This window comes from Gobio gobio (genome assembly GCF_949357685.1).
Source record: "Gobio gobio genome assembly, chromosome: 17".
NCBI classification, from domain to species: domain Eukaryota; kingdom Metazoa; phylum Chordata; class Actinopteri; order Cypriniformes; family Gobionidae; genus Gobio; species Gobio gobio.
The window spans coordinates 13600539-13835441 of record NC_137110.1 but is presented as its reverse complement, the minus strand read 5'-3'; the positions used below and the strand labels follow the sequence as shown (position 1 = coordinate 13835441).

At 37.2% G+C, this 234903-nt stretch overlaps 10 protein-coding genes across 12 annotated transcripts; 8 read left to right on the top strand and 2 right to left on the bottom strand.

The window, feature by feature from the left end:
• Positions 1-371: 371 nt before the first annotated feature.
• slc6a22.2 (solute carrier family 6 member 22, tandem duplicate 2) lies at positions 372-7176 on the top strand. Its single transcript, XM_079840674.1, has 9 exons — positions 372-580; positions 708-811; positions 949-1073; positions 1246-1358; positions 2866-3003; positions 3086-3188; positions 3412-3512; positions 3801-3971; positions 5321-7176. The coding sequence occupies exons 1-9, from the start codon at positions 479-481 to the stop codon at positions 5474-5476; spliced, it is 1113 nt and encodes a 370-aa protein (XP_079696800.1). The 5' UTR covers positions 372-478; the 3' UTR covers positions 5477-7176.
• Positions 7177-35945: 28769 nt separating this feature from the next.
• LOC307140519 (green-sensitive opsin-3) lies at positions 35946-37610 on the top strand (the record flags this gene model as incomplete). Its single annotated transcript, XM_079840081.1, has 5 exons — positions 35946-36306; positions 36417-36585; positions 36886-37051; positions 37148-37387; positions 37497-37610. 5 exons carry the CDS (start codon positions 35946-35948, stop codon positions 37608-37610), a joined length of 1050 nt encoding a protein of 349 aa, XP_079696207.1.
• Positions 37611-41340: 3730 nt separating this feature from the next.
• On the top strand, positions 41341-43736 carry LOC307140518 (green-sensitive opsin-2). The gene is made up of 5 exons (XM_079840080.1): positions 41341-41949; positions 42066-42234; positions 42501-42666; positions 42765-43004; positions 43115-43736. The coding sequence occupies exons 1-5, from the start codon at positions 41589-41591 to the stop codon at positions 43226-43228; spliced, it is 1050 nt and encodes a 349-aa protein (XP_079696206.1). The 5' UTR covers positions 41341-41588; the 3' UTR covers positions 43229-43736.
• A 14830-nt stretch (positions 43737-58566) lies between these two features.
• synprb (synaptoporin b) lies at positions 58567-65029 on the bottom strand (the record flags this gene model as incomplete). The annotated part of the gene is made up of 5 exons (XM_079840088.1): positions 58567-58884; positions 61209-61400; positions 62317-62515; positions 62894-63012; positions 65006-65029. 5 exons carry the CDS (start codon positions 65027-65029, stop codon positions 58567-58569), a joined length of 852 nt encoding a protein of 283 aa, XP_079696214.1.
• Positions 65030-81264: 16235 nt separating this feature from the next.
• Positions 81265-180590, top strand: cadpsb (Ca2+-dependent activator protein for secretion b). The gene is made up of 30 exons (XM_079840185.1): positions 81265-81852; positions 108981-109094; positions 112313-112645; positions 127937-128017; positions 131270-131503; positions 132631-132752; positions 138918-139029; positions 141180-141319; positions 141928-141994; positions 142188-142296; positions 142658-142870; positions 151940-152076; positions 154434-154621; positions 155955-156056; positions 156666-156729; positions 156957-157080; positions 160342-160374; positions 162446-162552; positions 163057-163086; positions 166113-166269; positions 166402-166543; positions 167552-167713; positions 170231-170386; positions 170521-170668; positions 171134-171208; positions 171304-171387; positions 171539-171571; positions 171674-171781; positions 178111-178215; positions 179260-180590. The coding sequence occupies exons 1-30, from the start codon at positions 81511-81513 to the stop codon at positions 179434-179436; spliced, it is 3999 nt and encodes a 1332-aa protein (XP_079696311.1). The 5' UTR covers positions 81265-81510; the 3' UTR covers positions 179437-180590.
• A 2802-nt stretch (positions 180591-183392) lies between these two features.
• cplane2 (ciliogenesis and planar polarity effector 2) lies at positions 183393-187398 on the top strand. The gene is made up of 5 exons (XM_079841409.1): positions 183393-183588; positions 183741-183893; positions 185001-185125; positions 185219-185355; positions 186866-187398. The coding sequence occupies exons 1-5, from the start codon at positions 183483-183485 to the stop codon at positions 187101-187103; spliced, it is 759 nt and encodes a 252-aa protein (XP_079697535.1). The 5' UTR covers positions 183393-183482; the 3' UTR covers positions 187104-187398.
• A 1341-nt stretch (positions 187399-188739) lies between these two features.
• wdr82 (WD repeat domain 82) lies at positions 188740-194508 on the top strand. Its single transcript, XM_079841408.1, has 9 exons — positions 188740-189151; positions 189909-190006; positions 190555-190621; positions 190707-190806; positions 190886-191002; positions 191096-191251; positions 191336-191405; positions 191501-191643; positions 193349-194508. The coding sequence occupies exons 1-9, from the start codon at positions 188991-188993 to the stop codon at positions 193376-193378; spliced, it is 942 nt and encodes a 313-aa protein (XP_079697534.1). The 5' UTR covers positions 188740-188990; the 3' UTR covers positions 193379-194508.
• A 1457-nt stretch (positions 194509-195965) lies between these two features.
• On the top strand, positions 195966-215495 carry twf2 (twinfilin actin binding protein 2). 3 transcript variants are annotated; one of them, XM_079840728.1, is made up of 9 exons: positions 196070-196453; positions 203357-203535; positions 205203-205298; positions 205924-206028; positions 206143-206157; positions 207848-207973; positions 208058-208208; positions 208307-208428; positions 213667-215493. In XM_079840728.1, the coding sequence occupies exons 1-9, from the start codon at positions 196357-196359 to the stop codon at positions 213832-213834; spliced, it is 1059 nt and encodes a 352-aa protein (XP_079696854.1). In that variant the 5' UTR covers positions 196070-196356; the 3' UTR covers positions 213835-215493. The 3 variants fall into 3 exon arrangements, with proteins under 3 accessions (XP_079696853.1, XP_079696855.1, XP_079696854.1); XM_079840727.1 differs by lacking the exon at positions 206143-206157 and having other exon boundaries at positions 195966-196453; positions 205924-206043; positions 213667-215495; XM_079840729.1 differs by lacking the exon at positions 206143-206157 and having other exon boundaries at positions 196024-196453.
• Positions 215496-215649: 154 nt separating this feature from the next.
• On the top strand, positions 215650-219145 carry cisha (cytokine inducible SH2-containing protein a). Its single transcript, XM_079840731.1, has 3 exons — positions 215650-216275; positions 216823-216980; positions 217994-219145. The coding sequence occupies exons 1-3, from the start codon at positions 216256-216258 to the stop codon at positions 218482-218484; spliced, it is 669 nt and encodes a 222-aa protein (XP_079696857.1). The 5' UTR covers positions 215650-216255; the 3' UTR covers positions 218485-219145.
• A 1102-nt stretch (positions 219146-220247) lies between these two features.
• Positions 220248-230184, bottom strand: hemk1 (HemK methyltransferase family member 1). The gene is made up of 11 exons (XM_079840730.1): positions 229953-230184; positions 229668-229844; positions 229367-229458; positions 228644-228737; positions 228360-228491; positions 228201-228265; positions 228021-228070; positions 224273-224378; positions 224073-224168; positions 223212-223322; positions 220248-221023 (listed from the first exon to the last, which is right to left on the bottom strand). Exons 1-11 carry the CDS (start codon positions 230013-230015, stop codon positions 220981-220983), a joined length of 1029 nt encoding a protein of 342 aa, XP_079696856.1. The 5' UTR covers positions 230016-230184; the 3' UTR covers positions 220248-220980.
• Positions 230185-234903: the final 4719 nt, after the last annotated feature.

The window sequence follows — 234903 nt, the reverse complement described above, 5'->3', positions numbered from 1 at the left end:
TTTTAAAATAAAAAACATTTAAGTTATATGAAACTTTGAATAGATTTATTGTTACATGAATATTATAAATTAATACTTTTAAAAAGTTTTGTTTTAAATGTTTTTTTAAATATATTTTTATTTTAAAGGTAAACTTTATAATAAATAATTAATAAATTAATAAATACATGTAATGAATTATAAAAACAATAAATGTTTTTAATGTTATTTTATATTTTAAAGTTAAAAAGTTAGAAATTAATAAATAGTACATTTATGGATTTTTTTTTTTAGTTTTGATGTGATTAAACCTGCATCTTCTTATGTAATTCTACAGCTAATCTAATATATATATAATTTAATTTGATGTTTACAGTTATCAGTATGTGTGCACTATGGGAATCAAACTCATGATCATGGTGTTGCAAGCACCACGCTGAAACTCTCTCCCTCTTCCTGTTTTCAGGTGGTCTACTTCACTGCTACTTTTCCCTATTTAATGTTGATAGTGCTGCTGGTCCGTGGACTTACTCTTCCTGGAGCGAAGAATGGCATCATATACTACCTCTACCCTGATCCAACACGTCTCACGGACCCGCAGGCACTGAGCTGCTTTCTTTCCCTCTTTTTTCGCTGAAAATATAGGAAATTTGTAAGGTTGAAACCCAAAGTTGATGTGTTGTTGAATTTTTAATTATTGGATTTTAAAATAACAATTGATGTTTTAGGTGTGGATGGATGCAGGTAGTCAGATTTTTTACTCCTATGGAGTTTGTACAGGGGTACTGACTGCTTTGGGAAGCTACAACAAATATGACAACAACTGCTACAGGTACGCTACTTCAGATGATCTAATGCAACGCTCTCCACATCATAGCACATCTATATTGTGACATGAGTCCGTTTTCTTTGCCTTTCATTCCAAATTTCACTAGCGACGCATGTTGTCTTTTGCTGTTTGTCTTTCAGAGACTGTGTATACTTGTGTCTGCTCAACAGCTTAACTAGCTTTGTGGCTGGTTTTGCTATATTTTCAGTCCTGGGCTTCATGGCAGATGAACAGGGAATGGATATTTCAATGGTGGCAGAGTCAGGTAAAAGTCATATTTAAGGCTTGAGGTCTCATAAACCAGGTGAAGATTATTATAGCATACTGATACTCATTATTAAACACTGCCACTCACATTATGTGGTGCAATGATTGGGTTGTGTCAACAGTTTTCAAAGAGGGAAAAGGATTTGTTTGATAACTTTTGTTTGTGGCAGGTCCTGGATTGGCGTTCATTGCTTATCCCCGTGCTGTGGCTTTGATGCCCCTGCCTCAGCTATGGGCAATCTTCTTCTTTATCATGATCATATTCTTGGGACTGGATAGTGAGGTAAATACAGGCAGCTATACAGACTAATCTTTGTCTATTTAACCCTTAATCGCCCCTCAAGTAGGGTTTACGTTTGAGTCCCTTGGGGTCAGATAGACCCCAAACTTTTACAGAGCGATTGCATAAGGAAATATAATTTTTTTACATGGAAAACTATATATCATTTTTTTTATTTACTTCTCAACTATACATTTATGCTGTGTTTTTGTGGGTATTTGGTAGTTTTTTACCTATTTACTGCACAAATACTTAACTATGTCATAAATTGGCTCATTAAAAATCATTTTTTAATGAAAAAATCACTTGAATGATGATCTTAAATAAATATAAATAGTTTTTGGACATTGCTCTATGTGTTAGGGATAGAATACCGCCATCTGTAGGTTTGTGGAAAAACTTTAGGAATTATAGTTAAAGAGAAAGAGAGTGCAATGACCACATTATCCTATAGAGGTCCATAGGGAAGTTATGCAAAAGTTAAGCTGCCTTTCATCTTTCTTTTATTTGCCCTTTTTCCTCTCTTTCTCATGATTGTTCCATGTTGCATTTGTGCTCTAGTACTTGTCCTTCATTTATGTATGTAATTTTTTCAGATTTATGCCAGTTTTGTTGATTTTATTTGCCAGTTTCTATAAAAATGCAAAAGTGTGTTTGTGTGTGTGTGTGTGTGTGCGTGTGTGTATGAGACAGAAAGTTCGTTCCACTTTGTGTTTATGCTCTAGGACCAGATCTTGATATAAATGTAGACATTTTCAGATTTATACTGGATTTAGTTGATTTTTTTTTACAAACAAAGTGAAAAAAAAAGCATTTTTTACATTTTCCCATTCATTGCCAAAATCCAAAAAAATGCTCCAGACACCTGTGTTTGTGTTTGTGTGTGTGTGCGTGTGAGTGAACATGCTTGTTCCATATTGCATTTGTGCTCTAGTATTAGTACTTCATTTATGTATGAAAATCTTTCAGATTTATGCCAGTTTTGTTGATTTTATTTGCCAGTTTCTATAAAAATGCTCTCTGTTGCAGTCACACACATGTGTGTGTTTGTGTGTGTGTGTGTGTGTGTGTGTGTGTGTGTGTATGAGACAGAAAGTTCGTTCTACTTTGTGTTTATGCTCTAGGACCAGACCTTGATATAAATGTGGAAATTTTCAGATTTATACTGGATTTAGTAAAAAAAATTTGACAAAAAAAGTGAAAAAAAATGTATTTTTTACACTTTCCCATTCATTTTCAATGTGGGGTCAATCTGACCCCGAGGGACTTAAACGGTAAATTTTTTTTTACACACCTTTAGAACAACCAAATCAAGCCCAGATTTTTTGTGCATGTTTAGATAGATTATTTAGGAAAAGTCACAGAGTCTCATGGCCCTGAGATGAAGGGAACACTTTTAAAAAATGTAGGAAAAGTCCAGTGGGGTCAGCTGGACCCCAAGGGACGATTAAGGGTTAATCCATTACATCATAGAATGCATACCCTAAAGCCTTTTCTATTAATGCATCAGTTTGTGTATCATGAAGCCCTGGTAACGGCCATCACGGATATGTATCCCTCCTTCTTCCAAATTGGACATCGGCGTAAATTTCTTCTCCTCTTCATATGTGCTGCCAGCTTCCTTTTTGGTCTGCTAATGGTAACAGAGGTGAGAGAGGTAACACAAAGATGATTGGTTTAAAGCAACCACAAAACAAAACCCACACCTGTCATTTTTGTTTCCCTCTTAGGGTGGCCTGTATGTCTTCCAGCTTTTTGACTATTACGCATGTAGTGGAATGACTCTTCTTACTTTTGCCATCCTTCAGTCCATCTGTGTTGGATGGGTATATGGTAATTCATTTATTTGACTTTGTAAAGTTTACAGTTTAAAGGCAGGAACCATGGTGCATGTTTGCATTTGCAACTCTGGCGACCTCTGTTGAAATATTTAGAGAACAACTTCTTAGACTTGGAATTAATCCAACAGTGCACATTAGTCAAAAAACATATGCAATTCTTAGCCAATAAAAAGCAGGTTGAACATAAAGTAAAGTGTTTTTGAATTTCATTTTAGGGGCAGACCGTCTCTATGATAGCATTGAGGATATGATTGGATATCGGCCTTGGCCCTTCATGAAGTGCTGCTGGAAATATCTAACACCAGCTGTATGCACAGTGAGTATCATTTAAATTCCTTGAAAACATTTTCTAAGGCTTTTTAAAAAACAGAATATGTGTTTCATACATTGTATCCACAAGCTGTGGGGGTTTGTCTGCCACCTGTGTGTGTGTGTCTGTGTCTGACACCTGTCATCTGTGTCTGTCTTTAAACTGATAGCACTTCAAAACACAAGAAAGACCTTCTCTTATTCTGAGTCTTTGTGCATTGACTCAATGTGACAAAGCATAACAGACTGACTAACGGGTCCCCATTGCTCATCATTCACTTTCTTTTCTATTTAGGGAACGTTTATCTTCTCGTTGGTTAAATACACCCCTCTGAAGTTCAACAATGTGTATGAATACCCCTGGTGGGGTTATGCGATTGGTGGCTTCTTTACCCTTTCCTCCACCCTACTAGTTCCACTGTGGATGATTTATTTGGTTGCCACCACTCCAGGGTCTATGCGACAGGTAAAGATTTTTTAAAACGTCCATAAAAAAAACTCACTGATTATTTCACTGAGGATGTCATTCAATAGATTATTTTAATTATATACACTATATTGCCAAAATTATTGGGACACCCATCCAAATAATTGAATTCAGGTGTTCCAATAACTTCCCTGGCCACAGGTGTATAAAATCAAGCACCTATACATGCAGACGCTACTAAAAAAATTTGTGAAAGAATGGAGCTCAGTGAATTCAAGCTGATAGGTTGCCACCTGTGCAATAAGTCCGTTTGTAAAATTTCCTCACTACTAAATATTCCACAGTCAACTGTTAGTGGTATTATAACAAAGTGGAAGCAATTTGGGAACAGCAGCAAATCAGCCACGAAGTGGTAGGCCACGTAAAATCACAGAGCGGGGTCAGCACATGCTGAGGTGCACAGTGCGCAGAAGTCGCCAACTTTCTGCAGAGTAAATAGCTACAGACCTCCAAACTTCGTGTGGCAGATTAGCTCAAGAACAGTGTGTAGAGAGCTTCATGGAATGGGTTTCCATAGCCGAGCAGCTGCATCCAAGCCTTACATCACCAAGTGCAATGCAAAGCGTCGGATGCAGTGGTGTAAAGCACGCCGCCACTGGACACTAGAGCAGTGGAGAAATGTTCTCTGGAGTGACGAATCACACGTCTCTGTCTGACAATCTGATGGACGAGTCTGGGTTTGGCGGTTGCCAGGAGAACGGTACTAGCCTGATTATGGTGTAGGGTTGTTTTTTAGGGGTTGAGCTTGGCCCCTTAGTTCCAGTGAAAGGAACTCTTAATGCTCCAGCACACCAAGACATTTTGGACAATTTCATGCTCCCAACTTTGTGGGAACAGTTTGGGGATGGCCCCTTCCTATTCCAACATGACTGTGCACCAGTGCACAAAGCAAGGTCCATAAAGACTTGGATGAGCGAGTTTGGTGTGGAGGAACTTGACTGGCCTGTACAGAGTCCTGACCTTAATCTGATAGAACACCTTTGGGATGAATTAGAGCGGATACTGCGAGCCAGGCCTTCTCGTCCAATATCAGTGCCTGACCTCACAAATGCGCTTCTAGAAGGATCGTCAAAAATTCCCATAAACACACTCCTAAACCTTGTGGAAAGCCTTCCCAGAAGAATTGAAGCTGTTATAGCTGCAAAGGGTGGGCCAAATCCATATTAAACCCTACAGATTAAGAATGGGATGTCATTAAAGTTCATGTGCATGTAAAGGCAGGCGTCCCAAAACTTTTGGCAGTATAGTGTGTATGTTTATATAATTATATTTATAAAAGTAAAATGATTTATTGATATTTAAAAATGAACTTTTTTTTTTCATATCAGAGAGTAAGAGTCTTGTGTACTGCTGCTGAAGACCTGCCAGATCCTAAACGTCCAAAACAGGAGCTAAACACAGCTACTTTTGAGACCTTCACAGACCTATTGACTTTACGAACAGTTCACACACCCAACTCATTACCTCTCAGAGACATTGTCTGATTGTTCTGCCTTGTTTTTGGTTTCTGAAAAACATTTTTGACCATTTTCATTTAATTGGCATCGTAATGAACATCATATGATGGTTAAGTATATTAGCCAAATGTTTATCAAAGCAACAGTTTTTTCAATTTACCATACAGTTAAATACAAGAGTTCATATGAAGGATAAATTATTATATATGTACATTTTCTGACTTGACAAAGACAAGGCTTGTTTGCTTTTTATAAATGTTTTTAATGCTACCTCAAAAAGGGTCTTGAAGGCCACCTGTTATAAGGGTTGCCAGATCTGCGTGACAAAACTAGCCCAATGGACAAACAAAAGTAGCCCAATGACCATATCTCAAATATCAAAACTCAAAATATACCTCTCCCACACCTAAACTGCATGTTTTACAGTCATTGTTATGCAAATTGAAAAACCACTACATCGTAGTGATCATAAACACACAACTCGAAAGCTCCCTACAGTGTCCCTCCTTCACAAAACTTAACGTCTAGTATGCCTACAGTATTATCATTGGTAGAATATAAAATATTTCAATACAAGCATTTCAGTCAAATATAACTTATGAAATATGTAGAACCTTTAACAGTTTTAAAGTAGGGACTTGGCAACCCTGCCTGTTACACTTTTCGGCTTCCCCTTTAAGAGTGAAGTGTGTTTGTCTGACATTTAAAACAAAATGTATAAAATGTGAAAATTATTAGTTATTAGTATACAATTGTACAATTTTTATTTCTGTGTGTTCACATTTTTTACGAGATTAAATTTGTAACAATTGTATCATTTTTTGTTTTATGTGATTATTTTCTTATGTTATTTAGACAAAAGATTCTGATAGCCTACACTTTCCAAGAAAAATATGCAAGAAAAATACGCCATCTGCTGGCTAAGTAATGACATTACAGTAAATACATCGACTGTTCAATAAACCTTTAATGGAAGTGGAGTTACACACACTATAAATGTAGGCTTAAACAGAAAAGGCTTATTAAAATCAGACTGCAAATGAACAGCCATGAACCTTCACATGCAGTGATTTTTTTCATTTATGGACAAAATCATTTTCCTGCTCCATAATAAGTACGCAGTTAACACAGAAATTTTGATCACTTAATGTTAAAACTAAGAAATATAAAGAATTAAGAAAGTGTGTCCATAGGTAAATGAATGCTCCATCATTAGAAGTGTATTTCTGTCTTCATGCAAGTGCATTATATCCTCTCGCTATGTTGGATAGCTCCATCTACTGGACAATATGTAGCTAGACCCAGGGCTGTAACCACCATAGACACAAATATATTCAGGTTAATGGTTGACCAGTTTGAGTTTTCAATGACTTTATAATTGTTACATTTGATTCCTAAAAATAAAAGGGACAAAAACACAGTTTATGTACATTTGTATATTTGCAATCAATGATAGACAAGGTGTGTCTGATAAAATGTGTTATGGCATAAACCAATTATTTGTCGCTAATTATCTTGCTAAGTCTAAGTTTTTTATTTTTTATTTTAAAGGAATTCAATGACGTTTGACGTTGGTAAGATTTTGTTTTTTTCTGTTTGTCTGTATGTTTTTTAATTTATTACTTTTATTCAGCAAGCATGCATTAAATTGATTAAATGTGACAGTAGAGACTTACATTGTTGTATATAAAACTCCCTTTTTCAAATAAATGCTGTTCTTTCTTATCAAAGAATCTTGGAAAAATGTATCATGGTTTTCACAAAAAATGCATTAGAGTTAGCATAACTTGGTTAGCACGAGTTCAAAATTAAAACCCCAAACTTTTGAACAGTAGTGTATATACAGAAATCAAAAACTTTACTGTACTGTTATGGGACCCAAGTGTAGGGCGATAGGAAGGCTATATTTCAAAGAGCAAGGAAACAATTCAATATATTACAATGGCAACAGGGGGCTTGAAATTCCTTTTGTTCTGATCTACGGGCTATAGTGGGTAATGTGACCACAGCCCCATAATGAGATCAGGGAAAGCTCGTCCAGCTTCTAAGTGAAGGTGACTAAACAGGGTGATTAGATGACCCCAAATCAATCTGAGATTAAAGGACTTTTCCTGAATCTACACACAAACTTCTTCCAGTTTCCCTCATCTGATAAAATACAGATGGACACACTGACTGACCCCAAAAAGATTTGGACATTTTCTGAAACATCAATCCAAGTGGCTTCTACCAATTTTTTTCTTTTGAACAGTATAATGTAACAAACTCTTGCTGTCTTTTAAATAAATGCCACCTACTTTGCTATTTTATCAAATGTAGTGACATTGATGCATGTGTGATTTAAATATCCAAGTACTTTTTTGATACCACTGTAAATGACATAGGAAGGTTGGTCCCACTTTATATGAAGTGTCTTTAACTCTATTAACATTTAAATTAATCATTTGATTCAATGCACTTATTGTGTACATGTATGTTTTTACATTGTACATATATTTTAAAAATACATGCATGTAATTACACTGTTGGGTCTTCCCTCACACTCTTAAACCTACCCATACCACCAAACCTGTCTCTAACCTTACCGGTATCCAATAGCAGCAAAAGTATTTTGCAATACAATATGAGCACAATAAGTAAAGTTTATGTAGGTATGTTTCTGTAAGTACATAGTAGTTAAGGACACCTAATATAAGGGTGACCGGATGGTTTGTACACAGATGTTTTCTCAGTGTATATAGCAGTATTTCAAATGACATTTTAACAAAGTTTCTTTAGTATACTGTTAAAGGGATAGTTCACCCAAAAATGAAAATTATGTCATCATTTACTCATGTCGTTCCAAACCTGTATGACTTTCTTTCTTCTGTGTAACAGGTTTGTAACACCACGAGAGTGAATAAATGATGAATGTTCATTTTTGGCTTTATATTATGTGTATGTGTGTCAGTTTACAGCTACGTCATCAAACAGGCACATGATGTACGGTCTGCACATTCAACTGGGCCATTAGGGCAATTGCATATAGACGGTTGCCATATAGACACTGACCTGGTTTGAGTCTAGTGACCAGCAAAGCTTCCTGTTCATGATGGTGGCTTCCTTCCACGGTCTCTTTTCAAGCCAGTGTCGGATCTGTGATAAGCCATTTGCGCTAAGATGCCAAACACACTCTTTAGAGGCTAATCCCTATTAAGTGACGTGTGACTTTTTACATTCTCTTCACGCCTCTAACCTCCCACTCCCTGCTTTTCTTCTCACCTTCCTAACTATCCTTTTCTTACAGTTCTGCTAAACTCATTCCCAATCTCATTTACAACAAAGTGAAAAAGCTTTCAAAGTGCCAGATGTCTCAAATACACTGTGAATCATACACACTAGCGTTCAATAGATTGGAGTGAGCTATTATTCAGCAAGTTCACATTAATCAAAAGTGACAGTAAAGACGTTTACATTGTTACAAAGAAACCAATTTAAAATAAATGTTGTTCTTTTGAAACTATTAAGCAGCATCACTGTTTTCAACATTGATAATGATAAGAAATCTTACTTGATTGTATTTAATCAGTATATTAGAATGATTTCTGAAGGATCATGTGACACTGAAGACTGGAGTAATGATGCTGAAAATATAGCTTCGCCATCACAGGAATAAGTTCATTTTAACATATATTGAAATAGAAAACAGTTATTTTTCAAATTGTAATAACTGTATTTGTGATCAAATAAATGCAGCCTTGGTGAACATCATACATTTCTTTCAAAAACAAAAAAAAATCTTTTGAAAGGTAGTGTTTTGAAAATGTGATATAATACAAAAATCTTTCTTTTCAGCCCAATATTTGCTGCTTTATTTGGTGTGGTATAAGGGGTATTTTTGGGGAAAGTGTGAATAAATTATGGAGCCCCTCCAGACTTCATCATTATCACGACTAAGTTTAGGCGGCTGCCCAGGTTTAAAAAAAAAAAAAAAAAACTGGCTTTGGATGCATCCAAACCTTAACTGAGAAATTTTATAACAATGACCTAAAATGTGTTTGCCTTTTTTTTATTTTGAATGTAGATCCCAATATTCAACTAAGCAATTCGGAAAAAAATATAGCTATCATTCAATTTGTATCTACTGTAAATGACATCTGAGACTGAGTTTTCACTCATAAATTGCCTGTAAGTTTCAAGTTACACATCAAATTAAACATGACGTTTTGAAGTAGGAAGACTAAATAATCTTTGTTTTATTTACAGCTTTATTTTTACAGTGGCTTTCAGATATTGGCAAGTTTGGAGCTTGTCCTCAAATCACCTTTAATTGTTCGATACAGCTCCCTACATTTAGTTACTAAGATAAGTTATATTAAATGAATACCGAATATAACATTATTTGGACATTTCAAAAGAAAAAGCTCTCAGTGTGCACTAAACTTGCTGGCAAAACCAGTGAAGAGGTACCATAAAATTAACAACATCTTAAGTCGACGTTCCTGGGTTAAAGGGGAGCCATTTTTATTTTAGAAACAGGCTTTTGGTTACATTAAGTAATTCATATTGTTTGTCATTTTATAATAATATATAAAAAAATATTCATTCTTCAAGTAAAGGATTGTGGATGGTGTGTGTGTGCGTTCTAGAGGACATTACTTCAGTCAAGGGGAACAGATGCCATGTGCATGCTTTGGTTTGGCTCTGCTCCTTCAACATGGCTTTGCTATTGCGTAGAAGGTGTGAATCCAATCAGGCAGGATTGAGGCATTAAGAGAGGATGCAAACAGCCATGGTGTTAACAGCTTGTCAGGGCCTTTTTGTGCCTGTAATGGGATAATCACAAGCTACTTGTGGCTGGAAATCCTCCTTGAAGGTGTTGACACACTTCAGAGATGATAATCTGACAGATGGGACAGGCTCCTTCCTGTTTGTTCACACTCGGTGTCCTGCTAAAGCTTAAAACTCATTTTCTTTAGCTGACCTTTAAAAAGTTTTTTATACGCTGTATGATTTTGATATGCAGTCAGGAAAGATTGTGGGATTCTCAATTTGTAGAAAAATGTGTACATTTCTTTAGGTTCTTACATTTTGTTATATTTGGCTTATGATGGCCCAAATACTGAGTAGCCTGTATATATGTATAGTATTATTTAAAAACACAATCAAGTTGAAATTTGTCATTTGTCATTTTGGTTTGCTCATTTACATGGGGAGATGTGAAAACTCACGTCTCATTTAAGAACATTCATTGAATATGTGAAATGTTAAAAATGTGTAATATTTCGATTATACAAGATTAAAAGTGTGTTTCGCTTTTCTTTTTTTGTTTCTGTTTCACAATATCAGTTAACCATGCATTTTTGAAGCTACAAGCACAGCTACAAGGGTGTGTTTATCTGATTTTAAAACTTGCAGGTACAAAACCTGATCATTTGCATGGGTCATCAAAACCAATCATACAAAAGCAAACGTTTTAGCTTTCAGTTTTAAATTATTTTCAAATTCTTGGGCCAACATTTCGGCACTTTGGAATTTTAAGGTTCTATCTGCATTCTGATTGGTTTTGCGATATTGAACGTTCAAGTTTTTGCATTCCATTCGACTAAGATAGAACCTTTATGTTTCCCAAAATGTACACAACTTCAAAACATCACATAATGTAAATAAGTTGTCACAGAATAAGAATATGCGAATAACTAAATTCTGACCAAAAATGGCAGATAGAACCTTATAATTCCAAGGTGACGATTAATCAGCATGACAGCCATCTTTACTAAGTGTTTAATTCAGTAATAGACTTTACTAATTAGGAGGTCAATTTTGCCAAGTAAAGTGATGGATGGTCTGGCACTTACAGAAGAGCCTCAGTAATTCCTCAATGACATCACTCCTCCATTTACTCGTTCTATTGTTTAAATTGTCCTGCTAACCTCACTGACTCGCTCACACAGTCAGTTTAACAGAGGCGCTCTTGTGGCTTTCATGTAAATTTAAGACACATTTTTTTTTTTTTTTACTATACAAGTTTGAAATAGTAGTTTTTTTTGTTGACGTCAGCCGGTAAACTGATGAAGAAGAGTATGATGCTTACGCTGTAAAAAAGTGTTGAGAGCATCAAGAGCATCGGAATCTCTATCTATCTATCTATCTATCTATCTATCTATCTATCTATCTATCTATCTATCTATCTATCTATCTATCTATCTATCTATCTATCTATCTATCTATCTATCTATCTATCTATCTATCTATCTATCTATCTATCTATCTATCTATCTATCTATCTATCTATCTATCTATCTATCAATCTATCATCTTCTGTCTGTCTGTCTTCTATCTGTCTGTCTGTTTTTATCTGTCTGTCTTCTAGCTGTCTGTCTGTCTTTTATCTGTCTGTCTTCTATCTGTCTGTCTGTCTTCTATTTGTGTTTGTCTTATCTTCTTTTATATCTGTCTGTCTATCTGTCTGTCTTCTATCTGTCTGTCTGTCTCTCATCTATCTGTGTGTGTCTGTCTTCTGTCTGTCTTCTATCTGTGTGTGTCTGTCTTCTGTCTGTCTGTCTGTCTGTCTCTCTTCTATCTGTGTGTCTGTCTGTCTTCTATCTGTCTGTCTGTCTCTCTTCTATCTGTGTGTGTATGTCTGCTATCTGTCTGTCTGTCTGTCTGTCTGTCTTCTATCTGTGTCTGTCTTCTGTCTGTCTGTCTTCTATCTGTGTCTGTCTGTCTCTCTGTCTGTCTGTCTGTCTTCTATCTGTGTCTGTCTTCTGTCTGTCTCTCTGTCTGTCTGTCTCTCTTCTATATGTGTGTCTGTCTGTCTTCTTTCTGTCTGTCTCTCTTCTATCTGTGTGTGTCTGTCTTCTATCTGTCTGTCTGTCTGTCTTCTATGGTTGTCTGTCTTCTATCTGTCTGTCTGTCTCTCTTCTATCTGTGTGTCTATCTGTCTTCTGTCTGTCTACTATCTGTGTGTGTCTGTCTGTCTTCTGTCTGTCTGTCTGTCTGTCTGACTGACTCTCTTCTATCTGTGTGTGTGTGTGTGTGTCTTCTGTCTGTCTGTCTTCTATCTGTCTTTCTGTCTCTCTTCTATCTGTGTGTGTCTGTCTACTGTCTGTCTTCTATCTGTCTTTCTGTCTGTCTGTCTGTCTGTCTGTCTGTCTGTCTTCTATCTGTCTGTCTATAATCTAATCAAAACATATGAGTGTTAATTTGAATAATTAATTGTTTCAAAATCAGAATGGATTTTCTATTTCTAACAACTACTATAACAAAATGCTAAAGATGTCGTTTTTACAGTGGCGTTTTCAACATGTTGACGCATACAATGTCACCTCTGGGTTAAGGTTAATTGATCCTTTTAGAGGCAAGCGTCATTTGATGTGACTCGAATGGTTCAACGAATAAGATAACAGAGTTAAAAGCCCCTTTGAGTGGTCAGCGCTTATTTAAAGGTGGAGTACTGCACATTTATTCGTTTTAGTTGTTTGAAACAGTGATCCAAACCAAAACAGATGGTACTTACAATTTAGTAAATTGTTGACGTCTTAATTGGCTAAAACAATTAACATTTGATCAATTAGCGTCAAATGTCTTAAGATGAACAATGCCATTCATTGTGTTTAATTTGCAATCATGTCATATTATAAGAAATTATATTGGAAAGACTTTCCAGGTTCCTGTAATGGACTGGCCATCTGACTAGGGTGTTTCCCCCTCCTTCGGCCCGAGATGCTGGGATAGGTTCCAGCATCCCCGTGATATAAGGACAAGGTTTGATAGATGGATGGATGGATGAACAGATAGATGAATGGATGGATGAACGGATGGGACTACAACTCAACAACATTCACACTACCAATTATCAAACATGTAGGATAAAAGAGTACATTTTTGACAAGGTATTGGGAATACAATAAAGCCACACAACATTTGAGTAGCAAATGTAATTTGTAATGACATTAGGCCTTTTAAAGGGCTGTAACAGGTTGAATTGGATTATAGTTAAAACACACATCCTAAGAGTTAGATCAGGGAAAGGGGCCAAAGGAATATGAAAGTGTTGCCAACATGGACTATAGGCTACAATTTGCAAATCAATGATCATAAATTACTAAACCTCCACACATCTGCATCAAATAAGACTTATTATCATATTTTTGGGTCAATATTAATATCTTCCTTTAGACATCGGAGACTGTATTATGACAAACAGACAATGTAATGTTCTTTTTTTTTTTTTTTTTTAACTGGCCACACAAAGTGAATTCATGGTTTAATAAACGAAAGTGTTTAGATATATCACAATAATTGGGAAACAATTGATTTCGATGACACCAGAAAATAAAAATTAAAAGGGAAAGAAATGGCAGAAATATGCATTAAAGAAGCATTGATTTGGATAAGGAGGCTTAGTAGGCTAAAACAATAACTCTTGATTTACATTGAGCACCAACTGGAGAATTGCATCAAACCCCTTGCTTTTTTACCCAGAAGACACTGCGTACCATGTAATTTCTCAAACAACAGGTGATTGGCTGAAAAGAGTCAGGAAAGGGATTGGGTGAGAAAGTTAACTGGAATTGGATAATTAGATCTATTAACTCTGCTTGGGAATTGTACTTCAGCCAGAAATCATCAATTAAGTATATTAGCTGCAGTCAACACAAAGTATAAAGAGCTCTCATATTTTAAAGCAAATCAGGAGTGGTCCATGCAGAATCACAAACCCTCAGCCGCACCTCAATACATCCTTTCTATTTATCTGTGAATGATTAAGGCATACCTTCAGGCTGATTTTTGGCAAAGATTTGAGAAAGGAAGGTTAGTGTGTTAAAACTCTTCACTCTCAATAAAGTTCACCTAAAGTAGATAATTAGATCTAAGCTATTATTCTTGCCACAGACTGTTCTTTGGCCAGAAGTCTCAAGGGAAGGGAATTAGCACCAGTACACTGCTATGCCCTTATGTTTTAAATCTGTTTTCATTCTTCTTGCCTTTTGATAGAAGATGGTTGGGGGCAAGCAAATCAAAAAGTACCAAGAAAAAAATGGATATTGTTAAAACAACATAAATTAACTTGAAAATAAGATATTTGATATTGTGTTACTGTAGCGGCAGACATAGAGCTTGGTGTTAGCAATGCCAATGTGGGTTTCATTCCCAGAGCATGAATAAACTCATAAAACTGATTGCATGATTAGTGAAATTTAAACTAATGGTTTGAGTCCCAGAGAACACAAATACAGATTGCACAGGTTGAATTGTAAGCATCTGCGAATCAATAAAGTGAATAAATGTAATAGTTAATTGGGCTTAAACTGGAAGTACAAACACATGGCATGCTTTTCGACAGGAATAACTTTGCTAAAACCTGTAGACACATACGTTTCACAATAAAATGATCTCAGTCAAAACTAAGTTTTTACATTTATGTATTTTGGGGAAGCTTTTATTCAAAACATTGCATTTCAAGGTACACATTTTATCCAATCACACATTCCCTGAATCAAACCTATGCCCTCGGGGTTGAATTGCTGTACTTTTGACCCACATTAAAACTATTTTCCCTCGCTAATTACAAGAATTGAGTACTTATTTGAAGAAAACTTAATCTATTAAGTACATTTTTAAAACGTTTTAAGCGTAAACCTCACTAAAACGTTTAATTTTAAGGGCCCTATTTTAACGATCTAAACGCATGGCGCAGGTGCACTTATGGTGTGTCCGAATCCACTGCTAGTTAAGCGACTGAAAAAAACGGTCGGCGCGCCAGGCGCATGGTCCAAAAGGGTTGTACCTAGTCTCTTAAAGGGTAACTTCAGTGATTTAACATTAAGCTTTGTATTTAAACTGGGTCATTTATGGAGTAGAAATATGAAATTATATTTGAATTTGGTGCCTTCTAGACTGAGAAAAATTTATTTTTGTCTCATGTGGATAGAGACAGAGCGACACGCGTCATAATCTGAAGACCACGCCCACCGGGGGGAAAACAATTGAACGCTCTCCATTGACTTTGCATTGCGTGAAGCGGCCTCCTTGTCATTTCGGACTTATAACAAAAAACAGAACAATGTCTAAAAGCAAACAAGCTAAACAAAGCCCACAACCAAAAACCCAGAAGTTTTTATAAGCTGTTGACCCAAAAAACGAGCGTTTAAGGATAAAAAAGTGGATAAAGGCGATTGAGACAGAGCGTGACACGTTATATTACACTGAGAACTACACCCACTGGAGGGGAACGTAATCAGAGACAGGAAATATAATATATAAAACTGACATTTGGATATTTGATTAACAGTGACAAAATGTTTACTGCACACATACGCATACTGAGTGTCAGGATCCCAAAATGTACCCATTCTTCCTGCTGAACAGGGCTCTACATAGCGACCATTTTGGGCGCATTTGCGCCTGAAAATTACTGCGTGCGACTGCGAAAAAATATTTAGGCGCACCGGTGCGAGTGACCCGATCGTTTCTCGTGAATAAATGTATAATACAATCGTAATAAAAACTAAAAACACTGACTGACTGAGCAACTGTTACGTTTCGTGTTTCAATCAACTGCTTTTCATGCCTTCTGTCAGCCGAGCATGTGCAAAAAACGTGTGCGACGGACTACACTTCACAGATTAAATGGTGAAACCACGGTCTATGGATAAAACAGGCGTGACGCGGCCATGCACTTACCAGTCGCCTTGCGGCTCGCGCTGATGTTTCTTTGCAGCCGAACTTAACTAGAAATACCACATTTGGATTATCATAAACAAGGTCGGAAATTAACAGGGGCTTGGGGCAAAAATGCCACCAAAAATGAATTAATATAAAATAATTGAAAAACGCTCCTGTATGAGTTCTTGATTTAATCTTTATCAGCTGCAGTCCATAACATTTATTGAGTTTAAAAATGACTAGATGCACATGAGTGAGTACATCATGAATCCATTTTCCAAACCGTGTTTTGATCTTACCCTGAATCACTACGGTACACATATAATAAGTGTTTCTATTCTGACTATTCCAGTTTGGTTCGGAGCGCTGTGGAGGAGCACAGTCCCTGTGTGACTCCGACTCGCCAATCGCCATAGACACACACAGAGAGAAGTAGATCCGGCTGCAGTGTTCTTCCGCAAGATGCACGCAGTTCTGTTTATTAGCGCCAGAGCGCCAAAAGTTACGGACTGCTATTGCTCCGACTCGAGTATTGGCATGATTGCAAATGTGATACTGATCTTGTACAAAAGTCCAATAGACAAGTTGATATTAAGTAACAACGTTTTAGCCACAATAATGTTTATTTTGTGAAAATCAAAACAACACCAGTTGTGCATCTCCAAGCGGTTTGATCGAATGAATCTGCGTTTGAACGACTGAATCAATGACTCCCACATAGACTTGACGCCACCTACTGGCTGTTTTATTTTCATATTTATACTTTGCATGGACTTTTTATTTAAAATATAAATATTTTAACTAAGTTTAAGTTTAACTTGTACATAGCCTATTTCTAAATTCAAAAACTTATATTTAAAACATTTATACAACATTATTTACCCATGAGCTGCATGTAAATGTATCTAAACACCATTTCAGATAGAGCTTCTGTGCCACTTCTACTTTTGATGCTGATTTAATTTGATTGGTAACAGTCTGGTTGTGTCTTATTGCTCTAACTGAATTTATTGTTTAAATTAACATTTAAAAAAAAACTTTTTAACGATGATTTAAAATAACCTTCTATTTTAAATGAAGAAATTGACAAAAGATGATGCATACATTTAATAAGATTAGAAAACATTGCTCTTATAATGGTAAAAATGCCCCTGGACATTAATTTAAAGGGACAAAGATCGTCCTGTAATGGGAAAGTTATAATTGGAATACGTGCTATTGATCAGAAAGTGCTCCTAAATTTTTGACTGTGCTCCTAATTTTTTTAAATTAGGAGCACAAGTGCTCCTCAAGAAAAATGTTAGCGTAGAGCCCTGCTGAAGCGTCACGTTTTACTGCCTTTATCTCAAACTCTCGTTTTTTTTGGGTCGACAGCTTATAAAAACTTATGTCTGTGTTTTTTAGCTTGTTTGCTGTACATTTTGTCACATATCAGCTTTTAGACATTGTTCTGTTTTTTGTTATAAGTCCGAAATTACAAGAATGCAGCCTCACGCAATGCAAAGTCAATGGAGAGCATGAGATAAGAGCTTTGAGCTTTGCTCAATAGTATTTATTTGTGCTGCTGCTTGTATTTAAATTATTTGTTCTTATTATTTTCTTTATTTTTATTTGACAGTAGTCTTTTTTTCCCTGAACATAGCAAATGCTGAACCGTGAACCTAAAACCGTGATACAAACCGAACCGTGAGCAATCTGTACCGGTACACCCCTAGCATAACGTATGGGAGGGGGTGCCACAAAATGGAGAACATTTTCAAAGGGTGCCCTGACTGAAAAAAGGTTGGGAAACACTGAGTTAGAGAATAAACACTACAATTAAAAATTGTGTCTTTTCAATAAGGTTTGAGTGAGCCGAACGAAAGTCACGGCACAGACACAGCAGTGTCAGATTTCATTCCTCACAAAGAGCTGAGCAGAGCTGAGGTAACATTAAGCGCCATTCTGGCACGTTTTCAGATCGCATACGGAAGCTAAACTATCACAGGAATTCATTGAAAAGTTGAAACACTCACTTTACTCTGCACTGCGCTCCGTTATTATGATTGTCCGTGCAGCGGTCTGTGGCTGCGTCCCAATTCGCCTACTTATACTATGTCCTAAAAGTATGTACTCTTTTTGTGAAGAAAAAGTACATACTTTTGAGTGTGTAGCAGAAGAGTATGCAAGCTTTGGGACGTAATACATCGTCATCTTTAACGGACTCTGTTACGTGCGTCCCGTCACCGTTTAAACTGCCCTGTCAATCATCGTCACAGTTAAAATCCTCCACTTTCAATTTAATTTCCTACCGTATCGGAGAAAAATGTAGTCGCTCGTTGATCTGCCTTTCGTGGGTCTTTAATGCAGAGACTCCTCTCATGTGTTTGCAAAGTTAATGGCCAAACATATCATTACAAAAGTTCTCAATGCTGCTGAAGGAGAAATATAATGTGGATAATATTGAATAAATATCTTTTTGTCAGGTTAAATACTGATAATTGCTCACTCAAACCACTTTATCTAATCCTCTCCACTTAACCGTCAGACTCGCGTAACCGTCATGTTTGTAGTTTTTTAACACTTTTTATCCGCGTTTGTAGTTCTAATCGAATCCTCGTCCATCTCGCAATGGGTTGTGGGTAATATCAGCCGTTAGAGTGCGCATCGATCTGCACTTCGGATTCTGACCGGAAATAGTAAACCATCCGGGAATCTTTGGAATACTTTTTTCAACATACTAAGATTTGGGACATACTAATTCTTTTTTCGAATTACTATTTAGTACGGATAGTATGCGAATTGGGACGCAGCCTGTGTCTTTCACTCTGTGCGTGAGATCTCTCTCCCCTGTGGGCGGGTTGATAACCTGATAACATTTGGAACAGCTCCATCTACTGGCTGTAGTCTGCCTCTGGCCAAAAAATCCTCAGATGACGCAAAATGACGATATTTGCGTCATCGGAGGATTTTTTCTAGAAATAAAATGCATAATTCTCTCGTCTCAAGGGGATATGAGGGGGGAAAGTACCATAATTTGAATATACTACCGATACAATTCTACTGTATTCTACTGATACAAAGCCTAATGCTAAATCACTGAAGTGACCCTTTAATGAGTCATGGGTGTGTTTTGGGCGTAACGTGCCATAAACCAATCAGAGCCTCATCTCCCATTCCCTTTAAAACAAGTTGCGCTTGCACCATGGTGGATTCACTATTTACTTGGCGGATTATAGACACCCTCAACCTGACGAGTCAGTTTAAATACATATGTGTATTGCCACGATTGATCTAGCTAATTTCATTTGACATTACTGCAAATAGGTAGCCTAATTATGAGACATGCAATGACTATCTATTATGACATGTAGGCATTTTTATCTTTATACAATAATAATCTTTTACATTCTAATCCTTTTATTTGTAATATTTGGCATGTTTGTGTGCTGCTGCGCATCCCTGTGTGTGTAATTGTCACGGATACTCAGAGACAGGATTCAAATGCAAGTAAACTCAGTCTTTATTGACTCAAATATCGCAGGTAAGACGGTCTCAGAACGGTGAGTAGCGGAATCAGACTGTGCCGTGTGAGATGTCCCTTGGCAGCACAGGCAGGCTGTGGGCAGCCGAGACTCGGGAGAACGGTGAGGAAGTCCGGAAAGGGATCCACGCACCACCAGGACACAGGAACAGCAACCGACGGGGAGACACACAAGGGAACATCCAACAACGCTCTGACAAAAGCTGTGTCTCATTTCATTTCATTTTGAAGGCTGCATCCTCTGGAGGACACATCCTGTGAAGGATGCAGTATACGGAGTGTCCTTAATCAGAATTAAACAAGACGTCCTCCGTAGGACACACAGGCAGGAAGTATCACGTTGCTATGCCAACACGTTCACAGTGGAGTTGCGCTCTCACACCAGTTATAAGAATGAAAATTATTTATAACTTGAAAATGACTATTAAATGTTTCTTGCCTTGACAGCAAAGTACTGTTCTAAACATTTAAAAATCACTAAACACTTGTAATCCTGTTTACAACACCTATCTATTTGAGGTAATACAACTTAAAAACAAAAACAAGCTTGAAACTACTTAAGTTTAAACACCACATCTTCGCTTGCATGTATATTTGCCGGCCGCGCAATTTTCTCAAATAATATTTAAAAAACATGACGGTTGTTAATGGCGACGCAAAGAATTGTGGGTTATCTGCAGCAGCGAAGGATACACCTCATGCACACTCCGAATTCCTGAAAAGAAGGGCGCATTTGAAGGTCGCATTCGGAGTGTCCTACTTACTTTTCTGAAATGAGACAGCCTTGATGACGCTGCAGCCTTCAAATGCGACCTCTGGAGGACGCAACCTTGCGAAATGAGACACAGCTAAAGACAATGGAGAAACAGAGAGACTAAGTAGGGTGAAGGTGATGAGTTGCAGCTGGCACTGATGACCAGCCACAGGTGCGTGATGAGCCAATCCCAGGCTCTGCCCCAAACCACATACAACACACACCCAAGAGTGAGACAGGGAATCCATGAACCGTGACAGTAATAAGCAGGGTGTACGCGCATTATGCACCTTATATAGGCGCATATTACTAATGTGCCCTTTAAATAACACAAAAAATACTGCGCCATTGACTTTCGACCAGGTTTTTGTTGGTCAATAGTGCAGTCATTTTCAGTTGCCTCAAAATAGCAACACGCCAACAATGCAACTGACACACCTCGTTTTCAGACCAGCACGCCCATGGGCGAACTGATGGGCGTGAGTGCATTTGCTGTTTAAACAACGTGGGTGCTGGACTTGAAAATGATAACTGCATTGGGCTGAAACTAACAAAAAACACTTGCGCCTGGCATTGTATTGCGCCGGGTGTATGATAGGGCACTAAACGTTTAAACTTATTTTCTAAGATCCTTTTTTGCACTCTGAGAAAGAAGTAAACAGAAGAACAGAGCATATAGGCTATTTGTCTTCTGCTTATAGTGTCTCAATGTCACTTTGCTGAGACTGTTAACCTGGCCTCATTGCTTTCAGCTTTGATATTGAAAATATAGTCTTGGCCAGTAATTGGAGATTTATAAATTAGATTGGATTAGATCATTAGGCAAACGTGAAATTGAAAAATCCTAGTCACACATATTTTAAGGGTTAATTTAAACAGGGGTTAGCAGAAACAAGGATGCATGTTACATGTGTAATACTTCAATGGCAATATGAATATTATGAAATATGAAAAGTCTCAATGTAGTCTCAACATTCATGGGAACCTATGTGATGCCAGCTACAAGAGGTCAACTAGAGTTCAAGTAGTAGATACATAGGATCTACTTCTTATCTACCTCTGCCAATGTTATAGCACCTGCCAGGTCATTTAAAGTCTGGAGTATCTCGATTAAGAGTTTACCACATGTTGCTGTATAGACAACAGATACCTGCAAATTTCAGTGAAGAGAAGATAAGTGTTGCTGCATGTGGGAGGGGAAGTTGTTTTGATTAAAGATGATGAATGCACAGGAATTTAAAAATAATGATGTGTCTGGATAAATCATTTACTCCAATGAAGAACTGTACACATTGGTGTACTTGGCTCAACTCTATCTTCTGCCAGCAAAGTCTTAACTAGCTTAAACTTATTACCACTTGGCTTGAAGCAGTGTTAGGGAACTACTAGGTGCAGCATGGCCAAGCTACTACAAGCAAATAGGCTACAAATAAAACTAAAATACAGTACAACTGAACCAAAAACATAGGCTAATGATGAAAAGCAGGTTTTTATTAAATATTTGATTATAAAAAGACAAAATGTAGAACAGGGCACGGCCAAAGACTTGAATCAACGAATTGTTTAATTTTTAACCGGTTCATTCTAAACAAAAGAGTTAATTCACTAAAATGAATCAGACTTTCCAACGTTTTAGGTGGTTTGTCGAGCGTTTTGACGTACTACGGCACTACTTGATGGAAAAAGTAGAACGTTACTGGAAAAGCTACAGTATTACAGTACTGTAGTACGGTAACTCTACTGAAAAATATAGGTAAGTAAGTAGCATCGCTACTTTTACTTTTTGCTGTCCATCCATGGAAAAAATACTTGTCTCGTCACTTGCCGTGATGCAATCACCTTCGGGAAAATGCTAAGTTTAAAATAATGTTATCCTTTAAATGCCATAGTTTTAGGTGACTGCATGGGCAGACCAGTCTTAATCACATGTTGGCATTTTTTTGGGGTGGGGGGTGGGGAGTTAATCTATGGCTTGCTTGTAGTTGACTGCACACATGAAACCGGGCTAGGTGAATAAATTTGAACATGATGTTGTGAAAAGTCAAGAAAATACAGTGGCAATTGTTTAGGCTACATCCACATTAATCCAGACACATTTGTAAAATGTTTTCAACACTATGAAATTGAATAGCTTGCACAACAATGAAGGTACAAAATGGGCTTACAGCTCACTGTTTTGGGTTGAATGGATAACATAACTGTGTCAGATGACTTTGGCTTTTAAAATTCTCCTATTTGTGTATAAATGTCTACATCATCTTGCTCCTAGTTATCTGTGTGATTCCATCCCTAAATCCCGTCCAGAGATTTAAAGGGACAGTTCACCCAAAAATGAAAATTAGCCCATGATTTACTCACCCTCAAGTCATCCTAGGTGTATATGCCATTCTTCTTTCAGACGGAGCTATATTACAGTTTTTCTCCATTGGTTTGGCTCATTTCTTGAAACAGAAATTACATTCTCAAAACAACATGGACAAATCTCCAAACCACTTGGCAATTGTTCACAACAGAATAGCATTTCTCATTCATTTCATCAAATTGCAAATGTCTAAGTACATGTCTCAATGTCTCAGTACATCTTTGCAAATGATTAAGTACAGGTAGCCTACATTTAGCACAATTTCCAAGTGAATAGATCTTGTTGATCTAAACTGATTGTTTGATTCTCAGTCTAATGGTCGTTCGCTCCAAAACGTGTCAGCGTCATTTCCTTGTATAAGTCATCACATGCACAATAGTCTGTTGAAATGTCAAAATTAGTCAATAACATAATACCATGAATACCATATATGAATCGCTTGGAACATTTGATAAATTTCTCACAGCAATTGACAGTCAGGTGAAACTAGAACTTGACTAATGAAGGAGGACTTTCACACATCTCAGATGACCAATCAAACAGTATGTTTACAGGTGCTGTCCATGACTGTGAATGCTGCCAAACATACATGTAAAGAGCTTGACCATGCAGAACCAGTTCAATTTCTGAACATGGAGGCACCTGGCCAAGTAAATGAACAAGGGCAACTGCCTGCTCGAGGAAGAGGAAGAGTGAGGATGAGAGGGGGAGCCCGTGGAGGAAGAGGGGTAGAGAGGGGAAGAGAGGGGAAGGGGAAGGGGAAGAGAGGGGTAGGAAGAGGTAGACCTGGAGTAGGATGTGGCCAAAGAAGACGGGGACCAAATTTATCAGATGCAATTCTACTGAGTACCCATGGGTTGACATTGAGAGAGGCTGGGCAGAGATTTCAGCCCAACCTCAGCAGATATATATAAAAAAAACACGTTGAAAATGCATGAATGAATCGAATGATTTTACAAATGTGGAGAGAAATAAATATTTTCATCAATATGCAGTACTGGTCTTGTGTGTACTGTTTGGTCAATAAATTCATATACTTTACTCTAACAATATCTCTGAAAAAAATCAAACCCATATTATATCATTAGAAAAGTAGAAATTTTACAATATTACAAGTGTTTACAGAAAGATTGAGAACAGCAGCGTGTGGATGGCCAGTAGGGTGAGGACGGTAATTTTCATTGTTTTTTTGTTTGAGTGTTAGATTACAGTATATTATGCTGTATACATTTTCTTTTTACTCTGATGTATGGAAGTTACTTTATGTGTGTGAATGATAATGGTTACAATTTCCTTGGCAGTATGAGTGCAATGTGTGATGTCAAACCTTGGAGGCTACTCTTACCCTAAAATCCTATTTCTTTTTTTTTTTCTTCAGTTTTATACACAATTGTATTCTGTTAGCTAGACAAAAATGAAGGACTGGGCTAAGACTGAAAGGTGGACATGAGGAATATTTCAATGGTCCTCTGCCATAGTGACAAAACATCTAAACATTTTGACTTGCAGTGCTTACACAATGCCAAAGGAACGAAGCATTTTGGGGGCACTGACTGTTTAAATGAGAAGGAAATTTAGTTTTGACACATGAGTGAACTGTTTTGGGAGAGGTATGAGCTTTTGCAGGTGAACCATGGTGTTGTGCCGAACCATCCACGTTATTTTGGCAAAAGCACCAAAAGTGTTGAGAACGTCCGGTCTGTTTCAAGAAATGAGCCAAAGCAATGAGAAGGATCTTTGCCATTTTCGTGGCACTGACTATTTATATGGGAAAGGAATTTAGTTCTGAAATATGAGTGAACAGTTTTGGGAGAGATATTAGCTTTTGCAAGTGAGCTATAGTGTTGTGCTGAACTGTAAGACTGTTTTGCCAAATGATCTTACAATTTTGAGAATGTAATTTCTGTTTCAAGAAATGAGCCAAACCAATGGAGAAAAACTGTAAAAAAGTCCTGGCTAATCCAAGCTTTATAATGGCAGTAATTGTTGCTCTGTTTTTGAAGTCTTCAATTTATGGAAAAAGTGTTGAAAGTGCCTCTGCAGTTCAAAATGCTTGCGCTACCAGTTACGCTCGTCAGACGTTGCGTAAGCATTTTGAATGGCGAGAGGCACTTTCAACACTTTTTCCACAGAAGGCGATCAGCCGGAACTTTACTTTATAAAGTTTTAAATATGGATATTTTTCTTACACAAACGCATTGATTCGCTGAACCCCCCAGAGCAGCGGGGAGCACATTATTTGACGGACAGATGCATTTTTATGGACTTAAAAACAGAGTAACAATTACTGCCATTATACAGCTTGGATTAGCCAGGACTTTTTTAATAATATAACTCCGATTTTATTCGTCTTAAAGAAGAATGTCATCATATACACCTAGGATGACTTGAGGGTGAGTAAATCATGGGCTAATTTTCATTTTTGGGTGAACTATCCCTTTAAGATCTGGTAACCTAAACCTACTTACAGGTCCTTGCACAAGGTTAAAACACATTATTAGAGTAGCTCCTTCTATATCAGTTTTTAAATCTCTTCTGGAAGCGTACACTCACCTAAAGGATTATTAGGAACACCTGTTCAATTTCTCATTAATGGAATTATCTAATCAACCAATCACATGGCAGTTGCTTCATTGCATTTAGGGGTGTGGTCCTGGTCAAGACAATCTCCTGAACTCCAAACTGAATGTCAGAATGGGAAAGAAAGGTGATTTAAGCAATTTTGAGCGTGGCATGGTTGTTGGTGCCAGACGGGCCGGTCTGAGTATTTCACAATCTGCTCAGTTACTGGGATTTTCACGCACAACCATTCCTAGGGTTTACAAAGAATGGTGTGAAAAGGGAAAAACATCCAGTATGCGGCAGTCCTGTGGGCGAAAATGCCTTGTTGATGCCAGAGGTCAGAGGAGAATGGGCCGACTGATTCAAGCTGATAGAAGAGCAACTTTGACTGAAATAACCACTAGTTACAACCGAGGTATGCAGCAAAGCATTTTTGAAGCCACAACACGCACAACCTTGAGGCGGATGGGCTACAACAGCAGAAGACCCCACCGGGTACCACTCATCTCCACTAAAAATAGGAAAAAGAGGCTACAATTTGCACAAGCTCACCAAAATTGGACAGTTGAAGACTGGAAAAATGTTGCCTGGTCTGATGAGTCTCGATTTCTGTTGAGACATTCAGATGGTAGAGTCAGAATTTGACGTAAACAGAATGAGAACATGGATCAGTCATGCCTTGTTACCACTGTGTAGGCTGGTGGTGGTGGTGTAATGGTGTGGGGGATGTTTTCTTGGCACACTTTAGGCCCTTAGTGCCAATTGGGCATCGTTTAAATGCCACGGCCTACCTGAGCATTGTTTCTGACCATGTCCATCCCTTTATGACCACCATGTACCCATCCTCTGATGGCTACTTCCAGCAGGATAATGCACCATGTCACAGAGCTCGAATCATTTCAAATTGGCTTCTTGAACATGACAATGAGTTCACTGTACTAAAATGGCCCCCACAGTCACCAGATCTCAACCCAATAGAGCAACTTTGGGATGTGGTGGAACGGAGCGTCGTGCCCTGGATGTGCATCCCTCAAATCTCCATCAACTGCAAGATGCTATCCTATCAATATGGGCCAACATTTCTAAAAAATGCTTTTAGCACCTTGTTGAATCAATGCCACGTAGAATTAAGGCAGTTCTGAAGGCGAAAGGGGGTCAAACACAGTATTAGTATGGTGTTCCTAATAATCCTTTAGGTGAGTGTATTTGTTTTCCTTAGCTTTTAAAACTTGTTAATGTCGCTTCTTGGTATGTTTTAATTTTTGCCTTTGTTATTATTTGAGCTTGTACAGCACTTTGGTCAGTCTTGTGGCTATTTCAAATGTGCTTTATAAATAAAAGAACTGATAATAATCATGTGTTGAATATCGAATAGACCACAGTCCACACAATGGCAAAACATTGTTTTTAAAATGTATTCACTTGGGAGATAGATTTCAAAAAGCTCAAAGTTTGCTGGACAAAAATGGCGTGTCAAGGTGCGTTTTCAAATTTAATGTGGACGTAGCCTTAGACACTACTAAATTTACGTATTCAGTATTTTGTTATCTAGCCAGTCTGTCTGCCAGCCTATCGGCCAGTACTACCATAGGCTATGGAGTTTGTAATCACACTGCATGGTTAGCCCAGTAGCGCAAGTTGACAAGGACTTGCTAATCTCTGTGTATCCTCAGCAGAATCCAAAACAAGACACTAAACCTATTACTTAATTTCCAGCATTTGTCAGCCTCTGCATAGAGCCTGCAGGCTAAACAAACACTCAAACATCCCCTGAACACATCAAACCTGCTATCATCCCTGTTCCAATGGGTGCCTGATTAGTAAACCAAACCCATTAACCAGCAGATGAAGTAAAGCAAAGCAGGCTGAAGAATAAAATAATAATGATGTGCATCAAGTATTTCTTTTTCTGGTGAATTTGAAATGGATATATACTTTGTTTTTGTTGTTGTTGTTTTTTACATAAAATGATCTAAACAAGCACATTGTACCAAGATGGAGAGATATATGGAGGGACAGCAGACTGAATTATGTACAGTCTTATGCATGCAAGAATATTGTGTGTAATAATGTATTCAGCACAATGTTTCTGTGCATCTACTGTGACTATTATTTTCTTCCTCACTGAAGAGGGGTTATGAGCAAGGTGAAAGAGAAAATAATATGTTCAGGCATAATTTAAGCAAGTCTTTCAGTATATTCTTCAAGTGTATATAGTGACTCTTTGCAAGAGAGTTTCCAGCCAGTACTAATATATGTGTTTTCTTTTCTAAATGCTCTCCGTTTTTAAATAGTTTTTCAAAAGTTGCTTGTTCACACTGAAATTAAAAAAACAAACAAAAAAACCCCGCTTAAATCACCTTACTTGGCATGCATAAAATGCAATAAAAGCTCTTCTGTCACAATAATTTTATTTCGCAAAATATCCCACCACTTACTGGTGCCTAAAGGTTGCACTCAAAATCACCATTCCATGTATGGTCTAATTACAGTTTTTCTCCATTGGTTTGGCTCATTTCTTGAAACAGAAATTACTTTCTCAAAACAACATGGACAAATCTCCAAACCACTTGGCAATTGTTCACAACAGAATAGCATTTCTCATTCATTTCATCAAATTGCAAATGTCTAAGTACACGTCTCAATGTCTCAGTACATCTTTGCAATTGATTAAGTACAGGTAGCCTACATTTAGCACAATTTCCAAGTGAATAGATCTTGTTGAACTAAACTGATTGTTAGATTCTCAGTCTAATGGTCGTTCGCTCCAAAACGTATCAGCATCATTTCATTGTATAAGTCATCACATGCACAACAGTCTGTTCAATTGTCAAAATTAGTCAAAAACATAATACCATGAATACCATATATGAATCCCTTGGAACATTTGATACATTTCTTACAGCAATTGACAGTCAGGTGAAACTAGAACTTGACTAATGAAGGAGGACTTTCACACATCTCAGATGACCAATCAAACAGTATGTTTACAGGTGCTGTCCATGACTGTGAAACTGCCAAACATATGTGTAAAGAGCTTGACCATGCAGGACCAGTACAATTTCTGAACATGGAGGCACCTGGCCAAGTAAATGAACAAGGGCAACTGCCTGCTCGAGGAAGAGGAAGAGTGATGATGAGAGGGGGATCCCGTGGAGGAAGAGGGGTAGAGAGGGGAAGAGAGGGGAAAAGAGGGGAAGAGAGGGGTGGGAAGGGGGTAGAGAGGGGTAGAAAGGGGAAGGGGGTAGAGAGGGGTAGAAAGGGGAAGGGGGTAGAGAGGGGAAGAGAGGGGAAGGGGAAGAGAGGGGAATGGGAAGAGAGGGGTAGGAAGAGGTAGACCGGGAGTAGGATGTGGCCAAAGAAGACGGGTACCAAATTTATCAGATGCGATTCTACTGAGGACCCATGGGTTGACATTGAGAGAGGCTGGACAGAGAATTCAGCCCAACCTCAGCAGATATAAAAAAAACAAACCTTTGAAAATGCATGAATGAATCGAATGATTTTACAAATGTGGAGAGAAATAAATATTTTCATCAATATGCAGTACTGGTCTTGTGTGTACTGTTTGGTCAATATATTCATATACTTTACTCTAACAATATCTCTGAAAAAAATCATTAGAAATCATTAGAAAAGTAGAAATTTTACAACATTACAATTGTTTACAGTAAGATTGAGAACAGCAGCGTGTGGATGGCCAGGAGGATGAGGACGGTAATTTTCATTGTTTTTTTGTACTCTGATTTGTTTTTTACATACTCTGATGTATGGAATATGGATACTCTTTATGTGTGTGAATGATAATGGTTACAATTTCCTTGGCAGTATGAGAGCAATGTGTGATGTCAAACCTTGGAGGCTACTCTTACCCTAAAATCCTATTTCTTTTTTTTTTTTTCAGTTTTATACACAATTGTATTCTGTTAGCTAGACAAAAATGAAGGACTGGGCTAAGACTGAAAGGTGGACATGAGGGATATTTCAATGGTCCTCTGCCATAGTGACAAAACATCTAAACATTTTGACTTGCAGTGCTTACACAATGCCAAAGGGACGAAGCATTTTGGGGGCACTGACTGTTTAAATGAGAAGGAAATTTAGTTTTGACACATGAGTGAACTGTTTTGGGAGAGGTATGAGCTTTTGCAGGTGAACCATGGTGTTGTGCCGAACCATCCACGTTATTTTGGCAAAAGCACCAAGAGTGTTGAGAACGTCCGGTCTGTTTCAAGAAATGAGCCAAAGCAATGAGAAGGATCTTTGCCATTTTGGGGGCACTGACTATTTATATGGGAAAGGAATTTAGTTCTGAAGCATGAGTGAACAGTTTTGGGAGATATATTAGCTTTTGCAAGTGAGCTATAGTGTTGTGCTGAACTGTAAGACAGTTTTGCCAAATGATCTTACAATTTTGAGAATGTAATTTCTGTTACAAGAAATGAGCCAAACCAATGGAGAAAAACTGTAATACACTGTAAAAAAAAAAATTTGTTTCAAAAAGTATATGCTCGTGCTGCCCTAAATTTTAAGTTCAGTCAACCTGAAATGTGAAATTGTACTAAGAGACAACTTGGATATTTGAGTTGACTAAACTTAAAATGTTAAGACAGCATGAACACTTACTTTTTTAAGTTACATTGTATGCACAACAGTGAATAGTAGGCACAACCATGCCGGTACAACCATTAATATATCGTGTTTAGTCTATAGGCAAGCACGTTTGAATACGTATGTGCGCATGCGCGTAGTTTTTCTTTACCAAGTGACCTCCAAATTACTTGTCTGGCATGCATAATACAGCGTTTTTAGTCGTTTCCGTGGATCCATGTGTACAGGAATTATTTAATAACGTTTTTATCTATACAGAGGGAAAGGGAATGGAAGGAGTCCAGTTAACACGGTCTCAGCTGACACTTCAGGGCTGCATTCCCACGTAGGAGGGGACATTTTATAGTCACATAGCAACATTACAAAGAGGACATTTGGGATGTTAACAGAACGTTCCCACATGGTCCTCTAGTCATATAATAATGAATGAATGAATGAATGAATGAGGCATTTATGTAGCGCTTTCATATGTACTAATGTACACCCAAAGTGCTTTACACTCAGGTCAGGGGTAACATTCCCGATATGACTTTATATTGGTTATTCTATGATCACATGGTGTTTTGGCAAAATTTCAACAATCACATTACCGAATAAGAGACAAAACCTTTTCCCAATTGTCTTTATAAAGATTTATTTTCTTGCAAGAAAGGAGTCACAGTCATACAGGATGCCAGCAGAGTGTGCGTATTGGCTAGTCTCTGCTCTCTTAATTAATATATAAAAAAAGGTTCTTCAGAGGTGCTATAGAACCATAGTCAAAGAACCGGTGAAGAACCGTTGAAGAACCACTGAAGCACCAAAATTGGTGCTATATAGGACTTAAAAAGGACTTTTTTTTAGAGTGTACAGTGGGGCAAAAAAGTATTTAGTCAGCCACCAATTGTGCAAGTTCTCCCACTTAAAAAGATGAGAGAGGCCTGTAATTTCCATCATGTGTACGCTTCAACTATGAGAGACAGAATGAGAAAAAAAAATCCAGAAAATCACATTGTCTGATTTTTAAAGAATTTATTAGCAAATTAGGGTGGAAAATAAGTATTTGGTCACCTACAAAAAAGCAAGATTTCTGGCTCTCACAGACCTGTAACAACTTCTTTAAGAGGCTCCTCTGTCCTCCACTCATTACCTGTATTAATGGCACCTGGTCTCCCACAGCTCCTCCACTGTAATTTTCCACACATGGTAAAAGAAGAATAGCAATCATCTATCTTTCAGTTTTGCACCTGGACCCTCAGAATTAGTTCTGCTCTGACCTCTCCAGGTCAAGAAGACCCTCAATTTAGGTGTCCAGCGAGCTCTAAGGTCACAAGCTGTGTCTGTTAGAGCTTGGAAAGTGTCTTGCGTGGCAGAATGTTAACTCATAAAGTGAACTGTAGATGAACTCAAACGTAGATACTGATTCTTTGTTGTATGGATATATGTAAATCAATAAACATCTCATGCATAATGATTAATCTTCTTCTATGATTACATTTTCCACCACACATATAAAGAGGACATTTGGAACGTCAACAGAACGTTCCCACATGGTCCTCTGTTGGTCATATAATAATGTTCCTGATATGACTTTAGGGGGACGTTCCATTTTGGTAATGACAATGTTACAATGAAGACATTTGGGATTTTCTTGGATATCAGATGTTCAATACCCAGAATCCGTCAGAATTGTAGAAACTTGGTGGTGTGTCTGATTAAAACACTGGAAAAAGTTATTTTCCTTGCAGTCTTTAATTTATTGAGTTCAGGATGCTTAAGTCTTGAATTTCTTGAACAACCCAAAGCACATGGAGATACCAGGAGGAAATTCACATGACAGATGTTATTAGAAGGACAGGATTATCAGGATGGGATGAACAGGATGGACAGGATGAACAAGATGTACAGGATGGTCTTTAGTCACTACAAACCATACAAAAAGATAAACAGACTCATACAAACAATTCATAAATAAACATTAACAATATATATTCAATCCAAATAATTATATAAATAAATTCAAACCATACAATTGTCAAAACCAACTTAACGCATCCTAAGGAAAGGACTCAAAGGACATGGTTGTCTGTCCATTCAAACACCCACACCTCACCAATGCAAAGAACAAAGGAAGGAAGTGAGGTCTATTTATAGACCTTGATCAGGGGATTATGGGTAATGTAGTACATCATATGGTAATGCAAATTGCCAGGATTTATGAGAAACGTAGACATTACAAGTTAGAGTGAGTGAAAGTTAGAGATTACAGTTTTTAACATTTTTCTTACACAAACGCATCGCTTCAGAAGTTCAGAGGTTCAGAAGGTCTTAATTAACCCCCGGAGCCGTGTGGAGCAGTTTAATGATGGATATGCACTTATATGGACTTCAAAACAGAAACAGACATTCACTGCCATTATAAAGCCTGGAAGAGCCAGGACATTTTTTAACATAACTCTGATTGTATTCATCTGAAAGAAGAATGTCATATACATCTTGGATGACTTAAGTAAATGAGTGAGTAAATCATGTGCTAATTTTCATTTTTTAGGTGAACCATCCCTTTAAGGCACACAAGGTGCCTATAACGGATTACCTTCATACTACAAATCGTAGTGTATGAAAACTTGAGGAGGTAGAAGTCGAATGCATAAGAGCATGATTGGACTTTCATCTTATCTCAGTGGATTAAGATGCTGCTTAATAGTTGTGCAAAGCTAAAAGCTAATCCTTGTAGCAAGAGATGGATATCATGCTTAAAGGGAGGGACAAGCTCCAAGGTCTAATCTTTGTTATGAACTTTGATCTGAGCCAAATTCAAGATTTGGTCTCCTTGGAAGAGTTTATAAGCATGCCAGTTACTGTCCACTTAGGGTTGACCATCTCTTGAATTAGCAGCTGTGGCCCAGGCAGGTTTTTACTTTACTGTAGATTTAATTTAAACAAGGGCAAAATTAATGGGACAAAAGGGAATAACTTCTACATCCCCATATCCAATAGGACTGGGCTTGTGAGAAGTCCTTGTGAGTAATAATTTGTAATAATTAATAATAATAATTTGTTAGATTTATATAGCACTTTTATGGGTCCTCAAAGCACTTTTACATGGAAGGGGGAGAATCTCCTCAACCATCACCAATGTGCAGTATCCACCTGGATGATTCGACGGCCATATTGCGCCAGAACGCCCACCACACACAGTACGCTTACCACACAGTACCCTTACTTGATAGGCGTAGTGTATGCTGGAAAGTAGCGACCAATGTCATTCTCATGCAAAGAAGAAAGTGACACAGTAAACAACAATGGAGGACATACAGCAGATCTTGTTCTTGCTTCTCGGTATGTGGCTGTTTGTCACAAGACAAAAAAACATTGTGTTGCAACGGTATTGTGTTTTAACTGTATATTAAAAAATGGCGCCTCTTGTGTTGTCATTCCTCTGTGGCGCAAGTGACAATTCTCTGTCAACCAATCGAAGTCCTGCAGTGAGTCTAGCTCAACCCTTTAGGTTCCAAAAAAGTGGTATGATACAGTTCAGTATTTTGGTACCATTCACAACTTCTGACAATTGAAACGGAAATAATTGCGTGCTGTACTGTATCGTGCCGTACTGCTCGATGGAAACGAGCCATAAAAGTCCATTTTTTTCAATGTCGATATTTGTTATTCCGGTTTACTCTTGACTGTGGTGTTTAAACACTTCCAGATTTCCAGTGTGCATACAGGGGAATGTGAAAATGTGAGGGCTGTATGCAGCCCATTCCACTGGATTATCTTTCAGCCTCCTACTTACGAAACAGATTACGGGTCAAAGATTTTAAACCTAATCCCCATGAGAGGGGATGGATATCATATCTAACCTGGTAAAGAGCCAGGTAGATGCGTTCCAGTTGGTTCCAGTCTGGTATCCGCCAAATGTTCTTAACGGTGACACCTATTTTAATTGGGAACTCTGCTAAAGATATAAGAACAGCAGTCTGGAAGTATTTTGGAGTTTTGCTGGTGTCCTCTTGGCAAACTTCTTACAACACCTCTGCTTTCTGCTCCTTCACAGCAGGATGAACGGCACTAAAGGAAACAACTTTTACATTCCTATGTCCAACCCCAGCAAGCAACATTGTGTTTAAAAGACGTCTAATAGCCATCCAAACACAGCCCTGAAGTCTAGGCTAAAACAAGGCAAAATTTAGGCTGCAAGTGAAGACTAGTCATCTAGAACATAAACATGTCAAAGAAATGAAACCAAATAGCTTGTAATCACTGTTGACTTTGCTTACATGATGGAATATCATACATCTCACAAGTTATTTTGGCAAAAATGACATGTAACCAAATTCAAGGTTATTTTGTCTAGAAGTGGGTTACTCATAGCCGGACTATATCGGGTCTATAGTTAACCAAGACGGTGAAATTGTGGCTATTGATTGTTGGGACAGGACATGGCTAGCGAGGAGTCCTTATGAATATACGCAGAATTACCTGGCAGATCCATGGCAATTTAAGACACTTGCTTTTTAGGGATGCTGCCTTCCCTGCCCAATCTAAGGCTATTCCTGCCTTTTTCTCCCGATCTCATGCGTAGAATTATTTGCCAACTATGTTTTCTCGATGATTCTTTTAATGTTTTTGAGTCTTCAACAAGCATAAGTCTCCATGGAAATCTGTGTAATTATCATCCAGTTGGGCCATGTACCTCTCCTCTCTCTTTTAAGACTTGACCTGGTATACATCACTTTTAGGTCGATTCTCTTCAATAAATAGAGCATGGGAAGATTAGTTTGCATAATGCTCAACACATGGTTTATGTGTCTCCAGTCTCCGCCAATGCTTCAAAACAAGGTATAGCTCACCACTAAATCTAAGCATAAGCCTCTTTTCTTGACATCCTCACATCAACAGGTCATGACCAGAACTGCTTAAAACCCAAGGCTTCAGTGAGAAACATAAGAATATACAAAACTGCCTTTTCAAGTCAATGAGACAATGCACTATTCTATTCATATTATTATTTTGGTTTTTAGCCAGCATTTCTGTATATATTTTCTAAATGTTATAAATACTGAAAAGTAGAATAATAAAACATGACATTTAATTACATGTTTGGATGAGGTGCAATTAATTTATTGATTGATATTCTGTTTTATATAAAGTGATTTAAATGAAATGCATATGATGACTGCAGTTATGAATAAATTATGAGAAGCTTGAATTTATGTGAATTCAGATTGGAAAGAAAAAAATGGAATTACAATAATAAAAATAATAATACAAATATTAAAGAAAATAAATGAATACAAAAACCTTTTCCATTGTTTGTAAAACCAAGCAATTACTTTTATAATAGTATTTAATCACCCTTAAACTTTTCCTTTAATTAAAATAACTATAACTATTCTCAGATAATCATATTCCAACATTTTGAGGAAGAAAAAAAAAGGCTACTGAAAAATTGTACCAGGCTATTTTTGCATACTGATGGAAATACATCTCATTGGAGTGACTTCTAATTATAATTATATAATTAATCAATTGTCCATCAACCTCATTGTTGTGAACTTGTGTTTAGAAAAGTGTTTAGCACAACTTTTAGAACTTCAGAATACTAACTTCCACGACAAACTTGCATAAAATTATGGGACAAGACTTAATCTGACAGGAAATCCCCTTTAAGTGTGTTCTTGTCTCTAATAAGGAAACACGTTTATTGTGTATGGAAAATAGCAGGCAATCATCACATTTTTAAAAATCAATTACAGTTGTGTATACTCAATCTGTACTGACAAACAATATCATTTCTTTAATATAAGAATCTCAAGAGTGTCAAAATTCAAAGCTTTACTGCATGGGTGATTATCCCAAAAGTGATTGTGTCTGCTCTTATCATTCAAATCCCACATTGTAACACCCTCCCCACCTTACGCTCCTGGATTTATCCCTTATAAGGAACCACAGAGGGATATATAACCACACCTGATGCATCTTTGCAAATAAAGAGCAGGTCCAACAGAGCAGATTGCATCCGCTCCCAGGTCTGGATCACTAGTGGGCAAAGATGAACGGCACTGAGGGACAAAACTTCTACATCCCCATGTCCAACAGGACAGGGCTAGTGAGGAGTCCTTTCGAGTATCCGCAGTATTATCTAGCTGAACCGTGGCAGTTTAAAATCCTTGCTGTGTACATGTTCTTCCTCATCTGCTTGGGTCTACCCATCAATGGCCTTACATTGATGGTTACAGCGCAACACAAAAAGCTCAGGCAACCTCTCAACTTCATCTTGGTCAACCTGGCTGTAGCTGGAACCATCATGGTTTGTTTTGGATTCACCTTCACTTTCTACACAGCAATTAATGGCTACTTTGTTCTGGGTCCAACTGCCTGCGCTATTGAGGGCTTCATGGCCACACTTGGAGGTGAGAGAAATTAATATAATGTATGTTTTTGGATTGGTTTGGTCACTAGGTATAGTTAGCTGTACTGTAATTTGGGTGCAACTGATTTTATTATTTTATTTGCTACACAGGACAAGTTGCCCTTTGGTCACTTGTGGTGCTGGCCATTGAAAGATACATTGTGGTTTGCAAGCCCATGGGTAGTTTTAAATTTTCAAACAGCCACGCTTTGACAGGAATCGCATTTACATGGATAATGGCCATGTCATGTGCAGCTCCCCCTCTGGTTGGCTGGTCCAGGTTGGTCTAATAAGACATTATGCAATTCATTTGTTCTTCATTGTAGTGAAGAAGTGAGTACAACAAACATTTCAGCTGAATATGAGGCTTTTTTATTTGGTCAATATACAAGAATTTTAGCTTACTTTTAAATTTAAGACTGTAAAATGTACTTTTCCCAACTGAACACACTGAACTTTTGGATGGCATGGATAACTTTCTCTCCGAGTCATTTTGTTAGATTTCAACTGAATAGTTTTCTGCACAGTTTTCTAAATGAGAAGAGGTCAATCTAAATTCCAGGTGTTTTTTTTTTGACAGATATATTCCTGAGGGAATGCAGTGTTCATGTGGACCAGACTACTACACCCTGAATCCTGAATACAACAATGAATCATATGTCATCTACATGTTCGTCTGCCATTTTATATTTCCGGTCACCGTAATCTTCTTCACCTATGGGAGTCTTGTTTGCACAGTCAAGGCGGTATGAAATGTCACTTTAAACATTCTGGAAAATTCCCAACTATTGGAATACTAAAATGACATCTGCCTTGTTTTTTGTTTTGTTTTGCTCTCTTAGGCTGCAGCTCAACAGCAGGACTCGGCATCCACCCAGAAGGCTGAGAGGGAAGTGACAAAAATGGTCATCCTGATGGTTTTGGGTTTCCTGGTGGCTTGGACCCCTTATGCCAGTGTTGCTGCTTGGATTTTCTTTAATAGGGGAGCTGCTTTCAGTGCCCAGTTCATGGCTGTTCCTGCCTTTTTCTCGAAGAGCTCATCCATATTTAACCCTATAATTTATGTGCTGCTAAACAAACAGGTAAATCATATCTCAAACTTGCTGGAATGGAGAGTCATATCCACATCCCATTCCCTCTCTACTCCCCCAGTTATTAAAGAGTGGCTAAATGAAACACTGTCTTTTACAGTTCAGGAGCTGCATGCTGACCACTCTTTTCTGTGGAAAGAATCCTCTTGGCGATGATGAGTCTTCAACTGTGTCCACCAGCAAGACGGAGGTGTCCTCTGTATCTCCAGCATAGACTTTTGGACCTCTCACAGATTATGTTCTTTTAGTCATTGACCAATTTTGGCCATCTGAAAAAAGAGGGGAATTAGTTGATGCATCTCATATGGTTTTGTTCACTATAAACATGGTGGACTCATACATCCGCTAAATAAGTAAAAGGCTTAATGGGGTTTAATGGCTTATCATTGGATATTTTTTATGATCTGGGAAGCTAACATTTATATCTTTGGCTTAAAATGTGTATATATTTTGTAAATAATAACAAAAAAAGGATAGAAATAAATACTTGCATTAAAAAGTGTCTTCGTTTCCCTTTATTTATGAATTGATTTAATTTGTTGTTTGTTTGCACATAGGTCAATGTATGATACTGAAACTGAAATTAGTTCACTGTAATTTAGCATTAGTACAGTTAGTGCACACTATTTCAAAACAAGACATAGACAATCAATGTAGTGCTAGAATACAATCAAATCCACCCTACATTTCGTTTGAAATAATCCTCTATGCTGTTTGCAATATATTGTGGAGACTTTTAAAGTCTCTAATGCCCCATCAACCATTTATTAGCTAATTGAGCATTGGTGGAAATAAAATATGAACTTCTTCATGATGTTTGTGATATAACTGACCAATATTAGATAAATTTTAGATCACAGATAACTCACACTAAACTAACAGAACGAGAGTATCACTGTGGTCTCACATGGTGAGCTCACAGTATGAGCAAACAGCGAGTGCACTGTGAGGTTACACTTTTAGCTGGCTGTGACCACATCATGAGTGTCCTGGGAGCTCATGGTGAGATCAAATTGTTGACGGGTTTGAGTTGATGAAGGTTTATATGTAAATAAAAGCCTAAATTCAATCTGTTCATCTTCCGAAGATGAAAGAATGTCTTACAGGTTTGGAACGACATGAGGGTGAGTAATTAATGACAGAATTTTCATTTTTGGGTGAACTGTCCCTTTAATGTGACCTGCATGATGCACTGTAAAAAAATTCAGGTCTCCAATTGAAAATTTTCTGACCGATCACATCTAAATTTTTCAGTTGGCCAAATTGAATTTCTGTGAATAATTCACAGAAATTCAATTTGGCCAACTAAAAAATGTAGATGTGATCAGTCACAAGAAAATGTTAAATTGCCTGAATTTATTTTTTACAGTATGCTCAGGCAAAGCACTATTGGCCATCCCCAAGAGCAGACATGAACAAATACAGCTCCAGGAATGTTTTCTTAAAGTCAGAACAGGTCAACAGCATCCTGGCAACAAGTGTAAATGTTATTGTCAGTCAAAGGACTCCAAAGGGTAAAAGTTGATTTATTATTATTCCCTATCCCTATAATAATTTCTTCAGTTTAGTTTATACATCTCATTGTTCTGAAGAAAGGTGCAAATTTGAGCAGTCATGCAGCAAATCCACAAGAATGCCACTGGGAAATTAATGGTCATGATCTTTTATTCGCAGGTTAAATTAATATTAGACAATTTGCGGTTTAACTCAGGTATAGGCTGCCTTAAATGCCAGTTAGTATGGATGACAAATTCTACAGCTCAACTGTATGACTTCATATTGGAGCTATTGTATTTTGTCAAATTGCTGATGTAGTTGTTTTAAATGTTTTTCTTAATTTCCCACAAAATTGACATTTTTTCAGGCCTATCTCAACAGACTTTCGTTTGTGTTCGCGTTCTGCTTCGCTCCACTGCCTGTCGCGTTGTTTCATTTGCTCACCTGCCGGTGTTTGCTGCGCTCGGAGCGGCTGCATCTTTGACAGTTTTTTTTTTTGTTTGTTTGTTTTGTGGTGGTCGTGTGTTCCCGTTTGGGGTCCTGGAGTTGCCAGGGTAGCATGGGAGATGTGGGTCAACAAGAATGCCCCCACTTTGCAACGCATTACAAGTTTATGCCATTCTCTAGCCTACTGAATTCGTTTTGGACTTTTGGGTCAGACGCATGCTGCTCCATATTCTCACACCGAACTGTGCGCTTGCTGTGTAGCCTATATTGTTTTGATCTGTCTACTGCTTGTAAAGCGCTTTGTGGCAAAAAACAAAACAAAAAAAACGCTATATTGTATCCTATATCTAGTCTACTTGTTTGTCCAGTTCCTATTTCACCCCAGAATCAAAATAAATAAATATAAAATTATGTTTTGCTTTTCTTATAGATAGGTCTACTTTGCATTGCCATTTTAGATCATTTCAATGCCTCAGTTGATCCGATTCAGAAAGCAACAACTTAGACATCCAAGATAGTAGGATAACATGCGCAGACAAATATCATTAACTTGCGTTGTGCACTTGGCTACAGCAAAATATCTCCTAAAAGACTTTCTATACATTTATTTTTATGATTTTTCTTCCTAACCTAACCCAGACCACACGTGGCATCGGCTATCTCAGCCTCACACTCTCTCAGTCTCAGGAAAAAAAAAATACAAATTCTGCCTATATAGCCTAATGATCATAAAAATCACCAAAGGATGCACATGATGAAGTTGGTTGAGGCAATGTTCAGAGTGCGCGCAGAGCTGACAAAGAAGCTCCAGTAGCTAGTGTTTTGATTTGGTTAATATTTTTGGTTAGCCAACAATTTTCATACTTCAGAATTATTTCATAGCTTTGTTTTTTATTCTAAAACGATGGAAAATACTCAGAATAAAGAATAAGTAGATTAATAATGAAATGCGTAGGCCTATACGGCATAGCATCAAAAGAATATAGCCTATTGCATTTATTAGCCTATTCGATTAAAAATTCATTTGAATCCATTAATATTGCAGGAACGTCATTTTGCACAGTGTGCCAACACAGACTTTTTGTATTTCTTTTAATAAACTAGATGGGACTATAACCTATAGCCTCCATCTCACAACTCTCCAATTTTAGATTATAAATAAAAAATAAAAATTATATATATATATCAAAAACCATATTTGGCATAGGCTATAATTTCAACAATTTTCCAAACCTCTTTAGCACTTTTCCAGCCTTTTACGCTTAGGCTACTTTATAAATAGGCTACTTTTAATAATAATTGTTAATAATAATTTCGACTGCACTCAAATGTCATTATTTTACTCACCCATTATGTTGTTCAAAACTGTATAGTTTCTCCTCTGTGAAATACAAAATATTCACATAGTTCATTTCCATGCAACTAATCCATAAAGTGTGTAAGCTATAACAACGGGTGTCGGATCCGATAGCCTCACGGTGAACGCAGCGCAATTGATTCGTGTGATCCGAGTTTAAAGCCACGTGGTCCACAGTCTCTTAATGTCTCTCTCTACCGCTTCTCTTCCTGTCAAGCCTCCACTGTACTTTCTATCAAGACAAAATCCCACAATTGTACATAACAACACAATATCACAACAGTGACTCGTGCACGTCACAATATCACAACATCACAATATCACAACAGTGACTCGTGCACTCATGCATTAGGCATGCCTAATATTCCAAGTCATATTTTAGCTTTGTGTGAAAAGCAGATCGCCAATTAATTAGGCTACTACATTTAAACATGGAGGGTAAAGAGAAGACTTCTCGTGAAAATCTTTTATGTTAAAACAAATGTGGGGACATGTTATTGTGTTACTATCACGAATGAACATTTAATTTACATTTTATTCTTGATATAAATACAGCTTTGTTTACTCAGTTTGTAGCCTACCGGTAATCAATATCAATATCGTGCCCTAATTTAAGGTCCTAAAAAGGTGAAAGAAAACCTTTAAGAGCTAAAGCTTCACCGGTTGATTAGCCCAAACGTGATTATGTCTGCTCTTATTATTCAAATCCCACATTGTAACACCCTCCCTATCTTACGCTCCTGGATTTATCCCTTATAAGGAATCTTAGAGGCATATATAACCACACCTGATGCATCTTTGCAAATAAAGAGCAGGTGAAGAGCAGTCACTCGGCTGTACCACAGCAGCAGATTGCATCCGCTCCCAGGTCTGGATCACTAGTGGGCAAAGATGAACGGCACTGAGGGACAAAACTTCTACATCCCCATGTCCAACAGGACAGGGCTAGTGAGGAGTCCTTTTGAGTATCCGCAGTATTATCTAGCTGAACCGTGGCAGTTTAAAATCCTTGCTGTGTACATGTTCTTCCTCATCTGCTTCGGTCTACCCATCAATGGCCTGACATTGGTGGTTACAGCGCAACACAAAAAGCTCAGGCAACCTCTCAACTTCATTTTGGTCAACCTGGCTGTAGCTGGAACCATCATGGTTTGTTTTGGATTCACCTTCACTTTCTACACAGCAATTCATGGCTACTTTATTCTGGGTCCAACTAACTGTGCGATTGAGGGCTTCATGGCCACACTTGGAGGTAAGAGGAAATGTTGATGTTTTTCTTTGAATGCTCTGAGGAATTACTTTGGCGAGTGTTAAAAGTCGAGATATTTGTAGGGTGTTAATGAATTGTATATTTTACTTGCCACACAGGTGAAGTTGCCCTCTGGTCACTTGTGGTGCTGGCCATCGAGAGATACATTGTGGTTTGCAAGCCAATGGGTAGCTTCAAATTCTCGTCCACCCACGCTTTTGCAGGAATTTCATTTACATGGGTAATGGCTATGGCATGTGCGGCCCCCCCTCTGCTTGGCTGGTCCAGGTTGGTCTAATATGATACTATGCACTATGCTCCAGTGCAGTGATTTTAACAGAACTTTCAGTTGAACATGGAGATATTTCCTTTTTTTGTTTTTTTTGTTTATCAATACACAGGGATGTAAATAAGGCTTTTCCAGTGTAACAGTCACACTGAATTTTCATGCAAATTTTTAACTGCATATTTTGTACTAAATGTAGTTGTTTGCAAATGACTAAGTAAAACAATACATGAAGTTTCCTAACATCAGGTGCTTTTTTTTTTGACAGATATATTCCTGAGGGAATGCAGTGTTCATGTGGACCAGACTACTACACCCTGAATCCTGAATACAACAATGAATCATATGTCCTCTACATGTTCATCTGCCATTTTATAATTCCGGTCACCGTAATCTTCTTCACCTATGGGCGGCTTGTTTGCACAGTCAAGGCGGTATGAAATGTCACTTTAAACATTTCTGTAAATTCTCTATTATTGGAATACTTACTATGTTAAAATGATACCTGCCTTGTTTGTTTTTGCTCTCTTAGGCTGCAGCTCAACAGCAGGACTCAGCATCCACCCAGAAGGCTGAGAGGGAAGTGACAAAAATGGTCATCCTGATGGTTATTGGTTTCTTGATGGCTTGGACCCCTTATGCCAGTGTTGCTGCCTGGATCTTCTTCAATAAGGGAGCTGCTTTCAGTGCCCAGTTCATGGCTATTCCTGCCTTTTTCTCGAAGAGCTCAGCCTTATATAACCCTGTCATCTATGTGCTTCTAAACAAACAGGTTAACCATATATCAGACTTCTCTTACATATCCCAGACATTCAATTCCTGCTCTGCTCCCTCTCCTGTATAAAACCCCTAAAAGTAAACAAACGCTGTTTTTTTTTACAGTTTCGAAACTGCATGCTGACCACTCTTTTCTGTGGAAAGAATCCTCTTGGCGATGATGAGTCTTCAACTGTGTCCACCAGCAAGACGGAGGTGTCCTCTGTATCTCCAGCATAGACTTTTGGACTCTCACAGATTATGTTCTTTTAGTCATTGACCAATTTGGGCATCTGAAAAAAAGGAAGAAAAAAAGACAGTGGAATTAGTTTCTGGTTGCGTTCACTATCACCATTAACTGAACTCAGAGCTCAAGATTTATTGGGTGATCAGTGAACAATGAACTTGTGGTTTTATTTTTATGTGTCGGGAGGCTAGCATTTATATCTTTTGCCTAAAATGTACATATATTTTGTAAATAATGAAAAAGAAATACATAGAAATAAATACTGGCATTAAATACTGTTTCTGTTTCCATTTTTAATGAATTTAATGAATATTGTGTTTGCTCTAACATACTGTAAGATATAAAAGTGAAATATATATTGTATTCCAGCGCACACCATATTTTAAATCTATACATGTAGTACTAGAATACTGATCAGTTTAAAAATGTACACAAAACTATGGAATACACAAATAATGTACAAATTTATCCGCCCAATAAATCAAATTGTGTTTTGTATGGCAGACCCAGAACAGAACAATTAGAAAACAGTCAATAATTCGGGTATTGTATAGTTAGAACAGTTGTAGATTGTGGATTGAAGCAGGGGGATCAATTTTAATGAGAGATCAGCAGGGTGTCCAATTTCTGATCCTGCCAAAATGTCCTTATGTGGCTCCACTGTGCTAATACTAAACACACACATCTATTTGCCAGGCACAGACATTAACAGCTATAATTCCAGGAATGTGTTTTCTCAAAGATAAACAGGGTCAGCTTGGCATTAGGTCCATTAAATAAATAAATAAATAAATAGTTAAAAATGACCTTTTTGGAATCCACAGAAAGTAGTATATGAATAATTTATTTTTGAAAACTATTAACAGTCCCTATAAATAAAAGAGAGATTATTTGTTCAGTTTAGTATACTCATTAGAATGTTGTCATATAGAGTGTAGTTTTGATACTCCACATGAATTATTGGAAAATAAATGATCATGATAAGGCAGTTTGAATGTTTCAATTGCACAGTTTGCTGTTCCAACCTAAGCATTCACACTAGGGAAAATATACAGTAAACCCTCAAGTGGGTTAATCAAGATATAAGATTTTTTAATTGTAAAGGTAGGGTAGGTAATTTCAGAAAGGCTAGCAATAGCAAGCTAGCTTTTAAAGAATAAGATCATACCCTCCCTTCCTTCAGAGCGCTCTCCAAAGCCAATTTACTTTCCAAAGCCAATTTACTCCTCCAAAACACATGAACACAGAGCTGAGTCTGCAAAGCGTCATGAGAGACGCCTTTAAATGACCTTATGTCTCAAAGCACATAACGTTACAATAATAATGTACATAAGCAACTTACAGAGCTCTTCCTTGTACCACCTGACTGCTGCAGATTCTTTTCTGCGTTGATAGTGTTGACACAGAAACACATAAATGCAAGTCTGGAAAAAGTGAACAGCTCCGGGTAGAACACAATTACTGTTCTGACATGGCATGAACGCAGAATAAGCTTTTGGTTCAGGAGGAACTATAAAAGGTGGCTGCTGTTTGTTTGCGGCACTCTGACTGACTGCTACAACTCTGCTGCATGGAACACGCATGCAACGCATTACAAGTAGCTTGAGTTACGTAATCAGATTACTTTTTCAAGTAACTAGTAAAGTAACACATTACTTTTAACATTTACAAAGTTACTTTTTCAAACAAGTAATGCAAGATACTTTGTTTTCCCATTTATTGACTGACTGCTCTCTTGTCCCAATGTTTAGGAAAATCGTGCAGAGGCTTTGTGTGTAAACATGAGGATTATTGTAGATTTACAATACATGTGACTGAGCATGCATTTACTAATCTCACTTGCACAAAAAAGATTCAGTATTCCTCGAAAGTGACTTTAGAATTTTTGTTTTTATTGGTGAAGTAAGGGTTGATTTTTTTTCCTCATGTGTTCTATTCTTCCATTATAATGGCAGCACAGCTGAAAGGTTTGTTTGAGCTGCGCCCTCCACTATGCATGCGTGAATTTGCATTTCCTTCAACCTGAGGCTTTTTATTTAAAATTTGGTGTGAAAGGGTCTTTACAATTACCCAAACAAACAAACAAACAAACAAACAAACAAACAAACAAACAAGCCCAGCCCAGGTGAGAAAAAGTAACGAAAATTTTCTTAAAAAATAACTAAGTAGTGCAACTAGTTACTTTTTAAGGGAATAACGCAATATTGTAATGCATTACTTTTCAAAGTAATGTTCCCCAACACTGCTGATGACGTGTGATGTCTGCGCGAACAGGGTGCATGGAGGTATGAAAATCAGTGTTAAAAATAATACGTTAGGATATTGCATTACTCCTTAAAAAGGAACTAATTGCATTACTTGGTTACTTTTTATGGAAAGTAATGTGTTACATGAGCTGGGCTTGCATGTTTTTTTAATAACAAAAGTAAAGGCCCTTTCACAGCAAAAGTTAAATGAATAAGCCTCAGGCTGAAGAAAATGCTGATTCATGCCTCCACAGTAGAGGGTTCAGCAATAAAAACTAAAATGAAACACAAAGGTGATGTTTAACTCAAGTATTCGTATGGTTGAACTGGATCATCGAAGGTCAGCAACAAAGACATTGGTTAAAAGTCTCTCGCTCTGGTTGATGTGCGCATACCCATATCCGGGAGAAGTGCACAAGGAATTCCACCATTTATGACTTCATAAAGGACAACCCTCGAAAAAAAACTTTCCGAAACTTGTTTGAATCCGGAAGGAGTGTATTTGCCACAGAAATACTCCATATTTGGCCATGTTTATCATGAGAATCCAACTCTTTAACAGTGTAAATAAGTCAGAAGGCATGAAATAGCATTAGACCCCCCCCCCCCCCCCCCATTAATAAAGTGAGATTAAATACATAAAGTATATTTGTGTAATTTAACATATTTAATTAATTATTGCAGGTGTGTGTGATATTCTGAGTTTGCATTTCACTGTTTTTATTCATTTTGAAGACTGATCTGAAAACTCTTTTTTTGTGCAAATGAGATTAGTAAATGCATACTCACATTTAGTCTAGAACTACAATATCCATATAATATGTAGGCCTATACTGTAGAATTCTATATCATTTTTTATTTTTATTTGATAGGGAATTTTAAATAATCTTCAGTCATTTTCATTGGTGTCTGTTCTCCAATACTTAACCAAAAAATGATATCAGTAATTGCTACAGTAAGTCAATAATCCTGATTCAGAGGCAAGGAAGGCTGTAACATTCGAGAAAGAATGACAGCACGTGTTGTTTAAAATAGCTTAATGGGGTGGCAATTATACCAGTCAGGTTACATTTACAGTTGCAGCATTGTTTGTTCAGCACTGAACAAATAATTACAATATCTATCAGTTAACGGTTGTCAAAAGTAAGACAAAATTAATATTCACAGTACATCATGTTTATTCTGGGTACTGTTTTGCAACTTTCGGTGCGGTTTATGGCCATTGTACCTATTAAAGTGCTAATCAACAAACACTGTATCAAATGCTTCAAAATCATGTATTGTATAACATTCGACTCAAGTGTAATTTGTATGTAAGTCATTTATTTTTCAAATCTTTCTGCTTTATTGTAGCATTCTAATGCAATTTATCAGACTGAATGCTGATCTTTTCTGCAGCAAAAAAACCTTTTGGTGATAATAAATCCTCAACTGTGTCCACAAGCAACAACCAAAAAAAAACTGGAATTTGTCTACACTACTCTCCCATACCTAGTCTCGATTTAACAGGGCTGTCAGAATTTTCACTTATTTCTATGAATTATATTTTTTGATAATGTTGATTTAGCACTTTTTTTCTATTCACTGTTTCTGTCTCTCCAGGTCTTGTCCTCATTGCACCCTGCAGTCATGTCATGTAAGTCTCTAGCCAGTTAACCTACCTCTAGCCCTGACAAAACTAACACTAAATGGATTACGAGATCAGGCTCAGGTAGTAGGAAAGGCATTGACTTCTCCGTGGGCATGACTCAACAAGATAAAGATAAGACAAAGATCTGCTTAAGCCAATTTGCAAGGTGCTCACCCAACTGTGGTACTTAACACTAACCTGGCAGCCCTGGCTAAAGGAATTATGGTTTTAAACTAATTGGTTTCTCCCTCATGGTGAGAAGCATGCAGTCCATTTACAAGCTATTTTCTACAGGCCTAAATTTTGTACATAATAAAACATGCTAGATGAACAAACAATTACATGAAAAGATGCTTGCATAGCCTACTTTGTATTTATTACATGACATTCATATATCTCAAGATTCAAGAGATTTCAAGAGATATCTAGTTCCACTCGATTCCATTTAGTCCTAACACACCAAAGCAACATTTTTTCCATAAATTGCGGGAGAAGCTAGCCTGACGTTGTCATACTCATTCTAGTCAGAATATGAGTCTGATACTGCTCCATTGGGCAGTGATTATGAGGCGTGTTTCAACCGAACTAGGAAAGAAAATGCCTCTGCACTCAATTGGATAGACCTACAACCAATCAGAGCAACGGAGCGGCGCAGAGTTGTCAACAGAACTCAACTGCACGCACGCTGGAAGAAGTAGAAGAAGAAGATGAGTGTAAACGATTTTTGCCGGTGTGGTTAAAAAGAATCATCGTTTTTGAGAGAAATTGTAAAAGTGAATGCATATACGAACAAGTTCTCCGTTTTGGACGAATTCAACCCTTTGCTCTTTCATCATCGTATAAAGCCCCCCCTGACATTTTGACAGGTCCAAACAGCTCTGGTTCGAGCATAGTTGCTCCACAACGGATCAAGTCCAGACCGAACTTCCAGACCTCAAATGTTGTGGGCGGGGCTAAGTTCGGCTGGTATCCAGGCTAGGGAGAAGCAACAGTATGTAGCCTTATTTAGAGGGGGCAGTTGCTTAAATATGCCTGGTCTAAAAATCATAAAATCTCAAATGTTTTCACCAATGGTGCCCCAAACATAAATCGCGGGACTCCCAAATATCATAGCTCAGCTACAGTTCTTAAATGATGTCTAAACAAATAATTTAAATTTAAAGGTAAAGTAAAACAATAGACACATTTCCGGGTTTCTCAAAAGCGGAAGTCAGCCTGGGTTAAATTTTATAGCGGTGAATGAGAGAAAACATTAAATATATTTCTTGTGTCACCATTTGCTCAAATAGCAAGAGAAAAACTCAACACAGTAGTGATTTCACAACTTTCAAAAAGAGGGAAAAAATAGAGTGAGATTGATAACGGCAGTGAAAAGAGAGAAAGATGTTAATTTTACTGTCTCTCCCATAGACGCTGTATTAGAAACACTTTTGCATCACATTTTTGTCATTTGATGCAAAAGCAATATAATACAAAGTATTAGTGCTATAAATGTACATACATTTAAAAAAAAAAAATAATACAAAAAACTTTGCAGGATTTACGATATTGATGATATTGATGATTGAAATGCGTCATCACAGTCTGTGAAATGGGTCTAGTGCGCTACAAACTAGTGTTTATTAATAAATTAAAATAATTTGAAAACAAATACGAGTTTACAACATCCAGCAGCACAATGAAAACCAAAGAGCATATCAGCACGAACACCTAATACAAAAATTCAAGCATGCTGGTGGAGGGGTGATGATTCTGGGCTTGTTTTTTAGACACACGACCTGGGCACCTCACAACTCTGCATACCAAAGTATTCTAGAGTCAAATGTGAGACCATCTGTCCGACAGCTAAAGCTTGGCTAAAATTGGGTCATGCAATCAGACAATGATCTGAAGATCACCAGCAAATCTACAACAGAATGGCTGAAAAAGAAAAGAATGAAGGTGTTGCAATGGCCCAGTCGAAGTGCAGACCTCATCCTGACAAGTGCTGTGACAAGAGCTGTGCAAAAACAAATGTCCACAAACCTCAACAAACTGAAGCAATGTTGTAAAGTGTGGACCAGAATTAATCCGGAATGATGTAAGAGACTGATAAATCATGCAGAAAATAATTACTGCTAAAAGATTATCTACAGCCATGGAATGATGCACTGTAAAAAATGTAAGGCCTCTCCAATTAAACATTTTCTAGTGAGCGATCACATCTAAATTTTTTAATTGGCCAAATTGAATTTCTGTGGATTGAATTGTATCAATTGGCGCTACGTCATATTCTCGCGCATGCGTCGTGGAGGCACACACGGAAGACAATAACAAGTTGGATAAAGGTGTTATTTTGATTTTTTTTTGCGCACAAAAACTATTGTAGTCGCATCTTAAAATTATTGTAGAGCCACTGTGGTGAGATGGACTTTGTAACAACGTTTTAAGCCTTTTATGGGTCTTGGGAGTATAAATGTACTAAATGCCAATGGAGGCCTTTCTCAGCCATCAGCTTTCAACTAAAATATCTTCATTTGTGTTCCGAATATGAACTTAGGTCTTACGGGTGTCGAACGACATGAGGGTGAGTAATTAATGACAGAATTTTCATTTTTGGGTGAACTAACCCTTTAAATATGTTCGGTGAATATACAATTTTAATTTTGAGTTAAGACCTTAAGCTATGATTAGTACAATGCATCTTTTTGCGTGGGGATAATTATTTGGAAGTCATTTAGGCCAATTTGTCATGATCAATTGTCACAATTTTTCCCCCCAATTTTTTTTTACAATGTAGGTTGTCCTAACATTATCACCCATGGTTATTACATCTTTATTTTTGCTAAATAAATAATGACATGTGTTGGAGTTCATCTGAGGTTTTATTTTCCAAATTTTTAAGACTTGCCAAGCTCTAGATGATTTTTTATTATGTCCTGATACAGAAAACCATGGAATTCAATAGGGTGTCCTAACATTTTCACATTACTGTATGTTAAAAAGGTCGACAGATAATTAAAAATTAACCATTTCCGTGGGTCTAGTCTTTAAATGTGTTTGTTTGAAGTTTTAATAAGGTCTCTTATGTTGGAGTGGAATTGGCTAGTCACAGAAAACTATAGGGTCCTAGAAATGTGGTCCTGAAACTGCAGCCTCTTGTATTGCAGGAATACAATATTTCTGACACTTGCCAACACCGGACACAAGCGTTGTGTCAAAAGCAAATAGAACCCATTATAATCACTGACGCTATCTACAGTGGATAAAATATATGCCTGTTCAGTTTACTTTAGCCAATCATAACAGTGGCCGTTTACTGACAAGCCTTAAAGGAGCCACCCCTTAAAAATGGATAATTTCAGACAGAGGGTGAAAATAAAACGTCTCTCTCTCTCTCTCTCTCTCTCTCTCTCGCTCTCTCTCTCTCTCTCTCTCTCTCTCTCTCTCTCTCTCTCTCTCTCTCTCTCTCTCTCTCTCTCTCTCTCTCTCTCTCTCTCTCTCTCTCTATATATATATATATATATATATATATATATATATATATATATATATATATATATGTTTGTTTTTTTTGTGCCAAAAAAAACTTTATTAACATTATAAGTGAACCTCAGGGAACATTTAAAATAATAAAAATCCATGTCATGAGTCATGACCCATTTAATGTAATATCCTGTCAGATGCCTTCATTGTTTTTTTGTTTTGTTTTTTTAATCAGTTTTAGATGTATCTTTCATGTACTGTCTACAATGGTTAACAATACATGATTTCACCAAGAATGTTCCTGGATCAACATCTTTGATCCTGGAAAAACATCTCAATCAACTATTCAATCCAATTTGAGGGACAGATTTGTTGTTACTAGTAAACCTATTCCCGTCTCACGCTACATGTGGGATGTGTTTATCCTCACCGACACACGTCAGATTATTTATTATGTTAGTTGTTTGTTTTTTACCTTGTTGGTTGACTGAATCAGCTGTCCTTTAGGACACAACCTGTTTTAGCTAGGCTACTACTCTTTCTGAGGAGAGATTGAGTTGTAGTAGTCAGGCATTCTCATGTCGAACATACTAACATTCCTTTGGCGACACCTCTAGGTGGCAAGTGGAAATTACATGCAATGGATACATTATGCTGAGAGTTTGCAGTAGTCTACTCAGTAGGCTACTCTGACCGGATCTGCTTGCATTTCTTAATTTCTGATAATAATAATAATGTGTATTATCATTATGTATTATTATTATTATGGTCCCCATGGTTATCTAAACTCTTTGGTAATTTATTTGAGTGAGATGCTAACGGTCTAATCAGATTGAATTATCTATGCTAAGCTATGCTAAAAGTGCTACTGCCAGACCCAGAGTTCGACTGAATGGATTCGAAAACGGTAAAACTCAACTTTTTAACTCTAGGGGAGTTGGAAAATGATATTTTATATATTTTCAAAAATAGTGGATTGTTCCTTTAAATGCTCGAGCTGTAGCTTTCGGGTTGGCTGTTAATGTTTTGATCGTTCATCAGCTGTAAAAATCTAAAGTGATTCCCACGAAATTGCATCTCTGTGCTGTTATCGTTATAGTTGTGAAATTTTAAATTGTAAATGTATAACTATTTTTAAAAACTTTATTGTTTAACGTGCTTAGCGTGAGTAGGCCTTTATAGCCTGCACAAGACTTTCTCAAGATTAATTGTTTTATGCTCAGATTTTATGACTGCTAACTGTTTTGTGGCACAAAGATTCTCTTAAGAATATTATGCAGCTTATAATTGATTATGTCTAATACAGCTCACTTCTTTCCCAATTTTTTTCACACAGGCAAAGAGCAAACTGCTTTCTATGCACAAAGCCGTCAAGCAACTCAAACCGTAACCCTGAGGAACTAATCTTATATGCAGTCACCCTTCAAAAGCTTGCCTAATACACTAATACAGTTTTTGACGTGTTAATAGAGCTACGCGTGACCTTTGATAACCTGTTGTCTGCTGCCCTGTGTAATTTCAGTAAATATTATATGAACTAGATAAACTATATAGGAATATGTCAGAATTTATAGACATATACCTTGACTTAAAGGGGCTATATGCAACTTTTTCCCCAAAATAAACGTAACAATAGCCTTTTTATTTTACCATTTATGACTCAAACATCTCCTGATGAGCATACTGACACCTTGTCCGCTCATAATGGGTGCACCTATAAGCCTGTATCCTATTTTTCCTATTTTCTGGCGGGTCGTTTTTTTCCCGCACTGTCTGCGGATGTGACGTCACCACCGCTGCGAGAGTGAGCAGAAAATAAGAGCAGTTCTGTTTTTTGGCCACAGGTGTCAGTCGCGAGTTTAAATTTCAGAAAAACGCATATAGCCCCTTTAAAGAAGAGTGGCTTTTTGTTTTCCACAAAAGAAAGAATTTTCATTTTAAAGGCACAATATGTAAGTTTTTGCCGCCAGAGTTCTAACAAAGGCGAAGCTTGAGCTATGGAATGATGGGAGATGTTATTTTCACCATCCAGAGATGTATGGAATTCTTTAATCATGTTTACGGATGAGTAATGAATTAGTTTTTTTATTACCTGTATGTTTGATCAGACTATTTTATGTCATCGTAATGAATTAGTTGCAAGGAACGTGAAATGTAATGCTATATTTGTCACAAACACGCCAGGCTCCACCTTCACCCAATCACAGCGCACTTCCTCTCCTGAGTACTGATCACACACACCTGCACTACATCAGTACGGCAATCACCTCCAGCACAAAAGACACTCTCTCACACTCAGTCTTCGTCTGGTCTCGTTTTCATTAAGACTTACCTCTAGGACTGCCAAACCTACTTATATCTGTCTCCAGAGTAGTCTCCCTCCTTGCCTCCTCGTCTCCTGTGAAGTTCTCCTGAGTCCTCTCCGCTCTTGTCAGTCTCCAGTCTGTTTCCATCTGCAAGTATAAGGACATTATCACTCAGTCATTCACTTCAGTATCCTGGCACTTCCACGTTCACTCACCTGCACTGCGGACACCTCATCTGGTTGTTCAATAAAAACATCTGTTACCTGCTTTCTTGTCTCTGTCTCTTCTGTGTTGTAACAATATTAGCTTTTTACTGATATGTGACTATTTGTCAAATGATTTGGTGGGTTAATGTTGTGCAGTTTTACGTGTTTAAAACAATAATACTAAAAGTAAATTGGCTAAATATTTTTGTTGAACACATACTGTATTTAATTTCACTGCAATAGACTTGGTCACCAGACTTGATAAAAGGTGTTACTGAAGTACAAACAAAATACAATATAACTGTATAATTTTATCAGCATAACCCACACACAATTACGAACACTTTTCAAATGAATCTACCTATGCATTATCAGCTGTCACGTCATATCTGTATATTTATCTGTAACTTCTTTCATCATCTGTACATGGCTATTACTTGTACAATAAATAATATATTTAGCTGTCTTTTAAAGGTACACTATGTCAATTTTTTTTTAGTAAAATATCCAAAAACTATTAGGCCAGTGTTATATATTTTGTTCAGTTGAGTACTTACAATATCCCAAATGTTTCCAACTATTTATAAATCGTGAAAAATTGCTTTTTTAACCAAGGAACCGGGACGTGTGAGGGAGTCGCCTGTCGATTGCGTCATATCTGTGTTACCCTCGTTTTCCGGTTTTATTCTGCAGAAACGCTTTACTCTCACTGCAGTGTGAACAAGTGTCATAGAAGCCGCAGAGCGAACGCACAGAGTAACGTCATAACTTCATTTAACACACTCATGTGTTTTTTATGATAAACAGAGCCCTGTTACCTCATACTCATGACCGGAAAAGCGGAAATGGCGCCGACGACTGTGTCATAATAAAGGTCCCGCCGGAGACTGTGTCATAATAAAAGTCACACCGCTCTTCTCATTAACAATCGCTCCAGCGGCCTTGCTCAGCTCCACAACACTCGGTCCTGCTCTGCTTCATACTACAGTAACGTTAATAATCGCATCCATGAACATGATTTCTGCCCGAGTCCCATCCTGATTCTTTTCCACCGGCTGTGAGGTGAAGACCACATGTAACAAGATTCTGCGCTCAAACGTGACGTCATCAAACTACGCATTTGTTTTGAACAGGCGACCTCTAGTGGGTGGAAAAGTTACATAGTGCAGGTTTAAAAACACATGTGAGAGCGGAGTCTCTGTCAAGTCAAAAGTTAACATTTTATTTCTCAGTTTGTCCCAAAGCCTGCTTGCCTCAGTTGATCTACGTTTAATGTTTTTTTTTTTTTTTTTTTTCTGTACTCGCCAATGAATAATGTTGTCCATGGTTTCTACAAGCGGAAACTGAGGATAGCACGGATATTACGTCATTGATAGGTGACAATGACAAGGGACGAGCCATTATTTAAAATTGGAATTTCTCTGGATTTACACATCCTTGGGAACTTTTGGGAACCGTTTTAAAGCCAACATTCAAAGTTTGTCTGTTTGGCATTGATTTGAGCAGCAAGATTTAAGACTGAAAATTTGCACCAAACAGCCTGTAAGAGGATTTGTGTGAAGGACAAGAAACATGGTCTTATAGCAGAGCAGCAGGAATTGGAAACGGAAAAAAGCTTTTATCATTTCTCATCCTCTTCTGTGAAAGATGCCCATTTATGCCAGCATCCTGCTATGCACTGTGGCCCTCAGCATTTGTCCCATTGTGCTGATGATTATGTGCGCATGTAGTTGATAGTTTCTTGTTTTTTTTTTACATGCATTTTTGGGTCATAAAAAGGTGGATATTTGTAATTGACTTGGCTGCTAAGAGAAAATGTCATAAGTGAAATTAATATAAAATCACATATAGATGAGTAAATATTGACCTGTGTTTGGGGCTGTAAAATGCCAGGCCTTTATATATATATATATATATATATATATATACTCACTTATTAGGAACACAATACTAATACTGTGTTTGACCCCCTTTCGCCTTCAGAACTGCCTTAATTCTACGTGGCATTGATTCAACAAGGTGCTGAAAAAATTCTTTAGAAATGTTGGCCCATATTGATAGGATAGCATCTCGCAGTTGATGGAGATTTGTAGGATGCACATCCAGGGCACGAAGCTCCCGTTCCACCACATCCCAAAGATGCTCTATTGGGTTGAGATCTGGTGACTGTGGGGGCCATTTTAGTACAGTGAACTCATTGTCATGTACAAGAAACCAATTTGAAATTATTCGAGCTTTGTGACATGGTGCATTATCCTGCTGGAAGTAGCCATCAGAGGATGGGTACATGGTGGTCATAAAGGGATGGACATGGTCAGAAACAATGCTCAGGTAGGCCGTGGCATTTAAATGATGCCCAATTGGCACTAAAGGGCCTAAAGTGTGCCAAGAAAACATCCCCCACACCATTACACCACCAACACCAGCCTGCACAGTTGTAACAAGGCATGATGGATCCATGTTCTCATTCTGTTTACGCCAAATTCGGACTCTACCATCTGAATGTCTCAACAGAAATCGAGACTCATCAGACCAGGACACATTTTTCCAGTCTTCAACTGTCCAATTTTGGTGAGCTTGTGCAAATTGTAGCCTCTTTTTCCTATTTTTAGTGGAGATGAGTGGTACCCGGTGGGGTCTTCTGCTGTTGTAGCCCATCCGCCTCAAGGTTGTGCGTGTTGTGGCTTCACAAATGCTTTGCTGCATACCTCGGTTGTAACGAGTGGTTATTTCAGTCAAAGTTGCTCTTCTATCAGCTTGAATCAGTCGGCCCATTCTCATCTGACCTCTAGCATCAACAAGGCATTTTCGCCCACAGGACTGCCGCATACTGGATGTTTTTCTCTTTTCACACCATTCTTTGTAAACCCTAGAAATGGTTGTGCGTGAAAATCCCAGTAACTGAGCAGATTGTGAAATACTCAGACCGGCCCGTCTGGCACCAACAACCATTCCACGCTCAAAATTGCTTAAATCACCTTTCTTTCCCATTCTGACATTCAGTTTGGAGTTCAGGAGATTGTCTTGACCAGGGCCACACCCCTAAATGCATTGAAGCAACTGCCATGTGATTGGTTGATTAGATAATTGCATTAATGAGAAATTGAACAGGTGTTCCTAATAATCCTTTAGGTGAGTGTATATAACAATTGTACTTTCCTCTGTTGAAAATGTGCATAACAGAAATTCATATTTTTAAACATATTTTGACTGCTTCACACCTATACTAACTGCGCACTGTGGTAGTTAGTGGAATAATTACTTCTATAAATCCCCAAGTAGGACAAGCATTTATTTGTGGCTTTAGTTAGTAGGTGGTGGTGTCTGCAATCAAATGTATGTATAGTATGTAGCTGTAGCTTCATGTTTTATCTAGGCATGACCCTGTCCCAGAGCCAGAAGTGACAGATGGATGAACAGAATGACAAAAATTGGACTGTAGTAGAGGAACAGCGAGGGTCAGTCCAGCCTCCTCTTCACGTACACTTGTACCTCCTAATATCGAACACCATGACGTCTTTTCATTTGCTCAGCTGAGTCTATGATTAGCTGAGACTCCGTCCCCTAGAGTAAAACATAAGTGGCACTGCGACATCATGTGTCACCATGTAAGATGATAATTCTGCCATTATGTAATTAACTGTGTAAGCGCTCTTAGGGTGATTTTAACACTTCTTAACAAGCCATACACTGTAATGTTAGTGTGAATTTACAGTATTATTTAGTGCAGTATTCATTCACTGTTACATATTGTAAAAATACTGGCAATAATATATACAATGAGTTTGACACTTGTTAATCAAAATTATATGTGTATTACTGCCTTGCATAATCATATCGCTCTGTTTTCTAAGCAAGCTCTTTAAATCACGCTCACTGCACTCTTTTAGTCCAAGGCCTGTAATTGAACAGCTGTAGAGTTTCTCAGTGGTAACCTTTAATTTGGCACATGCAACATGCCAGTGGCTAAAATCTCATGATCACCTAAAAGCGGCAATTTGGATCCTAGGCAGCTGCAAGCAGTTAGATTCTCAGCAGTGCTTGATACTCTGCAGATATAGAGATGTTAACCACATGGCTCTGATAGGGGTCTGACAGGCCAAAAGATCCTAATTGCTCCCTTACACCCCTTCATTAAAAGGCTTAATGGGGAAAACAAGTAGCTTCAGATGTAGATGTTGTCTCTTTTGTAAAAGACGCTGCAAACAAAGAAGAACCACTGATAGAATAAAAGATGATTCACTTTTGAGTCCACAAATGGGATTTCTGCATGTGTTTGAATGTTCCTTTTTGTCATTTTGACTAAGATTGCTCATTTCAGAGTCATTGTTTTTCCAGGAACAAACTGAAATGGTAATGATTGCATTCATTATGGTGAAATACATAAAACAGCCATTTAGAGGGATTACTACAATTTTATTACTTAATTTTAAGAAACAATCAGTTTTTTCAAATAACATTTGTACAGTTTTAAATCCTACAATAAACTGAAACAACAGGGACTTTATTGCGTTGAATTTGATCAGAATCTTTGCATGCATTTCACTGAACGCTGTGTGAGGTTAAGACAAAATGATTCATTAAAAAGATCTCTGATTGGACATTATCCTCGAACTTCAGAATTCTGACTCAAACCACTTGCTTTTTTCCAGGCGTCTATTGGTAATTAATCATTATTCATAGCAGAACATTAAAACAAACACACATATATAACAAAGTAGCATGGTATGGTATTAGTATGTTTTTTGGAGACTCTACCATGATAACACCATGTTGTTTGACCCTATTATGATAATTATACCATGATTTTTTTTAAAGAACCTTGGAGAAGCCAAAAAGTAAATGCCATATCAAAGTACCATGGTATTGGCTTCTGATGTCTTTACCATGGTACTGCCACCGCCAAATATTTAAACGCAAAACATAGACTGTTAGAATATAGGCATACTATGCTAAAAGCCATTCAAATACTGCAGAATTATCACAAATTATCAACAACCATATACGAGAGGGTAAATTCATATATACTATATCAAGGTAGAACTTAATTTACATTTCACAATAGATTACAACTGGCATGTTGTATAAACTGTAAATGTATAGGTTGCTTTTTTTCATAACAAATGCTATAGATCAATAAAAAGAGAAAAAGTAAACACTGGCTTAATGAGGAGCCATCAATGGTTTCACCTGTAATTGTAACAAATGCTATTACAGTTGTATCTCATACAGTTAAACAATTACAAGAACTATGGTAGATTTTCATAAGGGCAAGTACAAGTAAGAATCAAGACTTGTTTATACAGTAAACAAATAAATAACAGTATACACTGACTGATATCTACATAAATTCCTACATCTCATGATAGAAATATCAAATTCACAATGACAAATGATCTGTGTTATCACCGAGAAAACATCAGAGTTGGCAGTTATTTCTTTCTATTTTCCTTCTCTTTTCCACAGTTACAGTCTCTCTCACATCTCATTGACAAATATGAGAGGGCCTCTGGATGTGGGACTCCCCGTCTGTCGGTACAGCATGGGCTGTCCTAGACTGGTTTGGGGTAGACTGAAGCCTCCGCTTGATAAGTCAAAACTCGCCTGGTTGTAGAGCCTTTGGCCAAAACCAGCTCCAGATTGATCAACACTGGTTTGACTGTACTGCCTGAAGCTGCCGCGTTTCTCAGAGGGAGTTCTGGAGGGATAGCGCTGGAAGGACTTATGCAAACCTGTCTCTTTGTAGGCAAACCAAATATTACCAGCCCAAAGGAAGAAGTTCAAAAAACCAAAGGCCTGCAAGCAGACAAAGATCAATTAGAAATATGGAATTTTAAATTTTCTACTTGTAAATTGGTCATTTTATAGGGAAAGAAAATGTGTCAAGTCCTTTACCAAGAGCTAACGGTTTAAAACATTTGTAAAAACCTTAAAAAGTCTAAGGACCCTATTTGAATGATCTGAGCGCATGGTCTGAAGCGTATGGCACAGGTGCACTTAGGGCGTGTCCAAATCTACTTTTGCTAGTTTAATGACAGAAAAAATGGTCTACGTGCCAGGTACAAAAGGGTTTTACCTAGTCTCTTAATGAGTTATGGGTGTGTTTTGGACGTAACGTGCACTAAACCAATAAGAGTCTCATCTCCCTTTCCCTTTAAAAGCCAGTTGCGCTTGCACCATGGTGGATTCGCTATTTACATGGCGGAATTTGCGAGCAGAAAGACTAAAATGAATCTTTCATTTTTAATATTTAAAAATGTTTGTGTGTTTAACAAGCAGGCTGTGCACCCGCCTATAGGCGCATATTCCTAATGCGCCCTTAATAACAAAAAATACTGCGCTAGGGATTTTAGACCAGGTTTTTGTTGGTCAATGGCGCAATCATATTCAGTTGCCTCAAAAAAGCAACTCGCAAACACTGCGCCTGAACACACCTCGTTTTCAGACCAACACGACCATGGGCGAACAGATGAGCGTGAGTGCATTTGCTGTTTAAACAACGTGGCACTGTACGTGAAAATGATAACTGCGTCGGGCTGAAACTAGCAAAAAACACTTGCGTCGCACCTTGCGCCGCATTGCGCTGGGTGTAAGATAGGAGCTATATAGGATTGACAGACATTAGCAGTTGTTAAAATGTTGCTAGGGTTTAGAGATTGCTAAGGTACTTTGGGTGGTTTCTAGGGTGTTCTAGGCTGGTTGCTAGGTGGTTGTGGCATGGGTGCGTTTCCTGGTCAGCGACGTAACTCTTTGCTTAACTACCATAGTACGATGCATCGTTGAAGAAATCAACTAGTTAGTCACGACTGTTTCCCGAAACCATATTGTCGCAAATTTGTTGTTCAACCACATTGGTTATTGAGGTCACGCAGGTGGTGGAATAATAACTTAAAGATATAGATTGTACTGAATGTCAGCTTGCTTATTTTACTCAAGATAAGGATTTATTAAGTCCTAACCAGAGGTCGAGAGCTGTCGTTCTAACCACTCAACTTTGTGATGGTTTTTGGTTTCGGGAAACACTGACTCACATGAACATGCGACCATAGGTGGTTTTCCTGAAACGCACCCCTGGTTGGTTAGTAAGGCATTCAACAGGATGAAGGACTGCACCAAATGTTGTGAAGCCAACATAATTTTAAAACAATAGTCATAAATGCCTGTCAGTGTTGCGCCTTTTAGTATAGGTAAATTTGTACTTTACATGTATAGGGTGTAAAGTTAAAATGTACACTACCGTTCAAAAGTTTGGTGGCGGTAAGATTTTTTGAAAGAAGTGTCTTATGCTCACCACACTGTAAACCCGAATAAGTTGGCGAAACTAAAATTTAAGTAAGAAGAACTGGCTCATACATTTGAATTGCTCTTAACTTAAAAATGTCCTCATTCATACATTTAACTTAAAACCATGCGATCTCAACTTAAATTATTTTAGTATAGTGGAAATTTAGCTAGCTATAACTAGCTAATTCAGCAAATGCTAATTGGTAACACAATGTTTTGATAACACAGCATAGCAATAGCTGAAAGAGTACGGCAACATTTAACAAATACCTGATCTCAAACCAAGCTCTGCTTGTAACACTTAATTTTAGCATTACTCTCCCTTTCAAATGTCATGGCAAACCATGCTGGGACATAGCCCTGTGTCAGGAGTTTTAAGTCTAAATTAAAAGAAACAAGTTCATAGAACTTAAAACAATGAAACAATTATTACTTAAAATGTGTCAGTTTTGTGAACTCAACAGAAGAAGAAAGTTCTAAAAACTCATAAAAGGTCATTTGATTGAGCTAGTTTAATTTGAGTTTGGCCTACTAATTCATTATTTTGACCGTTAGGGTTTACAGTGCAAGGCTGGATTTATTGTGAAATATTACTATTTTTCAACAATGTTGAAATTGATAATAGGATTTTTTAAATATTTTTTTATAGAGAGTTCAAAAGAACAGCATTTATTTGAAATAGTAATTTTTTTAACATCATAAATGTCTGTACTGTCACTTTGGGTCAATTTAATGCATCTTTGCTGACCCCAAACATTTGAATGTATATCAATAGCTAAAGAAGTTCCTTTATTTTCTCTTTCCTATATCTATGGAAAAATAAGGAATCTACTCACCACAGACATGTTGAGATTCGTCCAGATGGGCTCTTGCAAGACCTCACATAAGTTCTCATGGGTTCTGCATGCAGACATTAACATCAGGATTTGATGCACATCAGTGGCTGTCTTCACCCCAGACAGAGTTTTAGCCCAGGCAATTGAGCTTACCAGCCACAGGCTAGAGAACACTAAAGTCACCAAGAAGTCCTATGGTGATTGAAAATAAGAAGAGAAAATAGAACGGGGGTCTTGATGATTCAGTTAAAGGAATAGTTCACCTATTATTTACTCATCCTCAAGCCATCCTAGGTGTATAGGGCTTTCTTCTTTCAGCCGAACACAATGGAGTTATATTAAATAATATCTTGGCTTATATTAAATAATATCCATCCATCATAAAAGTAATCCATATGACTCCAGTGGGTTAATAAATGCCTTCTAAAGTGAAGCGATGGGTTTTTGGACGAATAATATCCATGTTTAAAACTTTATAAACTATAATCCCTGGCTTCCGGCAATGGTCGTACACGCGTTCATGAGAGAGTCGAGTTCCGGCTGAAGGGTGACCTCTGATGTATGACATATAGGACGTAGGCATAGCGTAAGCTTAGGTGAGAATTGATGAACGTGGAAGAGCAGAGGATAGAGCAAAACAAAATGCAGGTCACAAATTAGATGTCTAAATCGAAAAGTTTTAAAGAAAAATGGCAAACCACATGAACGTTATACGTCGGGTCAGAGGTCATCCTTCCACCGGAATTCGATTCTCTTGTGAATGTGCGTATGGCTGTTTATAAAGTTTTAAACATGGATATTATTCTTTCAAAAACCCATCTCTTCTTACGGATTACTTTTTTGATGGATGGATGGATGCACATTTTGGAGATTCAAAACCTCAGGCACTATTCAGTGCTATTTACAAAGCTGGGAAGAGCCAGGATATTTTTTAAATATAACTCTGATTGTGTTTGGCTGAAAGAATAAAGTCATATACACCTAGGATGGCTTAAGGGTGAGTAAATCATGGGATAGTTTACATTTTTGGTGAACTATCCCTTGAAGTTAAATTTAGATTTTCAGCAGTCTTTTTTTTTTTCTTACAAAAATTTTGAAATGCACTCACAAGTACTGGACCTCTGTTCTTTTCTCTGTATTTGTTCTGGTAGAAGAAGTAAACAATCGTGGCCAAAAGGGAATAGAGAAAAGCCAGGACTGACACAGTGACGAAGAACTGTGCAGATGAAGCATAATCCCCTTCGAGAAAGAGAGTCTCTTTCCTGGTTCCTTCACACAGAGGAGCACTGAAGTGTGCCTGTTGAAGTCTGGGAAGAGAAAACACAGTAATTACGGTAATGTCATGGCGTGAACGCAGCAGAAGCTCGATGTTTTGGTTCAGGAGGAACTGTAAAAGGCAGCTGCTGTTTGTTTGATGACTGTCTGTCCACAACTCTACATATCCTCATGAAAATACATAGGTTGACAGGCAGGAAGGACATCATATTGGACCAAATGCAATAATTCGATGAACATTTTTTTAATATTTAGACCACTTCATAATTGATTGCTATCAGGATGTGAAGAGAGTTTCAACCAGTATAGCAAAAAAAGGTTTATAAAAATGCTTATATTCCTTTTATTAAACCAAATAATTAAAACCAATCGAAATATCAAATGAAGTTGTGGTAGATAAGAACTCTTACCTGAATGGGTAGTTGAAACTGATGCTGATGTTGTTTTGGATTTTGTCCAAACATTCTACTTTAACCATAATCTGGCCAGAATATCCCCCACATGTTGCAAATGCTAAAACAGCACAAAACTGTGGGGGGGAAAGCAAAATATGAATTGCATACAGTATAAGCCAGTATGTGGAGGGGAAAAATCTCAGTTCTCTTGACTCTCCATCAGTACAGAAGCTTCACTTCACCAGACAAAGTCAAGACAAATTAACCTCACAGAACATAAAAAAAATCTGTTTTAATTATCCTCCAGTTTTCTGATTTAAGGTCAATTTAAATGACCTCTCATCCAACTGCCGCACAATTAATCGTGCAAAATTAGACACAGATGCTTTTTAAGTGCACTAACCCCTGCAGTTGCTTTTGACTAACACATTTGTCTGACTCAATATGAATATTTTTCACCGGTTCTGTATTGTGTTTGGCATAATGCATGAAAGGGCTGGAGGTTTACTAGACAAGTGCCAAGGCTTTATTCTCTGTGGACACAGGTGTTAGATAAGAAATGTGTCCAAGTCTCCTGCTATTCTTTCTTTCCCCCAATCCCTTCCTCCCTCTCTCTCCATTTCCGATACTACAGCAGGTGAAGGGATGGAGGCCCTTTCAATTAAGATTTAATGCCTTTACCGTGTATATTAATTACATAATGTCTGGAATACTTGAGTGTTTGGGTCTGTGTGTGTCAAAGGAAGATGCGACACAGTAAGAGAATTGAGATTTTTAAACGTGTTAAGCTATTTCTTTCTCCAGACTTAATCAATATAGAATGGTTTAAGCCAACCAAAAACTGTGTGTATATTTAATAAGTGTCACAAATACAGACATCCCATATAAAATACAATAATAGAGCATGCAAAACAGATGAAGCAAAGAAAAAAAAAAGGTAGCTTCTTTGATGAGTCTCAGATGAGACCCAGTGAATTATGCAAAGGTTACCCAGGGGTTGCCAGCACACTCAGACACACACACACACACACACACACACACACACACACACACACACACACACACACACACACACACACACACACACACACACACACACACACACACACACACACACGTCTGGTTCGCTATCTTTGGGGGGACTCTCCATAGACGTAATGATTTTTATAATGTACAAACTGTATATTCTATCCCCTTACACTAACCCTACACCTAAACCTACCCATCACACAAAACTTTCTGCATTTTCATATTTTCAACAAAAAAAACACATTCTGTATGATTTATAAGCTTGTTTTCACATGGGGTGAGTCCCCATGAGTCAGTGTGCATTCAGGTTGAAGTCCCCACCAGGATAGAAACACACACGCACACACACACACACACACACACACACACACACACACACACACACACACACACACACACACACACACACACACACACACACACACACACACACACACACACACACACACACACACACACACACACACACACACACACACACACACACACACACACACACACACACACACACACACACACACACTAATTACCTCACAATTTAAATACACACTTTCATACACTCACACATATTCATGCATATACAGTACGTGCAAATACAAGTATGCAGTCGCGTTGAATTTATCTCGGCTCAGATTCATCATTATAAAGTCTGTCAAAGAGCTGGATGGCATCGATCTTTTGCACATTTCAACAAGAGCAGATGAATTATTCAAGCAAGAGAGACTACAAACAGGGAGCCGATGCTGCGACCCCAAAGAGCAGCTAATAATTAAACCTGATTTCTGATACGACATATTTGCATGCTTTAAACTCTATTTTAAGAATGCAACCATGAGAAACAGCTCAAAATACTATCAAAACTTTACTTTTATTAGATTAGACATTGCTACTGTCAAATTATTGGTAAACCCAATTATATACTGAAAATGTTTACATAAGAATGCATAACACCAACAATACATATTGTATTTGAGCTAAGTTAGTAGGTGACATTTGAGATAAGTGGTATAATTGTGCCAGTGCATCTTGGCAAAACACAATTCCTAATGGTTTAAAATTAACCAACACTTAAAGGTTTTAGAAAAACAGAGGTCTTACCGGAGCAAATATGACCATACACATTGATGAAACGGATTAAGCATCAGCCTGTGTGTCTGTCTATGAAGGAGTGTTGAGCTCCGCTGCCAGCCAAACCCAGAGATACTGAGTGAGTGGACACCATGGAGATGCTTCTACAGGGAAACTGGCACTGTGTGTGTGTCTGCTCTGTGTGTCAGAGAAAGGACACACATGTACATACACACACACACACACACACACACACACACACACACACACACACACACACACACACACACACACACACACACACACACACACACACACACACACACACACACACTCACAGATGCACATAATGGGGTGCACACATGATGACATACACAGACGACCCCTGGCAGTCATATATATGCAGACCTTTTGCACATGTATATGTATCCATGCACATATTCTACTCTCAAACTCAGAGTCATTGAAAATACAATTGAGCGTGTAATTATCTTGATCATTACGTAATACTGGGAACATTACTGCATTTCCTTAGTGTTTTACATAAATAATAAATAAATAAATCTGCCACAATAATGGCCCTATAATCTTCTTTAATTGTAAATGATATTCCCTGCATATTTTCTTTTTGGACAGCTTAATGATTAAATATCTGGGCTGTTAATGTGAATGATTCAGCAGGAGAATTGTCCTCGTATAATAACATTATATATATATATATATATATATATATATATATATATATATATATATATATATATATATATATATATATATATATATATATATATATGTGGATATGTGGAATGCTTATCTCATGTTTCTCTCATGTAGCCACCTTGTCACTGTTATAAATGAAATGAAAAAGTTATGAATAAAGAACAGTGTCCTGAAAGTACCAAACAAAGAAAGCCGGTATTGGTGGCTTCTGAAGATCTGAGCCCAATACTTCCTTTGATCAGTGAAAAGCTCGTTCTCGGAGCTAAGAGATAATTAGGCAGTAGAAAGAAAGAAAGAAAGAAAGAAAGAAAGAAAGAAAGAAAGAAAGAAAGAAAGAAAGAAAGAAAGAAAGAAAGAAAGAAAGAAAGAAAGAAAGAAAGAAAGATACTTAGGCCACTCAAGTATCTTTCTCAATACTTAGGCCACTCTTTCAAAACTCTTCACACCGTTCTCCTAACCAACTTTCATCTTCACACAGCAGTTATTTTCACATTCACACTTAAATCATGTCTCAAATCAAGTCATTCTTCCATAACACTTTCAAAGTTTTTCACCCAACAAACTTTGTCACTCATAAAACAACGTAAAAGAACCCTAACAACAGGCAGCGTTACACTGTTTTCTTTTAAATTTCTTTACAAAATCTTTCAAAAACGTTCAATTTTTAGATTCAGACTATATTTCAACATGGTATTACTGTATACATATGGTAAATTGCTGTCTTATTAATTTTTGTATTATGTTAGAAACTCAAGTATTATGTTTTTAACTCAATTAAGTTTAACATATAATAATAATAATAATCATACGTATCAAAAATATAAATCAATTGAGGGCTAGAGTTTTGAAAAAGTGTCCTAAGCATGGAGAAATGTGTCCTAGAGATTGTTAAAAAAAATTATGTTGTTATACAATGCTGCCATCTGCTGCTCTAAATCGTCTCCTGCATGATATTCCTTCAAACATTCAGAATCTTTTGTTATTTGAATATATTGATTTACTTGTATTGCTGATTCTTGTTTTTTATTGCACAAACAGGCTTTTTAATCATGGGCTTACACAAAACTCCCCCATCACTCCTTAGTGGATCTTCTCTGTGCTTTCTTTTTCACGCAGTAAATGCCTCTTGAATCGTACGGTGCTGTTACTTTAATTCTTCACTAGGAGGGCTGTTGTGTTTCAAATGAATTAAAGTAAAGCTTTAACTCAACGCAGCCAAAGAGATTTGATTTACCTTTTTGCTGCACGAACACGACAACTGAACTGACTGGTGAGAATTTCTGCTTTTCCTCAGAAAGTTTAGTGAATTGTAACTTTGTAGGCACAAGTATCACAAAAACTACACTTAATGGCGATTAACACAAGTCCTGGGGCCGTATTCACAAAACATCTATAAAACTAAAATTAGCTCTTAACTTGCCGATTGAAGAACTCTTAGTGGTAAGATAAAATGTTTTGTGAATACTGCCTCAGAACTATGGTTTCCTCCTCTGTTCCTGTGGTCAGCTTTTGCTAAAAGCTACAGGATTACCTCTCTGATTATCATTTTTAATGGAACATGTTGACAGCTCAATTGAAGACGTGTGTGTGTGTGTATGTGTGTGTGTGTTTTGGTAAGTTAAACCCTATGTTATGGGGAGAAAATATCGGAAATATCCAAAATACTCGTCCTTGTGTAGACATTTTTGGTCCCCACGAAGGAAAAAAAGCTTATAAATTAAAAAAGTGTTAATTTTTGAAAATGTAACATGCTGAACGTTTTCTGTAATGGGTAGATGTATGGTTAGGGATGTAATATACAGTTTTTACAATATAAAAATCATTATGTCTATGGAATGTCTCCATAAAAGATGACAACACAAACGTGTGTGTCAATAATAATAATAAATTGCTCCGATTATGAAGTTATTTCACAATTGTCTTTTTCTCCATCTTCTTTTTTGCACTCAATCTCTCTCTACTTGGCTCATTGCTTTAGATCTCTCAAATGCCAGGATCCACTCAAAGCTAATTTAATTCTGGCTTCTTATCAGCTCTTTGCTCACATACAGTGGGATTTTTGCATTAGGGCAGACAACAAATATATGTCCCAGAATGAAGCCAATGATGCAGGCAACCTTTGGCAAGAAAACCCCTTACCTACACTGGGGAGAAACAGAACTAAATAATGATCCGCATGTAGAAGCAGTAAAAAGATTCAGCTAAAAACTGCTTACACGCAAGCAATTATACAACACAGTGAAGAAAAATGCTTTACTTTTAATATTTCTATGAAATATTAACGTGGCGGGTCTATATGCAATTAATTATGCTTGTACTGAATATCAGAGAAGAAAAATGAAAAAACGTATAATACAAAAAGAATTTCAGCGCGCCTAATTAGAGGTGTCATAATATGCAGCCAACAAAAGGGTTTGATTGCGCTGCTGTAAGGAGAAAATTGCAGGTAATTTTACTGATTTCCTTTATCACATGTATGCAATACTGCACTGTTCAACGAATCAAAGCACTTGGGTTCTTTTAGGCATGCAAGCTGTATTAATCTTTTATAAGGGTGATACACCACGATTGAGTAATGGGTAAAGAGTGATAAATGACATTGTTTTATAATTGACTGAATAGCAGTAATAGCTTCATACTGATCCCTGTATGTTCATCTAAACCCTTTGGATCGTCTTGTTATACAAATACTTGTGCATATCCTGGCTTGTGTCTCTCGATATAAGGAAGGAGTTGGTGTTTCCCGGTGGATGGCAGGTTTGAAGCTCTGACAGCAGTGAGTTTTTCACTACGCCTGAAGTGCTGCTGCTCTTCACTGCATATTTAATGACTCTTTTTCTGGCTTATTCTTCTCTCCTGTTCCTGTCTAGCGTAGGTACAAGAGGGAGAAGAAACAAAAAGACTGATTACACGCTGTTAAATAACAGGGAAACAATGCATGTTTCACTGTAATTAAACTCTAAACCTTTTGTCTTAGGTACAGCCACATCAGTATGACCCATTCATCAACACCAAACCAGTTTATTTTTTAAAAACGTGTTTTATTCTTGAAATCATTTAACATTATCATCAATATGATTAAAATGCCCATTTGCAATGATTCACTCTTAAAACATTGGGAGAAAATAGACTCATCAAGTAGCTTCCTTAAAATTGGAGAAATTCACACTTGCTGTGTCATAATTCGCATACTATACATCCGAAATAGTATTCAAAATTAGTATTAGTGTGTCCAAATCATATGTTGAAATAAGTATTACAAAGATACCCGGATGGTCTACTTTTTCCGGTTAGAATCCAAAGTGCAATTTATATAACCGGGGCTGGGCACAGATCCATGCACATTCTAATGGCTAATATTACCTGCAACACATTGCATATTGGACAAGGATTCGATTAGAACTACAAACCCTAATAAAATAGTTAAAAACTACAAAAATGGCCAAGACCAACAGTTAAGTAGAGAGGTTTAGATAAAGGGGTTTGAATCAGTATCTAGCCTTACAAAAAGATATATATTCAACGTTATCCACATTATATTTCATCTGCAACAGCATTGTGAACTTTTATAAGGATACGTTTGGTCATTAAAGGCAGGGTAGGCGATTTGTTCCACAACCAATTTTTGTTATGCTGGCTGAAAGTCTCTTCACATCCTGATAGCAATCACTAGGTCAAGTGGTCTAAATGTATTTACGGTATATATTATCTGTGGAAGGTGTAGGACCATAAAATATTCTTCCAATTATTGCATTCGGTCCGGGTTCATGCGTTTCGGAGGAGGCGAGTTTGTAGAGCTCTGAAGGGAGGGGTGCTTTATGCTTTCAAAGCTAGCTTGCTATTGCTAGCCTCTCTGAAAATGACCTACCTTTAAAGGGTTAGTTCACCCAAAAATGAAAATTAGCCCATGAATTACGCACCCTCAAGTCATCCTAGGTGTGTATGACATTCTTCCTTCAGACGAATAAAATCGGGGTTATATTAAAAAAAGTCCTGGATAATCCAAGCTTTATAATGCCAGTAATTGTTGCTCTGTTTTTGAAGTCCATAAAAAAATGTCCGTCAAATAACGTGCTCCACACGGCTCCGGAGTGTTAATAAAGGCCTTCTGAAGCGAATCGATGCGTTTGTGTAAGACAAATATCAATACTTAAAACTTTATAAAGTAAAGTTTCGGCCGATCGCCTTACTTATTCAATTTATGGTAAAAGTGCTGAAAGTGCCTCTGCAGTTCAATATGCTCGTCAGACGTAGCGTAAGCATTTTGAACTGCGAGAGGCACTTTCAACACTTTTTCCACGGAAGGCGATCAGCCGGAACTTTACTTTATCAAGTTTTAAATATGGATATTTTTATTGCGCCACTTCGCTTCAGAAGGCCTTTATTAACCCCCCAGAGCCGTGTGGAGCACGTTATTTGATGGACAGAGCAACAATTACTGCCATTATAAAGCTTGGATTAGCCAGGACTTTTTTAATATTTTATTAGTCTGAAAGAAGAATGTCATATACACCTAGGATGGCTTGAGGGTGAGTAAATTATGGGCTAATTTTCATTTTTGGGTGAACTAACCCTTTAACTTTTAAATGCGCCATTATGCAGAGTTCTCCACATGAAAGATGCATGACGGTAGGAAATTAAATGAGATTGAATGTGGAGGATTTTAACTGTGACAAGATTATTGACAAAGGCAGTTTCGGTGATGATAACTTTTTAAATTTAGTTGCCGACTTTTAGCAACTGTTACCAAGTTGCTAACTCAAATGCTAAACTGCACACATTTTTCTCTCTAAATGGCTCAAAAATGTTTTACTGTCACACAAGTTCACGCCATGTTGTAATTACCATAATTATGAGATTTCAACTTGTAGAAAGCATTCACGTCCTCATAGAGTTTGTAAGTGCAGCTTGTAAGATGGGAATTTTCTGAGAGCTCCAGGTGCGTTCACACCATGTTGTAATAACTGCATTTACGTGATTACAACTTGTAAAAAGCGTTTGCCTCCTCATAGAGTTCGTAAGTACATCTTGTAAGATGGGAATTTTCTGAAATCGTGTACCACGTCACTGCTGTACCACTTGAGCACTGCAGATTCATTTAGGTGTTGATAGTGGTGCCATAGAAACACAACCAAAATGTTCAAATGTATCCTGATTAATGTAGATGTAGCCCTAGTCCGAGGACGTTTTTAACTAAAAAGAAATGTTTACCTGTATGATAATACGCTGTACCCTCATTGGACCAGCGGTTTGGAAAATGGATGGGTGATTCAGCTGCAGGTGCCATATTCTGGTGAGACGTGGAAATTAATTTGGTACGTTATTCCTCACAGTGCATTATGGAATTGAATGAGTGCACTCAATAACATCCACTATGGTTTCGGACACCTACTAATGGATATCCCATAAAATGGTGCCCTATATTAAGTTGAAGGGGGCGATTTCAGACACAGCTATGCTCTAAGTGACTGCAAAAGTGCATTGTGAGTGACATCAGCTACAGTGGGGAGAACAAGTATTTGATACACTCCCGATTTTGCAGGTTTTCCTACTTACAAAGCATGTAGAGGTCTGTCATTTTTTATCATAGGTACACTTCAACTTTGAGAGACGGAATCTAAAACAATAATCCAGAAAATCACATTGTATGATTTTTAAATAATTAATTAGCATTTTATTGCATGACAAAGTATTTGATCACCTACCAACCGGTAAGAAATCCGGCTCTCACAGACCTGTTAGTTTTTCTTTAAGAAGCCCTCCTGTTCTCCACTCATTACCTGTATTAACTGCACCTGTTTGAACTCATTACCTGTATAAAAGACACCTGTCCACACACTCAATCAAACAGACTCCAACCTCTCCACAATGGCCAAGACCAGAGAGCTGTGTAAGGACATCAGGGATAAAATTGTAGACCTGCACAAGGCTGGGATGGGCTACAGGACAATAGGCAAGCAGCTTGGTGAGAAGGCAACAACTGTTGGCGCAATTATTAGAAAATGGAAGAAGTTCAAGATGACGGTCAATCTCCCTCGGTCTGGGGCACCATGCAAGATCTCACCTCGTGGGGCATCAATGATCATTAGGAAGGTGCGGGATCAGCCCAGAACTACACGGCAGGACCTGGTCAATGACCTGAAGAGAGCTGGGATCACAGTCTCAAAGAAAACCATTAGTAACACACTACACCGTCATGGATTAAAATCCTGCAGCGCACACAAAGTCCCCCTGCTCAAGCCAGCGCATGTCCAGGCCCGTCTGAAGTTTGCCATTGACCATCTGGATGATGCAGAGGAGGAATGGGAGAAGGTCATGTGGTCTGATGAGACAAAAATAGAGCTTTTTGGTCTAAACTCCACTCGCCGTGTTTGGAGGAAGAAGAAGGATGAGTACAATCCCAAAAACACCATCCCAACCGTGAAGCATGGAGGTGGAAACATAATTCTTTGGGGATGCTTTTCTGCAAAGGGGACAGGCCGACTGCACCGTATTGAGGGGAGGATGGATGGGGCCATGTATCGCGAGATCTTGGCCAACAACCTCCTTCCCTCAGTAAGCGCATTGAAGATGGGTCGTGGCTGGGTCTTCCAGCATGACAAGGACCCGAAACACACAGCCAGGGCAGTGGCTCTGTAAGAAGCATCTCAAGGTCCGGGAGTGTCCTAGCCAGTCTCCAGACCTGAACCCACTAGAAAATCTTTGGAGGGAGCTGAAAGTCCGTATTGCCTAGTGACAGCCCCGAAACCTGAAGGATCTGGAGAAGGTCTGTATGGAGGAGTGGGCCAAAATCCCTGCTGTAGTGTGTGCAAACCTGGTCAAGAACTACAGGAAACGTATGATCTCTGTAATTGCAAACAAAGGTTTCTGTACCAAATATTAAGTTCTGCTTTTCTGATGTATCAAATACTTATGTCATGCAATAAAATCCAAGTGAATTACTTAAAAATCATACAATGTGATTTTCTGGATTTTTGTTTTAGATTCCGTCACTTGAAAATTACAGAGTTCTACATGCTTTGTAAGTGGGCAAACCTGCAAAATCAGCAGTGAATCAAATACTTTTTCTCCCCACTGTATAGTGAAAGCTCACTTAGCTCCATAGACAGGCACAGAGGCAGAAAGAGCAGCAATCATGTTGGCTGACTGCAATAGCAGTGTGTGTGTGTGTGTGTGTGTGTGTGTGTGTGTGTGTGTGTGTGTGTGTGTGTGTGTGTGTGTGTGTGTGTGTGTGTGTGTGTGTGTGTGTGTGTGTGTGTGTGTGTGTGTGTGTGTGTGTGTGTGTGTGTGTGTTCGACGAGACAAAGATAATTGTTGTCAAACCACATTCAGTTCAGAGCATTTAAGAGTAAAACTGTTTGGTTAGGAAGTCACAATTTGGAACAAAATGTGCTGTTTATATTACTTTTATAAATACAAATGTGTGATAGGAAAATGCAAATCTAAACTAACAAATTTCACATCAGATTTGGCCAGTTAATTTGAGCGAATTTGCTTTGTCCGAAATCGTACTACAGTTGTTTTGAAACTTTGCGACCATTAAAAAAGTATGTTCTATAAAGAATGAATATTAGTAATATTAATTAAATTTGGACATACTACACCTGCCATGTTGTCATTGGTATAGGTCTGTGCTATAGGTGCTGTCATATTAGCGAAATTAGCTGGCAAAACAACACCCCAGAGCCGTGTGGATTACTTTTATAATGGATGGATACACTTTTTTGGGCTTCAAATTTTGGGCTCCCATTCACTGCCATTATAAAGCTTGGATTAGCCATGACATTTAAAAAATATACATACAGGTGATGGTCATATAATTAGAATATCATAAAGTGGATTTATTTCACTAATTACATTCAAAAAGGGAAACGTGTATATTATATTCATTCATTACACCCAGACTGATATATTTCAAATTTTTATTTCTTTTAATTTTGATGATTATAACTGATAACTAAGGAAAATCCCAAATTCAGTATCTCAGAAAATGTGAATATTACTTCAGACCGATACAAAGAAAGGATTTTTAAAAATCTTGGCCAACTGAAAAGTATGAACATGAAAAGTATGAGCATGTACAGCACTCAATACTTAGTTGGGGCTCCTTTTGCCTTTTACTGCAGCAATGCGGCGTGGCATGGAGTCGATCAGTCTGTGGCACTGCTCAGGTGTTTTGAGAGCCCAGGTTGCTCTAATAGTGGCCTTCAGCTCTTCTGCATTGTTGGGTCTGGCATAGCTCATCTTCCTCTTCACAGTACCCCATATATTTTCTATGGGGTTAAGGTCAGGCGAGTTTGCTGGCCAATTAAGAACAGGGATACCATGGTCCTTAAACCAGGTACTGGTTGCTTTGGCACTGTGTGCAGGTGCCAAGTCCTGTTGGAAAATGAAATCTGCGTCTCCATAAAGTTGGTCAGCAGCAGGAAGCATGAAGTGCTCTAAACCTCCTGGTATACGGCTGCGTTGACCTTGGACCTCAGAAAACACAGTGGACCAACACCAGCAGATGACATGGCACCCCAAACCATCACTGACTGTGGAAACTTTACACTGGACCTCAAGCAATGTGGATTGTGTGCCTCTCCTCTCTTCCTCCAGTCTCTGGGACCCTGATTTCCAAAGGAAATGCAAAATTTACTTTCATCAGAGAACATAACTTTGGACCACTCAGCAGCAGTCCAGTCCATTTTGTCTTTAGCCCAGGCGAGACGCTTCTGACGCTGTCTGTTGTTCAAGAGTGGCTTGACACAAGGAATGCGACTGCTGAAACCCATGTCTTGCATACGTGTGCGTGGTGGTTCTTGAAGCACTGACTCCAGCTGCAGTCCACTCTTTGTGAATCTCCCCCACATTTTTGAATGGGTTTTGTTTCACAATCCTCTCCAGGTTGAGGTTATCCCTATTGCTTGTACACTTTTTTCTACCACATCTTTTCCTTCCCTTCGCCTCTCTATTAATGTGCTTGGACACAGAGCTCTGTGAACAGCCAGCCTCTTTTGCAATTACCTTTTGTGTCTTGCCCTCCTTGTGCAAGTGGTCAATGGTTGTCTTTTGGACAACTGTCAAGTCAGCAGTCTTCCCCATGATTGTCTAGCCTACAGAACTAGACTGAGAGACCATTTATAGGCCTTAGCAGGTGTTTTGTGTTAATTAGCTGATTAGAGTGTGGCACAAGGTGTCTTCAATATTGAACCTTTTCACAATATTCTAATTTTCTGAGATACTGAATTTGGGATTTTTCTCAGTTGTCAGTTATTATCATCAAAATTAAAAGAAATAAACATTTGAAATATATCAGTCTGTGTGTAATGAATGCATATAATATACAAGTTTCACTTTTTGAGTGGAATTAGTGAAATAAATAAACTTTTTGATGATATTCTAATTACATGACCAACACCTGTATAACTCATTTTATTCGTCTGAAAGAAGAAATTCATACACACCAAGGATGGCTTGAGGGTGAGTAAATCATGGGGTAATTTTCATTTTTGGGTGAACTATCCCTTTAAGCACCGCTCACACAGAAGTCGGTCAAATCAAGCAACTTTCTGTTGTTGAACACAGCAAATTTCTCCCTCATGGGAAATGTATTATTGTGCAGATTCCTACTGAAATGACTGGATTTAGCTCACAAAAACATGTTATTCTGATATTCATGATATTCTTTTTTCTGCGAACTATACTTTTAAGGGCTCTCTGGTTGAGAATCACAGGTCATTCTGGAGTGATCATCATTCTTCTTCCTTTGCTATAATAATGGAGATGGAAAGAGGTGAGTGCTAAGATGAGACTTACCTTAGAATGAGACAACTTAATAGTGTAGATGTAGCCTTTGGTGTCAATGCCTGGTGTTGTACCAGATCAAGGACCAGTGCATTAAAGAGCTCTATATTTAGAAATAATGGTCCTCGGCTTTGTTCTAGGAAGGGGTACAGAGAGGTAAAAGGCAGATGCCTAGGAGGATGTATCGTAAAGATGGTTGTGAGTTGTTCCTCATAGAGTCTTCTGATCAATAAGACCTCAGGACCTATATTTATATGATGTATACAGATCTAAAAGTCTGCACAGATGTACATGTGATGGGGTCAAGGAAACTTAAATGTGCCTTCATCATTCTTGTACACGTCCTTTTTCATCAGTTTGTTTTCTTATGAACATGGGAAGAAAACTAAGACTAAGGGGAGAAAAAGACAGAGACACTTGGAGTGTTTTAATATTTTAGAGAGCTTTTTGACCTCGTCTGTAAGCACTCAAACTCAGCCTTTGCCGTTGACCCACTGATATTCACACATCTAGTCATTTTCCCACGACTTTGCCTTGTATTTTCACACTCTGAGTCTGAACAGACGCACACACACATACATTGTTTAATAATGTCACACGGTCAAGAAGAAAAGCTGGGGATTTTTAGATGTTCTGTACTCCTTGACATTAGAGCTTTTTGAGGTAAAGAAAACATGAAATGGCTTATAGATTTATTTCCCGTATTGATGTATTGTCTATTGATAAAAGGAGATATGGGCAGGGCACATAGAAGAAAAATAGGTTTACTTTCGTCATGTCCATGATTTGTCCGCTTTATTGGTGCAGGATGATATCATCTATATTTTTCTGCTTTTTAAACTGACTTGTTTAAGAGACTGAACTGAAACATCTCTGACAATCTTGCCAATACTGTGCATATGTCCACTGTTTAAAATCCGTCATGTGGTGGTGGTGGTGGGGGGGGGGGGGGGGGGACTTGATGAATATGCAAATGATGGTTGTTCCATTGATTTATTACCAGAACAGTGCACCTCTCCCTACACTCCCATCCCCTCTCTGTTGTTTAATTTCAGGACAGTCTAATTGCCTTACACAGAGCGAGGAAACAATGTTTATACAATGTTTGTAGAATGAACGTGTCCAGCATGTCTGAATCTTGTACACAGATGTGTTTACATTTCAGAAACTTGTTTATTGTTGTAAGGGCAGAAATAGGGCCTTTATATCAAATATATTATTCAAATGAAATAATATATATACATAAAGAATGTACTCTTTAGTTATGTTTTGTTAAAACATGTTAAAATGTGTTATGTTAAAAAAAAGTTATGTTAAAATTGCAAGGTTTTATTTAGCATGCAAGGAAATGCTCTATAAAATTCACAGCTAAATCTCTTGTTTTATTTTAAATAAGAGAGATTTAGCGATTACCTACAACAACCATTAAAGATTATTAAACATAATTTATTTCGCTGTAAACCCTAACGCTTAAAATAATAACTTAAATTAAACAAATGATTTCAATCAAATTAACTTTTATCAGTATTTAGAACTTTCTTTTACTTTTGAGTAACAAAACAAAACAGTAAGTCATCTGAATTGTTTCATTGTTTTGAGTTTAATGAATCTGTTTTTTTATTTTTTATTATTTAGACCAAATTTAATTTAACTGAAACTGGGCTGGGATTTCTATCTCCCAGCATGCTTTGCCATGACACTCGAAAGGGAGAGTAAATGCTCAAATGAAGTGTAATATATTGGTTTTTTTTGTGCAAGATTAATGTTAAGTGGGAGATTTAGTAGTGTTTAATGTTTAGCTGCGCTAATTTAGAAGAGTTTCTGTTATGTTGGGTGACCATCATGGTGACGAGTGGAGCATGAGATTGGTTTGAGAACAGATATATTAAATGTTCTATTTTGTCATACACATTCAGTAATTTCTATGCTATGCTGATGCTATAAAAGCCTTAAAGTTAGCATTTATTGAATTAGCTAGTTAATGCTAAAGTTTCCACAAATAAAAATATTTGTTGAGATTACATGATAATTTAAGTTAAATATATTATTTAAATAAAATATTTTAAAGTGAAGAGCAAATAAAATGTATGAGTACAAAATCAACATCTGCAAGTTCTGCTTACTTAAACTTTAAATCTAAAATTTTTGTTGTAACTGATTACCTCAATTTTTTTGAGCTTTTCCAACTTATTTGGGTTTTCAGTGTAGGCTATGTATGTATGTGTTTTTAGAAGTCATAATCAACATCCACTTGCCACAAAAATTTGATGGGTGATGTGCCTCCTCGGTTTGATTTGGCATGACTCTTTTGAATGTTCAGCATTATTTTATGTACAAAGCGCAAGAGGAGGGAAGAGGACTGGTGAAAATCCTGAAAATACAGCAATTATGGAGCTGTCATTGGTAAAGTCAAACTAAACTGAAGGGAAAAAGAAAAGGAGTGGGGACAAGAAAATGGCAGGGTTAAGCCAAATCATTAAATTAATAAACCCATTTTGTCTTTTTCCACAGAAGATATGAAGCGAATGAAATGAACTGTTTCTGCCTCTGATGTGAATTGTCAATTTTTTATATCTAATATGAAAACATGTAACGCACACATGCACACACGCCAAATAAATAAATAAGAAAAACATTACACACAACACCCTCTTTGACTTTATATTATTTATTACTGTACATGCAGACAGGGTGTTCTTTCCAAAATGTTTAATGCATTAGATAAGTCAATGTAACAGCATAGCACAAGCTAACCTTAAAAATATTTTATAAATGCTGGATCAACAAAAGAATTCAAAACACCACCAGAAATTGATTATTCTTCAGCCTCCAAGCCGAAAACACTGTAAGCCAATATTAGCTTTACCATACAACTTCCTCCAACCTACAGAGAAACGGCGAAACATACATTGAAGCTGAAGTAAAGCAGGGCAGAGGGAAACTCAATCAATTATTGATGGTTAAGATGCAGAGAGAGTGCTGCTGCAGATGGAGCAAGGGTGTGTGTGTGTGTGTGTGTGTCGGGGGGCTGTTAGGGGGATCTGGAGAGCCATTTGTGCCAACATACACCGGAAAAAGCCCAAACCGGAAGTGCTCGTTTGGTTTGAGATCAATTTAAAAAACAGCGACAAACAGTGGGGATGAAACTGAAATATTTGTTTTCTCGCATTTACATATTAGTAAATGTATAGTATTTGGTGAGTGGGTGATTGTTTGGAAAAATAAAGTGGGTTGTTGTGTGCACTTTAGGTATAAGTGCTTTTTTTGCAGCAAGATTGGTTAGGTTCATCGCCACATTCAAGGAGTGTGATTATTCTGAAATAAACCAAGCACTTAGCTATATTTAGCAAATGTGTGAACATGCAGACGTGTTTTTGGAGAGCACCACTTTTCCTGAACATCTGGTGTGATAGTCTGAACCATTGGGACTTTGTATTTATAGTCTTAACTGCTAATTCTCCGGCAAGCCCCTTGGAACAATGTTTCCTCCCTTTCAGAAGTCTCTCTGTATTATGGAACAGAGTACAATATAGCTTTACTTTGATTTCATAGTGGGTGAATAATCCTGATGAATGATCAAAATGCATTCAACATGACTGTAGCACATTTCTCCTATCCATCAGAAAAATTCACATAAGCCTTGGGATATATGGCTGTTAGACTGCGCATAGTCACGGACTAATACTTACCGCTGGACTGTGTGTGAAGATGAAATTTATCACAGTCACGAGACGGCGAGAATGCAAGCCAATGATGTTAAAAAATGATAAGCTGTCACAAAATATCTGAAATATGTATTTGTTTTTGAAGGCAACAGATCCTAAATCTTTTATGTTATTCAACATGTCATATAGTTGAGAAAGAGCAGGCCTCGCATAAGGGAGGGGCTTGTCATAAATCTGACTGTCCTTTTATCAGCTGCCACTGTAATTTATCCGATTATCTTTCTTTGTGTCTGCTGTTTATTGATTTTGTCTCTGGCTACAATTGGAAACACCTTATGTTGTGGTTTTGTTAGGGCTAAGCACTCTGTGACTTGCTGCTCCTTCAGAAATCCCCCCAAAACGACCTTAAGACATGTTACTTTAAGTAAGAAGAAAACTACAAACAAAACCCCCTACAACCCTTGTGGCCTTGAATCAAACACTTAACCCCAGGTTGCTCCATAGGGACTGTTGCCATAGCAAGGGAAGTCACATTGGATAGAAAAGCTTCTGCTAAATGGCAAACAGCTTGTGAGGACGATATGTCTTTCTGTGGAGTAAAAGCAGTCTTTTCAATCTTTAGCCAACTGTGCACAAACTGCTGGAGGATGTCATATCTACTAAATATTAAAGAGCTGCACAGATTTCTTTTTTTATTTTTAATCTTTTTAAAGAATAATTTGCTTTTGCTACCTGACCTTTAAAATCACTTTCATTGGTGTAACCCAATATCCATATCGATATAGTCGCATCAAATAATCATATTTTATTAATAAAAAGGTTAGCAAGGAGCACATTTAAATAAAACCGAAATCACACCATATATTTCCAATCTTGTACTCTCTGTGTGATTTTGCTTTTATGGTGTTTATAGGGATAGTCTAATTCAATAAAAATATCATATATTTCAATATATCAATCTAAAAATGTTCAATTATATATCTGATATATCTCATGTAACTATTTTAAAAGTATATATATATTAGGGGTTGAACAACTTAACAAAAAAAAAAAAAAAAAAAAATCTAGTTTGTGATTAAAGTTGTTGACTAGTCGTGGATTAATGAGACTCGAACACAGGTCATATGACACGGCACTGCTCACAAGGCTATTGCTCCCATAAGCTTATTTTTTATGTGCATTACAATGCTTTACAAAGCACATTAGTTTAAAATGGCGATTAAGATTGATTAAATTGTGCAGTCACCCGATCAATTTTGAGCGTCCAATCAAACATCTCTTGTGGGGCGCTCTCTGAGTATTTAACTGTCATTTTAGATGTTGGAAATGGAGGGTAAAAGAGGACTTGGCGACGTCAAGCTTAAAGGGAAAGTTCACCCCAAAATAAATATTCTGTCATCATTGACTCCCCCTCAAATGATTCCAAACCTGTATACGTTTCTTTCTTCTGCTGAACACAAACATATATAAGATATAAGTTATTTTGAAGAATGTTGGTAAACAAACAGTTGATGGTCCACTGACTTCCACAGTATTATGGAAGTCAATGGGTCCCATCAACTGTTTGGTTACCAACATTCTTCAAAATATCATCTTTTGTGTTCAGCAGAGTAGCCTAATGAAATTCATACAGGTTTGGAACAACTTGGGGGCGAGTAAATGATAGAATTTCATTTTTGGGTGAACTATCCCTTTAAAAGCATCATGGCAGCGCATTAAAGATGACTAGTCTCTGTGTAACCTCAAATATAGCCTATATTACGGATAGTGTAATACATTTTATTTTGACTTCTGGAATGTTTAACTATGTTTTTAGACTAAAAACAGTTCAATGAAGCAAGCATACTTGTAATATGAAATATGTCATGTGGTGATGTCATATGGCACGTCTCTGCTTTGGGAGTGAAATACAGAGGTCAAATGAAATAACAGCACATTCTCGGTGTCAACCACCCTCACCATTTTCGCGACCGAGATGACCCGCTCTCTCATTCAGCACCGCGGACAGCGCCTGCGTCTCACGCGAGACTCAGCAGGAAGTGGCCATCATTCGCTCTTTTCATAGCGCGCGCCCCTCCCATCCCCTTTCCTCTCGAGTCCCTCGCAATGACTGGCGAACGGAGGCACAGCACGGAACACGTATGCAGCAGCAGCAGCATCTTTGCGCTGGTCGAGTGAAGAGATTGCAGTGTCTGCTTCCGCACCCGAAGTGTGTCAGGATATTAAAAATTCACCAACAGTCGACCAGCCCTCTGAATGCCGAGCACTACGTCAACAAACTGATACCTTTCCACGCGGTAAATATCCCATCTTGCTTTTAATTCGCTTGTACGGTTAGGCGAGCGCTACCCGAGAGCAAAAATGTTGGATCCATCCTCCAGCGAAGAGGAATCGGACGGGATAGTGGAGGAAGAAAGCCGAGAGGTGATGGCTCCTCAGTCCGGATCCACTCGCATCTCCCCCAGCAGGACCGGCAGCGAGAGTTCCGATAGGCTCCAACCCACCAGCCGAGGCTCCAGCGCGCGACCCTCCAGCCCGAGCCCGTCGGCCGTCAGCGAGCCAGAAAAGGAGGACGTGGAGAAACTGCAGAGGGAAGAAGAGGAACGAAAGAAGAAGCTGCAACTCTATGTCTTTGTGATGCGATGCGTCGCCTATCCTTTCAACGCCAAGCAGCCTACCGACATGGCAAGGCGACAGCTGAAGGTAAGAGCACGAGGTGCCCGGGTCTCACCTTGAGAAAAACGTTAAGCCATTATCAGCAAACATTGCATTGAATGCCCTTGCATATATCAGGTGATATTACTCTTAAAGTGAGGGAACATTTGTAAAAAAAAATCACCATATCCTTCGTGGGACACCTATAAAATCACAGTCCTCTTTCTCAGCCTGTTTTTTTAAGCTCAGAAGGTCCTGCCGCGAGCCCCCAAACCCGAAGGAATTCGTGCACATTCGGTCAAATTCGGCCGCACGAGACGAGCTCTAATTATAGATATTCTTCAAGAGGCTGATGGACCAAAATAAAGCGGTGTCATTGCCGTAGTACGGTCATGTGACTCGTTCACATTGGAAGTCGGTGGTGTTGTGCGGTCTTGCGGTCATAGGATATTCGGTTCCATTTGCGCCATCTCTCGCGCCACTCAATTCATCTTCCAAGGTGACTTTTGGCGTAACAGATGCAAACGCCGAATCCTCTGTTCAGAAGGTCGAGCGTAACGAACGTGTTTGTCATGTCACCTGATTTATGTAAATAATTAATCGTTCCTTTTTATTAGTTATGTCACGTAATTATTTTATATTCACGTATATTTTTTTTCTCAAAAGCCTATTGATAAATAAAACATGTCAACAAATCTAAGGTTTGTTTAGAAATTATCCTGAGAGTTTTATTTGCAGACAATTGACTTAAGGCTGGAAGAAACAAAAGAAACCTGTTATAGATTTCAGTTACTACCATAAAATGTTTCCTTGTTCAGAGAGGTATCTTTCAAAGGTCCCAACCAATCTCCCTCAGTTATTGATCCAAGCTGATCCCTGACTATTTACAACATGCTCTGAAACCACAGTTAACAGCTAATACTGCTAATAGTAAGTGACAAAAAAAACCCCGGCAGTTCTTTTGTCCAGTCTTATACCTGCGGATTTGCTTCTATACACTTTTAAATAAATTATAAAAAAGCTAAATGATTTGAATGATTAAGCACTACAGTTCTAGAAAGACGAGTGTATGGATTTGACCTGACATTACGTTTCAAGTATTTGAAAATGTATTTTGGGGCATATAGGGGGCATATTTTATTTTCTGTAGATTTGTAGCTGTAGATTTGGTTATGCAATATGGCTTAGTCAGATGAGCACAATAGTCTCATTGAAAAGCTGCGGATGCATGAGTCCCATATTATTATTCAATGCCTCACGTGAGGTCGAAGAGGTCTTTATAGATGTAAACACTTTGATCAATAACATTGCATTGGAATACCTGCTGTTTGTCATTACACAAAGTCAAAGCTCTGATCTTCACAAAGCGTGCCGTTCAGTCGAGTGAGTCAGGGCTGGTGGTATTTGGGTCATTACAATGAATCTCAGAGTTTAGTCACTGTTGAGGTCCTTTAGGTTAAATAGAATCATTGCAGTCAATCACTTCAGTGACTCAGAATCATCCATGTGAATCCTCGGCATGAAGGACGCCTATCAAGAGCAGGGTCGAAAGAACGGTATCACTCTGTTTTTTGTTGACTGCATTTAAGACGGTACTAACATCATTGAGAGGAACATTATGGTGAATGGTAAATATCAGTACATAGATTCATGCACCATATTGCACTATTTAAGATTAACATTTCCCAATTGAATTCATGGTGTAAATTAGTCAAAAATGGGATTCAATGAGTTGCTAAATAAATGATGGCATGACGTTTACTTGTTTACTCGCTAACTATAAATCTGAACATAAACTCATTGCAAATGGGCCTATAGATAACAGATGGAAAATAAAATGACCTGCAATTGTACACATTAACTCTCATTTATTATACAAAATAAAATACTAAAGATAAGTTCACACAACCAAAAACACTTAGTTTTTTTTTTCTGGAGTGCCAGATGAAAAAGATAATTTAATGTTAAAAACAAGCAAAAATTGGATACTCACATTAGCATTTTGGGGTTAAGATTTCATCACTAAAATCATAATGAAATGTTTTTCTATCTCTTTAGGCTGCACTAATTTATTTGCAGAAAGCTTGACTAGTAGTTTTATGAGTGCTTATTCAGCTAATGTGATATCAGAGGAGCTCAGGGGATTGAAGGTAATGGCTGTAGCATATGTCTCATTAAGTAATCACAGTTTTTCTATCACGAAGAAAATCAAATCTCCTTCGTGCATTATTTCTTATGTGTATGGAGTAGCTTGATTTTCTTTCTCTGCTATTTGACTGCAAAAGCAGGGAAACGGTATATGTCCTTTATTAGGTTAAGCCTCACGTGTGGATTATGATGTTACCTAAAATGTCATGTTATGCCATAAAGACAATTTGGTCATGCAGGTGATTTTGTTGCTGGGAGAATGACACATCTTGTGCTTCTATTCATTATGAAATTAATTATGAGTCATTATGAAAGTCCTTAAAGGGATAGTTCACCCAAAAATAAAAATCTTTCATCACTTACACCCTCAGGTTGTTCCAATCCTGTATGTATTTCTTTCTTTTGCTGAATGCAAAAGAAGATGTTTTAAAGAAAATGGGTAAACAAACACTGACTTCCATAATATGGGAAAAAAATATGGAAGTCAATGGGGCCCATAAACTGTTTGGTTATTGACATTCTTCAAAATATCTTCTTTTGTGTTCAGCACAAGTAAGAAATTGATACAGGTTTGGAACAACTTGAGGGTGAGTAAATTATTTTTGGGTGAACAATTCCTTTAAGTGGATAGTTCACCCAAAAATGAAAATTTTGAAAATCCCATGATTTACTCACCATCAAGCCTCCCTCAAGAATGTATATATATGACATTCTTCTTTCAGACGAATACAATCAGAGTTATATAAAAAAATGTCCTGACTAATCCAAGCTTTATAATGGCAGTGAATGGGAGCCCAAAATTTGAAGCCCAAAAAAGTGCATCCATCCATTATAAAAGTAATCCACACAGCTCCGGGGGGTTAATAAAGGCCTTCTTAAGCGAAGCAATGCTTTTTTCTAATATGGAAAAATATCCATATTTAAAAATGTGTTCATTAAGCCCACGTCTAGCAATCTCAATGCTCCAAATAGCAATTAAATATCTAAAAGTATCTTTATTTGTACGTTTTCTGAGAGGAGTGCCTTTCCTTTCTTCCATGAAAACAATCTCACTCGCTCTGACTGACAGATCCGATGCATTCACACAAAGCGTGCAATCCCGATATACACATATACACACAATTACAGTATTTCAAAATATCTGTCTTGGCGAGTATTCACGCAAACATTATATGTTATGTCTTATGTGAATGTTTGGTGTTTGGTTTGGGGAAAGCATCTGATGTGTTACATTGTTTTAGATCCGTTCGGTACAGTAGATCTTAATATAGGCTGTCTGTTTCATTAATGTTAATCAAACAATTGTGGTATCATGGGGAAAAAAAGTTGAATATAGATTTATCCTTTAGATATTTGGTGTTGACTTGGTGTGTCAAATTTAGTGTTATTACCCGGGATTTTAAGGTATGGTTGCTTGGTGATTTTATTCTGGAACCTTCAGAAAACTTTAACTCGATTTTTCTCAAAATTGACTTTGCTGACTCTGTGGACTTCAAAGGTGTAGCTCAGTTATTTTTTTGTCTGATTCAAACAAATCATACATCATTTGAAAGTATTTTTATAGCTATTTTTTAAAATGAACTCATTGCTGTAGTTTGAATTAATCGCTTTTCTTTGCATGACACATTGACATTACAGGACAGAATGCCTCTTTTGGCATTATCCTGAACGCATTCCGTCACGGAATGGATGTGTGCGTAAACGTCACATCCTTTTGATTTTCCCTGCAAAAACGTCTCAAGTCCTTCACATAAAAATTAGTGTTCTTTCTTTCTTAGGAAGTTGTGGAAGTTTCGTTTCAAGCTGTTCACACATTGACAATAAAAAAAACAATCAATACAAATACAAAATACATGAAAAATACATCAAACTTCTCACAGCCCATTTAAAGGTTAACTAAAGCCATATCCATGGACATTATACTCTATTATAATATAATATTTTTTCCTTTAGTTATAAATCACATCATATGTTAGGGATATTATTATTACATTTGCTCAATTTTACATCCCTACTCTTGGGCCATACTCTTACATCTATACTGGCTAATAACAAAAGTTATTTGATTTTTGTTTATTCACAAAATACCCTTAGGCATCCTAGTACGCAGTGAGTGTTTACTGTGGAAAGCAATCAAATTCTGAATTAGATTGAAAATTTTTGCTTTTCTAAAAGGCTGCCTTCTTAGTTTGGATGAGTTTTTCATGTAAGTTTGGTGCATTTGAAAGGCTTATCGTGGTTCATGTCTCCAGCAAACTGCTCATTAGTCAGCTGTCCTCTGCTCAGCCAGTCCATTATAAAATTCAATAATGTTGAATGACAGCCTCATTGTTTCTATAGCATGTGAATCACATTTCATTCTCTTAGTTTTTAGTCCAGGAGGTCACTTTTACTGTGGGTTTTGCCTTAGACTAATTTGTATGCTGTCATCAGCGTCTCCTGCACTCTCCCTGTATCTGCTCTCATGAGCCTCTGGTCTGGGCCGGCAGCCCTTGCTTGAACCCCAGATGATACAGGCACACGATAGAGATCTCTCAGCAGTTTTGTTCACGGGCCTTGGGGGAGGATAGAATTTCAATTATCTGTATCCTTCCCGTGTTTGATTTCATCACTGATAGATGGTAGATGTCCCCCCATTTCAGCAGATAAGGTGGTCTCGTAACAAGGACACATCATAAGGATGCGGAGGCCCTTACAGACTCCAGACCCTCTAGCTTTTTGTTGCACCTATAAACTGAAACGTTAAGATTTTCATCAGATCAGTACAAACAGTGTACATCCCACTGAGATATCACTCCTCGCCAAATAATACTGGCGGTGACGGCTTTCAAGGGCTCATTGTCTTTTACTTAGCTGGCTAAGCATATCTGTGTGTCATTTCAGATGAATTTATCTGCAGATGAGTTGTCCTGTCCTACCCTTTTGTCCTTTAGCTTTATTTTGATCTGTCTCCAATTCTGTGTTTTACCTAATTACCTGATATTTTTGGTCAAATTACCTGTTCACGTAATAGGATCTGCTTTTAAATGATATTAAGGTTGGAGTATGTAGCTATTTCTATTATCAAATTTCAATAGGTCTATGCTAATTTCAACTGACATGTAAAGTAAAAATATTACATCGTATATTATGTTTTAAAAATGTCATATACAATATATCTGTAAATGAAATATAATAAATAATTAAATATATTATACAATATACAAAAAATATACAAGTTAGTTCAGGGGCCTGTTCTTCGTACCTCGCTTAATACATCTGAGATGATTTGACAGATCCCAGATCTTCTAATCGTGATAACTGATCTCTGGCTAATTTGGTTCAATTCAAACGAATTTGCCGATTGGATTAAAATATCTGGATTAAGTTGTCTGAGATTACTGTGCGTTCCTGTGTTCACTGAAGAGGGCAGATGCATCGACAATCGAAACCACGACCAGCGATGCAGCGATTGGCTGGCGGCAAGACAGCAACGTAATGACATCAAATAATTAAAAAAGACACCTGGCGAAAAATTAAAAAAAAAAAAATTCTGGACCTTATAAGGAAACAACATAAAAGTTATAATAGATAAATTAAATGTGCACAGTTTTTTTTAAACATGATTCCCAATTATTTATATTCACGATTTTATAGTATTTGTACACCATTTACATTTTATTTAAATGTTAATTAGCAATTCATTTAATTTTTAATTCAATTTGAAGCAGATTTGTTACGTGAAAGTATTAATTAAAGTTTCTTAAGGGTCAAAATTAAGAAGTTATCTGCATCTCCTGTGCCGCATCAAGCCACTCCCATAATATCCATCATCACTCAAATTAATGCACTGCTCAGATTAACTGTACAGCATGTGTGTAAGACTCCAATAAAATTATAAAGTAATTATTCCATCACAAATAAAGCCGAGCAGGTTTAAGCTTGCGGACCTGTTGCTATGACAGCAAGTCCAGGATGAGCTTCGAAGAACCAAACAATCCAAGATCATGCCAAATTGTCAACAATCAAATCCAGCTAACTGAGTTAGCGACGTACGAAGTACAGATCCCTGGGGTATGTTGCTGTCTTGCCGCCAGCCAATCGCTGCATTGCTGATCGTGGTTTCGAGTATTGATACATCTGCCCTCTTCAGGGAGCACAAGTTAATACAGATATTTGAATCCAATCTGCAAATTTGTTTGAAGAACCAAATTAGCCAGAGATCAGTTATCACGATTAGAAGATATGGGATCTGTCAAATCATCGCAGATGTATTAAGCGAGGTACGAAGAACGGACCCCATGTCCTTATATTTAATAGTTTTTCCAGCTACTCTAACAGTTACATAGTTACACCAGTAGATGATGACAAGTGATTGTTTTAAAGAGTTATTTGAATCATTTTCACTCAAATGATTTGTTCAAACACGTTGATGAAGAATGAGTGAGTGAGTCATTCAATTGGTCACTCAACCAATTCATTCAAAACACAGGAATTACGCACAATCATTTTTTTGTTGGCAGAGCAAAAATAAAGTATCTGCCAATGGAAGTTGTCTAAAATGGAAGTTTAAAATGGAATAGTATTCATATACTATGGTATATTATAGCACAAAGTGTAGAGGAAATGTCTTATTTCTTATGTATTTTGTAGAATTAAATAGTTTAATTAAATATTAAAATATTAAAATATTTGCAATATATTTTTGCAGTATTTAAATATTTGCATTCAATTTATAAATATGTCCATTTTAGATTTCATCAGCTGCTTTATTAGGTTCTTCCAACCCTGAATTGAGTCAGGATAAAGCGATTCACATCAGTCACATTTGCATTGTCATCCGTTGGCGTGTGCAATTGCATGTGATATCACATGTTGACAGGTTAAGCTTGACTATTGTTTGTGTTGCAGAGTCACACCTTTGTAAAGGCTGTTGACCTTGTGAAAAACGGCATAAAGGGACTGCAGTGTTATACTGTCACTCACAGCAAGGCCTTTTATCTATGTACAAGCCTTCAGTGGATTTGAAATCTAAAACCAATGGCCCTGTTAAGATGCGCAGTGGGTCTCCTGTTGCAGTGGAAGGACACAGTGTATGTGCATAAATGTGTTAAATGCATCACACACATTAGGTTATAAATGAATGGGGTAGATATATATCGAACTGCTGGTCTCAAATGAGATGCATCACCTAGAGTCGTCTAGTGTTCACACATTAAAATGAGGGTCTGTTTATTGTGTGCCCATCTAGGAGAAATAATGCCTGTCCCACATAAAAGGCTTTACAAACCAGTTAAATATCTGCATTGCTGAAGGGCTTACAAAAGGAGATAGTGAAAGATTTTTCCTTTTATTACAAGAGGCAAGCACAAGATAGATGGGTGAATGGGGAATGAACTCAATCAAACCCTGTGTTTCAGAGTATTTAGCACAATCAAACCCAATGAGAATAACCCCACAGGCCTTCTCTATGGTCTGAGAGCCCCACTGGGTTGGCCTGCTGGCCACATGATTTTATTCTTGTTCAGACAGGAAGGCAAATCAGAGCAGCTTTGTGTGATGGATGAAGTTACCATGCTTGTATCGAGTTGCCAGGCTCACAAATTCAGTTTCATTCTCCACTGATTTCCAATTGAGGTCTTTTACGGAGCGACACTACCAGCATGTTGTGTGCGTGTGTATGAATGAAACCTCTGCCGCAGTCCCACATGCACATGTTGAAAGACGGGTCAGTTTTCAAGGCAAAAGGAGAGCTTCTGGTCAGTGTGAAAATGAAACAAGAGGAGAGGACAAGACTGGATAAAAGAGACAGCTATAAAAAATGTCAGATGGAAATTTAACAAGACCAAATATTAATGAAACGAATTACTTGATCCGTGTCCATTTGAAGTTTTTTGTATTTAAGAAAATCTCTTGCAGTTTACTGACTAAAGCATGAGATGAAGTAACCAACGTTCATAAATCACATTTTTAGAGCAGTGAAAAATGAATAATATGAGGGGAGAAACATACAAATCCCTCAAGGAAAATAACCAATCCTTTTTGTTCTTGTCTGTGATGGGCTTTGAAATGAAAAACAAGATGTGAAACTGAATTTGCATTAAGAAGCCCAAATACATATTACTATAAATCCTAGTTCAAGTGATGCTTTGTTTTCTAGCAAAACAAAAATCCCAGGCAAATGTTGCACAGATGAAACACAGTCAGTAACATTCAGTAATACAGTGTGGGTTGTGATTTTTTTTGTTGAGGGATTTCATTTAAAACAGGTCAGTGAGAATGGGAGCGATTAATGGATCCACATTATATTTGCTATTTTTGTTTCTGTGTATGTCAAATCACTGACAAATGACTTTCACAGAACAGTTATGTAAGCAAATTCTGTTTTTTCCCCCCCACAATGCATGATCCAAGGCTTTTGCTGTTAAAGATGGCCAATAGTTGGCTGTATGAACAGACACGCCCCCATCTTTCCAAAACCCCGCCTTCAAAGATTCATTAGAGAGGGAGCAGGACAGCAGCAGCACATCTCAGTGTTGTCTAAAACAACAGGAGGAAAATAGCAGTCTCGCATGACAAACTAACAACTGACAACGGCTTATGAAAGTAAATATGGCATTTCATGAGAATGATCTGCTTCAACTATCACACTGTCAGATTCCTGCTTCTTATATATGGGCTGCCCGATCAATCACTCAAAATGATTGACAGGCAGAAAGCACCTCAGTATCTCCAGACTGGCTCAGAAAAGAATTTGACCTCAGCCAATAGGCTTTTCTTTTTTTATTCACAGATGTGATCATTTTGTCCATAAATGCTTTGCTTCCCTACACTGTAAAAAAAAAAAATCAGGTCTCCAATTGAAAATGTTCTAGTGACCGATCACATCAAATTTTTTTAGTTGGCCAAATTGAATTTCTGTGAATTAAATTGCCTCAATTCACAGAAATTCAATTTGGCCAACTGAAAAATTGAGATGTGATCGGTCACTAGAAAATTCGATTTCAATTGGAGACCTGATTTTTTTTTTTACAGTGTATTGTGGCATGAGCTACGTGGCATGAGTGAAATAGCCTTGAAAAAATGTAGGGTGGGACTTGATTTTGTCCATCGGGATTTGATTGGATGGTTGGATGGTTGTTGTTGGATGCATGTCCCGGCCTCACGCCTGTAAAAAACATCATCAGAGAAGAGAAGAGATGTCGCTGCAAGAGGGAGGGGAAGTTATTTTGATTAAATATTATGAGGACACATGAATTAAAAAAAATGTGCATGGATAAATCATTCATAATAAATACTGCAATATTCCATATTCCAATTTTGACTTCATGGTGAATGAAACTGGACCATTGATGTTTGCTGGTTGTTTACAGAGAATCTGAAGGAAAAAAAACTATTTAAAACAGTAAGGAAATCATAGATATGAATGTTTAATTATAATGCTTCATAATACAGAAAGGGGAATATTAAGGGTGGAGGAGAGACATAAGGGTCTGTAGTGAAGGGAACAGGTTGAGGACACAACAATGACAGCGACACTAATAGAAAGAGAGTGGAGGTCAGACAGGAGATTAAAAGAGCCTGAGAGACGGCAGCGGTTCGGGCAGCTGGATGGAGCAGGAGTTAGTTAGGAGAGGTTCCCGTGGAGATAAGAGGATGTTTGATTGAAAGGCCAGAGCTGGATCGTCTCAGATGAGATTTGGAGATTCTGAAATTACCTTATTAATATAACAGGGTGAGGGGGGATGAAATTTACCGGTTCATTAAGCACACTGAGAGAAAAGGACAGGTGAGGAGAGGAAGAGAACGTGAGAGACTGGCAGATTCATTTTGTCAGAAGTAATAAACATCCAGCTGGAACGTCCTTAAACCTCCTTTGAGTGTGAATTATTAAATAGTGAAATAAATGGTGGCTATTTTAGTGCTGCTTTAATTAACTTATGACCCAGAGAGTAAATTTAGCCTGGCACTCTTGAAATTATAAATGTAGATTTATGAATGATATTGATTCATCAATACATAGATAAATGGACACACGTGCACATTCAAATACATAATTTCGTATAATTGTAATAATATACATGCATATGTGTAGCATGACATTTTAATGACTTGTTACTGTTAAAAGGATAGTTCACATTTACTCACCCTCAAGTTATTCCAAACCTGTATGAGTTTCTTTGTTCTGCTGAACACAAAAGAAGATATTTTGAAGAATGTCCGTAACCAAGCAGATAGAGCAACCATTGACTACCAGCAAATGATGACAGAATTTTCATTTTTGGGTGAACTATCCCTTTAAAAGGGAACTATCCATATTCATTAATCAAACCTCATTCTGAAGGCTTTTTGAACAGTGTATTTACATTTCTTCAGAGCCAGAGCAGTTGGTGCTTGAAAGTGTTTGCTTTTGCTGAAAAAGTGTTTTTCGGTTGTTGTTCATATTGTTAGGTACTTGTGGAAGCCTGTATTTGTACCAGTTTGTACATGTGTGATTTTTCGTGGCTATTTAAACAAGTGTTGCTTAGAGCAAAGTCTGAGAAAGACGGTGAGATGAGGGACATCTGCTCAAGCTATTTGAGCACTTTTCTGTAACGATTAAAGCCATAATATGTCATTTTTTGCCTCTAGAGGTTGTTTATATGTAGCTTGATGGCGCCTTGATTTCGCAGAGCTTTTAATATAACGCAGAGGACCGCTTCTGCTTTTTCCGGTCATGTGTATGTGGGGTAAAGCAACACTGTTACCAAGTATTTATCACATTAGATACATTTGAGTGTGTCGAAAGTTGTTATAATTCTACTCTGTGCGTTTGCTCTGCGGCTACTATGAGACACTAGCTAGATCAATATTAGGCATGGTAAAACATGGCACTCGCTGTAAATCAAGAAAACGAGATTTAAACAATAAGACTAACTGTGTTGAGCTAAATAACAATGATTAGTTTTCTGTCGATGAATGTTTCCAAACAGTTGCTCACCTGTAAAACACATAATATATTAAAGCGTCTTTGGTGTTTCCATGGTTTCTACGAAATAAAACAGAAATCGAGGGTAACGCTGGTATAATGTCATTGATAGGCGACGCACGGACACGGTCTGTGTCCTGGTTAAAATGGCTTATTTCTCTGGATTTAAACATTCTTGGAAACACTTGGGATAATGTAAGTACACAAGTCAACAAAATATATAAAATTGTTCTAGTGGTTTTTAGTGTATTTTAATCTAAATATCTTACATATTGTGCCTTTAAGAACAGAATAAGAGACCCAATGATACCATAAACTGTATTTACATAACAAAGATGGGAAAGAATTCAGGACGGGATGTTTTTGGCTTTCACATGTGAGTTTGTCTTTATTTTGGGTAATGAAGATGATACCTAATTTGATTTTTTTAATTTTTTTATATATATATATATATATTCATTATGTGGTTGTTTTATATGCTAGAGAAGATCATATTTAAGACCATATTTCAAGCACTATAAATAACTTACTTCTGCCCTAATAAAGCTCCTAATGAGACTTCTAATATTCATGGAAATAAAGTGTCCTGCCTATGATGATAAATTAGAGGGAAAACTTATGTGTAATTTATGTTGCTATTCATCATTAATTGGCTTCTCATATTTGTGCTCTTTGAAGATAGATGGCTCAATTAAGAATTAGAGAAATAATAACAACCCTCTCTAGTGCAGAAGCAAACCAAAAACTAAACTTTGATTTGGCGCAGAAAGGAATATATTGCATTTTTATGGTTTTTATCTGCTTTGATGCCCAACCAAAAGTCCACATTTTTACCCAGAGCTGAAAAACAGAGCATTACAAAATAACAAGGCAACTAAAAGTGTTTGTAGATTTTGGACACTGACACGGGAGAGTTAATTAGTCAAGTGGGAACAGTTATTGGCCGTCTGTTGCTAATAATCTCAAAACAGTCTGGCCAATATATAGGTCCATAGTTTAGATAAATGTGCAGTTTTTTTCGCCTAGAGGCATTGAGAGTAGGATGAAAGGAAGTAGTATTAGCCAGAGTGGAGGAGGAAGATTGTGTCACAACAATATAGTGTGATGAACAGCAGTAGCTACTAGTTGTTGTGGCACTACAGCCGTGTCTCTCTAGGAGATCTGCCGGAACCCTTATTCTAAAGCATGTGAAATATTTTCCTCATGCCATTGCTGCCACACACCCACTCTCCCCCTTGTAAACCAGAACACACTCTCTCTCTCTCTCTCTCTCTCCTCCCTCCTTCCCAGCTTTTTCCATATCCTATAATCCATTAAGCAGCACTAGCACTCCTTTCCTTTCACTCTCTGTCTCTCCCTCTTCCTCTATTTCCTGGCAGGCCGACATGACCTTCTGTTTTTCTCAAGGTCTCTATTACGACATTGAGCACGTGAAGAGAGCATCTATTAGATTTTAGCATGAAAGCTCCCTCTAACCCCCTCTTATCCCATGATTTTTTTTAAGGCGGCAGCAGAAGTATTCTTGGCCCATTTAGTTCCAAGAAAAAAACTAAAACATAATTGAATGCATAATTACTGTATAAGAGCATAGTTTTTGTTTTGCATGCAAAGATGACCTGGGTTCATACCCCGACATTTTTTTCCCAGCCTGGTGTTATTCTTACATCAGGTGTAACATCTGCACATGCATTTTTGTATGTTTGTAAATTCTTTTACGTTTAAAAAAAACCTCTTAAAAAAGTGCACAGAGCTGCTTGTTTTATTTGTTTGTTGATTTTTCAAATATAAAACTTGTTGAAATGTTTTCAGTGTGTGCATCAGTTCTTTTTTGAACACTTTCATTTGAACAAAACCGTGATAATATTTACAATTGTGATATGAAATTTTCATACCGTCCCATCCCTATCAAGCACCTAGGCATGCAGACGCTTCTACAAACATTTGTGAAAGAATGGGTCGCTCTCAGGAGCTCAGTGAATTCAAGCGTGATAGGTTGCCACCTGTGCATTTGTGAAATTTCCTCACTACTAAATATTCCACGGTCAACTGTTAGTGGTATTATAACAAAGTGGAAGCAATTGGAAACAGCAGAAACTCAGCCACAAAGTGGTAGGCCACGTAAAATCACAGAGTGGGGTCAGCACATGCTGAGGCGCACAGTGCACAGAAGTCGCCAACTTTCTGCAGAGCCAATAGCTACAGACCTCCAAACTTTGTGTGGCAGATTAGCTCAAGAACAGTGCGTAGAGCTTCATGTAATGGGTTTCCATGGCCGAGCAGCTGCATCCAAGCCTTACATCACCAAGTGCAATGCAACGCGTCGGATGCAGTGGTGTAAAGCACGCCGCCACTGGACTCTAGAGCAGTGGAGACGTGTTCTCTGGAGTGACGAATCACTCTTCTCTCTCTGACAATCTGATGGACGAGTCTGGGTTTGGTGGTTGCCAGGAGAACGGTTTGAGTGTGGCAAGTGTAAAGTTTGGTGGAGGGAAGATTATGGTGTGGGGTTGTTTGTCAGGGGTTGGGCATGGCCCCTTAGTTCCAGTGAAAGGAACTCTTAATGCTCCAGCATACCAAGACATTTTGGACAATTTTATGCTCCCGACTTTGTGGGAACAGTTTGGGAATGGCCCCTTCCTGTTCCAACATGACTGCGCACCAGTGCACAAAGCAAGGTCCATAAAGACATGGATGAGTGAGAGTCCTGACCTCAACCTGATAGAACACCTTTGGGATGAATTAGAGCGGAGACTGCAAACCAGGCCTTTTCGTCCAACATCAGTGCCTGACCTCACAAATCTAGAAGAATGGTCAAAAATTCCCATAAACACACTCCTAAACCCTGTGGAAAGCAAGAAGAGTTGAAGCTGTTATAGCTGCAAAGGGTGGGTCAACTCCATATTAAACCCTACAGATTAAGAATGGGATGTCATTAAAGCTCATGTGTATGTAAAGGCAGGCGTCCTAAAACTTTTGGTAATATAGTGTATATATTTCATTGACTATTCAAACATATGAAAATGTGTGTTCGACAACTGCACGTTACATACAAATACTTACAATTACTAATGTTTTAAAAATATATATATTTTACATCATTTTAAATTGTTACATTCAAAATCTACTTGTCTGAAGAGGCACATGTCATTTTTGTCATAGTCTGGCTGCATCTTTTCTGTCAGAGTAGCGTTAATTCTTCACGGGAGGAAGCCATCTTACAGAGGCAGTGTGTCACATGGCACAAGTTCTTATTTTTAGCTGGATTAGTGGAGTTTCAGGCAAGTGCTTTCACCCACACACACGTTAGCGCTCTCTGAGACAGACACACACACGCCCATTAACTCTAATACTGAGCACACTGTAGCCTTTTTTCTGTCACACACACTGTCTCATACTTAGATACCTCTCAGCTCACACAGAAGCACCAAAAACCTTCTAAAGGCACTCTCTCTGTCTTTCCATCACATAAGACTTTTTGCTTTTCCCATCATTTCCCCCACTTTACTCCCTTACTCACTCTGAACATGTCTTTTTCTTCACTCGCGCACTTCTGTCAAATAAAAGGCTGGCTGTGGGCTCTGTCTTTTAGAAGTGTGATTAAAATGCTACCGTTTCACAATCCTCTGAAGCACTTTACTTTATGTTCCGCCGATAGATACTTCATCAGCACCCAAATTCTACATCGCATAGTCTTATTGTGCTGTCAATACGCCGATAGAATGTCAGTGAGACAATGCGCACACACATACAGTAGAGACGAATACACGCATACCAGTCAAGGTCCAGGGATTGAATTGAATTGAACATATTTAAGAAGGCATTTTGGTGTGTGGTAAAGTTTTGTGAAAGCAAATGTAAAGTAATCCGTTTGCATTGCCTTTAACGCTACTGCTCTGAGACGAGCTTCTCTTGCTTGAGGCTTTATGCTTCTTATAAAATTCTGTATATGCTTGGGGTTGTTACAAAGGAATATTTTACAACAGTGTGTGCAAGGCAGCAAAAGAGCTGTTGTACTGAATGTCAGCACAGCTGTTACTGAGAGTATTTTTTGCTTTTGTACAACAGTTCTATAAACATATTTTTTTCTGTATTTTTATCTTTTTTAGAAAGACTTTCTAACAGTAATGCAACATTATACAAAATATTATGTAAAGGTAATATTCTAAAACATTAAAATATTTACATGAACACATTGTACAGCCTTGTTTAATTTTAATTTTAATTTTTTAGATATGATCCTTAAAGGGATAGTTCACCCAAAAACGAAATGTTTATGCTTATCTGCTTACCCCCAGGGCATCCAAGATGTAGGTGTCTTTGTTTCTTCAGTAGAACACAAATTAAGATTTTTAACTCCAACCGTTGCAGTGTGATAGTCGTATAATGGGGATATTTTAGAGTATGAGAGCTATGAGAGTAAAAACACATAGACATCCATATTAAACCATGCGGCTCGTGGCAACACATTGATGTCTTAAGACACGAAATGATCGGTTTCGAAACCGAACAGTATTTATGCAATTTTTTTACCTCTTATCAGACGAATGTCATCTAGTATTCCCAGCGCCATAACTTCCGGCGAATAAGGTCAAAATACTGGTGCGATCAAAGATATATATACGTAGATGCCTCATTCGACCGATCCGCGCAGGCACTAATGAGGAATCTATGATCGCGCCGGTAGTTTGCATGTATTTTGACTTTATTCGCCGGAAGTGATGGCGCGGGGACGGCTGATGCAGAGCCATAGAAAAAAATTAAATACATTTTTAAATATGGATATTTTTCTTACACAAACGCATCGATTCGCTTCAGAAGGCCTTTATTAACACCCCAGAGCCGTGTGGAGCACGTTATTTGACGGACAGATGCATTTTTTATGGACTTCAAAAACAGAGCAACTATTACTGCTATTATAATGCTTGGATTAGCCAGAACATTTTTAATATAACTCAGATTTTATCCGTCTGAAAGAAGACTGTTATATACACCTCGGATGACTTGAGGGTGAGTAAACCATGGGCTAATTTTCATTTTTGGGTGAACTATCCCTTTAAGGTATTGCTGAACATCTGTCTTCCAAATTTAAAAACAATGGTTAATTTATTCTCCATATTTACATTTATGTATACTAAATTCAGATGATAGCAGTACACTCTAAAAAAAAAAAAAAGGTTCTATATGGCACCAAAAATGGTTCTTGACTCGTAATGATAGGGGAACCTTTTTTAGTGCTATATAGCACCAATTTTGGTGCTTCAGTGGTTCTTCAGCGGTTCTTCAGAGGTGCTATATAGCACCTTAGTCAAAGAACCGGTGAAGAACCTCTGAAGAACCGCTGAAGAACCTCTGAAGAACCGCTGAAGAACCACTGAAGAACCACTGAAGCACCAAAATTGGTGCTATATAGCACTAAAAAAGGTTCCCCTATGATTACGAGCCAAGAACCATTTTTGGTGCCATATAGAACCTTTTTTTTTTTTGTGTAGCAAATTTTGAGTTTTGAGTGTAGCAAATGATAACAGTAATATTCCTTATGATAAGACGTTATTGAACAGATTTAGTGGTGGGTATTTTTTCAGTGATTCTTCTTGCACTTTACATGGATACGCCAGTAGGAGGCGACACGAGTCCTTTATTCAGTCTTTTAACTGATTCGTTCAACACGCTATTTCATTCAAGAACAAAACCAGTTTAAGGGTTATTTCACCCAAAAATGTTTTTGTCATTGGTAGCAATTGCTACCGTCAACTGTCTGGTTACCAACGTTCTCGTCTTTTGTGTTCAACAGAAGAAAGAAACTCACACAGGTTTGGAACTTGAAGTGATTAAATGATGACAAAATATTTGTTTTTGTGAACTATCCCTTTGAGTCCTTCAATCCTTTACTCAACTGATTCATTCAAAGCGCTGATTCATTAAGAAACAAATGTCATTATGAATGAGTCATTGAAACATTTGCTCAACTGATTCAAAACATTGATTCATTCAGGAACAAAACACGGAAATATGTTCGTTGTCAGAGTAACTGGAAATTTCGTGTCTAGAATGTAAGCTATGTTAACTTTAAACGTTTGTTGAACTTACGTTATATAAACGCAGTGAAGCGTCCTATTTTTCTGAATACCTGCTGATTGGATTTTTCTTCCTTGTCTTCATTCTCTTATTTTAATAATGCTGTCTTGACTCAAATAATTTTAAGTAGAGTTGATGTGAAGTTCAGTTATGCTGAAGGACACACATTCAAATGAAATGTAAAACGGAGGTATTAACATGCCATTCAAACAGCACGTATGAGGTGCCAAAAGCTGGTTTGCGCGGTTACTTCATTTCTGATGTAATGTGCTACTGGGGATTGCACAGTAGCAGGCCTGTCTCTGCCTTGTGGCTCAGAGACACCAAAACTAACCAGCTGCTATCTTCAGCACTGGCCTTGTGGGTTCATAGTCCCTTTGCGCTCCGAGCATCATGCTAAACATAGAAAATGCCATGGAGGGACGCAGGGAGGGGAGAGGAGGAGAAGAGTTGCAGGCTCCAGGACAATGCAGAACACTCTGTCCCCCTTTGGCAGATCAGTATCCCTGAGTTCTGATGAAGTTGTGGAATGATTCGTTAGGGCAGTTTTACTGTGCTGATGTTGCTTTGACGAATAAACTGGGTTCATATTATTTGAAGCTATTTGTGTGTTTGTATTACTGCAGTGCTGCTTGTTTTGTTTATTTATTCAAGGATATTGTTTCTCTAGTAGTGTGGGTTTTGTGTGTAGATCACTATGCTTATTGTCCTGATTGTTTATTACATCCACTGTAATGCAAGCATTAAGAAAGTACATGACTCCTTTGATATTTTAATGTGTAGATAATATATTGTATGGCACACCATACAAATGGCATAATCAGTATGACAAAATGTGTTTGTGTGTATTAAATATGCAGCATCACATTATTTGTTTCTTAACTGCACTCTCATTCATTCAGTATTTCATCTTATATAATAGATGTGATTGTATAGTACAAAGCATGTAATCAATTTGAAATATTATTTCTATTTAATATTATATGAAAGTGATATTTCAGATATTTTGGCCTATTAATTATTCCTGTTACATATAGTGTGTTTGCATTGGGATAACGCCTTATAAATAACATAAATGACTCTTTATTAAGCAGGATTTATTCATCAAAGAGCTCTGGAAAAAATGTATCACGGTTTCCACTAAAAATGTAAGCAGCTCAACTGTTTTCAATGTAGATATAATAATAAGAAATGTTTCTTGAGTGCTGAATCAGCGTATTAAAACGATTTCTGAAGGATCATGTGACACTGAGGACTGGAGTAATGATACTGAAAATTCAGATTTGTCATTGCAAGAATACATTTTATTTAAAAATATATTAAAATAAAAATAAAAACTGTTATTTAAAATTGTAATAATATTTCATAATATTACTGATTTTACTGTATATTTTTGATCAAATAAATGTAGCCATGGTGAGCATAAAAACAACTTTCAAAATATAAAAAAAATCGTATCAACTTTTTTAAATTTAGTTTTTTATTTATTTTTGGCATGTAGTGCACACTAGCTCAGCATTAATATAATTTATGATGTCTTTGTCTCAGAAAAACTTTTAAAGCTGGTGGGAAGATCCATTTAAGTAGCACATAATGTACTTACAAATGATTTTGATGAGAGTGTTATATTGAATTTGGGCGTTACGTGTTCCATTTCATTTAGTTGTCTGGGTCTAAATTTGACAAACACCTTAATTTGCTCTTGCCTATTCAGTAAAGTAACATTTTTTGTGTGTGCTAGGCTTGTATATAGGAAATTGAAACCCTAAATCCAAAAACAAATTTACATTGAGATTTACTTGAAATTAAATTAGGTTTAAATGAACTTTTTTTTTTTTTATGATAATAATTAAGATGCACATTTAAGATTGAATGCAAACATGATACTTCCCCATCTGTGGAGTAACATTGAAATAGCTCGTCCACATTTCCTATCTCTCTCTCTCTCTCTCTCTCTCTCTCTCTCTCTCTCTCTCTCTCTCTCTCTCTCTCTCTCTCTCTCTCTCTCTCTCTCTCTCTCTCTCTCTCTCTCTCTCTCTCTCTCTCTTTCTCTCTCTCTCTCTCTCTCTCTCTCTCTCATGCATCATCTCTGGCCCACAGCAAAAGCTGCTGCACTCATGCAATTATCATAATTACTAACGACTCTGCAGTCTGCTGCTGAGTGTGCACACGCACACACTGAATGAGTGCCTCATTTTCTTCATTCACACAAAAGAAAATTAACACTTTTGTTTTTCCCAAGAATGAAATGTAAATGAATCTATAAATAAGATATGGCTGCTGAAATTATAATGTTATAGCAGGAGAATGGATTCATCAGGTGAGGTTGAAGTAAAAAGCACTGTTGATAGTATTTCCAAAGAAAGAGTGTCTCGAGTCTGATTAGGGGAAGCTGGAAAAGACAATTCAGCAATGTTCAAGCCCCTTTGTATTTTTGGCTTAAGTGATTCTGTCGGATTGCTCATTGGAGAAATCACTTTATAGTGCAGTTTTCCATTTTTCTGCTCAATTGCAGGAACATTCTGTTTTCTGATAAAAATTTATTTTATAAATTTTTATTTTAAGAGATCCAGGTTCGCGGTGCTTGTTTGTAGGGCAGCATTACCAAATGAACTTGTATTCTCCGCCGGTAGTGACGTATGGAGTTTGAAATATGTGTTTGACTGAGTGTGTACGAATGAATCAGGCTGTTACAGGGTAATCATGATAAGAGGGAATCGATGGGAATTCTACTTGGGAGGATGGGTGAAGGTACCACTAAAGTACTGATGGATATTGGTCACTCTGCAACTAGGGGCTCAATAAAGAGAAATATAGGGGTGCTTTGTACAGACTAATGTAATTATTTAAAAAAGAGGTGATAATCTGTTGTTGTTACACCTTAAGCACAAAACCACATAAAACACAATTGTAGTATTTTTTTATATTTTCAGTTTACATTTAGTTTTAGTTTAAAGGCACAGTATGTACGTTTAAGTAAGCTAGATCGATATTAGAATATCATATTAAATAAAAGTTGGATGTGTTGCTAATTGGCATGCAGTTAATTTTAAAATATTGTAGTGTGGAGAAACTGCTTTATTACTGATACTACAAATAAAGCTCTTTCTGATTTTGCTATGCTATACAAAATAGTATTGTCTCTGAGGCATAGTACAAATGTTGCTCACGGTAAATAATAAAAACGACACCAGTTCAATTCAAACAATAAGACTAACCATGTTGAACTAAACAATGATTATTTTCTATGCATTTAAACTTTGTTGGAAAAATTTGGGATAAGTACATGAGTCAACATAAATATATAACATTGTTCTAGTGGTTTTTAGATATTTGAATCTAAAAATCTTACATATTGTGCCTTTACGTTTTAGTAATTTTGTTATGAGCTTTTGCCGTTTTTATTCGTTTTATTTAAATATTTCTATATTACTTTAATTTTTATTTCAGATTTACGTTTAGTAGTACGGAGGCACTAAAGGGACATATTAAGCGACGGGAGGAAAACATTTTAATGCTTTTGCGTTCTCTTGCATTATTGACATAATTTTTCGACCCGTCTCCATTACCATGGGCTCCAAATTGTAGTACTTGAATATAAAATGATATATTTCAGTTAGTTGCCAAGGCAGCATTTCTAATTTGCATTCATATTTATTTACTTTAGCGTTAATATATATTTGCATTAATATTTATTTTATGTAATATTTATATTCAGTTTTATTTCAATTAACGAAAATGATTTTTAATAGTTTGTTTTAGTTAACAACACTGTATGTTTTCATTCAGATTAGTTTAAAGGGATACTTCAGCACTGGGAAGATGAATGTGCATTTAAACTGGGTCAATTATGTAGTAGAAATGTGAAATTATTTTTTAATTTGGTGCCTTCTAGACTGTCATTCACAATGTGTGTCCTAGGGATGAAACGATTACCGGTTTCACTATAAACCACGATAAAATTTAGTGACGGTTAGTAATATCGTATAAAATGTTATTATCATTAAAACCGCGTGTGATTATCACGGTTGTGAAAACTCGCGGTAAATCTTGTCCAGTCAGCGTCAGTCTGGCGCAGCGACACCGCTGTTTTCTGAATGAGGAGAAATGGCCGAAGGCAGTGACAGCACTCGGGGGATTGTTCTGCCTTCTAAAAGGACCAAATCTGAGGCGTGGTCATATTTTGGCTTTTACAAAAGTCCTGAGGGAAACTTAATCTAAGATGGTCACCCTGTCTGCAAACATGCCAGAAGAAAGTCGCTGTAATAGGGAAAACACTTCAAAACTACGAACGCAAGGCAAGTGGACTTTGACCTCAATACCAAACCTACGTCTGGGAAATAATAACGTGAAGCGAACGAACAAATTCAGACAAGACTAGGGTGACATTTAAGGGATAATAATCAGGGTTTGACATTAACAACCGCCATTTGCGGGTGTAACGTTATTTCGGCTGCACACTAGCCACTCTGGCTGTTGAACTTATACTAGTCTTCTCAAAAGCCATCTGTTATAATCGCGTTGCGCATTATAAGCACTTACACGTGCTTCTATTGAGTTTATGAATGCAATATCTCATAATCAGAGGCGTTCAGATTAGCGGAGTTTTGTTCCAAGCGCGCGCCGCGCTCACTCGCTGAAATCTGCACTCAGATCAGAGATAAACGTGTGCTGTACGCAGGAGATTCATTCATCATACAGTGGTTGACTGTTTTTGTTCTATTTCAGCAGCGAAAATGGTTTAAAAAAAAACACAGCAGAACCACAGCGCATCTGTTATGACTGGCATAACGCAGGCGAATTTAGGGACCGTCTGTAAAGTTACATACAACATTGGTAACGTTATTCACGTTTCAAACTTCAATAGCATTTGAAGAGAATGACAGTCATAAAAAGACTGTAAAGTGTTCATCTAGGTGTCAGGTATGATGCACACATTTTGATATTTAATAAAATAAACTGTCAAATCATATGGAAATATGGATATGCATTATTTCACTAGGATACTGTTTGGGCTCTAACACAAAATATGCTAGATTTAAATGTGTCTGATAGAACACTGATGAGAATATTGCTTGGGAATATATTTACAGTGATAATATTAGAGATTATATTTACGACAAATTATTATTATTTATGTGTTATGCGTTGCTATTGATGACGGCCATTAAGGAAGGAAATCCCACAGAATCTAGCTTAAAAAAGTGCATAGAGCTGCTTTAGTTATTTGTTGTTTGTTGAATTTCAAATATAAAACTTGTTGAAATGTTTTAAGTGTGTGCATCTGTTCTTTTTGAACACTTTCATTTCGTTTGAACAAAACCGTGATAATATTGATAACCGTGATAATTTGGGTCACTATAATCGTGATGTTAAATTTCCATACCGTTTCATCCCTAGTGTGTCCAGACTGGCGTGTTTTCAGATCATGCCAATGGAAGCTTAACTTTCATTGGAATTCATTGAAAAGTTGAAACACTCACTTTGCTCTGCACCGCATCATATAAATATCGTCATTTTGCGTCATCTGAGGATTCTGATAATTCTCTCGTCTCAGGGGGATATGAGGGGGAAAAGTACGATAATTTGAATATACTACCATTTTCTTGTACGATACAAAGCTTAATGCTAATCGCTGAAGTAACCCTTTAAAAAGAGACATTCCTAATCGTATTATATACCTTTGAATAATTTAGACACCAAAGGTTAGGGTTGTGGGTTAGTAAAGATATTTATTTGATCCAATCTATCGTTAGTAAAGAAGTTTATCTTTATTGTTTCAATGTTTTCCTCCTCTAGCTTTTTTTCTTTTTCTTTGCCTTCCTTCAGTCATAGAAATTAAATGAAATCGAAACTTTTCAGGGTTTCAGTACATATCTGTTAGTTTTGAAGCTATAAAGTAATGTGGTTCTAAATGCTGACATTGGCAATATAAACTTCTAACAGAACTGAAGCGTTTAAAATGTATAATCTTTCTCTTCATAAACGGTGTGCCCTCCCTTTTAATGTGCATCTTGCTTCCAGTATGAAATATATCAACGCAGGGATAGAAAATGAAGCCTTTAAACATTTACATTATAATGTCTTCGTCATGTATGAACACACAACACACACACACACATACACCCCACACACACACACACACTAGAGCTGTCAAGTTAACACACATCCCCTCCTGTATGCCTGTGCCCGACCTTCATAAAAAAACTATTCTGGAAATAAGAAAGAGAAAAGCACACTCTGAAATATTGAGGGCTGCAAGCTGTTCTTCAGAGTTATAGTATTCTCTGTACAGACAGTTCAGAAGGCAGATAAAGTCAACTGCTCTATGTGTGTGTGAAGGAGAGAGGACAGTATAGCAGAGAGATGAACACACAGATGGTGCTGTGATGCCTCACAGGCACATGCTACTTTGTACTTTTCCACCTTCCTCCTACACACTTGCACACAGAAAACCCAGTTTCCTTTAGATTTTGTCACACTGGTGGTTTCAAGATGAACAGCAACATAACATCTTGTTAAACTTAATGTTTTTTTGGGATGCTTAGCAAGCCACCGTATGCATGACAGAGCACAATTAGAGGTTTTGAATGTTTCAGTGAGATGATGAAAACAGTGATGCAAGCTAGAAAAGAGGAATACAATAATTCATTGTTCCATTCATTGTATCTTTATACACATTTTACAATATACATATATAATTATATAGGATATGTAATGGAGAATGTACAGTCAACCTGTCCTTTTTAGGGCTGCAACGACGCGTCGACGTCGTCGATGACGTCGACTACGAAAATACGTCGACGTGCGTGAAATGCGTCGACGCGTCGGCGGCACATTATTTACGTTCTAGAATGGAACAGAAGATCTAGAATAATGGCAGCTTCTGCTCCCGGGCATAGTGAAAATGATCATTTATCATATAAAGCCAGACCGCGACATTCAAAAGTGTGGGAGTACTTTAAACAGAAGCCGAATAAAACTGTGCTTTGTTCGCTCTGTAATGCCGGTTTCACATTGCGCGCGGTGGCAGAGCAGGTGCTGTGCGCGTGGAGAGCGGGAGCTTTCACACTGCCAGTCAGTGTTGCCAAGTCCCGGTTTTTTCCGCGGAATTGGGCTACTTCTACACTGTTGCCGCGGGCTGTGTCTCATGTCCGCGGGTTGAAGCGATCCCAATTATGTGATATTTAGCCCCGGGAATGAGAATTTTAGCCGGCAGCCCTGCAAAAAAACACACATATTTAACCCCCCGAACGCGATGTTTACCAGAGAACCTCCCCGAAACGCGATTGGGCTTGTTTTGGACTAGTTTTGAGTAACGAATGGGTGGGTTTTGTTGTGTAAACCTGGCAACCCTGCTGCCAGTGTTCTCTCGCGCAGCTGAACCGTGGCGCGTGTATTGCAACAGACGGTCACATTTTCCGGGGTTCTTCTCCGACCCCAGTACGTCTCGTGCTTTTATTTATTATGGGCTGCATATATCTGCTGTTAATGCGACCTGGTTCCGCTCTGTCCCAAACACATATGCATAATAACATGCTGTATATAGGTAGTTTGCATGATTAAAGTAACATTAAAGTTAAGATATGCCTCTAGCTTTAATCATTTAAATGTGTCTTTGAAGTTTGGGCTAAAACTTCTGGCAGCTTTAGTCGTTGTTTATGCACATGTATCTTCAAAATAGACAACTAGTTATACTATATTAAAACTATGCTGAAAGCTCCTGTATGTGAACCTTTTGCAGATAAATACAAGTGCATTTGTTTACTTTTGACACAAATCAATAAGTAAATCATACTCAACTACTATAGTAAACAACTTTTCCTAATTAGGCCTACTCTGTATACATTTTATGATGAATAGTATCATTATATATTATGTTTAAAAAGCTTCTTGTGTTCATATATTTCTTTATAAAATGGCATAGCCTACTATGTACACTACCCTTCCTGAAATACAATTAATATTGTCATCATTCATTGATTTCATGTTAAAATAATATACAAATTCACTACCCTCTTTGAAGTACAATAATCAGTAAAAAAGAATCATAAGATTAATCCGGAAAAATAATCGTTAGAATAGTCGACTAATCGAAAAAATAATCGTTAGATTAGTCGACAGAAAAAATAATCGTTAGTTGCAGCTCTAGTCCTTTTTTCAAATTATACTCTGACAAAGTCATTAGGAGAGATGGGGGGGGTTATATTTTGTGATTATGACTTGCTCATGGTAAACTCTTCTGCTTATTACACTGGTACTTACCAAATGAATAAATAAAAAGCCATGAAATATTGATTTGAGTTTATTTTATTGTGTGAGAAGAAAGAGTGCAGGGATATGGGAGACATGGAACTAGCACAGCTCTGTAGAACAAAACTTATCAGAGAATATGGTCCTTATATATATGGAGAATATGGTGAAAACGACAGTTTCTTTCAGTTTTTACCTTCCATTTGTGTTCATGGTCATCCAGTTTGAAATGTTGACTACAAATACAAAGGTTTTTCCGATTTTACGCTGCGCATTTTCTCCATGTTTACGATTCTTTGCTGCCTAATTCTTGCACCCGGGAACAATACAAGCGGACACCATTCTGACTAAAAGTTTGCTAAGAATTGTTTCCTACTAAAGCAAGGTGGTATTTTCTACTAAAGCAGACTGGGGGGAGTGGCATTGTATGGCAACATGCCCAGTGCATCATGGGTATTGAAGTTTTCCTACCTATTTGGCAAAAGCAAAGACAACAGCCTTTTTTTCTCTGTTTTCTCTAGTCAGGTGGCATTGATTTAAAAATTAATTTCGCCTTTGTATTGTATAGGCAGCCAAGTTTTATTGAAAGCCTCTTTTGTACCCCTTTAAGACAGCTCTTTTAATGTAAGTAATAATATAATGTACTTTAAAATATATAAGTTCATAGTGATTTCTCAAGCTCCCCCTAAAAATAAATAATATAATGTATATAATTATATATTGTTAAAACAATTTTCATAGAATTTTCATTTTTGGGTGAACTTTTTCATTTCTTTTTTCGGGCGTATTCGGGTGCTACATTATATCTATTGTAAAATCTGGTTCCTGAAGCAAAACCAGTTGATGATAACCACCACCATAAAACACAGTGGCACTGTAACTGTCAGGGCTTTGCTCGTCTGCTTTTTATGAAGAGGAGGAGAATACTGTTTTTCTTTTTTACCTCTTTTTCTCCATCACAACACTTCCCTCGTTCTGTTGCTTACTCGTTCGTCACTCTGTCATCTTGTGCCCTGATGACATTCCGGAAGAGTGATGAATCACATCGGAGAGAGAGAGAGAGAGAGAGAGAGAGAGAGAGAGAGAGAGAGAGAGAGAGAGAGAGAGAGAGAGAGAGAGAGAGAGGGAATTAGAAGGCTTGCAGTAAAATATAAGATGTATTATACCTGAAAAATCGACATATTTAAAAAAAATGAAGGATTTAAGTGCACAATTTTTGTGAGGGAAGGTTAAAATTAGAGCGTGCAAGTGAGAGAATGAGTGTGAGAGAAATGTAGCTAGAGATATCTGGCTGTGTGAATAGAGAGAATGTGTGTTATTGAGTTTGAAGGTGGGTGTTATTTTTTTCTTTAAGCAGAAAGAGTATTTTTAAGTGTAGACTTGAGAAGAGACTGTACTTGTGGGAGTGTTTTGATAAAAACAAGGATGTATTAAATGTCTCTTGCTAAAAAAAACCCCACTGTGCTTTGTCATTTGTTTCTGAAAAATCTCGAACCCTTTTGCGGCTGCACATCATTTACTTTAGTCCTGAACCGCTATAGATCTGGCTTCATATCTTAATGTGAAAAATCTGATAACTGATTCAACGGAGACCATTTTAGATCGAGTCACTGATTACAAAGCTCTCAATTATAATGTTGTATTATCTGTAATAACTACAAACGAATGCATTGGTCTTTCTTTTTAAATATTTTTTGCAATCGCAAATAATCTGAATTTTGACGTTGGTTTATTTTTTCATTTCTCCTTATAGATCACCAAGCAGCAGCTGCAGACCACTAAGGACCGCTTTGAGTCTTTTCTCAAAGGAGACACACAGATTGTGGCGGATGAGGCCTTCATCAATGCAGTGCAGAGCTATTTTGAGGTGAAGTATCATTGCAAGTAGAATGAAATTGACCCTTGTCATGCTCAAGTAATCATCCATGCCATTATTGGTTGCTGCTCAGCCTTTGATTTTTTTTTTTAGACATCTCTTTGGTCTCAAACCTTACCAGACTTATTTTTTTTATTAGACATGTTATTTGCTGATATTCATCTAGTATAGTATACTGATGTTAACACTACTGTTCAAAAGTTTGAGGTCAGTAATATTCAGTAAGTAAATAATGCTCTTATTTACAAACATTTATAATGGTACAAAAGAAAAGCTATTCTTTTGAACTTTATATTCCCCAAAAAATATTGAGCTTATTGAGATTTTAAAATACTGTTAAATATTTTAATATTGTTATATAATATAACTGTTTTTTGAGCACCAAATCAATATATTAGAATGATTTCTGAAGAATCATGTGACACTTAAGATGGGAGTAATGATGCTGAAAATTCAGCTTTGTCATCACATGAATAAATTACATTTTAAACATTAAAATGGGGAGAAAATAGAAAACAGGTATTTTATATTTAATATTTACAATATTGCTGTTTTACTGTATTTTTGATCAAATAAATGCAGGCTTGCTGAGCCTTAGAGACAAAAACATAAAAAAAATCTTAACAACTCCAAACTTTTGAATGATAGTGTATTAAAGTTGCATGATTAGCTTAAAATGTGCAGGACACTTCCTTTTTGTGCCTACCAGATCCTGCTATCACAAAGACAAGTGTGTTTTCCCACCAACACATATTTCAGTGATATCTGACAGGTGGTAGTGCTATTTTACGCTTGCTTCCCAAAAAAATAGCTTACAGCACCTTTAAACTGAAATCTTTTAACATTAAAAGTATTGGACATTAGGTAAAGTATTAAGACATTCAAGCAGCCAAAGATAACCTATGCTTTGCTATTAACATTTTTTCTTTCTGTGAATTCACCAAATTGTCCTCTATAGAATATGCACTCACTGAATGAATGAATGAAAATGAGTTTGTCTCTGTCCGTGTGAGGTCGTGGCATGTTAACCTCTCCTTCAGGCGATTAGCTTGGGGTAATGTTGGCAAGCAACAATATCATGAACTGGCTCCTTGATTATTGCACTGTGTGTCTTGAAATGTTGCATAGCCAGTTGAATTTACCACACCACAGATTAGTCAAAACATTTAGATGATCACATGCCTTCGTAAGTGAATTATCATGGAGATGAGAGTGCTTAAATAGCCCTTCAGGGCTCTCCTTAGCTAAAACACATCTCACATACAAGTGTTTACACATGCTCCATGACGAGATTGCTATTCTAATGGATTCAAGTATTGTGGTAAGGTCACTACATTACTACATCCTGTTGCTGCGTTTTGGGCCTCTGTGCATGCTAATTACTTATGCAATATGGCTGAAAGTGGTTATTAGAACACTTCAGACTGCCTCGCATTTAAAATCATTAATACAAATGCTTTGTGTTTAATTGTCATAGTTGTAAATAATGATTTTAATGTAGCCAGTAGCAAGATTCTCAAGAGTGTTGTACTGTATATGAGTGCTAACTGAGAAATGATTAGAAAAATAAACATATACAGTACAATAAATAAATAAATATGCATGTGTAGCACATCTGCAATGTTGTCTATTGTGCAAACAAGTCCCAGCTTTAACAGGCAACTAGTTATGAAATGGGTAATTTGTGAACTGCTAGTAATGCTCCTCTGAAACCTCTGAAATAAGACTCAAGGTTTCTGTAATGTTTCAACTAGAAAAGCCATTGCAGGGCCTGTTTGCGGAACTGTTCATTTTCAAATCAGTTTGTCATTGCAGGCCACAGAAAGAGAGGCTCACTGTAAACTGCAGTCTGGATTGGGACCAGACAGCAATTTAAAGCTCTATTTGTCTTCTTGAATGGAGAACGATAGAAGGGCTTTTAAATGGAACAGAGAAAAGCAGCTGCCAAGCACACCAATTGTTGAGAAAAAACATAAATCACGTTTTACTCTCACCTCTATAAAACCAAATGTGAAACATTGCGAATAGGAAAAGAGGAGGCAGTTGGATCTCAATAGCCATTTCAGTTGGACTAAAGAATAAAATCACAAATGTTCTCTCCCTTTACTCTGGTTTGAATTAGGAAATATCGTCTGAATAATTCAGAGAGAGAGAGAGAGAGAGAGAGACCATAGGGCTGCAACATTTTTGCCCACACTGATCCCATCATTTCAATGCAGTGAAAATTTACAGTTACCATTGCTTTCCATAGCTTTAATGGCATTGGTTATATTACTGCAGTATATCACTGTAGATGATGTTGTATCTATCACAGCATAGAATATTAAAGCAAAGCACTGAGGCATAATTTTCTCTAGCAGATTGGAGATTGAAAACACAATGAATGTTTTAAAGTCACCCAAGTGAAACTTTTTGAAGGGCAGAATTGTTTTCCTGGTTTTATCACCACCTCACCTTTTAAAGGTCCAATGAAATGGCTTGGCGAGTGCAAAATCATTTCTTACCTTGCAATTCACGCTAAGTCATAATCACCGTAGTCTCGAGATAACAACATATTCGGGGCTGTTCACGTCCTCGGGCTGGGAATTCTGCGTTTCTATGGCACCACTATCAACGCCTAAACGGTCAGGTGGTTCAGCAGTCACGTGGTACAAGTAGAAGCTCTCAAATTACAAGCTCTACAAGGACGTGAACACTTTTTACAAGTTGAAATCACGTAAATTGCTGTAATTATGACATGGCGTGCGTGAACACACTTTTATGTTAATTATATTTCCTATTGAAACAAGGAAGTTTGGATGGGACGTATCTAAGGGCCCATCCCTTTTCTTTTCTTTTCTTTTTATTGTCAGGAGTCTTTAGTTATTTACTTACATTAGAGCCATGAACCACACATGGTAGTCAGAGTCGCCAATTTTTGTTTGCTTTTATACCTTTTTTTTCGAAGAGAATAAACTTTATATATATATATATATATATATATATATATATATTATATATATATATATATATATATATATATATATATATATATATATATATATATATATATATATATATATATTTGTATATATATATATATATATATATTTGTATATTTAAAAGTGAATTAAGTCAATGTTTAGGTAGCAAATAGATTACTAAAACTAAAAATAGACTAAAGAGTCTTGAATTATTTGTTGCCTTCCCCTTGTCTGTACGCCCTGCAGGTTTTTCTAAAGAGCGACCGTGTTGCAAAAATGGTCCAAACTGGAGGCTTATCCGCTCTGGACTGTCGCGAGGTCTTCAAGCGCCACATCGAGAAACGTGTCCGAAGCCTGCCAGAGATCGATGGTCTGAGCAAGGAGACCGTGCTGAGTTCCTGGATGGCCAAGTTTGACACCATCTACCGCGGAGACGAGGACCCACGAAAGGCGCAGCAGCGCATGACAGCCAGCGCTGCTTCCGAGCTCATCCTGAGCAAAGACCAACTCTACGAGATGTTCCAGCAGATCTTGGGGATCAAGAAGTTTGAGCATCAGCTGTTGTACCAGGCTTGCCAGGTGGGTGGGAAATGAGCGGAGGAGCTATTTGAGCCAGTTGACACAACTTGACCGTGAGATGCTAGGAAAATTATTACAGTATTTTGGTTATATAAAATATTTTGGTAGAACACACAGTATGAGCTCTGAGACTTCTATTTCCTTCTTTATTTTCTTTGTTTTGCTTTGAAGGTCATTCACACAGGTTGCGATCTAGCATTCCAATTACGCTGTTGGTTTAAGGACATATGCATCAGAATGATGTTTTGGCTGTTTTATTTAAAAGTGTTGTGCATATCAAGGCTCCTGCATTCCGTTCCAAGTTTTTGCACTTGATCTTCTTTAAATGCAAATACACGTGTTGTGTTAACATCCCCTTACTGTTCACATTGTAATGTTATAGTATGATCCCAACTGAACCAAGATCTAAGTAAGGCAAAGATCCCTCATGACTACTTCAAACAACATAGTATTTTTAGATCTAAAATAATATGTTCTTCCCAAGTGAAGGACATGCTTGGTTCTATTGTCCTTGAGTTCATAATCTAATTTCCTTGCCTTACAGAAGCTTCAATGCTGGCACAGTTATATTTGTCTAGAAGTACAGAAATTACTGTATTTGGAGGATAAAAAGAGTAATCAAGAGAAATTTGCATGTGTGGATTGCAGAAAGGAATACAGTTTTCTGGGGGTTTTAAAGTCGTGCTTGATTGTGGTTGATGTAGTGCAAAAGTTACAGCTTTTCCCAAACACTACCCCTGTCTTCCATTGTTAGACGAAACAGGTTGTTCCACCACAAACTGTCACCATTGTCTGAGCCAGAAGTTCATTCTTTCAGAAGTTAATTTGAAGTTGTCTCCTCACATTAAACTGTGTTATGAGAATGTATTTTAACATAAAAAAATTATACACACATCACCTTAAGACAGCAATCGTTAAAAGGTGCTAAGCCAAAAGGTACAGCCGTATGAAAACACTTATTAAGCAATGGGCTTAAATATTTCTTCATATTTTAGCTCTTTTTCCTCAGTTATATTGAGAGAGATATTATCTGAGCCTCCACCATTAAATCTCTCTCTTTCAAATGTGCTTTGAAGATGGCTAACCCACTTTTGCTTTTCTACTTTTCCTGCTAGCTCAGACTTCAGGGTGGGGAATTAGCATACAGTCTCCCCATGTTTGTCACTCTGAAAGCCAAAAAACACAGCTAAAGTGACAGAAAATCAGTGTTTGTTCATTTTGTTCTTATTGGATCTTATATTACTCAGACGGGATGCTACAGAGCATTTACTTGAGACTAAGTTTATTTCCTAATTAAACGTCCTCCATTTGTAAAAATGGGCAAATAGGCATTTGTTGAAAGCACTTAAGGGATCCATAACACATTGAAAAATGCCTTCAGGGAAACGTGATGTAAGAAATCGTTAATATATCAACTGGTCTTCTCGATAGATGGACAAACAGTCAGAGAAGGGAGGAGGGATGTTGTAAAAATCTCAGCATAAAATCTCTTCAGCCCTGCCAGTGTTCGTGTCAGTGTATTCAAAACATCACAGTGCTGGCAGGGGCAAAATTGCTGCATCTGCCAGCAAATAAGCCCACAACCAGCATTTTTCTCCATTTCTGTTTGACAAGTATACCTGCAAGCACTGTTCATGTGACAAACAAACAATGTTTTGCCTCTGATTTTCTGCCAGTTTCATAGGCGCTTTTTTATATCGCTGATTTCGGATGGTACTACATACACTTACAGGAGTAAGGGTGGTTCGCCTACAGTGGTTCAGGCTGCAGGGTTGCCGAATGACAACGTTATCAGCAAGATGATAGTAAACTGTACATTTCTCGTCTTTTACAACCCACTGCTACTTATACCAACAACGGAAATAAACGCAAAATCTGGTTATGGTTACACTTAAAATAGTTACAAAATAGAAGTATGAGATGATAAAAACTCTGTACCATTAATCGTACCCAGCATGAATAGAATGTTACCTGAGGGATAGAAAGTGAGAGAGAGTTAGAGACTGGCTTTAGAAAAGAGAAAGCCAAAGAGCCGTTCCCAAGAAGAGAGAGAGCCAGAGCAACAGTTACAATCTTCTTTTATCCATTCCTTGACCATGTGACTGAAACCCAAACGTGAAACATTCACACTGACCAATCAGATAATTTCAACTTCCCCCATTGTACTAAAGGTATGACAAACCTTTATTAAACTTTTCCTATCAACATCTCTTTGCCTTTAGGAATTCCAAATGGCCCTTGTGATAAGAAAGATGGGGGTTAAAACAAAGCAAATGTCTTTGTTCAATTTCAAATATCTTTGATTATTTTCAATCCTACGCAGGATTAGCTGAAAGTTCTGTCATCATTTAATCAGACTTATGTGCTCATCACCCGTGTGATCTTCTGGGGAATGAACCAGAATGTTCATGCTGCTTTTTTCCATACAATGTCAATGTTATACAAAGACATAAAAGGTAAAGTTTAAAGATTAAACAAACTATACTTAACAACAAAAGATTAAAAGGAAAAAGATTAATTCTTTTATTCAGCAAGGATACAATAAATAGTTCAAAAGTGATGGTAAAGACTTCGTTATTACCAAAAATATCTATTCTCAAATAAATGCTGTACTTTTGAACTTTCTATTCATCAAAGAATCTTGAAAAAATGATCACGGTTTCCACAAAAATATTAAGCAGCATTTTAAACATTGATAATTATAAAAAAAATGTTTTCTTGAGTAGCAAATCAGCATATTAAAGGACAGTGTTGGGGAAAGTTACTTTGAAAAGTAATGCATTACAATATTGCGTTACTCCATTAAAAAGTAACTAATTGAGTTACTTATTTACTTTTTAAGAAAAGTAATGTGTTACATTACTTTTGTAAGACATTACTGTAATGCATTACTTATTGTGTGTTACATTACTTTTGTAAGACATTACTGTAATGCATTACTTATTGTGTGTTACATTACTTTTGTAAGACATTACTGTAATGCATTACTTATTGTGTGTTACATTACTTTTGCATTACTTTTTCTCGCTTGTTTTTTTTTTTATAACAAAAAAGTTCTAATTTTGTGCAAATGTAAAGACCTCTTCATACCAAACTTGAAATAGTAAGCCTCAGGCTGAGGTGAAAATGCAAATTCACGCATGTACAGTAGAGGGCACAGCTCGAAAACAAACCTTTCAGCTATGCTGCCATTCTGGATAATGGAAGAAAAAGTTGTACCAATAAAAACAAAAAATCTAGTAATTTTTGCTCATGGTTTAACTGAATCATCGAAGGTTAGGAGCAAGACATTGTTCGATAAAGGTAGATTAAATGTATAATAATATATGTTTTATCTCATATTTAATTTGCATAGTACTCTGATTTTGCATTTGACTGATTTTATTCATCAGTACTGAATCTTTATTGTGCAAGTGAGATGAATAAATGCCCAATTTTAAATGTTCACACACAATGCCTCTGCACTTACTCTCGATTTCTCTCAACATGGGGACAGGAGAGCTGTAGTCAAATAAATGTGAAAAATTAACTTGCATTACTTTTTTTAAAAATTAACTCAGATATTTTGTTGTAAATTTTAAAAGTAATGTGTTACTTTACTAGTTACTTGAAAAAGTAATCTGATTATGTAACTCAAGTTACTTGTAATGCGTTACCCCCAACACTGTTAAAGGGGACCTATTATGCCCATTTTTACAGGATGTAATTTAAGTCTCAGGTGTCCCCAGATTGTATCTATGAAGTTTCAGCTTAAAATACCTCACAGATCATTTATAAATCCATGTTGTAAATACCCATTTCTGACTACAGTCAAGAACAGGCTGTTTTCGTGTATGTGCCTTTAAATGCAAATGATTTGCTGTGTGCCGCCCCCTCTCCACACAGTTCTTGCCTCAATCGGATTCTCTGCCAAATACTAACAAGACATCTGCTTGGTTTAGATTTTTTTAATTCACGTGCTTGCAGAGAAAGGCTTACCAAAACAAAGTTACTGGGTTGTTCTTTTTTAAGTTTCGTGGGTTGGCAGATGCACCGGGACCCGATTATAGCATTTTAAACACTCTTTAAAATCTGAAGACTGGTGTAATGCTGCTGAAAATGCAGCTTTGATCACAGTTATAGCCTAAATTACATTTTGAAATGTATTAAAATAGAAAACAGTTTTAAATTGTAATATTATTTCACAGTATCACAATTTTTACTGTAATTTTGATCAAATAAATGGAGACTTTATGGAGAAAATAGAGACTTTTTTCAAAAACATTAAACTCAAACTTTTAATCGCTAAAGTGCCTAGGACCTTATGTAATGATTGAAATTCATTAATAGGCTTAGTGAATACAAAAAGAAAGGGTCATAAATCTATAGCTTCAGGATTTTGGCTTATAAGAGATAATTTTACAGCATCCTCCAAGGCATATACTTCCTGGTGTAGATGGAGAACTCCATGACACAGCTAAAAGCTATTTAAAACCCACATTGAATACATCACAGGCGTACCATTTAGGATGACTCAGAGGCTAGGGTGTCATATCATCCTGTCGGCTAGTTATTTTATGATCAAAAAGCCCTTGTAATTGCTTTGGGAGATCATAAATTAGGTGGTTAATGAATACTGATTTATACTAGCTTTGAATTTGATTGAAATGTTACGTAATTTTTTTGATGATTTCGGAAATACAACTTGCACTCTCAGCTGATTTCAAAGCAGGCGATAGGTTGGAATACACATCGGAAACGTGTTTACCATGAGTTTGTTTATGCATTAAACAAGAATCGATTGGGCCACTCCACATCAAACCAAGCATATTTTGCTTTTGTAGAGTTACGAAATGCCTCTCTCTTGCTCTTTCCCTTTATCCTCAGGAAGGACTCTGTTGTGTGGGTCGTAAGGCCATGTGTGGGAGGCGTTTTCTCTTGGCTGCCAAAAGATGCTTCATACACCACCTGCAGTGTATTTAATGAAAGCACAATCACACATAATTGGCAAAAATTGTCTGGCGCTCTGTGCATTCAGCTGGAGCAACTGCGCTGTTGACTGCCCTGAACATACACACACCCATCTTTGCAAATAAAAACCAGCGATCCATTGCATTAACTTCACGGCCAGCCTTTCCCCTGGCTCTGTTTTCAATTTTTTCAGAGGAAATCATACATACAGCCACCAAAAATTAATTGGACACTTAAAATGTCTAAATAATAACAGCAGAACATCAAACCAAGTTACATCTGAAAACAAATAATGCAAGACTCGATGCTTTTTACTTTTACAAATTTTGGTAACACTTTATTTTAGTGTTCTTGTTACACGCGTTAAATGTAGTTACTTTAGTAATATAACTATAAATTATGCTAAGTGTTACCCAATTTTTTTTATTTTGTCTTTGAAATGTGACTTGGTTTGATATTGTCTTATCTAATACAGTGGCAGAAGTACAAGTACAGGCTTGTTTTGGGCTTACTGTGTGTTCAGATTTACTGCATACTTCAACAGCAAACATTGCAAGCCATTTGAATGCAGAGGTACTGAACCATCTCAAAAAGAGCGTTATTATCAGCCATTTGTGCATTAATAAACAGAAACCTTTTACAGGAAACCTGTCAAATTAGGATGGATGAGTATGAGTGTAGGATTGCTTTCTGATTATTTCGCCAAGCAATGGTTAATGAATCGTGGCGGGCAGTTGTGGCGGTAGTGTTTTGTCAAATAATTTTGCAAACAAAAGCAGCGGAGATGGAGCATTTAATGTTTGCCGGTGCCATAGCGACGGAAAGCAAAGTCAACATGTCCTACTATAAGGCAACATTACTATTAGTCATACAGACAACATGAAACCGCATTTTATGGGTAGCATGTTGGGATTCAGTTATCATAGAAGATATTTTTGGATTACTTTGAAATATTACTGCTCGAATCACTTCTAAGTGAAGTTAAATTAGACTTAGAAAAGAGTGAATGTCCTGTGAACTGTAGTTAGTGCTAGCTCATAAACTGGTCCATTCACGCTCATCTCCCTGCAGTCACAAATAGATTTTCTCTGTGATGCACACCTCTGGTGCTCTCAAGAGCCTTCTCATTGAATTACTGAATAGATTCATTCAGCCTTTCCTGTTTCTTCTCTCTCATTGTTGTCTGTTCTTTGTTGTTTAGGGGATATGTATAACTTTGAATGCTGGCTTCTCTGACAGCTTAGAAAATATATGTAAAGAACTGTCTGATGGTATTTACAATCTAGATAGATGTATAGGGCTGCACAATATTGGAAAAAATCTCATTGTATTGTGATATTTTGCTTTTCTGCAATATACACTGCGCCTTGAATAGCAATATTTGGAAGAATTAGTCTTTCTAGAATTATTGGGGTTAATTTGTTGAACAATTTGGAAAAAAGGTTTACATTTTGAGTACGATTATTGGCAAATAAATATTTTTACAGGATTTATTTTATGTGCCTGCACATATGCAGTTCATGATACAGTGTTTCAGTGTCTCAGAGCAGCTCGATTCACAGTAAATGAACAAAGCTGATCTGAGACGATGAAACACTTGTAGTGCATATGAAAAAATATTATCGTATCGGTGGACAGGCTTAACAAAATGACGGCCGCGGTTCTGCGTGCTACTTGTAAACAAAGAAGCTGGCGAACAGTGGCCTTTCGAATCGGCTGTGGCCGCGACTCTGGAAGACTTGGAGTTAAGCTTTTCTTTGAGAAAAGAACAATGAATGGCACTGAAGTCATTCTTCAGAAAGGAAGAGGTGTTCAGAGTTTTGCCGACCGGATACGGCGAAAGTTTAATCTATCAACTAGCTCCGCTTCACCTTCTTCGTTGCTCTGGTCGGTTGTAGCGCTATCCTATTGCGTGCAGGGGGAATTTGAAAGACAACCGTTTATCCCGCCCCTCGGATTGAGCCCTGCCAATGGTGTGTTCCCAGACCCAACACCTTGATGTGGGTCTGGCTTGTCAGGCTAGGCAGTGATCTGTCAGACTTCCTCTCTCTCTCTTCTTTCTCTCTCTGAAAGCTCCTTTAATTTGTCAGGCCCATTGCTTTGCATTTAAAGCTCCTGTTCATCTCCTCAAAAGCAATTCGAAAACTTGATACAACCCATAGCAGTCCAGCTGACCCAACAACAAAGACAGTTTCTTAGTGTGTGTTGGAAACAGTAACAGTGCAGAAATAGAGAAAAAGAGAGGTTGGTTCATTGCTGCCGGTGACAGGAGCTGATTATGTGCTCCACTAATCAACAGCTCAGAATGAACCAGCAGGGTTACAGCGCACACACTGCAAATTATCATTCATATTTCTATGCTATCATGCACCGAAACGATGCATTTGTTCTATATAATAATGTGCATAATTGGTTGTCTTTTTTCCTCATTGTCCCTCAAAAGAATGTGTCTGCCTCTGCCCTTTTTAAAAGAACAGTTCTAATGTACTGTCCCTTCATTATTTTAGAGTACACGACGAACTGCGGCATATTTGACACTTAACTATTAATATGGAAACCATCAGTCAGCGTATATCTCTGTCTACGTGTCTCTTTTTTCCTTTCTCACTTACTTTTCTTTCTGTCTTAAGGCATTTTACACAGTAGCATGTAAGTGATAGGTAATAAAATAACACATGCAACTAAATCGCTCCCATTATAATCATTGAAGTGGTCTACTCTGGAAGCATTTATTGCATTCATCTTTTTGTTTTTGGCACAGCTACTCCAGCCATTTTTTTTTTTTGCCATTCGATTGAAATAAAATTATTTTAGTAATGTGATGTTTCGCATTTCTGGTCTACTAATTAAAACAATGTTTTCATTTATATGCAGTTGTAAATTTAGTGTGTTATAGTTGATAAAGGATAACTTAGTGTTTCGTATAAATGAATTAAGAATGAATGTGTCATTGTTTGTCACACTCCCGTTCTATTCTTCGTTTATCATTTTCAGTAAAGTGAGTACATGTCAATCTATCTGTAACAGAAAAAGCAATAGTGGCACATGGTAAAAACATTGTTACTTACATTACTGTCAGATCCAATATAGCCAGCACTCAGCACTGCATCTTACTCTCTGAAAAGCCTGCGTTGAAATGTGTCTTGTTTAAAAACGAATCTGCAGTAAAATGAAGCGAACAAACGAATATTGTCTTACTGATGCAATCTGGAGCTTTCTCAATGTTAGGATCAAAAGGACAGCAATGCTATGCAAAGACTGTTTCCCACTTGGCACTGCAAAACATCTCTATCGTTTTGTTACTTGAGTAATCCTGTTTTTGTCTCCCTCATACATGTGTGAATCGGTGTGCAGGGCTAAAGACGTAATGATGTAGAAGTGGGCGATCATCTTTCATCATACTGTGACGTCATACTGAGAAGAGTCGTTTTGGCAGCTTGGTTTCTATAAAAGCGTTTTTTGGACAAACAAGGAAATGTTTGCATTCTAACACTTACAGGATATTTTTTATAGCACAATGACCTCTTATTATATCAAAAGATCCAATTTGATTTCTATAGATTCATGACCCCTTTAAATGTTTTATTTATTTTTCCACATGAACATCAAATCAGTAGGATTTTTGAGCACAAGCATGGCACCCAGTGTCTTTCAGTGCCGCCTCCGTTCTGCCGCCTCTGTCTCATTGAAAATGAAATGTAAACCCTTTGTAATGGTGTACTGTGTAAAATAGCCTTTTACACAGTGCACCAAATCCTTCCTTTTTTTCTTTTTTTGGTGCGTTCATTGCCTGTAAACTCATAGCTTGCAACATGTTTTCTAATCTAACCCCACGCACACACACAGACGTTGTGTTTTCATGTTTTATGGGGACATTCCATAGACAATGATTTTTATACTGTACAAACGGTATATTTCTCCCCTACCCCTAAAACCCATCACAGAAAACTTTCTGCATTTTTACATTTTCAAAAAACATCATGATTTATAAGCTGTTTTCCTCATGGAGATCAAAAATGTCCCCTCAAGGACAAGGATTTCAGATATTGCCATCCTTGTGGGGACATTTTGTCCCCATTACATAGGGTCTCTACCAGGACCACACACACACACACAACCTCTGTCATTTCCTATGTTCTAGACTGACCAGTAGATCAATAATATAGTAGCCAAGATGTTCAGTCTTTCGAATATATGTGGACAGCCGAAGGTCACGCTGTTGGGTTTAGTCACATGACTAGATCTTGTGCCGTCTGCCCTATTACTTCACACAATGTCACAGATGTCACTCTCACACATGCAGCAGAGAAACCTTGAAGGGAAGAGAGAGAATCAAGACAGGTGGAGAGGTGGTTGAGAGAGATGCCATGAAGGAGTGTGGTGACAGCAGAAAACAGTGTGAGAGAGAGAGTGTGAGAGAGAGAAGGAAGAAACGAGCGAGGCTGAGAACACAGTCTGCCATCAGCAAATCTAAATGTGTGAATGCATTATTGATGCGGTGAGTCTCTGAGTTGCACTTGCTCCTTTTCGGTGAGAACCGAGGAATCGGGGTAACAGCTGTCGGGAGCTCCCTCTGCTGAGATGCCGTCTAACTCTATCAGATCACAGCACTGAAGTGAACATTACCGTTCCAACCTTGTGCCTGTTGTGTTGGATGGGTGGGTGCTGTACGTGAAACCAACAGGAATTCAATGTCTTTTGAATTAAAGGGTCCAAACTAATCCAATAACAGTCCAACTGTAAAGAAACATTGAATTTTATTTAATTGTCCTGAGTTGGAGATTATACCAGGCCTGCATTTTTCTGCTTGCTGCTTGCAACAGAGAACAACAACAGCAAAGAGAGCTTTTTAATTAATTACAGTGCCTTCAGAAAGTATTTACCTCATTGAATGTTATTTATGCTAAACCTCCAAATGTACACACATCAAAGTCCTTTCCTTAAAACAATTAATACATTTCATGCAAATTTTTGAGTAAAAGGTTAACATATTTGTCTTACTGGAGCACAAATCCATTTTATGTATTTAAAATTTGTATTTTGTGACCTATGCTTGAGAGAATGCATTATTAAGTACAATAAAACTTAGACTTTAAGATTTACGCATTACAATTAATAGTACAATTCCATCAAATTGAATTGAATAATCCTTACATATTTGAATTGAATAATTGAACAATACTTAATCAATTAATCAATGAAAATATGCAAGGATTATTCAATTCAATTTGATGGAATTTGTCCCGCTATCATTAAAACAGCTGTGGTCACTCCTATTTTAAAGATACCCGGGCTGGATTTGTCTGTTATGAATAATTTCAGACCTATATCTAATCTTCCTTTCATTGAGAAGTTGCTTGAAAAAGTAGTTGCCTCTCAGCTACAAGTAGGGTGGCCATACGTCCGGATTTTGGCCGGACAGTCCAGATTTTAAGCTCCCTGTCCGGCGTCCGGTGCAGCCTCAAGCCGGACACTCATTTGTCCTCCTTTTCGGAGTTGTGCTGAATCGGCCTATAAAAACCCGCTCTAGAATCTTTATTGGGGCGCAGCAGCATAGCGTATAATGGCGTAAGATCTCTGGTGTCAAATAGATATCTGATATATCATTGGTTAAAAATGTAAACAAGCCTCCACGATGTGCTGGCATCATATCATAACGTTCACATAGGATGTCAGGCGCTTAGACCTCATTTAATCTGGAATGGACAAAAGAGCGTAAATTTATATCAAAAAGCACACTGTATCACTGTGAAGTTGGACGTTAGTAGTCAAGGGAAAGCCGCCATTGACCGACATTCCAGCACGGAAAAACATAAAAGTAACCGACGAGCCGCAGGTAGGCTACGTCTTCCCTTAGGTCATTTTTTTGAGAAGCAACATCGCCTCAGGATGACAGGATTCTTTGCCTCTTCTGTTACACATAGGTCTACATCAAGATATATCAAAGATCAAATTGTCTGGCAATGAATAGAATAGGCTATTGCAGAATCACAGTACTGTCTCATGATACCATCGATATGATGGACAAAATTGTATTGTAGTTGTGAGTACACCAGAGTCCTATGAAATTATTCTTGCCTCACTAAAAGTGTCCTCCTTTTTGGTGTTATGGAAATGGCCACCCTAGCTACAAGCTCATCTCACTGCTAACAATCTTCCTGATCCCTTTCAATCTGGATTTCGGTCAGGCCACTGAAACAGCATTGGTAAAAATTACTAATGACCCCCTAATGTCTGCTGTCTCAGGTTGTCTTACTGTTCTCATCATGCTTGACTTAACAGCATTCTTTGACACTGTATCTCATCATATAATTGCCTCTCGGCTATCAGCTATCGGCATCAGAGGTAGTGCTTTATCTTGGTTTATATCATATCTCAATGATAGACAATTTTTTATTACTATTCATAACTTCAAATCTTCTCCGTGCTCTGTCTTTCAGGGTGTCCCTCAAGGCTCTGTTCTTGGACCACTTCTGTTCAATATTTATCTGTTACCTCTCGGTCTCATTATCCGTAGCCTTGGTCTCAGTTATCATTGTTATGCTGATGACTTGCAAATTTACATATCAGCTCGCTCCGTCTCTGCTCTTCCCCTGGACTCAATGAATTCCTGTATTGCTGACATTAAAATCTGGTTACATAGAAACTTACTTAAATTCAATAACGGTAAAACTGAGGTTATTGTTTTTGGTCCACAATCCCTTTTTTAAAAAGTCTGAACTGAGTCTATCTATTGATGGGGCTACATTAATTCCATATCACACTGTTAAAAATCTGGGTGTAACATTTGATTCATCGCTTATATTTCAATCTCATTCAATTATATTACTAAGACTGCATTTTACAACCTTCTTAATATTGCTGAGAGCGACCTGCTCTCAGCACTAAAGACACAGAAACTTTATTAATGCACTGATAACCTCTCGTCTTGACTACTGTAATTTGCTTTTTATTGGGCTGCTCGCTAAAACAATCACTAGATTACAATATGTTCAAAATTCTCCTGCCAGAGTCATCATTCAAGTCACGAAATCTGATCACATTACCCCATTTGCTCTATAATCTACATTGGCTACCTGTTTCTGTCTGCATTCAGTATAAAATTCTATTAACTTTTCAGTGACCTTGAGCTTGGGAAAGGTGCTTTATAAATAAAATGTATTATTATTAATAATTTTACTATTAATTGAAATGTGTAAATCTTTAAAAAAAAAAAAAGGCTTAAAAATATTTTTGAGTGTAAAAGAATTGGTAGAACTATTCTTCTACCAAATAATGCAGTTGTCTCTCTAACCACAGATCGCAACATAACAATTTAAATTATATTTAAATTATTTATTGAACATTAATGCATTTTATACTGCTTTATAAGAGTAATAATCCACAGTGATTTTATCATGGTTAAGGTTGAATACTTTAACAATACCCCTTTATAATCAATATAATGCATGACTTCCCATGGCTTGCTGCTTTAATATGCTTTGATGTGAAATGTCACACCCTGTATGTATTAATGATAAACATATGCCCAAAACATGGCCTTCACACCAGAGCTACAGCTGTTGATGAAGAACTGAGGTAAATACACTAATGATGACCTCTATATAGACACCCAACCTCCATGTTTTATTTTGTTTTGTTTGTCATCTATTATTAAGGCCAAGCTTTTTGATGAAAGAGGTGTTTACCTGCGAACAAAGGCATGCGGAATAAGAGGAAATTGAGCTGGTTTGTATTTGGATCTACCAGGTGATTCCTGACCAGCTTTTCAATCGTGTTTGCAGATGTCTCCTGTAAATTATTTATTTTGGCTTATTTGTTAGCAACGTGCTTAAAATGCTCGAGAACTAAAGAGATAGTCATTTTCCACAGCTACGCTGACCCGAGCAGCCTGGAGAACAATGCGATCATAAAACAGGTCATTAGGTCATTGTAGTGCACCCAGCGTGCCATTAATGTTCATTCTGGGTTCTTTTAGCTTAAAAAACCTATGCGAGAGAGACTTTTGAAGACCAAAGGGGTTATGATCAATAATTTAAACAAAAGCTTTTAGTCAAACACAATGCAGCTGAGAATTCTGCTCTGTATAACTGGAAATACAGATTTCCTCTTTTCATTGGCATCGCAATTCCGGCTTTCATGCTGTTTTGGGGGCTGCACGAGCAGAAACGCGCACACAAGAGGGTTCCTGTATTTGCTGAGCCATGCTTAATTAGAACACAGCCCCTGGAGAGCAGGGCAGAAGATAGACAGGGCTCCGGGGACGAGGACTCAACTCTGCCCCATGTGACAGGATTTCCCACTCCCGACTGACTGTCGCCATGGCAAGGGTTGCCTTGGTACTGTCGCCCCTGGATTCTGTGTGGACAGGAGCAGGAGAGTGACAAAGACAGGAAGTGATGGCTTTGGATGGGGAGGCTTCAGATGTCATAACACACAAACAGACAGTGACACGCTCGCACACCCACACACATGCAACAGAGTTATCAGGGGTGAAGAGATTATTTCCTATTCCATCACATCAGATTTTCCTCTCCACAGGGGTTCTCCATCTTTCCCGGGGTCCTTGTGGATGTGATATAATTTATGCTTTACAACAGGATTTATGGCCATATATTTATGTATGAGAGGCTGTATATATGAGCAGTACAAAAATTGGTTACAGATGGAATATATTAGATTTTTTATTGATGCTATGTGTGGGTTACAGAATTCTGTGGAATTTGAGCACAACATTTTTTTACATTTTGACACATCGATTGGTAAAAATGAAAATCATGAATTAAAATTATTTTAATGAATTTTGTTGTTTTAATTAAGTTAACTAATTGTGTTATTCATCTCTTATTTTAATACAATTAACAGATCTTAAATTAACTGTAACTTAAACTAAATTAACTTTAAATTAAATTAACTTATTTATAGAAATTAACATAAACAGTCACCATGAAATCAAAATTGGCAATTCGTATTCTTTTATGTAATATTGAATATTTTAAATGATATTTCCATGCATATCATTATTATAATTTTTTTAAATTCATGTGCTTATAATCTTTCATCAAAATTACTTCCTGTCTTCTCTGATGATGTGTTTACCGGTGTGACGGCAGGACAACCTTTCACTCAGGCCTTGTTTATACCTGGTATTAAGATGAGTTTTCGTCAATCCGATCCCAAGTGGACAACGCTAAATACAGGTGTAAACAGGGTCTAAAACATTTTGATCTTGTCCACTTTCACACGTCCTGATTTTACTAAATTAGAGGCATTCCTGGGTCAACATATTTTGTTGATCCTGGAACAACATTCCTGTTCGAAAATTGAATCCTAATCATACTCTAACCCTAACCCTAGCCCTAAACCTATCCCTACCCATACCTGGTTGTAAGCCTAAACTTGACATAAACTGTAAACTGGTCCCTCAAATATGATTGGTTGATTGTTGTACCATGATCCACTTGATGAAAACAGGTTCTGCTCCCCTTTCGACCACTTCCAGAAGTAGTCGAAAGCGCATTCGACCAGATTATAGAAGCTCATGTGCATTCGAACAACCGCAAAAGACTGCCTACTCTCCGTCTACTGACCTAATGCATAAACATTCTGGGAAGCGTACTAGCCAAACGGGATTTAAACCTTGTCAGCTGAAGACATAAGTCAAGGTTTTAAGACGTATGTTACCATAACAGTGTTCGGCGTGGTCTTGTGGCTGTCAGAGCAGATGCATATTTTGTGCTCAATATGTAAATTGTGAAAGCTTATTTCATCCATTAGATCAAAAGATCTGAAAAAGCCCATACATTTACCCACCATAGACCCCTACCCTCGAAGAAATCAGGAGATAAGTGGTTGAAAGTGGACAAGAGACGAATTATAAACCAGGTGTAAATAGGAATGTGTCTCCCTTGTCTACTTGTGATCTGATTGACCAAAACACATCTTAATACCAGGTATAAAATGGGCCTCCCATGAGATCACAGCAATAGCAAACCACAACGATCCAATCAATTGCCAATGGAAAAAAAGTCTAGTCCTACATTTCTTATTTGAGAAAACGTGGATATAGATCATAATAGGGAAGAAAAGATTATCACAACTTTAGTTTCTTGGCAACTTTAAGTAATAAGGAACAGTTGTATTTTCTACTTTCAGAATATGTGTGACCATTTATCTTTTCAAAGTGTGACCCCAGTTATGTCACATATGGGGTGCAGGGAAGCGTTTACAGGGATCAGAACTGATTAGCTGCCTTCTAGAGATGTATAGGTTAGTATTAGTGTGTTGAGTTGTGAGGGCTGATGGTAACCATTGTAACTTTGTGTGTATATGTGGTTGCAGTTGGATAATCTGGACGAGCAAGCAGCTCAGATCAGGAGAGAACTGGATGGTCGTCTGCAGATGGCTGATCAGATTGCCCGGGTAAGTCTCACCATTTGATCACTTACACGTGGACAGAGATGCTCCGGAGATGATGTAAACTCAGTCGATTCAGTTTATGTACCCACATTCATCAGAATTCTGTTCAGTTCAGCTTTCTCTAATACAAGATGGTGGTATGTAATAACATTTTGAGATTAATACTAATCTTAAATTACTTTTATTATTTTATTTTATTATATATTTTATTTTTCATTCATTTTATTTTTTATTTCACCAAGAATATTATATAAATACTATTATAGTATTTAGTACTATTTTTAATTAGCTGTTATTTTTGTATCTTCATTTCACTACTACAATGTTATGTCGACTATCAAATGGAGTCTCACTCAATCATCTCTGAGTTTTAGAAAAACGGCCAATGGAGTTGGCGAGTAAAATTTGCATGCTGAGCCACTCACCCATAAGTATGGGTATATAAGATGGTTGCATGCATCTACTCATTCATATTTTCTGCAGCCAAGTAGTTGCAGACAGCGATCACTCTTTCCAGTCACCAAACAGTTGTGCTTCAGCATAAAGTGCAGATTTCCCTAAAACACCAAGCATGGCCGGCAAGCGTCTTTTTAAAGATGCCTTTTCTGGATGCGGTCGTTTCCTACCTGGAAGAAGGGTTGGAGTGGAGGCTGTCCTCCTACACCTGAAAGGTGTATTTTGCCGCCATTGCAGCAGATCACGTTGCAGTTGATTAATCACTAGGAAAGCACAACCTGGTCGTCAGGTTACTGAAAGGGGCCAGGAGGTTAAATCCTCACAGGCTGCGCCTCATCCCCTCCTGGGATCTATTTGTGGTCCTTTCTGGTCTGCAGAGAGCTCCCTTTGAGCCGCTTGGGTCAGTTGAGCTTAAGAGCCTGTCTCTAAAGACAGCGCTCCTGACTGAGCTCACTTCCATCAAGAGGGTTGGGGACCTGCCTTGATTTCAGGCCGGCCTCTTCTCACGTGATCCTGAGACCCTGGCCCGGATACGTGCCCAAAGTTCCCACTACTCCTTTTCGGGACCAGTTGGTGAACTTGCAAGAGCTGCCCCCAGAGAAGTCAAACCCAGCCCTTGCATAGCTGTGTCCAGTTTGCGCCCTGCATGTTTACATGGACCACATGCAGAGCTTCAGAAGCTCTGAGCAGCTCTTTGTCTGCTTTGGAGGTCAGCAGAAGGAAAGGCTGTCTCCAAACAGAGGTTGGCACACTTGATACTGGATGCCATCATCTTGGCGTACCAGTGCCTAGGCAAGCCGTGCTCACTCCACTCGGAGTGTTGCCTCCTCCTGGGTGTTAGTGCACGGTGCCTCTTTGGCAGAGCTAAAACTTTCACAAGATTATACAATCTTCAGGTGGAGCTGGTTTCTTCCGGTGTGTTGGGTACACACAGGTAATGTGCTGGAAGGCTGGCTCAGTATCTCGCTTGCAGCACCATTCCCCTCTAAGTGAGGGATAAGAGCACCTTCTTTGCTCTCCAGGTAAAATCCCCATTTGGCAAACCCTGGATTGAGTTTCCTCTGAGCATCCTTCGGCAGTCAGATGCGGCAGAGGCATCCGACACCAGGCCCTTGAACTGGGCTAGATGCCCCATAAATTGTGATTCACCCTTGGTAATCACATATGCATAGTCTTCCACGGTACAGTTTCCCTGTTGGTAAACGAGTGTCTTTCCCTGGGCAGATTCTGCTCTGCCCCATCTTTGTGTCTGTAGTTTCATCCCTGTCTTGGCAGGACCTACCACAAAGGGTCTTTCCATATGTAGCACTGCCCCCCGTGTTAGTCCATATGTGTATTTCCACATGCTCCTCCCTACGGGTAGGATGTGGCCTCCGTAGCATCCCTTTCTATTGGAATAGTTATGCTTCCCCAGAGTTAACCCACTGGTCATGGCTAAAAAAAGAGGGAATAGAGATCTGATGCACTCTTCCTGTGAAACAAACATACAAGGAACAGCAGCTACAACCATCTCCATGGTAAGCCCTGTCTCTTCCACCTCATTGGCATGGAGGACTATCACTTCAGCTTACATGGGGGTGCTGGGTAGGTTATGACTTTATGGGAGCAGTTGCCAAAAGGGCATGCTACGGCTTGCCAGCATTTTCACCTCCAACTCTCATAACATAGTTCAGTGGCTGTGGTGTTTTCAATAGGGACCCCATTTGTCAGTCGACATTGTAATGACTGACAGATGGGGAACGTCTTGGTTACTGATGTAACCCTTGTTCCCTGATGGAGGGAATTGAGGCGTTATGTCCCCCCTGCCACAACCCTGAACCACCCGCTGAATGGCCGGGACACCGTCTCGGCTCCTCAGCATAAACCTGAATGAGTGGATGCGTTCCGCCATCTTATATACCCGTTCACTCTCAGAAAAAAAAGTACAGCGCTATCACTGGGGCAGTACCCTATGGGACAAAAGTGAAACTTGGTAAATGGTACATATTAGTACTTTCAAAGTACATATTAGTATCCTTTTTCTTTTGTACCTTAGGGTACTGTCCCAGTGACTGTGCTGTACCTTTTTTTTCTGACAGTGTATGAACAGGGGAGTGGCTCAGCATGCAAATTCCACTCGCCAATTCCATTGGCCGTTTTCCTAAAACTCAGAGGTGATTGGGGCTCCCAAGTGAGACCCCATTTGTCAGTTGGCCTAACGTCTCCATTCCCTCCATCAGAAAACGAGGGTTACATCAGTAACCAAGACATTTTCATTTTAAAGTTTTAGTAATTTTGTTATACACTTATTTTTACTTAAACTAATTTCAGTTAGTTGCCAATGCAACATTAATCATTTTTATTTTAACTGCAAGTTTTTCATCTTATATTTATATTTTATGTATATTTTATTTTAACCCCAGTTAATATAGAGCAGTTCAAAAACCCCAAATTCTGATCAAATAAATTGTCATAAATAGTATCTCAAACACACACATACACTAATCAGACTAAAATCATAACATTATATCATTCATTCCTTTTTTTGTGATACATTTTTCCCCATACAAACAATGACATTATTACATAATTAAAAATAATACATAATTTAAATACATTTTGTCAATATGGTGGGAAAATCATCATGTAAACTATTTGAATAACCTCTTCATCTAAGCTTGAAAGTATTTTTCTATATCTTTTTATATTTTTAAAATACTAGTTTTTAATAGTGTTAACACCAGTGATTTTTTTTAAATCGTTAATAATAATAATTATTAAAAATACTATACTTTTTTTGCTATTTCTTTAAAACTTCAGGCTGGCAAATTCCCCAAGTTTGTGTCGAAGGAGATGGAGGCTATGTATATCGAGGAGCTGAAAAGCTCAGTCAACCAGCTGATGGCTAACCTGGAGAGCATGCCGGTTTCAAAGGGAGGAGAGTTCAAACTGCAGAAGCTAAAGAGGGGACATAACACCTCCATCATTGATATGGGGCAGGAAGATGAAAACCAGCTGTCCAAATCTGATGTTGTGCTGTCTTTCTCACTTGAGGTAAGAACTGTTCTGGCCTTCAGGTAGTGTATTAGTTTTGTGCTCAAGGCCAGGGTTCAGTGTAAGAGTTCAGAGTGATTTGTAGTGGTAGTCCAGCTCAAGGTTTCAATACATTTGACTTTCTGTCATGAAGGTTTGTGACATTTTGCCTTATTTAGACGTTCTTTTTGTTTTGCACACAATTAATCATTAAGTGTAAAACATATAACCAAAATTGTGAGACAATGGCAGATGCAGAAGAAGTGGCAGAAGTGTTTGAGAAATATTAGGTATTTTTGGTGCTAGTTGCATAGAAAGGACAAACTTTTTTTAGGTTTTTTTTTATTATCATTTGAACCATTGAAATGTGCTGATTTGAACACTAATTTAAGTAGTCAGTTGCGTTACAGCCACTGATCGGAAATATCTAAGTCTAAGGGTTTGCCTCTCATCATTTCGAATTATTGAACACCTCTTAGTTTTGATAGAGATAGAGAATTTTAGAGACGTAATGATAAATTTAGCAGCATTAGCAGTTGCAGCGTTAGTTTAACACATGCGTCTATGAGATTTTAATCTTTACTGAGTTTCCAGCCCTTCCTATTGCATACATTATAGATAGTCTTCAGACAGAAAGGGCTGCAGCATATTAGAAAAAGGTTATACTGCATTTTTGATAAATGATTCCCGAGAATATTGAATGCGTCTGAGAATTCTCCCCTCTCAAGTCTGAGGTTTTGCTGTAATTATACTACCTTGAGCTAGCTCATTTTCAGGAGACTTGATTATAACATGGCATGGCTTTAGTAGTCACAGAGGCTGACAGAGCAGTGTTTTATGGATTTGATAGCCTGGCTTGTGTCTTTGGAGTCTATTTTGTTTTGAGGAGCTACGAGCTGGCACATTTTATAGGTGCTCTGGGTGTGTGGATTGATTTTCGGTCCAGACGTAAACAATGCTTATTCAATGAGTGTCAAGAGCAAGAAAGTTGAATGATAAATAAAGTTTATAATGTGGTCAAAAGGTTGAGCTGGATCCTGATTGGCTGCTAACGACATGGTAAATGGCAGCATCCAAAGGAACTGCTTATGTGAGTATTACAACACATACCTGCATATGAAATAAAACCAAATGTTCCTTGTGTGTAGGTGGTGATTATGGAAGTTCAAGGGTTGAAGTCGCTGGCTCCCAACCGCATCGTGTACTGCACAATGGAGGTGGAGGGTGGAGAGAAGCTACAAACAGACCAGGCTGAAGCATCCAAACCAACGTAGGCCATTAATGTTAAGATTCAAACAATTGTGATGAACATAATTAACATCTACACTGCCGTTTCAAAAGATTGGGGCTGTTTTTGAAAGAAGGCTCACCAAGGCTGCATTCATTTGATCAAAAATACAGTAAAAACAGTAATATTGTGAAATATTATTACAATTAAGCATAACTATTTTCTATTTGAATACGTTTTAAAATGTAATGTATTCCTGTAATGGAAAAGTTGAATTTTCCAGTCTTCAGTGTCACATGATCCTTCAGAAATCCTTCTAAAAAGCTGATTTGCTGCTCAAGAAACATTTCTTACTATTATCAATGATTAAAACACTTGTGCTTCTTAAATTTGAATAATTTTTCAAGATTTGCTGATTAATAGAAAGTTCAAAAGAACTTTTGTGACATTATAAATGTCTTTACTGTCACTTTTGATCAATTTAATGCACCCTTACTACCATTTTTATTTTACTGACCCCAAACTTTTGAACAGTGTGGTGTATTGTTTTAATGTTACATCCATGTGTATGCCCTTTAAAATATGTGTAAATGAATGCAGATACGGGACTTTCAGTGGCTAGTGCCAATATCTGGGGAGCAAGGTGGATGGGGTCAGCTTATTACTTATTAATACGCTCATTTTTAGTTATACGCTATACAGATTTCTTCTTTCTCCCAAATCAGTTTTATTAGACAACTATTATGGCTATACAAAATACACTCTTTAACATTTTCAGAATGCATGAAATATATTACAGTTTTCAAATGGCAGTGCAGTTTCAGGTGCTGTGTCCTCCAACTAGAACTCTCTTATTTGGCCAGAGGCAGTTACTCAAGGGATGAGCACATGATGTGGTGCTATTTTTGGGCCCTACGTTCCATCATTGGATCAGATGCCAATTTATAACGAGCTAAAGAGCGAGAAGGGGCCTGGTAGAGTAAGAGAGAGCGAGAAAGAATCAGAGAATACAAGACACAGCCTCCATGTCCCCTCAGAAAAGTAATCAGCTGTGGAGAAACTGATTAGGAGTGCGTATCCCACCGGAGGGGGGAGCAGGGAAAGAGAGAGAGAGAGCGAGCCTCCGGCACCGCTGAAGAATAATGACGTCACGTGAGAATTAGCATTTCAATTCTTCACACAAAGTCATCCTTCGACAACCTTCACGTGTGTGCATGTGTCTAAGTGAGAACTTGCACGCACATGCACACACACACGCACCGTATAGAACGCCTTTGATGGGAATAAAATCTGCTTCATATACAAGGTCACCTTCTTGCCTCTCATAGGGAGGAAAACCTACAATGAAGCATCGTCTTCTAGGAAATTTTCTTCTCCTTGTTATATCCCTTTCTCTCTGTTGCATCCTTTCCTTACAAGGCTGGGAAATAAGGCTAAAATATAGGGCTCTCAATATATTTTGACAATATTTAGTATTCATTTTTCCACATTGCTTTTCATTATTTGATCACAACAAGGAAGAATTTATTGATTTATTTATGTATTGCGCCAATACATATAAATATACAGTATTATATACTTACATATATTTTTCAGTTATATTTCACTATTTTTTATGTTTTTAATTATCCGAATAATGCCATGCATTGAATCAGTTTGGAGTTGATGTAGCTTGATACAGATTCTTTTGACCTGATTTACTAAACGAATCACAAATTTATAAAGATGCTATTGAAGCATTCACAATGTTGTATTGTGAATATTCAGTACATCTCCCAGCTCTATTTCTCTTCCCATTTCAGAGCTCCCCTGCTCCTCTTTTATTCTGTATCCACGATTCTGTTCCATTCTTTTCCTCTTTTTGTAACTTAAATTTTGCTTCTCGCTCTCTCTTTTCTTCTTTCAACAGTAAAGCACTTAGCTCTTATAAAAGCCTTATGATTATGAGTCATATAACTCTGTCTATATTCATGTATTCATGCTGTCACTGGCGGTTGGAAACGGAGAGAATTGGCTCATTTTGGCAAAGCATAACAGCGCTAATGGACACACAAGAATGTGTCACATCAAACAGACATGCTGAAGGAGAGAGATTAAGAGGAGGAGGAGATCGAGGAGAGCGAACGAGGCAGAATCGAAGAGAAAAGGAAATTTGACATTCAGAAGTACTCAGAAAATGTTATTCAGTCAGCTGTTCAAGAATAAACATATCTTGCGCCGTCCCAAAGGCGATCTCACACATACATACACGGTTCAGTCATGCATGGCCTTGTGCAGTGTCAGCAACCTCCCTGACACTTGCCGTTAGCACCCTTAGAATGCTAACCCATCCATATCCATGGGAACCATTCATACACTTAACCAGAAGCGAAACATTTTTCTTTCATTAACATAACACTTCACTATTATCGGTGCAAAAACCTGCTTCTTATTGGCTAAGCATCCGCAATCCTGCATGGTCAACCAGGTGCTAAATTCAGTGATATAGAGCTCCAGTGTATTTAAATTAAGTCTTTGTAATTATTCTCAAATGCTAACAAGTCTCTTTTTTCTATATTCAGTAAATTAGTTTCACTCTCTTTAATGTAAATTATAGATTGCGCCTAATTCACAATATTTACATTTAACATTGCGCTGTTATTTTGGATGTATTGCTCCATTACCTAGAGTAATTTGCGTAGTTCTTTTTGTGAAACTGGTGCTACAATAATGCAGACAGCATCTGAAAATGATCAGCGGGTACAATTCCTTCTTAGTGAATTCTTCCCTTTGTGTTATAAAATATTTAATATCCCTTGTAGGCCCTTAGAAAAATATAGTGGCAAACATTTGGCCAACAAATTTTCCCTAAAGCTCATATTTTCACATGCAAATTATGTTTTTGCTGATTGCTATTGGTCTCTATCCATCCTCAACCACCCAGCCGTTATATGATTATCGCCCCCTGGTGGTCATCAAGCAGATTGACGATTGTGTTCTTCCTTCGTTCAGTCTGCATTTGTCACTTCGCTATGTGATAAATCACACTTCCCACCACACACTTAGCAGTTTTTTTCCCTCTTGCACTAGCTTTCCATTTTCCCTCTTTTTCATCTCTTTTTCTCTCCCCCTTTTTCTTTCTGTCTCATTTGACTGCTGCCTCTAAAACGTGCAGCCTGTTTCCACGGCAGCAGATCATGTCACGTGTTCCAGTTTTACTAGGCCAACTCTACCCCTCACCGTGTGTGTGTGTGTGTGTCTGTTCAGGAGAGAGTGTATCTGTGTTTTCCTAGGTGAACGTTTCTATACTGTTGCGTCATTGTTCTGAGATTGTGCCCATTTATTATTTATTATATCAATACTGAACATATAAAGCATGGTGTGAGTTATAGTCTTTTCTCACTCTCGCTGAGCCCTGCTACAGTGCGATATCTCATACTTGCATGAGTTATTATGTTTCTCCCTTTATGACGGCTTTACACTACATGCATATGGATTAGTGGCCATACAGAGGAGGGAAGCGTAGAGAGATTATAACTGGGGCGCTTTCTTCAAGGAAGCAAAGGAGCTAAAAATCTGGATGAGAAAATAATTATATACATGAAAGTCAGTGACACTAGCAGATAAAGTTTTAGATGGTTGCACCATCTCTTTAAGCCTCATTGAGATACTAAGGTGTAGTGTTGACCCATTGCAAGTAACGCAAGTTATGCAATCAGATGACTTTTTTGTAAACTAATAAAGTAACTAGCAAATGCATTCTTTTTAAATTTACATCAAAATATCAGAGTTAATTTTTCAAATAAGTACTTTGTTTTCCCATTTATTGATGGATACCTCTCTTGTCCAAATATTGAGAGAAATTAGGAATAAGGTAGCTGTGTGTATGTTGTAAAAACAAATTATGGTTATGGGACGAAATGTGAGCATGCATTTACTCATCTCACTAAAATTATTATAATTAAACTCAAAATATTATGCAAACCTGCAATAATTAAATGTTAAATAACACAAATATATTTTATGTATTTAATCTCACTTTATTAACCTATGTCTTCACTGCAGACCTTTGATGATCCAATTTAACCACACTAAGTTAAAATTACTTACATTCGTGTTTAATTTTTTTAGTTTTTGTTGCTGAAGTAAGAGGGTGCGTCCGAAATCGCATACTCTCTTGATTAGGTATAAGTTATTTGAGTTAAGTAAGCTAAAAAAGTACGTTCTGGTATGAATGTGTGTAGTATGAATGTAATCCAGATGTACTACATTCGCCATGTTGTCATTATCACATGACCTACCAGCGTCAGTTGCGTTGCTTCACTGCCATTCACAAATCCTCTCCCGTGGCCTCATGGGACAGTTAAATGTTCATCGTATGCACACTTTAGAATCTCGACGGAATAATGAGGTAATCTGGGTACTTTTTGCCTACTCTTTTATGAGTAACGTGAATTCATGCATACTACTCTTGTCACGTACTGTTTTTCACCTACTACAGAGTATAGAAGTATGCGATTTTGGATGCAGCCAGAGTGTTGAACTTTCTTCTTCTGCGTCCTATTCTTCTGCAATACAGAATGGCAGCACAGCTGAAAGATTTATTTGAGTTGTGCCCTCTACTGTACAGGCGTGTATTTGCATTTCCTTCAGCCTGAGGCTTATTCATTTTACTTTTGGTGTGAAAGGACCTTTACATTTGCCATAAATATAACGTTTTTGTTATTAAAAAACAAACAAGCAATCCAGGTGAGAAAAAGTAAGGCTAGAGTAATGCAATGCATTACTTTCCAAAAAAAGTTACTTTTTTAGGGAGTAACGCAGTATTGTAATGTATTACTTTTAAAAGTAACTTTCACCAACACTGCTAAGGAGTAGCATGAATTTGAACACTGTAAATTATTAAGTTCAATTTAGTTAAAGAAAAAGTTTGGAAATAGACCTAATTTTTGCTAAATAAATCTCAACGAGAAATTCGAAGTTAAGTAGGTAATCAGCTTAAAAGCTGAGTAAATTGGTAAATAATAAATATCAAGTGATAGTTTACTATGTCAGATTCAGTTAATACAATCTAGAAGGTTTACTCGAGTTACTTAATATTGTATAGTAAGATTACTGTATTAATTTAATTCAACATTGTTAGACATCCTAAATATGTATTATTCTTATTTATTGTCAATATGGATTTAATCTTCCATTTTAAGCTATGGAGACTTAAAAAAAACTGTCCAATCGGCTTCCAATTTTTCTTCAAGTAAAGTGAACTTGTTTTAGTATTGAAGGCAGTTAAGACAAGTTTGAAGTTCTCAACTGAAATAAACATTTCTCTAATTCAGCTATAGACAACAGTTTAAGAATATTAGAATAATAAAACTATGCTTATAAAACATCTGTCCATATTGTATAAGACTTATACATTTACATACCTCTTGACTGAACAGCATCAATAACTTATAAGGGGAACTGTGTGCAAATCGAATCGAAATTAACTTAAAACATTAAATGATTTGTCAGTCAGGCAGTTTTTAGCAGATTAGACACAAAAAAAAACATGCAGAGAGAACTTTGCCTCAGGTCTGCCACAAGCCATTGGACTCTAATAATGAATGGCTACAGAAAGAGTAAATAATGGTGGACTGCGAATGTGAACCCTCAAAAATCTTCTTTAGGTTATTCATTTATTTATTTTCCAAATGTCAGACTTGTCTGTTGTGTGAGAGAATCTCGTACCAGTAATCATCAGAGAATATCCTCGGCTGAATGCGTTATGTAGAAAACGTCAGATGATACACTTTACCCACTGGTCTGTCTCTCACGCACTTGACATTCAGTATTAGATTTTTACGACCTTATCAAATGATTTGTTGGCGAACGATTTCATCAGCCCTGCCATGTAGCCGAATAGGACTGCGGAGATTGTTTTCCTCGCTGATCAAAGTAATACAATGAAAACAAGGGTTGCTAGATGTCTCTGTGTGCAGCAGTTACACAGTGATAAAGTAATAAAGAGTGGCCGAGTGTCAAGGAGATCTATTATACCTGGAGAAAGCCATACATTAACATCTCAATGCGAGTTGTTTGGCTGGCGCAAGAGCCCCTGGAAGTAACCCTTAGTGGCTGTACTTTTTGTGTTTTTCTGTGTTTTGTGTGTGAGATGGATGAAAATATGTGTAGAAAGTACATAGAAGCCTACCATCAAAGACATGAATGGTGTTTGTGTGTTCTCAGTTGGGGAACCCAAGGAGACTTCACCACCACCCACCCTCTGCCAGCGGTCAAAGTGAAGCTCTTCACAGAGAGCACAGGGGTTCTGGCCCTGGAGGACAAGGAGCTGGGCCGGGTAACACTCAATCTTTCTTTTCTTTCTGGTGGCTTTGGACATCTGTCGTTCTGTTTAGGTTTTTTGGAGTTTGTTTGAGTTTGTTATGGTAGAGTTGTAGAAGTGACTTACTTTGTAATTCTCCTTTTGCTTCATTCTCCTACTTATTGATGCCTGTGAATCTCCAGTCTTGAAAATCCAAGAACTGTGGCTTTTAAGCTGAACCTCTGCTCTGTTTCTACAGTGAATATTTGTCTTCCTTTTAATGTATGAGTTAGAATTTGAATTGAATTAACAATGTCCCTCAGTATGTTGAATTGTTGTAATAAAACAAATAACCAAATGATAATTAATTTTGGCTAATTATGCCTGTTTATTAGTTATGCCATGATAAGAACAATACTGTCAAAACAATTAAACACTGGCATCAGAACAGATTTTTTTTTTTTGCCCAATAAGAAGCAGCAAATTTTGAATCTACTGGTTATATATTGAGTAAATTATTGCATTCTGAGAAATGGCATGCTTTTCTACATAAAAATTCAAAATAAAAAGCTATGCTATTAAGCATAATAGAGACATACACTACCAAAAATTTGGGTAATATGAAAAAAATAAGGATGTATTAAATTGATCAAAAGTGACAGTAAAGACATTAATAATGTTACAAAGTATTTCTATTTGTAGTAATGGCTGCTGAAAATTCAGCTTTGTCATCAAAGACATACATTATTAATTCATGAACATATTTTTAAATATATTTAAAAAGAAAAGATGGTATTTTAAATTCTATCTATCTATCTATCTATCTATCTATCTATCTATCTATCTATCTATCTATCTATCTATCTATCTATCTATCATCTATCTATCATCTATCTATCATAAGTATTTTTGTATTTTAAGTAAGTAATCTATTTTGTGTTTTTTACAAAATAAATGCAGCCTTGGTGAGCAATTCTATCTATCATCCATCCATCCATCCATCCAGTGTGATAGATAGATAGATAGATAGATAGATAGATAGATAGATAATAGATAGATAGATAGATAGATAGATAGATAGATAGATAGATAGATAGATAGATAGATAGATAGATAGATAGATAGATAGATAGATAGATAGATAGATAGATAGATAGATAGATAGATAGATAGATAGATAGATAGATAGATAGATAGATAGATTTATGCTCATCAAGGCTGCATTTATTTGAAAGAAATACATAAAAACAGTAATAATATGAAATATCATTAATATTTAAAATATGTATATATATTTTTTTAATGGATTTTCTCTTTATATTTTAAAATGTGTAAATTCATTAATAATGTATGTCGTTGATGGCAAATGGATGAATTTTCAGCAGCAATTACTTCTTAATTTTTTCATTCAAATTTGAATTGCACTTGTCCTTTATGTTTGCAACCTTGGTTAGAAAAATCATTCTACATTCAAGGACTCAGAGGTCCTCTAATTATGAAATTGTTAACATGAATTTTGACCTTGACTGATGCCGGATGTTTGGTCCATGGTTTATAAATGTGTCTGTGTCTTCATCAAGACTGTGGTAGGCAGGCATCTCTAAGGATTCAACTCTAGCAAAGAAATAGATTAAGCCAACTTATCGGAGAGCGAGACGAGAGCAAATAAAAAAGCACAAGAGAGAATATGAGAGAAACTGGCTCTTCTCTGATAAGGTGCCAACAGAAGAGCTGCACATCCTAACTCTCAGTACACAGAGGCATGAGCCAAAATTAATTGAATGCTGAGAATTTCACTAAAAGCGCTGACTGGGAAAGTAATATGTCATTATCAGCTCACACCCAGACTCAGGGATATTTTCCCACACCCACACAACCTGTTTATCCTTTTACTGAATGCTTCATGTGTGAAAATGTCTTAGCGTTTCTAGGGCAGACACTGGCTATAGGATTACATGTTAAAGGGATAGTTCACCCAAAAATGAAAGTTCTGTCATTCTGTCCTGAAAGAAGGTCATACAGGTTTGGAAAGATGTTTAGGTAAGTAAATAATAGCTGAATTTTCATTTTGGGTGTGCTGTTCCTTTTAATAGTGATAGTCTTTCAGTCAGTGTTTGCTCAGTTTGGTCTCATGAATTGTGATCATGTGGACTTATAATCATGGTTCTCTAATGTTGAATGATTAGGTGGTTCTTCACCCAACTCCAAACAGCCCAAAGCAGGCAGAACTCCACAAGATGGCTGTGACAAAGGCCTGCCCTGATCAAGATCTGAAGATCAAACTTGCCGTCCGCATGGACAAGCCTCAGAACATGAAGGCTTGTGGGTAAGGGCTGTACAGGAATACTTCTCTGTAAAAGTCTTCCGTTCAAATGGAGATTACAGTATCGTCCACACATAACATCTTTTTGTTTCATGATTAAATAAAATAAAAAAAATGATGTACCATTCAAAAGTTTGGGGTCAGTAAGATTTCTTTTTTTATGTTTTTGAAAGAAGTGTCTTATGCTCACCAAGACTACATGTATTTGGTCAATACAGTAAACTAGTATATTGTGACATTAAAAATAACTTTTCTATTTTAATATATTTAAAAATTTTATATATTTATGTGATGGTAAAGCTGGGTTTTCAGCTGTGTAATATGCTTTCATTGTGATATGCTGATTTGGTGTTTCAGTGATGAAAACAAATGCAGCTTAATATTTTTGTGGAAATGAATACTTTTTTCAGGATTCTCTGATGAACAGAAATTTCAAAAGAGTAGCATTTATTTGAAATACAATTTGTTTTAATAATGTCTTTTCTTTTCTAATCCTTGTTGAATAAAAGTATTCACTTTTTAAAAAAAAATCTTATTTACCCCCCATTTTTTGGTGTATGAGTTAAAATAATAAAGTAAAATACTGATGAAGCCTGTGATTATTCCATCAGGTATTTATGGGCTGTTGGCAAAAATGTTTGGAAACGCTGGAAAAAGCGCTTCTTTGTCCTGGTCCAGGTATACCTTTTTATACATTTAAATTTTGAGTGAAGAATAGTTTGACTTTATAATTGAACGTGATACTCTGAAGTTCAGTGTTTTCAGTGTCCAATTTTAGTTAATGCATATGACATAGATTTAACCAGAGAACCTAATGCCTGCATATGGCATGTTAAGCATTTTAATACTATTTGTTTCTCTTTTGCTATAGGTAAGTCAGTATACCTTTGCCATGTGCAGCTATCGAGAGAAGAAGTCAGAACCGCAGGAGCTGCTGCAGTTAGATGGCTATACCGTGGATTACACTGACCCACAGCCAGGTAATACTCTCACATTTACAGATTACTCTTATGTACCACTCCTTAATGGAACTACTTCCTGGTTGTCAAATGTTAGTGTCCATAGTTAATGTAATATACTATGTAATACATCTTTGTTTACCCCGCTGAGACACCTGTGTGCGCTTGAGGGAAACTGACTTCATACATCTACCTTGGGTGCAACTGGTTAAAAGTAACTGCAAAAAGCTTCATAAAAGTAAAAGTGAAGCCAATTCCAAGAGTCTAGCATAATTTCTTTGCAGATGCTGAAATTTTGTTTATATTGCAGCAAAAGCATTTTTAAGGGTATCCTCCATTGACATTACCTGCATTTTATTCTTGTTTTTTTTTCTGTGCGCAGGTCTGGATGGAGGCCGGGCTTTTTTCAACGCAGTGAAGGAGGGTGACACTGTGATCTTTGCCAGTGATGATGAGCAGGACCGCATCCTATGGGTGCAGGCCATGTATCGAGCTACTGGCCAATCACACAAACCCGTCCCGCCCACCCAGGTCCAGAAACTGAATTCTAAGAGCGGAGCTGCGGCACAGATGGACGCCCCCATCTCTCAGTTCTGTAAGTAAACATACCAGTAAAGCGTATCATTATAATGTCCATCAGGACTAAAAATTGACGGCGAGTAATTTAATTATATAGCAAGGTTTGTTAATCTCCATCTTTTATAAACCGCCCTGTTATTTAGGTTAGAGCCCCCATGCCCTCAACCACTAATGTACAGTAAAATTGTTCCCATGACAACACGTCACAAAGTAGATAATAATTAATAAATTAATTCCGGTTGTTGTCAGGTTGAGTTAGTAACTCATGATGTCATAGAGATGTCACCTTGCACTCACAGCACAAGTAGCAGGAAAAGGTAAGAGCGAGTGTGAATAGTGGAGCACTGTGTTTATTTCAATGTCCATGTCTTCGGTTTCTGCCCATACGCACTCCTGATTAGCTAACATCCGCGTGTAAGAATTTTTAGCCAATTTAAAATTGTTTAAGTAATTAGATTGGTCAATTTAAAATAGGGCTTTCTTGTTTTTATAAAGATATAATTAACCCAAAAATCTAAATTATGACATCTTTTACTCACCCTCATGTTGTAAAAAACTCTTTCTTCTGCAAAACACATACATTTTGGTCTGTTTCTCACACAAAGCTATTATATGGCTTCAGAATATTTGGTAATGAAGCTTGAACCCTGTTCATTTGCATGCAAAAAAAAATTTTTTTGTCCTTTTGTGTTCCACAGAAGAAAGAAAGTTTTGTCCTTCGGAATGACATGAGAATCAGTAAATAATGACTGAATTTTTTATTTTTGGGTGTACTGTCCCTTTAAGGCACCTTTCTTTGAATTACGATTCTGCCGCAAATGTTCTCACCAACAATTGAAACACCTGTTAAAGTAAAAAAAAAAAAAAAAGTACCTCACTCTAATATCAAGTCACTTTAAAGCCTCTAAATAATAATAGATCCTGCTATTCAGAACCTTGTCTTTTGGTGTGCATCTACTTCAGCATCTGTCCATAGCAATGTCTTATATCACAAAATGTCTCTTAACAGAATTTATACACTGTTAAAATAAGTGCAATACAATATAGCTCACGGTTTAACATCTAATGGTAGAGGTTCTGTGTTGTTTTTCCATTGATTTATTTGTCCTGTTTGTGAATGTTTCTTGTGGTCAGATGATTCCCTCACAAGTTCAGATGCCATTCAATTTTCTCACTATAAGACATGCCCTCTCCCCTCTGAAACATTATTACACTGTGTAAATGTTTCACCCTCCACCTTAACACACCCCAGGTGGTCTTGAATGGCACAGAGTAGTGGAATATAACATGCTGTACACACACCCACGAGCAAACATTCCTTTGCTGCAGACGGTTTTCACAGATTCTAGAATACTATGAAGGTTCTAACAACAGTTTTTTTATATATATATATACTCTGATTGAATACAGAGTACATTTTAATAACATGCAATGATTAAGGTAATGATGAACCCCGAGGAGTTTTGGGAACACTTTACAATAAGGTTCACTTCTTTAACATTACTTAATGATTTAGTTATCATGGTCATTGATCTAATTTAAGCCGCGTTTCCACTGAAATAACCCGGAACAATTTGTACCAGGAACTTTTTTTACAGGAACTTTTTTCCCCCCAGACCTGCTACTGTCTGCGTTTCCACTGCAGTCTAAAGTACCGGGAAGATTAGGCAAATTAGTCCGGTGATGTAGGACTGCACGCGGCTGCTCCTCCCAGTCAGAGACGGACAGGAATCATTTTTGCGCGATACTGTCTGCAACAATAACGAGGAGATGCAAGCAGCGCTGCTTTTGGTAGTTATGTATTGTTTTAATAAAGAGGTCATTAACAAAACGGCGGAAAAGAGACGAGCACTGATACTAAAGCGTATTCTGAAAGCTAGATTTAAAATAAGACAACGTATGTAACTATCAGCTATTACGGACATTGACCGTGCGATGGCTGAGACGAACGCGCGCCATCGGACAGAAAGAGCGAGACTGATAATTACTGAACGCAGAACGAACCTTGCAAAAGACTTGGTTGAAAATGCTGGTTGAAATAAAATGCTGCGTGAGTTCAACCAATCAGCATGTTCGGCGCCCAAGTCCCACCCCCGAAAGTTCCTGAACTTTGAAAAAGTACTACCTCGGGAGCAGGGCCGTTTGGAGGGGGAAATATTTCCTTCATTTAGACCCCGGTTCCTGCGGTTGAAACACACAGAGTACCACCCCAAAGTTCCTAGTTCCTGGGAAAAGTTCCTGCGGTGGAAACGCGGCTTTAATATTCATTTATAAATACACAGTTGTTCATTATTATTTCATGTTCATTCATTATGCATGACTAATGTTAATTAATAAAACTGTTAAAATGTATTTGTGTATGTAGAAATAAACATTAACATATAGATAAATGCATGATGAAAATGTATTGTTATTTAATTAATATTTCAGCATGTACTTTATTGTAAAGTGTTACCGCTTTTGAAAGTAATGACGTTTCGGGGTAGGCTGGTTGCCTGAATTATTTTCATGCTTTAAAATTTTAGCTTTTCAATCCTGACTGTAAGGGCAGGTGGGGCAGAGCCCACCAAAATATTCATTCAAAACATAGACCTCCATAATCTGTAAACTGAATTAATAATAAATTGTAAATGTGTTCAGCATTCTGTTACAGATATGTTCTGATTTTCTAGACTACTTTAAGTCATAGGATATTTAAAATTTAGCGTATGGCTTTGGCAGGCATGTATTATGATACTAGTGGGGCAGCGAGTGCCTGAGCCCTGCCGAGCTCTACAGCGCCCCACCATTTTCCCCAATGTAAATCTGTGGTGAAAAATTTAACTGCAGCGCATTCTAATTGAGAGCCATTGGGGCAGATTTCAGACCGTCCCGCATATTTTCACATTACCTTAAACTTTGCTCCAGACCAAGACAATAACAATATCAATCAACTATGTGTATATTAAGCCCCATTTCCATCAAAATTACCCAGAACAATTTGTCCCGGGAACTTTTTTCCCCCAGACCTGTTGCTGTCTGCATTTCCATCTCAGTCTAATGTACCTACTGTGCGCAAATTTCCAGTTCCTGCTAGGTTTCGTCCTCCGTGAATAAGCTTAATAAAACCTGAACCTCATCGTCGGTCCATTGGTCGTATTTTTTAAACTCCATTGTTGACTTGGTGCTGATGTGACCATCATAGTCACAACAGCCAATCATATTACTTTCCCAGTGTTGCATCAACGTAATTGGCTAGCGTCTGCGCTAGGGTATTTGCATAGGCAATCTGATTGGCTGATGCCTGCATTGGCGCTTGAAAAGTTGAAAACTTTTCGACTTCTGCCGTGACAAACACCAGTGACACGACGCAACGGAACCCACAATTCAGTTCGCCAACGCATGACGTCACCCATTTATTTTACGCAAGTAAATGAGTGTTGACGTCGACGCCCCGTGTAAATGCAGCGTTATTGCACGAGCCGCAACAGAAAATGGTGGTTGAAATAAAATGCTGCGTGAACTCAACCAATTAGCATTTTCAGCGCCCAAGTCCCATCCTCAACAGTTCATTTACGAGCAGGGACTTTTTGAGGTATACAAAGTCCCTAGTTCCTGGGGAAAGTTCCTGGAAATGCATCAGTAACTAGTTGGCATGTCTGTTCTTTATATCAAATTAATAAAAATTTAAATGGGCTAATGTGAATAGCCTTTATATAGTTTTGTTGTGTTTGTTTTATGTTTGTTCTGAGAATAGAACAAACTTTCTTTTCCTCACCAGAATTCCTTGACAATTTGTAGCATTCTAAAACAACATTCGGAGGCAATAAATACCACATTAAGGCGATACTATGATAGCGTTCTATGCATGCCTGTCAATCAACATTAGAGCGCCACCCTCAGGCTGAATAACGCAAGGACACTAGAAAACTGCCAAAAGTGTGTCAGCACGTTCAGCAATTAGAATACAAAGTTTACACAATGTTTATTATAAACTAGCACTAAGACCCAGAATCTGCCCTACCTAAATTTACAGTCAGGAGCTGCTACTGTTGCCTGGATTTATTCTCGAAGCAAGTTATTTGGTAATTCGTTTTTACCGGATTCAGTACCTTCATAGAATCAATTTAGAAACTGATACTGGCATCAAATACACATTTGACCAGCATTCAATTATATATCTGAAGGTAAGTGTATTTGCCAGTGTAAGTGTATTTGCCAGTTAGTAAATGTTCCAGTGATCTAGTTGAGTCTGATCTAGATTGTATTAGTGTTAGACAATCCAGTGAGAATCCTGTCAAAATCAGCTGCAGCAGAACACAACGTAATACACTGAAATATAGCCTTTCTTTCTTTCTTTCACTACTCGATCTGACCACCCACCAGTTCAAACTGCACTATCATGTCGGTACAGGTTGTTGTATTTTACGTTGTGTTTTTTTTTTCTTTTCTTCGTTCATGCTTTGCTTGTACCCTTCTTTAGTCCTGCAGCTGTAGTGGAGTCAGGGTTTTCGTGTCTGCTTTTTCCTTCAGCCTTGTTGCTAGTCTTTATGTTATTCTGGTTTGTCCCTTCTTACCCTGCTGTCTTCTAGCTGGACTCAAGGGTAAGTGCTAACCTGTTAGCTAGCACCAGTCAGATAATCCTAAAACCATTATCTGACCTATGCAACGTGCTCTCTTTATCCTCTTTCTCTCGTTCTTTTTCTCCTCCTCTCAAATCTCACTCCTCATGCTTTAGACCTAAGTAGATTATTTTACTTTTCCGTTGAACTTTTTTTGATGATGGTTAAGACTACAAACTTTCATTATTCTTGCCAGCTTAGGTTGCATGTAAATTAGTGCGTTTGTACTTATTATTTAGCTAAGTTAATATGGTTTATGATTTATTTGCATAATTGCCTTCTCTACATAAACATCACTAGCATCACAAGACCCCTCAGAGTAAAGTAAAAGATGGGGTTTGACTTGTTTTGGTGGCATTTCGTTCTAAAAATGTGATTGCTACACGGATGAGACAATTCTGAGAATTTTAGAGTGTTTGGGATGACTAACTTAGTCAAATTCGCAAAAAGTTTGACAATCAATTCTGTCTACAGTAACAGCAGCAGTGAAGCACTGTACATTTTCGACTACTTAGACTTTACTCTCGAGGGTTCAGTTGCCTTTCAACTGATTTCTTTATATTTGTACTTGAGCTTCACAAGAGTTGGCAAATATGTAAGTGGAGTATTCTGAATGCCAATGTGAAGGAGCAGGCACTGCCGTCCCTCCTCACCAAGAAATACTCCTAATTATCTTTCGTCCGGAGGGAATGGGCCTCTTTGAAGTAGTCCCTAAGCCCAATGTAGAACTTAGCAAAGATATAGTTCATTATTTGCACCTGTGTGTGTTTGCCCTTATTCTGCTTGAGTAGGTGAGCATTTTGATGTCATGTTATCCATTCAGATGCTGATGGAAAGACAAGTTCATGTTCTTCCTTTTTGATTATTCTCCATTTTTTTCACAGAGAATGAATTAATTACTTTTTAGCCTCTTTTGGCTTCCTGCTAAAGCCGCGTATCTGCACTAGAACAGTAATGCTAACCTGTTGGCACGCCACTGAAGTGGCTTGCTTGTCAGTGTGCTCAGCAACCCTTATGAAAACACTGAAAATTTCTCCAGTATTGTCAACTTGCAAATGCTAAGAGAAAAAGACGGAATGCTAATAGATAGGCAAGCGGAAAATGTTACTGCAGTTTTTTTTCCTTTTCTTGCATGACATTGGAAAGCACAGTGGAGTGTCTCACTGTGTTCCTGCATGTAAAAGACATCCATTTTCAATTAAATATCATATATAACCATTCAAAAGGAGTTATTTTAAAGTAAAATAACATTAATAACAGGGTAGGAAATGGTTCCTAGCTTAGTAGTATCCCCATAAGTCCTAGTCCTAATCTTGAATGCAACACAGCGGTTTGTGCATAAGCCGATTCAAAACTGTGGAATGTGGAAGTACGTTATTTTAATTTATGTATAATTATGAAATGTAAAAATGCAAATGAATAAGGCACATCCTTTAATCCTGTAGGTTTACCCTGTAATTAGGACACTGTTTCTTATTTCTTCCCTTCAATACCACGGTTCATATAGTCTGTTATGCATTTTTACACTTTCTTTTTCTCATTTCTTTATTATCCTGAGTTGCTCAGTTATATAAGGCTTTTTTGCCATTCATTCTGATGTTTATCTATTCTCAGTTTGTCCGTTGTCAATCCTAGCTCATTTCCTTACTGAGTTCTTCATTCCTACAATCCTGTGTCTTTTCCTGTGCCTCTATTCTTTCTTTTTTTGTCCTCTCTTTTAGTTTAGTCTACGTCTCTATAGTTGTAGCAATGCTTTACTTGGCCAAAGAATAACATAACTTAATCCAAGTTCCTCTAATTAAGCAGATCCAGATAGTATTTATTTGTTTTTTACTTTATTTTTAGCCATATGTATTCACAAAAAAGGTGTTCAGTTATTATTGTTATCTAGACACACGCTCTAATCATTGGTGTAGCACGATGCACACTCTTTCCTCACATTTTCTCTCATTAGAGCACCTCATCACTGCACAGATTTAAATTTGTTGTTTATTAAGTTGTTAATAAAGTAATTCATCAGGGGGCCAGTTTTTTAGGAATAACAACTTTCCTTTTACTTATTTCTCAAGTATGTGCATAGAACTTAAAAGACTACATAGACAAGCTGATTTTGGTTACATTTAGCCTATAACATTAAGCATATTAAAGAACCCATGAAATAAAAAATAAAAAAGTTTTTTGGCTTGTATGCCATGTCTAATAGCATTGAGGCCATTTACACTACTAAAAAAATTGTAGTTTGTATTGAAGAAAATAATACTTTTATTCAGCAAGGATGCATTAAATGGATATAAATGGAAACAGTTTTAGATAAATGCTGTTCTTTTGAACTTTCTATTCATCAAGGAATCCTGAAAAAAATGCATCATGGTTTCCACAAAAATATTAAGCAGCACAACTGTTTTCAATGTTAAAGTGCCCCTATTATTGATTTCTGAAAATTACCTTTCATGTAGTGTGTAACATAGTTCTAAGTGAATGAAAACATCCTGCAAAGTTTTAAATCTGAAAGTGCACCTTATATAAAGTAAGAGTCGACTCTGAGTCAATTAAACTAATCATTTTTTAAACGAGTCCTTAGCAGTTTCGTTGTGATGTCAAGACAAAACATTAGCACAAAACTTGAACCACCTCAAACACTGCAGCGGATACTGGATAGCATCATGTCGCTGTGCTCTACAATGGGTTTATTGTGTTCATATTGTGTAGGTATCTGGCTAACCGGCTAACTCACGTTATTACTGTCTTACTGAAATACTACTGTAAATCAGCTGTTTTAATGTCACTATTACCTAAAACTATCTATTAATGCATAAATGTCTGTCATTCTTACTACTTTGAGTAAAGATAAAGGATGGAGCAAGATTTGTTTTGCAAACTTTAATGTTACATCAGTCATTCACGTTAGTGCTCGGCTAACACTGTATGTGTTATTAATACAGTTCCAGCATGTGCACCGCAATAAATTAGAAACACACGCACACACTTGTTAATGCTGATGGTGAGGTATTACAGTTGAAACATCTCATAATGTACCTGCTCAAGGTTCGGGTTGAGTAACTAGTTATTCCAATGTTTCATCGATTCGGACTCTGGGATTGGTGTAAAATCGACGTCCTCGTTACTGTCTTTACAGTGTGTACTATCACCCCAGACACCGGACGGAGCTGGAGTTCAGTTATGGTAATGGCCGTTTGTTTCCTATATACGCGCTGGGCCATCTGACCAATCAGAGCAGAGTAGGCTTGCAGAAAGGAGGGATTTAGAGAGACTGATTCATCCATCGAGTCGTTTGAGAATCTTTGAACATTGTGGTGATGTGCAATGTATATTATGAGACAATTTTGACCTTTGATGCATGTAAACCTGTTGTTGGAAACCTCCAAAGCAAAATTAGGAAACTTTAAAATGGCATAATAGGGGCACTTTAATAATAATAATAAGAAGAAGAAATGTTTATTGAGCAGCAAATCAGCATTTTAGACAGATTTTTGAAGGATCATGTGACACTGAAGACTGGAGTAATGATGCTGAAAATTCAGCTTTGCATCGCAGGAATAAATTACATAAAAAAAAAAGACAAATTGTAATAATATTTTGCAGTATTTCTGTTTTAACTGTATTTTTTATCAAATAAATGCAGCCTTGGTGAGCATAAGAGACTTCTTTCAAAAACATTAAAACCCCCAAACTTTGAAACGGTAGTGAATATGGTAGTAAATATTAACAGTATTTTTTTCTTTTAAAGGAATACCGAGCAAAAATATTCATGACTCATGCTGTGCCGCATATATTTTTATCTAATCAAATGGCTCTCTTGAATGATAAAGAAAACTGTGCTGGTCAGGCCTTTTCATGGGGTCTTTAAATATTATCTTAGAGATAACTTTTGGAGACTTAGTACTTTTAGAGACTTGTGGAGACTTAGTTGTTGCTGTTGCACTATTAAATTACATTAGAAAATACCAGGCTACTTAATTATAATAAATGAAAAATGGCTAACTTATCGCCCCTGGTTTTTTTTCGGCATTTGCACTTTTATGAGCACACAATCCATCTTCTCTATTAAAATGAGTGACATTAATCAATTGCGAATGGCAGAATCTATTGTATTCATATGAAAGAAACTACATTTGGAATTGCGCCACTTCCTCGAAGCCATCGGTGGCTTTTACGTTCAAAAGCTTTTGATTGAGAGAACAGGAAGAGACCACGCCCTGATCAACTCATGCATGCACGTCCAGAATGAATGTGAGCTGAGGGTTATCACTCAGTTCCACATTTGCTAGGTCCGATTGAACTCTGCTTGACTTTTGCTGCAAGTTGACAATGTGAAAGCTCAATGTCCTTGATTTGCCATAGAGGGCTCATTCTAGGTGTTTAGTTTTTGTGGTGAGAGGAGAACAAATCATTCTCCTTGCTGTTTGCTAATTTCCTGTTCCTTGAACCCACCCCCTCTCCCTTCCTCTCCCATGAATGGCTAGATGCTGACAGAGCACAGAAGCATGGCATGGATGAGTTTATCTCAGCTAACCCATGTAGCTTTGATCATGCCTCGTTGTTCGAGATGGTGCAGAGGCTCACGTTGGACCACAGGCTAAATGACAACTTTGCATGTCTGGTAAGTGTTTTTTTTTTGGTTACACTTTTCAAGGTGACATAGTACTGAGAAATATGAACGAACTACATGTACTTACTATAGAGTTAGGGTTAGTTACTTGTAATTATGCATAATTTACTGTTATTACTATAATAAGGACATGTAGTAATGTGTAACAACATTCACCTTAAATTAACGTGTTACTGTTTTTTGTTTCTTTTTTGCTGACTTAAATGCAAAGCAACTAAATCCAACATGGTTTCGGTTTTCAGCAGTGATATTAAAAAAAAAAATCTTGAGAACTAAATAGGGGTGTGACGAGACATTTAGCTCACAAGACGAGAAGATTGGGTTCACGAGAACGAGACAATATTTTTGCACAGTATTATTAAGAAATCCTCAATGACAAAATTCATGACTGGAAAAATAGTCTGCAGGTGCGTATTGAAAAGTTTTAAGTAATCTTCTTGTAAGGAATGTAATTTCAGTTCTACTTTCTGAGTGTGAATTGTCAAATGCATTGAAAGACAACGATATACAAGCACTGTAAAAGGTTTTACCACAAACTCAACTGACTGGCTTCTCTCCTGTATGATTCCACACGAGTCTCTTCAGACCTTACTGTACATTAATTATAAGCTTCCAGAACTTCTGATTGAGGCTGTGTGTGACCTCCTAAATGAACTCCTTTCCACAAATTGAACATAGAAAGAAAAACAGTATAAATAACAAAAATAAATAACACCGTTTTTTCTTTTTAAGTGCAAATAATGGGGCAGATTTACTAACAGCGCCAGTGCAAACCCTCTTTTGACAGGATTTACTAAAGACTCTTTTTTTTTAATTTACTTGAAAATTACAAAAGAGCGTTGAAAAGGCATGCGCACAGTTATTTTTGCAGCTGACCTTTGCATATTGCATATGCATTTGTAGGAGTTTCCCTTTCAGATGCAAAATTTATGGGAGGAGAGTATTTAAATGAATCATGCGAGGTGATTTACAAAGGTTTGTGCTCGTCAGTGTACTGGTGTTTGCTCCATTATTTACCGTCTAAAAATGCATGTCTTAAACTAACTGGCAGTTTGCGTTGGTCATTATGGAAATTATCCGGCTGCGTCTGTGTTCTTTAATTTATGCGTTGTCAGTAGATCACGCACAGAACTTTCCACTCCCATCTGTGCTTTTTTGGAATTGCGCCCTCACGCTAATTTGCCCTGTTTAGTAAATCTGGCCCAATAAGTGCAACCATAATCAAAGTACTCTCTCAGTATTTATAGAGCAAACAGAGACCAGAGCTTAGAGGTGGTTACAACTACACAGCCCAGCCTAAGATAAATGGTAAATGGTAAATGGACTGCATTTATATAGCGCTTTTAACAGACCAATGGCCATCCAAAGCGCTTTACACATTGCCTCACATTCACCCATTCACACACCGACGGCGGTGTCAGCCATGCAAGGCGCCATCCAGCTCGTCGGGAGCAGCTGGGGTTAAGATAAGTCTGATATTGGGAGACAGGATATTGTATGTATGTAGCCTAGTTTATGCGCATCAGGGAGCTCGCGGTTTAGCAATCGCACATGCTCTGTGTATAGGGATGGTCTTGTCAGTCATCTTGCCTTACTCTCATCACGTGATAAGTGAACTGTGATTCCTGCTGCACTGTGTGACTCTGCAACAAAACGACAGTGGAGGCAGTGCCGCGGTGGGCACCATTATGTAATGTAAACATAGTGTTGGCAAATTTCTATGCTAAATTCACCCTCACCCTCCGTCATAGCGATAACGCGAGACAGCTTTTCACTGCGACGAGTAATCTTGTCACATTTTAATTTTGTGAGATCTAGTGGCTTGAGATCTCGTCACACCCCAAGCACCAAATCAACATATTAGACATATCATTTCTGAAGGATTAAGAAACACTTAAGAGTGGAGTAATGATGCTGAAAATTCAGTTTTGCCATATCAGAAATAAATTACATTTCTGTCAGGACCACTATCATCAAAGATGATTGATTGACTATTAGCATACAGGATTGGATTGGATTGGCGGTATGGTTCTGTTCTGGGCAAGAACTCCTTCTTGCAGCCTAGCATGGACAAGAGCAGGGAGAGCAGCAATAACCCCTCTAGGGTAAACAGAACAGAACCAACATAATGTATTGCAGATATTAAATGTACAAAATAATTCGGGAATTTAGTCTGATTCAAGGGGAACCAGAATACCAAATCCTGGGGAGGGATGAGCTCTAGAGAATGCAAAAATGTATTTTAAAGGGAAACTGTACACTGTTTTTCAAATCAAACTGCACTTTAGAATAAAAATAAAAAAACATTCAGTTTCCTTTCAAACAATCTACCTTTTTTTTAATTGTAGGGATGGTTTAGCCCAGGTCAGGTGTTTGTTCTGGATGAGTACTGCGCTCGGAACGGGGTGAGAGGATGCCATAGACATCTGTGTTATCTTGGCGACCTACTGGAGAGGGCAGATGCCGGGCACATGATTGACCCGACGCTGTTGCACTACAGCTTCGCGTTTTGTGCCTCCCATGTTCACGGCAACAGGTACAGGCTTGCGTAAAGTAAATACACTGGGTTATTGGGATTTTAGATGTTGGGCGAGATACGATCACGGAAGCAGGGTGAACGAGAGTGCAGAACCAAGGGCTCCTCAGCATATTTTTGTAGTTTTTCTTTAGAGTTTATTATATTTTCCCATGTGAATGTTCTTTATAATTTTGCCAAATTTTGTTTGATTTGTTGTGTCTTTTGTTCTCAATCATTTTTCATTTCTTTTCCACTTTCCAAACCTCAGCAGTATTCTTTCAGCCACTACATTTTCCATTCTCCTTGTTTTGTTATTTTAATTTCCAAATCTCATTGTGTTGCTCATTCATTACATGTTCCTGATAGTCAGAGGGGGTCTGAGTTACAGGGGGCTGGCTCAAAGTCAGGAGGGAAAAAGGAGTCTAAAAAAAAGAGGAAATGTAAAACACAGCTGGCCCTTGAAAGCGCAAGGTAAGAGGGCTTATCAAGGATATATTCATATCAACAGCATCATATTTAACATTGTGCAATAGCAGCAAATGTATCTCACAAAGGGTGAAATTGTTTAAACAGCTTAGGATATCTTAAAAGCATACTGTAGTTCACCCCAAAATATTTTTCTTTTCAGTGGAACACGAGGCAAAAGAAGAAAAAAAAAGAACTATAAACCTTGACATACATTTTTTGGCTGAACTATTCCTTTAAAGTCATCATGATATTGCATAATGTGGCATATTTCTCTTTGCAATAAGACCAAGATCCTGCATTTTTAGGATCAATTTTGATTCAATTTGCCTTTGAAGCCTGTATGCACTTGTGCAGCATGGTCAGTTTAGCTTTCTCTTCCCGCTGACTTGAAAGTATATTTATTATTTTGCTGCAGCTAGGTGTCTATTAAATATATTTTAATGCAATATGATGCCCAAGTGGAGTTTTGTGACATCAATAGCAGTAAATTAAAAAAATGGGTTGGAAACAATGTCCCCCAAGTGTATCACAACAGGGTCCCATCTGCTGGGAACAAATACATTTAGAGCCAGTGTATTAGATTTAAGAAAGCCAGACATTGCTTCTGGTTAGATGTTCTTTCTGGGCTCAGTGTGCCAGGCCTGTATTTTATTGTTACAAGTGTGATATACTGCATACTGAAATGTTAATGTGGTTTGATTAGCTTTCACTGAAAATATACAGGGCTTTATAAAGCAATTATGTAGTATATATAATATAATTAGTTGTAATAATAAATCAGTTTGAGACTTTCTTTAGATTTTTATGACTTTCGCCTTGGCTCAAAATGGATCTTTCTTCCTAATCAATTTGCAAATAATGGCATGTTTTGCTTGTAAAATAGGCCTGATGGTCTTGGAACAGTTGCGGTGGAAGAAAAAGAACGCTTTGAGGAAATCAAGGAACGATTACGCGTCCTTCTGGAGAATCAGATCACAAACTTTAGGTGAGTATGTAAACGTAAGGCCTTTATTGAACATTTCACAGCCTGTACTATAGCAAGAAGACTGTGTACACCAGTGGTTCTCTTGGTCGTGTTTCATGACAGATTGTTCGATTGAACATCGGGTGCAATCCAACATCTCATTAAAATGTTTAGTCTACAAAAGTAGACAAAAATGCACTTTAAAATCATACATTAAAAAGCATATCATCATGGACTGCATAGTCCCAACAATATGCAAATTATTAGGGAAATTGGCAATTTTGTAAACGCACAAACAACAGAGGTGATTTACCAGCTTAGTGCATAGAACAAATGCTCGGCCAAATATTGTATTAGGCTGAATATGAGATGTGCAGAAACATATCAATGTGATTTCAACAACAGAGCTCAAATTATAGCCTGTGCAAATCAAACAAGACACTTGCATGCGGTTTAATTTTTTCTCAGCGCGTCTTTTACCTTGCTGTCAACAACCCATTTTTGGTACTCGGCCCATCAGTTAAGAACCACTGGTGTACACCGTTCTGTTTTTTTTTTTCTCGCCATTGCATCCAAAAATATAGGTGTATAGGATTTTCCACAGACACAATGCAATTTTTGTTGTTGTAGGTATTGCTTTCCGTTTGGTCGCCCTGAGGGAGCATTGAAAGCCACTCTGTCTTTGCTGGAGAGGGTAATGACAACATTGCTTATATTGATTCAGAGTAGCAGCAGTAGAAGGAAAAGAGAAGCAATTGATGGTATTTTGTTCAGTACCACCTGCCTCTGTTTACTTGTTCTGCCATGCATCATTATTTCAACAACAAAAAAAAGTTGTGAAAAGTATGACTCATTCATACCAGGAAAACAACATTTTTGTCACTAGATTAAAAAAAATCGGATTTGTGTTTTTTTTCACAGGTGCTTATGAAGGACATTGTGACCCCAGTTCCGCAGGAGGAAGTCAAGGCTGTCATTCGGAAATGCTTAGAGCAAGCAGCTCAAATTAACTACCAGCGCATCACTGACTACGCCAGAGTGGAAGGTGACTAGCATTACCCTGTTCTTTCACAGCGTTATGATTTTAAAGCACTTAACCGTATGATGATTTGAACCAGGAGGGAACTTTTGTACTTTTTTACTCCTTTTCCATTCATTTGAATCAATTTACTTGCATCAACTGTGGTCCATATTTGAATAATGTGCTTTAAGTAAATAATCTGTTCTTCTACTTTCAGTTTGTGAGAGGAAAATAAATTTAGGTTTGGGTAATTAAGCTTTTGTTTAAATTGTAGATTTATTTTGTTGGTTTGCAGTTATGTATATATATATGGGATTTTTAAGATATATATATATATATTTATATATAAAATGAAATGCCTGCATTATTTTATTTTACACCAGAAAACATTCGTGAATTACGCAGCATCTGTCTTGTTTGAAATAATATTCTTGTTTATTCTAAGGTCAATTACTGCTTTTGTTTCTTTCTCTGTTTTCAAGAAAAGTTGAAATGTCTTCTTGTCCATTCTCCTTTTGTGGACTTGTGTGTAAAAATGCATTCAAATCCACACAAAGAAGAGCTTCTGACCATTTCCTATGTGTTGCGATAACATAGAAGATTGGAAATTGGACATTTTTCAGATGCCCTCCACACATTCTCTTTTCTATTATTATGGCTCAGACCAGGATGATAAATGACATCAGGGTAGAGAAATGGTTACAGAGGAGAAAATGAGTCAGTGAATAGAAAGAATGCAGGAATGGGGACGAATCTTGCGGTGAAATAAATTAAGTATGTGGGAAGGAGCGGTTGAAGGGTGGAAGAGCCTATTAGAGGAAAACAGGTTGAGGGAAAGAGCAATTAGATAAAGAGGGAGGCATCCATGAAACAATGCCAGGCTGGGCAACAAGCGTGAAAGAGGATTAAAAAGAAGCAAAAGATGGGCAATAACGATGGGTTTCTGTTTGTAGAGGAGTAGAAGATATTGTGGGCTGGTTTTAAGGAGGATGTTTGTGTTTAGATCTCTCTGAATGAATGCTCAAATCACTGGTCCTGTCGCTTATTTCGAGCAAGGTGACAAACCAATGATACAAATGTCACAAATGGCTGAACACAGAATCTGTTTACAAGTGTGCCTTTCTAATGGACCGTGACTGCTTGTTCCCTGATGACATAAAGTGACACAATTTCCTTAAAATAATAACTCATCCAAATACGAATCTGTCATCAATTACTCACCCTTATGTCAATTGAAATGCACATGGTTTTCTTTTCTTTAGTGGAACACAACACATAGGAGATACTTCACTCTCTGTCTGCTGGCCTTTTCCATACAACAAACGTGTCTGGCGGCTCTGAAAAGTTTTGTACAAAAACACAATCAAACTCACATAAAACCAGTTGGAATTTGAAATCCATGGAAGAAAGAAAATGATGTGTTTCAAGTGACAAGAGTTTTAATTTGGGTGAACAATACACTACTGTTCAAAAGTTTGTGGTCGGTAAGATTTTTCAAATGTTTTTGAAAGAAATGCTTATCAATACTGCATTTATTTTAAAACGTGTATGTCTTCAGTGTCACATGATCCTTCAGAAATCATTCTAATATGCTGATTTGTTGCTCAAAAAACATTTCTTATCATCACCAATGTTAAAAACAGCTGTGATGCTTAAAAATCTTGCGGAGATTGAAAAGAACAGCATTTATTTGAAATCTGTAACCATATAAAAGTCTTTACTGTCACTTTTGATCTATTTAAAGCATCCTCGCTAATTGAGTATTCATTTCTTTTCAAAAACAATCTTACTTGAAAAATCTTACCCCAAACATTTGTACAGTAGTGCACATTTAAAAGTTTTCCACTTCCACTTTATTCTTCATTTTTGGTGTCTCTAAGTGAGAAATTAAGGGTGATTGTGAATAAGGGTTTTAACCATCTTGTTTTCCAAAAACTGATTTTATTGCTCTTAAAGGTGCAGTGTGGGAATTTTAGCGGTATCTAGTGATGAAGTTGTGAATTGCAATCACCCACCGCTCACCCCTCCCTTTCAAAGCACTTAGATAAGCTACGGGGGCCGACTCAGGACAAAAATGTCGTCTTCAGAGAGAGCAGAGAGTGACTTGCACCCTGTAGAGAAGTTTGTCCGTTTAGGGCTACTGTAGAAACATGACGATTTTCACCCGTGGTGTATGTAGATAGAAATGGCTCATTCTAAGGTAATAAAAACATAACGGTTCATTATGTAAGGTCTTTATACACCTCTAAAAACATAGTTATTTCTGTCAAAAGATCCTCATAAATACTACACACTGCACCTTTAATGAGAACTTCCCTTAACACAAGACATCCCTTCACCATAACCGACCCTTGACCCCCTTTCCTCTGACCCCAAACTCTTGCATGCCGGAATCCTCTTTTTCTTTAGGAAAAAAGAGGGAAATGTATGATCATCCTGTCTACTCCTTGGCAACACAAGTGATGGATTTAACCATCCGTGAGTAACAACTCCTCACCCCTCATTCTTTACCTCTCTTTCATCAAATCAACCCTCCATGTCGCATCCTTTTCTGAACTTTTCTGTTTTGCCATATTCACACAGATGACAGACACTGAGTAGAGAACGATACGTAATGTTCCGATTCCAATTTCTTTGGCAGAGATGTTCCATCTGTTTGTAATACGACATGACTGATGCATCCGTTCTGCTTCCTCTTGTTCATTTTTGGTTGAAGCTCCTGTTTGTGACTTGAATGCATTTTTACTTTGCTCGCTATTTTACTTTGTCTGAGTGTATATCGTTACTGTGGTGTGGTAGGTGGTTTCACTGGGGGGTTCCAGACACATCAACAGGTGACTGAGCTACCGGGAGAGCAGGAGTTAGTACACGTGTACGAGCTATAACTTACGTGTTCCAACATCACAAGTTTGTCTTGTTCGTGATTACTACAGCTGTGTTCAATTTGTCGTGCAACCGAACAATGGCTATTGTCTCTTTGTTCAGTACGTCGTTCAGTTGCTACTGTGCTATGTGTTTTTGTCCTTGTCGTTCCAGGTAAATATCTACATTTATAAATATCATTTGTGAATATCTGTTTATTTGCCATTACTTTTTTTATTATTATTATTATTCTATATCAAATACATACTTATTCTCTGGAGTGCGCGCAACCAAGGGGAAAATGACCAGGGATGCTGCAGTGACTTTTCCCTCCAGTTCTCGCTTCTCTCTCTCCCTTATTTCTCCCTCTCCTTATGTTGCTCTGACTCTCTTTTTCTTTCTGTCTCTCTTCTCTCTCTCAAGTTGAGAAAACTCTAAAGGATCAGAAGGATCCAGGTGAAGCTATGTTTGACGTCATCCCCTGTCCCCTTCAACACATCCTGGCATATGCACATGACACAATTACAGAGAGAGCTTTTTTAGTCTGAAAGTCCTGTATACACCATGACACAAGGTCCACCCTTGTGCAAATCTTTTCTTGTGAAGATAGTATTCTTCTATCAATATATGCACAAAATTTGGGTACAAACTTATTTTGTGTTATATTATGACTTCCGAAATTGAAACCGAGCCTCTTAGCACTACACAGTCTGCCTAATGGTGTTACATTATGCAGACTTGGAAGAAGTAAAACTATCTTTCACAAATATTTCAGTGGCAGTTTTTTTTTTCAATGTGTTAAAATGTGAGTGGAGAATGACTTGCAAATGTTTCTCTCTAAAGCACTGGGAATAAGACAACGGAAGAATATCTGAATCTAGGCATCGATGGATTTTCTAAATAAGTGGTTCTCAACTGGTTTTGCTTCAGGACTTTGATATTTCATTGGGCACCAAGTGGTAAACCTACACCAAAAGTATCAAAATGTTTGTCATATTACTCCAAAATATATAAACTCCAAAACTTTATTTATTTATTTATTTATTTTTAGGTTGAAACTTTGCCTAATGCCTTGTCTAATTTGGCTCTATCCAGTGACAGATGAATGTCCTCTAAAGTACCATAGAGTTTGTACGCACTACATTTGACATCAGCAACAAAATGCGGGAAAATGGAATTTAGCTTTGTCTTTGGAATTTACTTTCCCGAACTTGCAAACTGTTTTTGTCACAACCCACCAGTTGAGAACCCCTTTTCTAGAAGATATTTCGCTTCTTTAATTCCCAGTCCTGGTTTTAGAAATTTGACATTTTGGACACATTGAAAATCGATAAAGTATGAAATCTGGATAATGGTAATCATAGATTATCATTAGATCCATTGCCATTACTTTATCATGTTGTGTTGATGACATCATGGCCTTAGGAAGAGTTAGAATGAGCTTCTATCAGATATTAATGGTTCACAGTGTAGTAAATTTCAGTACAGTACCCCACAACCCCATTAATAACCCACAAATTTAACAGACCAATAAACCAATGGCATAAAAGTGGACATTTCGCACGCTAGACACCAAGATTAAAGAGTCAGACGAAATGATAAATAAGTAATGTCCTTCATGACTGAAGTAGCATTTCGGTCAATGAATTAAAGATTTTTTTCTCCTTCAGTGGAGACCTCAGCATTGCTGAGTTGGTTGGTATTTTACTTTATTTCTTTAGCTTTTTTTTCCTTTTGGTTTTCTGTCTTATTCATTTCATCTTGTTCAGACAAAAGTTGATTATTTGTTAAAATCAGAAACACTATTGTGTGTCCTGATGTCCTCATTTCATCAAAGTGTTGCATATGTCTGACAATCTGGTCTGCTCTTTCTCTCATGTGTTGGCCTTAAATGAGAAGTCCTACTAATTATAGTAATATACCGAGATAGATAAGTATACAGTGGGGTCTAAAAGTCTGTGTCCACATTAAATATCTAGAATTTACGCTTGGAATGAAAGTTTTAGGGTTATGATGTGAAATAAATATGGCCTAGTAATGATTCTGCATTTCTTCTGCAAAATTATGCCATTTGTGAGTGACATTGACCAACTTAGTTCAAATTTAAGGGTCAGATGTTTTTTCTCCATTTAAACAAAATACTAAGAAATTTGATGTTCATTTGTATTGATATCAGTTATGTTGATAATAGCATTTGTAATGACAAAATATATATTAAATCAGAAAAATGCTTGTGGTCTCAAGACTTTTGAACCCCAATTTAGTTGCAAAGGTTTTTTTTTCGCCTCAAAGATTACAAATAACTTATTTACAGGAGCATTCTAGTGTCTCTGACATCAGTTAGGCATCTTTTCTTGAAGTGTTATGAGTGTCATCAACAGTGTTGTCATTTCTGCATGCTCAGTTATGACCTTAGCTTCTTCAGACTGCATTGTAGTGCTCATGACATCACAGATTCATAGAATAAATATATTAACCGACCACTGTAATATTAACCGTCCTCCTTCTCCCCACCATTGTGCTCCAGAGAATGTAGCTAACCTAGCTACGCCTGCTAAAAAACTGGAGCATGCTATCCGCCTGGCGGAGTTAGTCATTGAGGTTCTACATCAGAACCAGGACCACCACGCAGAGGTGAGTCTGGACTCGCTCTCTCTTTCACTTACGTTCACTCTCTTTTTTCTTTATCTAGTACAAAATAGGGTTGATTTTAAAGGGCCAGTGGCTCCTCTCTTATATCAAAAAAGGCAGTTTGCACAGTGCAATTTGCATTAGTGTAAATTAGTGAGACAAAAAGAGTTCACTCTCCCGTGAGATCCAGGTCTCTAAACCACTTTCCCTGGATCGATACTCTAAAGAAATCCTCAGAATACAGATTGTTTCTGTCTTCTGAATGTTAGACAGATTCCTTTGGAATGCCTATGAAAGAAATCTAAGGAAAACTGAAGATGCATTATAAATAGTGAGCCAAGTACGGGTTTCAGCCGTAATTATAATAATTGGTCTGTTTCAACAGTTACTACTCTAAGAACAAATGCATAATTGGCATTATTCCGAGATGCATTTTAAAGTATTAGGTAATCCATGGTCTTCCTGAGATTTATAGATTTACTGTATCTTTCTGAATATGCTTAACAGGCTGCGGTCACAAGTACAGGAGACCAATCGGTACAGTATCATGTTTCTTTTTTTCTTAAGTTGTCATCACATAGTGTACCTTTTCCCTCAAGCATGTCGATTCACGCAGTTAAGGGCTTTTCTGTTATGTCTGGGTGGATGGGGCAAGACGTTGCTTAAAGAACATGATGGAATTGACATAAAGTGTTTAGCTTTGGTCTCTTGGATTTCTGGGAAATTTAATATGTCCCTCCACACACACTGATCAGAATGCACAAACGAGCAAAATATTTCAGTTTAAGCACTTTATCTTCAAGACATTATGATAGAACCATCTGTAAATCATACTGTTAACATTTGTGAAACATCAATGCTAGAACTTCATTGCTGCCCAACTGGTGGCATCATACTATAGAACTATGTAAAGGCCATTTCTAGAGTAAAAATATCACCATTGCGACTTTGTTTTCTCATTATTGCGACTTGATAATTAACAATGTGACTATATGTCACAATCTCTAAATTGTGACTTTTTATCCAAAAGTTTTGGAAGAAAATTGTTTATAATCAACACTTTGCACATACATCACTCTCTACATGTTCATGTTTTTCCTCACCATTCACTCCATGGTGTTGTTGCAGGGAAAAGAGGTATGTGGCTAAAATGAATGCAATGAAAAAAGCCCATTACTGGCTTGTGCATGAGCTATGAAGGATTCCCTTCCCCTGTAATGTCCCATTCCTCACAACGTGAGGGAATGTTTTGCCGCGTCCGACATGGGTTTGTCTTAATTCCTCAGCATTGTGCCTGTCAAATCTCCCTTCAAACTTCTTGAAAGGCTTGTGTCCCCCACTGGCAAGGTCAATGCTCAATGATTCCTTTGCTTCCAGAGGGAAATGTTTACATATTTACCCACCCGCCACACTAGTTGTGCCACCCTAACCTTTCCCAATTAGGCGTGTTCCCTTCTGCTAGTGTACTTGAACTAGAGGTCTTCTCAGGTCCTACCAAACCTGAATCAATTCGTTCCTGAACCCGACGTGCATAAATTGATTTTTAAAAAAGAGAAACTCGACCGAAACAGACCCAATAAAATTTGAGTCCAACCATAACTTTTTCAGACAATATTCTTTCAAACCCGACGTCTGCACATGCTTGCATGCCAGTGGTAAGTGGTTACTTTTTCAACCTGGTTTGACACAGGCTAAAATCAGAGACAACAAATTAGAAACACCACAGCAGGTGTAGATTTAAAAGTATTACCATCTTCCAACCTTATTTCTTGGTGAAATTAATTCTCCGATCCATTTACGTTAGTTACGTAGTTATATACAGTATATATAACACATATTGATGTATATTTGTTTTAAATAATATATTGATAAACACATGAAACAAATAATAGAAAGTTTAAAATTACCCAGAGGCTACTAATATCCGATGTGACCCGTGTCGAAAGGCACTCGTCAAAGTTTTAGACCCGAACCTGCTCAGGTCTCGGGTCGGACATCGAGTTTTTTGATTGAAGTGGACCCGTGAAGACCTCTTAACACTTAACAACCCCTCGAAATGACCAAACCAATGTCATAACATAGCCCTCTTCCCAGGACCCTATCTTGCTGATTTTAATTTACAGTACATTTTTGCATTCAATCAGTATGTTAATGTTAACACCTACCTCGCTCTCCCAGATTAGCAAGAAGGGCCTTGGGGAAGGATTCATGGGTTGCTTGGATTTGGTGTCTCTTTACCCCACTTTCTACTTGTCTGTCTGGTTAAGCTCAGCCATATGCATTGGCCTGCTCCACTAGCAAATGCTATATTATGTGCTAACGTTATGAACCAAGTAGCTTTTTCAAGAGTTAATTATGAAGCATGCAGGTAAGTGCTGTGGTAAGTCTGGTCTTAGAGCTTGCTATCCCTTTGAAGCAGAGCACATTTGGGAAAAAAAGTTTTGGGGCTCTTTGAAGCTGTGGGTTTAGAGGGGTAAAAAAAGGACGTAGCATGCAACCGAAGGGAAGGATTAAGCCTCTTAAAAAGGCTGATCAGATCCCTGAATGGGTTTATCACTGGTCGGTTGTTTTAATTAGAAGAAAAGTGTTTCATGCCAAGACTGCAAGTAAGCCTGATTGATCCAAGAAACTCCTGCTCAATACCCCACTACAGGCCCAAAATTTATGGTCACTTTAAGAGATTAAAGAAGAAATATTCATCAAACCATATGCTTTGCCAAGTAAAGAAGCCTGCTGCTTGCTTGCAGTCTTTGGCGTATCAGGGACGGCAATGTTGCATGATCGCAAGACACATCCCCATCCCGACGGTAGGGATGCAGTGATGTGAACGGTTGAACTACATCTTCCATTTGGAGGGCAAAAGCATGCAGGGATTTCTACCTCACTTGCATGAGAACTGCACCTCCTCTGGCATCTTGACTCCACTGGGAATTGAGCTGATATAGGAAAAATGGAATGACCTCTGATCACAAATATACAAACATTTGCAACACAAGATTTAAGGTGTATCGTCATTTTTTAGATTTGAATGACAGGCCCTCTTATAAAAGGAATTTTTGTTTTTCTCTTACTTTGATTAACATGTTTACTTTAGAGGGCCTCAGAATTCTTGAGATATGCAACTTTATATAAAAGATTCATACATTTCTTCTTACGGTGAAATGTTTTTTCACAATATTTAGACATTGTTTTGAAAGATGTATAGTAGAATTTTCTGTGTTGCAAATTTATAAATGGTTTAATGTAAGTCCATAATGCTAAACTTTTTACCTTTACCCTTGTAAACTGGTTACTTGAATGCCTTATCTATTTAGTTAACATTATGACCTCAAACACTAAAGTGAAATATGAAGCACTCAGACCAAAACTCTTATTTCAACCTTATGGCTCAAATGAAGGGCTGTTACTTTACAAATAGATTTACAAAGTGAACATGTGAAATATCATATGGCGGACCCTTAACCAGTTTACAATCGTTTTCTTGCCTGAGATGACCTTATACACTTAGATTTCTAACTCTCTGCTTCTTTTTCCATTCTTTCTTCCTTTACTGGACTATCAAGGCCTTTGCATGGTGGTCAGACCTGATGACTGAGCACGCTGAGAACTTCCTGTCGCTCTACGGTGTTGATATGGATGCTGCTCTTGAGATCCAGTCTCCTGAGAGCTGGGACAGTTTCCCGCTCTTTCAACTTCTAAATGATTTCCTCCGTAATGACTGTAAGCACTTCTTCCATCTCTTAGTTAAGATTTTTGAAAGTAAAAGTGTTATAACTCTGGGTAAAATAGCTATTATAATGTAAAAGTTGTGTATGTTGCTCTCATAACCTGTTATTTTTCCTGTTTTTACAGATCACCTGTGTAATGGAAAGTTTCACAAACATCTGCAGGACCTGTACGCCCCTCTTGTGGTGCGATATGTGGATCTTATGGAGTCCTCCATCGCTCAGTCCATTCACAGGGGATTTGAGCGGGAGTCATGGGAGCCTGTAAAGTAAGACACCACTTTCTCAACAATGTGTGCGGTGACCGGGAGCCAGGGCATTTCAGGAGAAAAACAGCACCAAAAAAAACTATATAGAATATAAAAAATATTCTTGAGATAGCAGCAGGTGCAGGAATATCCTCATCCTTTGACAGATGTTGTTCTCTGAAAAATCTATGCAGTTAATTGGATGAAACCGTTTAGTATCCAGTTAGTTTTCTAAGGTAAAGTCTAAAACCAGTTTGCATACGCCATTGGAACCGTTATCATTCATTTTTCTAAGTAGAGTGACCTCCTTAAACATGGCTTACATGTGAAAGCTGCCAAACATCAGAGGAAGTTCACAAAGTCCACAATCTATCAGGATAGTTTCAGTCAGTGTTTCCATCTCTTTTTTTTTTGGTGTGAACTAACCCTCATATTGTGCGCTTTAAACAAAATGCTTTTTATCTCCTAATCAATTGTTCTGTCATGCTTGATTTTGGTTTGCATGTTGATTTTTAATCATTTTGAACCAGATCCCAGTGAACAGATAATATTTAGATGATCTGCTATATTTAGAAAAGATACAGCCTACTCATATTACCAGCCTAACACGATACTCTTCTGTCAATTAAGCTGATGCCCCTTGAGAAATATGTCAGTATGATTTCCTTCATTTGTTTGCTGTCTGTTTGTATGTGTAAAACCCCACCACCGTCCTCAAATCTTTCAAGCTGCTGTTTGTTCTTGCTGTGGAAAAATTCTGCTTTTACTTCCTTTTTATATAAGTGTGCTGTTGTCTATATTATCGACCACAAGTTTCTTTCTACTCAGGTCTTCTGTTTAAATGTGCTGTAGATTCCCTCCATACATTTAATGACCAGTTTTTATGTGTCTGCTCTTTGTGTAAAGATGGTCTTCTCCATTTCTCAGTTTCAATTTTTTGTACTGTATGTCTTACATTGCTTATTTGCAGCATTCCACACTGCCACTGTTATGGAATTTTTTTGTTTCTTTTTTTGTCTGTTTCTGCAGGAGTTTAACAAGTAATCTGCCCAATGTGAATCTACCAAATGTGAACCTTCAAATTCCCAAAGTACCAAATCTTCCCGTGCCAGTAGCAGGACTATCTGTTAACCTTCCACAAATGCCTAGCTTTTCCACTCCGTCCTGGATGGCTGCTATTTATGACTCTGAGTGTGTATTCAATGCATTTACCTGAGATCTGATGCATTCAAAAGTCTTCTTGGCATGAAAATGTTTTGAGTGGGGTTAGTTAACTTATCGGCGGTTAAGCATTATTGCGTTGCAAGATATTTGCTAAATTTGTCAATAGCTAAATGGCACTCAGATCATGGCTATATATAGGATAACTACAAGTCAAGAAGACTTGCCTCTAGAATCATTCTCATGTCAAGTAGCCTGCAAAGGGTTCTAAAGATTTTGTTATTTGAAATGAGAACTGAAAAGCTCTTCATTTTCCTCAATGTGCATGCCATTGAGGTTAGACTGTGGTGGTGAGATCTGGATTGCAACCCAAACCTACAGTCAAGCCAATAGTGTTTTATTTAAATACAATTCTATAAAATTCATACAATATAGCAAGTACTATAGATGGCCTTAAAGCTAAGACATGTTGACCGACAGCTATTAATTTTCGACTAAAACTATAAGTAAACAACTCATTATGGTATAAAGCTCTAGTTATCCCTCTCATTTCTCCTCTTAGTATTCAGTTATTTAAAAAAGTAGATTTTTCGTTCCCTATTTCTTACCAACGTCATTGGGCCCTATCATACACCCGGCGCAATGCGACGCCAGGCGCAACGCAAGTGTTTTTTGCTAGTTTTAGCCCGACGCAGTTACCATTTTCATGTCCAGCACCTCGTTTAAATAGCAAATGGACGTCCATATGTTTGCTTATGGGCGTGCTGGTCTGAAAACAAAGTGTGTTCAGGCGTTTCTATTTTGAGGCAACTGAAATAGACTGCGCCATTAACCAACAAAAACCTGGTCTAAAGTCAATAGCGCAGTATTTTTTGTGTTATTTAAAATGAGTAATGTACGCCTATAGGCGGGTGCACAACGCGTACACTCTGCTTGTTACACACACAGCGACGCGCAGCAGCACACAAACATTTTTAAATATTAAAAAATAAAATGATTCCTCTCTGGAGAAGTGTTCAACACACCCATGACTCATTAATAGACTAGGTACAACCCTTTTGGACCACGCGCTTTGCGCAGACCATTTTTTCCATTGTTAAACTAGCAAAAGTGGATTCAGAAACGCCATAAGTGCACCTGCGCCATGCGCTTCAGACCATGAGCTCAGATCGTTAAAATAGGGCCCATTGTAGCCAATATTTAGCTACGATTTTATTCTCTTTTAGTAAGTGATTTCTAAAAGTGGAACATTAGGTTTTGTTAATTCTTTATTCAGAAGTACTGGTAGAATCATGAGAATGTCAATGGTAAGAAAAATGTTCCCTTGAGAATAGCTGAGACAGAAAGGTGTTCTACATAGTTAAGAGACATTAGGTTTTGTTCTGTGTGGAAGGTACCAGTGGGTGTGGGTTGGTGGAACTCCCTGCCTGGTCGTAGCTCTGTCACTGCGTTGGTAGCTGATGCTCTGAAGTAGACGTTACTTCAGTGCAGCTGGCATCCAAGGCAGGAGAAACTAACACCCAAAGAGTTTAAACATCAGAGTGGGCTTCTTTTTCAACAAATACACTAGAACGCCATCACATTTACAGTGGATCGCTGAATCATACCCATTTTAGAATTGAAATTAAAATTACATTTCTACATTTCTTGAACTTAACCAAGATAGCAGCATGATTCACTCTTATGTTTTAACTCTTCCCTGGCCTTTTACAACACATCTTTCTACTCAGGATGGCAGCGTCCTCAGAGTCGACTGCATGGTGTGCTTTGATCTTGGGAGCTCCTTTAGTCTTGGTGGGCATGGGTGGTGAGAGAGAGCCTTTTACCTACTTTAATATTTTGGCTTAAATGTATAGTTCAGCCAAAAATGAAAAATTATTTACTCTCTTCATGTACTTCCAAACCTTTTTTTTTTTGTCAACACAATGAAACTCATGTTTTAGACCCCATTGACTTTCATTATTTCAAAATATTATCGTTTGTGTTCCAAGGAAGTCATGAATTTGGAATGGCATGATTTGCATCCATTTTGGAATGGCATCCATTTTGGGTTCAGCTCTCTGAGAATTATATTGCGAGACGTCTTTAACATTAACCCCAAGGAGTATTGATTCTCCTACTAGGTAACCAAGATGCCATTAAGAGCATTGGCTTCATCTTAAAGCACCATCTTGCTTAACGTCTGTTAGTTTGCAACTGTACCTGTGCAAGCCTTCTCTCACCATGACATTCCCAGACCCCTCTCCTTTAGAGCAAGTTGACAGAGCAAACGATGCATGAATTTCGGTCAGCTCTACAAGGTTTAATAACCACGCAAAAATGTGAGGTTATTGATGTGTTTCGTAAACACACCTATCTTTTATTTTGCCATGCACTGATTGTGCAATCCCTGTGATGACTCGTTCCATTTCTGAGGGTCAAACTTTAGGACTGCCAATTGGTGTATGGCTAAAATAAAGCGATCTTAAAGTCTTAGATACTCTGCATCTTCCTTAATACCTGAATATCTTGAACTCTTGACATCTAATGTCTTACTATACCTGGCAGCAATGGCTCAGGAACATCAGAAGATTTGTTCTGGAAGTTGGATGCCCTACAGACCTTCATCAGGGACCTGCATTGGCCCGAAGAAGAGTTTGCCAAACACCTGGATAACCGTATGAAGCTCATGTCAAGTGACATGATTGAGACGAGCGTTAAACGGTAAAATAGTATCTCGTAACTAAACAGACTCAAAATGATTGATGGTACACATGAAGATTTAAAACGTCTTTTAGATATGAATGAGATTTAATGCAAGATGACTCATCTATTTCACACCCTTTGCTGGTCAACAGCACCAAGTCAGCGTTTGAATCGAAGCTGACCAAAAGCAGCCGTTCCACAGACTTCCGCATCCCACTGTCCTTATGCACCATGTTCAATGTGATGGTGGACGCCAAGGACCAGTCTGCTAAACTGTGTGCCATGGAAATGGGCCAGGAGGTAAACTTTTTCTGGTTGTTGTGATAGAAATGCCTCGGGCATGCCAGAAACTTTTTCTGCGATTTAATAACGTTATTCAGTTGTTTATGAGAATACTTTCATAGAATCAGAAGTTTGTAAAGAATATGTTCTTTTCCAAAAGAATTGTACAATATATTTAAAAAACTATGAGAGAAACCATATTTTGTTCTCCATTAATTACAATTTCATGTTTGGTCAACCCAATTAGTTAGTATTTCTTTTGCAAGGCTGCATGTTTTAATGTATAAACCAGTATATTTTGTGACATACAAGCATGGATTTAGTCGTAGGCGTCTGCACCTTTAAGATAAATCTGGAGTGGACCATTCTATTTCTACAGTATATAGAATTATCTTTGGTTCAAACAGCTGTACAGTGAACACAGGATTTATATATGCACTGTGTAAGCTTGTCTAAGTATTTAAATCTGTCTCCACCTTTTAGAAACAGTACCACTCTCAAATCGATGAACTTATTGAAGAGAGTGTAAAAGACATGATTTCTTTTTTGGTGGCAAAGGTACGTTTTGAGAAAATGGCTGACATTACTGGATTGGTACGAGTATGGTTGAATTGTTTGGTCATTGTGTTATTGGTTTTGTGCCATCTGAACAGTTTGTGATCATTCTGGAGAGCGTACTTGCCAAGATCTCCAGGTATGATGAGGGAACCCTCTTCTCCTCCTTCCTCTCCTTCACGGTAAGAATGATCTCTTTCATATTCCTCTAGTAATTTTTCTTTCTGTATCTCAATATGACAGTGGTACTGAGCTTTACTGTATATACTGTCTGAAAATGTCTTTAGGTGTTAAACTTATTTGCACCTTGAAGGGACTTTTTATTCATTTCAGGTGAAAGCAGCATCAAAATATGTGGATGTCCCTGTGAGTATAAAAAAATGCAACATGCCTTCAGTGATATTGCTCCTTTTTTCAAATCTATTTTCTGCAAAACTAACTTTTTCTCTTTACGACCCCCTTTCACAGAAACCAGGGATGGACGTCGCGGATGGCTATGTGACCTTTGTCCGTCACTCTCAGGACATTCTGAGAGATAAGGTCAATGAGGAGGTGTATATAGAGAGATTATTTGATGTAAGTAAGATGCCGTAGCCTCCGTGCCTAACAGGAGGGCCCATCCAAAATGTGGCAAAACAATGGGGCATATGAGGGATAAGTCACATTTTGAGTGCCGAGCCTGGAGACCTTACATCCAGACACATAAGGCCAATCATGACCTGAAGCTTTCAGTCAGCTCCCTAATGTCTCATTGCTGTGACTTCCTGTTCCAGCTCTCTGTGCTCTGGTGTTTCATTAGCCACGATGCATTGGACCTTTGTGCTCTGGTGTTGTCTTAGCTAACGTTCGTTGGACTTTATGCTCACAGCAGTTTCTTGTTTAAGAGGCAAAGTGTCACCAAGTGGATTATTTATATGACAGTGCTCTCAAACGTGTGAAATTTATTTAAATCCCCAAAATGTGACATTACACACAGTTTTTTTTAAATATATATTAGCAGGGCTTGACATTGACTTTTTTGACCACCAGCCACTGTGGCTAGTGGTTTTCCAAAGTTACTAGCCACTCAGCATTTTCACAGGCCACAATTTTGTTGTTAGCTATATGTAAATGACCACTGTACACACCCATATCAAGTCTACATGAAATGTATGAAAATAGGTCTATTTAGTTCTGATAAGATTGCGTGTAAAGCTCCTTCATCTATTCTCGACAGAGATACACTAACAGTCTGAAAAAAAAGTATTTTTTGGTGTAAATATAATTTATTCTCCATCAATGATAGATCAGTGTTTTATAGGGGTGTAACGATTCATCTACTACATCGATGTATCGATTTATTTTCCTACGATCTAACTACATCGATCTGTGCTCGGCAAGTTGGCCTTCCGGACGACATATATCGATCTAACATCGTTTTAAAAGGTAATCAATCGATTGTATCGATCATAGGAAATAACGCATTGGATTTAAGCACGTCAGACTTTAAATGGATGTTTTTTCTTAGCACTTTTAATGATAAAGGCGTTAAACGTTACTCGATTCAGTCTGCCTATCTGTGACATCATCGCAACGCACGCACCAGCAGCAGCGCTAAGAAAACAAAACAGCATGGCGTATGGCAGAGGAGAAGCCAACCAGCGAGAAATTATCAAGTCACCAGGAGAAAGAGCTAAGTTAGTAACGTGTTACCTGTACTTTCAACCCTTGCTAAATGTTACCTTTGCATTCCTGGGACCAGTGTGCCAGCAGAGCGAGTTTTTAGTACTGCTGGCAACATAGTGAACACACAGAGAAGTGTTCTGCGGTCAGATCATGTTGATATTTTTGAAAAAGAAATATGTAGAGTCATTGAAGAGTAGTTGGTTACATTTTATCTTTTGTTAAATATTGTTTGTTTATTAAACTGAGAGTAGTAGCAGGTTCAGCCAGTTTATTCAAACTGAAGAAATGTTGGTTGCACTTTATTTTTGATATTAATATTGTATTTGTATTATTTTAATGTTGAAAAACAACAGCAAAAGTAACAGGTACACCTACTATTAATTAAACCTGAAGAGAAGTTAGTTGCACTTTATCTTTGATATTAATATTGTAATATTAGTATGTTGGATAACAAAAGCAGAAGTAGCAGGTTAACCTACTGTTGAAATGTTGGTTGCACTTACTGTGCTTTTATTGAAAATGTATTGAATATTGAAAATGAGAGCAGAAAAGGTTAACTTCCTGTTAATTCAACCTAAACTGTTGGTTGCACTTTATTCAAATAAAATTTGAATGCATTTGCCATTAATTGTTGTTTACTTGTTTGTTTATATCCATAATTAATTGATACCTGATTCCCTTACAAGAAACAACAGGAATCTAGGAAACTTCACCTGCACTGACCAGTATCCAGATATCACACAATTTTTGGCTAAAAAGTTACTGAATCGATTTCAGGTCACTGAATCGTTTCGGATCGTATCGTTCTAAATGAACCAAAATCGTCCTTGAATCGTATCGACAACCTCAAATCGTGATACGAATCGAATCGTTGTTAAAACGAATCGTTACACCCCTAGTGTTTTATCATCTATGATATATTTAAATCTAGCATATTTTGTGTATGAGCCCATACAGTACCCAGTGAAATACATATTTTCATGTGATTTAACAGTTTATTTAATTAAATATCAATAATCTAAAAAGTGTGCATCATACCTGACACCTAGATGAACACTTTACAGTTGGTTTTATGACTGTAAGAGTCATCCTCTCCAAATGCTATTGAAGTTAGAAACGTGTATACCAATGTTGTATGTAACTTTAGAGACGATCCCTAAAATCACAAATATCGAATGTCCAACGTCAAGCCAACTTTGCTTTATTTTGCGCAATATTGCGCAGTTATAATGTGCAACCTTTTGAGAAGACTACAATAAAATTCAACCTGCCAAAGTGGCTAGTGGAAGTGACTGTGTTACACGCCACAGCTGAAATCCACCCGCAAATGGCAGGTTGGCGGTTGTTAATGTCAAGCCCTGAAAGCATAGAGAAATAAGAGGGCATATTCATTTTCATTTATTATTATTTAATAATATAAAAATTATGTTATTAATAAAAAATATTTAAATAATAGTACTTTAACCGATGCAGAAATAAGGGATTTTTAAACCATCAAAGCAATTCAAGCTTATAATGTCAGTTTAATGTTTTTTTGCAACTCCAAAAAAACAATTCCCCACTGCTTTAATTAACTTTATTTGGCGACCTTTCTCAGCAAATATTAATTTGCATCTAAATCAGTGAATGTTATTAATTCGATTAAAATTTGTAATTGATTGACAGCCCTAATTTTAGAGAAGAGAGCACTGTTCGATTTAGAAAAATAATCCTTTGTGATTTTGTGAACATGTGTCTTCGTTACACAATGGCATACATGTGTGTTTATATATTTTAGAAATGTAACAGATGTGTGGGCCAGTTGTTGTTTTGGATACGCGAGTGTGTGTAAGGGATTATTGTTATTATTTCGTTTTCTGTTTTGTTTCCAGTATAAATGTGCGTCTGAACATTTATTTGTGTATCATACCATACTGTAATGAGTCGTATGTAGCAGAATATTGTGGGAAAAAAGTGTGTATGTGCGTATGAGTGTCTGTTTGACTGTTAAGAAGTGTATTGCGTAGCTTTTTGCGGCTTTACTTGCTTGTGTTTGGAACATTTGTGACACACATCTTATGCATGCCTGTTGATCTGCCTTTTGTATTTAAAATGTAGTGCTTGTTATGTGCATTATTTATTTTTCTCCACACTAAGTTTGTAATAATGCATCTAACATCCAACCTCAAAGACCCACAATGAATCTGGCATAATTCCTCCTGTTTTTGCTCTATAGTTTCAGTCTGGCCATGTTAAAATGTCCTCCCAAGTATTCTGTCCAAACTAGTCATCATCAGTGAAAGGCTTAGAGGCATGAAATCATAAGCAATTATTAAAATAGTAAAATCTAGAATGGCAGCTGCCATCTAGTAACAATTGATACTGAACATTTTAATGGCAAGAACAGAATGCATGCATGTTTTGTGAATGTAATGATTCACTGAGTCATTCCAGTTTGCTTTAAGTGAATTCTGGCTTAAACATTTGCGTCAAACAGACTGAAACTGTGGGATTTTGTAAGGTTCAGTGGGGTTTTATGAGGTCAGTTGTCAAAGGCATATTCAGCTGAGGGCTATACGTCAAAAACAATTACCAGGATTGATTAGACACTATTAAATGCTAATTCTTTCATTATTCAGGATTAGATTTTTTAACAAACCACTTACCCAAAGTGTTACATTTTAAGCATTTGTAACTCAAAGTGTATATAACTTAAAGTTTACGTAAACATAATTTGTGCTACACTGTATAAATAGATTTTTTCGAAGTTGTAAATAAGTATTATTATAATACGTTTTACAAGAAAATGCTATTTCAGTCATTCTCCTTCAAAATGTCATGTTTAATTCAGTGAAATTAGCAATAGAGGCTATGAATTGACGTCACTTTCCTGCCGGAATACGGACTGGGTGGCAAAAGAGCTGCTGCATGAATGGATTTAATAGGGGAAACTGCGAAAAACCTGAGTAAAACAAACGAGTATATGTTTAAACTAAAGTTTGGACTCCATATAGTGTTCCTTACAACTTGCCCAACATCCAGTGATCCATTGATATTGACATGCAGCCCGGAATCGTGTTTCCTGACATTTATATGAGCCTGATTTCAAAGCTGGGGAAATCCATAAAGCAAATTTACCTGTGAATGCTTTATATAAATACAATATAGGTAGGTCTAAATCCAGGTGATCACTTATATCAATGTTATATATACATATATATAGTCATTTCTTCCAGCCCTAAAATTTTTAGTTTTTGTCAGTGCTTGTTTAAAAACATCAAATCATGCAGAATATAAGATGGTAAATATTTAACTGATGAGTTGTCAGTACAATATATAGGTTATGATTTTACCCCAAAATTCAACATATTGACACAGAATGATAAATGCAAATACGCGTTTCGCTGCCTGCAGTCCAGTTGTTTCTATGAATTGCAGCAATCCATTTTCTTCTCTTTTCTGTAAAAAAATATACGTCAGATTTCTTGACAAATCTATTTGTACAGTCAATCTCAAAGCCCTTTCCCATAAATGTGAAAAACCAATGTTGTCGCTCAGTGTTTTTGCCACTCAGTGGGCGTAACCACAGTAACGGCCAACGGTGACATCACGTGCATACCCTCTATTTCTCAGTGAAACATGTTTCAATGTAAATCCTACACTACATTTTTTTTTTCAGTGTATGGACATGAATGATAAAATTGCGTGGCTTGTTGAGGAAAAATAGTCAAATAAAAAAATCCCATATCTTGGGACTAGAACATCAACGTGATCTACAACCCTCTATCTTACAAGCTGAATATATCTCTCTTAGTATAATGGTCTGAATGGGGAACTGTGGTGTTTTTTTCTTTTCTTTTCTATTATGCAACTTGTCTTACAGATTTTGGTTGCATGCAACTACATTTCTGTATGTCTGTTATTTCATTTACATTACATTCTCCCTCTCTAAACACTTTGTACTCACGTTATCCTAACCCTAAGACAGCATCCTGAATCATTCTGCATTCCTTCTAGGACAAAGTGGAACTTATCTCTAAATGTCCTGATGTTTGATCACATTCTGTCGAGTGGCATGAGTTCTAATCAAATAATCTTCCTGTGTACATCTTCTAGCATGACCCACCTCCTAAAAATCCCACCTCATGCACAAAACACACACAGCTCTCAGCCCTGTACACTCTCCTGCACTCTCTGCATGCACTGCACGCTCCGACCAGTCACCTCTTTGAAGTGGACAGGCCAAAACCAAGAAATCGCCAATCAAATGACCCTAATTCAAGAAGAAATCGGATTTAATCCACACGATCACATATCAAGCAATCACGTGTACAATACCTATAAACTTAAAGATGAATTGGCAAGCCTTCCGTTAAACAGTGAAGGCTATTTGTACCTCTTGAGAACTGATAATAGCCCACTTCAAAATTCCCAGATTGATCTATTCATATAAAGTAGGATACAGCACTTACTCTTCTAGATAGTTTACATCATTCATTGAACCACACGTGTGCTGTTCTCTTGGAACTACAAAGCATTTAGGTCATTCTGAACATGCATGGTTCTCAGATTTAGCGATTTACATAAAGATAAACATGGTTTAAGATAACAGTACAACACTTTTGCCTGCAAGTGCCGTATTCTCACTTTTTTTATTAGTTTGTTTCGGAGAATTCTGATTGTGGTTGCATTAATTTTGTTTTGTTTTTTGCATCTTGGGGAATTGCTTTTGGGTTCTTTAAACTTTTCAATTTACAGTCATTCATACACAAGTGCTGTTTTATAACATTAAGTATGATTAATGGTGAAAGGGGGGAAAGCATTGAATTGAATCATTTATTTTCTGCTCGTTTTGCTTTCTAAGGCTAAAGACTTTTGATTTGAATAAGGCTTTTATTTAAGCAGTCGTTTGAACCTTACAGGCTAAGCGGTAAATGTAGGGCAGATTAAGTAATTGTTTAATTATTAATTATGCAGTTTTCTAATGCATGATTTATTTTTTCAGATGGTCGTACTGCTGGCTCTTGAAATTAATTTCAAATTGTCTGACTAACCTTGGTTCTAAGTGAGGGTGTGATCCTGTAAATGTTGTTATCAGATGTGTGTGTGTGTGTATGAATGGGGTGCGTAACGTGTTTTGTTCGATTACTTATGTCTGCCTGTGTGGCTGTAACTGTATGTCTACACTTGCTGGTCTTTTGCATGCGTTTGTTTGTCTGTCTGTGTTTTGCTGGAGAATGCTGTGTTTTTGTGCTTTGCAGCAATGGTATACAGCCACTATGAATCTGCTGGCGACCTGGCTGACTGAGCGCATGGAACAACAGCTTCATGTCTATCAACTCAAAATCCTCATCAGGATTGTAAAGGTATTTCTTTCTAACATACATGGAATTGTTTATGCTCTGAAGCTGGAGTGATAAGATTCTAGTCAAGGTAAAACCACATTGTCTTGTTTTAGATTTCATCTGTGGTTTAGGTCTCGCTTAGGGATGCACAATATTGGTCCCATATCGTTAATTGGCCGTGTTTTTTAATTTAGGTCTACTGGATATTCGCTATATAATATTAGATATTAAATTATGCATGCTCATTTCCCCTGTTTTTACATTTAGATTACCTTTGCAGCACAATTTTAACTTAATAACACTGGAAATCTCAACGTGAACATACATTTTTTCATACTGTCAATCTTAATATTGTGCTTCCTCTATTTACTTTTTTATTTTATTTAGTTCTATTGGAAATGTGCTATGCGATATTATTGCGATATTATTATTATTAAATTATGCATGCTCATTTCCCATATTGACACATCTAACATTCAAAGTTAAGCTCAGTATAATTTAATAACACTGCAAATCTCAACATGAACATCCATTGTCCATGCTGTACATATCATTTTGTGCTTCTAAATTCACTTGCAGCATTTAAAAGGAAAACTCATTTAAAATTAATTTAGAAACAATATTGGTTCCATATCATTCATTGGCTGAGTTTTAAATGTAGATTTATTGAATATTCGCTATATTAGATATCAATTTATGCATGTTCATTCCCTCTCTTTTTGGATTACCTTTGCTGATGTCTAACACTGACTTAAAGTTAAGCTTAATAGTAATTTAATAACACTGCGAATCCATTTTTCATACTGTACATTATAATGTTGTGCTTCCTAGATTCACTTGCAGCATTTAAAGTGATTAATTTTAAATGAACGAATTTAGACAAAATAGTATAGAATGATAATATCAGCTATTTATTGGTATTGTGTAGAATTTTCAAATCTTGCAATTTTTTTCTGGTCTTGTTTGACATATGGGTATTATTTAGCATTCAGGGGCAAATAAGTACTGAGAAGAAGAAAAAAAAGAAGAAGGTACAATGCCGGCTGATATCTGTCATTCTTGTAGAAAAAATACCGAGATTTTAGGCTGCAAGGCGTTCTTGACTCTACACTGAACAGCAAGTCGTACGATACGGTACGGAACCGGCTGACCCTGGAGGAAGCCACTGCCTCTGTCAGGGAGGGCGGCATGGCGGGCATCTCGATGAAGGACAGCGACGAGGAAGACGAGGAGGACGATTAGAGCATCGAGCCATCCGGTGCCACCCCCAGCACCCTGAACCTGACCCATCAATCCAATCCAACCCAACCCTACCCTACCCTACCCTACCCCAACACTTTAAACTTAGCCTGATAACGTAAGATGCATGTAACAACTCTGATTACCCAGTTAGCCACTCTAGGATTTCCCCTCATCAGCTCGAATTACCCACAAACGAAGCTAAAAAAAACAATAAAAATCTATTAATTGTACTAAAGAGTTAAAAGAACGTTGCAAAGACCATGATTGGCCATTTTAGCTGTGTCATATCATAATAAAGAACAACAAACTAGCACCAATTTTTCCAACTCATTTATTTGAGGAATTTGTTTCTATGTGTTCCTAAGCAATATGGAGTACCATTTGTTTGATAATGTCGAGTGAGATTATTAGGTGTGTCCCTGTCCTATGCGATAACATATATGGCGCTTCTTTGACGTATCTTACATACATTAATGGTACATTGTTGTGAAGATGAGTGTATGGACCCTTTTCTTTGTCTTGTCTGTTTTTAAAGTGGATGCCAACTGCTTCAAAACTAAAAATGAACCTCTGTATTTCAGTTCAAAACTGTTAACTGTAAATGTCTTCTGTGTCTGCACACTTCCATTGTACTTTTTTCCTTATTTGTGTCGAGGCTCTGTGGCCCTACGTTGCAAATATCCAACTAGCCATCGTCTCACAGGCATATGAAAATGAAAATGAATTGGTATTCTAGAAATGCAATATTGTCATACCTCCATTTTGATATCTCATTGGAGACGTCTTTTAATTAGATTACAAAAACGGCTATATTTTTGCTTCAGTTTCACTTTTACAGAGGCTCTCTCTATCTATTTCTCTCTCTCTCTTTTTTAAGTTTGTGTGTCCAATTAAAGCCATTCTCTTTATGTAGATCTGTTGAAATTGCTATGTGCCATTTTTGGGGTCTCACTATTGTTTTTGTATATATGATGCTGTACATTGCATTCTGAGCCATTGCTGCATGCCTGTGGGATCCACCTTCTCCAAAAGCTTTTTTGTTTTTCTGTGTCAATTAGCTGGTGGATTCATTCTTGCGTTTGCCTTATCAAAGCCAACAGTTGTAATATGCAAGAGCTGTGGCCTCTCAATAAAGATAACATGATGTACTAATTTAACTGTGGATTTTGTTTGTTTTCAGATGAATTTCAGGTTTGAATGTCTGAATGCAATATTTACATTCAGTGACCCATTTTATTAGACAACCTCCTAATTGGCCCGTTTGTATTGGTTGTATTTGTTTTTGTATCACATAGGCCTATTCATCAACCTGTGAAACCCGTTTTGTAATTGGACAGTGCATTTACCCTTGTCATGTTACAGAATTGAATGCACGATTTTATCATTTAATCTTTTATTGTCTAAAACATATCGTTGGAAAGCTCTGAGAATGGTTCCGTGTTGGTGAACTGTGATAGAAGTGACAATTTGTGACAGGAGAACACATAAAAAAAATCAATGCAATGTGGGTGTCACCGGTGGCTATTTTTGGTATAGTCCTTGTGATTCTGAGAAGTGCCATGATGACAGGTATGAAAGCGAGGCTGTGAGGGATAGATAGTTTATGGCACCCGCAGTAAAAAAAATTCAAAAAGAAGAAGCTGTGTACCTAATTCTCCTAGATCACTTGCTCATGTTGTTTGGAGTTTTTATAGGCTATAGGCTACTGAAATTTCTTGGAAATATAAATTTTTCAGTGTTTCGTCAGCAGAACAATCCAAAAACATCAAATAACAGTAGGCTACAACACACTGAAGATGTCTATCCCTCACTCATTCCCATTAAAGATGGCGTTTCTAGCGCCTAAACAAAATCATTCTTCAAATTTGGAACACAGTTTGGTTAGACATTGTTTTTCTTTGTTTTGTTTTGTTTTTTTTAGGGTCCAGATTATTTTTCTAAATATAGGCCTATATTTTGTATAAAATAAAAATGTTTAAAAAAAATATTTTTTAAATATATATTTTGTATTACATTTCCCCCCCACACTTTTTCTAGATCAACAGTATGTATTCCAAAGAATTCATGAATAACCATTTAAAGTAGGATAATGCATTTTCACGTCTATTTTCAAAAAGGGGGAGACAGTTAACAGGTTAAACTAAAATGTACTTTTTAGGGGCCAAGCACCGAAGGTGCGAAGGCACCTATTCAAATCGTTCCTGTTCTTATTATTATTCTGCTTCTTCTTCTTCTTCTTCTTCCGCCATTGAAGTCTATGGCAGCCCATAGAACGGTATGGTAAAAAGTTGTGAAATTTGGCACACAGATAGAGGACAGTCTGAAATGTCACCATAGCAAATTTGGAGTCTCTAACTCAATCTCTCTAGCGCCACCACCAGTCAAAAGTTTGACTCATTCTCATGTTATGCTTTTTTCCTCTGATTCCTTGGCTCAAGACAATTCTATTTCACCCAATAAAAATGTTCCCGCCATTTTGGATTTTCCGAAAAACCTACTTTTGCGAACTCGTCCTAGACGGTTCATCCGATTTGCACGAAAATTGAACCAGATCATCTTCAGACCATGCTGACAAAAAATCTTGCAAAAAAAGTTGATTCGTCAAATCGTTTTTGATAAACGCGCAAACAAATTTTACGTAACGCCTGCAAAAATACTCATAAGGCTATATCGCCGCAACGCTTTATCGTATTTAAACCAAACTTGGTACATGTCATCACAAGCATGACTTGAGGCAACATGCAGCGTTTCGGCGCAGCGCCACCTACTGGTCCGGAGATACAAAAAAATGGCTGTTTTTGCTTATAACTTTTTAACCGTTTGTCCAAAAATCATAATATTTTAGAAACGCATGAACGGTTTGTTACGAAACTCGGTTTGGGTCATCAGCACGATGCCCTGAAGGAGCCCAAGAAGTTTTGAAACAGCGCCACCTAGTGGATTTTTTTTTCAAATACTTATAACTTTGGGTGTGATTGACTTATTTTCATGGGAGTAACTTTTTTTGTCTCCTGAATCCTTGCCGAGTCCAACGATACCAGACTTGCCAGGTTTCACCATATGGTTTGTGCAGCGTTGTAATTTAGCGCTTTAAAAACATTAGCTGATATCTTCGAAACCGCTATTCCAATCGAGACGAAACCAGCGTAAGAAGTTCGAAAACATAGGTCGATAGCTATACGCTAATGGCCAAATGTCAAAATATTGATAGTAAAGGGGAGTAAAATCCAATCGAAGTCAGGTGTCAGTCATTTTTCATGTGTTTTTTTATATAAATGTCTATAACTCTAAAACGAAATGAGATATATTTTCACCAAAAATGGCACACACATGAATGGGCTCACTCTGAGGACACATAAAAAATGGTAGGATTGTGCCTCTTGGTGGCGCTATAATAGAACAAAACATGAAATTCCCATTGACTACAATGCAGTATTATGATATAAAATGCTATACTTTACAAATTAATTGGTGTATCATTACGAAACTGGGTATGTGCCATCAGCACCATGCCTTTAAGGTACTTAAAAGGTTTCAAAATAGCACCGCCATGTGGTCCATAATGAAATGGCCTCTTGTGGCTATATCTCTGCAATGATATAAAATATTGACACCCTGCTTTGACATATTGACACCAAACTTTGCATGTGTCATTGTTCCCTTATTCTGACCACACCACATTAATTTCGTAACTGTGCTGCCTATTGGTTGAAAGTGATAAATCATTAAATCATTATTATCGACTGTATTTATAATATATTTTCCCTAAAATCACCTTAATAGGTCTTTATTGCTCATTGCTGCAGTTGATCTGTCACCGCCAGCCATTTTGGCATGTCTTGTCTTCTTCTTTGCGCTTGGCCCCGATAATGGCTGCTTGCAGCTATATTTTCCTATGTTTTTTCCCCCATTGGATAATGGACTTTTATTTTGACGTATTATCTTGACGTTTAACCTAGTTGGCTTCACGTTCGCCCAGAATAAGTTACTTGATATCATAATATAAAGCACAAGTCTCTTCGTTTACCTACTTTAGCTAAATTAAAATGGCTATCCCACCTGGATCCATATTCGTGTCGGATTGGCACCGCTGTGCAGACAGCAGAGAATTTTTCAGCAAAATACTGCACAAGAAGACACGGCGAAAGTTTGGTAAGGATGATTACCATGGATACAGCAGTTGGGCGTCTGTACCTTGGGTCTGGTATTTCTTATTTTGTTAATTTGGGAAAAGAATATCTAAATTATTTATAACTGACGTATGAAATTCTTTATAAATGAAGTGTTTTTAATATATTGTGAAGGGCTCTTGGAGGCGCCGATGATGCCTCCTCATATGAATGTGGACATCGTTCGCTACAAGGTTCTTATCTCGGGTAAAACTGGAGTCGGGAAGAGTGCTCTTGCTGCCCGTCTCGCTGGCCTCGATCTCCCCAAAATGCATTATGAGACCACAGGTAAACAAACCAGCACATTTAAAGTAGTTTGTGATTAAATTGACCTCAATAAATCCATAGTAGGCCTACTTTTAATGAATTCGTTTAAAAATATTTAAACTTAAAATCAGGGTCGCCCTTTCCATAGATATGGGTCATTAATGGGATTCGGTCTTTTTTTTTTTTTTTTACTAACTTGCATAACATTATTCATTTTCTAAATACCCTACACGTTTTATTATTGTCATTTTGTTTCTTCAGATTTAAACACCTTTTAATCTCAACCCCGTAACGGACTAAATGAAATTTGTTTAAAAAGAATTTTACACAAAATAAATTCTAAAACAAACATTTACCTACTAATGTGTCCCTCCTAACAATTTAATGACTACTAATGTAAAATGTCAATATTTTCATATTTTTATGGGACTTTATGTGAATTATAGACTAATTGTGTCTGTGGTCTCTTTATTTTTGCAACAAAACAAAAAACAAACTTAACTAAAACTACTCTTTTATTGTAGTCTTTAACATGTCAGGTGGTAATCAGCAAGAAATGCCTTAATTTTTAATTGTCTTCCCTATATTTTCCCCAAAAATATTAGTGTGACAAGGTTGAGAATAGTGTGACGGGGTTGAATTGAGACATTACCTTCAATTTCAGATTTTTTTTTTTACACTCTCATATTGTGCCTTCTTTCTGGGTGAACATATCAAAATCCCTTTAAGACTGTATATAAAGTCTTTGCTATAATATGCCTAAAAAATATGAATAAAAAGTATGATACTACTTACCATCTTCTGCACCTCTGTTAAAGAGGACTGAATGATGTAAATTGAGTTAATAAATATAAAATCACAAACCAGCTCATTCTCACCTGTGAAAGGTTATCCCATTTCATTAGTGGTCAAATGTGGCATCTATGGCCCGCTCATGGTTGCCTTGAGATGGTGGATTAAATTAATAATGGATGATGACAAATATGCTTGTTAATACGGCATTGGAATGTCTACAATGGCATAGGTAATATAAAGCTTTGGCGTTACAGTGTGCTGCTTTCCATCCACACCAGATGGTGTCAGTACGCATCAATAAAAGTGATCATTGCCTGTCATGGATTCCTGTAGGCATAGAGACAACAGTGGTCTTCTGGCCAGTGAGACTAAAGGACAGTGGCCGTGTGCTGTTTTTCCGCTTTGAGCTTTGGGACTGTGGGGAAAGTGCCATGCGAAGATTTGACCACATGTTACCGGTGAGCATCTTACATTCCCAAATGCTACAAATTCTGTTTCACATTTTAATATAGGCTGTGATGTTTCACATGTTTTCAATCTTTTCTCTTCAGTCATGTAAGGAACAGGTGGATGCCATCCTTTTCCTGTTCTCCTTCACTGATCGTGGCTCCTTTGATGATCTTTCAAATCAGATATCACGGATCACAGAATCTTCAGATCGAGTGGTTAAATTGGTGGTTGGCACCAAGTATCCTTCAGCTATAAAAAAAAAAATATAAATATTTACTCAAATAAAATATAATATAATGTACTAAAAAATAATGTACTTAGCCTGGTTTCACAGACAGGATATAGAATAAGCCAGGGATTAGGCTTTAAATTAAATTTAAAAGGACATTTAAGTAACTTTTTTAAATGTGCCTTAGAAAAGAAGTTACTTGTGTGCATCTTGAGTCAAAACAATGGCACTGACATATTTTAAAGGGTTAGTTCACCCTAAAATGAAAATTAGCCCATGATTAACTCACCCTCAAGCCACCCTAGGCGTATATGACATTCTTCTTTCATTATCGGAAGCTAGTTATTTTAGTCTATAAAGTTTCAAATATGGATATTTTTCTTACACAAACGCGCCACTTTGCTTCAGAAGGCCTTTATTAACCCCCTGGAGCCGTGTGGAGCAGTTATATGATGATAGATGCACTTTTATGGACTTCAAAAATGACCCAACAATTCAGGACATTTTTTAATATAACTGATTTTATTCGTCTGAAAGTAGAAAGTCATATACACCTAGGATGACTTGAGGGTGAGTAAATCATGGGCTAATTTTCATTTTTGGCTGAACTAACCCTTAAGATATATCAGTGAAAGTTGCTTTCAGTTAAGACAGCTCAAACATAAATTTGAGTCTGTGACTTGGAAGCTTGTTTCAGGCACACACAATAAAGAAAATAATTGGTAATTGGTAAAATTTTTATATTTTATCTTAGTTTGTATCTCACAATTCTGACAATAGGCCTATAACTCGCAATTGTGTGTAATAAAGTCATAATTTTGTGATATAAAGTCAGAATCGCGTGTCAAAAAGTCATCATTTTGTGGTATAAAGTCTGAATCGCGTGTCATAAAGTCAGAATTTTGTGATATAAAGTGATATATTATCTTACAATTCTGACTTTTTTTTCTCAGAATTGTATGTTATAAAGTGAGAATTGCGACTTTATATCACGCAATTCTGAGAGAAAAAGTCAGAATTGTGAGATAAAAAGACACAATTACCTTTTTTATTCTGCGGTGGAAACAATAGGAACTAGACTTAAGCCTTGTCTGCGAAACTGGGCAATAATGTACTAAAATGGAAATTAAAATGAATAAAAACTATAGAGACATTTTTAAAAAATTAATAAAAATGACAAAAGCACAACAAAATTACTAACACTTGAACTTAGACTAAAATGCATGTTTGAGCTATTTTAACTGGAAGCAACTTGCACTGACATTAAAATATGCACACCAGTAATGTTTTTTTTCTAAGGCACATTTATTAAAAACTATTTTTTTGACTTAATCTAAGCCCTGTCTGTGAAACCAGGCCTGAGTTTAATTAAAATGAATATGGAAAATATAAAATAAAATAAAAATAGGGTTCAATTAAAAACATTAATAAAATCAATTATACTAAAATAACATTGTGTTGTTGTAACAGCATAATGGTATATTGTTATGTGACATTGTCATGGCCCTTAACAGTGAAGATTTGACTTATTTATGCACACAGACGTGACAGAGAGTGACATAACACATTTTCAAGAGGTGTGGGGTCTTCCGGTCTTCCGAGTGGGAGGTGATGTGAGTGCGGGGCTCGGTGAAGTAGCGCCCCTCCTAAATGCCCTTGCAGAAAATCTGTGGCACCAGGACTGTATGGCTGCTTCCTCTGTCTCCATCTCCCCACAGGCTGCTCTCAGAGAAACGGGCTCAGAGATCATTGTATAGCTTGTATGTGTATTGTAGATCAATTTCACATGTGTTGGTCAGTATAAGGCAACATTTATGGATGGACTATGCTGCTATGAAAATACTATACCCAATTATTTTAAGTATTTTTTTTGTTTTGTTTTGTTTCTAAATCCCTACAATTTAAATAGCCATTTCAGTTAATTGACAAGTGCAAATATCTGTGAGTCAGGAAATCTTTTAAATGGTTGTTATTTCAGGACCGCTGCAACAAAAATAGTGTTATATGCATATCTTTATAAACCTCAGATTATATTAAAGTCATAAACCTTGTAACATTTTTGTTTTTGTTTATTAACCCAAATTATGACATTTAAAGTAGAATTTAAAGGAGAAATGCTCAAACATACATCCATGCATTAGGTCTTCACTTCTTTGGTTGAATCCATGATAACCGGGCCTTTTGCTGTGTGTTTTTGGGCTTTAATACTCAACAAACCACCTTTCCCAAGAGAAGATGTGACTGACATCGGATCCACATCAGCAGGGAATTGGCACTTCTGACAAACAGTGTCCATAATCGTGCCATCTGATGCCAACTGATTCATAAGGTAGGAAGATGGAAAAAGAAATTAAACCAAACACTTCAGAACAAAAACATGCTTAGAGATTTCCTATCCGATACTAAATTATCTTCCTTTTTAAAAGAAAATGCTTTAGAGCGAAAACTTCCATTGCCATTACAGTTTATTTTGCTTACCTTTTCTGCACAGACTTGTATTGAATTATTGGTGGAGGTTACAATGACTTCTTCTGGTGCAAACTCACTGACATTAACTGTGAATATATAAATATCTCCAACAATGCAAATTTCCCCCTTTAAAAAAGAGATATTGATGGTTAGTTCTTTATTAAGTTCATATTAATATGCTCATTGTGTTAGAACAAATTATTTGCAGAGGTCTAAACGCAATACTTAAAAAGATTTTTAACAAAACGTACCTTTGAATCACCGCTTGCCATTGTAGATTTGTTTGGTTAGAAAGGAAACAAAGATAAGGACACTTAATCCAGCTCTTCACTTAAAAAAGCTTTTGTCTGCTTTGTAATCGGTAAGCTTGTGATGCTCATTTTCTCAGTGTAATCAAATAGAACAATGCAATGCCTACTTTTATACCACTGGCTGGTTTTGGGTGAGGCTTGTATGATGTCTATGTGCAGAATGTATCATATAGTCTATGAAAGAGAAGAGATTCATCTTGTAGGATGATAATAATATCCTCTGTCTGTTCAGCACTCTGTTTATTTAAAATGGTCTGTTAGAGAATAGTCTACCCTAGAAATTTGGGACAACATTTTATAATGGAAAACTAAACAGCATATTGATAGATTACAAATGTGAGATTTGATCATGACTGAATAAAATTAGACAAAACCTAGCAACAAATACAAATTCATAACAGAGAGCCGATGTGAAATTCCACATCTTCATTACAGCTGTCATATCAATATTAAATAACTAGAAGTTCCCTTGTCGTTTTTTTTGTACGGGCTGGAAAGTTAATATTAGAGGGTAGAGTAAACAGACCCCTAACTAAATTAGAAATCTTCCCCTCGGCCCTCGCTTCGACATTCAACTGAAGTCGATATGGGACTTTTATTCTAAAACGTCCGCAGGTGTGGTGGCCATTTTGTAAACCGCCTTACTACCTCTAGCTTCATCTCGTCTTCCGTAACCCAGGTCATTGACGAATTCTGTCGGCGGGCTTTTTTAACGTGACAGAAATGCACTTCTGAAAACAATTTTCATTTAAAAAAATAATATTACGACACACTCGTAACCCACAGCACTGATTAACAAGATCCAGATCTGCTCGCTGTTTTAATTAGACGCTTCCCAACGCCTGGCCAGGCAGAAAGGCCACAATGAAACTCACAGACAATGTGCTGCGGAGTTTTAGGGTTGCGAAGGTTTTCCGAGAGAATTCGGACAAAATCAACTGTTTTGACTTCAGTTCAAACGGCGAAACCGTAATATCGAGTAGCGATGATGACTCGATTGTCTTATACGATTGCCAGGAGGGAAAGTAAGTCGCTTATACATTTCGCAATGTGATTTTCCAACAACCGTCTTGTGTTCCGTTTCTATCCAAACTGGGGGTTTTGAAACGCTGATCCTGGTTACAGGCGCATTACTGTGAAATATGTGAGAGATAAAGATCGTCTACTCCCGTAGTAAGGAAGGAGATTTATGAATGTTACTAGCAAATGGTGTGGTATGGATGTGTTTATGTACAGTAGCAACGTCCAAATTCTTGAATGGATCGCTTATTTGAGTCGGATCTTTTCAATGAATCAGTTGAACCGGTACGCTGACTCACCTTTTTTTTTTATTTTTATCAGCATACTATTGACTAAATCCAGTTGTCTTTCATATGCATTCAGTATAGCTTATTATAAATGCAAATGATATGTAATTTCCACGTTCATTTGTAATACAAACAGTTGTTAATAACGCTGGTATGGCTTACTCGGAATGATTTAGTGTAAAATGCCGCGCTTGGACGTTAGGGACCAAGTAATGACGTAAAAGAATCACTTGATCTCTTCGAAAGAACCGATTCGCGTAAACGAATCCAATCAATGTACAGTCTATAGAGGTCGCGTGCTAACCGTTAGCATCCACGCCTCCTTCTGAGATAAATGCCCGCCTTGTGACTGTAAAGTCAAATATATTGGTTTAAGCTGACGTGTTCTGTGTATATACACACACACATACATTGTATGTATCTAAATAAGCAACCACAGTATCTCATTTATTTCATCTTGTGCCCTCTATATCAGACCCAAACGGACGCTTTACAGTAAGAAGTATGGGGTGGATCTCATCAGATACACACATGCCGCCAACACGGTCGTCTACAGCTCTAACAAGATTGATGGTAGGACTCTTTATAAAGTCTCTGTATGATATATTTTTACAGTTCCTATGCCGGTCATGTTTGTTAATACTATCCAGACGTTTATGCAAAAGTATACATTTTTTACTTATTTTTTCCTGCAATGTGATATGCATTATTTCACCAAAAATAGATTATTTTTTATTTATCTAATTACATGCAGTTTTATGACTTCATATTAGATGAGGGATTACAATGGCATGTGTGTAACTCTAAAAAGTAATTTGTCATATTATTCATTCTTTCATTTTTTTTTTTTTTTGATGTTGTTGGATTAGTGGTTTCCTCCTGATGTTTGTGTGAGGCTGTCTACCTGTGCCTGCTCTGGGTTGAGGTAGTTGTTTGTATAGTTTTTAGGGTCTGTTATTCTGCCCTGTTAAGGAGCTAACTGTACAGACTACTGCCTTGCCCAGGGTTGAGCCCGTTCATCTGACACCGTATACCATACATTTGACACATTCACTCATAAAATCTTGTTTTGCATCTTTGATATTTGATATTTTCTTCTCGCTACCAATGTGGTTCTACAGATACTATACGATACCTGTCCCTACATGACAACAAGTACATTCGCTACTTTCCTGGGCACAATAAGAGGTGAGGATCTGTGACATCAAATTATGTCTATTCTTAGTTTCATAATCGGCGTTTGAGTTACAGTGCTTATTTTATGCTATTTCAGGGTTGTTGCTCTGTCTATGTCTCCTGTTGATGACACATTCATTTCTGGCTCACTTGATAAAACTATTCGCCTATGGGACCTTCGCTCACCTAACTGTCAGGTAAGCAGTATTTTTTATTTTGGGTAGGTTTTTTTCTTGTTAGTCTACCTTTTGATTCTAATCTTGGTTGTGTTCACAGGGTCTCATGCACCTGCAAGGGAAACCTGTGTGTTCTTTTGATCCGGAGGGGTTGATTTTTGCTGCGGGAGTGAACTCCGAGATGGTCAAACTTTACGATCTACGGTCCTTTGATAAGGTGGTAACACTGTATACAATTTCATCAAAGAAGCAGTAATGCTATCTTACTTTTAACTGGTAAAAATTAATCCATTTGTATCTCCTACCTCAGGGCCCATTCGCCACATTTAAACTACAATATGAGCGAACATGCGAATGGACAGGTCTCAAGTTCAGCAATGACGGAAAGCTCATTCTGGTCTCCACCAATGGAGGAACGCTCAAAGTGCTGGATGCTTTCAAAGGAGCCGTGCTCCACTCATTTGGGGTGAGAAAAGAGTTTCGTTTTGAATAGGTCTCATCCAAGTTTGTGTTTAAGCATCTCATGGAGTGTCCCTCTTCCTTACTGCAGGGCTATAACAACAGTAAAGGTGTCATTCTAGAGGCGTCTTTCACACCAGACTCTCAGTTCGCCATGATCGGTAAGTCTTCACCAACGCTCCTCAACGGATTGAGAGAGGACTAGAGATGAGTTTACAGAAAGTGATGCCTGTCTCCTCAATATTTGGATTTTCAGGATCAGAGGATGGGAAGATCCATGTGTGGAATGCTGAGAGTGGGATGAAAGTAGCACTTCTTGATGGGAAGCACACTGGTCCTGTCACCTGTCTGCAGTTTAACCCCAAATTCATGACCTTTGCCAGTGCGTGCTCTAACATGGTAAGGCCTAACTATAAGGTAGAAACTTATTTGGCACAGAAAAACTTGTTTTTTGAAATGGTCAATGTTTAGCATGAGAATCCCACTCTTTAACAATGTAAATACGTCAGAATGCATGAAATGGCATTAGACATCCCCTTTAACAACTGCAACATGAATGAGAAGCGTGGCGGAATGAGTGAAGGAGACGTGCTGAAGGAAAATCCACATTCACTCTCTGACAGGACCATTGATCAGTCACATTATATTCAGTTATGCATGTCAGATTTGAACTATTACTAAGCACAATGACATGTTTTAAGATGTTACATGTTGTCCGTGTCATGTTTACTATCTGTATTTTTAAAACTTTGGAGTACCAAGTAGAAAATGTATACAATACAATGTATTTTGAAAAAGGTTAAAGGGTTAGCTCACCCAAAAACGAAAATTAGCCCATGGTTTACTCACCCTCAATTCATGCTAGGTGTATGACATTCTTCTTTCAGACGAACACAATCAGAGTTATATTACAAAACTCCTGGCTAATCCAAGCATTATAATAGCATTCATTGTTGCTCTGTTTTTGAAGTCCATAAAAAATGCCAATGTCCGTCGAATAACGTGCTCCACACGGCTCCGGGGTGTTAATAAAGGCCTTCTGAAGTGAATCGATGCGTTTGTGTAAGAAAAATATCCATATTTAAAACTTTATAAAGTAAAGTTTCGGCCGACCGCCTTCCGTGTTGTAATTATGATTTTAATGATTCTTTCCAGTTATGATTTTGATTAATCAAAATGTTTCGCAAAAACACTTGATTTCAGAACATGTTGTCGTGTGTTTGGATTTTGGAGGCATCACACACACCTCTAACTCGACAGGAATGTAGTAACAGGGAGTGCTCATTTAGCCCGGCTTCCAGAGATGAAAAATGGATTTGTCTTTCATTTTATTTTATATATTCCTCTTACTGAAACCCTAAAGAATCAAGATGAATATGGTCTGTACTATTGTCTGTCTCTCTCACTGAGAGAAAAGCACATGTTATCAGTTTGTTTTGGAAAACTTTCTCTGCTCTGAACCAGAGCTCAACCAACTCCAACCTTAGAGAGATTGTTTATCGGTGTATGTGCGCAGTATTCGGTCTTACAGATCAGTATTGGATGTGGACTAAGGGCATCCTAAGAGACGGGTGGACTTATTGTTCTGGGCAAGCTGGCGCCTGCCAGCGTCAACAAGTGATATATGGACACGTGAATCTGATTAACTGACAATGTGTGGAAATTTACCATGACTGTCCATTTTCTCTGAGCCAATCAGAATAATCCACATGGCAGTAATGACGTGGTTAGACCTTGAAAATAGTATAACTTCAGAAATTGTATGTACGATAGGTGGAGGCGGGGAGGCTGGTAGAGGGAGCGCGGCCTACGAACTCCTTGTGAGACTTGAAGCTGGCTTCTGCTGATGAAACTGCAAACTATTCTTCTGTAAATTTCTCTTTAATTAATCTTAACTCCAGATTCGTGGTCTTCATTTTTCTCTATTGGTCCTGAGTCCTGGGGGTTGTTAAAAACGTGGAAAAATAGGTGTTCAAATTGCACCGTTTTCTCTGCCATATTCCCCTGCAGGCCTGGTTATAACTGCATAAATACTGCAGTAGTCAAATCACTGTGGACCAGTTTACAATAACTTGATATGTCCTTTTAAATCTCATTTCCACAGGCGTTCTGGTTACCCACGATTGACGACTGAGGGGCAGCGGTCAGTGTCATGTTCTTCCAGCAGGCGGCAGCATTCACCCTTCTCTTGGCACACATGGGTTTGCTCACCCTAGGACTTTTGGACTGTAAATAAATTGGCCCTGATGCCAAGTTGTATTTCTTTGTTCATTTTATATTTGTATTATTAAAACTTTTTGTAAAACATTGTAAAGTCATTTGTTAACATTTTTTGTTTTGTTTGAGTTTGCAACAGTGCTCAATGAAATTGGCTTGTGTGAGGTGAAACACTTCTGCAGAACCGATCTTCGCTAATCAATCTATAGCAGAACACAGTATATGTAGATTTAGTATCTTGTGCAGTCTGAAGAAATGTCAATGATACATTTTTAAAAAATAAACGTTTATACAACTGTCCAAAGATATGGTTTTGAAGCCTTTCCAACATTTAATGCTCAAAGCTTGATGTTTGTACAAGAATATACTTTTGTCTGTGAGTGAAACTTGCTTTTATGCCATTCTTTTACAGTTTTACATACTTTAGTTTTGTAATACCAGCATTTTTGTGAATCGCTCATAAAACAGAAATCGGATAACCGATATCCATTAATCACCCGTCTGTCAATTTGATTTTATTCAAGTTACTTTGCACTTATCGAGGAAACGGTTGTGTTTTCTCTGGTTTTGGGTGGAAAGTGGGAGAACGCAAGTTCATTCAATGCTTCAAATGAAGATTGTGCCATTGTAGCTGTTTTCTTTTTAATTCATTAGATATTTCCAGTGGTTATTTTGCATCCGAATGGGCATTTTCATGAGTTTTCTCAGTTAAGTTGTCAGAATGATCAACATTAGCAATTTAATTCCTCAGGGTTTAGTTTTGTTAACAGGCTTCAACTTTTGTTCTTTTAAGAAAGTCGCATTAAAACTGCCTTCCAAACTGTTTAAAAGGACTGTATTATTATTGTTTTCTGTTGATTTTCAAATTCCTTTTATGTATAGAATTTGTTTACCATGTCCAAAGCCCAGCCTTTCAATCTTAAACTATGAAAGTCATAATATAATTTTTTAGTGTTTTTAAAAGTGAAAATATAACGAAGAGTGAAATAAGAGGTTTTTATTTTATATGAATAATGTTTGCCCCAATAAAGAGTTTTTAAAAATGTGTACAAAACAGTTACTAAAGAACCAGCTGTGAAAAGGTCATTAGGCCCTACTTGTTAAACAGATTTTGTGTCATTTACAATCAAGCTGAAATGTGAATTTAGGATAGGCTACATAATTTAACCTTGCAAGACGATGGTTCGGCCATGTTATTCAAAAGCACAATACTTAATTTGAAATGTGGTGAAAATTACTTTTCAGGCAAAAATATAAGGGATTGGTGATAAATATGTAAAATGTATTGTCATACCATCAGCCTTTGTAGGCCTATTAGAATCACCTTCGCAGTGTTAACTAGGTTTTGTTTGTTAGTGCCAAGGTAGCTAATATAACTAACGCTAAGTAGCCTATAGTGTTATAAATGTTTATAATTTTAAAAGGAAAATGTCTAGATAATACGATGTTAATGGAAAGCCTGTGAACCGTCTATAACGTTATATAACTTTACAGTAGGCTACATGCAGGTTACCAGAAAGAGACTAGTTAAGAGTCAGATTTAGGAATTACGTCAGTAGGCTACACGAGTTTGTCCCTTTGAACGGCAATCTCCCTGAATAAAAGACTTTACAGCATCTTGCTGTCTATTAACACATTATTTTGTTGAAAAATTAGATTTAACGACGTTATTTATCTTTTTTTTAAAGTCTCCATGAATGAGTGTGTGAAAATGCCGTTTTATTATTTTATTTTGAATGCTCGAATAACAAACATTGCCGAGGGAATAGGCTACATATAGAAACATAAACACACACAATTAAAATACATACAAAAAGAAAAAAATTCTAATCAGAAGTTGGTAGGTTGATTAATATAATACAAACAAGGAAATATATATTTAAACATAGATTTTGTTTAAATATTTAGCATGTAAGGAATCTTGTTTTTTTATGTATTATTCTTTATGTAATGAAGAGATTTATGGAGTTTAATTCAATTTCAAAGTGGGTGTAGGATGGATTACTGTTTGCACATTTTTGCTTATGAATTAAGTAAAAAAAAAAAAAACTATATTCCAGGGGTCTATTTTTAATATCATTATAATAAAAAAGAATGTCTTTTAAACTGAAACAGTGTGTAACATTGGCAGAATCAAATATGTGAGAACAAGTCAAACTAAAATTGTTTGGAAATAGGGCAACCAAAAAATAAGTGTTCAAATGTCTCCTCTGCTTGTTTACAAAAAAGAAAATGAGCTGTCAATGCCCAAATATTTAGAAATGTTATAGTTGACGGTGATTTTATGTAAAAGTTTGAAATGTATGTGAAAATGTCTTTATGGTGGAAAGATGCTGACCAATGACGTCACAACAAAGTACCTCATTCAGTTCCTTACCTGTCCAATAGAGGGTGGTATGAGATTTTGAATTGAGTCTAGTTGTTTTGGTGAATGGATGTATCTTAAATACACTATTTTCAAATCCAAATCAAAAGATTTAAACAACTTGCCCCGGGGCTGTGCTGGGGGATGGTCAGGCTGTTACCCGAGGCCAGACAGTGTGCCTGCTAAATTTGGGGCAAGGGGGATCAGGTTCCTTCTGCAAGCACACACGATCCTGTCCCAGTTACAGGAGCCTTCTCTCACACATTTGCTGCTCTCACATGCCCTGTCACTTGGATAGCACACAGTCTCTCAAACATCAAACTCTTACTTCATAAACTCGTACTGCTGCTGCTTGTATATCGTTTAGTTTCTGATAGTTTCTGGTTAACACACAAATCTGGCATTGATCATTGCTTGAAGATAGTTTGTAAAAAGAAGATCTTCCAGGTGACCTGACCTGTGCGTCCAACTTCATCCAACTTCAAAAGGATCCTTGGCGGGTAGGACTTAAGGCACCACACTGACCCGCCATGTTTCTGGTTCTGGTGGTTACAGAGGAGCTGAGGGAGTTCCTGTCCCGGGCACGAAGTGGAGCCGGCCGCCTCATCCAGGTGTTGATCAGAGACGGTGAGTGAGAAGGGGGTCTGAGAGGTTCACTCAGTTCAAAGGGAATTTAATGAAGCAGAACGGTGAAGGTGCCAGTATTGGTACCTTGAGGACAAAACAAAAATCCAGCAGTAACACTAGTGCACATTTGTTGACCAATAAACCATAAGTTTAAGTTCACTCTTTTAATTGGTTGATTTAAAAGAGTCCTAATCCTGCTTGTAGATCAACTCTTATTGAATCTTAACCTTCTTAATGAGGCAAAATATTAGCAGTCAGTGGGATAAAACTTTCCAATAGTATTCCTATTCTGTCAACTCACTAACATGCCATTGTATAGTACACTGCGAATGTCAGATGGTAATACAATGGTTCTGAACGATTACCATATAATGCATGGCATTTGCTTACTACTTCAAGGTCGATTTCAACAAAAACTACATTATAATATTTCTAGTTTGGTACCTTGTCCAAACAATTGTGGTCCTACAGCGTTACTTTTTAATTGTGGAAGATCAATGTTTACTCATAGGCTTAATTATCACTTCCTAAATGTTCAAAAATGATCATAAATGAAAATTGAGTAAATGTGTAACAATATTTCCCTGCGTATGATTCAACTAAAATCTGTAGCCTACTTCACAACAATTAAGCTGTTAAAATAGAAATACACTCAGACCATTAAATTAATTACTGGCAAAGTAAAATGACGACTTTAGGCTGTCAATAAATATTTATATTCGTAGCCTATATATCACATTATCCACGGACTTAGAGTTTAAGGTAATGATCATAAATTCACAGTTTTACGATTTTAATTTTTAAATAAAATTATATTTTTCTGTGTTTTTATTGATTGTTTTTAGGTGGGTTTTTTTGTGTTGTTGTTTTACCGCCCAGGCATCAGGTGACATGAGGAAATAGGACCAAAACACATTTCACAATGTATTTTGATTCTGCATTCACATGTTGCTGTAGGTCAGCTGACACGTCATTTGACGTGGAAACCGAATGGTTCTTGAGGGATTAACGGCACAGAGGTCATGGAACGATAAACTGTTTTCTGTTAAAAAGCGCCTGTGTGTGCGCGTGCGTACGAGGCCGAGTGTCAGGTAGGCTACTGTTGAAATGTTAGCTCACTATCAGATGACAAGATCAAGATCCAGTTGCTGGGAAGGAAAGGGCAAAACGCTATCAAATTTGAGTGAAGTCACCATTACCTAACATGACTTCTTGATGCGTGCACTTACTCTCACATTCCGGTCGAATAAAGCAGAATGCGTTTTTCAAATTTGTTTTGTCTGAAGTGTTAAACCTTTCAAAAGTTTGAGGTCAGCACACGATTTTTTCCGGAAAAGAAGAGGACGCATTAAGCTGATCAAATGTGACAGTAAAGACATTATAATATAGCGTACAAATTATTTAAATTTCAAATATAGGCTATGCTAACGTTCCACCAACGTTTCATTTATCAAACAATCCTGAGGAAAAAAATTCTCGATTTCCACAAAAATACTAAGCAGCACACTTTTTCCAACCTTGCTAATAATAATAAATGTTTCCTGAGCTCCAAAACAGAATATTAGAATTTAAGTTTTTAGAATGATTTGTGCCTTGCCATCACAGAATAAATTAGATTGTAATAATACTATTTCAGGTAACACTTTACTAAGGTCTCATTTGTTAGTGCATTAACTAACTAACAATGATAAATATATTTTTATAGCATTTATTATCCTTTGCTAATGTTAGTTAATAAACATGTTCATATTCATGTTCTTGTTAGATTCACAGTGCTTTAACGAATCTTAACAGATACAACTTTGGATATTAAAAAAAATGTATTAGTAAACGTTGAAAACATGCTGTGGACGTAGGCCTATTGTTCATTTTTAGTTCATTTTAGTTAGCTAATGTAGCTAACTAATGTTAACAAATGAAACCTTATTGTAAAGTGTTACCATATTTCACAATATTACTATTTTTACTGTATTTTGATCAAATATGTACAGCGTTGTTGAGCAGAAGAGACTTCTTTCAAAAACATTTAAAAAATCTTACAGACTCCAAACTTTACAACATTGTAAATGCAGCAGTGCGAATTTCTAGTCCCAAATTATTTGGTGATTTTACCTTTGAGTTTACATTAGCTTCAGACTATTAGTGATAGTAACTTTACATTACATTTAACATGAAACTATGCAATTATGTTGGACAGTTTTGTCCAGAAGACATGATGGTTGCTAATAAGATTTCTTGTCAGGTAGACTGTGTGGCCATATTGGACCACTTCAGCCATTCTGACACCCAATGGCGGCCTAATCTAGTCACAGGCGGATCAAATGTAGGCCTGTTGTTGCTATATGGCTCTTCTACTGTCTGTTTGACGCCTTGGCTGTATGAAGACGTCTGGATCTGAATAGATTGGGTTGTTTTGGGTTCACAGGCTGCCTTTGAGTCTCACAGAGATGATATTTCAGGAAACATAAAACAGGTCAACACAGTTTTGGATCTTTCTGGTGACCGAGTCACATGTATCCCAACCCTCATTGGTGGGTAGAGCAGACCACATGGTCAGGTGCTAGTCAGTGTTCATGGTGATAGAAAAACTTTGTGGGCAGTGTGCCGACATGCTGGTTCAGACACACTCACTTATTTAGCCAGATTGTGTTTGTGATATTCTTTGGAATTCATGTATTTGTATGACAGAAGTCAGGGAGGTAGACAGATGTTCATCTTTTCAAATTGGCACATATGTGTGGGCAAACAGCTTTCTGTACATGTGTTGTTAAGGGGTGAGTAAAAGGCTGATGGAAAGTATGTGTCTGTGCTGATAGCTGGAATGTGTGCAACCTCAGAATAGCAGCTGCTGCAAAAGACCATCAGGAAATCCCCCTCCAAGGTCATTCGGACTAGTGACATGCATGTGGGTGGATGATGTTTGCATTAGATGTGGTTATTGACTCACTAGCTGTTTTGATGGTGTGCTCATTAAAGGTTTCGTTCAGTCACTCTGCACAACCTTTAGATGTTTTAATCCACTGGCCTTGTACGTGATTGCACTCGTCTAGCCTGTTATAGCTGGAATGTTGTTTCATTCAGAGCAGTCCAAACAACAGCTTTGTCAATACTGAAATACACTTTGAATCACTTTTCCTCTATATAAAGTGACAGGCATAGATTTAAAAATAAATAAATAAAGCCTCTTTTAGGGCCATTTGAATTTTCAAGTAATAATTTTACTCACAACATTCATAACTATTACAATTCATAAAGCCATAATGCAAAATTGATCATTATCATTATTTAATAATTTTTATTAATACAATACTGTTCAAATGTTTGGGGGTCACACATTAGATTAGAGTCCAATTTTCACTATTAACTAACTATTAAATATGATTTTTGCCTCAATAAACTCCTAATCACTGCTTATTAATTGTTAGTAAAGTATAGTAGTTATGTTTAGGTATTGAGTAGTATTAAGGGATGAAGAATGTTGTCATGCAGAATAAGGCATTATTATGTGTTTTATAAGTACTAATAAACAGCCAATATTAATATGCATGCTAATTAGCAACTAGTTAATGGTGAGAATTGGACCCTAAATTAAGGTAAACTAAATTACCATTTGGGGTCAGTAAGATTTGTTTAAATGTTTTTAGTTTACCAAGGCTGCATTTGTTTGATCAAAAATACAGTAAAAACTGTAATGTTATGAAATAATATTAAACTTAAAAACTTCTTTCTTTCTTTTTATATATTTAAAAAAAATATTTATTCCTGTGATGGCAAGGCTGAATTGCTATTGCAGTAAGTCTAGTCTTCAATAAGCAAAAGTTAAATATTTGTAAAATATTGTCTTAATGCATATATACACCGATCAGGTATAACATTATGACCACGTTCCTAATATTGTGTTGGTCCCCCTTTTGCTGCCAAAACAGCCCTGACCCATCGAGGCATGGACTCCACTAGACCCCTGAAGGTGTGCTGTGGTATCTGGAACCAAGATGTTAGCAGCAGATCTTTTAAGTCCTGTAAATTGCGAGGTGGGGCCTCCATGGATCGGACTTGTTTGTTCAGCACATCCTACAGATGCTCTATTGGATTGAGATTTGGGGAATTTGGAGGCCAAGTCAAAACCTCAAACTCGTTGTTGTGCTCCTCAAACCATTCCTGAACCATTTTTGCTTTGTGGCAGGGAATACCATTTGCATTAAAGGGTGTATATGGTCTGCAACAATGCTTAGGTAGGTGGTACGTGTCAAAGTAACATCCACATGAATGGCAGGACCCAATGTTTCCCAGCAGAACATTGCCCAAAACATCACACTGCCTCTGCCGGCTTGCCTTCTTCCTCTAGAGCATCCTGGTGCCATGTGTTCACCAGGTAAGCAACGCACACGCACCCAGCCATCCACGTGATGTAAAAGTGATTCATCAGACCAGGCCATCTTCTTCCATTGCTCCGTGGTCCAGTTCTGATGTTCACGTGTCCACTGTTGGCACTTTCGGTGGTGGACAGGGTCAGCATTGGCACCCTGACTGGTCTGCGGCTATGCAGCCCCATACGCAACAAACTGTGATGCACTGTGTATTCTGACACCTTTCTATCAGAACCAGCATTAACTTCTTGAGCTATTTGAGCTACAGTAGCTTGTCTGTTTGATCGGACCATACGGACCAGCCTTCAATCCCCACGTGCATCAATGAGCCTTGGCCGCCCATGACCCTGTCACCGGTTCACCACTGTTCCTTCCTTGGACCAGTTTTGATAGATACTGACCACTGCAGACCGTGAACACCCACAAGAGCTGCAGTTTTGGAGATGCTCTGACCCAGTCGTCCAGCCATCACAATTTGGCCCTGGTCAAACTCGCTCAAATCCTGACACTTAACAAATCAACTTTGAGGGCAAAATGTTCACTTGCTGCCTAATATATCCCACCCACAAACAGGTGACGTGATGAAGAGATAATCAGTGTTATTCACTTCTTAATCATAATACCTGATCGGTGTGTGTATATATATATATATATATATATATATATATATATATATATATATATATATATATATATATATATATATATATATATATATATATATATATATATATATACTGTCATCTGTTACATAACATTCATTCACCCTAATGATGAAAAAATCTTTTTTTTTTACATAAATAAATTAATACATTTTAAATAAAAAAAATTACTTATATGCATTTAAAATTTGAATATACTCAATACGGTTTAAAACAAAAACAGCATCATCCGTTAGATTAGCACTGTGTGTACAAAGAAAATCTGAGGACAGCAGGGAGGGAAGTGAACAGATGTACTGGTAAGTAGATTATTGATGTGATAAGAGATGCGTACTGAGAACCATAGCTGTTAATCTGAGTGTTGACGCCTGAAAGCAGAGGGTGGGGCTCCAGAGGACGTGCACCAGCGCAGCGCACTATTCTAGAGGAATCATAAAGAGGTCGGGAAGAAAGATGACCCATTAGAAAAGATGAAGTCTTCCAGTGCTTCAGTACAGAGGGTGTTCTGTCCGTACGCTATTACATGTGTTTGAGTGTGATGTGATCAGTGTGAAGTTTGTAAACTGAGACAATAGACCAAGGACACGAAGAACTAGTAGGATCAGGTGTGACATCTGTAACATTAAATGTGCTTCCATCAGTGATATATGCTGTCCTGTTTTTCATGTGGGCATGCATTTTTGTGTTGCTTAACTGGTTGATGAGTGAATAAAGTCAAGAGAAAATAAGAAATTATAGAAAGATCGAATTATTTATTTTATTAGTTACCAATGGATTCTTACAAGTGTTACAATGGACTTACACTGTACACTGTCTACATGACAAAGAATTGATAACGGCCAGAGTTCATAAATATGAGGCATGATTTGCTTCTTAGAACTGTTGTGATGATCACTTTATGATTTTCTTAAGAAAAGGCCCTTAAAAATCACATCTGATTATCATTCTCAGTAGAACTCTCTTGTTTGTGTAACTTTGCGGTGTCTTTAATTCTTTTATGATATATTTACATATGTTGCAATTAAAATGTTATTCAAAAAAACCCATCGTAGCCACTGTGAATAGCGTGCACTTTTGAAGTACACACATTATTTATGCAAATGACAGCAAGAGCATACTAAATTCATTCAAATGTTCAGTTAACTGCAGTATGAAACGTACAGAGCCCCCAAGGAGACATGACAATGGAAAAAATATGAGATCAGAGGAAAAATGATATGCCTTTGTGGTCACTTGCGAAAATGTTGCATGCCCTCAAGAAACTTTGCAGTTGCTCACAAAACGTTTGTGTTCTCTCGAAAAGTATTGCATTCCCTTGAGAAACTTTGTTTTGTTCGTTCACAAAGCACATATTATATTATATAAAATTATCTGTACTATCAAAGTGACCATATTCCACTGGCCACTGTTATCATTTATCAATTTGATCAGTTTTATAGTTTGCATATGTAAGATACACTAAATATGCTTCATTTCAATAAAGGTGATATGATTATCAGTTAATTACTGACAAGAATATATTGTGATATTAGACATCCCCCAGTACTGGATATATCGGCTATATAACTGAAGATTAAATTGATGTGTATTATTGTTTATGTGTCTCTAGGTGAACTAAGCCGTGTGCTATATTGGGTGTAAGATACAAGGTGTGTCATGCTCTTTTTATAGCAGGATGTAGATAATGGATAATATTTCACTTATTTGTTATCAGCAGTAGGTCATTACCCAAGGCTAGCCTTGTAAACATATTCAGATTGATTTATTTGATGCAATGTAAAATTACGCAACAAGTTTTTTTTTTGTGGTTGTTGTGTGCGATGTTGGTTGCACCAGGTTTGTAATGAGAAAGCTTTTTTTTATGTGTGTTTCAGAGCAGCTGGTGCTGGGGGCATATAGAGAGCCACGTCAGAGCTGGGACAAAGACTATGACCACTTCCTGCTCCCCCTGCTGGACCCCCTCGAGCCCTGCTACATTTTATACCGGTTGGACTCTAAGAACGCTCAAGGCTATGAGTGGCTCTTCATCTCCTGGTCACCTGACCAGTCTCCTGTAGGTTTAAACATCCAGACATGATAATGTAAAGCTTGACCTGATTAGCAGGAACAGCTTATGCAACTGTTCATAACGAAACATGCATTTAAATAAATAAAGGCTTTATATATAGAACAAAAAAACAGATTTATAGGTGGTGAACCTAAGAAAAAGAACCATTGGAGAACCTTTATTATTTTTAAATGGAACAAACGAAACATGCTTCTTTGGACCTTGGCTTTTAAGGAACCTTTGTAACCAATTAGATTTATCAATTTTTGGGCCTCATTTATAAAATGCTGTGTAGAAACCGTCCTACATTCGATCTAAGATCATTTCTCAAATGTGTGTACGTGTGATTCAGCGAAAACGAACGTACACATAAAAAGAAACGTGCGCACACAAACTGAACGTAAGCGCACACGCACAAAAATGTGTGTATGCTTCTTCCAGATGTGAAATCTATTTCTCCATAATAGGCCATTTTATCATTTAAACCCCCGGTTTCACATACAAGGCTTAAGCCTAGTCCCAGACTGAAATTGATTTATTGAGCTGTTTTAACTGAAAGCAATTTGCACAGACATATCTTATGTCAGAGCCATTGTTTTGTCTCAAGATGCAAACCATTTTTTTTCTAAAGCATATTTATAAAAGGGGCTTACATGTCCTATTGAACTAGGCCTAATCCTGGTTTAATCTAAGCCCTGTCTGTGAAACCAGGCCATAGATTGGCCAACATAATTTACAAGTGTGGTACCACAGCATGAATACTAAATATGCTGTGTAATTTTGCTGACAGGGTTTTATTATTATTATTATGATTATTCCTACTAATTTCTAAATACCTGCAATACTTTGACTCTGAAGTGTGTATGGCTGCTTAGAACCTGTGGCGCTAAGCACTTTTCAAAAAAAATTTTTTTTTTTTAGCCAACACACTCTAAGATCGCACGTTTTGTGCGTACGCACGTTTTATAAATGAGGCCCCATGGACTTTTATGACAAAAGGGTTCTATATAAGGAGAAATGTCTTAAACAACTTTTTTTTCTAGTGATAAATAGTTTTTTTTAATTTTTCTAAAATTGTATTTAAATTAAAAATTAATTAAAACTAAATTAATTAAAACTAAATCCATAAAATGATGGGATCCCTTACATTTTCTGTATATGAAATGCCTGAAAGGAATATATAAAATGTTCTATGTAGAACTTTTTCTTCTAAGAGTGTTGCATCCACATTGAAAACAATCTTAGAAACTGCATAGAAAATGTAAACATCGAATTAAAGGGATAGTTCACCCAAAAATGTAAATTCCAAACCTGTATGAGTTTCTTTGTTCTGCTGAACACAAAAGAAGATATTCGGATGAATGTTTGTAAAAAAGCAGAGAGAGCAACCATTGACTTCCATAGTATTTTTTTCCCTACTATGGTAGTCAATGTTTGCTCTATCTGCTGGTTACAAACATTCATCCGAATATCTTCTTTTGTGTTCAGCAGAACAAAGAAACTCATACAGGTTTGGAACAACTTGAGGGTGAGTAAATTATGACAGAATTTTCATTTTTGGGTGAACTATCCCTTTAATTTTAATAGGGTACACTTCATTGTGGTTTGAGCTGTGAGTATCTATTTTGTTAGTTTATTTATTTTATATAGTGAGCATTTGCCTTTTGCTACAGGTCAGACAAAAGATGCTGTATGCTGCCACTCGTGCCACAGTTAAGAAAGAGTTTGGTGGAGGACACGTCAAAGATGAAATGTTCGGCACAGCTGAGGTACTAGTATACACTGGAATATCAAGAAATATGGGCAGTACAATTGGTAAATGGTTTTCTCTATACTCTCTAGATTCGCGAAGGGAGCTTTATCTATCATTTTCAATATTTAAAAAAAAAATTGTATTCACTTCCACCCATTTTATATACTGTATGGACCACAGTTCATTTGTTCATACAATTTTACCTCTGAATAGTTATAAAAGAAAAGTTATAATGAGGGATCTGCTGATAAATGGACTCAGTCCACCTGTCTTCAGCTGTCAGTCAAATACCCTGAAGCTGTGTTATTTACAGTTGAAAAAGTTTGTAGAGTGAACCACCATGTTCCTTCATTTAGAAACTGGACACTTGGGGCTGTTGGCAGTGTTCTTGGAAATGATTACTAGTCATGGTCAACACAGAGAGGACTAAATATATACTCTACATACACATACAATATTGAATAAACAACAACAAAGTTTTATGGGGGGAAGTTGTAAATTTAGCTGAGAGTCTATTTATCATTTTTACATATTGAAAGGACTATTTCAGGTTGTCTGGGAATTAATCTATAATTAATTAAATGAAATGAATCATTTTAAAGTTAGTGAGTCCAATTTTTGTATTTTATCCCCATCACCAGGAGGACGTTTGTCTTCAGGGCTATCTGCGACATGTGACTTCATGTTCTGCACCAGCACCCCTGACTGCAGCCGAGCAGGAGCTACAGCGAATCAAAATCTCAGAGGTGAGAAACAGCAGAGTGCAGACATCCATCTAAAATCATAAATATAGTATACATCCATGAATTACTTCAGCGCTTTGTTTTAATATATTCTGTGTTCAATCTTTATGGTTGCAGGGCAGAGTTAAACAGGTGAGTGCTGTCTGTATTGTGTAAAACACAATACTCTGTGTATGTGTGCTAGTTGTATGCTGGTTGTACACGACAGTGTCCTTTCAACTTTATCTAAAGGGTTAGTTCACTCAAAAATGAAAATTAGCCCATGATTTACTCGGCCTCAAGTCATCCTAGGTGTATATGACATTCGCTCTTTCAGACGAATAAAATTAGGAGTTATATTACATGAAATCGCTCTCACAGACCTTTTCCTGGACCGCCCCCACTTGGTGGAATGACCTTCCTATCTCAATTCGTGCGGCCGAGTCTGTAGCCATTATCAAAAAACATCTAAAGACACATCTCTTCCAGCAGCACCTGACCAATCAAGAATAGCACTTATCATTCTGTTCATTTTCTGTTTGTCTAATTTATTTAAAAAAAAAAAATTCTGTTAAAATTAACTGAGACTTGTTACAGCACTTGCATATTGTTGCCCTTGACTGTTCTAGTTGCTTCTATTGCTCTCATTTGTAAGTCGCTTTAGATAAAAGCGTCTGCTAAATGACTAAATGTAAATGTATTAAAAATGTCCTGGCACTTCCAAGCTTTATAATGGCAGTGAATTGTTGCTTTGTTTTTGAAGTCCATAAAAGTGCGTCTATCCATCATATAACTGCTCCACACGGTTAATAAAGGCCTTCTGAAGCGAAGTGGCGTATTTGTGTAAGAAAAAAAATCCATATTTAAAACTTTATAAAGTAAATTATCTAGCTTCCACCAGATCGCCTTCCATATTCAACTTAGGGAACAAGTGTAGTGCCTCTCGCAGTTCAAACGCATCGCTTCACTTCAGAAGGCCTTTATTAACCCCCCGGAGCCGTGTGGAGCAGTTATATGATAGATGCACTTTTACGAAGCAACAATTCACTGCCATTATAAAGCTTGGAAGAGCCCGGACATTTTTAAAATAACTCCTAATTTTATTAGTCTGAAAGAATAATGTCATATACACCTAGGATGGCTTGAGGGTGAGTAAATCATGGGCTAATTTTCATTTTTGGGTGAACTAACCCTTTAAAGGACAAACCTTAAATACTTCAATACAAAATTAGTTTTATCTTTTTGATTGCAACATACAGTACATGTGCAATAAGAATATAATCTGCATAAAGAGAAGCTTTATACGACCATTAAGATGCATTGTCACCATTTTCATGATATTAAACCAAATTGAAACATTTGTTTAATGTAAGGCATCTGGATATTTTACTTTAGTGTCTTTTTTTTGTAATTCTCAATTCTATTTTTCACTAGTTTCTACACTAAAACATATTTTAAATCAGGACAAAATAAAAATAATTCAAATGTCATTAATATTAATATTCATAATGTATATTTTTTTATTCGTTTCTTGTGGTTTTGGAGTCGAATATGGTGTGGACATGTTCTTGACAGGTTTTGTGTGATCCACCCATATGGACATTGTCATCTACACTCATCCATCATGTTAACTGCTTTTTCGTATACTCTTATCCACCATCTCTCACCCTCATAAACACATTTATCCAAACAACAGAACTGGCATATAATAAGTCTTCCATGACAGAGTCCAGGGTAGTTCATAGGAATTGTTTGGGAAAATGTTTTTAATAGATTGACAGGAACTGTTTAGGTCATAATTTACAGTGCTGGAATACAAAATCGGTTGTGTCTTTGTCTGTAGGTGAAAACTGAGATCAGTGTGGACCCCAAACATCAGACTCTGCAGGGTCTTACCTTCCCGTTACAGGCCGAGGCCAAACGTGCTCTACAGCAGCTCGCAGAGAGACGCATAAACTACATTCAACTAGTACGACACATTACATTTACAGTATGTTCTTAACAGATACTTTCTTACCAAACTAACTAGAATTTCTTCGGTTTCTATATGTAGAAGTTAGATACAGAAAAGGAAACTATTGAACTCGTGCACACCAGCCCGACAGACATCCGTGATCTACCCTGCCGGATCCCCCTGGATACACCAAGATACCACTTCTTCCTCTACAAACATTCACATGAGGGAGACTACCTCGAGTCTGTGGGTTAGTCACCCCATCCTCCATTCTTTATACGTACCTCATCTATAGCAAACAGTTATCAAAAAATCTATTCACATGTCTTCATCTGTCACTCTCCATAGTGTTCATATACTCCATGCCAGGATACAGCTGCAGCATCAAGGAAAGGATGTTGTATTCCAGCTGTAAGAGTCGACTTCTGGAAGGAGTAGAGAAGGACTTCCACCTAGAAGTGGCTAAAAAGGTTAAAACATACTCCATCACACTTCTCACATGTTCAATTGGTTTTTTCTCCCAACATGAGCAAAAAGCCCAGAACCATGCAACTTTTGGCCCTCTAGTGGGTAATAAACAAAAACAGCATCCACTTTGCGGAAGAACATTGTTTTGGTTGTGCTTCGGCTCTGCGTGACTGCAGATGAATATGGTTATCCTGCTACTTATAAAACATTCACTACTAGGCTTAAGAGATATAACAGGTTTAGATCGAAAGGATCTCAAGCTGAATAGACAGTACGTCCTTGAAAATTAATTCCAGCACAGCGCTACAACAACCAGAATGAAAGGACCCTTCACAATAGATAATGCTTTACAATGAACAATGTTAGAGAGCTACATATGTGACCCGTGATGGCAAAATGAGTCACAATGAGTACATTTTTAAAAGAAACCTTCAAAATGATGTATGATTTGTTGGAATCAGACGGAATTAGTTTGAAGTCAATTTTGAGAAAAATCGAGTTAAAGTGTTCTGAAGGTTCCAAAACAAAATCACCTAGCAACCATACCTTAAAATCCCTGGTTATAACACCAATTAGACATCAGATGTTTTTCCCCGACAGTTAACCAAACGTTCACTTAAAGGTGCAGTGTGTAGCAGAGGTGGACAAAGTACACAACTCTATTACTTGAGTAAAAGTACTACTGGTCAAATATTACTCCGTTACAAGTGAAAGTTCTAAAAACAGATCTTTACTTAAGTAAAAGTACAGAAGTATTTGTTTTTAAAAGTACTTAAGAATCAAAAGTACATTTTCTTTTTTATGTATGCATTATTTTATTATTGTTGCATTGCTGTATAAATGCACTCTATGCCATCATGGTGGTTTAAGCCAGTCAGTGATGCTCCATCCGACATGCTAGCATACGACCACCTTAAACTCATTTCACAGACATCCCAACCTGCGAAATGTCATTTGCGGAAATCAGGATGCTCCCTGTCTTACATGCGCTTCGAGGCACACACGCAAGGTCTCTCGCTCCCCCTCCCTCTCTAACGTGCGCATGTGCCTGCTCTAGATTCTGGGAGATTTTAACTAATTTGCGGGCATCAGGGAGCCGCTATCAATTTGACTTGGGATGTCTGATTTCAATACTTGTATAAAAGTTTCAACTCTCTTTATAAAGCTGCTGTCACTTTATGGCTGAATGCATGGATCCTATACTCTGATATGCATCCGATATTCTCCCAACTGTTTACTCTTCTCTTTCTCCCAGACATTTACATTTTTTTTACATTTTATGAGACATGCGTCAAGTAAATGCCAACAAAACTAATCTTTAATCTTTTGAGAAAACTGAAACACACTTTTGGCCATGTATGGCCATGGATGCACACTGTGCCAAGGAACCGTCTTCTTCCATGTTGCTATAAACTGATCAGTGTTCAAATTTTTTTTAGGAAACTTCACATGACCCTATATGAGTGATTACTGATAGGCTGTCTGCAAAAAAAATAATAAAAAAGAAATAAAAACATTTTAAAGAAGAAAAAAATCATCCACTGACTTTCAAAGCTGCTACAGAAACGACTTTCGTCTTTGAGGACCTTGATATAAAATAATATCAAGACATGCCTAAAATAATACATGATTGATTAACTTATCCTAACATTTTTTCTTTAACATTCTCTTTTCTAACATTTTTCAATGTACATTTATGAAATGCACTTTCTGTGAAGCTGCTTTGAAACAATGTGTATTGTGAAAAGCGCTATACAAATAAATTTGAATTGAATTGAATTGAATATAAATGTAGTGGAGTAAAAAGTACGATATTTGTCTTTCAAATGTAGTGAAGTAAAAGTAAAAGTATCCCTAAAAAATAATACTTCAGTAAAGTACAGATACTCAAAAAGTGTACTTAAGTACAGTACTCAAGTAAATGTACTTAGTTACTGTCCACCTCTGGTGTGTAGTATGCAGTGTTGGGGAAAGTTACTTTGAAAAGTAATGCATTACAATATTGCGTTACTCCCTTAAAAAGTAGCTAATTGAGTTACTTAGTTACTTTTTAAGAAACGGGTTACGTTACTTTTGCGTTACTTTTTCTCACCTGTGCAAATGTTAAGACCTCTTCATACCAAAATTGAAATAATAGGCCTAAGCCTCAGGCTGAGGTAAAAATGCAAATTCACGCATGAACAGTGAAGGGCGCAGCTCTGCTGTGCTGTGCTGCCATTTTGGAAAATGGAAGAAAAGGACAAGGACAAGAAATAGGATAAGTTTTCGCCATAGACTGTAAAAAAAATATGGACGTAGTGTCCGTGATGTCATCCATAGGATTCTGATGTGCAGTTTTGAAGCGCAAAGTATGGACGAGATGGCCGTTGCCATCTTGTCAGCGCGTCATCGTGCGCCACTCCCGGATAACAGAAAATGGGCAAAAGGGCGCGATGACTAACAGACAGCAGATAAATGGCTATCCATCTGTCACTTGAAGTGGCCACGCCCTTTATTATGCAGAACTTTAATGCTTTACATAATAGTAAACGAATGAGTTGGAACGCTTTGGATCTGTCAATCAGTGCGAGTAAGATCGTTTTTGTTTACATCAGCATGGGTTTGAAAATCCCATTTCATTGGTTCAGACTCATGCCATCAAGACTTCGCTATGAATATTCACAAAGTTGGAATGCTGCACTTTAAAATGATACCAAACTTGTGCAGAGGGGAATCACAGTCGTCGAGAAGAGAGCCGAGAAAAACAGGACCATTGGGATCGCTAGACGAGGGCTTAATAAACATATTTTTGTGAAAATCTCAATTTTTCACTTGTTTTGTCTGTAGCTCATAATTAGCCTGTGCACTTTCCGACTCATTTTGCCAGCATGGGTCACATGGTAACTTAACTTATACCTTACTCACCTGTTGAGTAGTAAAAACGGCATCTCTGCATCGCTTCAATTTCAAATCCCTCAGTTCTCTCCATCTCTGAAAAGCTAAGCCAATGTTGATTCTTGTTTTATTACGAGCTCTGTCACGTTCTCTTTTTGGCACCAGACTCTCCTGATGGTGAAAACCATCTCGACTGGTCTAACACCTATAATAGGCTTACCATATAAAATCAGGGTAAGACAAAAACACGCTTTGTAAGAAGGATTGATGATGTATTGACTTATTATTTAAATGCTGTTAATTTTGAACAAAAAGTTACATAGTGTACCTTTAAACTCAACCTATTTACTTGCTGAATATTCCTACTCGTACTGTACACAATTGGTCAATGCACATTATTTCCAAGTAAAATATTTTAGATAATAAATGGTTTTTTTTTCATATTTTATGATATACTTTTATATATATTCTTATTTTATGTGTATTATCCTTTTAGAAATATTAGGAAACGGCAATGCGCTTAATCGTCATTCTAAAACCCGCTTTTAACCCTGGGTAAAGGAACATTTCACACTTCACACAGGGTTAGCACCGCTTTCTTAGCTGAGGTTATGAAACCAAGCCTGACGCACTCGTGTTAAAAACTGAAGCCAAAACGTCTCGATCGCCCCCAGTTGGTTGGTCCCAGTATAGCTCATAAACCCCGCCCCTCCGTGTGTTTTAATCAAGCGGCAACCTCCTGCAGTTTCTCTTGAAGCCAATACGGAAGTGACTTAAACTGCAATTCATCGACTGGCCGCTAGGGACAGGCTCCAGAAGGGAGCAGAATCTCATTGAGCCCCATGTTAAAATGCCCAACTTTAAAGCAGATTAAAACATGTTTACAGCCTGGTACAAATTGTGGTTTCGGTCTATGTATCTAATTTTGCCCTTCATGACGACTGTGAGGGGGGTGAATTTTTTTATAACTCATTCGTTTACATTATATAAAGCATTAAAGTTCTGCATAATTAAGGGCGTGGCCACTTTGAGTGACGGGTGGATAGCCGATTATCTGCTGTCTGTTAGTTATCATGTCACCTCAGCTCCACCCACGTCCCGCCTCTTTGGCCATTTTCTATTATCCGGGAGGGACGCGCAATGACGCGCTGACAAGATGGCAACGGCCAGCTCGACCCTACTTTACGCTTCAAAACGGCTCTTCAGAATCCTATGGGTGACGTCACGGACACTACGTCCATATTTTTTTAGTCTATGGTTTGGACGCGAGACAAACTAAACAATCAAATTACACTTCAAATGATTTTTTCCCAAAGATGGTTTCTTCCATTTCAGGCAGTTTTTAATCATGATGATTTCATTTCAATTCGCTTTTTAAATAAGTTTAGTTTTAGTTAGTTATTTGATACTATAAAAACGGTGGGTGATTGATTGACAGCTGAGATTGACGGCTTCTCTGAGTGAAGTTGTCACTGAGGCACCAACAGACTTTTTTCAGGATTTTCGGGAGGAGGTTGGGAGCTTTAGCTTTAATTTCTACACTTTCATAACTGTTTATTTCACACCGACATAATGATTTGTTCTGCATCTGTGGGAGTGTGGGCGAGCTTTTGATATCGCGGCTCTACTTCCTGCTCTCTACTACACAGACTCCGTCCCAAATGACTCGGCAAGATGTCAGTGCCATATTCGGTCCTCCGGCAACTTCACTTTTCTTCAGCTGAAGAGAATTAAGTTGTGTTGTCCATATTTTTTAACGGTCTATGTATGAAACCCTAGAAGCTTAGCAACCGACAGCCAATCGTGTGCCTCATTATTCACGTGTGTTGTATCAGTTGGCCATGTGTCAGCACTTGAAGGGGGGGGGGGGTGTTAAATGGTGACAGAAAATGTGACAATTGGTGTAAAAAAGAGACTGTTTCATTCTTACTTTCACAGTCCATTCAGTACATATGGCATATTTAGCAATATATGAGGATGCACAACACTAGAGCCTTTATGTAATAAAGTTTGTGTGCTGCGTTCGTCCAATCAATGACATTGATGCCACAAATATGCAAATAAGAATGTTAACCGAGGTTTAGGGGTGTACAGTCTGAAACAGCAGTGCATGAATATCCAGGATTGTTAACCCTGGGTAAATTATGAGCGGTGCAATGTGAAACAAGATAACCCAAGATTTGTTTTACTCAGGGTTTAGAATGACCCTGGGTTAACTACTGCAAAGTGTGAAAAGCCTTAATATGTACAAGAATGCATTGTCAATGTCTTTTCATGTTGACTTTAACAAATAAGAGACCATTTATTTACACTAACTTTTTCTGATTTCTTTGTGTGTGTGTGTGTTCTTCTAAATGTTCATTTAGTTGGAGATAGACAGTGGAGAGGAGCTGACAGAGGAATATCTATATGATGAGGTCCATCCTAAGCAGCAAGCCCACAAGCAAGCGTTCGCCAAACCTCGTGGCCCTGCTGGGAAGAGGGGAAACAAACGTCTAATAAAGGGAGGTGGAGAGAACGGTGGCAACAGCTAGGAAGGACAGAAAGTGAGAGGGAGAGAGAAATGAACTTCAGTCGTACCCTAAATGTTCCACAGTTCCATTTTCCCACCTGTATGCAGGCAAATGTGTTCATCCTGCAGGTAGTGTGAAGGAAAAATTGGAATTCTGTGCTCATTTTTTTGTTTTGTTTTTACTTTCTTTGGCTTGTATTTACTGTTATCAAATGCGTATTCATTTGGTGTGCACATGTGCATATATTTAAGAGGAAAAACTCAGGAATTAATTTTATCTCTGTACATTTTCTGAGCATATTTTTGTTACATAATCTCATACATGCATACACACTCAACTCAACTCAACAAAATTTTAAGCATATTAATTTATTGTGTATTTTCTTGCTTTTTTTAAAACCTGAAATAGTCACAAGTCCAAGAACCTACAGCCATTTCACAGAAAATGGCACACTCAAATACACACGTACACTACACACCACAGCCAAATGTGACGCAGACAGAATGTTATACTTGGCTACGTGAGAACCTAAAGTAACAGATATGCAGGTTTAGATGTAAAGTAACAGATATGCAGGTTTAGAAATCATTTTTGGATTAATATTTCAATTTTTAATACGATAACAACCTTTTATGTGTTTTATAGTTGCAGTTGGGTGTCTCCTTTTTTCTTAACAATACACAAACATGTCTCATAATAACTTCATTCTTTGATTTACATGGCCCCACAGTATTTACTTTGAAACATAATTTTGTGTACGCTTAGTAATCAGAACAATTCCAAATGAATCATTTGTGTATGTCAAATATCAGCATTTTTTCCAGCATTGAAAATATGATCGTCTAATTAAGTAAATAGTTCAGCAACTAGCAAGTGAAATGTTTAAAAGAAATTTTAGCAGAAATAAGGTAAAGTTGTATGTAAACAAAAAATGTTTTAATTTGTTTTGTGTATTTTATTTATGGTTACCCCGGACTATGTTGACATGGATCATTTATATTTATCCCCCCTCCCCCACCCCTCCCTTTTTTTGTTTGTCAGTGATTAGAGTGAAAGGTCATATGCAAGATAATCATACATAATTAAAATTAATTGTAATAATCAGTACATGAAAATCTACAGCCCTCTCTAGCATTGTTTATGAACATACTGTTGCATTAATAAAAACAACTTTCACTGAGTGTTTGGTGGTAATTATTATATGGTGAATCAAGATCAATTCACAAATTAAGGTAAAATTACAGGAGCAAAGAGAGCATCCCTGCAAAAATTCAGTTTACAATGGCATCTGACGGCCTCTAGATGGCAGTAAAACAAGCGTTTAGAAATGAACTGCGTCAGAGAATTCAATTTTGGGGAAGTTCCACATACACAAGAAATGGTCAGAGTCCAAGCTAAATTTCATTCACTTTCTCCAAGAGATCGAGGACTACATCACTTGTTTGGAGAACATTGTCAATAAATAACATATTTACTAACTACTATAAAGTTTTTAGTTAATGGATGGATGTTCTGTACACTGGCATTTTTTCTGTAGCCTACATTTAGCCTATGTATACTGTTGTATTCAAATAAATAAATAAATAAAAATACTAGAATATATAAATCGCTAAGATGCAGAAACATCACAACGTTTCCAAATGTTTAAATTTCACATTTAAAATAAATTATTTTTTCCAGGGTCCTAAGAGGGTGTGTCTCTTTTTTCAGAAACACATTTCAGCAGTAAACAAATGGTTAATGCGGTGGCCGCTAGAGGGGGCGGGGCCTTCGCGAATGGGAGGGACCTGATTGGCTTAACTCAGGGCAGGCGCTCGGTTTTCCTGGAAAGTTCTTGGAACGCTAGACGTGCGGTTTCACGAGAAACGCCGTTTTCATCCTCAAACGTCAATCACAAACATCAGGAAGCAATTACCGACCATCATCATAATAAAACTCCCAAATGAATCATTCAAGGATCATTCCAGTGCAAGTTCATTACTCACGAGACTGCTGTATGCTTGAATGAGAAAGAAGAGGGGATTGATTCTGTGGGTTTCACAGAGCTGCACTGCCGATGGCGTCAGAGGCGCTAAACACGGGGGGGATTCTCAGAAAACCAGTTCTGGGAAGTCAGACGAACTGAACAAGCCAAACCCTGCAGTGTTCCGCTTCTTGTTCAGTTTTAGGGCACGAGCTGAACAGAAACGCCGCTCGTTTTAGAGAACCATGTCCGTCGTATCTATTCGCGTAGTTTGTTAAACAAATTCGTGGACAAGTCGCGCACTTATATGACAGACGGCGACAGTCGACAGAATCCTGACCCTGTTCTACAACCTTTATATGGCAGACAGATATCGTTATTAAGCTGTTTTGTCATCGCTCAAGGAAGACCACATTACTTTGCGAGACCGAGTAAAACCACCGGAACAAAGAAACTTTAAGGAACCGGACATCTTCACAATGATTCTGTGCGTTCAAGGGTGAGTTTTAGCGGCTCATCTTTCTTAAAATATCACAACAAAACAGATAACATGACTATTTAATAGTTTATTAAATACCACACATTCTTGCTGACGTGAAAGACATATAGACTCCTAAATTATTTAGCAAATATCTTATATTAGTAAAATAGTAGCCTACATATACATGCTGTTTATTGCATTCAAAATAGTGAACACTTCAGGCAGGTTACAAGCTGTCTGCAATAATTAATGCTCATCATTTTGTTGATAGTAATATAATAAACAATGTAGTGCCATTAATAATATGTATAAGGTAACAGGGCAATTTCAAACTATATTTGTCTCTCACATGATTTTTCATTATGTGGCTCAGAATTATCTTTAAATTAAAAAGATAAGCAATTTCTGAAAATTCTGTGCACATTTGAACAGAAAGTAATCAATTCTATGATAAATATTGTCTAAAAACATCATATGTGCCTTCAGTATTTGAATGTTTTCTTTTTGAGAGGATTGTAAACTTTTAAGTCTTTAACAGTTTTGTTTTATTATTCTTTTTTTCCAGCCCAAGAGCTCATTTGCCTGATACCTCCGATCCGACTGTCAGGTTTCCCGTGGTGACTTTCTCTTCTCCTCGCTGCATTCACACGACCGTTACCTTATGGGACCCTAGCAAAGATTTCAGAGCCATCTCTGAAAATTTCTCCTATCTGGATGCCTCGGGTAAGAAAAAAATCGATTTATTAAGTTATTTGTGCAATTAGGATTCATTCATAAATCCACAAACCATTCAAGGGTCATTCTGTAGAACTGGTGACTTTTCCATTATGAATTTTTAAAGATAGATTTTTATCAGACAATGTGTCAACTAACTCTCTCACACATGCACACACAGCTCTCAGAAAGGTCATTTTTAGCTATCAAAATGGACCTTTCTGAAAGCATAATTATTCAAATGTGCATAAACAACAATAAGAAGTTGGACATGCTTTTTTGTTTTTTCCAGGAGACTCCGATGTTTTATAAAATAAACCCAATATTCCAGCCATTAAACCATTTTAAAGAAACAGCAGATCAGTCAACATGATCATAGGTATTTTATCAGCTCAATGAATAATTCTAGATCCCTTATCCAAATTGTTTATATTTTTAGAATGTACGAGTTTTACAAACTAAAAAAACGCAGACTGGCTGAATGAAAATTTAAATCCACTCTCTGTCAGTAGGTGGCATTTATTTATGTTTTCCCTGGTAACCTCTATAAACAAAGCTTATAAAAACTACCATTACATTACGTATATGGAGGGAAAATGAAAAGAAAATGCCATCAACTTTTCTCAAGGCAGTCAGTTCCCTTCAGAGATACATTCATCGAACTCATTCATACTTAAATTTCCCTCAGCACTCGGTTGTAAAACTTCTTTCCGCCATTTTTCCGAAACCTACTGCTGCGTCTGCTTTCGCTTAATACTTGACAGTACCATGAGTTTCTCTCATCCTGGCAATCAAATACGGTTTTAATAATGATTAAAATACTAAACTGCAATACTAACCGCTGAAAATGACATTGTGGTTTATTAGCCAAACTGGTAACCGTTTCATTCCTAACCCTCGGGTTGCGACCCCCAGTTTGGGAGACACTGTTCTAGAATGACCTCTTGTGGGTTTTTTTTAATTCTCCATTCATAAAAGTCTTCAGTAATAACTAATTTCAATGATCCCTTCCTTTTTTCCAGGTTGGTACTGGGGTGCCATCTCTGCTAGTGAGGCCCACTCTGTCCTACAGGGGGCATCGGAGGGTACTTTCCTGATACGGGACAGCAGCCACCCTCTCTATATGTTGACACTGTCTGTTAAAACCGGCCGCGGGCCCACGAACGTACGCATCGAGTACAGTCTAGGACGTTTCCGCCTGGACTCCAGCTCCCCGGCCAGATCTCGCCTGCAGTCCTTCGCTGACGTCCCCAGCCTCGTGCAGCACTACGTGGGCTCCAGGAACAAAGAGGAGGGGGGAAAGATTGAGGAGTCTGATCACATAACTTCGTCAACACCCAAGGAATGTGCGGTGTTGCTAAAACTCAAAAAGCCCATCCATCGCCCTCAAGCCTTTCCTTCTTTGCAACATCTCACTCGCTTGGTAATCAACAAAAACACAACTTGCACAGAGCGCCTGCCTCTACCGAGGCCGTTACATCAATATCTTAAGGATTACCCTTTCCAGCTCTGAAGTCGCCATGGAAACGCACACCACGGCCAATCACGAGGTGGAGGATGCTGATGTTGTGAAGGAGGCAAAATAAATGCACAGCCCCAACGAGAGGTTCGGGGTCAAAAAGCAGTGTTAACCACTTGAAGAGTGACTCTTGTTCCTGGAGCAAGTTTTTGATGGTCAGCAAGTCTGTCTAAACGGATAGATACTTTGATTATACCCAAGTGGGACTGAGTCAAACCATGTTCATAAAATGACTCATGAAGGAGCAAGTCGTGACCCGACCTTAATGGCATACTGTTAAAAGTGTGGCAGGTTCAACCACAGGCTTGAATTTAATGTTCTTTTGTACGGGTCACGTGACCCCTTTGGAAACGGTTTGAAATGAGATGAGATCACACCGCTCGTCTGAAACTATTGAGCTCATGAGAAGCACATATTGGTCTTCAGCACTCTATAAAGGCAAGCTTAGTCACTGCGCTGCCTTGACTGGAATTGTTTCTTTCCTTGAAAGTGAAATGCAGTGAAATGTTTTTTTTTTTTTTTTACTATTTTAATCAAGATTTACATATTTTTTCTATGCCCACAATGTGGAGTTTGTATGTATTTATGGATGAAAAAATCCTTTCATTTTATAATAAAAGCGACATTCAAATTTACTTGATGTCATAATGTTATCAAATTTGTGTCATTCGCTACTTCTGGGAATAATTATACAAATTATTTATAGAAGAGTATAATTATGTATAATGCATGACATGGGGGAAAAGGGCTAAAATGATGAGGGCAGGTGCTGATTAACTTGGAAAGAGAATAAATTAGATTTTTTTCACAGAATGAAACATCCAGAATGCAGACGAGATACACAGAATCAAACAATCTAACCGACTCCCTCTTCTAAGTACTGGCTTTCCAGTAAGACTATCAAACAAGGTCATTCAGAACTGTAATCTCAGAATAATAGGATTATTAGATGAACAAATGTGCATGAAATTGCTGTGCAATTTAGTTAATTTCAGGACAAAATGTGTTATACAAGATTATTACATGGCATTCTGAATGCATAACTGATCCACGACCATAATTGTTTCACAGCTGAACACAATGATTAATTGAAAAGGAATATTTTATAGATTTAACACGTCTTTTGATATTTTCAATATTCCATCATTTGATAAATTAATGAATAGAAGCCTTGATTAAATATTTCAATCAAAATGTTAAATAAATGAACAACAATATGGTATTTATAAAAATACTTTCCATTTGCATTTTGTGAATGTATATAATCAATTATGAAATATTTGACTCGATATATAGTTGCACTTATGTTATGGTTATTTTAAATGCCTACGATTTAGAGGTGTGCTGAAATGAATGTATTAAAGAAAGCTATGGATAACAAAATATTATTAACGAGAAATGAGACATACATGGGAACATAAAAGCATTGTTTCCTCATAGTGAATCATTCCTACTGCGCACCGTGATTAGTACTTCCCAGAAAGCGAGGCAGAGCTTTTTCTGAAACTCGATCCCAGTGCTGCGCGAGCTTACATAAATTTGCTAGTGACGTAAATATGTAAATAATCATTGTGTGCAATAATATATGTGGGAACAGCATTAAAAAGGGTGAGCAATAAGGAATATTTTAACAGTTGCACTGCAAAAGGTTCTTATTTAATGATCTAATTAATAAGATTGCCATAGATCAATAAGATTCTAATCAATAAGATTGCCATAGGTGCAAAATTCATTTACCAGCATAAAGACAACAAAGCTATTCAAAAACTGTTTATTTATTATGGTATTGCATGTTTACAAGAACAATAAATATAAAAATGACTCTGCAGTATGTTAATACACATTACAAAAACAGTAATGTATAATTCAGTTTCACTCATTCAAAGACTAGAACAGACAGATTTGGTGTATTGTTGTATACATTGTGGTAGTGGAGCATGTCGGGTTTGTCTGTCTGTGGGCTAGCTGAGCGAGCGAGTCAGCGGCAATGGGCCAGCTGTTTCGCAGAATGAGTGCATTACTTCCAGGGAGAGACTAGCACAGGGTTGGGAGGGGGAGTTCTTAGAAAAGGCCTCAATAATTACCTTCAGCCTACTGCACCCTGACACTTGCACACTGAGCACAAACTCACTATCGATGCAATCTCACCACAACAAACCACAGCCACACACACACACACACGCTTACCAATTAAAAGGAAAGCGAACATAGAAGCTATAACAACCGTAGGTTACAGCACAAAGCAAATAGAAACCCGTGGCCGGCAAATTTCAGGAAGGAGCTTCTTGGTAGGATTGGCGAGATTTGAACTCGGTGCATGCTGGGAACAGGCGGGACGTTGAGGAGACTGGCAGTGTGCCACCTACAATTTGACTTAAGGCATTTTAAATGGGCAAATGTCTAGCTCTATTGAGTGTGGTGTCATACCAGCCAAGCGATGATCTTCCTGGCTGTCTTTCCTAATGTATTTTTCTTTGTTTGTCCTTCGTTTCAGTCATTCTCTCCTTTCTTCTGTAAAATGCAAAATCGTGGCCTGTAAAATAAAAAGCAGAGTTTGTTTACCAGTATACTGTAAACGTGATACTGTTAGCTCGGCATCCGGAAATAACATGGTACTTGAGTTGTCTACAAAAGGTTGCATCAGTTTTTATTTACAGAGTCTGTTTTGGTATGAAATATGGAAAAATCATACTTTGCACATGAACAAGATCATTTAAAGATCATCATAATTCTCATGTCCCTTTACAGATAATTTAAAATATGCATATGTACAGTGTGTAAGTATATATATATATATATAGATATATATATATATATAGAGAGAGAGAGAGTTAGAGAAACTATATATATATATATATATATATATATATATATAGAGAGAGAGAGAGAGAGAGAGAGAGAGAGAGAGTTAGAGAAACTTAACTCTAATATATATAGGGCTATATATATATAAACTCTCTCTCTCTCTCTCTATATATATATATATATATATATATATATATATATATATATATATATATATATATATATATATATATATATATATATATATATATATATATATATATATATATATATATATATATATAGTTAGAGAAAGTTAACTCTAATATGTGTGTATATATTGTATATATATATTATATATATTTATTTAGGGATTCAAATGTTGTATCTAATTAATACATTATGTTGTGATAAATTAATCAAATTAAATCGCACATCAAATTTGGCTCAGAAATTACCCCCAAAACATAATTTAAAGTAATTTTTGTGTAAAGCATCAAATAGACATTACAAAAATTTGCTTCAGAAAGAAATATTTTGGGGTGAACTATACCTTTAATGTTTTTTTTTAAATTAATATGGAAAAATTATTTCATATTTCTATTAAATTATACTCTAAATAAGAAACGCCGGTAAATGTCTTAATGATTAAGTAATTCCGTCATTCATTTGATTCGTTCAAACGGCTGATTCAGTCAGGAGTAAATGGTTCTCTTTATGGTCCACTGAATCATTGGTTCACCCGATTCATTCAAAACGCAGATTCAGAAATGAAACGCCGCCGTGTGTTGTTCGGAGACTAACAGTTCTGCTTTGTCTTTATAGTTTCGTTGGCAAAACTGAGCAAAACAGACAATTTGCACTCATGCTATTCAGGACAAAAACAGCAATGGTGTAATATAGCTTAACTATATCATAATGTAAATGAGAGACAATAATTGCCCCATCTTGAATTTAAGGGACATTCTAACTGCATTCTATAGGTTCCATCCTGCGGTGAGTTGACATCAATCAACTGTATGAAATGTAAGATGACCAAGAGATGGTCTGGGTCTATATATATATATATATATATATATATATATATATATATATATATATCCCTCTGACCACAGTGAGCCCTTTTTCTGATGGCTACTTCCAGCAGGAAATGTCACAAAGCTCAAATCATCTCAAACTGGTTTCTTGTACATGACAATAAGTTCACTTTACTCAAATGGCCTCCACAGATCTCAATCCGATAGATCACATTTGGAATGTGGTGGAGATTTGCATCATGGATGTGCAGCTGACAAATCTGCAGCAACTATGTGAAGCTATCATGTCAATACGGACCAAAATCTCTGCGGAATGTTTCCAGCATTCAATACCATGAAGAATTAAGGCAGTTTTGAAAGCAAAAGGGGGGTCCAAACCAAACCGGTAGTAGCAAGGATTACCTAATAAAGTGGCCGGTGAGTGTACGTGTATGTGTGTATATATGCAGACACACAAATATGATGATGATTATATATATATATATATATATATATAAATTTAAAAGTTTTTCAAAATTTACATATTTTTTTAGCTATGCATAACTTGAAAAATATTTTATTCATTATACAAAATGAAATTGTAACATTTTTTGCGTTGAATGCGCAGAACTCTCAATTTTAGCATCCCCTTAAATTTTCCCTATATGAACACTGAACAATGATTAGTTATAACATTCCGCCAAGAGACAAATACCCAAGTACATATTTGCTATTCGCTGTTGAGCAATTAACTCATGTAATTACACTGTAACATGGACTCTAAGAACGAACATTCACGGAATGAAAATGTATTACTTTTGAAAAAAACAAAACAAAATTCCACACATCTGACAGACATTTGTAGCAGAGCTTCATTGAAATCAAGTAAACAAAAATAAAAAAAAGGGCATGTCACCTGACCTGTTGGTGAGGTCACAGTGGGTTTCTAGATAAAGCAACCCCGGCATAATTTCCTCTATCAGCTGCTGAATGACTGGAGGGTGGCATGGAGCAACCTCGAGGTAAAGCCGCCTGGGCAGACAAAGGCATTTAAAAAGTAAGGGAGGAAAAGGTTGGGTGGACAGGATGTTTTACCAAGTAAACAATCTCATGAGTCATTAGTCATGAAGAAGAATAGTACTTCTGAGATGGAAAACCTGAAAACTAATGCTAGGATAACCCTATTCAATAGAGGTTCTCAGTATCTATGAAAGGACAGCATGTGTCATTTCTGCGAAGGAAACAAATCTTGAGTGGACACATAATAAGAAACGCTCAAGGAAATCTGAAACCCTATCTAGACCACTAACCAAGTTCTCAGCATGCACTGACGAGGAAAGCGACACGTGCAACGCTCTCCAGCCCTTACTCATCCGTTCTGTGAAATGCTTATTGGATTTGTCATTTTACAGGCATGAAACATGGAACCTTACACAAGACAGGTTTTGCAACTGTCGTCATCACCAAAAGCTAGTTGTGTTATTGTGTATGCATGTGCATATGTGTGTGTGTGTGTCTTGGGAGTGATGAGGGTAGGGAGGAGTACTGGGAGAACAATCTGGTCCCTGGAATACTGTTATCTGCTGAACTACAGAGAACTGTGTCGCACTCAATTCCCTGAAGCATTTAAGATATGCTGGGAAAGCTTCTTAGTGCGATTATACCATCCTATTTATACTGCATTTGGCTACAAAGCCAGTCACACAACAATATTCAAAGAGAACCAGACACTCTGCCAAACCACATATGATGGTTTTACACAAACACACATTTCTCACTTACCCTCGCTCTGTTAAGAGCTTAGAGCCCAGACCCAAAATCGGGCGAATCACAGACAGCCCGTCCAATCCCCCGTCCAATGCGGCATGGTCTTCAAACCTTCCAGGAAAGAGATGGGGCCATTTAAAAGGTTACATGAGGAATTTTCAAAGACAAGTCAAAGGTTGAAGCACATATTGAATGTGTCCGCATGTTGGCCTAACCGGAGTATCTCCGTTTGTAAAGTCTTCATGTCCTGACTGAGCAAGTAGGGAGGGTTGCTCACTATAAAGTCAACAGGATCACATTTGCTCAGTATCGCATCTGCATCTGGGAATACAAAACACACTTTGTTCTCTCACTGTCATATGCAAACCATATATTTGCACTGATGTGGCTTTATAACTCAATCAGAAAATACCATTTATATGCTTGAAAGCTTGAAACTAAACAGCAATTTTGACCAGTGAGGAAAATAATTACATTAATGTTGAATTACATGCTTGTAATGTCTGGGATATGCATAAACCGTAACGTTCAAATGTTTGAGGTCAGTGAGATTGAATATTTTGACTATATTTTTGATCAAATACAGTAAATGCAGTATTGGTGAGCATGAAAGACTTCTTTCAAAAATCATTTTAAAATGTTTATTACCAACCCAAACTTTTGAGCGGTAGAGTAAATATTATAAATGAACTGTATTAGGTTTGATTTATATGTATAAAAGTACTATAACAGTAATTGATTTTATCATATACCATAGTGGTGTCTGAAGGGGATATTTGTTTTTAATGATGCTAAAAGTTTGATTAGACCATTAAAATATGAGGAAAACATTTAGATTTTTTAAATATGAGGGAAGAATAAAACACTTAACTTGGTTAAGGTATTTTTCTGACAAAATTATTTGGCAAAAAAGGGAGTTTGTTGTTTATTTTACCATGCAAAAAAAATTATAATTTCACAGCAAAGAGCACACATTGACTGCAACATAATCAGCTATTAATATTTTGTTGGTTCTCTCATTTTTGCATGCGTTCATAATTTCTTTGTATGACAGCCTGGCCAAAAATTATGTCCGGCACAATTTGGCATGTTTCATTGCGTTATAACAAATAATTTAATTAAAGGTTAAAGATGTACATTTTCCTAGACCGGACATCACTTTTGACCATCCATATGGTACATTACCTATACAATAGGCTAATTATAAACACTGTCAAAACAAATTTGTTTTAATGATCCATGAAACTCCTGAAAAGCCTCAATTTATGCTTTCTAGCTCAGTAAAACAGCATATATATATATATATATATATATATATATATATATATATATATATATATATATATATATATATATATATATATATATATATATATATATATATATATATATTACAAAGATCTTTAACTAACATTTCTGCAGAAGTACCTTCATTTATGCAGTTATTGAAGTGCATCGATTAAAGAGAAAACAAGTTAATCTCAGAGTCTAATAATAGCAAGTGATGTTTTGATTTTCAGCATTCAGGAGGGCTGTTTTTAATGCCATCTAGTGGGAAAAGAGGCACCAGCTTTAACAGGAAAAGCCCAATAAATCCCTGGAATTAGCTGAACATTTCCATGTCACCACCATAGAGGCTCTTCTAGGATTTGGGCTGAACCGTCTGGCTCGATCCCTCAATGTCTCGTTATCTACTAGCACACATCGCACTAATGCTAAATCAATTATGAATGTTATGACAAGGTCCACAATGAATCTCTGCACTTTTTCAGTTTCTTCGCGGATTGTGGGTGGAAATTTTGTGGCATGGGTTTACAGAAAAATGGAAATGGAGCTTATTACTGGCAGCTGAAAGCATGATGAAAGTAGCCAAAATATTTAGTAGACAAACATACAAGGAGAGTGGGATGCGTAGTTTTACAGAAATCAGCGGAGCCTTCTGTGGAATGCTGAGTTGTGAATTACGTGCAGGTCTAAGTGTTGTCTACTCTCATGCACTGGTCACTTTGGCCAGTCATAACAAACCGACAGAAAATAAAAGGAAATGAGACCGTCAAAAATGCCAGTTACTTCCTCATGCTGCATTTCCTCTCCATTCATTAGTCACTAATTTGCAAAGAAACAGACATGGAATCAAAATAACATGTAATGCACATCTAGTCTTGCCCTGACTTTAATCCCGCATTGTTCTTCCATTCTGTCCACTTTTTTGACAAATTCTAAATAGAAATTTAGAATTCTAAATAGAAATTCTACACGTTGGATTTCAGTCTAAATTCATTATCATTTGGATCTTAATGTGGTTCTCATGAAATTTCAGTAGCTCTCAATTGTAGCTCATTCCGAATAACCCTTTTATAAACATTTTTAAAGGAAATACTCAATGTGGTGAACCAAATCTCATGATATTTTCTGTTCTGAGCGACAACTGTCCTTGTGAAACAGGAGCCTGCAGCCTTAACCTTTATATGTGTGTGCATGTGTGTATAATATATATATATATATATATATAAATAAAAGTGCTATCTATACATATATTGTGTGTACTGTGTATAATTATTACGCAAATATAAATACAGACTTTTTTATATTTATATATAAATTATATACATGCAAATATTTCTTAAATATATACATAATAATTATACACATTACGCACACATATATTATGTAAACACAAACTATTATTATGGATGCGATTAATCGATTTGACAGCACTAGGGCTTAAACGATTCCTCGAGTAACTCGATTTCAAAAAGCCTTGTGTAGTCCATTTAACTACACACAGTCATGTTGCAGAAAGACAATTCTTGTGTGAGGACTAGCGCAGATTGTCCGCAGGTCAGGTGGGTAAAGTAATAAAAAGTAACATTCTAAAATTGCTGAAGCTGAGACTTGAAAGTTAAGTTGCACAACATAAATGCAATGTTTAGGCATTATTAGCCTATATTACTATTATTTTGATTTGTTGTAGGTTGTAGGTTTAATAGTAAATAAAATAGTAAAATAAAAAAGTTAATAGTAATTTAAAATGTATTTTTATATTTTTATTTATGATTTTTTTATTTTATATATTTGTATTTGCATTTAATATAATGTGGCAATTGAATGCACTAAATTGGTTTAGTTTTCAGATATTAAAGCTGCTGTCCGTAACTTTTTTTTGTGTTCAAGATTTACAAAAATTATATAATGAAACTATTTCAGACCAGACTGCTAGGAACCGCTGTGGAGGAGCACAGTCCCTGCGTGACTCCTCCATAGACATAAACAGAGAGAAGTAGCCCCGGCTGTAATGTTCCTCCACAAAACGCATGCAGTTCTGTTTATTAACCGCTAGAGCGCAAAAAAAGTTACAGACTGCAGCTTTAATGTATGCAATTTCAGCAATAAAACTTAACATTTTTCTAAAAAGGAAACAAATTAGTTGTTCATTTTAAGATACCCGTCTTATTTTCTCTTGTATATTTAGTATCGCTCTTTATTAAAGAAAAAGTACTTCTTATCCGATTACTCGATTAATCGATGGAAAAATTGGTAGAATACTCGATTACTAAAATATTCGATAGCTACAGCCCTAGACAGCACTAATATACATACATATATATATATATATATATATATATATAGAGTATATAATTATAATAAATATAATTATATTAAATTCATAATATGTAACTACACCATTGTTAGGTTTGCAATAAAAGGTTCTTATGTCATCTTAGATTTATAACTTATGTCAAAAACTGTTATAATTAATCATCAGATAACAGTCAGTGACCTAAAATAGGCAAGATGCCCAGAAATGATGTTTGTTTGTTGTGTGTTGACCAAACATTGCCACTTTCATAGGCTATCAATAATAACAATAATACCTTACAATAATAGTCATACAATTATATCTAACTGTTATGATTAGTCATTGCTGAGTGGGATTTTTCATGTCATTTCCATCACTCTTACCCGTAATCACATCTAAATGGTGAACATCTAGTCTGTCCTGCAGACCCAGTCTGGAACAAACAAAAGAGGATAATAATACATATGGAAAAGTCAACATAATAAATCATCATCATGTAGTATTAAAGATCCATATATAGAAGCTTCATATAGTTGCTTGTGAACGGAGGTGCTGGTAGTCACCTGTTTGCGTTTTCCATTGTAAGACATACTGCTGTCTGGCTTTGATCCAAAGCAAATACCCTGAGCTTAAAGAATCATGGGTCCAGATGTTACAGATGACATGCTACATTACTCAGAAGAGCAAGATAAATAATTAGGAGAAAGACACTGAGTGCAAACCTGTGGAATGCTGCGTAGTAAACTAAGAGAAATGGCTCCAGATCCACAGCCCACCTCCAGACCTCGTAAATCCGTCCCGTGCGATTCCCCCTGTATCAACCGGAGGTCCTCTAGAACCAGACTAACCAGCTCCTAGATGCACAGAAACCAGCGGGTCCAAATGGAAATAAATGTTTTCAAACACACAGTCTGTGTTTATCCAAAAAGTCACATCCATTTGAAGTCTAATCTCTGTTTGTTGCGGAATTCGGACATGTGCTAAGAAGGTCACTGAAGTTTTTCACCTCTGTTTCAGGACGGGGTATGAACACGGGACGCTTCATCTTCAGGGTCAGGTCTCTGAAGTCCCATTCCTCAATCACATACTGTACAGGCATCCTAAAAAAAAACCATGCACACGGGCTTGACAAAGGTCAAGAGCCAATCTATCTTCTCAGAGGCTTTTATAAATTGTATTCCATGATTACATGCATCAGCTCGAGGAAATTTTGTATGTGTTTATATTTAATTGTATCTCAATATAATTTGAACACTTTTGTAGAAACACTTTACAATAAGGTTCGACTTGTTAACTAAATTTGTTAGAATGAGCTTCTAAAGTAATCTGTAATCTTAATGTTAATTTCAACTTTAATGCATTATTAAAATCAAAAGTTGAATCTGATTTATTGACCTGAGCTAAAAAAAATAAAAAAAAACATTTAAAATTAACATTAATAACTGTAAAAAATGTACTCCTCAATGTTAATGCATTAACTAACCTAAACTAATGGGATTCTTTTTCATTGTATTTCCATTAATATCAGTCGTTGAAAAAAAAAAGCCCATAATGGTTGACAACTAGTTTTGTCCCCCACTAAACACAAGTAAGCAATAATCAGCGGGTGGAATAAGTTAAAACTCCTCGGAAATGGTTTAGTGTTAATCTTAGAGAGTTAATGAATAACAACTAACAATTCAAAAAACTTTAATGAAGTTCTGTGAAGGCCTACAAAATTTTGTTTTACCTTGTTAAGCGTTTAGAGCATAATTTCCACACTCTTTCTATTTCCGTGTCAGTCAGGGTGTCTCTCAGCCTTTTCCTCGGCACACATTCCAGCTTTCAACAAAGAAAGACAAGGAAATGTCATTGAAAGGGAAAGAAACCCAAGTATGTGTACAATTCTCTTAAACAGTTATTTTACACTTTTTAACAACACACACTAGTTAAATGCCTCCATACATTTTTAGTTGTGTGTGTATATAATATGAACTTGTTTGGAACTTTTACAATATGTCAAAACGATTTGGGGTGAGAGAGAAACTCACAGTTTTTTCTCCAAGTACATGAGATATTATATATTGACTAGAGAGGAGAGGCTCCGAGATGCCGTGCAGTGTGAAGTGTTGAGCCCACAGTCCGACCGCCTGCTCAGCTGTGATACTACCGTCTGCCGGAGGAGCAACAGCGCCCTCTGCTGCACGTGACGACAACCTCACAACACTCTGCAAAAACCATCAACAGCACATTGCAGTCACACAGTACACATTTATTATGTTATATGATTATTTTACAGCTATAATAGTGATCGTTAAATGCATTCAGGCACTTACTCTCTGTTTAGACACTCCACTGTATCGGTGCATTAATCGAAACCAAATGGTCTTGAACATCATCGTTCTGTACTGTAAGCTAATCGGTCAAACCGTAAACGTTGAGCTACTTTAAGACTCGTGGAATAGCCGTCTAAAGAAATAATGTAACCTGCATGTGTTTTAGCTCTTGATGGATCCAAGTGACATCGGATTCCATGTGCTCCGAATGTCAGAATCGTTCTTTTGAGTCGGATCTTTTGAATCGGTTGAAATGGACAGCAACATTTTTATTTTAATGATTCGTTCACAAATCCGATTGAATCGGCCTTTTCCCCCTCAGTAATTAAATTGATTCTTCCCTGTTTCAGGAGACAAAAAACGAGAAAAGTTAGGATCGACGATACACAGGTTATTTATTTAAGTAACTTATTTATTTATTTATTCTGTAAACACCGAACTCACATCCTCTCCTTCTCATGCCGCAGTTTTTAATCAGTTTTTACATTTGCTTTTTAAATATCATACATTTCACATACTTCAGCTGGCCATTCTGCATTTTTAAGAGTAAGATGTATTTAGCAAATTAAACGTGGTTGGCACACTCAATTCACTTTACCCCAAGAACCGTTCGGACTTGTCCGATAGTGACCACCTGATCATAGAGGATCATATAGGCAACCAATATTTGTTTGATGAGGCGAGAAAGTACTTTAATAAACAACAATATGTGCCAAAAATTACTTTATTGGAATGGATATCAGATTCCACTTTGATGACACAATTACGTGATTCACTGAATCGGTTTCTGAACCAGTTCTATTAACTGTTCAAATGAACCGAGTCGCGTACATGAAGCGGGCTTCCTGTTACATATTTCAAAATAAAAGCCATAATAATAATGTAATACGAACAAAAAAACGAAAGGGATTTTGTGATTTTGACATTACCACTTGAGGGCGCATTAACTTCATATAAAAGTGCTTCATATAAGGGACTGTATACTTTAACTAAAAAAAAATCCGTTTTAAAAACAAATCTGATACTATAGTGTATTATGATAAAAATGTATATTGATACATAATTTGTGTACAAAGAAATGTTAATAACTTTGGAACACATATTTTCCTTCATTTCAATAACTTTTGATATTTTGTAATATACAGATAACAACTTCGACATTTTTCGTCTATTAATAAATTGTTGTTGTACATCTTGGAACTACAGTTTTAGTCCATGCATATTATACAATGTTTTGACAGCACAAACTTCAAAGACAGAAGTTCTGAAAAGACTTCTTGTCTGGAGTCTGAGTTGGAGAAGAGAGATCACGTGAGGAGAGACTGGATTGGGGGATGGAGAACTGGTGCTGTCAGCCAGATGGGACTGATTGTTATTGTGTGCTGCAGGGGTTGCAGTGTGTAGCCTCAGTCTATTTGTGAGTAGCACCACACATGATTTAACTATAAGTCCTGTGTTTACCCTGAAACACTGTCTCTCAGAATGAACCCTCTCCTTATATGAATAAAGAAGGATGAGATGATAAAAGACAAATTGAGACGTGTGGAAGTGAGAGTAAATGACAGGAACGGAAAGCTTTAAGAGAGGTTAAAGTACAGCATAGAAGGAAGGAAAATATGTCAAAGTATTAAAAGAAAACAAGAAATAAAGAGCTTTTCAGACACATTTTTGTCCTTGAAGCAACTCTGTGATAATAGCTGACAGTGTGTGTGTAATTAAGGGAAACTGGTGATGCCTGCCAGGAGAAGTGAGTCTGTGATACTCTACTCTATACAGTTCAACTCAGACAATTTACTGCAATAAATGGTAGGCTACTGTTCGTCAGACCTAAATGATCGGCTTGATGTTAACCATAACCTTAGCCGAAAGCAGTGTTGGAGTGAAGTTCATTTGAAAAGTAATGCATTACAATATTGTGTTACTCCCTTTAAAAGTAACTAATTGCGTAGTTAGTTAAAAGTAATGTGTTATGTTACTTTTGCGTAGCTTTTTCTCACCTGGGGGGTATTCCAGAAAGCAGGTTATGTTTAAGAGTAAGTAAGCGGATAACCTCAACTTTCGGTTCCAAAAACGGAGGTAACTTTCAGGGTTTGTAAGTAGCCATATAGCAACTCAATCTCTGAACATAACCTGCCCCGGAGCTGGTTATGTTCCAGGGTTAGTTTGCTTAAGAGGTATTCAGATGTTTTTTTTTAAATATATAATTAATATAGTTATTAATATAACCAAATTTGTTTCAGTTATATAATACAATATTATATATTTATTCTAAAGAATTAGAATAAAAATAAATTAAAAATAAGTTTAAATTAAAACATATTTATGATTTATTTTATTGTCATCTCACACATGGATCTTCATTCAATTAAATAGCATCAAACAAACAATATCATTTTTTTTTAAGATTACTTACTACACGAAAAGATGATTGGATAACCACCAAATAGGTGGCGATGTGCACTAAGTAGGTTATGTAAATCGCCATTAAACAAAAGAAGAAGAGAAAGTATAATGGCGCGCTTTTTCTTAGCTCTGTTTCCATGGTGAATCATTGATTCGTCGCTCTTTTGTGAATGTCCTGTGTTGGAATATACTCTGAGCTGGCTGAATTTACTCCGGGACTCGTTTTTGGAAGCAGAATACCTTGAATAAGCAAGGTCTGGGTTAATCAACCGAGAGTTCAAGGTATATGTGACGGTAAATTAACTTTGCCTTTTGGAATACCCCCCTGCTGGATTGCAGAAGAATAAGATGCAAGTTTACCTCACTAATAAAAACTGAAAAAAATCTGAAGACATTTTTTGCTTATGGTTGAACTAAATCATCAAAGGTCAACAGCAAGTACATTGGTCAATAGAGTGAGATTAAATACAAACAATTATTTGTTTTATTTAACATACTTTTTTTTAATTAATTTTGAGGAATACTGAATCTTTTTATGTGCAAGTGAGATTAGTGAATGCATGCTCACATATAGTCTAGAACTACAATATCCATGTTTACACACGATGCCACAACGATTTTTCTCAACAGGACAAAAAAGGCGTCAGACAATAAATGCGAAAACAAAGAAATTTGCGTTACTTATTTGAAACTCAGATATTTAGTTGTCATTTTAAAAGTAATGCATTACTTTACTAGTTACTATAGAAAAACTATAAACTAGTACTAGAAAAAGTAATCTGATTAGGTAACTCGAGTAACCAATGCGTTACTCCCAGCACTGGCCAAAAGTAACTGCAAAGTATTTTAAAAGCAGGGGTTTTCAAGCTTTTTAATGCCAAAGACCTCAAATGTGATGATGTGATGTTTTAAAAACCCATTTGTGAGAAAAAATTATTTTATATTATAAAAACGATATGTTGTTTGCAAACTTAAATAATTGTTTTTATATTATTACTGTAATAAAGCCAGGACATATTTTAAATATTACACTGAAAATGCTGACTTCGTTTTTTTTTGTTTTGTTTTACCCACTATTACAGTATTGTAATGTTAGATATATAAAGTTTTCAATTCAATGTACATTTATTTGCATAGCTCTTCTTATAATATCTGAACAATTCTTCCAGAGATGTTGTACAGTTAACTTTGACAGCACTTTTCATGCTTAATTTTTTTTTAAAATCTTGTAGGCATTCACCGTACATTTTTTACAAATATTTTTTTAAGTTAAATAAAAAGATTACTTTAGAGTATCTTTTACAAGAAAATACTATTTCAGTTTTTTACTTCAACATTTCACATTTAATTCAGTGTGTCATTTCTTTGTAATTGTAGGTGAAATCAGAGAAAACAAATGTTGCTACACCATTTTTTCAGAGTACTGTCAGCTCTGGCATGTCAGTTTGAATAGATATCATATCCGATACTGTGGGCATCGCCAACCACCACCAACTCATCTCACTTCCTTTTAATCAATCCATCTCTCTCGTGCTTTTTTTCTTTCTCACTTCATCTAAGATTCAAAATGGGGACAAATAAGGCCTTGTGAGCAGAAAGTGTTCCACATGTATTGGAAACATGATATTGATTTTTGTTTACATGTTTTATTCATATGGAAATTATGTTATAAATACAACAAAAAAAAGTTATATTCTTCTTTATCCCAAGTTTTACTTATAACCCAAGTTTTGTTAAGCTTCTTTTTTTCCCTTTTTTTTTTTAGAAAGGGAAAGTCTGAAATTGTCCGGTGACATTTCCAGATGCCATTTCCCCATCATTTCCACTGTCTCCTTCTAATAAAAAGTGGCAAAAGGCCATAAGGAAGAGATGTATTAGTTATAATTTACAATTATATCAATGCCAGAGCATTAATCTATTTTTGTCTTTTGCTAATATGACAGAAATCATTTTCCCTATCATTGCACAATGACAGGAAATATCCCATTGCAGCTGAGTGCCAGATGTGGATGATAAAAAATGGGAAGTATATTCGGGAAATATTTAGGATTTCGAACCTGCTCTTGGAATTATGCTTTGGCTGTAGTTGTGATTGTATATAGTAACATTTATGTATGATTTTGTCTTGTTTCCTCTTGCTATGTGTTGCAGTGAATATGAGCAGCTGAAAGATTTCATCTTAATCCTCTAATTTCCGTAAGATAAATGTGTTGCATCAGATATTGGACATGTAATCGAAAGAAAACATAAAACTGCACATGCTTCTTAATGTGTCCAGATTTCATTCATCTTCATTCGCCTAATACCCTGGCACTGGTCCAGAATCCTCTATGGCACATATATTCTCAGCAGTGACTCATTCTTGTGTTTTCAGCCTCTCAGAGGAAGCTCTCTTTTTCTCTCTGCAATTCTTCGAGCTGAAATACTGAGAAGAACTTCACAATGCTGCTTTGTCCCTCAAAAACACTGAAGTCATAGTTTCCCAGGCTGCTGCCCCCTGAGATGCCCAGAAGTGATGAAGCGAGAGGAGGGGACAGAGCTTGGTAAA

Excerpts from the sequence above, each read along its gene's own strand:
- cisha (XM_079840731.1), top strand. The coding sequence starts at position 216,256 with ATGATTCTGTGCGTTCAAGG. Across the intron at positions 216,276-216,822 it reads ATGATTCTGTGCGTTCAAGG|CCCAAGAGCTCATTTGCCTG; the intron begins GTGAGTTTTAGC and ends CTTTTTTTCCAG. Across the intron at positions 216,981-217,993 it reads CTCCTATCTGGATGCCTCGG|GTTGGTACTGGGGTGCCATC; the intron begins GTAAGAAAAAAA and ends CCTTTTTTCCAG.
- hemk1 (XM_079840730.1), bottom strand. The coding sequence starts at position 230,015 with ATGATGTTCAAGACCATTTGGTTTCGATTAATGCACCGATACAGTGGA. Across the intron at positions 229,845-229,952 it reads GTGGAGTGTCTAAACAGAGA|AGTGTTGTGAGGTTGTCGTC; the intron begins GTAAGTGCCTGA and ends TGGTTTTTGCAG. Across the intron at positions 224,379-228,020 it reads CCATTTAGATGTGATTACGG|ATGCAGATGCGATACTGAGC; the intron begins GTAAGAGTGATG and ends TTGTATTCCCAG.
- cplane2 (XM_079841409.1), top strand. The coding sequence starts at position 183,483 with ATGGCTATCCCACCTGGATCCATATTCGTGTCGGATTGGCACCGCTGT. Across the intron at positions 183,589-183,740 it reads GAAGACACGGCGAAAGTTTG|GGCTCTTGGAGGCGCCGATG; the intron begins GTAAGGATGATT and ends TATATTGTGAAG. Across the intron at positions 185,126-185,218 it reads GATTTGACCACATGTTACCG|TCATGTAAGGAACAGGTGGA; the intron begins GTGAGCATCTTA and ends TTTTCTCTTCAG.
- twf2 (XM_079840727.1), top strand. The coding sequence starts at position 196,357 with ATGTTTCTGGTTCTGGTGGTTACAGAGGAGCTGAGGGAGTTCCTGTCC. Across the intron at positions 208,209-208,306 it reads AGACTACCTCGAGTCTGTGG|TGTTCATATACTCCATGCCA; the intron begins GTTAGTCACCCC and ends CACTCTCCATAG. Across the intron at positions 208,429-213,666 it reads ACCTAGAAGTGGCTAAAAAG|TTGGAGATAGACAGTGGAGA; the intron begins GTTAAAACATAC and ends ATGTTCATTTAG.
- slc6a22.2 (XM_079840674.1), top strand. The coding sequence starts at position 479 with ATGTTGATAGTGCTGCTGGTCCGTGGACTTACTCTTCCTGGAGCGAAG. Across the intron at positions 1,359-2,865 it reads TCTTGGGACTGGATAGTGAG|TTTGTGTATCATGAAGCCCT; the intron begins GTAAATACAGGC and ends TTAATGCATCAG. Across the intron at positions 3,972-5,320 it reads CTCCAGGGTCTATGCGACAG|AGAGTAAGAGTCTTGTGTAC; the intron begins GTAAAGATTTTT and ends TTTTCATATCAG.
- LOC307140518 (XM_079840080.1), top strand. The coding sequence starts at position 41,589 with ATGAACGGCACTGAGGGACAAAACTTCTACATCCCCATGTCCAACAGG. Across the intron at positions 41,950-42,065 it reads CTTCATGGCCACACTTGGAG|GTGAAGTTGCCCTCTGGTCA; the intron begins GTAAGAGGAAAT and ends CTTGCCACACAG. Across the intron at positions 42,667-42,764 it reads TTGTTTGCACAGTCAAGGCG|GCTGCAGCTCAACAGCAGGA; the intron begins GTATGAAATGTC and ends TTGCTCTCTTAG.
- wdr82 (XM_079841408.1), top strand. The coding sequence starts at position 188,991 with ATGAAACTCACAGACAATGTGCTGCGGAGTTTTAGGGTTGCGAAGGTT. Across the intron at positions 191,003-191,095 it reads ATCTACGGTCCTTTGATAAG|GGCCCATTCGCCACATTTAA; the intron begins GTGGTAACACTG and ends CTCCTACCTCAG. Across the intron at positions 191,252-191,335 it reads CCGTGCTCCACTCATTTGGG|GGCTATAACAACAGTAAAGG; the intron begins GTGAGAAAAGAG and ends TCCTTACTGCAG.
- cadpsb (XM_079840185.1), top strand. The coding sequence starts at position 81,511 with ATGTTGGATCCATCCTCCAGCGAAGAGGAATCGGACGGGATAGTGGAG. Across the intron at positions 109,095-112,312 it reads CAGTGCAGAGCTATTTTGAG|GTTTTTCTAAAGAGCGACCG; the intron begins GTGAAGTATCAT and ends TACGCCCTGCAG. Across the intron at positions 163,087-166,112 it reads CAAGTACAGGAGACCAATCG|GCCTTTGCATGGTGGTCAGA; the intron begins GTACAGTATCAT and ends TGGACTATCAAG.